The 208431-nt window shown below is 43.9% G+C and overlaps 1 protein-coding gene and 1 pseudogene across 2 annotated transcripts; one reads left to right on the top strand and one right to left on the bottom strand.

Annotated features, from left to right (window-relative positions):
- Positions 1-29159: 29159 nt before the first annotated feature.
- LOC147998621 (small ribosomal subunit protein eS24 pseudogene) lies at positions 29160-30197 on the bottom strand (annotated as a pseudogene).
- A 7216-nt stretch (positions 30198-37413) lies between these two features.
- Positions 37414-202106, top strand: Mcu (mitochondrial calcium uniporter). 2 transcript variants are annotated; one of them, XM_087597257.1, is made up of 10 exons: positions 37415-37570; positions 52497-52610; positions 53216-53264; positions 159013-159082; positions 183373-183543; positions 184561-184665; positions 193616-193776; positions 195436-195639; positions 197910-198026; positions 200280-202106. In XM_087597257.1, exons 3-10 carry the CDS (start codon positions 53238-53240, stop codon positions 200355-200357), a joined length of 933 nt encoding a protein of 310 aa, XP_087453383.1. In that variant the 5' UTR covers positions 37415-37570; positions 52497-52610; positions 53216-53237; the 3' UTR covers positions 200358-202106.
- Positions 202107-208431: the final 6325 nt, after the last annotated feature.

The following is a 208431-nucleotide window of genomic DNA, read 5'->3' as shown; positions in this document are numbered from 1 at the left end:
GTGGGCTGTCAGTTATCTCAGAAGTCATCATGCATCATAATGAACTGGAAGGCTTTCAATCCAGAATTTTAAATCCGTATTAATCCAGGGTGGTACCCAAGGGTTTCAGTTCCACCGCTGGTGCTGATGCTGGTCTAATGACCAATGTTAAATCCTTGAAGTTTTTGAGAGGAATTGCTATTCTTATGTCCAATATCTATCAGGCCGTCGAATGGTCCCTTTAATTTCAGTATGCGTCTTCTGTTATGGTCTAAATGGGTCCTCCGAACTTTGCCTCCTTCAGTGCAACAGCCCCGGCAAGATTTCTTTGTGTTGCTCTCAATGTCCTGGAACTCACTGTGTAGACCAGGCTGGCCTTGAACTCAGGGATCTGCCAGCCTCTGCCTCCCCAGTGCTGGTGCTAAAGGTGTGTGCCGCTGCTGCCGCCAGCACTACTACCCGTTTGAGGGTTAGACTTAAACAGCTTCCTTCTCACAGCAGTGTCTTCCTAATGGCAGTGCTTAGAAAGGTGAGCTCGCCTCCCTGTGAGAATTCAGCCAATGGTTGTGTTCCTTTTCCAATCTTTACGTTTTCCATAATATGCCTTCAACATCTACCGGATATACACAAACAGGAGTGTGACTGAAAACCAGCCGTGAACCTTGACCTTTACCTGATACTTTTAAACGAGCTTACCTCAGATCGTGGTCCTTGAGCGGCACATTCCATCTCACTCAGGAACTTGGAAATGTCCATTTTCCAACATCATTGTAACCCGAATCTCTGGAGGGACCGTGACCTGACAATCTCTCCCGGTGGTTCTTCAAGTGTCACAGACGGTCTGAAGCTCTAAATGGGATTGCAGCGGCCATGTCTTACTGCAATGTCTGCTTCATGCACCACGACTCACTACACCGCCAGGAGACGCAGCAACAGAATTATCGGCCCTGGGTTTCCCAAGGTCAGGACTGCAGGAAGTACATCCCTCTGTGGTGGTAAAAATAACTGCATAGTTGCTTGGTAGTAATGGCGTGCACCTTTAATCCCAGACCTTGAGAGGCAGAGACAGGCGGATCTCTGTGAATTCAAGGCCAGCCTGGTCTACAGACCTAGTTTCAGGGCAGCTAGGGTTATACAGAAACCCTGTCTTGAAAAACCAAGACAATAAAAAAACCTACGAAAACTAAAAGCCTACCCACACTCATTCGAAATGCCCCACGAGCCTCCGTCCAGAAACTGGCAACACAAACTGAACAGCTGTGTACTTCTTTCTCCTGAAGCGTATCTACTAAGTTTTCCCTCAGCTTTAGTGATTAAAAAAAAAACCCTTGGGGTTGGGGATTTAGCTCAGTGGTAGAGCGCTTGCCTAGGAAGCGCAAGGCCCTGGGTTCGGTCCCCAGCTCCGAAAAAAAAGAACCAAAAAAAAAAAAAAAAAAAAACCCAACTGTAATATGTGCGAGGAAGTAATATTATAGATGTAAATATGTTCAAGCTAAGATTATGAATAGGGAAATTCAAACTAGGAAAAACTAGATCAAACTAGGAAAAGGTTTTAAAATTCAGAGTTTGAATGGAAAGACCTAATGTGTGTTTATGTGTGTATGTGAGTGTGTAGCACATGTATATGATGTGTATGCATGTATATATGTATATTAACTGATTCTATTTGGTGCAACATACAGGAGTTGCTATTGCCAGAGGAACTTTATTTTTAAAAAATTTCCTAAAACTCAAGACACATGCATCTGTGCACCTTAATATGTATATCACAAATGCTCACCCCACACACACACACACACACACACACAAATACATACACAGAGACAGACAGACAAACACATATACAGACACACAAATACACACAGAGACAGACAGATACACACAAAGACACAGAGATACACACACACACACACACACACACACACACACACACACAGACACAGACACAGACACATCAAAACCATTTTTTAAATTTCCTGAGACTCTTTGACTTGCCTGTCACATGACTAGTATAACCTCCACCAAATAGGGCTATCTCACAGCAATCCTCAGAACAACTCTGAGACACAGGAAATCCTTGTCACACTAACAGAATCCACAATAGCCTGCATGTGGATGTGTATCTGCTGCTTTTTACTTCCAAATGTGGAAGGATGGCTGGTATTAAACTCAGAGATCTGCCTGCTGCTGCCTCCCCTGTGCGGAGGTTAAAGGGGTGCACCACCACTGCCCGGCTATTTATGTATTTATATGAGTGCTCTATTTGCATGTATGCCTGCTTCACAGAAGACAGCATCAGATCCCATTACAGATGGTTGTGAACCACCACGTGGTTGCTGGCATTTGAACTCAGGACCTCTGGAGGAGGAGTCAGTGCTCTTAACCGCTGAGCCATCTCTCCAGCCCTGAAAGGATTTTTTTTTTCAAGCCATGACTTAATTTTTTATTTGTAAAGAGGACAACTAGTCTTGACAATAGTTTTTCTTAGTTACCACAGTCTATGTCAATTAGTTTTGTCTCAGTGTTCAACTAGAGAGCTGCAATCCTAACATTTGATCTTTTTATTTATAGAGAAAAAGAATGTCATTCTGTAATCTTGACTGGACTTGAATTCACTGTGTAGCCGAAGCTGAACTTTAACTCACAGCTGTCCTCCTGCCTCTGGCTTCTGAGTGTTGGGATTTTTGCCATCATATCAGGATACTGGGCCCAAGAATATGTTCAGGTTAGCCTGCATTCTTATGATACAAACCCCCATTCGGAGCCCTGATACCTGTCTAGTCTTAATTCCTTCCAAATAGTAACACACCAGGAAGATACTTTTTAACATAAGAGGTTTCCTTTTCCTAATAATAAAGAAATTGAACTTCCTTAGTTTTTAAAGTTCACATACAAAGTAACGGTTTTTAGGATCGCAACTTCAGACACTTTGTGTCATTGTGACAATTTGTGTTTGTGGTTCTCTGTTTCTCTCTCCTGCTGCCATCCCCTGCCACAGTATAACTTCTTAGGGAGAAAAAAGATTCAGACACAGCACCCCGAAACTTCAGCTTAACTTTGTTCTCTACATGTTGGCTTTCTTCTATCCACCTTGGTTGTATTTTGATTCATGTGAGCAAACACACTTTATAATAATTATATGACAGTTACAATAAAAATGTGGAGGAAGGAATGTTATGTTTTGGATACGACTTAGTCTTTTCAGTGCAATCAGCCTCACTTTGTTCTTTGCAAGAAGATGGCTCTTTCTCCATGCCCATTCATTGCTTCCTCTGAAGCTGGTTTTAAAGAATTTCTCTTGCTCTTTGACTTGAAGTGAGTATACTATGCCAACAACAACTGTAGAGCATCTGTGGTAAGACAAACTTTCATTTGTTCTTAGTTTGATTTAGTTGTTTTTTATTTAATATTTAGTTTTTTTTAAAGCTGTATGTATGTGCGGTGGTGATATGGGCATGTGAATCCAGGTACCTATGGAGGCCAGAAGAGAACATTCTATTATCTCAACTGAGCCGCCTGATGGGGTGCTGGGAACAGAATTCAGGTCTTCTTCAAGAGCAGCACATGCTCTTAAGCACTGAATTATCTCTTTAGCCCATTTGCTTAGTAAAGACATGGCCCAGCCATGTAGCTCAGGCTGACCTGAAATTTACTATGTAGTCCTGGATGGCTTTGAACTCACAAATCTGCCTTAGTCTCCTGAGTGCTGGGATTAAATGTGTAAATCACCACAATAGACATGTTTGCAGTTTTACTCCATCTGTAGAGAGATTTTAATCCAGCAACATGGCTACTCTGGTTGGAATACAGGCATACCCTTAGTATATAATATATACTATATGATATAAGTCCAAACAATGAAGGTAAAGTAAGTTTGTAGAAAGAAGCACCCATATTTGAAAGTGACGTCTAATTGAATGGCAGACAAAGTGACAAATCAGAGAAAGATTTGACACACACAAGAAGAACGAGTAAAGGAGACTACTTAAGGGAGAGCGATGCAGAGAGGAAGAGGGGAGGAGGACAGTTTTTACCGTGACAGTTGTTCAGAGGCAGGTTGCAGAGAAGAGAACAAGCTGTGAAGAAGACAGAATGAACCAGAGAATGAGAAGGAGCCAGAGATCAGAACAGATTGCTAAGAGTTAGTGTGCAACCAAGCACAGCAATTCAGTCAAAGGCTGAAAGAAGCCAGTTTGAATCAGTCAGCGAGGAAGAGATGTTTTGAGTCAGAACAGCTGAGTTGATCAGCCAGTTAGAGTTCAGAAAGAGATGGAAAGGGTGAGAGTATTCAGCAGTAAGCCTTAGAGGCTGAAAACGGTCTAGACCTAGATAAGATTGTATGGAAACTAGAAGCCTCCAGGACTAGGTCTACATTAGCTGACAGAGGCAGTAAACCTGTAAGGTGACAATTACATCAGGTGAATAAAGACTTTTACATACACCAGTGGCTGATTCTATATGATAATGATGTCCAGGTCTCTCGGAGGGAGCTACAATCCTAGTTTTGGGATTATCCATAGAAATATTTGTGGGTTTTTGTTGTTTGTTTGTTTCCGGTATTGGGGATTGAGCCCAGGACCTCACACAAGCTTAAGTATGAGCTCTACCATTGAAAAGCCCCCTCCTGTAAAGTAGTGTTTTAAGATCATTTTTGGTGCATACGCTGGGAATTCCCCAAGGATTCGCACATGCTTAGTATGCATTAAGTTGATTCTTAGCCCGCTGTGAAGCTGCATTTAAAACAGCCTAAACGGTTCAGAGGGAAGCGTTTACCGTTAAACAAAGTGGGCTTCTTCCTTTGCCTAGACAATAACTCGATTTGGGGATTGGACAGAGTCTAAACATCAAGCTACATTGCTGAACTCTCTGGGAAAGATTTGATAAATCAGAAGTAACAGAACATCATACTATACTCCAAAGGCGCCTGAAGAGTCTTAAATTAGGATAGCTCTGAACGCTGATGATATTCCAGAGTCTTTTCTTATTTAGGACCTGAGGAATTGTAGGCGTTTATGATTTCGCATCCAATATGAGATAGACAGTCATTTAGTGACAGAAGGCAGCCTACTGTGTGACTCATGACAGCATGTGACGTCGGGAGTTTTGATGTTTGTTTGCCACAACTCAGGCTTCAACACAACTTTTAATAAGTCCAGTACAGGATGACTTTCATTTTCTTGTAGAGTTTCAAAAAATGTTATTAATTCAGCTTCACTTGAGAATCCCAGGATGACAAATTTCTATGCGCTACTAAATGTATGACCTTCCCAACACTGTTAACAAAAGTACTGATTTTATTTTTGATTTATTACCTAGCACGATAGCGTCATCAAATAATTGTTAATGATTGAATGTTTGAATTGGTAAATGGGAAAGAGAAAATGATAGGCAGAAAGAGAATAATATAGACGTTAGATCACTTTGTTTGTTTTGAGATGGGATCTCCTGCAGCCCACCTCGATCTAGAACTCACCATGCAGCCGAGGCTGGCCTTAAACTCAGCCTCCTGAGTTCTGAGATTACAGGCACACACATACACTCTTTTAAAGAGCAGGTAAATGGGGGCTGGGGATTTAGCTCAGTGGTAGAGCGCTTACCTAGGAAGCACAAGGCAGGCCCTGGGTTCGGTCCCCAGCTCCGAAAAAAAGAACCAAAAAAAAAAAAAAAAGAGCAGGTAAATGGTAAGAGTTAGGTGATTTGCTGAAGAAATTTAGGTCAACATAAAATGACTGTAGCTAAGAGTTTCAGTCTCAACATCTCCACCTTCCCCCACACTGCTACTGCCCCTGTCTTCTTTTTTAAGCAGTTATTCAATATACCCACATGCTAAAATCACCACAGGAAATATGTACCGTGCGTGTGCCGAGGCTTTGGCCCATGGCGAGCACATGCTATGCACACCCTGAGTGGCACCCCATTCTCTGGGCAAGGATTTTAAAGGATAGCAGTGTCCAGTAACCATCTGTCTCAGTTGCTTGTCTATTGTGGTAACAAGACACCACAGACAGGGCAACTTATAAAAGGAAGTGTGGTTGGCGATGTGTAGTTACAAAGAGTTAGAGTCCATGATGGTGAAACAAAGGCATGGTGGCAGGAACAGCTGAGAGCTCACATCGTGATCCACGAGTTGGAGAGGGGAAGAAGCAGGGGGCGGGGGTGGCCTGAATCTTTTGAAACCTCAAACCTGCCCCAGTGACAAGTGGCAAGACCACACCCCCAATCCTTCTCAAACAGTTCCACCAACTGTGACCAAGTATTCAAACATATGAGCCTATGTGACTGTTCTCATTCAAATCACCACACACCGTCCTGCACTCCCATCCCAGGCTTCTTGTTTACTGTATCTCTTTTCTGTGGCCAACTGAGAATCACCATGTTTGGAAATTACATTATGATAGTCTTTAAAAGGCATTTTTAAAAATTAAATGTGTATGTGTGTGCCTGCAGAGTCCAGAAGAACTGGCAGTAGTAAATCACCAACTTGGGTGCTGGGGACTGAATTCAGGTCTTCTGTGAGAGCAGTACTTGCTCTTAACCACCGAGACTTCTCTCCAACACCTTCCTATGATTTTAGAGCCCAGGCTGGCATCCGTGACCCTCCTGTCTCGGATTCCCAAGGGTTTGCAATATAGGCTACTCCACCATGCATAGCTTCCTCCCTCCCACCCACCCTAGCCCCGTGCTGTCTTTCACATACCAGGTGAGAGTTTTGTTGAACTATATCCCCAAGTCTTCTCAGCCCTGTGATCTTAGCGACTGAAGAAATAACATAAAGATCCAAATAACCAAAGTTTGCTCTCGAGCCTCTTTCCAAGATTTGAAACCCCATGCTGAGAATCTGCTGTGCCAAGGGTAAAAGCCAACAAGATACAAGCGACTGTCTTGTTCTGTTCTATACAACTTCACCTACTGGCTGGGAGGTTCACTCAGTGCTGAGTCATCATAAAACAACTTTCCCCCTCCCCCACCCCGAAATTAATATATACCAAGAGATTACCTTTCCTTCTGTCACCGAAAGGTTAAAGAACACAGGTCAGAGTTCGAGGATGCTGCAGAATGCCCTGGGGCGTGTCTCGATAATGCAGCTCCGCACAGATGCCGGGCACACAAGCCTGTGCTATTTTCAGACTGGTTAAGTACTGTGGCTCATTTGTTCTCTTCACGAGCAGCATCTCGACAGTGTACTCATGGGCGACTGAGACCAGTAACACGAAAGCTAAGCTGCAGTTTACTTTTAAAAAATATTTATTACCGTTATTGTGTGGGGAGAGTGGAGGCACGGATTTGCGGAAGCCAGAAGCCAACTTTGTGGAGCCGGCTTCCTCTCCTCTTGTGTCTCCCATCTTTATGTGGGTTCCAGGGGTCAGTCTCAGGTGGTGTTCATCTCCAGGCATCTTCTTTTGTATTTCTTTCACATGTGCGTGTGTCAGGAGTGGGTGCGCTCACCCGTCCTCCTCTGTGGCTGCAGAGGTTAGAGATGGGCTCGGACATCTTAACCTCGAGTCTCCTCTACCTTAGTTTGGAAACAGGCTCTGTCACAGACTGCAGCTCACCATTTTGGCCAGACCTTGGGATCTGCCTCGCTCTGCTCACCCAGGGCTTGGGTTGCAGGCGTTGGCTGCCATTCCTAGCTTTCGATGTGGATGCTGGGGTCCTGGCTTAGGTCCCTGAGCTTGCTCCACAAGCACTTGTCTCACGGAGACTTCTCCTCAGCCTTTGGACTTTCTTCGGCTTCAGCAAAAATTCCAGCCCAAGGACGATTTTAGATTCATTCACATAGATTTATTTCTGATGTCTGAACGCATGAGATCCAGGAGCCTGCGGTTATTTTGTTTTCTTTTCAGCCCAGCAGGATGTAGACTCCTGGGCTCATAAGAGATACCTACAAAGTACTTGTTGAATGAATGTGTTTTGTAGTTTAGAAATTGAATGGTGACTTCTAGTTCCCAAATACTGGAAAAACCCAGTGTGGCTACCTTTTAAAATTCGTCAATCTTACCAGGAGACTCTATAATGAACATTATTTATCTCTTATTTTAGTGTTTTTGGATCTCTCTTCTTCACATGATAACACGTTAGCATTTTTTCATTATAGCAAAATATCAGAGAAAATGAAGTCATGTGTTTAAAAGGTTTATTTGGACTCAGAATTTGGAGATTCCGGGACTATGATTATCAGATTTCTGAAATGGTGTCATGTTTGATTTCCACGGCAATTTTAAGAGACAGGAGACAGAGAAAGACCAGGTCGGCTTCAGCAGATAGACTGTTTGTATTTCAAGTAGCAAGAGGCAGACACAGCAGGCAGGGGTCTGTCAAAGGGGGAAGGGGAGACTTGGAGTTTATATAGGGAGTTTGGAGAAGGGGAGGTTAATGCAATTGCAGGGCGCTATGCGGGAGCCTGCAATTTCTCTCTCTTGGAGTTCTTTGCCCAAGGTCATGTTATCTTTAGAAACTGCCTTGGTGTAGCTATCAAGATGAGGGTCCTAATGGGCGACTGAGTTTGGAAATATCAGTGAAAGGGAAGGGGCTAGAGTCTTGGCAGGAGTGTGTTCAAAGTTTATTCTAACAATGATAGTGTGACCTAGTCGCACATTACGACTGGAGCAGGTAGCAGGAGAAATTGCCAACTGTGGTCAGAAAATGAGAGAGATAGAGACAGGGATGGGGATGAAGATGGGGATGGGGGAGGAGGATCTCCACAAGTCCCATACTGCAGGCTCTACTATCCCTCAGTACAGCCTCACTCTGTGGGCCAAGGCTGCAACACACGGGCCTTTGGGCAATGTTCAAGGTCTATGCTATAACAGGAACCACCTCTATAAATTCCTTCTTCTCAACCAGAGCGACCAAGACCTACCTGTCTAATCAGAAAAATCTGTTCTCTGCTGACTCCCACTCATTTCTAATGGTGTTATGGAGTCCTGATTGAAGACAATCTATTCTGTGACTTTCCCGCTGGAGCTAATGAAGAAGATTGTCTCTATTTGCCAGAGGATGATTTCATTAGAGCCTGGAGCCAGGTGTCCTCAACTTTCCTACTCTGAGGCTAGAATCTATATGTAGTAGCAAGCCTATTAGAGGGAAACAGAATTCCAAGCAGGGGAGAGAGAGAGAGAGAGAGAGAGAGAGAGAGAGAGAGAGAGAGAAGTTGGGGCAGGGGCACAGGAGAGGGATGGGGAGGAAGAGAGAGAGGGAGAGAAAGAGGAAGGGAGAGAGAATTTTCTCATTTAGCTCATTCATTCTTTTAAACAATTTTACACGTGTGTGCGTGTGTGTGTGTGTGTGTGTGTGTTTTGGTGATGTTCATGGATATGCATATACTGTGGCACATGTGTGTATGTAAGTTAGAGGACAACTGTCAGGAATAAGTTCCTTCTTTCTACCTTGCAGGTTCTAAGGATCAAAATCAGGTCTCCAGCCTTCACAGTAAGTGCCTTTACATGTTTAACCATTTCTCTGACACCTCTATTATTATTATTATTATTATTATTATTATTATTATTATTATTTTTCTAGAAACATTATTCTTGTTTGTCTTATTGTAAAAGTAATAAGTGTCCGTCATAAAACAAAACAAAAATATCAGAAAGTATAAAGCTTATCTCGAATTCAAAACCCAGACACCTATCATTTTGATGTATGCCCACCAATGAGACACACAAAAACTACTTTTTTTCCCTAGTTTTGTTCTCTCTTACTTCAAACAAAAGTAAGAGTCTTTTTGTAGTTTTCCTCCCTTTAAAACGGCTTCCTGTGCTTCTGTGGTTTGGACAGCGCCTCCTGTGGTACTGTTGGGGTGCAGCGGAACCTGAATGTGGCGGGCCTGTGAAGAAGGCTGTAGGTCATAAGGTGTGTGCCCTCAAAGCTACTTTCTCTTTTCCCTCTGTCACTAGGCAATGAGGTGACCGGTCCTGCTCTGCCACGTGTGTCCACCATGGTATTCACCCCAGGCCCCAAACCACTGCATGTAGGCAGGATGGACAAGATGAACATTTCCTTCTGGTAGTTGACTGTCTGTTTATTACTATGAGAGAATTGGGACCCGCACATGTCAGGGGGCAATGGGCACAGATGCACCGCATTGCTTTTAAAGGTTGGCTCTCCATTGTGTACATGTAACCCCCATTCTTTCTTTTTTTTCTTTTCTTTTCTTTTCTTTCTTTCTTTCTTTCTTTCTTTCTTTTTTTCTGGAGCTGGGGACCGAACCCAGGGCCTTGTGCTTGCTAGGCAAGCGCTCTACCACTGAGCTAAATCCCCAACCCCAACCCCCATTATTTCAAACGCCTCTTACATACTCTTGTTTTCTGAAAAAGCAATACACCTTAACGTGCATAGACTTCTTAACACTTTTTGCTGACAGTGCCTAACTCCAGACCTTCTCTGCGCATTTCTGAACCTTTAAATATTCGCAGGTTGTCAGCTGGGCTGAGAAAAGAGGAAGCTGGCTTCATAAGCTATTGGAAAGAGAGAACAGTTCCCTCGGAACCGGGATGGTTTTCTTACAAAAATCTGAACTTGATAATTTCACAGACCCGTCAGGTGTGGTGAAGTGCTTCAGTGGTTCCCAAACCCAGTGAGGCATAAGCACCCGTGTTGTGATGTTTTAGTGATGACTGTACTAGTTCTGAATGGCAACCAAGTCTCTAATTATTGGGTGTGGCGACCCAGTCACACAAGTAAACACAGTCACCGTTGATGCTTCACTAAGACAACAAGGCTGAGCCACAGGAAATCAAGTATAAAGAGATCTAGAAATGTACTCAGCTTGAGCAAACACAACAATCCCAGAGTTTTATCAGTAAGTGGGTGAGTATAAAAGGCAAGAGGAAAAAGGGAATTCATATCTCAGAAGACTTGAGGATTATTTTTATGACGAAATATCTTTGGTGGGATCGTTGTCTTTGTTAGGGTTACCATTGCTGTGATGAAACCAATGGACCCAAAACAACTTGGGGAAAGGATTTATTTCACTTACAGTTCCATACAACAAATAATTCATCATTAAAAGCATTAAGAGTGGAAACCTGGAAGCAGGAGCTGATGCAGAGGCCATGGAGGGGTGCTGCTCCCAGTGGCTTGCTCAACCTGCTTTCCTATAGAACCCAGGACCACCAGCCCAGAGTGGGCACCACCCACAGTGGGCTGGGCTCACTCTTAGCAATCACTGATTAAGAAAACGTCCCCCAGCCAGATCTTATGGGGGCATTTTCTCAACTGAGTTTCCCTCCTTCCAGATACCTCTAACTTATGACAACTTTACATGAAATTGGCCAGCACAATCATTTTGAAAACAAGTGTAGGAATCCTGGCATAGTGGCAGATACCTGTAATCTTAGGAAGTGGGAGTCTGAGACTGTGAACTGGAGGATAGCCTAGGCTACATGGTAATGTCCATGCCAGGCTGAGTGAGGAGACACATTCCTAGATTGGAACCCCTAAGGCTGTGAGCTAAAAAGAACACTTAAAGCTGACCACCCACCTACTGTGCTTCCCATGCACAAGTCACTGCCCTGTTGTTACTGGCTACATCTCAGTGTGTAGAGCCTTCTTTGTTCCATAATAGGAGACTTCAACATTGTTAAGCACAATTTCTAGTGAGACTCCATACCTTTCCCATAAGATCCTGGGAAAATACTTGAGATGAAAAAAGTTCTATTTTTTTTTTCAAGCCCAGTACTGACAAAAGAAAAAACCAGGAAAATGTCTACTTTTCATCTGAGACATGCTCATATGTTAGTATACAGCCCCATCTGAAAGTGTGACAGTTTTTGCATTTTTGCATATGTTACAACAATGAAAACATTTGCTTTATACCAAGAAATACCACAAAATGTAGAAGTTCTCAATTTTTAAAGAAGAAAATCTTGTCCTTCAAGGCTCAAAGTGATTCTTAGGCGAATGAACGTATGTGGAAAATAGCTTGCGTGGGCCAGGAAGCACATGGGGCTGTATTGTCAAATTGTTGACAGGGCAAGGCTTACATTTTGAGAACATTATGAAAGGTTTATTGCAAGATATATAACATACTCAAGGGCACATTAAATTTATATTTTCAATCACTTTGGCTTCACAACCTTGGTATTTATTTGCTTCAAAGAGAAATCTTTCTTCTTCCAAATCATCAAACGGCTTCCCAGGGAGAGCTCTGTATAGATGCTTTGTTACTTTTAAGTCTTAAAAAAACAAATCCTTCTCTATAGTACTCTGAGACTTGGGCAGGTGTTTCAGGCAGCACTGCAAAATTCAGTAGCACTAGTCAACTCCAAGGATCATTTCCTTATTGCTAACCTAATTAGTCATTGTTAATATAAGTGGCTGTGTTGGGTGGAAGGCTTGGATCTATCAAAGAATGAAGGACTGTCATTAGTGTCAAATCTTTGAACCAGGTACAAACATTGATCTGGGGGAATAAGATACACGCAATGGAAGAAATTGTTTTGCCTTTATTTATTGTGGCATTGTCTATGCCACAAAGCACGTGTAGAGGTCAAAGGACAATCTTCAGCAGTGGGTTCTTTCTTTGCCCATGTGGGATCTGGGGATTGAACTTAGGTATCCGGCCCAGCAGTAATCATCTTTACCTGCAAAGCCACCTCACCAGTTCAAAAGATCTCTCTAGTGACAAAGCAGGGCTAACAGTCTACTAAAACTATTGCATTAAAACAAAGGCACAAATGAAAAACCAGCATAGAGCAGAAATAGAACCATTATATAAATAAATGCCATGTATAGTCAAATAAGGAAAGGAACAACCATTCCAAAAATCTTATTAAGTTTAGACCAGGTACACATGTAACTTCAGCACTCAAGAGGCTGAGGCAGGAGGATCTTGAGTTCACGGCTAACCTGGGCTTCATAGAGAATTTATTCCCTACCAGACTAAGGTATGATACCTTGTCTCAAAACCAAAACAGAGCAGAATACTTTTCAATTTGTAAAAAGCTTCTTAGATCATCCCTTCACACTATCGATCTTGGCTGAGTTAAAGAGTAGGAAAAATCAGAAGAAAACAGAGTTGAAGATTGTAGCAAACTTCTGGAAGGTGATTTTTTTAATACTTAAAAGCAAATAAAAGGGGGGTTGGGGATTTAGCTCAGTGGTAGAGCGCTTGCCTAGCAAGCGCAAGGCCCTGGGTTCGGTCCTCAGCTCCGAAAAACAATTAAGAAAAAAAAAAAAAAAGCAAATTAAAGGAAGCAAAAAACCAAAATGACCTCAAAGGAAAGTAAAAGAAGCAGGTTTTTGTAACGTAATCAAATCAACAGGCTCAGCAAATCTTGGCGAGCACCAAGACAAAAGCAAGCATGGTCAAGGAATATAGGTGTGGAGGAAGATCTGGTACGTGCAGCACTTAAGGAGAGCACAGATGCCATTTCCAAAGCAATGCCCCCGACCCCAAACAAAGGAAGCATGAAGGTTTAGTGTAGGGAGCCTAAACGACCTCACTTTAGAGGCAGGCACCATCCTGAGTGGTCTCAATTTAACGTCAGAGTTAAAGAAAAGATTTCTTGTCGTGCTCCCTTCAGGGTCATGAAGGTAGGTTAAAATGGTGGACAGAAATACCGAGTACAGGCTCAACTTCTAATTGCCACAAAGAGACATTAAGACCAAGGCAACTTTTTATAAAAGAAAGCGTTTAAATAGGGGCTTGCTTACAGTTGCACATGTTTAAGCCGTTATCTGCCGAGGGGAGGAGCACGGCGCCATGATGGCGCTGGAGGGGCAGCGGAGAGCTTTGAATCTTGGTTCACGGGAAAAGTACAAAGACAATGACGCTTCAAAACCAAAGCCCAGTGAGCAAGGATGGGAGATAGAGAATGGATATACCCAAGTAAAATGGGAAGTGTGGTTTTTAGCACCACTCAGGAGTTATTAAAGTGGGAAAAGCTGGAGAAAGGTGGAGATCGAGGGTGGACTCTTTTGTCAAGTTGTAACTACCATGCTTGTAGAATTTATAGACCTGATCCTCCTGTTTCAGCCTCCCATTTGCTGAAATCATAGGACATTGAGTACTTTTTTATTATTTTTTTAATGTAGGCTCTCCTATAGCCCGGGGTGGTCTCAAACTCACTACAGAGCTGACGATCACCTTAAACTTCTGATCATCTGTCATAGTTTGGGTTTCTATGACTGTGACGAAACACTATGACCAAAAGGCAAGTTAAAGAGGAAAGGGTTTATTCAGAGTCTAACGCTTCCAGTTCATAGTTCATCACTGGAGGAAGTCAGGACAGGAACTCACACAGGGCAGGAATCTGGAGGCAGGAGCTGATGCAGAAGCTGTGGAGGGTGCTGCTTACTCCTCACAGCTTGCTCAGCCTGCTCTCTTATAGAACCCAGATTCACCAGCCTAGGGATGGCACCGCCCACAATGGACTGGGTCATCCAGCATTGATCACTAATTGAGAAAATGCCTTAGAGCTGGCAAAGCTCGCCTATCTGGTGACTTCAGCTTGTGTCAGGTTGACAAACAATCCAGCCTGTACATGGCCCACTTGTTCGGTGTACAGATGTGCCCCACTACCCCAGTATACGAGATGCTGAGGGTTGAACCCATGGCCATGCATGCTAGGCAAGCAGTCTTAAATCCTACCCAACAGTGAAATACCAGAGTGCCAAATGCTGTGCGCGCGCTCTCTGTTGTTGTCCACTGGGTTTTGGGCAAGGCATTAAGACTCTTTCCAGTTTTTTTTCCCCCCACATTCCAACAAAATGACTCACTGACTCTTTTTCTCAGTAACTCACAGCTATTCTCTGGATCCTAGCTGCCTTTCTTGTAACATTAAAGCAACGGACTGCAGTTGTTTTTCTAGCCACCTCAAAGAAGTAACCAACGTCGTTAGAGTCTTTGACATCTCTTTTTAAAGAAGTCTGTGAGTGGCATCTTGCTGGCATCGACTACCTGCTTTTCCTCATCTTAGCCACAAAACCAAGTACAAAGCAGTCTGAAGCCACTAATCCACCCTGTTAACAGCTGGTACTGCGGCTCATGCTTTATTCTGCTAAGCATTGATTGAACGTAGATGTTCGTCTCTCTTAGTGATTCCTAACTGGGACTACGTAAAGGGCATTTAGCTGTGTGGAATTCCTTGCAGGTCCCACTTGGGTTTCTTTAGTTCCCAGCCCTTGCTGTCTAGAGCGGAAGATATGCTGCATAACAGCAATGAAATGCTGTTGTCCCTGTAGATATTTGTAAAACACGGACAGTTTGCTCACACTCCCCTGTATAGCATTTGTCAATGCCTGTGTCCTAAGTCCCTATCTCCTGGCCAAGCTAAAGCCTTTGACATCTGCCATTGGTGCTTACTGGCTTTCAGTTTTAGAGTTTCAGTCCATTTTTCTTTTTTTAAAAAAACGCTGTCCATAGTTCAGTAAAACTTCACGGTGAGCATCATTACTTGATTTAAGTATTCTTTTTATTGCCCCAGAAATCAACTGTGGCTCACTATTACGACGATAAGCACTGTACCCTACAGCCACATACGTGGATGTTGCTTCAGAAGCCCAGGCGCAGTGGAATGTAGAAAATAAGTGATGGCTTAATATGTTCACCTCTGTTTTTCTATACTTTCCCACCTGTAAATCCATATGATGTAATGCTTAAGAAACATTAAATGTGCCCCATGCTTTCCAATAGCCTGGCTCGTGAATGAGCCCCGTCTCTGTAGCACATCTCTGGTTTTCAGTTTATCTCAGAGTCTGGAACAAAAGCTTAGTCTGGAAGCCAACAAAGTCTTTTCTTTTTCTTCTTCTTCTTCTCCTTCTTCTTCTTCTTCTTCTTCTTCTTCTTCTTCTTCTTCTTCTTCTTCTTCTTCTTCTTCTTCTTCTTCTTCTTCTTCTTCTCCTTCTCCTTCTCCTTCTCCTCCTTCTTCTTCCTCTCTCTCTCTCTCTCTCTCTCTCTCTCTCTCTCTCTCTCTCTCTCTCTCTCTAACAACTCTTGACCCAAATACACAGACACTGATTTGGATGAGGTTAACAGCAAACATGTTGACTGAAATGTGTCTGGTGTCGTGCCAGGCTATTATGCCTCAGGAAAGATTAAGATTCTTCCCACTTTCCTCCCCATTTCAATGAAAAAATAAAAAGCACCTCTCTCTCTCTCTCTCTCTCTCTCTCTCTCTCTCTCTCTCTCCCTCTCTCTCTCTCTCTCTCTCTCTCCCTCTCTCTCTCTGGTTTTTAGGCTGGAACTCTCGGTGTTGTATTTGACTGCCCCTTCCTCTCATGTCATTCCACGGTTCCAGATGTTTGCCACATCCTGATGGCTCCACTTTCCAGCAACATCCAGGTTCCCATCACCTCTCTTCCTCCATCACCGCCAGCCTGTGCGAGCTGTTATTCTTTTGTCCTGAGAACACTGCCATCAACATGGTCTGCTTATACCCTTGCATGGTGAGCGAATACTCAGAAAAGCAGAAGGCAGGAGGGTCCTTTCATCATGCAATTTGCACTTTTCTTCTGCTCAGTCTTTTCGGACAACCTTGTACCTCATGCCAAGTGAGAGCAAAGTCATCACAGTGGTCCAGGGACCCAGCGTCATTGGCAAGTCTCCCTATTTATCTGACCTTACCTACCGCTCTGCTCACACTGCTCAACTATGTGTGTTCCTCCCTGGAGCCTGCAGGGATACCTCAGCAGAGTCTGAGTCCAGTGTAATCCATCTGGTCTTCTCTCCAAGACCATCGGGGCTCACATGCTTGGCTTCCGTCTATTTTCTTTTTTCCTGCAACTCTGAGGATGGAGTGCAAGGCATTTCACCCGCTATCTCAGAATGCCACTGCTGAGTTCCCCCCACCTCTACACACACACACACACACACACACACACACACACACACACACACGCACGCACACACACACACACACGCACACACACACACACACACACACAGCTATTCCTTACCATTTTTCCAGAGAACATTTTCCTCAGAACATTGTTTAAAATCGGCTGGCCAGGCAGTGGTGGAGTGTGCCTTTAATCCTAGCATGGGGAGGAAGAGGCAGGCAGGCAGGAAGACAGGCAGGCCAATCTCTGAGTTCGAGGCCAGCCTGATTTACAGAGTGAGTTCCAGGAGAGCTGGGCTGCACAGTTGAGACCCTGTCTCGAGAACAAGCAAAGGAATGAAGATTGTGCTTCTACTCACTACCCACAGAATCCTCCACCACATAGACTCATTTGTATTAAACTACTGTGAGCTTTACCTGTGGATTGACTCCTCCCATCCCAACCCAACTAGAATATATTATTCACTAAGGATTCTCCAGTGTCTAGAATACTCTCTGGTGGGTTGGGGATTTAGCTCAGTGGTAGAGCGCTTGCCTAGGAAGCGCAAGGCCCTGGGTTCGGTCCCTAGCTCCGAAAAAAAGAAAAGAAAAAAAAAATACTCTCTGGTATGTTAGTTACTCTCTGGTATGTTAGTTGCTCGCTCTCTCTCTCTCTCTGTCTCTCTCTCTCTCTCTCTCTCTCTCTCTCTCTCTCTCTCTCTCTCTCTCTGTGTGTGTGTGTGTGTGTTGGACTGAAGGAAAACATACGTCAACCAATAGTTTGCAGGTTGATCATGGGTGCATTTGTCCCCGTGTAATCACGGTTTCTGATTTTACACTCTGGTCTCCTGGTTACTAATCCCTAACATTGTTGTTAGGCATCCGCAGTTCTGACATGTCTGCTAAGCTCCCTGTCAGTTCCCGGCCCAGTCCTGTACTTGGGCTTTATGTGGCTGGCTTTTTTGTTCCTTGGGTGACTTTTTAGAAACACCATTTGTGCTGTGTCTGAGCTTCGTGTCTTTCTACTTTTCTTGAGAGAACCAGACAGAGAGCAAGAGGATCTCATTACATAGACAAAGCAGGCCTCGAGGTCACGATCCCCATGTTCCAAGTGCTGCTAGAATTACAGATAGGCACAACCACACCTGGATTCTTCTTATTCTGTTTTAATTCTTTGTAATTTTTTGCTATTAGAAAAATACCCCTTCTGCATCTTAAGCTCTACCATTGAACATCATCTCTAGGTTGAGCTTTGGATCTGGTAGTATTCTATTGTAACAGATTTTATGACAAAATATATCGTTTTTTTTAAACCATCTCTAAAACTTAAAATGAAAGCCAAGTGTGCTAGCTATCATCTTTGCCTTTAATCTGAGCACGTGGCAGAAGAAGCAGATGAGTCACAAGTTCAAGGTTAGCCTGTGGTACATAGCAAGTTCGAGGGTAGCCTGGGCTATGTAGTATGATCCTGTTTCAAAATAAATAACCCAAAACTTAAAATGTGTGGTGGTGTGAGCCTGTAGTGTGGCAGCTGTGAAGGCCACAGCAGGAAGGATGCTTGAGTCCAGTTTGAGGCCAGCCTTGATAATACGATGAGATGCTGTGTTTAAAACAAAATAAAATGGCTCATTATAAGGATAACCCTTCTTTTAGCAATTGGATAGGAGATGACTTATCTGTCAAGCCTTCTGCTCTCTGGATAAGATACATGAAAATCCCAACAAAATTCAGGTTTGACACACACAGAGAATTAAACGGATTAGAGGCAGCCCGCCAGCTGTTGTTAGATATTAAGATTCCTGGCTGCCTACATACCTTGCTTTAGCACTTTGCAGAAATCCCGGCATAACTAGGATCAACTAGAGTGGTATCCTCAGCTGTCAGCCCAGGTATTCGCTGTCTAGATGACATCTATATGGTATGGATGCTCCGAATTAATAAACTGCCTCTTGAGTAGGAACAATGACGTGAATGAGGAGAAATTGTAACCTCCAGCAAGCCTGTGGAACAATTTGGTTCTCTTTAAGCATCCCCTCCCCCCTCCACCTATATTTTTTCTGCAGAAGCTCTGTAAATGGTGTCAATATAAATAGTGATCTTTTCCAAATAGAATTGATTTTGCCAAAGCTCAGAGACGATGATGTTCCAAGAAATGCTAGTGAAAATTATATATATAATAAAAATATATATTACCTGTATAAATATATTAAACAAAATAAAATTTATAATATTATATATCATAATTATTTAATATATTATATATAAATCTTATATATTATATAAAATAAAAAACAAGTACATTTGTAAAATAAAAAAGTATAAAATAAAAAGGACATTTCTCTTTACATAGCAACATTTTAGAGAGATTTAAAAACATCTGTTATAGAATTGATACTATTTCCCTGATCATCCTTTTGTATCTGTGAGGCAACTGAGGAGAAGCAGAATCAGATGCATCTTTTGTGGTCCCGGATGGAACTCAGGCCTCACATGTGCTGCTACATCCTCTCCCAGGCAAGCAGTCTACCATGTTTTCTTTATAGTTATGTGTCTATAGACCTGCCCCATTAGCTGGGACGTCATTAGAAACATTTGGCCCCATTAGCTAGGACGTCATTAAGACATTTGGCCCCATTAGCTAGGACGTCATTAGAGACAATTGGCTATGTTGATTGCCACAATGACTCCTGCAACCACTTATTTGTTGGCACACTGACTTTATGAAACCTTTCTGTGTTAGTGGCAAAACCAAGAGCCCCTATAATAATAGAAGGCTGGCGGTCATGAGCCAGCATTAGACCTGAGAACAGAGTGTAAACCTCTGGGTCACAGGACGGAATCACTGAATTTCACAAAAGGGCGGTCAGCGCAATGCTATAAGGCTCTACCTATTATCAGTTCAGTTAATGTTCCCTTAGAGGCAGGCAAGAATAATTCTGTCTTTTCGGCTTACCTAAAGAAAATCTTAAATTGAATTTTTTTTAACATTGAATGTCATCTATTTCAATATTTGTTTGTGTCATATAAAAGGATCTTGGTTGGTTGAAGCTCGTTAGGAGTCTGGGGAAGAGAAAGACAAGAGAAGTTCCTGGCTGTGGCCTTTCTGCTTAGAGGGTTGTGAGTCAGAGAGCTTAGTGGAGCTCATTGTTTCCGTGGGCTGACTAGCCTGATGTGCCAGTCTCTAGGGTAATATGGCCCATTCCAAGCTCTTAAAATAGACCAGGGGAAACAGAAAATAAATAGAAGAGGACGGGGTGTGGGCATTTTTTGTTTTACGCTTAAGACATCTGTGGCCAGCCCTCTAAGGGCCGATGAATGAGTCCAGTCAAAAATTCAGAAACCAAGGGGCTTTGCATGGTCCCTTTCCCAGGTAATTTCTCAGGATATGGTGCCTCAAATCAGTAATCTCAGTATTTGATAGTTAGAGGCAGGGGGATTACTATGAGTTTGAGGCTTTCCTAAGCTGCAAAGTGAGTTCCACCTTAGCCTGAGCTAAAAAGTGAGCTCCTGTCTCAGAAAGGTAGGCCCCAAACTAAAAACTAAAGACTATTTCTTTGTATTTTTTCTTCTGCTAACACGTTTGCCAATGAAGAGAACTTTTAAATATAGCATCCTTGCTTTTAATTAATAACATTTTAGGAAGCTACATGGTTTCATCTCTCTGTCTCTCTGTCTCTCTGTCTCTCTGTCTCTCTCTGTCTCTCTCTCTCTGTCTCTCTCTCTCTCTCTTCCTCCCTCCCTCCCTCCCTCCCCTCCCCTCTCCTCCCCATCGCTTAATTTACAACAGCAGTTCTCAACCTGTGGGTCACGACCCCTTTGAGGGTCAAATGACCCTTTTGCAGGGGTCTCACATTAGATAGCCTGCATGTTAGATATTTATATCACAATTCATAGCAGTAGCAAAGTTTCAGTTACAAAGTCATTGTAACAGAAGGAGTTATTCAAGGAACTATCAAAGGAATGCAGCATCAGGTTAAAAACCACTGCTTTACAACAACCTGGAAGTCTGAGTTTCTCTTATTACAGATCCAGTGAGTGTGGTGGTTTGAATGTGCTTGGCCCATGGGAAGCGGCACTATTAGGAGGTGTGGCCTTGTTGGAGGAGGTGTGTCACTGTGGGAGTCGGCAAAGAGAGCTTCCTTCTAGCTCTTCCTTCTGGTCTTCTCCTAGCAGCCTTCACATCAAGATGTAGAACTCTCAGCTCCTCCTGCACCATGCCTGCCTGGATGCCGCCATGCTTCCCGCTATGGTGACAATGGATTGACCCTCTGAACCTGTAAGCCAGCCTCAACTAAGTGTTGTTCTATAAGATTGCCTTGTCTCTTTACAGCAATGAAACCCTAACTAAGACAGTGGCCTAAGATCTTTCTATAGATTGTGAGCCTAAGGTCTCACACACTGCACAGTCTGGATGTAGATTTAGGTTCTAGGTCTGTAAAACCACTTCCAGCATTCTTTGTGATCTGTCACAAGAGACCATGGTGTTGTTTGGGGTTTTGTTGCTGTTGTTGTTGTTGTTTCCTTCCAGGGCAATGTCTAGATAAACTTCAGAGTTCTATTTGTCTGTTTGTTTGTTTGGGGCAGGATCTCATTCCATCCTGAGGCTGGCCTGGGACTCCCAATTAGCTGATGGTCTTGAATTTATAGTAATCCTCCTGCCTCAGCTACTTAAGCCACAGGCAGGGCCTACCATGTTGGGCTTAGACTTCTTCATGGCTTTTAAAGTAATAGAAAAGGGATGTTTTGGGTGCATGTCTATTTTTCTTGCACATTTCTTCAGCGATGTAAATGCTTAAGGGAATAGATTACTTATCTTTTGATGGCTGTAATGTACAAACACATTTCTTCGAGTATCTGGATACTATATTCTTGTTCATTTGGAGCTCAACAATAAGTTACACATAATGGTTGCTGGCAGAATTCTAAAGTTAGAACCGTGAGCTGACCATGCTTTAAATAAACAAAATCCTATACTTTCCAACATAAGGAGGAAGGTGCATGTGAATTAATTGTGCTATACCTTTAAAAATGTTTATTATTGGGGGTTGGGGATTTAGCTCAGTGGTAGAGCACTTGCCTAGCAAGCGCAAGGCCCTGGGTTCAGTCCCCAGCTCCAAAAAGAAAAAGAAAAAAAGAAAAAAAATGGTTGTTATTTTTAAAAAATGTTTAATGTGTATTAGTGTTTACCTTCATGTATGTATGTGGACCACCGATGTGTTTGTTGCCTTCGGAAGCCAGAGGAGTCTTTGGATCCCTTCGAACTAGAATTGTAAGTCTCCGTATAAGTGCTGGGAACCAAACCTAGCTCTTTTGAAAGAGGAGCAAGTATTCTTAACTGCTGAGCCATCTCTCCAGCCCCAAGCTACAACTTTTGATAGTAGTTCAGCCTATTGCTCTCGGTAGATAGAGCATTATCATCATGATTTTTACCACCACCATCACCACTACCACCACCACCACCACCACCACCATCATCATCATCATCATTACCACCACCACCACTACCATCACCACCACCACCACCACCACCACCACCACCACCACCATCACTACCACCATCATCATCATCACCACCACCACTACCATCACCACCACCACCACCACCACCACCACCACCACCACCACCACCACCATCATCATCTGAAAGTGTGCACATGCATGCCACAGTGCATATGTGCAGGTCAAAGGACACATTTCAAGGGTCAGTTCTTTCCAATGTGGAATCCAGGAACCAAACCTGTGTCCTCTGCTAGTCCAGTGCACATTCTTAACCCATCAGGCAACTCTCAAACCTCAAAGAAATCCTTTTCATTTGATCATTCTTCTGGAGCCCTGTGTGGTCTCATGATGATTACCTGTGGGCTAATAGTATAGGGTTCTACACTGGAGAGTCTACAGGATAAACTCTAGGTTCACTGTGTGGGCTCTGGTGTCTGTCTACATCCATGAATTCATTCACTCAATAGCCAGCCAACCTTTAACGAGTTACTCCAGCGTGTTTTAGTTTCTTATCAGTAAAGAAAAAAGGGGGGAGGATCTAGTAGAGTATTTTCCTCACAGGGAAATTGTAAGGATTAAGCCAGATACTATAATGTAATATTCACATGACACACAATACAATACCTTGCTAATTCCTGGCCCTCTATATCATTGGCAGTATTTCTTACAGATTTTAGGAAAACCACTTATTTATTTTATGGTGTTAGAGTTCAAACCCAGGGACTTACACATGCTGAGTAAGTGTTCTACCACATGTACTTCCCCAGCTTAGGAAACTCTTTAAATTACAAACTTAAATGTTCTTATGACCTTGTCAAAGGGTCTATTTCCACATGCTGCCTGCCAGATGGCCCACTTACAAGTGAAACGCCAGCCTCCCTATGATAAATTAGACCAGCGAAGTCAGTGTCATGTAGTAAAGAATAGGGTTTGCCATAAATAAGGATATGGAACTATGAAGGAGGAGGGAGGGAGAGACAGAGATGGAGGGAAGGGGGGAGGGAGAGATGGAGATGGAGGGAGAGGGAGGGCAGGACAAAGGGAGGAAGGGATGGAGGGAGAGAGGGAGAGAGAAGGGGAGAGAGGAAGGAAAAGAGGGAGAGGAAGGGAGAGAGGGATGAAGAGAGAGAGGGGGAGAGGGAGGGATGGAGAGAGAGAGGGAGAGAGGGAGGGAAGGAGAGAGAGGAAGAGAGGGAGGGAGAGGGAGAGAAAGAGAGAGAGGGAGAGAGGGATAGAGAGAGGGAGAGAGGGATAGAGAGAGGGAGGAAGAGAGGGAAAGGGAGAGAGGGGAGAGAGAAAGGGAGAGAGGGGAGAGGGAAAGGGAGGGAGAGGGAGGGCAGGACAGAGGGAAGAAGGGATGGAGGGAGAGAGGGAGGGAGGGAGAGGGGGAGAGGAGGAGGGAGGGAGAGGGGGAGAGGGAGGAAGAGAGGGATGGAGAGAGTAGGATGGAGAAAGAGGAGAAAGAGGGGAAGGGCATAGAAAACAGGTTTTCTATGGAGGTAGTGAGGGAAAATGAGCAAGCCTGGGTCAGAGGGCCTCATTCAGTCTGCACTCAGTGCTTGGCTTCCTAGAGTAAGCTCTTAGGCTCCTCATTACTCATTTGTACATTTGGGATGGTGATGTCCGATCTTGACAGAGACTGCACAGGATGGGTCTCGGCAAGCTGAAGGCTACAGCCAGGCACTGAGAATTTAGTCTCTTCCCCTTCCACTTTCATGAGAAGAAGAGAGGAACTCTGGCAAAGGCTCGGTGGCCTATGTCTTTATTTTATTTTTATTTTATTATCCTATGTGTAGGCGTGTTTTACCTACATGTATGCTTGTATATTACATGTGTGCCACCGAGGCTGGAAGACAATATATGAACTCCTAAAACTGGAGTCACAGGTAGTTGTGAGCCACCGTGTGGGTGCTGGGAATTGAACCTGGGTCCTCTACAAAAGGAACAAGTGGTCCTAACTACGGAGCCATCTCTCCAGTCTTGGGGCTTGCCTTTTATTCCAGCACTCAGGAGGCAGAGACAGGTAGATCTCTGGGAGTTGGAGGCCAGCCAGAGCTACATATTGAGACTTTGTTTCAAAATGGGTGAAAGAGTAGCAACAGGAAGCAGGGCAGTCCATCAAGATGGCCCTGTGGCACAGAAGAAGTAGAAACTGAATCTGTATTCCATTCTGCGAGGTGTACAGGGCTACTCCATCCTTCTCCTCTCTCTCCCCCACTGCCTTCCCCTTTCTATTCTATTCCGCAGGTGCTCCATAACTTCATCCAAGGGCCTCTCCCTGTACTTACAACTTTATCCACCTCTCTGTCCCGATGGCCATTGGATCCCACTAAGACCGACTCAACAGGGACATTCCTTAGGGACTTTCTCAGCAGACAAATGGCTGCTTCCATAAATAAAGTCCTGCAAATGTATTATTGACAAGATTTTATTTAGACGTTCAGTTGTTGGCATTTTAACAGCTGTTTCTAGTGTTCAACCCAAAGGAGCAAACTGTGTCAGGGTTTGTAGTGTCAAGACGCAGCTCATGCAATCAAGATGTGGGTTGAAGACAGAGGGGACTTTCCAGCCCAGCATATAGCACTTGATTGGGTGCAGTTGGAAATCATCCTAAATACAGATCAGGAAGTGGAAGCTGTAAGCATTTATTGCCTGAATTATCCACTCTTCCTGTTCCCCCTTGGCCACTCCATTTAGAGTCAATAAGAACTTTGGACCCTGTAACCTGAAAGACCAGGATGTGGACGGGAGGGTTTCGTGGTGTAGGGAAAGAGAAGTGCCTTCAGAGCTGGGAACACTGTCTCTCAGTCCTGCCTGCCCATTAAGTAGCCTTGTGACCCACATAAAGGCTGTTATGCACTTAGAGCTCAATGAGTTCTCTGTGGCTAGAGAAGTCTTTTTCGGCTCAAACCTTCCGTGTTGATATTTTTCCCTCCTCTGCAATGAATGTCCTGGAGAGAAAACAGGCACTGCTGGGATTGTGGTTGTAGCTCAGTGTTGTTGTATGTGCTCAGCATGTAACGCACTGGCTTCCATCCCAGGCATGAAAAGAAAGGCCATGCTACACGCTAGTATTAAGAGGGTTGTATTGGAGTGTACTGAGAGTGTGGCTTCCGGAAAGGCAGACTGTGTTACTGATGTAGGGGCTAGAATCCTTGAGCTTGGGCACTCAGTTTGGACAAATGACTTAACCTCAGAGTTTTCCCCACATAGAAGGAAACAGCATATTCCAGTGCTGGTGAGAATGGTGAGTGGAGAATGTGCACAAAACTCTGAGTGCTGTGTCCACATGGATAGGTGGCCTTAATTTCAGGGGTCAGGGAGATCCAACCAAGTAGCAGGGTTAGATTATTTACAAGGCTCTTTTGATTCATATCTGTTTTTAAAAGCCAAGACGTGAAGTTGTACAGGACCCCTGGATGGGAGTATTTGGGGTACACAAATTGGTCTCCATATTGTTTTTTGTCGTTCTTGTGTGTGTGGGCTTATTTGTTTTCGAGGAGAAAGAACATGAAGTTGGTTGGGTACAGAGGTGGTGGATAATCTGGGAAGAGTTGGGAGAAGTGATCAAATTTATGGATGAAAGTTTTTTAAAAAGAATAAAAAACACTTTTAAGTCATATAGCTTTAATCTCAAAGTCCTCACTGCCACAGTATCAGGCGCCTGGGGTGTGGGCACCTGGGCAGTCCTAGAAACCATTGTTACCACGTGCTGGGAGTGTGCATCGGGAATGTGTGCCCTCAAGACACTTGCCAAACAGGTGCTTTAGTCACACTCACCGTAGGTGATAATTAGGTTACGTGTGGACTGTCTTACACGACATAGATCACCAGTGTCAATTTTCTCACTGTTGAGAAGCTCAGTCCAAAGATGGATCAAAACTATCCTTAAGGGCTGGAGAGATGGCTCAGTGGTTAGGAGCTCCGGCTGCTCTTCCAAAGGTCCTGAGTTCAAATCCCAGCAACCACATGGTAACTCACAACCATCTACAATGAGATCTTGGGCTCTTCTGGCACACAGGTGTTCATGCAGATACTCATACATTAAATAAAAAATCTTTAGTTGGGGATTTAGCTCAGTGGCAGAGCGCTTGCCTAGGAAGCGCAAGGCCCTGGGTTCGGTCCCCAGCTCCGAAAAAAAAGAACCAAAAAAAAAAAAAAATCTTTAAAAAATTATCCTTAAATACGGAGACAAAATCTATCTCAGATTTTTTTCTTTTAAGCTTTTGAGACAGGGACTCTCTTTGTAGCTCAGGCTAAATTTGAACTCATGATCCTCTTTTCTCAGCCTCCAAGATGATAGGATTACATATGCAACAAGGCTTCATATTAAGATTCAAACAAACATAATTTAATGCAAATTATCAATTTATAGATTTTGAGACAGGGTCTGTAGCTCAGGTTAGCCTCTAACTTTCTTTGTAGTTGAAGCCGGCCTTGAATCTTCCATCTTCCTACCCTCTACCTCCTGAGTGCTAGGATTAAAGGCACACAGTAAGAGAGAGAAAGAACAGGAAGTGGGGTGGGTAGGAAGGGGGTGGGGGAGCTGGAAGTAGTTGGGGGAGGGGAAAGAATATGATCAAAGTATAGTACATGAAAACTTTTTAAAATGAGCAAAAAACACTTTTAAAGGGTGTATAGCATTAATCTCAAAATCCTGACTGCCACATCCACCCCCAGTAACACCAGTCTGGCATACCCAGTCAGTTTATGCAGCCCTGTCCTGCATGCTACAGATCACCAAGGCCCAAGGCCTCACACATGCCAGGCAGGCATTCTACCGCTGAGCTGCACCCCAGCCAGGCCACAACTATCTTAGGCCAATGAAAAGACAGGAAGAAAATGGATGGATAAAGGTTACATGACAGCTGTTAGAAACAGTTCTGTCCCCTACGGCTGGAATTATTAAACCTTAGAAAAGGGGCCCTCGTGCCATCTCTGTCCAGTTGGTTAACAGTGTCTGGTTTCTGGTAATGGCAGTCTGTCAGGGTTTACTCCTGTTGGCACATGAGCATCACGGCTACTCCAGGGTCTTGTGAACACAGCATCTCTGTATCTCTCATTTTAACCCTTTCTGTGGGCTTGAAGTGCTGTGGCACTGTGGGTTTGGTTTGCACTGTTTGGTTGGTAAAGAAGTCAAGCCGCTTCTGATTGTTTTCCGGGTTGTTTAGAAGCCCTCTTTGGTATCTATTCAAGTCTCTTGCCCATGGTTTGTAAGGATTCTTTGTGTATTTTGGCCAGCAGCTCTTTGGAATCCGTCATCCCACTGCTCTCCATGATGCTTGAGCAGCCTTGGCAGCTCAAAATAGACTTCTTCTGAGTAAACGGTCCCAGGAATGAAATTACCATGTTGATCTCATTGTAATGCTTCAACAAACAAAAACCTGTCTACTAAATTCCCGTTCTCCCTTTTGTGAGAGGACAGGAGTGTGTGTGTGTGTGTGTGTGTGTGTGTGTGTGTGTGTGTGTGTGTGTTTATTTGTGTGTGCGTGTGTGTATGTGTGGTGTTTGTGTGTATGAGTGGTGTTTGTGTGAGTGTGTGTATGTGAGTGTGTATCTGTGTGTGTGTCTCTGTCTGTGAATGTGTGTGTAGGAGTATGTGCGTATGTCTCTGTGTGTGTGTTGTATGTGGTTTATGGTGTGTGTTGTGCGTGATATGTGTGTATGTGAGTGGTGTGTGTGTGATGTGTCTATTTGTGTGTATATGAGTGGTGTGTCTGTGTGTGTCTGTGTGTGTATGCGTGCATGTGTGTGTGGTATGTGTGGTGTGTGTGTGTAGTGCATGTGTATGTGTGTGGTATGTGTGGTGTGTGTATGTGTGTGTGTAGTGTGTGTGTATGTGTGTGGTATGTGTGGTTTGTATGTGTGTATATGGCATGTGTTTGTGTGTGAGTGTGGTATGTGTGGTGTGTGTGTGTGTGTGGTATGTGTGGTTTGTATGTGTGTATATGGCACGTGTTTGTGTGTGAGTGTGGTATGTGTGGTGTGTGTGTGTGTGCGCGCGTGCGCGTGTGTGCATGTGCATGTGTGCGCATGTGTGCATGTCTAGGCATATGAGAGTTTCACACAGACTTGGAATTTGCTGATTCAGCTAGGTTAACCAGCAAGCCTCAGGGTCCCCTTGTCTCTGTCTCCTTCCACCCCCTAGTGCTGGCGTTATAAGTGTGTACCTTCTTGCTCATGGTTCTAAAACTGTGGGTTCTGGATATCAAACTGAGATCTTAAAGTGCCTGGAAAGCACTTTACTCACTGAGCTATCTTCCTCTGACCCCGATACACTCAAAGCCCCTGACTCAGCTTAAGAACGACATTTTAAGGAAGAAAGACGTGAAGGAAGGAACATAGTGCTTTTTGTTGACATTTCAGCTTTTGTGAGACAGTCTCCTTTGACAGCTCAGGCTGGCTTAAGATCACTGTGTAGCCGGGCAGGTCCTGAGCTCTCAAGTGGAGGGGTTTTAGTAGGGCTCCAGCACACCCAGGCACCATGTCTTCTCATCATTTTCTGACCCTTGGTTTTAGCCTGTCCTTCGAATGGTGAAATAGCTTTAGTTAAATAGAATTAGACTCTGTAACGCAAAACAATGGCAAAAGCAGAGGCCAAGCAAAGAAAAAAAACCCTGTACTTTTTTTTTTAATGACTTCAGTAATGTTGGGCGGGTGATTATTACATTAGTAGTGTGCTTTAAGTTTATGCTGTGTTAATGCTCAAAGATCATTCTAGAAGTCTTCCCTTGCTTCCTCCTCCCTCCTTTTCCCCCTCCCTTTCCCCCTTCCCCCCTCTCTCTTTCTTTTCTTTTCTTTCTTTCTTTTTTTTCTTTTTTTCTTTTTTTGTTGACACAGGCAAGCTTTTAGTATATTAGCCCTGTCCTTAGAAGTTGGCACCATGGCACCAGATCATGGCACTGCAGAATCTCCCCGCCTTTAGCTGCAGCCAGCCTCCACTCGCTTTTTGCTAGCACCAACATTGGCCTTTGCAGTATCCCGAACCTTCTTCATTCTGTTCTTGCACTCTCTTCTCCACTTTCTGGAGGTCTTTCTTCTCATAAATGTCAGATCCCAAAGAAACCCTAGACAAGGCTCGCTCAGTACCTGTGGTTCCTCCAACACTGCCCACTCTGCCCCCTACCCATAACATTTCCTGCCCAGGGGCTGGGCTTCATAGCTTCCTCCAGCTTTTCGTTCCTGTATAATCTTGCCTCATCTGCCACATGCTTTCTTGGGCCCTTGATTTCTCTCCCTCTCCCTCTCCCTCTCCCTCTCCCTCTCCCTCTCCCTCTCCCTCTCCCTCTCCCTCTCCCTCTCCCTCTCCCTCTCCCTCTCCCTCTCCCTCCCTCCCTCCCTCCCTCTGTCTCTCTTTTCCCCTCCCCCATAGCCCAGTTTGGTCTGGATCCTTCCAGATGTCTCTAGCCAAACTCCCCCTCAGATCTACAAAAAAAATCCTTCTTCTCCTCAAACATGCTCTGAAGTACTTATGTCCTCGATTTCATTCATTAAAGGCCGTGTCTTGCAGGCCTGTGTTTAGGCTCATTGTTTTTTGTGTAATCCAAAGAACTGTACACCATGTGAAGCCAGTCGTCCCACCACTACCAAAGAGGTTTCTTTTTTTTTTTTTTTTCCGGAGCTGGGGATCATCGAACCCAGGGCCTTGCGCTTCCTAGGCAAGCGCTCTACCACTGAGCCAAATCCCCAACCCCCCAAAGAGGTTTCTGAGTCTGAAAGCAAAGATGGCGTCTGGCGTGGTTTTGTACATTTCCGATAGCCTTTCTCAAGTTCCTGTCTTTTCCACCTGTCTTTCCCAGGATGAAGGACACCAAGGACCATTTGTTTCCTCTGAAGAAGATGGTCAGTCATGAACGTCCTGCTCGGATGACTACTGCGTCATTCGTGATGGCAGTGGTCCCCAAACTGCCAACCGGGGAAAGAGCGGGATTTTTCATTCTTTTCACTGATGGGTAAATGCTAGATGGGAAAAAAAAATGGATTCCATCTCAAGCTCAAGGTCATTAGAGTTAAATGAATATCTCAGGAAAAGAACTGCATTGTATAAGGAACAAGAATTTTGAGAGCGTTCGTGTCTCATGCTTTGCCCAGCTCTCCTAACATGTGAGCCTTCAATAGATTGACAGGCTGATGGGACGACAGATGCATTGCACCTATCCCAGTCATTTCCCCTTTCTCACCCACACTCTGGATTACTAGATATTATCTTCTGAGTCTCCACCCAAATCTTAGGCCATCTACGCTGCCACATTCCAAAGTGCTTAATTAAGGCCGATCTGCTAATGATTATCATCTCTGAATAATTTCCCTCCCCTCGGATTCCTTTTAACTGTGTATCGTTTCCGAAGGCAGGTGTTTTCATTCTTTAGGCTGTTTTTTTTTTTTTTTTTTGTAAAAGTTAATTTCCCCCTTTCGTCTTTTAATAAATTCCATCCCTTCTCCTATCTGTCCCCTGATCCTTTCCAAATCACCAGTGCTTGCTGTAAGTGACGGCTGGGAGACAGGATGCCAAGTGCAGTGGCTAAATTTAAAGAGCGGCTTTTGCACCTGTTGTTCATTGGCAATGCCCACGCTCCCACCCACAACTTCCTCCACCTCCTGCTTCCCACCAACTGCAGCCTGTGGCCCAGAACCTTCGTGCTCTCCCCTGGAAGTCGGTCCTGATAATCATGGTGTCCATGCCATCACAACGGAGGAGAAATATATTAGCTTTGACAGTAACTTAGTTTAGATTCAGTGGAGCTGAAATTTGGGCCAAACTCAGCATAATATTAAAGATGTATCTCACCTTGATGTAGGCAGATTCATGTGGCTAGAAACCAGCCCAAGAAGGCTCTTACATTATTCTGTTTGTGAGTTTCCTTTAGATAGTTCTATCGGAAGTTGTCTATAAATTTCAGTGTTATGAAGAGCAGTTGAAGGAAGAACTGACATCATTAAGAGAAGCTTTAGTTAGCTTGCTAGATTGGCGGCTCTGAACCTGGAGCAGTCCTGTAGGACAAAGGCAGTGGACATGAGGAGTCCTGTTACAGGACAGCCCACTGTGGGACAAAGGCCTTGACCGAAGGAATTCCGCTGCAGGATACACTTAGACTTGTGCAGGAAGTGTGGCCAAGTCAGACAGGTCTAGAGAGAGTTTCGAGTAGTTTCTCCTATCAGTAATGCTAGCTAGTGTGTGGTTATCCTTGGCTACATCAGGCTCGGTCTCAAACAATCCAAAAGGCCTAATGATCACAGAGTGTTATCACACTAACAGACCACTCGCATCCGGTGCTAAGCAACTGGGATACAAAGTCAACAGTAAATTATGGGCACTTGCAAGGAGACTTAAGTTTTACCTAGACATTTATTTTCAGAGAAGGCTGTACCCTACCCCCGCTTCCCCTCCAAAAGCACAGATGGCTACTGGGACAGCAAAAGCTAGGAATGGCAGTTTTGAGAGAACCCAGGGCATGGGAAACAGGTCTATGCAGAAGGGACCGCTAGCAAGGAGCCACTCCACTGGTTGAATTCCATTACACGTCAGCTGGGTCTTTTTATTACTCTGGATGGTGCTGGGTTTCATGACCACGTGAGCTGAATTCCTATGTTCTTAGGAGGTGTGCTGTATTTGAGTACAAAATTCATAACTTTGATCACTCTAGAGAGAAAGACAAAAGACTTCCTTGATCCAAAAGTCTAGTAAATATCAAAGACTGCAAAAGGGCGTGAACCAAGCCAAGACAAAAAGGAAGACAGCCTTAAAATCTGCTGCCAGGCTCCCAGACTCTGAGGAAGGGGAAGAAAGTCAATCTACCTGAACAAGCTGTGTCTTTCTCACCTCAGTGTCTCCTTGGGGGTTCTGTTCGTGAAAGAAAAAAAAAATCCAGGCAGGCATGTTGCGGACAGAAAATAAGATTAGGCCACAGGGAAACTGAGTTATAAAATACAGAGTCAGCTGTCCTTTGGAATCAGGGCCTAAGGACCACCCAACTAACAAACATTTTTAGAGAAATATGTAAATATATTTCTGGCTTGGAGTAGGAGCATTGGAGGAAATAAAAACAAGGAGAACTTGGGTGTGTTTATGTGTCTAATGAAGTGAAAGTAGATTATAGAGGAAAAGACATGATATAGTATGTATGTTATAAATGCATGCATATACATAGATGTATGTATGTAAATGGTATACACATACATGTATTCATATATGTAAAATAATATAGTTTACATAGATTATGATATATGTTATATTACATATCATAATAGTACACTGCTATATTTATATCTCATTATATTGCATATCATAGTGTTTTCATATATATATTATAATAATATATATTTTATATATATTTATAATAATTAATATAATTTATAATATATATAATATATATATATTACAAAAAAAGACTTTAAAAGTTCTCGAGCCTCTTTCAACTACACTGACTAGAAATATTAGCTATGCGGTTGAGCTGCCAGAGATGTCAGAGAAAGAATTTCAGGGGGCACAGCAGGGAGGAAGTCACAGGAACTTGGCTGTAGTGATGGAGACGTAATTCTAACTTCCAATGGGAGCAGGCAAGAGAAATGTATGGTGACCTTCTGAGAGAGTGAAGCAAAAATAAAGAGTGGATATGGCTGGCCTGGGGCTGCCCATAACATCTGAAGGCTGCAGCCTTTCCTTCTGTCCTCCTTTTGGATGTACTCTTTCCTGTCCACTCAGAACTGCTGACACCACTCGGATGATAATTCACGTTGCCAATGAACCAGGGAGCACAGCCCCCAAACCTCTCGTGTTTGCTTGCTCAAGTCAGCGTGTGCCTCACCGTCCACCCCACCTGCTGTGGAGCCCTTGGGTAAATACTCCTTTGAGTTGAGTCATAGCTGGGAGCTGACTTCAGTGTACTTTAGCAGGGAAACTGGTTAAAGTTTCATGCTCCAAGAAATATGCTCTGATTTGTTTTACCTTTTTTGTTTTTTTAAAGCAACCTGTTTTTAAAGGATTGGCATAGGAAAAATTGTGCAACTGGGCATGTTTTAATGATCATGTTTTTAAACTATAAAATTAATATGCAGGTGGGAACACTTTAAATTATTCAAAAGAGCAGGTGTCCCTCAAAACTTCCCCAAGGCAATGTGTCTTCCTATTTATTCCTTTAGAATCACCACCTAAGTTATATATTATAATATTATATATACACATGCATATGTATATATGTCTATATATACATACATATGTCTATATGTCTCTCTCTCTCTCTCTCTCTCTATATATATATATATATATATATATATATATATATATATATATATATATATATATATATATATATAATTTCCTTTTAAAGATGGGGTTCTGGCCAGCTTGGAACCAGACAGGTTTGAGGTAGAAGAGGCTGGCCTTGAACTCACAAAGATCCTCCTGCCTCTGCCTTTTATGTGTTGGGACTAAAGGCATGTGCCACCATGCTCAACCCTATATGTGATGTTAAAATTGTTTTGCATATTTATTTTTATTATTATTTTTGTGTGCATGAGTGTATGCCACAGAGCATGGGCAGAGGTTCTGTGACAACTTTTGAGAGTTCTCTTTTTTCGCCTTTCGTGTTACCAGACAAAACTCAGGTCATGACAGGTGCAGCAAACCTGCTGAGCCGTCTCACCAACTCCCAAGTTAGATGTGATGTAAAAATGATCATGAATACTAATTATTTATAGTTTTATAGCTCATACATGATTTCAACCATACCAAAAATCTCAGAACTACTATATTTCATCTTTTTGTTTTTGTTTTTTTCTGAGGCAGGGCCACACATAGCCCAGCTTGGCCTTGAACTCTATAAACTGAGGATGGCCTTGAACTCCAGATCTTATTGCTTCTACTTCCCAAACACTGACGTAAGAGGTATGTGTCATTATGCTCAGTTCACTTTTAATAAAGAATAAATGCATCATTTCTTGGTATTTTGATTAAGTGTGAAAATACAGACGGGACAACTCTTTCCATTGTTGTTTATTTTTGTATTTGAAATAGGTGATCTAGGGTTTTGTCTGTGTAGCCCAGGTTGGCTTTAACTTGTTCAGCTTCCTACCTGAGCTTTCCCAATGTCGGTTTATAAGAACATGCCAAAATTCTTTTTTTTTAAGATAATTTTTCACTACGCAGCCCAGGCACTTGCAATTCTGCCTTAGCCCCCCAAGTGTAGTATGTGTACCATTATGGTTGACCCATGGACAGTTAACTTTTGTATGAGGTTGAATAATATTTTGTTAAGAGATTGATGTCTAATATGCTTGGCAGGCACTTCATCGGAAGACATTGAGGTCATCTTCAACTTCTCACAGAGTGTATGTCCTTCTTTAAAAATCTGTTACCTCTAGACTGACCGGCATGCTCCCTGGCACATGAATGGCAATGGATCAATCTTAGGTTTGAGGATTCCTTTCTGACTAAAGCTTTCTCCTTAGGAAGCTCGGCCAACCAGCTCCTGCAGTCCTTGGCCACTGAGGGAAGGTTTTACTTTGCTTCTTTTCCTGGGAGAAGAGAAATGACAGCTGTTTAGTGAAACTGCTAGATCTACATTATAAGACGTGGCGTCGTTGGTAGATCCTATATGTGGCCTAACATAGGGGTGTCAGAGGTTTAATTTTCACAGATATGAGATGATACATTTTGGAATACAGGTTTGAAATGTGGCAATGTCTCTACCTTCAGATTTGTACATAAAAAAAAAAAAAGAAGAAGAAGAAGAAAAAGGAAAGACTGTGACCTTTTCCCCCAGGTTCTTTTATCTTTTCCCCAAACATCTAGCTATGTAGGCCATGTTGGCCTCATATTCACAGAAGTCCTCCTGCCTCAGCTTCTTGTTATGTGATTACAGGTGTGTGCTACCAGGACTGGCTTAATCTGGTTCCTTTTTCTAGTGCCTGGGACTAAATCTCAGTACTGCAGGGTGGACATTTAACCTCCATACTTGGAAAAGCAGAAGAAAGGCGATTCTAGAAACATTCCCCAAAGTGTAAAGCAGAGACAGGAATTCGGGATGCTCTTGGCCAGGTCCTAGGGTTGGCAAAGAAGAAAAAACTGAAAAGACTAAAACCCATGGTGAATGGAGTAAGAAGACCCAGAGGGGAGAGAGAGGGGCGATTATACTTGAGTATGGATAAATACTTGAGATGCTGCGTCGTCCATCACTCTAGATGGGTAAAAGGCAGCTGTGGCTAAAGTTGTTCCAGCAGTGCCAAGAATTCCGAATGGGGGCTTCCTGTATTCCGCTGTTTTGATGGAGCACATCCCTCAGTTCTCAGGTCCCACTTGTTGGAACATAAAGCTCTTTTGGGGGTCACCAGGAGAAACCCATCATCTGACTGTCCTGGGCTAGGATCGGAGAACTAACCCAGAATTTCTATTTCAGTGTTTGGCCAAGGAAGCAATTTTAGTCAAACTTTAAAGAATATTAATTGAACAAGTAATACAAATTTTGCTTTTTAAAACTTCATGTAGGGGGTTGTGGATTTAGCTCAGTGGTAGAGCGCTTGCCTAGCAAGCACAAGGCCTGGGTTCGGTCCCCAGCTCCGAAAAAAAGAAAAAAAAAACAAAAAAAAAAAAAACTTCATGTAGGTTCATATAAGCTACAGTGATGTTTAGTAGAATTTTTAAATATCTACACGCCCCAACTCCCACCCCACCCACGATTTTAAAAGGAGCTAAAACAAACGAGTGGCTCGTTCTAACAGCTAGGAAATCTAAGGAAGCAGAGGAACCACAGGCCTCCTTTGTTACACCACACTCAGCGAACTCTTGCTAGGAACTCTTTTCTTGTGTGGTGATTCCCAGCCTTCCTAATGTTGGGACTCCTCAATACAATTCTTCATATCGTGGTGACCTCAAACTATAACATTATTTTGTTGCTTCCTCATGACTGTAATTTTGCCACTGCTCTGAATTGTAAGGTAAATACCTGTGCCTCATGATGGTCTTAGGTAACTCCCTAAGAAAATCTTTTGATCCCAAAAGGTTTCGACCCATAGGTTGAGAAACCTTGTCCTATGGAAAGTTGTGTTTTCAAGAGGAAGTGAATGAGGTCAATCTAAAACCAGGCATGGTGCGTGTGATCATATCACTCAGGAGGCTGAGGTAGGATGATTTTCAATTCAAGGCTAGCCTGAGTATGTAGCATGACTTAATCTCAAACCAAAAATCAGAACCGCAACAACAGAACAACAACAACAAAAAAGTAATTCTATGCTGGGTGTGAGCACTGGGGCTGGTGAGGTTGGAGGTGAGTTTGAGGTCATCCTGGGCTACATAGTGCATTGCCGGCCAGCCTGGGCAACATAATGACATCCTCCTCTGTATCCTGCCCCCGGCCCCCCGCAAGAAAAGTTACTCTGAACTGTGTTCTACTTGCTAGTTTAGCAAAATTATGAAACTTGGCTCATCTTTAAATGGTTTTCTTACATTGCCAGCTTCTTCTGTTTCTGTAGTTTATTTAAAAAAAAAAAAAAAAGAGACCAAGGTCAAATATAGTAAAGAACAGTGTTGCTTTTAGAGAGGAATGTCAATCTAAAGGTGCAGGGAAAAGGAATCAGATGTTTCAATTGTGTTTCAATTCTGTTCATTCAGCTCAATGGCAGGTACTCATCCTGGGAGTTTGAAGCTACAACCATTCTATTCTACCGTATATCATGTTATACAGCACTGTCATTGGATTACTTTACAATTCAGGGTTAGTTTCAGCACATCCAAATGCTATCTGGTATGGATGCTAACTTTAGGCATGCGGTTGAGAGTTGGAGCCAACCTACTTAAAATGACCAGTTGGGTGCTTATGCAGACAACTTAGAACACACAGAACTCGATTCCGAACAAGCTCTGCACAGCACAGATTTCTATTTCCCTAGTTCTCTTATCAAGTCACTTGGTAAAGATTAGCCAAATCGAACGTGCCATCCCTTACTGCTCCATTCCAAGAGGCTCAAGTGCCAGAGACCGGTCCCCTAGAATTTGACCGAAAGGTAACTCTGGAAGTGACAGACAGCCCGAAGCCGGGATTCTCCCGCCTTTTGATTGGGCTTCACAGGAAGCCCCGCCTCGGAGGCTTGACTCAGGGCTGCAGTTGGCTTGGTACGGCTGAGTGGCGGGCCTTGGCCACGCCCCGGCCGTCCGCTGCGCTGCCTGGGCCAGCGCCGTTTCCAGTTGAGAGATGGCGGCCGCCGCAGGTAGATCGCTCCTGCTGCTGCTCTGCTCCCGGGGCGGCGGCGGGGGCGCCGGCGGCTGCGGAGCGCTGACTGCCGGCTGCTTTCCCGGGCTGGGCGTCAGCCGCCAGCGGCCGCACCAGCAGCACCGGACGGTGAGCGAGCGCGGCTCCAGGGAGGGCGGGGCGGCGTGGGGAGCCGCGGGCAGGCCGGGGAGCCGGGCGACTTCCCTCAACTCGCGGCCGCCCCGGGGTGGCGGGCCACCGAGCCGCCGTGTCCTTCAACGCCTGCGGCGGCGGCTGGGAAGGCAGAGCGGGCGGGCGGGAGGCAGGAGAGGAGGAGGAGGGGCGACAGCAGGGATGTTCCCGCAGGACTGGGGACGCCAGGGCGGGGAAGGCACGGGACTTGAACCTCTCCCCGACCCGCCTCCGGGCTCCGTCCCTCCTTCCGTCGTTTCTGACAGCTTTGCTCCAATGCTCCCAAACTGAGCCCAGTGCAAGTTGTCCCCTTCTCTCCTCCTCTGGGCGGGTTGGGGCGTCCGGAGTTGCCGCGGTTGCCGGTGTGTCAGGAGAGTGGCAGTGCCATGCTGCTGGGAACTGTCCCCGGAGAGCAGCCCGGGACCCCAGGAGGCTTCTGCCTCGCCCTCACTCGTCCCCTTAGGAGCACGCAGGAAGGAAAATCAAACTTTATCCGTTCTCTGATCAGGTCCCTGCATGTGCGTGTTCTGGGAACCAGCTTCCTCGAGGTGGATGCTGCATTGCTTCAGGAGGCAAACACCATCCCCTCGGGTGCTTAAAGGTCCCGGTGGTCCCTTCGGAGGGTTGGCTTTCAGGCTGCACCGGTGCCCAAAGGAAGGGCAGCAGGCACAAGAGAGGCTGCAGGGCAAGTTGTTCACAGAGGCAGAGATTTGGTGATTCTATTAACCAGTTCTTGCCGGGTTTCATTGCCTGGCAAAGAAGGAATTCTGCCTCAACAGCCTAGGGGCGTGTGCATGTGTAGTGGTGGCAGTATAGTACTGGAGCTTGGCATCGAGTTCTTGACCTAACAGGTCAGAAGGTTCTCTTCCTTTGGACTTTCGAGGCCCATTCGTGTTGGTCTCTGGCCAACTCTTGAGAGAACAAGTGTAGGATTAATTTTATAAGGTGAGCTGATGGGAAGCTCGCTGCAGCCGGCCCAATAGAGAAGGTGGTGCCTTTAGCCCATGCATCATGACCTGTCTTGTTCTGATTCCTTGTCTCCTAAGAGGAAAGGACTGGAGCTTTGCAGGAGGATAGCCCTAGACCCGTGGTAGCATAAAATTGTGGGGAAGCACTATGAAAAAAAAAAACCACAAACAAACAAACGAGGCGCTGCGAATACAAGATAGTATTGCTATTATTAGCGATAGTTACGGACCCGAGCTTCCTTCTTGTGAGAAAATTGTACTTTTTCATATTTGGCATACTGACATTGCTTTGCCAAAGCTTTTGGGAGAGAGCCGAGTTTTTCTATAGTTCAGTTCTGATTTGCATGTTTGATAGCCTCCAGTTATGCTCTCTGAAAGACATACAGGCCACCCCCAAAATGTGATGGCAGTCTTTTCCCTCTGAACTATTGGAAGACTTCCTAAGCTATCTCTGTTTTCCAATGAGGCATCTTCCGATTTTGCAGTTTGTTCTGGATACTGTTTGGGTGTGGTATTCAAGTGGTGTTTAAAAATGTGTGCCTCAGATGCACCAGTCTGTGCGTGTCTTCCTTGTAGAGATACTTGAGACAATGTTCTTCTGTGCTATTCTGGGGTGGGTAAAAGTGATGAACCGAATTCGTAACTGAAAGCACAATTAAAAATGAAGTGTTATTTTTGAAGGGCAGAAGTGTTGTCATGGGAATGGTGACTTGTAAATGAACTTAGGAGTCCAAGGTTTGAAAAGAGGTGAGCCTGATTTTTTAAATACGTGGAAGCAGGGTTTGAATTTCTGTCCAGTTGCTCTAAAGCCATCATAAAAGTATCCCCATCTGATTTTCTAAGATTCCTCACATGGCATTCTGTTTGAAAGATGCCTCTTAGGGATTTAACTCTTGCTATTTCAAGCCTGAATTGAGGCCCAGAAAGGAGAAAGACTTGGCCAAGATTGCACAGCCAGTAAAACTCCTGCCCAGGTATTATTAGTCTCTTTAGGTTTTCTTTTTATTGTATCATAAACTACAGTTACCTTTGCATCTCTCCCTTCTCTTATAAGATTAACCATTTGTCTGCCAGGGAAGTCTTTGTATTCCAAAGCCTCCAGGAGTCAGAATCTCTAAGCCGATAATGGTTTTGATACACATGTGGTTGAGTATGGAATAAACCACTTGATCCTACCTCAGGAGACACTGGGCCGAGTGGAGACATCCCCACTGTGTGTGCAGCAGATGGCAGTCTGCATTGAACCCGAGCACAAGCCCAGCTTGTGGCACAGCAAATTGGAGCCAAGGGTCATAGCTAATAATAGTTGAAGCTTCTTCTTGACCCGGGTCACCTTGTTTGTTTGTTTGTTTGTTTGTTTGACACAGGGTCTTGCTATGTAGCTGAGGCTAAGTGACTTCTTCTTTTCCTACTTTTTGGCTCCCTGGCATTGGGACCACCATGCTCAGCCCAGCCAAGAGTTGTTGTTTTAAAACGAGTGTAGATGAAATAGAACTTGAACAAAACCATCCATATGATTGCACAGTTATAAGTGGGACTGTTCATAACTCCCACATTAAAATGTAGTGCCCTCCTCTCCAACACAGGGTTTGAAATCAAGCCTTACTCTGTCACCCAGGATGTCCTCTAATTCCTGGCTTTAAAGAGACCCTCCTGCTTCAGTTTCCCACCTAGCTGAGACTAAAAATGTGCACCCATGCAATCTTAGAATAGCTGCCGGTGGAATAAACAGGAGTGAAGGCAAATGGCTTTCCCAGTGGTTGGGGGTTTTGTTTGTTTGTTTTGTGTGTTTTTCTTCTTCTGTACAGAGCCTGCTGTCATCCGATTGGCGAGCACCTGCAGTGAATGCAAACTGTTGCTTGCGTACTTTCCCGTGCGATTAGTGAAGACGGTGGCAGTTTGCAAAGAAGCCCCTTGGAGGGGAACTGCCTTTCACTGTGGGCTGTGCAATTCCTTTGCTAAATCATCTCAGATTATGACAGCCTGAATGTTGGCAGTTCCTAGTGGTCAGCCTCTGGGCCCAGTTACAAAATCATAGGCGGGCGTTACACTGTTACAATTTGTAGCTTTCCTCCACACATCACAGTGTCCTGGCATGGATACTATTGCGACTTACCTGAGGCTGCTTTGTTTGATACACAGATCCCGTCTGAGTTAGGAACCAACCCCCAGCTCCCACCCTGCACCCCACACCTTCCTGAAGGGAGTCTGTAGCCAAGGCTGGCTTCTAGCTACCTATGCAGTCAGTCCAAGCTGGCCTTGAACTTGCAGTGATCTTCCTACGTGAGATCCTGGATGAGAATTCTAGTCTCAAACCCTAATTCTCTCGAGTTTCTCCTGGTCTGTTATTTTTTTTCCTATGCTGTATTCATGCACAAAAATTCAATATTTAGCTGGTTTCAGCGCCGGCCTCAAATGTTCCATACATATGTGCTGTTAATCAGATTCTGTGGCCGAATTTCAGTCATAACAACCCTCAGTCATTCCTTTCATGCCTAAAGTCCATTTCAGGCCAAAGGCTGACATAAATAAAACTCCTTATAAGTCTAACACCATCACTTCATAAACCTAATAAAACAGAGGACTGACTTATGAGGTTATATTTGTAGCAAATAAGAAATTAGGGATTGAGAATCCTTTAAATGGAAGGCTTGGCTTATATCTTAACTTTGGTGATTCCTGCCTCTTGATTTTTTTCCATTCTCCAATCTAAATCCTAATAGAATTTATTACATTCAGGATGCAGATTAACAGTGTATTCAATCTGGGAACAACAGTGAAGGCTTCATTTTTGGACTCCTTATCTTACTGGGGAGATAAAGCGAAGATGTGTATCTTACTAGTCTTCCCCTCTTGACTCTTTTAGCCTGCTGTCAAGGAAGTCAAATCTGAAAATTTTCTTTAAGCCTGGTGATTGGTTGTTGGCATTTCTTTATGATGGATTGCTGGGGAGAGTTGGTACCAGAAGCTTTCTGTTCACAGTCGGTTAAAGTAACAGTAATTACCCAGCTTGTTAGGACCGTTTGCGTCCATCACATTTCAAACATGTTGTTTCAGTCTGCTAAAGTATTGGACTAGATCATCCTGGATGATCTAGTTTAGAACACACTTGTTTTATTTTCAAGGAGGCAGATATCTTCTTATTCATCTTAAAAATCTTACTTATTTTGAATCCCATAAAATATTGTAGGGAATGAACTTGGATTTATTCATCAAATTCTGATGATCTGATCGTTTTAAGGCTCTGAGGACTTTATCTTATGCCTATGAAACTCTTCATACAAGAAAAAAATCCAAATGGAAAATTCACCATTAAGAATGATATAGTGAAAGACAATGAATCGACAGCCACCCTCTTTATTTTATTTTGGGGCTGCCCATACCTCCTGTTAGGTCTTCTACAATACAATGACATTATGTGACTGTCCACTGGGATTAAGGTCAAGGTTATACTTAAATATTTTAGGATATCTGCTCAGCTTTTGAACCTTTTTCCATAATTGGACTGATTAACGATAAAACTAGTGCTCATGAGCACATTCAAACTACTAGAGTATGTTATTATTATAACGATTGTATACAAGCCATTCTAGAACAGAACTCAGAAGTCCTTAGAGCAGTGGTTCTCGACCTGTGGGTCATGACCTCTGGGTGGGGTGTTAAACAACCTTTTCACAGGGTCTCCTGAGGCCATCGGAAAACACAGGTATTTGCATTACAATTCATAACAGTAGCATACAGTTATGGTTGGGGGGTCAGCACACCATGAGGAACTATATACTAAGGGGTTGCAGCATTAGGAAGGTTGAGAACTTCTGCCTTAGAGGACGCAGGAGATGGAATGGATTTTCATGGTATCTGTGAGTGCAGAGCTGAGAAGGCTTGTTACTTTCTCCATCCCCCTCCCTCCTTTCCTGCTTTATAGTGTTAACACCGGTTCTAAAAGGTGAATTGGGAAAAAAAGTTAACTGGGGTAGAGTTCTTAGAGTAAGTGCATAGCGTGTGAGTCAGTCTTGAACAAATGTTCTCTGATACATATCAAGCTTGACAACAGATGCTTAAGAAACACCTGCCAGGCCTGGCGAGATGCTCAGTGACTCAGAACCTTACTGCCCTGGCAGAGGACCAGAGTTCGGGTCCCAACACCCATGTCAGGCAGCTCACAACCTCCCGTGACTCCAGCTCCAGGGCAGTCCAGTGCCTCTGATCTTCTTTGTGGACATCTGCATTCACGTGCGCATACCCAATACACACATTCATAATTAAAAACCAAAAAGTAAATCTTTTAGGAAGCTGTCTCCTGCAGGTTGAAAACAAAGTGGGGAAACAAACCATTTATTTCTGCTCACTTCGTTAAATGCTTGCGGGGAAGACAGTTGTATAAAAATGAAGACTGGCGTCAAGCAAATTAATTTTAATAAGTTTAGTGAGCTACTGGCCCATAAACTGTATACAGGCTTGAATTTTTTATCATCATAAAAATATAACTTGGTAAATTGTATCACCAACTGGATCTAACAGAATGCTAAAGGGAACCTTTGTCTAATGCGGTTCTGAAGTATCTAGATAATAGGACACCATATCTTGACATCTCTTAAAGGCAATGACTTTTTCAAATGGTTGTTTTTGGTGATATTAAATTTGTTAGTCTGTAAGGAAGCGGTGTTTGCCTTCCTCGCATCGTTGCTAAAGTTTTCCGGTTTTGCGTGTTTTCTGCTGTTTCTTGTCTAACTGATCGTGTGCGGAATCCTCATAACAATCTCCAGGAGGTTACAGAGGTGGGCAACCAGCAGCTCACAGTCCTGACTGTCTTCACAGGCACCGAAATCCCTAAGTTGTCTTGCCTCTCAAGACAGGTCTGTGTCACGCTTCTTGTCTATTATGAGTGATGTTACAGGGCGTTTCAAGATATTAATGTCTGCTTTAAACTTTGATGCAGAGAAAATTAAAGTGACTGATAAATTGTCAAATAACAGTAGAGCCAGCGAGCCAGCTTGCACTACCCGACCTTGCAGTGTAGAAGGATCCGAGGACACTGGCGAATCTTTTAATCCTCACTATTAACCCCGCGGGAGGCATTGCTACCCCAGTTTTGTGGATGCAGACATTGAGGATGGGTTTACTTGTCCTTAAGTACCACAAATGGTTTCGGTGCTAGCGATGGGTGGAAGGAACACTTTGGCTTTTGAGCTGAATCTCATTCCACCTGCCTATTGTCTCCTGCTCCTCCTGCCTCTCCCTCCCTAAGCATCTGCTGTAGTTTTCCAAGAGACCTCAAGGTCCTTCCTACCATCTTCAGTCCTTAAATCTTTCTCTACGTTCCCTTAGGGCGCTAGCTGGCTGACTGTGTCTGAGTCAGGGTTGCTTCCTAGGGATCTTGGTAATTTAATCTGGAATGTTAAATAGTCCTACTGAACAAGGTAATTGTTGGGTATTGGCTCTATACTGGATAGCTCTGTAATGTTTTCTAGTGGACTCTGACAAAATGCTCCACTTATAAAGGATTACCCAGAATCACTTGGAAGTGATGCGTAGACTTTTCCTTGTGAGTCACCGTGCTAGGGAAGATGCTCCCTTTGGTGGGTCAAACAAGAGTGCACAGTCTGGCCAGGGGACATGGTGCAAGCACTGTGACAGGTGTGTTGCGGTTGCTTTTTAAATGTAGTTTTTCTTTTCTTTTCTCTTGAGACAGGGTCTCTCTAGATAGGCCCCGGGCTGTCCTAGAACTCACCGTGTAGAACAGGCTAGCCTTGTACCCACAGGATCCTCCTGCCTCTCCCCTCTGGGTGGGTGCTGGGATTAAAAGCATGGGGCACAACACCAGGCCTTTTTTGCTGTTGTTTGCTTGTGGAGGTTGAGAGGGAGCCCTGACAGCTACCTGTTGGAAGCGAAGGCTTCACTGAGGTGGCCTCCCAGTGCTAAAGCATGAAGTAGTATATGCATGTGGGACTGGAAAACTTGGTGTTTCCGGTCATAGAGATGTGGTACGACAGTGTAAGGGGGTTTGTTACAGCACAGTATGGACAAGATCAGGTAAGATGATACCAATAGTAATATTTATCAGCTTCACCACACACTTTATATTAAATCTCCCTCGGTTTTTGAGGTACCTCAAGATGGGAGTACTCATTTCACAGATAGTGTTACCTCTGATTGGCTACGTGGGTTGCCCAGGATCCTAGTTGAGAACGCTTGTCCAGGACCACACATTAGCCGAAGCACACTTGGTACGTCATCCTGAGAGAGCCTGGCTCCAGCCTCTGTGGTAGTCAAGTGTCTCAGACTGTGAGTGTGAAGAGACTTGCAAAAGAGCTGGAAGTTTATTCTGTACAGCAGTGGCCATTCGTGGGCCAATGCTGTCGTGGAACATGTTAGAAATGCCCCACCGTGTGTATATGAGTGCGCCTGCGAACAGGTTAAAGCGAAGAAATATGCGTGGTTTCCTTTCTGCTCAAGAGGTACCATGACTCTTTCAAGTTGATTTTGCCACTGAAGAAGCCACGTGTGAAAAACACAAAACCCAAACGTCGCCTGTCTGTAGACTTGCTGAGGATATAAAGTAGGAAGGTCACTTGTCCAAGCGTACTCTCTTACACGGGCCATGCTGGCTTTGCTGTAAAGGGAGGTAGAGAGGGCGGGACCAGAGAGGTAAGAGCAATAAGAGCCAACCAGTTCAGTGGCTCAGGAAGGGATGGCTGAACTAGGACATTAGCTAGAGACAGGAGAGGCAGGATAGGGAGTAGAGAAGAGAGAACTTCCTTAGCAGAATTGATGATGGGCTGTGTCCGTCTGCCAAGTTCTTAGCCAGCACCAGGTTGAGGATAGTTTAATTCAAGGTCCGACTTTATTCCTTAGGCACGAAGATTATTTCTTGACGCTTGAAAGTTCCCATTTCATATTCTTACTAAATGTGCTCCTTCGAGTTCTTTTCTGGGCTTCTATTTTTGTATTAAAATGTGTCGTTGTGCTTTTATTAAGACACTTTTACATTTATATATCAAGTCAGATGCCTGCCTTCTCACGTACCCGCCTTCCCCGTCTTCCCCACAGAATTTAGATTTTCTCAGCGGCATGAGAAGGTGCACACGCATGGAGAGCACGCAGCACCTCTGAACAAAGACTGCTGTGTGTCGTACTTCCCGTAGGTTTGCAGTGTCCTGCCCTTTGTACTCCGCTCATCGGAGGAGGACTTTAGAGTAATTTTCCTGGACTTAGTCCTCCTTAGCTTCCATTTTGTCTTTGATTTATGTGTTGATAAGAGCTCTTTAATGGCCGTAAGGTTTGATTCCCTTAAGGAACTGTTGAATATGGTATGGTAATGGTCTTGTCTTTTTCTTTTTTTCACTTAGTTTGTTTTGAATTAGCAAATAAAAATCATAGCTCTGTCTGTTTATGGGTAACTGTTATAGGTTGTTTTGGTTTGTGTGCACACTGTGTGATGTTCAAATAAGTAAACATACCCATCTCCTTAAATGTTTATTTTCAGGTTGGAAGAACTTTCAAATCCAGCACATGGTTGTCTAACGTTTCTAAGTGGGCATTCCTAATCTCGAGGTTTTGTTTTGTTTTGTTTAAAAAATTTAGCCGTCTTCCTTTCTACACTAGAAACATAAATGCAGGTGATTCCTAGTTCTACTTCCCTCATTGCCTAAAAGGTAAAATGAAAAAAAAAATGTCTGGAGTTGTTCGTTTAAAAAGCACAGCTCGGGAGCTGGAGAGATGGCTCAGTGGTTAAGAGCACTGACTACTCTTCCAGAGGTCCTGAGTTCAATTCCCAGCAACCACATGGTGGCTCACAATCATCTGTAATGGGATCTGGTGTGTGTGAAGACAGCTACAGTGTACTCATATACATAAAATAATTAATTAATTAATTAATTAAAAAAGAATGTTTAAAAAGCACAGCTCTCTGGTTTTCTCCGGATTGTAGTATGAATGTGGGCATCTGTTTCTTCAGTAACTGACAGTCTTTCAGAGGCACTGAGACCTTCTACAGAAGAGGGGGTGCTTGTGGTGCTGTTGGTGAACTTGAACTCGCCAGAGAAAGGATAGCTGTCCCGTTAGGCTATTCTCTGGGATACTTAAGTGAAGAGGTAATGTGTATATATTTGTTTGTTTTCCACTAAAATGAAATGGAAGCTTCTATGTGGTATAATCATCAGTATACTCTTTGGTCCCTGGGAGCTCAGGGTGGACGGGTTAGTTGACCTTCAGGTCCTTCAGTCCTTCCCCTAACCCTTCCGTTGGGGAGGGGGGATGGGATGGGGCAAGGGTTTGCGGAGAGAAAAGAGGGAAGGGAGATATCATTTGAAATATTAACAAAGAAGATTATTAATAAATAAAAAGTCAGTGGTGTGAGTTGTCCTCTGTTTTCCATGAACTTTAGCAAAACATTTAACCTCTTTGGTCTTAACGTTTGGTGGGTTTGTCGTTGTTGTTTTGTTTTTGGTCAGTTAGCTGAGTGTGCTCAGCAATCTGGTGATCTTGAAGAGTGTCTTCTTCTTATTTGTATGTGCTTGTTTGTACATGCGGGTATGTGTTTGTGATGGGTACTCAGACTAGGATTAAGGTGCCATGGTATCTGGCTGCAAAAGATCTCCCTCCCTCCCTCCCTCCCCCCCTCCCTCCCTCCCTCCCTCCCTCCCTCCATCCTTCTCTCTCTCCCTCCCTTCCTCCTTTTCTCTCTCTCTCTCTCTCTCCCTCCCCCCTCCTTCCCTCCCTCCCTCCCTCCCCCCCTCTGTCTTCCTCTCTCTCCCCCTTTCTCTCTCTGTGTACGCGTGTCTAGTCTTCACGATGAGGTCAGCTTGGAGTAAGACAAGCGGCCCTCTAGTTCCTCATCAGGACAATTTCCACAGTTTCATCTGATATCTTGGTCAACATTGTATTCACCCCCCTTAGGGAGTCATTTATGACTGGAGCTTCATCTTTCTCTTTTGTGGTTGTCATCGCCTCCCTGCCCCTCCCCCCTTCTTTGTAATCTACAATGTTGAGAGAACAGCAGAGGAGGGGCAGATATACTGGGGAGAAGGTACAAGCAGCAAAGTTGGTGTGATGCAGTAGGATTGTACTAGTGAATGGATTCTAAATGCATCCAGGAGTGTAGCCTGAAATACAATGTTTCTTTTCCCCTTTGTAGTTACATTAGCTGAAAGTGTAGCAGGAAGACCTTAGTAAGTGGTTAGCTGTTCACGATATCCATGTGTTAATAGCAGGCATAGCGTTGGTGGGCAACTAGAAGCCCATAAACTCTCCCAGGTCCATGGACAGAACCGGAGCACAGTTTCAAGAGCTTAGATATTCAATCACTTTTGGATGGACCAGAGTCAGCGAGTTAAACAACCCCAAAGACGATTGTCTAAGTCCCTTTGCTCCGGGGTAGTTGTAGCTGTAGATCATCTCATTCTCTGCTAGGACATTACAGTGATGGAATGACTTCTGATTCATGTAGCAGCAAATGGTCTTGAAGGAGTCTGCGTTGTGCTGAAACAGGGTGGTGTAAAGGCAATGTACCAGTCCTGGCAGTCTAGAAGGGCTTCTACAACTGCTAGGTGGAGAGCAAGTAGGACTGAGAGGTAGGGTGTTTGCTTACTCCCTGGCCCCACACAGAAAAGAAACTGCTATCCAGCCTGTGGTGGTGGGAGCTGGGCTGAACTGGGTTCTGCAGAAGACAGGAGGGGACGGATTGAAGAGGTTCTGCCAGCCCACATTCCTTGCGCATTCCAAAGGTGGCAGATTTTTGCAGATATTTGTTTTGGAGTTAACCTTCTGAATCTCCAACCTGCCCCCACCACAGTTTTGTCATTGCACCGCCAGGACCCACCCTGCTAGCTGCCACCAATCAGGCTGTGACAGGTGGCCAACTGTGGTAAAAACCCACTTTTTATTTTTAAAACAGAATTCAGATATTAGGATACTTTAAAGAAGTATGTTTAAAGATAGTTTGAATATAGCGGAACAGTAAAGCTTTATGAGGGTATTAAGAACTCTTCTCTTCTTCTTCTTCTTCCTCTTCTTCCTCCTCCTCCTGCTCCTCCTCACCCTTCTCTGGCTCCTCCTCTTGCTCCTTCTTCCTCTCCTCCTCCTCTTCCTCCTCCTCTCTCACTGATCTGTAAGTGCTGGTGACAGAAACTTCTATATAAAAAGAAAATTTTCGGTCAGAAGCTATTGTTGAATTTTTTTTAAAGAAAATCCAAGTGTATCTATATGCTTGGTGATTTTACTTTATCTTTAAATCCCCAAGAAAGTAAAATCTGAAATAATTTTTCAGATCTGTAGCTCTGATCTACGTCTTAAAACAAATGGTTTCTAAGTACGGTTGAGGTGGTAAGACAGACTGTTAGTGTAACACATTACAGAATTTTGGAATATTGATTTATGTAATGGAGAGCTGAACACTAGTCAGTGCTTTCTTTAATTTTAATAGCTCATTCTGCCTTGGTCTGTGACTCCGAATGAATTATAATTCTTAGCATGGCCAATACCACAAAGTTGGGTGAGCTTGAACTATATAATAGCTTTCTTTTTAATGATTGCTAGAGCTTGTAGCAGCAAGGACGGAGAATGAAAGGGAACTGTGGTAGTTTTTATGTTTTATTTTTTACCTAAAATGAGTATTCTGGTAAGATGAAAAGTAGCCGTGGGCGGAGGCCCTGAGCTATGGGCAAAGGTCACATCACGTCAGCACCAGAGAAGTCATAGGAGAAAGCAGGAAGTACTGACCCTCCAGTTCACCAAGGACTCACTAGGAAAGACCTTCTGTCACCGGAGCGAGTTTTCTAGAGGGGCGGGTCATAAGGAGATTACATCATGCTCAGTGGATTCCCCTAGGAGCTCCTTCTGTTTCCTGACCTCTTTCCCAGAGTAACACTCTCTGGGTTCTGGTGTTTCCCACCCAGTGTGTGATCATCCTGTGCGTGCATGTGCTCATCCTCAAACCCTTCAGAGTCTTGTCCACGTGCTTTAAAACTAGGTAGAAATCCTTACACTCTGTGTCTTCCTCCAGTTTATTCTCTTGGCATAACACTTGAAAAAGCTTTAATTGGGGGTCATCATGATGACTCAGTGGGTAAGGGTGCTTGCCACCAATTCTGATCACCTGACTTTAGTCCATAGAACCTACTCGGAGGAGGGAGAGAACCAGTTCCTGCAGGTTGCCCACTGACCTCTACCTGCACCCCCCAAATAAAAGTAATGCAGAATAAGATTGTGTTTAGTTAATACATTATCTAGTTCACTTTTATTTTGTTATTTATTTAATGTGTATGAGTATTTCATCTGCATGTGTATCTATGTACCATGTGCATGCCTGGTACTTGTGGAAGCCAGAAGAAAGCATCAGATCTCCTGGAACAGATGGTTTTGAGCCACCATGTGGTACTGGGAATCAAATCCAGGTCCTCGGAAGATTAGCCAGCGCCATCAATCGAGTCCCCACTTCATTCATTTTTAAGTGCTCTGTGGCATTTCTGAGTCTGACTCATGTAAAGGATCATTTCTTAGCTAACAGTATTTTTTCACTGACGATTGTGAGGGGCAGGGATCTATTCTGCCATTTTTAAGGTTAGACTTGGAATGCTCTTTTGCCTTTCAGAAAAGCTAATCTCCTTTTTGGTGTGCAGTGTCCTCCTTTGTCATCTTCTTGGGAAAGCCTTTTGTGCTTCCCCAGAGAAGGCAGAGAGTAGTATCTCATCACACAGGCAAACGTGGCTTGAGAAGGGTGCACAGTAGCATCTGCTCTAACGGCGAGCTCACGGGGACCTGGCTGCTGCCGGACAGCTTGCTTCACTCCACTGAAATCCGAGGGTTTTCCCAGGGTAGACAGCGCATGAAACCTGCTGGTGTCAACTTGTTTCTCCGTGTTTGGCATGCTCTGCAGTGCATAGATGCTGCTTTATTTTGTAAAAAGAATTTAATGCCTTTCATGGTTAAAGAAAAAGCTGGTTGTTAAGTTGTGGCATAGCTTTCCAGAGCAAGCCGAAGAAACTTGAGTTCCAGAAGGACAAGGAGGACTTCTTAAGATAGTTGATGTGAAATAAATACCTGTTTTAATAATCAGTCTTAGTCCATGGAGATTCTTACTTTATAGTCCTTAGTTTTTAATGTATTTATGTTTGATTTTCTGTGTATTGTCTGTATGTGTACCACATGTGCCCAGTGCCCACAGAGGTCCAGTCCCAGATGGTTGGCGTTACCATATGGGAGCCGGGATTGAATCTGGGTTATAGTCCTTGTTTTAAGGCACAGTCTTGGGTACATTTTTATCATCTCAGTCTCCTACCTTTATCTTACAGTTTCAGAATCCATGCTAACAATCTGAGCATCTTTTACAGGAACCACAGTGCCCAGCTTCATCGGGGTTGGCCCTCCAAGTGATTTGCTCTGCCGCACATTAACCAGAAGTGCTGAGCCAGCAAGGGGAGGCAAGCCAGCAGGATGCTTCCAGGGGTGGTCTTAAGGCAAGGCGAGAGCGGCCAAGACCAAGGGGAAATCGCCACTTAGGCATTCAAGCTGTAGTCTGGCCAGAAATGCTATTAACAGTGAGTAGCCGATTGTAATTAAGCTGATTGGGACCTGGACAGTTTGAGCCACCAGTTGTCTGCTGGAAAGAGTGGACAATTTTAATGCATCTTAGAATTAATGGTTGGACAGGGGAGTGATACATATTCAGTACTCATGTGAAATTCTCACTAAATAAATAAATACATTGAAAAACAAAGAAAGGGCACTTCAGAACATTTGTTTGACAAATACTAATTTAGAATGAAAAAAAGTTATATTTGCATTTTGAGGAACTTGTCAGTTCTAGAGGCTCAGGAATGCCTGAGTTCAGTTGCTTGTGTGTTTCGTCCATTGTCTGAGAATGAGTGCCGAATGGATTGTTGGTAAAGGCAGAGGTAGGTCTGTCTGTCTGTCTGTCTACCTATCTACCTACCTGTCTGTCTGCCTGTCTGCATGTCTGTCTGTCTACCTGCCTGTCAGTCCATCAGTCTGTCTTTTATTTTCAGGGATGATTAGTTAGAAGGAGGATTGTATGGAGGACAGATGAGAGTTTTGTTCTTCATTGTTGATGCTTTTCAGAAAACCACACATTTTAACAGATACGGGTATAGTTTATGTGTGGGGAGGGGGGTGTTTATCCTGATACATGCAGATTTCTTTTATTACTGTTCTTAGCTTTTAGGACTCCCCAGTCACAGTCAAGGGCAACGCTGGTCCCAGAGAGTTTTGTGGTTAGGCCGATAGACTGCATCTATTTTTTAAGAACTTTTTTGTTGTTTATTTATTTAATGTATATCGGTGTTCTGTCTGCTGGTGTTCCTATGTGTCACGTAGAGTGTGCCTGGTGTTCTGTTGAGGCCAGAGCAGTGTGTTGAATCCCAGGGAACTTGAGTTACAGATGGCTTTAAGCCTCCATGTGAACACCGAGAATTGAACCCGGGTCTTCCGAAAAAGCAACCTGGGTTGCTCTTAACTGCCAAGCCCTCGCTCCTGTCACGTTTTTAAGTGTATCGAGATCTCGCAGTGCTGAGATAGCCCCACAGCTCTATTGTTAGACACTTTCATTAGAAATGGTTATGTCTTCATTGTTTATTAGAACTCTCTGTTTTAGCTTTATATTCTGAATCCAGGAAATAAAGTGAAAAAAAAATTGCTGGTCTTCACAAGTGTCTCAGAAAATATTTGTGTGCGGGTGTTGCTTCGGATCCATGCTTGTTCCATCTCTGAGCTTTTCGGGTGGCAATTGATGAATTAATACTTTACTTCTCTGAAAGGTCTCTCCCAATCCGTCTGGAGCTATGCCAAGAGCGCTCTCAGAAGGTCTTTGGAGGCTCCCAGCATGGCGGGCTAAGGCAGCCATGCTGGTAGGCTCAGGGCCTGCGCCTTTGACGTTGACCTTACTTTTCTCTGTTCCTTAGGTCTTTCTCTCATGACCATTCCTCAGTGGCTGGCAAGATCCCCACCTCACTGTCCACTGTCCATGCCAGTGACATCTTAGCTGCTAGAGTGTGGAGCTGGCCTGTGGGAGTCAAGTAAGTGCCTTCTTTACTATTTAACGTGGTCTTTGCTTACTTGGCAAAGCCATGTAGAGAAACTTCTTAAGGTCAGTTTTTAAAAAGGCACTTGCTTGATCTTGGCAGGCCAGCTCTGCTCCAGCCTGCTACTGAACACCCGCTAGCTACCATGGGGCCGGACTTAGTGAGGTGATGTTACAGATGGGACATTTTTGCTAGGGTAGACCCAAAGGAAGGTAGAATCGACTACCCACTCATTCACTCTGGTGAGCAACTCTTGTGGCAGCCCCAAATACATCAGGTCAAATAGTAATTACTCCGGCTGTCTGTAGATTGAGCGGTTTAAGGGTGACCAAGAGACGGCAGGTTTGAAGCAACTGGGTTGAATGCAAACAGAGTAGGTCTTCCAAGAAAGCCAACAACTTTGGCATTTATCCTAATCAGTTGCTTAATATGTAGAGGGATGACCAGACTTGAGTTTCCGTGTTTACCGCTAAAGTTTGCTGAAACCTGGTGTTTTACTTTTGCAGGTCATCTTGTAAATTTTGCCTATGTAAATTAACACATCCCTATTTTGTCTTAACAACCATGTAAGGGAGAGTGTTTTCCTGCTCTGTCTTTAGGTATTGGTGGTGTGACCTGTTCATGCAGGGGAAACTTGAACGTTCGCAGGTATGTGCAGATCCCGACTCATGAGCATTCCCCCTGCAAACAAAACGGTTGTCTTAGTGTGACTCTAAGGAGGAGACTAGCAAACTATAGCCGGCAGCTGCTTATTTTTATAAATAAAGTTTTATCGAAACCCAGGTCCATTCACTTTCATGTCTGTCTGTCTGTCCTCGTCTAACAATAGAGTTGTGTTCTTACCACAGAGACTATGTGATCTCATAAATATTATTTGGCTTTTTAACAAGAAGCTTGTTTAACTCTAGGAGAAACAAACTTTAAACGCATAAAATTGCTCGAACCCCAGCTGATTTAAAAGCTCCTAGGGAACAAACCAAGAAAGCCTCGATATGTTAAAGTAAATGTCTGCAGTCCATGGAGTGGCGTGGGTACTGTGTCTTTTGAGGCTGGTACTTTGAGAAAGGGTCTGGTGTAGTTCAGGTGGGCCTTGAACACTACCTACTTGAGGTTGACCTTGAACTTTTGATACTCCTGCCTCCACCTCCCGAGTGCTAGAATTTCGGGTGTGAGACATCACTCCTGAATTATGTAATGCCAGGGATAGAACCTGGGACAAACATTCGTCAAACTGAGCCTATGTAGTGTTATGTTTTCTAATGCAAGGTTAAAGAAATGGAAACTTGATATCTAACTTTATCTTTCATTTCATTTTTCATCCCCCTCATGTTTGTGTGTGTGTGTGTGTGTTTGTGTGTTTGTGTGTGTGTTTATGTATGAGCATTGTGTGTGTGTGTGTGTGTGTGTGTATGAGCATGTGGGTATGTGTACATGAGTATGTGTGTCTATGTGTGTGCTTGTGCTTTGTGCTGTGCATGTGTGTGCGCATGTAGGTCTGTGTGTCTATATGTGTACTTGCACACGTGCTGTGTGTGTGTATGAGCATGTGTGTGTGTATGAGCGTGTGTGTATGTGTATGAGCATGTGTGTATGTGTGTGTGTATGAGCATGTGGGTCTGTGTGTATATGTGTTTGTGTGTGTGTGTGAGCATGTATGTGTGTGTGAGCATGTGTGTGTGTATGTGTGTGTATGAGCCTGTGTGTATGTGTGTGTATATGTGTGTGTATGAGCATGTGTGTGTATGCGTGTGTGTGTATGAGCATGTGTGTATGTGTGTGTGTATGAGCATGTGGGTCTGTGTGTATATGTGTTTGTGTGTGTGTGAGCATGTATGTGTGTGTGAGCATGTGTGTGTGTATGAGCATGTGTGTGTATGTGTGTGAGCGTATGTGTGCGTGTGTGTGTGTATAAGCATGTGGGTCTGTTTGTCTGTGGGTATGTGTGTGTGGGTGTATGTGTGTTTAGGCATAGGCGTTCATTCAGTGGTGAGATGTCCTCTTTTAGATTCTCTCAATGTTTTGTAGAATGGAGAGAAAAGGTTTAAGTAGGATAATTGCACAGGTAAGAAGTGAGAATGAAGGACCTCCTGGCTCGCAGAGAGACTCTACAGTTGATCATAGACTTGAAGTCTTGAGTACTGAGGGCTGGAGATGGTCAAGGATTGCTGAGTGGCCCCAAGCAGTGTAGGGCTGCACGAGGCGGATCTCTCGCCCTTTGCCCAGGTTCCTTTTCCTACGTCTTCTATCACGTTAGTGGCTATTTTCTCTAACAGCTGAAGGCCTGTCCACTTCTCCTCCCCACCCCCATGGTGTAAATAAGGACTCCGTGACTTGAAACTACTATTAATATATGGCCTTTGGAATGTTAGCTTTGCTTGGAGGTTTGGCTCGTTATTGCTTAGAAATTACTGGAAGATTGCTGCCTGATGAATTATCAATGCGTGCAGTGTGAAGTCAGAAAGGCTAGACTAGTTAGAATGGAAAAGAAAGGTTTATTCATAAGGCACAAACCTCAGTATTTGCACAGGTAGAATGCACCCCTTGTTTGTCTGTGTATCTGTTTATAGATAGAAAGTGCACATGCATGTATGTGTGTGCACATTTGTGTACATAGCTAGAGCCTTTAACGTGTGACCTGAAAGAAGTTCTGTAGCTACATTACAATGTGGAGATTATGTCTCAAGTGGATGTTTAAAATTTTTCCAGCACTGTTTTAGGTTTTTAGACAAACTAAATTCCTATATTTCCTCATTCCTTATGTTTTCTTTCCTCCCCTTCCCCTCTTCTTATCTTTTTACACTGTCATCCACATTTACTGTAATTAATGAACCAGTCATAATCTTTCAGTACTAAGGTCCATACTTTATTCAGACTCCCTGCCTTTTTCCTTTTTTTATGTCCTGTCATTAAGGGCATGTGTGTTTGTGTGTACACACATACATGCATACATGCAAGCATGAACATGCTAGGCAGCTGCTAAAAATATCCTAAATTGAGTGGCCTCTGAGGACCAGGTGGGGAAGCTCCCCCATGGCAATCCGCTCCTCCGACTGAAAGCTACTCAGAAGTTCCGCCTTCCACAGCCCTCAGCTCTACTCACTAGGCTGCCGGAGGGAGTTCGCACCTTCTCCTCAGTCATTACTCTAACTCACATGCTACTGCAAAGGCCTTGAAATACTTCCTCCTTAAAAGCTTTTCAGTGGCTGACGTAAGCTGAGCACACGCGTTCCCTGCGATGCAGCAGTTCTGCTGCGGATTCCAGTTCTACTGTGAATTTGCGCACAACAGAACTGTGTGCACACAGTCACCAAGGCAGATGGGCAGGAACGTTCATGCCAAATGAAGGGCCACACAGGAATTTTCCACCCGGTCATCAATAGTAGCATGCGAAAATTAGTTGTGAAATAAATGCCCAGGAATATTGGGTAGTGGCCGGAAAGAGCAAACCGGAGCTTTGTGGAAGGAGACTTGTCATCTTAGGAGTATACTGTTGGGTGAAGGGAACCCCATGCCAACATTCTACAGTCTCACTGGCATCACTTTCACACTAGCAAACTAATCCGAGTGTCAGAACTTAGGAGGCCGGTTACCCCTGAGGGGCTGGAGACGTGTTTCTGTGACAGTGAAGGAGTCTGGGATACTAGTAGTGGTCTGTGTCTCTGGTAGGTCCTCGCTCCACAGGTGTGTGCCCACCCCATGACAGACAATGAACTTAGACTTTGCATGTGCTTGGAATTCTTTGAGGGCATACATGTACAGAGTTTAAAAAGTACTCTAAAAGCACCACAGAATTCCCCTGCAGATGTTTAAGGGCTCTACTGAACAAGTTGAATGGATTGACTTTATGGCTTAGGATAAATGGGGCTGGCAGGTACATGTGGATTAGTGGAGCTGATGTGGGCCTGTTTGTACTAGAAGACAAAGTGAGCCTCTGTTTTCTTTCCTAACTGTTCCCAGGTCTGGTGACCCCTTAGAGGAGAGCTTCTTTTCTTCTTGATCTGTGTTACATAGGGTCAACAAGTCTCAATGCTCCTTAGCGCACTTTCTATGCTAAAGGCTTATAAGCCAGGCTGGAACTTGGGTCTGTCAGTGTGTCTGTGTTGCGGTTTTCTGTCCTTCCCACTGACCACCCTGGTTAGATCTGTGAATGAGTCCTGCCTCTCCACATACCAGCACCCCCTCTCAGCATCCCTTCTTGTTTAGTTTCTCATCCCGTAGCTGGACTTGTACTACGCAGGTCCCAACCTCCCTGTTTCCTCTATAATTAGTCCATTTTGTGGCTTCCCACAGATTGGCTTTCCTAAATCGTCAGTGGTGGTCCTGGGGTAGATTTCTTTACATTACTTGCTATGCACATGGCCCTGGGTCCCATCTCTAGCACCACAGATATAAGTAAATGAACCCACCGAACCTGACTTCTCATTTTCCCACACAAAACTATGCCTTGCTACTACCGTAAAATTTAATGCATATCCTGCTTAGCCTGAAGTTCATGACCTTCTATGACTAAATTCTAATCCGTCTTCATCTTTAGTGATACTAGTTTTATTTCGATAAGTAGTAACCAATTAGTAAGTTTTATAGTAATATTTTTATTACTGTATTCTTATTCTTGAGAGACCATTGGAGTAGGTACTCGATTGCCATTATCGAAGGAAATGGGCAGGAGGTGTCTAATAACTTGTCAGGGAAGGGAATGAATGACGGAATTAATTAGGAGCTCAAATACGTGTTCACTTATCTCACAGTTGTTAATGTCTGTCTCCCTGTGTCTTGCATCCTACCTTAAAAAAGAAAAGACATTACAGTGTTGCCTAGGCCAGCTGCAAACCCCCATTCTCCCCTCGGTTGGGGTGGTGTGGGCATTGAACAGGGCTGCTGCCCAGTTCCCCGCTTCCTCTGACCGGCTCAAGTCCCGGATGGCTAATAGTTCCTCCCTCTCATCTGCAGCTTACAGAATGCCCATCATATTAATTAACACCCAGAAATTACTACTTGTCTATTAATATAAGCATATTAGGTATTCACATGTCAATACCAATATATTAATATGCATACATTAATACTTGTGTATTCATATTATATATGATAGTCAAATCTTTTGAACTTTCTCATTTTGAGTCTTTTGTTATCAATTCTATTGTTTGTTTTGGGTTTATTAAGAAGGTTTAATTTCAATTTAAACGTGGAGAGTGACTCTTAGAAAGAAAGAATAGGTACTACAGAGCCTAGAGTGGGCTGAGCTTCTCAAGAGAGTCACCAGAAGCGATAGTCATTCAATCAGTGAGTGTGTTGTTCAGTTAATGATAAGAAAACCCTAGCTAAAGATACCCGACGGGCCTCTGTGTTGGCTCATTGTCATAGTCAGTGATTGGGTTGACAGGGGCCTTCACTGGGAAAGCATATTTCTGGATGTGTCTCTGAGGGTATGTCGAGAGGTAACTCATCTGGGATACCAATTAAGAGACAAAGGCCTGGCAGGAATGCGGACAGCACCATCTAATGAGTTGAGAGTTGAGTAAAGGAAGAAAGAAGCCATTAGCACAGCCGACTCTCCTGGTCACCGTGAGGTGAACAGCCTCCCCTGCCACGCACCTTGCTGCCCTGACATTCTGATCCCCATGGCCAGGCTCGTAGTGATGGAGGAGAGCTTGTGAACCATGAGCTGAACTGCTGGAACCAGGATTTAGAGTCAATCATAACTCTTTTACAGTTTGTCTCAGACATTTGTCACTGTGACGGAAGTCAAACCAACACTACTACATTTCAGACTTGTTCTTGTTTGAACTCACTGAGCCTATTTGACTAGTGGGCCTCATTTTAGAACTGGGAAGGAGATGTTGGGGTTAGAATTGGAGATTTTGTTTTTAAAGTTACTTAAATTTTTACTTTATGTGTATACGTTTCTTGGTCTATCTGTATGTCTGTGTACCATGTGCTCTGCCTGGTACCCACAGAGGTCAGAAGAAGATGTCAGATCTCCCGGGACTCGGGACTGGAGTTAGAGTTGATCGTGAGCCACACCATGTAGGTGCTGGGACTGGGACCTGGCTCATCTGGAAGAGCAGCCAGCGTGTTAGCTGCTGAGCCATCTCTCCAGCCCTGGTATTGTTTTCTGAGGTAGGTACTCAGGCTAGCTGTGAACTCCTGGACTCATACAATCTTCCTACCCTAGTCTCCCTAGAGGCTGGGGTTACAGGGTCAGGCTGTGACTTGTGGATGTGAAACCTGGTCCTGATTCAGAATTGAGCGACTCTTCGAATGCTGAGGTCAACGGCCTCTCACTCTCGCACCACTGGCACCATGGGTGAGGCTACTAAAGCATCCCACCCAGGTTGTATTAACAGCTACCAAATTAGTCGGCTGACTTTTGTCCCCTTTTCCCAGTGGTCAGAACTCAGAGTGGCAATGCCTGGCGAAAGTTCTTTCTCTTCCCGTATCTTCTGGTCTTAGTCATAGTAAAAGGCACAGGTGGCCTAGAGGTGGTCACGAGAAGCCAGCTTCCCAGGGAGAGCCTCTGACTTGCAGCTTTTGCCTCCTTGCCTGATATAACTCCTCCCACACGGGCTAACTGAAGTTACAGAACGTGTGACAGTCTGCTCTCCAGCGCCACCACTGAACATTTGGCTCGGGTCCGACTCCATCTGCTGCCTTGCTTGCTCTGGCCCACTCTGTTCCTGCAGTACTGACCCCTTTCGTGCCTCAAAAAAAAAAGTTAGCCATGCACCTGCCTCCCAGCTTTCTATGCACACTTTTGTTTGATTGGAATGCTGGCTCAGGTCTCCAGCATCCATATAAGAAGGCGAATGTGGTAGCAGGCCTATAGTCCCCAGTGCTGGGAGGCAGACACGGGAGGATTCCCCAGAGTTCCCTGCTTAGCCAGATCTGCTGAATCTGTGAGCCTCGGGTTCAGTGAAGATGCTCTCAAGAGATAAGGTGGAGAATGATAGAGGATGATATTGATGTTGATCTGGCTTCATACACATGTAAACACATGCACATACATGAACATGTGCACATACAGAGTCACGTACATATTAGAATATTATCTTTTTATAACTAGTAGCTGCTGCCTTATTTTTAATTGTTTATTATTGGTTGATTGACTGATTGGGATAGATCTCCCATACTCCCCCCATGCATGTATGGGAGACTGAGGAACCTTTTTGGTGGTCAGTCTTCTCCTCAGGGACAGACCTCAGGTGGCCAGACTTGATACAGACATTCTCTTCTCTCACTGAGCCTTCTCCACAGCCCCACTTTTACCCCTTTCTATTTTATTAAGAAATTAAGCTTCCACTTGGCTTGGGCTGGGGGTAGTCAATGTCCTGACAGTTATTAGCACTGCCAGAGCTTCTTCACCAGCCCTCTCCCTCCTCCCATTTCTTTCTCTGTCCCATTTTTACTTGTGTGGGAATTAGACTCAGGGCCTCACACTTGCAGGCCAACGCTCTGCCCCAGCTACCTCTCAGCCTGGTCTGCTCGACTTTTGGGAGAGCCGTCACCTTCTCCAGCAGCGCTCTAAGATCTCCATTCTTTTCTCAAAGCTAATTGCACATTGGGAAAAACTTTTTTTTCTTTATCAGAGCTTAATTTTCTGTTCTGTTACAATTTTCTCCAGAAAGCATCGTCTAGAAGTTGCTGGTGAGTCTCCTCCCACTTTCTCCTCCTCTTCCTCTTCTGCTCCTCGCCCCTTAACTAGGCCATTAAAAGTTTCCAGGTCCACATTCTCAGAGAGAGCAAAGGTGAGTGTAGATCCCCGTGCCTGTATTTGATATCATGAATCAGGCAAGCTTATTAAACGGGCAACTGGCCTCGTTTCCGAAGAGGTTAAGCTATTCCTGTAGCACCTTGGTGGCTTCTCCAATGGTGCCCTTGGTGAAGGGCCTGCTCCCTGCTAGCTTCCCAGCACGGGTATCCAGGGTAACTTCCACCTGAATGTACAGGAGGACAAATGGCTGACCTTTCACTGTCGTTGAGAAGTACCCCACCCACCAACAAAACGCACTGAAGGCAAGTCTCCAGCCTCCACCCTGCGCTTCCTTCCACCTCATCTGTGTGCCTGCTCACTCTTTAGACCGCCTGTGTCTCCTTTATGTCTGGGCTGGATTCTGTATCCCTTGCTGTGGCATTGTGTGTGGGCTTTGTTTTTGTTTCCATTGACTTTTTTAAAAGCAAGTCTTTGTAATGTATCCTAAATAAATACATTTTTAAAATATGAAAATACAATGTATAAATGTACTTCAGGCTGTGAACATAAAATACATGTGAGACAAATGAATTTTGTGTGTAAAGTTGACTCCTAGCCTGAAGATGTTTCATCGTATACAAGCAAAAACTTGAAAAAGTCCAAGTTTCTGTTCTCAGCCTATGGCACCCCCTTTGACCAGTGAATTCCCTTCTGTTGCGCATGCGTTTCCAGTCTTTTGCTGATTCTTGCAGTGCTAAGGTGACAACCATGTGGATAACCATCATGGCTCACTGTGAATTTTAGGATGTGTTCCTAAAAATGGAAGTTAGGAGGGTTACTCTCTGCCCACATCTTTCTCAACCCGTGTTATCAAACATTTGGATCTGTGACTTATGATGTGAACAAGGTATACCAATGCAAATTAAATTTGTACTTTCAACGTAGCAAATTAAATTTGTACTTTTGACGTAGCCGATGCTGTAGTCTTCCTCTCCTTCCTCCTCCTGCTCTGGGCATAACCCCAGCCATCACTCCCGCTAGGCAGGCGTTCACCCTTGAGTTTTACCAGCCTCGTGGGGTGGCTTCATAGCAAACTGATCTCGTCCTAATTTTGTTTCCGTCTTTGCCTCTCTGAATGCTATGGTCCATTTCTTGGCATATGTTTTCTAGTGGCGTAACTAGGAGTAATATACATCTCTTCGGGTTTATTTAAGGCCAGAAAATAATTACATAGGCTTTCTATAGTTACAGGATCTGCAATGTTTGTTTGTTTGTTTGTTTGTTTTAATTGACACAGGGTTTCACAGGCCTCAGCTAGCTTTGTTGTGTATTTGAGAATGACCTTGAACTTCTGGTCCTCCTGACTCCTAAATGCTGGTATTTTGGAGGTGAGCTCCCATGCCTGAGTTATGTAGAACTTGGGAATTGAACCCAAGGCTTCGTGGATGCCAGGCAGGCTCTTTAGCAATCGAGATCCACCTCCAGCCCAGGTTTGCTGTACATTTAAAAGAATCTATCTAAAAACGTCTATTAGAAAGTTGACCACATTTTGTTTTCAGCATGACTGTGATTTTAGCATAGAATTTCATCAAGGAGCTTAGTTTAAATACTTGGAACCAGTGCAAGATTTTAATAGATTAGAAGATAAATGGAGTTGGGAAATTTTAAAATTGAGTTTGTAGCTAGGGTTTGAGGAATAAAGGCCATTTTGGTAATGGATTTTTATTTTTAAATTGGATATTTGCTTGGTTGCAAGAGGATTAATTATAAGGATCTTCTCCTCTTGTAGTCTCTCAGCTGAACAGATAAATATAGAGCGCCAGTGTTTGGAGAGGGAGCTGTAGAAAATGTGTGGGTAGCTGTTGTAGTTTTGCACAGAAGATAACATCTAGAATAAAGAACAGATGAAAATACTCATTGAGGATTAGTGTTCTTAAAACATCATCAAATCCAGCATTCTCCAGGCCTAGCATTTGGGGCCATTCAGAATCTTGCTCATTTTGCATGGCTGATGATGTACTCCGAGAGCTCAGAGTTCTTTCCCTTAACAGACTCTCTCCACGCTTGCTGCCCTCCTTCCCAGTGCCAACTCTCCCCATCCCTTCGATGTCACGCACCTCTCTTTCCATGCCGTACCCCGACTGCAGGCTACCTTTTCAGCAGTCTGCAGATGCCTCTTCTTCTTCATAAACTGGGTGACTTCTGGTCCAGGTTGATCCTAAGTTTTTCGATTTTGACTCCCATAGCACTGATAACTTTGAGTTTCTCTCTACTGGGTCACAAGTATGTATTTGCATAGTAGTTGAAAGGTTTTAGGGTGTGTGTGTGTGTGTGTGTGTGTGTGTGTGTGTGTGTGTGTGTGTCCTTGAGGGCCTCACATATGTAAAGCACTGTTCTAAATACTGGGTTTATAGAAATGCGCAGCGTACACACTACCCCTGTCTTCATAGTCAGCCAACAAATGAAACAAATAATAAAGAAGCACGTCATCATTTGAACTATGTGAAAAAAAAAACGTTCAAGGACGAGCAGAGTTCTTAGTCGTAAATGGTAGAATCCTCTCTGCTTAGAATAAGTAGAAAAAAGTAATTTTAAGAGTGCTTTGGGGAGTTCACAGAAACCCGAGAATCAGTCTTCGGATATACTCAGCAGGAGCAATGGCAGCGTCCTACCACTGGACTAAAGTCACCGAAGACCCTGTTCTGCGTTTGCACTGGGAACAAGTGTTGGCCCTGCCTGGTCATTACTAAGTGTCACATGAACCACGAGGGCTTCTGCCACTTTCGCTTCCTAAAGAAAGCTAGTCTCACTCTGGTCAGCGTGGATTCCACAAGGCCATCTCCATGATGTCATTTGCTTCTTAATCAAAATACCAGAGTGGCAGGAGATGGCCACATAGCTGCCACCTGTTTGCAAAGATGTCTGGGAAAGTCAGCTTTCGATTTCTATCACAGGCGGCAGACTTTATAAGATGATAATTTCCCCCGACAAAAAGGCTATTTAAAAGAACTAAGTAGTTAAAAACCACGGGGAATTTGGTAGAGTAATTAGAAGATCAATTTAGATTTGAGTAGTTACAGAAGGGCTTACTGAAGGCTTACCGTTCTGGGAAGGACACAGGTGCATTCCTGCTGAGAGACAAGTGCAAAGCCCCTGGCCTATAGTTTGGAGCAACCGAAGGTGGCCTGGCTGTTATATGGGCTTCCAATTGGAGGAAGAGCCGATTGGCTGATGTGTGGTTATGGGTAAGAAGAGGAAGTGTGTGGCAAAGTAACATGGGAGAGACTTTTTGAACTAAAGTCTGAGGTCACTCATCTTACCCCCTTTTCCTCCTCTGAGGTGTCCTGTAGAGAAGGGGGTGGGGACTGTCAGTGTGAATACAGGACACACCTATGTAACTGAACCACCATGAGCTGTAAGATGTCGTGGGGGTGACTAACATCTGTGCTTGGTTCAGGAGACTGACACGAGAATCTAGCAAAGACAAGTCAGGGGGATGAAGGGATGGGAGGAAGGGATGAGGGGGATGTCCTTGTCCCATCCTGATGGGCCATTGTGGTGGCAGTTGCTTACGCTATGCTAGGTCTCCTGACTGCTTCGGTGTAAGTGCAGCCTGGAGTCTCAAAAGTGAGCCTTCAGTTTGCATAATGACCTGGGTGTGATGGCACATGCTGGGGAATCCCAGCGCTGGGGAAGTGAGGCAGGAGGAGAGAGAGTTCGAGCCTAGCCTGGAGATATACCTCAGTGACGGATTGCGTATTGACCGTGCTTGTGGGGTGATCCCCAGCATCACCGTCATGAACAAAAGAATAATTGTATTATGTGGTGAAGTGATTAAAAACCCTGCCTTTTGGACTCCTTTTATAAAAAAAAAAAATCAGTCCTACAGTAGATGACTTACAGTAGTCCTATCAGTAGATGACTTTGCCTTGCATTTGTTTTGTGTGCATGCCTGCCAAGGTGTTCATAAGACATCCTGTGGGAGTTGGTTCTCTCCTGCCACTGCATGGGGCCCATGCTGTCAGGCTTGACTTGGTGACAAGCACCCATACTTGCTGAGCTACTGTGCCAACCAGAATTTCCCTTTGGAAGGCAGAATCTCAACAGTGAGTAAAGTCAGCCCGCTTCCTGCTAAGTCTTTTCCATTTGTAAAACTTGGCCCCCAGGAGAGGAGCACATCCAGATCTACCTAGTACTCTGGTACTCTGTAATGTGTAGCTGCTTTCCTGGTCCCCACCCAGCAGGTTCAGTAGCATGCTCTGTCTCAGCTGTGGCTTTGGGCATCGACAGATACCATTTCTGTTTGAGAAGCACCTCTCCATTTCCCTTTGCCTGTCTTTTAAAACTTATTTGTGGTTTTAGTGCCTGGTGGCCATACCCTGAGAAAGTTGTATTTGTTTTGGGAACAGGTCTTACCCTGTGCCCAGGCTGGCCTTGAACTCTGGGATGACGTCAGCCTGCAACCTTAGCCTCCTAGATAGTCAAGACCATATATCACACTCTTCTCTAGGAAACTTGAAAGTTTTGAAACGAGAAGACAAAACTCTATCCGTATTCTGTGCATCTCATTTAGATGTTTTGTAAGATCGAGTGAGAGACTGCGTCACCCATGTTCCCTGTGGGTGACATTGTGGGTGCAGTGACTTAGTCTGGACAAATCATTGAGCCTTTTCTCCATTATGCAGTGGCAGGATGGCTTCTGCGTTTTGCCCTTCCCTCGGGGTGATCTCTGACTAGGTAAGCCAGTTATCCTGAGGTTGGCTACACAGGGCCATGGAAAAGGAACGCAAAGATGCCAGAGTGCACTGTGCACGGGCGGGGTCAGTGTTCTCTCACGGATATCAGTGTCACGTTTGCGAGAACCCAGCCTTACACACTGCAGCTATAAGTGGCACAACAGCATTTTGTAACTGACCAAACTCGTACGCAATAATATTCCATAATTATAATGACTGAGTTCATTAATAACTTAGTTTGGGTCTCGTGTTTGCACAAGACGGGCTTGCCTAATAGTGCGTTTCCTGGAATGTCTTCTATCCTTAAGCAGGGCAGGACTTTTGGGGATTTTATTTATTTGTTGTTTTGTACTTTCAAACAGGGTCTTGCTATGTAACTCAGGCTGGCCCAAGCCCACTGTGTATAGCCCAGAGTGTCTCCACCTCTCAAGTGGCGGGATCCCAGGTGTCTGCTACTGTGTTTCTTGTTGCAGCTTTCAGTTGAAGACGCTAGGGAGCTTTGTGCGAGCTAATCTTGTCAGTTCCATCCTTGCCCGTGACTGAGTGAGGAGCTCGGCTTGAAGGGAGTTGCACACGGAGTTCCCGTTTGGGAACTGGCGTCGATTCTGGAATAGCCTTGTGTTCTGAGCTGGCCGCGTCATCCTGAAGGAAAGGCTTTTGGATTAGGTCATCTCTTTTCTTCTTGATCCTCGTTTCCTCTCTGTGGAATGTGTTTCTTCATTCTTCTGCCTTGGGAGGACAGAGAAGCAGGTGTGTTAAACCTGGGTGTAACCCGGGAGCGGAAGTGAGATTCAGCAGCCGGGAAGCCAATTCCTTGTGATCTCCCAGTATGTTTCTGACGCTTTTGAGCTGTTCTAGCTGCGGCTCAAGAGACTCGTCAGACTGGACAGAGGTGTGCTGTTCTGGGACAGATGCTGCAACGCTGGATTGGAATAAGTCACTTCAAGACTCACAAAACAGCCAGCTTCGTTTAAACTCAGTACCTCATTATTTGCACTATGTGCCACTTTATGAATCGTAGATACTTTATATATAAAATCTTTTATTATTGAGATACTGTGTATCGAGTCTTGTCCTTATCTATGGATCCTTTATCCTCACCTGCGAAGCACTGCTTTTGGTATTCAAACTAAGAGTTTCTAACTCCGCACGGGGCAGTGGGTATTAGACAGCTCCCACTGGACTGACAATCTCTGTCTCCTCTCTAACAGCAGCTTTCTGCAGAGCTGGTCCACATACGGTGATGCTTGCCCACGTAAATTATATGGTACAGTGGTTTTAAAGACACGCAGGTTCTCTTATAGCACCATTGTGTTTTAAATTCTAGAAAACTTTCAATGGTCAGTGCCTAGTATCACTTATACCTAGACCCTGGCAAAATCCCATTTTTCTTATATTGTAATTTAAACATTTAATTTTATCTGTATGTGTGTGTGTGTGTGTGTGTGTGTGTGTGTGTGTGTGTGTCTGAGTGAGGAGGTCAGGAGAGGGCATCAGATTTTTGGAGCTGGAGTTGCAGGTTCTTTGTGAGCTGTTCCTCTGGAATAGCAGGGTTTGTTGGTAACCACTGCTCCATCTCTCCAGCCTGCTTTTCTCATTTTTATGAATCTTCTTTGAATACTTCCTTGAGTAGACGCATGCACTGGACTCTTTCACTTAAACTTGCTTTTAGGATTTATTTATGCTTCCTCCTTGCTTATCAATACGGCATCATATGAATATGAATATTTCATTTATGTATTAGTTTCTTGATGCCCACGCGGGTGTTTTCCATGTTTTTCTTTGATATGAGCAGTGTTGTTGAGCACGCGTGTGTGGCTGTTTTGTGGATGTGTGTTTTCATTTCTCTAGGAGTGGAATTGCTGAGTCACAGGATTCCTCTGTGTAGAGCTTCGTGAAACACTTCCAAACTGTTTTCCAAAGCATTTGGCCATTTAAAAATTCTCCAAGTACCATATAGGAGAATATAGGAGTACCATATAGGAGAATATAGGAGTACCATATAGGAGAATATAGGAGTACCATATAGGAGAATATAGGAGTACCATATAGGAGAATATAGGAGTACCATATAGGAGAATATAGGAGTACCATATAGGAGAATATAGGAGTACCATATAGGAGAATATAGGAGTACCATATAGGAGAATATAGGAGTACCATATAGGAGAATATAGGAGTACCATATAGGAGTACCATATAGGAGAATATAGGAGTACCATATAGGGTCCGCGGCTTACCCCTGTTTTTGTTTTAGCCTTCCCGGCAAATATGAAGTGGCCTCTCCCTGGCGTCTCTCATTCTTGTTTGTTTCATATTGGGGGTTGAATCCAGGTCTTTTCTTTTGATCTTTCCAGATAGGGTTTCTCTGTGTACCCTTGGCTGACCTGGGACTTGCTCTGTAGACCAGGCTAGCCTCGAACTCACAGATCTACCTCCTCTATCTCCCAAGTGCTAGGACTTGGGAGCTACCAGGGCCTGACTGAATCCAGGTCTTTGTACTTATCAATAAGCATCTCTTCTCCTTACTCTCTCAGATCGCCAGTGTGAATTTGATTTGCATTTCCTTACTGACTGACTATACTGAGTGACTTTTTACGTGCTTATTAGCTATTTGAAGTTATTAAAAAATACATTTAAAATGTAGCCTGTAAAGTATTTTTGGAGACTTATTTATTTTTGTTTATGTGTATGGCTGGCTGCTTTGGTGTGTGTACAACATGCATGCGGCACCAACAGACGCCAGAAGGTGAACTGAGTACCCTGGCATTGAGTTAGCTTCTGAGGGGCTGCTGGGGATTGAACCTGGGTCCCCTGGAAGAATAGTCAGTGCTCTTAACTGCTGAGCCATCTCTAACCTCCCAAATTAGTCCATTTTAAAATCGGATTACTTTGTATTGTTGGGTTTTAAGAATAAGAACATCTTTCTAAAATCCTTTATTTCATTATGAATTAATTAAATTAGTTAATCCATTAATTTATTTGAACTGATAACTTACAGAATCATTTTTCAAAGAAGGCAGTGATGTCCTTTTCAGTGTCATTCAGAGCCTTGGATGCTATTACCAAGAGAGTGTCATAATTAAAGCAATCGAAATGGAGATCATTGATGTGCAAAGACAGACAAGAGGAAGAAACTAAGAGGCCCTGGTAATACAGAGCAGGCAGGAGAAGACCTGGCGAACTGAATTTAACGCGAAGGGTTCCCACTGATGATCTGAGAGAGTCTAACTCATGGGAGCCTGAGCAGGTTTGTTCCAGTGCTCACTTTATCCAACAGCTGATGCTGGTTTCTGTGTCTCCTTAAGCACAGTCCCTTATCTGGAACACAGGAAACACATCCATCAAGTATTGCGAGGTCTCCTGTGTGCAGCTTTGACTGTGTGCTTGTTTTCCTTCCCTCGTGAGGAATGTGGATGTTTAAAGAACTCGAAACTAGTTTAACTAGATTGAGATAGCGATTTACATCTGTAGCATATACTTTATCCCAGCCATAGCAAATGTAGCCTATCGGTTAGCTTGATTAAATTATGGGAGAGACCATCTATGAGATCAAAATAGCCGTTCTGAGTGCCTTTTCTACACGCAGTGGCCTTAATCTGGGTGTAATCTTTCAGTAAGAGCTTTTGTGGCCATTTCTACAAAATGGAGAAAGTATAAGGCAACAAGCTGTGGGGAGAGTGGGAGGGAAGGCAGGGAGAGCTGGGAGGGCACAGGCTTTGGTACCAGACTCTGCTTTCTGACCCGAATGACGTTGGCCAACCCATGTTCATGCGTGCAGTGTCTTCTCACGTGAAAAAGGGAGGACCACAGTTTGCCTTGTTCTTGTAAGATTGTGAAGCTACCACAAGGCAGTATGTAAGGAGCCTCTGGGCTGGTCCTTGGCGCACACAGGCTCCTGTGGAACTGTGCTTGGTGGTACCATCTTTTAAAAATGTTTTACAATGATGTGTCTTTGGGGAAGAGTCAGAAAATCTTACATTGTTTAAATCGGATCATGCCAACAAGCCTTTCTGGTAATTTAATTTTATAAAATGCACATAAAGCAAGTCTGGTTTTCTTTCTTGAAGGATTTTTTTTATTGTGATAAAATGTGCTTATTTAAAGAGATTATTTTTAAAGTTACATTTTACAGGGCTGGGAGATGGCTGGCTCAGTAAAGTGCTCACTGTTCCAGCTTGAGGACCCGAGTCCAGTTCCCCAGCATTCACATCACAAGCCAGGCACTGCCACAACCCCGGCTCTGGGAAAGCAGAACAGAGGTGGGCAGACCCCTGGAGCTTCTGGCCAACTGGCCAAGCCACGTCAGAACTCTAGGTTCAGTGAGAGACTCTGCCTCAAAAAAACAAAAAACGAAAAAACAAAACAAAACAAAAAAAAACAGGGTGGAGAGCAATAGAGAAGGCTATCCAATGTCAACCGCTGACCTCCACATGAGCATGCATGTGCGTGTGTACCCATACATGTATATATGTATATAAACACAGGCACACAACCACACACACACACACAACCACACACAGACTTACAGGAGTATATACACATACCACCACACATACAGGCGTATACCCTTCCCATTCCTCCCCCCCCACAACCAGATACACATACAGGAGTGAACACATACAACCACACACACACACACACACACAGAGGAGTGCACATGCACAGACAGGAGTATACTCTACACACAACCACATATATAGGAGTATACACACACAACCCTCCCCCCACATACAGGAATATACCATGTACATACAACCATACACATACAACTACACACACACACACATATATCCACATCCACACACACACACACACACAACCACACATACACACACACAACCACACATACACACACACATATACACAAAACCACACACAACCACATACAACCACACACACATATTCAGGAGTACACTACGCACACACAACCACATGCACACATAAACACACACACACACACACAACACATACACACTATATAAATTGGGGCTGGGCATAGTGGCTCACACGTTTAATCCCAGCACTTAAGAAGAGGCAGGAGAATTGCTGTGAATTCGAGGCCAACCTGGGCTACATAGCAACCTCCCAGATAGTTGGGAATACATAGAGAGACCCTGTCTCAAGAAAACAAAATAATAAAATTAAAAGATATTGTATCTTTGTCGTTGTTTGCGTTGTTCTGTTTTTGCCACTTTTGACTACTGTTGTTGTTTGGTGGTTGGTTGGTTTGTTGATGCTGGGAATTGAACTCGAGGCCCTGTGTACACGGTACCGCACCCTCCGCTCCTCGCTGTTGTTGTCAGCCTGACTATTAGACTTGCACACGGCTCCCATATCTCTTCCGAATGATGTTGTGTTAGCTGTTATACTATTTACTAAGTTATTTTTGAGAAATTTGAAATTTTTAAGTTAACGTGTTCAATATTAAACCAAGACTTTAATAACTTTTTAATAAACAAGACTTGCATTCTCATACCTAAGTAAACTTATAATTGATTAAACAAAACTGTGAAGAATTTTAATAAAAGGATGGAAGTGTCTAATGAGGGGGGTTGCAGTTTTAGTAACCATGGTAACAGCAGTAAGTGGAAATGGTAGCAGCTGTGAGACAGTACACTTTCTCCTCGTCTATTCACCTTTCTACTGATGTTGTTTGTTTTGTTTGTTTTGGGGACAGGGTATATATGTAACCCTGGCTGTCCTGGAACTCTGTGTAGACCAGGCTGGCCTCAAACTCACAGAGATCTGCTTGCTTCCATTTCTGAGTGCTGGGGTTAAAGACATTTGCCCCAATGCCCAGATTAATCATGTTTTGTTTTCTAAGTTAAACTGTGAGAATACTGCAGACTTATGTAACGGTGAGGAGTACTGTAGAGTGGTCTCTATACCCTTAACCCGTCTTCTCCAGTGGCAACATTTGCCTAATTATAGTATTACGTCACAAGCAGCTACCGCCATCACTCACCTGTCTCGGAGTGACACTGTCCTCATTTGGTGTGGGCCCTGCTTCTAGTATCACAGTCAAGGCACAGAACAGCAATGGAGATGGAGGCCAGGGAGAGCTTGTCTCCGCAGGCCACAGGTCCTGCGTTCAGATCCCTGGGTGGGAATGGGGAGGAGCTGTTGTACCAAATATTTAACCTCAATCCAGGGCTTCTACACCACCTTTAATCATTCAGTTCCCAGATAAAAAACACACAACCTTTATATGTATAATAAGCCTTAATTAGCTGGACAGCTATCTACCCTCTAAACTGTTAGAATTTATCCCTCCATTGATAACCTTGAATTATAACTTGTCATATTCTATCTGGGCAGCTCTTAACTCCAGTTGGCCAGCCGTCATAGCCATATTTTTATGACTCACCTAACCCATGATGCCTTTTCTTCTCACTCACTCCTCAAGTTGTGGTCTCCTCAGACCCTAAGCCCTGGAACCCTAACCCCACCTCCCTCTCTTCTGCTCAGCTAGTGGCTGTAGGCATCTTTACTTAGCCAATAGTTTTAAATTAGAGGAGCAAGGTCACATTGTACTTTGGATTCTCTCCTCCTTATGGGCAACCAGGCCATAGGGGCCACTAGTTACCATTATAATACACAGCAAAGACCAAACCTCAACAAGGAGCAAAAAGGTACGGAACAAATCTGTCACCTGAAACCTGCTCAGGTCGTTCTATAACCACACTGATTTCTTTCTTTTCCACTCTTCCTCTTTTCCACTGAAAATCTGTTCTCCGTTTTTATAGATTTGTCATTTCAAGAATGTTATAAAAATAGAATCGCACAATGCATAACCTTGTGAGATTACCTTCTTTCTCTTAGCATGGTAGTAACCTTGTGACTCATCCAAGTTGCTGTCTAGACCAGTAATTTACTCCATTGGACAATTATTGCAATAAAATATGGGCAATCTGTTTAACATTTGCAAGTGTACATTTCAGTGACAAGAAATTCACCATCTGTTTAGGGAATACTCCCATCATCCTCGGTAACAACTTCACTTATCAAGGACTCCTCTCCCTCCACCTCTTTCTTGGTAACCTTTACTCCACTTTCCACCTCAAGGAATTTGCCTGGTCTACATACTTTATGCAAGAGGAATCATACAATATCTATCTTTCTGAGTCTGGCCTACTCTACAAGCATAATGTGTCCAAGGCCCATAGATACTGTGTCAAACAGTATCAAACTTTTACTCCCCTTTATAACTAAGTAGTTCTTGACTGTGCAGTACTTTTACTAATAACATGGATGGAATATTAATGATTTGCTTGGCAATCCATAAATGGCATGGGTTGGCAGTTATGTTAAAGTTTTGAGTTTTCCAAATAGAGATGGACGATAGTTATGGGATAGACTGTGTTCGTCAAGCTGTGGGAAGCACTGGTGTTAAATCCATATGTGATTCTCACACAATAGGCTAACCATAAAGGAATGTGATGTGGTTCAGTTACAATGCGATAAACACCTGACACCCTCCCATGATGACCTCGGGCTGCAGGCGGACTTGGGCTCTGTTAGAAGAAGTGTAATGGAACATGGACTGTGGTCCAGCCTTGGCTGTGTCCATGGCTGGGCACCACCATACTTTAAGGGTTAAATATTTAAAATGTGTGTATTTAAAAGAAAAACCAGGATGATTTTATAGGAAGCGAGTAGCCACTCACTAGATTCAGAGCTTAGTGGTCTGCCTGGATCGTCAGGTCTTGGTCACAGGATTTCTGTGCACCGACCGTGATGAGCATGTGAGGGTGCATTGCTGACTGTTTAACACCAGTGACTTCCCAGCAGAGGCAGACAACGTGCTTGAATCTGCATAATACCCTGTGAGTCCTGCACATCGGAGAGTTTAAAATAATAGAACACGGTACAGTTTTGAGTTTAAAGCATTCCTAGTTGATGGGACTGCAGAAAACTCATTTTCTGTTATGTATGTCTGCATGTAATTTTAGCTTTTATAGTGAATATATTACTCCATAAAAAAAGCAGTGCTCTTGTTTTGCAAATAAACAATAATACTTTTAAACAGCCACAACACAAGGAACTTAGGTCTAAGGATGCAGCTCCGATGATAGTGTTTGGGTTCAATGCCTTGCCTTGCATAAACTAGGTGTGGTGTTGCATGCCCATAATCCAGCAGAAAGTGAGATAGGGAAATCAGAAGTTCAAAGTTACCCTCAGCCCTATGGTAAACCTGGGCTTTATGAGACTGTCTCTAAAAACTCTTGCTGAAGTTGCAACAGGCTAAAACCTGTTGCTTGAAGTTCTTAAAAAAACAAAACAAAAACAAAATTAAAAAAACCCTTAGCAAGTAAATAGAAATCTTTTGTTTGTATCAGCATTTTCAGATGCTGGAGTTCAGAAAACAGTGTGCTAAGGTTTCTTTTTGCTCTCTCTTCTTTCTCTTGTGTCTTATCCCTCCCTCATTCTCTCCCAAGGCAAACCACAGAAACTAGACTTCATTCCTCTTCCCCTAGCAAGAAACCAGAACCTTTCTTCCAAAGCCAGTCATAAAACCCACAAAGCATTAATCTTCCCCTGCTGATCTGTCCTACAGCTAGCCATAAAGATAAGGCCATAAGACCAGCTCACAGGGGTCTTGTCCCAGCCTTTGGGGGGAGGTGTTCAAAGCACTACCAAGGGAGGGAAAGAAGCAAATGGACACACCATGGCCAATAGTCTTCCGTCATGCCTTTTTGTCTAGTCATAATTTGACACGGCTGTCTGTGAGTCATCAAACCTAAGCCTAAAAAAATGTGTGGTTCTCGCTTGGTCTTTGGGTCTTCAATTCTGTAAAATTATGATCAAATACACATGTTCTGCTTCTCTCCTGTTAGCCTGTCTTCTAAGAATGTCAGCCCTCAGTGTCTGGGGTGGGCAGGAAGGTCTACATGTGCTCTCAGACCCAAGTGCACACGTGGACGCTGGGTTGGGATATGCGTGTTTTCCTTTTGCCTTTAGCTTGTTTAGTGCTAGAGAAAGTCAGGCTTTGGCAGATCATTCTGCTTGCTCAGGGTTACCTCCAGCCTCCGGGTTTGGATTATTAAGTAACTAAAAGGAAATCCTGACTAATTTCTGTGATTCATTTCCTCCCCGACTGCTGCTGCCTAGCATGGCTGTAATGTCAGAGGCTGCTAGTTCTAAAAGGAAGCGAGGGGGAGAAAATGCTGGTATCTCTCCTGAAAATATTTCCTGCTAAGGCAGACATCTTTGCTTTCCCTCAGATGGCTTCTCTTACATCCCTCAGAGACCAAGGGCTGGCCCCTAATGCTTGTTGAGTAAGCGGGACTATGACCAGCTCTTGCCTTCTGGGAGTGTTTAGGGAAAGTGTTGCTAAGATACTTAAGTCAATACGTTGTAAATGAAACCCCAAGCCACACCCTCTTCCTCCCTGTTAATCTTAGTAAATGTTAGTTTAGGATTTGGGGGTTATTTAAATGGTTCAGGCACCTCAATTTTACTTAAAGATTTAGGAGGCTTTATTGTTGCTTGACTCAGAACTTGAAAACTGAAATGACGAATCTGGCAGGAGCAGATTTGAACATCACCAACATCACGATGTGGCCGGGCGCTTTGGGTGTGTGTAGCTCTTATTGAAAATCATTAGTAGCAGCTCTTCCTGTTCAGTTAGGAGTGCAGTGGTCCTGGTGTTACTGCAGATGCACAGGAAGGCAAGTAGACAGAGAGGGAATAGGACTTTTTACCCCAGATCTCTCTTCAGGTTTTCCGTACTTCCCTCGGGCGCTTTCAAATGTCAGAGCCAGGCCTGGTAGCACTTGCCTGTAATCCCATCTCTTAAAAGGCAGGAGTAATTGGAGGTTAGGGTCAGCCTGGGCTACATGAGACCCTTTCTGAAAAAAAAAAGTACACATTAATATATATGTATATGTATACACACATTAAATATGTATACACATATATTTTTTTAAAGGAGGAAATACTACCACCCTCTGGGAAGTTATCCTGGATTGTAGCTTTATAATTAAATAAAATTAAGTTACTTTTTTTTTTGTCTTAGGATATCATTAATGTAGCCCAGGCTGTCTTTCAACTCTTCATTCTCTTGTCTTCGCCTTCTGAAGCTCTGGGATAACATGGCTGTGTGGACATGCTTGACTCCTGAAATTAGATTTATTTTAACTGATATATAAAAACATCAAAGCAGAGAGTGAGGAGGAGTGTATGGGAGAGTTTGGAGGACAGAGAAGGGAGAAATGTTGTAATTAAATTATAATCTCCAAAGAAGATGCCTTACATCAAAGCGGGACTCTCATATGCTCTTAGGATTGGCGCTGCTTTGCCAGTGAAGAGACTTTTCATGCCTTTGCCTTTGATTATCGTAGGCCAGCCGTTTAGCAGTCCCACGGTAGATAGTTTTGGCATTGCTGTTTGATGTCTGATATACTATGATAGGAGGAGAGAGTTTTCTTCTAATATTAATCTGTTAATATTTAATCAGAATGCTTTCCTGGGCTGGTTGTTTTTGATATTTCTAAAGTTTCTGCCAAGATCTGTTTGTTTTAAAGATGTTCCCCAAGGTTTTTTTGGGGGGAGAGGGCTTGTTAATAAAGTGTATAGAGTATATGATATGTATAAGACGGCAGCTCTAAATGGCCATAAAAGTTTTCTTGACTTTGTTTTCTCTAAACTTGAGAAACCCTCAGTTGTTACTGTGGGAGTTGGGACGCTGTGGCAGTTGTAAATGTCTCGGGCTGCTCTGTGTTCTGACGTGTGTTGGCAGTCGGGTGCGGATTGGTGCTGGGGTTGAACGCAGACCTTGGGTTTGCTAAGTCCCTCCTCTAGCACTAACTACATCCAGCTGGGTTTTTTATAGCAGCCTTGGTGCTCTGATTCTGTGTCTTACGAATCACCCCCCGTAAGTACTGTTTGACCAAATGTTAACGGAACAGTTTCTTCTAGCACACTGTGTCAAATGCCAGGCAGCTCTCTGTTGGCACCAAGTTATCTCAGATCATCCATCATCCAAATCGTTTAAGCGATGTTTCTAGAGTGATAACAGAAAGAGGTGGCACTGGAAATACCAGACCATTATTATCACGTTAGAGAGACCGTCAGTTACCTACAGTCCACCACCCCGGCCCCAGCCCTGTCATCACGTCTGTGCGTGTGCTCTCCGGATGTGGAACTACCAGAAAACATCCCTACTATCTAATTATAATGGTGTAACCTTTGACCAAATCCTTCCACCCTTCTGGAGATATTTTTTTAAATTCCTAACACTATAACCAGGTGACCCACAGCTTCTCAACCCACTTTTCCCACTAACCCCAGCTCTCTGCTAAACGCCCTTCTATAAGATCGCACAGGATTTGTCCTTCTGTGCCTCACTTTGCTTGACATGGTCCCAGGTTTATCCATAGTTGTGATTTTGTTCTGGTTTTTTTATATATGCATTTTACATTTTTTTCTTTTTCATCTTTATTAACTTGGGTATTTCTTATTTACATTTTGATTGTTATTCCCTTTCCCGGTTATTGGGCCAACATCCCCCTAACCCCTCCCCCTCCCCTTCTCTATGGGTGTTCCCCTCCCCATCCTCCTGCATTTTACATTTTTAATATTTTTTTGTTTTTTATTTTTTAAACTTATTTATGTATCCACTTTACAACCCAATATCAGCCCCTCCTCTCCTCTCAGGACCCCCTCATGCAAGTCTTCCCCCCATTCCACCTTCCCTTTTTGAAAAGGGGAAACCCTCCTCTGGGTGTTACCCCCCCCACTAAAACCTCTCCCCCTTAAACATCCTCGTAATATTCGTTTTTACAATAGTTATCTGTCGACGGATACTTAGGTTGATTTTATGTCTTTCTAACTGTTGTGAACAGTGTTCACAATAAACACCGACTTACAGCTGTCATTTCCTTTGGATATGGTCAAATGTGTTAACATGTGTTGTAAAACATAAAAGTCCCAGGAAAAACAAAGAGTCACAATGTAACAGCAGAAATTCTTTTAGGGCAACACAGGAACAAAAGTGGTGGCATAGAGCAGGAACTTCATTCACAGAGCACTAATTTTATTTAAAGCTAACATTCTGTATTTCTCTGTGAAAAGGCTCATTGTTAGTCCTTGATCTCAGATTCTGAGCATCACAGGTTAGCCTTGAACTCACTATTGTAGCCCAAGCTGGGCTTGAAGTCTTCATCCCCCTGCCTCAGCCTCCTGGTGCTGAGATTACAGATGTGCACCACCATGTCTTGGTATGGTGTTAAAATTTAAAATTAGAATAAAGGAAATAGTTTCTAAATTATATTACTACATATCTATTGTATTATATATATTAATTATTATAGTCCCATGCAGTATCCTCTAGGAGTTCTTTAGAAGGGCAGCTGCCAAGGGCACTGTTTCCCTTCTACCTTCTAAGTTCTGACCTGATGTGCTCACCAGGGCAGCAGGCAACTGTCATGCCCTTGGCTACTCTGTGTTGTTCTGTTGTTCACTTCTGCAAATTCTCTCTGTGTTCCTGTACGTTTAATCTAAGACAGTAGAACAAACCAGCAGAAAAAGATCCTTCTAGTGTTTATTCGTTCATGTATAAGCCAAGTCCTACGGGTCAGCTGCACACAGGCTGTTACTACACCCGATGGCCACATCCTTCACTCTGAAAGGTGAACTGATCCGCGGTGTGACAGGGCTTCTTGTAGACACTGTTGTTTAATATCGCTGGGTCTCAGAGGCTTCATTAAAAGAATAAGAAAGTCTACACTGGAACTGGGGCAGAATTATAGTGTTATAAAAGACTGGAAAATCTTTTCACAGTTGATGGAATAAAGCTTGTAATTATAAAATAATTATAAAATTATTTATTTAGGTGGAGAAACTAGAGTGAAACGGTATAAAGTCCTCGGGGCACTGAAAAATCCCTCCCACTTTTCCTCCTTCATTATAAGTCCAACAAATAGAAGCTAACCTCTGGGGAGTGCGGAGGGGTGGCTCAGTGACAGAGTACATGCTTGAGGCCCTGAGTTCCAGCTCAGCACTGCAGATAGGTGGGGGATGGTGGGTGGGGCAGTGTATAGCTGACCGGCAGGACTTAGCTTATACAGAGAACAAGGGTTAGTTCCACTGCTCTGTGCTATGTCTTAGATAAAGTGGGGCGGGAAGACAAAAGAGACTTTCCAGAAAGTTTGTGGTAAGCAAAGAAATGTGGATTCTTACTTGTCTTAAAAAAGGAAGTGGATGCAGCCTGATAAGTCACCCTCTGTCCTCCTTCTTATCTCAACTGCTGGGGTGGTGCACACAAAGAGAACACACAGTTAATTGTAATCAAATTACTGAAGTAGAGACTGCAAGTGTCATTTACCTTAATGTTTTTTTAGATTAGTGACCAATTAGTTGTTTACAGAAACAAAACAAAACAAACAAACAAACAAGCAAAAACCAACCACAAAAAGTCAAATGGTATTTTGCAGTGAAGTTCATATTCAAATGTAAGGTGGGCCATTCCCCTTTGTGATTGGTACATAAATGTTTAGAATTATAATATCTTTTAGGTGGGGTTTTCCTTTAATGAATATGTACCTTCTCTACCTTTTCTGATTGGTTTTGGTTCGAAGTTTATTTTGTCAGAAATTAAAATAACTATACCTACTGACTTCTTGGGTCCATTTGTTTGGAAAATCTTTTTGTATGCTTTTACACTGAGGTGATGTCCACCCTTAATGGTGAAGTGTGTTTTTTGGATGTAACAGAAAGATGGATCTTGTTTCCTAATCTGGTCTGCTAGTCTATTGAGGAATTGAGACTATTAATATTGAGAGTTGTCAATGAGCTGTATTTACTGATAATTGCTGTTTATATAATTATTTTATGAATTTTCCCTTTCTTTGGATGTACTGGGATTATTTATTTTTCCTGTCTTTTAGGGTATAGTTAACCTTGTTTAAAGTTTTCCTTGTAGTGCCTTCTGTAGAGCTGGAATGGTAGACAGATTGGTTAGATTTGGTTTTATCATGGAATGCTTTCCTTTCTCTGTTGATTGTGATTGATAGTTTTGCTGGGTATAGAAGTCTGGGCTGGTACCTATGGTCTCCTAGATTTGTAGAATATATCCATCCAGACCCTTCTGGCTTCTAGAGTCTCCATCAAATAGTCAGATGTTATTCTAACTGATCTGCCTTCATGACTTGTTCTTTGTTCCTTGTAGCTTTTAATAATCTTTCTTTGTTCTGTACATTTAATGTTTTGATTATTATGGGTCACAGGGATTTTTTCTTCCATTTCTATTTTGTATCTGTTATGCTTATTGTTTCTTAATAGATATCTTTTCCCTTATTTGGGGGAATTTTTCTTCTTTGACTTTGTTAAAAATGTTTTCTGCACTTTTGACGTGGGTTTCTTCTTCTTCATCTAGCTCTATTATTCATAGGTCTTTTCATAGTGTCCCAGATTTCCCAGATATTTTATGCCTTTTTTTTTTAACATCTGCATTCTCTCTTCTGTGTCTTACCTCTGGTTACCTCTGAGGTTTTGTTTGATATTCTAAGTTTTGTATTTCTAATATTACCTATTTAGATTCTCTTTAGTGGTTGTAGTTCCTTGTTAAAATCTACTTTCATGTCTTGATTAATTTACTCAACTGTTTATTTGTGTTTTCATGATATTCATTAAGGCATTTATTCATATGCTTTTAAGAGTTCTTGAGTGTATTAATAATTGCTATTTTGAAGTCCTTGTCTTTGGCTTCAGCTAAATTGCATTTCTCAAGGCCTGTTATAGAGTTGGGCTACTGGCTTCTAAAGGAGACATATTATCTTGACTGTTTATGTTTGTGTTTTGTGCTGGGATCTGGGCATCTGGAGTTATATTGGCGATATTTCCTGGTGTTGGTATCTGGTCTCATCTCTGTTGGCTGGGTGTTCTGTCCTTTGTTTGCTGTTGCCTAATATGGTTCCTAGGCTGTTGGGTTCCTGGTAGAGAGTGTTTCAAAGGGTTGATAGATGACACATAGAAACAGAGATGGGCTAGAAGGGAATGCTGAGAGGGTCAGTGGGAAAGAGCTAAGGGGATCCTGTATCAGCACCAGGGAAGAGAGGTACAGTGGGAAAAGGGGTTCCTGCAGGCTGCTGTAGTAGTCTAAGAGGAAGTCTGGAGAGACAGGAATGCCATTTAATATTTTAACAGCTTTCCTTGGAGCAGTCCCTCCCTGTGTATAAAATAGAAAAACATTTTCCATTAAAAAATGCTGCTTTGTATTCTCTCAGAGACTGGCTCTTTCCAGAGGGGGGGGGGAGAGAGAGAGAGAGAGAGAGAGAGAGAGAGAACGCGCGCGCGTGTGTGTGTGTGTGTGTGGTTGAGCAGCTTCTTCCCTTTAAAAGTAGGCTTGGATCAGTGAAGAAAATTTGTATATTCTGTCTCTCCACCTCAACCCATTCAATGTCTTCTGACCATTGAGATTTCTCAGTGTGGGAAAGGTTGAAGACCCAAGTTCAGTCCCTAGAGCCTGGGTAAAATGAAAGGAGGGAATCTATTCCTCAAAGTTGTCCTCTGACCTCCATTTGTGTACTCTGACATGTGCCTTCTCCTTTCACTGGAATAGGTTCTTGCTCACTGTTCTGTGGTCTGCCTAGGAAGAGTGTTATCTCTTTCCTCTTCTGTTGTCCCAAGATAAGAAGTTCTTCTGTTTGTGAGTGGGACAATTTAATTTAGTAGAAATTAAATAATTAGAAATTAATTTCTAATTAAAACACTAGAAAGTAAGATATCTTATTTACTAGTCTTGAACAGTGTGGGGCTGGGAGGGAGGGAGGCTATGGAGGGGGGTAGTAGAATTGAGCCCTGAGCTACAGTCTAACCTTTTTCTCTTTTTTCTTTTGAGATAGAGTCTCATTTAGTTGTCTAGGCTGGCCTTGAACTTGCTGTATAGTCTGAGTAGCTGGAATTACAAACCTGGAAATTTCGAGTTTAATTCTATATTTCTCTTTTGACTTCTGGCTCCTAGTCTCATGTTTGCATGTTGTTTGTTTTCTAAACTCTCAACTTCCTTTCTGTCTGAAAAACCAAATCTACAAAGAGTGAGCTCAGACCACAGGCTCTTAGAGTCGTTGGCCCTGGGCTGAGGCAGCCAGTGTGTACCTGTTACATGTGGTTGTGTGTTCTCGGTCAAGACAGAATCCTTCAGTCCAGCTGCAGCAGTACGGAAACCAGAATGTGGTTCTAGACATGATTCTAGCTTTATTTCACATTATGTCGGCTGTTCTAGTATATATGTTCATAAGCTATTGATGCCTTTACTTATGCATACATTTAATTATAAACACAGTTGTCAGTGCCCCCAACTACCCATCTAGCAGCTAATGGCACATAAATCAAGCTCACAAAAAAGCCTCATTTAGGCCTCTGGCTAAATACAGGTTTCCATTGGTACAGGCAAATTATATCACAAACACACCCTGTGGTTTATAGATGCTTCCTGGAGAAGGGAAGCAGAAAGTCATCTGTTGATAGTGCAAGGTGTTTCCTTAGCAGGGAGCATGGAAGGCATCTGTACTGAAGTGTTCCTGCATTTATTGTCAGCGTGTGTGTGTGTGTGTGTGTGTGTGTGTGTGTGTGTGTGCGCGTGCGCGCGCGCGCGCATGTATGCATGCATTCCATGGTACTCATGTAGGAGTCAGAGGACGATTTGCCAGAGTCAGTTCTTTCCTTCTACCGTATGGGTTCCAGAGATCAATTTCCAGTCAGCAGGCTTGGTGGCGGGCGCTTTACTGATCTATCTTATCAGCTATTTAAAATGTTATTTTATTTCTTCCACTTCCACTTCACAGAGCGAATCTTAGTTGTGTGCCGTGGGCCTGGTCATCAAATGGTTTCGAAAGTCTAGGCTTCCGCTACTATCAAGCCGATTTTGAAACCGGCTTTTAAAAAACAATCTTTTAAAGCTGTGTTTATGAATGTGTGCACCTGAGTGCAGGTGTCCTCGGAGGCCAGAGGAGAGTGTCCGAGCCCCTAGTTACAGGTCGGGAGCCACCTGAACTGAGCGCTGAAAACCAACTCAGTTCCTTTGAGAGCAGCGAACTCTTACCTGCTGAGCCTTCTCTCCAATCTCCAACCACTTAATGACAGGACTGCACAGCTTTTTAAATAATGCTAAAAAAAATGAATTTTCTTCTTGTTTCCCCACCCTTCCTGTGTTTATTGAGTGCTTGCCTGTTCACTGACTGGATTAATTGTGTGAAAAACCATACCTGGTAGCGTTTATGTTGGATTCAGTGAAAGGTAAGCCTGATTGATGTTCTGCCCCCACATTTTCATACTTGGAGGTATGCCTAATAACGAGGGATTATTAGCACATTTGTTTGTTTGAAGTGGGGTTCCGGTCTGTTTCTGAGGCTGTCCTTAACTCCCAGACTCAAGTGACCCAACTTCTTTGGCTTCCTGAGCAGCTTGGACTTCCTGGTGCATCCCACCATTGCTCTGTCCTGCTCAAGAGCCTTTAATCCTAAAGTCTTCAAGCAGGTATAGATTCCAGACACTGGATGAGACCCTGGAGATCCAGGTTGGAAAGGTCTGTTTTCTGAAGATGTGGTTTTAAGGGCAGTCTCCTCTTTGCACAACCACTGAGGGGAGTGGTTGTTGTTGTGTTTTGTTTTTACATCACATACAGAGCTATAAACACTGCTAGGGATTTAGTCAAGGCAGTCAGGGAATGGGGAAGTGAAGGCCCTCTGTTGGGCTTAGGTGTCCAGCGGGTGTATGTCAGACTGTATGAGCATGTGCACGTGTGACCCTTGACCTCTGCAATGCATTGCCCCATGGTTAGCTATTTAGGTGAGGGTTTTTAGAGCTCCTTTCCTACAGCCATCTTTACGGAGAGGAAATGGTAATTTTATAATAATTAATCCCTTTATCCATTCAACAACTCCTTTAGTATCCCTTTAGTATGTCGGCTATTTCTCTAATTACTGGAGCTTTTAAAAACATTGTTCTCTTAAGATGAGGTGCTGGTTTTGTTTCTACCTCTTTAGGCTTCAATAGAGTCTTTATTATGTAAATTATTATACTTTGGACTTAAATGAGATGGATAAAACTTCGATTTAAATTCATTTTGCATTATTACCTGGAGTCGAAGATGCTTTCTTCTGAAGAATGGCAGTGAAGGGACCCTGATTATTTTGGGGCCTATGATGGAGTTTGGGACTAATTAAGCTTGAAGATCCCTTAGCTCTGTGTAGTAACTTTCCTTCTACTGGGGTTAGTACCTGATGAGCTCTGACTCTGGGAAGCTGAGCGTGTGCTGTGCTGTGGTACTGAACTCTCAGGCTTTCCCAGTCAGCCATTGGATATTTGTAGGTGTATATGTGGCTTAGGGTCTTCATTTCTCCTCCATGATTGTACACACACACACACACACACACACACACACACACACACACACACACCCCAGTTTCACTTGTGTATAGCCCAAGCTCAGCTCCAAGCCTGACGTTCCTGCTGGGATCACCGGCATCTTCCTCTTCTTAGTGTGGGAGACTCTTCTCTTGACTTCATTTTCCTTATCCTAGATCTGAAGCATCTTTGATTGTTTTTTGAAAGGAAAGAAAGAAAGGAAGGAAGAAAGAAAGAAAGGGAGGAAGGAAGGTGTTTGGATGGTTGTCTCTTAACATTTGGGAGGAGAAGCTGGACGGTGGGTATAAGCTTGAGGCCTTCTGGTCTACCCAGCAAGTTCCAGGCCAGGAAGGATCAGATTTGGACCCTGTCCCAATAAATCAACTCACCAACTAACTAACCAAACCAAACCAAAATTAAAACCAAGACCAAGTAATAACACAAGCGTACAGAGCAGCAATATAAAGTGCGTTCCCATGGCTGTAGTCCGTTACACTCCAGACACAGCACTGCTCTGCTGTCACCAATAGCTAATAGCCCTTTTTTAAAAAAATAATTTTTATTAATTCTTTGAGAATTGTATACATTCCTACAATGTGTTGACCATATTCACCCTTACCCTACCCTTTAACTCCTCGAACATCTACTCCCTTTCAACTTTATGTCTTCTTTTTTTTTGAAGATTTATTTATTTATTATATATAAGTACACTGTCACTGTCTTCAGACACACAAGAAGAGGGTATCAGATCCCATTACAGATACTTGTGAGCCACCATGTGGTTGCTGGGATTTGAACTCAGGACCTCTGGAAGAGCAATCAGTGCTCTTAACCACTGAGCCACCTCTCCAGCCCCTTTATGTCTTCTTTTAAACATTATTTATTTTTGTTTTTTATAATCCACCAAATCCATTTAGCACTTCTCCTGTATGCATGGTGTGCAGCTGTCCACTGGATCTATCCCCCAGGGCCACATTTGTAAGGGAGACTGATGCTCCCACACCCGTCAGCCATCAACTGTCCGTGGCTCCTCAGCTAGAGATGGTCTCACAAGCCCCTCCTCCCTCTGTCTGTGCTGCAGCATTGCTGGGCTGGGTCTTGTGCAGGCAACTGTAGGTGCTGTGAGTTCATGAGAGTAACATCCTTTCATGTCCAAAAGACACCGTTTGACCTTAGTCTTCCCAGTCCCTCGTCTGTGATGTTTCCTGAGCTGTGCAGAGAGGGAATATGGTCTAGATACTCCATTCATGGCTCAGGATTCCACAGACATCTCTTGGTTCAATGGCTCTTCTTAGTGTTTTAGTGCATTGTTTACTGTTGTTGTTGTTGTTGTTGTTGTTGTTGCTATGGAAAAATACCCAAGGACAGCATTTTAAAGAAGGCAAGTTTATGGGTTGTCACGGTCTAAAGGTGCAGCATGCCACAGTGAGAAGAACATGGAGACGGATGCTATCTGCCGTAGTGGGCAAAGCATGGTGACAGGAAGTCAAGGCAATGGGTCACGTTGTGGTTACGTTGTGTACACAGTCAGGAGGCACAGCGTAGACGTTGCTGTGCTGCAATCGTTCTCACTTATGCTGCACCCCAGGACCTAGGCTGTGAGATAGCGCCTCCCGAATTCAGGGTGGCTCTTCCCCTTCAGTGAAATCTTTCTGAAAACACTTAGATGAGGGTTTCCATGGTGATTCTACATCCTGCCAAGTTGAAAAATCGAGATTTGCCATAGGGCATCCCACTTGGTTCTATCTATGTTTTCTTTCCTTGTATCCAGTTACTCTCCACAACCTGGTAGTAGTAGAGATACTCCCTCCTCCATTCATGGACTCAGCCAGTGTTGGTGGAATGCCTTCTGCGTACACAGTAAGGCCCGGGGTAATAAAAACTGATCGGTAACACTGTCAGTGTCTGGCTTGAATACGGGACTAACACCAGCCATACTGGTCTGGCTGCAGGTTTTCAAACACCAGAAGGAAGAATCCTCAATAAAGTCTCTGAAGTGTGGTATGTGCCCTAATAGGAAACAAATAGATGAATAGAAATTCCCAGTGATACCACAGATCTAAAGCATAGATTTTCCCCCCTTATTGCTTAAGAAAACAAAGCAAATACAAATACACAATATATTACACAAATATTCCTGGATGCTTAGTATCAAGGAAACATAAATATTGTGTCAATATTTTTATCTCTGTTTCAGACTGACTGAATCCAACTCTATATAGATACAGTACGTGAATTATGTCTGTTGGAGCAATGTCTATCCCAAGCATTCTCTGAGAGGTTCATTATTTTAAAGCCCCTGTTAGCGCTAAGGTGCGTAATAAGACGTAGGGCTTCGGTGTTTGAAGTACAAGCACGTGGCACATATTACCAGTTTGGTGATGGAGGGCTGCACAGACTACAATGGCTCTTGGATCTGTGTCTGGAAGGCCGAGCGCACATCTGGAGGGTTGCGAGAGCTGACACAAGTCCTAGCTGTTTGGGTCCTGCTTGCTGCTGGGTCACAGTGAGCTCCATTCATTTATACAGCTAGGGGTCTATTAAATCTTCTAGTCTGCAGGCCTGTGGTAAATGTGTGTTCCTTGCAACTGAATTATGGCTGCTATGAGACTGTCAGCAAGGAATTTATGGCAACAGAAGTTTTAAATATCCCAAACATTGCAGTATGGACAGAAGGAAGTCTTTCTTTAAAGGGACTAGGGCCAGACATCTATTTTGGGGTTGGAATGAATCAACAATGAGGTTCTGACGAAAGCTGTATCTAGAGAAGATGGATGGAGGCCACTCTGAGCGCGTCTGGTGGTTTGTGCATCCTGGAGAATGAATATAAAGTGACCGACTGTCTGTTAGGAAGCTCTGATTCTTAGTTCTCTTGGACCGAGACCCCTTAGGTTTGTTTCCAGCTCTCCTCAGTGAGATCACTTTTCTTTCACAATTTAAGATGATCTGGGGGAGGACTAGGGGTGCATAACTCACTGGTTACATACATATTTGCCTAACATGCGTGAGGTTCTGGTTCCATCCCCAGACTGAAGAAACAGCAGAATGACACATGGACACGATGTCATCCTTAAAATAAGATGTACCCAGACAAGAATATGAAATGTGAACATTCCAAATGAGCTCTTGACAGCTGACAGCAACATTATTATTTTAGCATCCACTGTACATACATTCCTTTCAGACTTACTTCATTTTTGTACATGTAAGTGTTTGCCTGCATGTATGTATGCGTGCCACCTGCATGCCTGGTCCCCTCCCTTGGAGGCTGGATCCTTCAGCACTGGAGCTACAGATGTTTGAGAGCCACTGTGTGGGGGCTGAGAATTAAACCCAGGTTGTCTGCAAGAGCAACACAAGGTCTTAACCACTGAGCCATCTCTCCAGCTCCCATATAAAACATTTATTAACTGTTAGGCACGAAGAGCTCTTTGTAATTACTAATTATTATGCATCATGCCATGGTTCCTTAAAATGCTTGCCCATTCTCAGTAAGTTTAATTGAACATACTTAGAATGTCTTTTAGGGCTTTGTCTGGTTTCTTTTTGCAGTGCTAACTCAGAATCAAACCCAGGTCCCTGTGCATGGTAGGAAATACTCTACCACCCTAGCTTGACATGGATAGTGGCTTGACTAATTTTATGTCGACTTGACACAAGCTATAGTCATTTGAGAGGAAGGGACCTCAACTGAGAAAATGCCTTTGTAAGATCAGGCTTCAGGCAAGCCTGCAGAGCATTTTCCTAATCAGTGATTGATTTGGGAGGGCCCAGCCCATTGTGGGTGGTTTCAGCCTAGGCTGGTGGTCTCAGGTGGTATAAGAAGGCAGGCTGAGCCAGCTGTGGTAAGCAGCACCCCTCCATGGCCTCTGCATCAGCTCCTGCCTCCAGCCAGGTTCCTGTCCAGTTTGAGTTCCTACCTTGGCTTCCCTCAATGGACTGTGGCTCAGGATGTGCAAGTCAAACAAACCCTTCCTTTGGCCATAGTGTTTCATCAGAGCCATGGTAACCCTGAGTAAGATACATGGTATTCATTTTAGCAGATCTTGACACTGTGCACTTGCTAACTGCTAGGCACTATCAAGGACATTATATTGCATCATTTTATGCAACCCTCAGAAGCCACACTAAGGCAAGTACGATTTTCAACCTTGTCTTTGAGATTAAGGAAACTAAGGTCTGGCATGGGTAAGTAACTTGCTATTGATTACAAAAGCTGTGTCATACAAAGCAGGCAGTCACCAGTAGTTAGGAAACGTTTTTGCTTGAAAGAAAAAGGTTCCCCCTGTGGTGAGCCAGGTAGGTCTGGCCTGGCTCTCCACCCGGCTCACTGACTTGGGAGTCCGTGGTTTGCTGTCTCTTCCAGCCTGTGTCCTTTCTCCAGGATGGATATCCAAGTGGCTCACTGTGGGCTACACCAAATGCCTCTTTCTGATGACCTTAAAGCCAGGGTGTCCATGGAGGTCGAATTCCAGCACTGTTCTTGTGGAAAGCAAAGAGTTCAGTGTAAGTTCTGAATTCAAACTCTCCTCATGCTCCTTTGTAGAGCCCATACCGTCAGATTACAGACGACACTGGAGTCCTGTGTTTTGTCTTCCTATCCTCCCCGTGTCAGCACTATTTTTTCTTTTTGAGGATGATGACAAAATCTTTAGGATTTGAATGATTGTGTTCTTCATTAAATATTGCTCAACAGTTAAATACACTCTTGGTTTGACCTTCTACTTTTGACTAAGAGAGTATCGTATAGTGTGGTTAGAAGAATAAACTTAGAGCTGTAAACCCAAGGCAGTTTACTTGGCGTCTTTCGGGCCTGTGTGTAATGTTAAAGGAGACATTAAGCTCCTATCCCAGTGAATTACATGTCTAAAACACTGCTCAACAAGAAGCGCTTAAACTTTCATATTTGACCCTTAGGAAAATTTGCAACATTATGTTTGGTAGGCACATAGATGAGGTAATTCTTCTGTTGGTATTACTAACATCCAATCATCATAATTCATGGACAAAGAGTATAACAGAAGGCAGCTTGAATTGCTGAGATGCAAACCTCATCTGCATCCTAATGAAGTCTTTCTTGCAGTATGTGTGCATGAGCCCATGCACCCAACAGTTCTTTGCAAAGATTCGATCAGAGTCCTTGGTTGAAGGACAGCCCTTCCAACTGAAACCAGTTCTTTATTTTTGATCTTTGGCAATACCGGGCTATGTGCATGATCTACCTCTGAGCTATGTCCCCAGCTCTCTGAAACCACCTCCTAAACGCAAGGCTTCCACAACCATATGCTGTTTCCGGTTTACTGAGGCCATGGTGTTTGCATGCTCTAATGTCGTCCACCAGTCTGTGTTTGGATGCTTAGTGTTTAAAGAACTGCATTTTCAACACATCGCTCCAGGTTACAGCCACTAAGAGTTATTTACTCATAACATTTTTTTTTCTTTTGGATCCTTTGTCTATTTGGCGAGCTTCTGAAGAGAAACTACAATGGGAGTCTTGTGGCTTGTTGCAGTATCCCTTCTGAGCTGTTCCTAATAGTACTCTGCTTGTATTCAGAGACAATCTGAGACCTGTCGGTCTGAGTGTGTGCTGGTAAAGCCAGCCTGTTACCCAAGTAGCCCTGGCCATGTCTTTCACACTGTGATCTTCTTGGTCCTTTTTCTCTCTTCTTCAGTCCTTGTACTTTTGATGTGTGCCCCACTGCATCAGAGTTTTGATTTTAATCCCTGACCTTATGAAAGCAAGGTAAATGTATGAAAAAGTAAATAAGCATTCAGAAAACAGTGAATGGCTCACTGTCTAGTAGGTGGGTTTATTAGTGAGGGTTTCAAGAAAAGAGAATCCGTTTCTGACGCTTACAGCAGAAGGCATTTATAACAGGAAAATTCTCACGCAGGCATTGAGGGAGCCAAGAGCCAAGTAGGATGTAGGGAGGTAATGTAGAGATTAGCAACAGGAAGTCGCCACCTTCACCTCTTCCAGCTGGAGAAATGCAGGAAGATGGGCGCAGCATGGTTGCACAGGGGGTCCAGACACTGCAGGAAGGAAGGACGGTCTTTGATTGGATAAGGACATGTACAATATGCTCCATCTTTCTCCCTCCCCCAAAGTACAGAAAACTCTGTAAAAATTGCTATTTCTGAATATAAGTTTTGCACATTTTAGCCGAGGTGCCAGCCTGCATGCCGGTGCTAAAGGATAAAAGTAGAAAAAATACACATAAAAATTAGGATAACAGCACGCGCACACACACACACACACACACACACACACACACTCTTCTGAAGAGAGGGATAGTGTATGCCTTGCTGGTAAAAGTAGCCTGATGAGATTGTGTGAAAGCTTTAGTAATATCTGTCAAATACATGCCAGCGTTTTCCCTGGTAAAGAGTTACCCTCTCTTCCTTCAAGAATATTCTTTAAAGAGACCTTTGCTCTGTGTCCACTGACATGGTTGTATGCTGGTACACAGAGAGATGACACACAAAGTCTCCTGGCAAAACTGAAACACCTTGGTGAAATCCATCTGTCCTGTCCTCTGTGGGTGGATAGTGGGTGAGTCTCCCCAGTAAGCACTGGTGGGCAGTTCTCTCTGTGTGGAGCCCTGCCTGTCCTTTATCTCACTCTGTAGACCAGGCTGGCCTCGAACTCAGAGATGCACCTGCCTCTGCTCTCCAGTGCTCGGTGATTCTTATTGCTTAGTATCCCCTTCCATAATAATTAAACTTTCTATTAAAATCAGAGTTTGAGTGAGCGAAGACAATGATAAATAATGCATTTAAAAAGAAAATTTAATGCAGTATTCAATAGAATGAGCTTCCAAGGCCCCAAATCTGTAGCCTGGCTAATCGTTCTCTAGCAGGTACGTTTCTGCCTGCTCCCCAAGTCTGCATGTAGGATAATTGTTCTGCTCATCTTCAAAACTTAACACGAAGTTTTAATGGCCATTTTGCCTTAAGACAGCCCCTCAGCACAGCGGCGAGCTGATACTCTGTTACAGATGGAGGGTCTCCAGCTCTCCTTGCATTGTTGAGGGAAACCCGATCTCCTGGCTGTGGGCAGACATGACCTGTGAGATGAGAAAGGTTAAATGGGGCCCTAACAGTGAGGCCTGCACCACAGACGTGGCAGCTTGTCCAGGTGAGACATATGAGCTCTTTCTGCCAAAGAGGACACCAGCCTGAGGCCTGCTGTGAGCCTCTAGGAGAGAAAGAAAACCCATTCCTACTGCTTAACCTTCCCACTCAGGGATGTTTTGTTAAGACGCACTTAATGCTTCATTAAGTTAAAAATCTCGGCTTAAGAAATGCCTCTCAAGGAAGAAAATCATGCTGATGTGTAGAAGTCAGGCTTTGAGAGAAAGGACGTGCAGTGGGCACTCACTGAGGGACACTGCTGTTGTAGGTTTTAGGTGGCTTTTCTGTTTTTTTGTTTGTCTTTTGGTGTTAGGAATCAAACCGAGTGTACACCTTCCCATTGACTTATGGCTCCTCCCTCAAGACCTAGATGTATTTTTCAAATGTATTTTATAATCTAATCCTCACAAAAAAGAAACCTAGATAAAAGACATTTCTATCTCGCTTTGGAGATGAGGCACCCAAGGCTTATCCACAGTCTTATAGTTAATACAGGGCAAGGCTAAGGTTCGGGCCTAGCGCTTTAAAGCTTTTCATTATGCCCCGTTTCTTTCTATCCATCTAAGGAGCTCAGTAGGATGCCCGGCAGAGTGCAAGATTATCGTCATTTTAGGATGCTAGAATTAGGAAAAGATTTTAGTTCAGTTAATCCAACTTTTTGTTCTACGGATGAGAAAGAAGGCTCAACAAGAGAGTTAATGGACTCACTTAAGATTATGTAGCAATTAGTCAAGTGTGAAGATCAATACCACTAATGTTTTGTTGTTCAAATCTAAACATGTTTTAACCCTAACTATCAATAACAAAATTTCCCCTCTGTCCTCTGATGGTTGCTGAAGTGAACGGACAGTGGATAAATGACTAGCAGAAAAAGCGTACAGATTTATTACTCCATCCATATTACCATATTTACGAGCCAATGAGAATAGACGTTTCTGCAGTCTTTTTGTAAGGGATCAGGAGGTAGGGAACGTGGGGGATTTGAGGGGAGACATGATTTTCAGGGGACACAGAGGACTCAAGAACAGACTGGTTTGTAATTGGTTCTCTGTGAAGAAAGGTGAATGACGATCATGGATGTTAAAATCAGACTCAGTGTGGGGATGCTCCTCTTCCTTCCAGATAAACATTTAGTCTTCTCTGGCTGGCGGAATCTCAGGGACACGGTTGAAGAACATTGTATGTATGTATGTATGTATGTATGTATGTATGTATGTATGTATGTATGTGTGTGTATGTGTGTGTATGCATGTATGTATGTATGTGTGTGTATGTGTGTGTGTATGCATGTATGTATGTATGTATGTATGTATGTATGTATTTTTCCTCCTGGATCTAAACTTTAAGCTGGTATGTATTGGATGAACTTTTCTTGAGGCTAACAAATGTCTGTTTACCTCAGCTACATAGGGCATCAGCTACAGACCAAAGACAAATCCCACCCAAGTCCATCCAGTGACTTTATTGAGTTTGCTCAGGGCCTGGACTATGTGTTTCCAGACCTGGGGCCTCTTTACTCAAAGAGTTGAAATAGATTATAAAAGTGGCAATAAAATTTTATTCACAGTGAAGCAACAATAAGTTAGACAGGAATACAGGTCAAGATTGACAGCAGATCCAATGAGCTAAGGTCCTCAAGGCCTCACTGTCTGGAGCTTCTTTGCATGGGATGAGAAAGAAAAAGCCATTTAGTTACCCGAGGCACTGTCTAGGTGGTTCTCTATCTCTGATAGATTGCATTATGAATCTATTTCTCTACTGTGAATTTCCTCTCCCCTAATGCATCTGACTTTTTAATCATATGTGTGCATAATCACACACAGGCATAAGATAGCAAACAGTGGATTCTTTCAAAACCTCACTCACACTGACATAGTTTACTTATTACTCATGTACCCAAAACTAGTTTGGCCAAGGTTGACCTCCTTATTTTCATAGCTGAACATAGAGTATTCTGTCTCAAATTTGATGATCATTACAAGAAGAGAGATTTGTTTCATTGTTTGGAGAGGGGTGTGTTTGTGTAGTACCTGCAGGTAAGACTCCTTAGGCTGCCAAATGCAGTATTAGGAGAGAGGCCCAGACCAAGCGGAGTCGCCAAACCATTCCCTATGCTTGCCAGCCCCAAGCTTGCATACTGGAGGAGAGGGGCTACCTTGTTCCATCCAAGAGCACATCTAGCAGGGCAGAATTATGCACACGTGGAGGAGAAGAGAGGAAATGGGAAAGGTAGAATGGCTGGGGTCTCAGGCAAGGCTCACGGACCTACCCATACTCTCTCTCTGGGAGGAGACAGGCCCTACCTTGGGAGGTCTTGGGCAGGTCTGATTAAGATGGCAGTGTCCCTGCTATGCCTAAAAGAAGGAGTTCCACACTTTTGGAATCATGCGAAAGCTTCTTTTTGAGCTTGCTGGTCTCCAATGTTCTTAATGTGAAGCTATCAGCACATCAGGGATCCCATCCTGAGGTGGCCTTCCCCAAAAGCCTGCAGGTTCGATGTGGAACCCATTTTAAGTTACAAAGTGAGTCTGAAGTAGACTCTTTACTCTGTGTCCTACAGAATGGAAGTAGTCATTGGCAGGAAGACTTTCAGGACAGGCATGGCTTCATCATGTGAGAGGTGTGTCACGACGGAGTCATCTGTGTCCAGAGAACCTTGTCTCGCTTTATAACTCGGCTCCCTTTTGGTTAGTTTGATTTTGGTGTACTGCCAGATACTGAACTCAGACCTTGCACACACTATGCAGATGCTGCATCGCGGGGCTGCAGCTCAGTGTTCCTTTGATCTTATAGAGTAGCCATTGTCCTTCCCTGCCATCCTGAAAATTCTGTGTCAACTGGGAAGGCTGGCTTTTCCCAAATTCCATTTGTTGATAAGGAGACTAAGCTATATAAATGTTGATTTGTGCAATTTGCTTTTTACTAATGACCTGCCTTTAGAATTCCCAGCTCTGTGATTTATAAACTGTGTAAATTAATCTGAAGCAGGATCCTAATGCCTCTGAATCTCCATTCTTCCCAGTGCACTTTAGGAGGGAGAAAATATATAGAACCAGCTTGATGGGTGATTACTTCAGTGCTGATATTGATTTAATTAGCACAGTGATGGGTGATGGGCACATACTCTACCCTTACACACACACACACACACACACACACACACACACACACTCATACTCACACTCGTGCACTCGTGCAGTCGCGTGTGAGCGCACACCCACACACTTGCCTATTTTTTAAAGATTTATTTATTTTATGTATACGAAGACACTGTAGCTATTTTCAGACACACCAGAAGAGGGCATCGGATCCCATTACAGATGGTTGTGAGCCACCACGTGATTGCTGGAATTTGAACTCAGGACCTCTGGAAGAGCAGTCAGTGCTCTTAACCACTGAGTCACCTCTCCAGCCCGGTTTTGCCTATTAAAAGGGGTAAATAAAGTCAATTTTAGAGGATTATAAAGTGGCATTTTAGTACTCCTGAATATTTCTAAATCCTGATTCAAGAGATGAAGCGTGAACACTAGTTTGTTTTATTTGATACCTTGGAGACCCAAGTGCAAAGCCTTATGGGTAGCTCTTGCTGTTTCTTAGAACTAACAAAAAGAAAAAGTGAGTTCCTATGATTATATGTGATATTAAAACATATCAGGTATGAAGCAAGAGAATTCAGATTTTACTTTTACATTCTTTGTTGTTGTCATTGGCAGTGGGGACGAGGGGGTGACACACACGTGTGTTATAGCGCACAGATGGAAGTCAGAGGACAACCTTGAGACACTCCGGTCTCTCCTTCCCTGCGGGTCCCAGGAATCAAGCTCAGGTCTGGAGTCGTAGCAGGCACCTGTATCGTCATAGCCGAGTCGTTAGTCTGAGAATTTAGATTTTGGTTTTTTCACAACTATATACATGTGAGTTTCATGGAAGACTGGGTCAAAGCTTCCTTGATAACAAAAGGGGAGGGTCAGAAGTGATCAGAACCACAGAGGTTTCCAGAATAGCTTGCTAGCAAACAAAATTCATACTTCTGATTTTGGATTGAGGAAAACACATTTTAATCATAGTAATAGTTTCTTTGGAGTTAAGTCACAAGCTGTTATTGCTTCTGACGTCCTGCAGTGGACTTCACACGCCAGGAAGGAGTCTGTACTGAGAGTACTGTTCTATGTAAGGTGGAGTCCCTGCTCTAAGCAGCAGTATGTGCTAATCAGGGAGCAGTCAGCAACGGTGTAACATTACAAAATGGTGCCCAAGCATAGGCGGCTTGGTTTGTTTAAACAGAATATCATGCGTTCCAGGCTGGCCTCCAGACATGCAGTACCATGCCCAGGCCATGCAGCACAGGGCATGCAACCAGGCTATGCAGCACAGGGCATGCAACCCAGGCTATGAGCACAGGGCATGCAACCTAGGCCATTCAACACAGGGCATGCAACCCAGGCTTTGCGCATGCTAGGAAAGCACTCTGCCATCTAAGTCAAGCCCCTGTGACCTCTTTGGTCTTTCTCTGTCGATGCTTGGGTAACAGATCACCATAAACTTAACAACAGACTTAGTGTCTTTCAGGTCTGTCGGTCAGAAGCCTGCCCGGGATCGCACTGCCCCATGATGAAGATGTCAGTCTGGCAGTGTCCTCTGCTCACTGTAGCACAGATGCTTGTTTTGCTACTTTGCCTCTTCTCATCTTTATGTGACACTGCATTTCCTGCCTGGGGGCCTCTAACACTACAGAGGAGGTCCAGCTTCTCTCAGGCTGCCATCTCTCAGGTTCTCTATAATCGAGAAAGGGTTTCTGGTTTTATGTGATCAGATTGAATTGCACCAGCCTGGATGGGGGTGTAACAATATTTGTAGTCTCTTACTGCAAACAAGATAGCATTGTGAAAGGCTTTGAGGATTAGGATGTGGACATATCTGAGGGCTGCTATTTTGTCCAGCACACCAATGAAACAACTTAAGTTAGGAAGACAGAGAGACTTTGAGAGGAGATGACTTGAACCTTGGATCGTATGAAGAAGTAGAGAGATGGTCGTTGGATTGATATACCAAGATCAGTGTTTAGATTTGAGTTCCAGGGACTCTGAGTATATGCAGGAGTATGCACAGAATGCTGTACATTTTCTTACTTATATCCTATATATGTATTTACTGTTGGGATGGGGATTCATGACATAGTCTAGGCTGCCTCAGATTTGACACCCTCCTCCGGTATCATATAGAAACTTCTGGGATTACATGTGTGCCTCCCCTCTGCCTGGCTCTAAGTTTATGTTCAAGAACCTACAAAAAAGTTCCAAATGTAGTATGAGGTGGTGAAGTCCAGAGAGAAATGGAAAAGAAGGTTTTATCTTGGTCGGACTTTGTCTCAGAGTCCCTGTTTATCCCATGGACAAATAGTTGTGTGACATTGAAGTATCTGGAACCAGGGAGTGACGTGATCAGATTTCACTTCAGAGAGATCATTTGCAACTGGTGGGAGGACAGGGCTGGAGGCCGAGCGAGATGCCGGTACCATTCAGGTGTCTTTATATATAATTCATTGGATATGGTTTTGGCCTGGGTTGCTGGGTCATACCATCTGCAGTAGGAGAGAAAGCACAGGGAAGCCCAAGGAATGCAATCGATTCTCATCTCCCAGTGCTACAGACAGACAGCAGCTCAAAGCTTCCTCACTTCTTTAAAACCTAGCATGTAGGGAAAACTAGGTTGACCTGTTAGACTTCCTATTCTGAAATAGAAGCTCTTTCCCCTTGGCGTCCATACCCCATTTTCGTACTGTTGACTGCCCGCGCACATGTTCTATTCTCCCCCTGGCCTGTGGCTTTCAGCTCTACTCAATGATTTAAGGAATCAGGGCACTATAGAGGTCTACTTCAATTTGCCATCTCTCCCTTTGTTGGGCTGTGGTGGTGGAGCCAGTTTCTGGCTTGCCAAGTAGTCCATTACTCAGGTTAATGGACAGTGTGATCTCAGAGGCTGAAGTACAACACACCAAAGGTAAGGACAGCAAAACGAGGGGAAGGGGTTACCGATGTGGGCTGGGACAACATGCAGACATGGTATTTCCCCCCATGGTTATGCAGCCTTTAAATCTATTATTTCACAGCTCACAGAACATGTGATGTAGCTCATGTGTACAGGTATTTTCTATTTAATAGCCAACTAAGATTTCTTACATGCTGTGGATTCACTTACAGGATACTGCAAAGGTGACTATACATTTTCATTAGGACTTTTCCTCAGGGAAAATAAGTATCATTTGAAGTTAAGTAGTTGTACTCTCTTAAACAGATTTAGAGTTTGTTTTTAATATTCCTAAGTAGATATGGGCTTCTGTCTATGAACAGATACATAATATAATCATATATAGGTATATAATTATACAATGTGCATATTATAATATATATTATATATAATATATTATGATATAAATGCTATATATAAATATATATAACTGCATTGTATTTATGTATATATTATATTATATAAATATATTTATATTAGTATATATTATATATAAATGTGTAAGTATATATGTATATGGTTATTTGTATATCATAGAATATTTAATTATATATTGATGTAATATATAATTATATATACTGATATATTTTATATAAATATATTTGCCACAAAACCCAAGAAGACTTGATATGACTGTATGAAGAGATATTGATCCGGCCAGGGGTTGACCTGTTTCTGAAGCATGAATTTACTGCTCATAAGAAAAGCTGTTATATAGATTTGTTAATAACACAAATTATAAGAGAGAAAAATGTGATATATTAGTAAGATATCAGTATATTCGGAACAAGTGTTTTTTTTTCCTGAAGAATATTTGTTTTAATTCTATGTGTATCTGCATTGGAGTATATGTGCATGTGAGTGCAGGTGCCCACAGAGTCCAGAAGAGGGCACCAGATTCCCTGGCGCTGGGGTGTGTGTCTCACTATGAGTTCTGAGAATTGACCTTCGGTCCTCTGCAAGAGCAGTGCACCCCCAGAATGGGAAAGCACAGTGTTTTACCAAGTCAACCCAGTCTACTAGAACTCGGCTGTTGAATGCTTAGTACATTTATGACTGTTTTGAGATAACAATAATTAAAACACTTTTGTCTGTAAAATATTGCAGAATCTGCCAATCTGCTGTGCTAGAGGTTTTATAGAAATGAGAGATGATGGGAGAGATTTTTACATGTAGCTGAGTTTTATCAGCTTTTTGTTCTGTTTTGTGCCACCATCTCCTGTGAAGTTATTATTTCCAAGTTGAAAGATTATTATGTTAGTAACCTGAACGGCTTCCTCTTGCCTATGACATTAAGGCCTATGTCTCCATTTATGAACAGGGATCCCTGTCCTCACCACACGACAGTTCTTTCAAAACTGCCCAGAGAGAGAACAACTCACACTACTGTTTCTGTCTGCTGAGGTTTATAGTCGGTAAAGGGAAATGCATGGAGGGTTGGAAGCTGCATGTCCCCTGTGGACTGTTGTCTTTTTACATCTAGTAGAAGTATGACAGACTGGATTCCCTTCAGGTTCAGACCTAACCGCGGCCATTTTGATTGGGATGCAGCCTCTTAGTGCAGGGCTTGGCACGTTCCCTTTGCCGGCCTCTGTACTGCAGTGGTGGAGGTGTGCAAAATTTATGTTTGTTGTCCACATTTAGATTATTGAGGTCATAAATTAGTGTCTACACCATGGGGCTGCGTCGACTCACAGAAACTTCCTGGTTCTAGGAACTATTTTCAGTTTTACCTTTAAATAATTTAGAAAAAATTCCTTTCTTACGTGCACCTTAAGTATATTGCAGTCTTTTACAGTTAGGGCATTGATACTGAATATTAAATCGCCATCCATTTCCTGATATTTCTGACTTCCTTTGAAATTGGTCCTTTATTGCTATTTGCATGTTTATTACTCTATTAGAAAGCAGTTTTTTTTTTTTTTTTTGGTTCTTTTTTTCGAAGCTGGGGACCGAACCCAGGGCCTTGCGCTTCCTAGGTAAGCGCTCTACCACTGAGCTAAATCCCCAACCCCAGAAAGCAGATTTTTAAATACACTCTAAGAGTCTTCAAATGAACTTTAAAGATAAATAATTTTTTTTTCTGGTTTAAATAAAATCCATGCCAGGTGTGGTATTAGGTGCCTATAACCCTAGCATTTGGGAGGTGGAGAAGGAAAGACTAGGAGTTCAACCCCTGCTACATAGCTGTAGGCCAGCCTGGTGTCTATGAGACCCCGTCTCAAAAGTCCCGAAAGAAATGAATGGATGAATAGATAAATAATGTTGATAGTATCAGTGACAAAATTAAATTCATTAAACAGCTTTCCCCAGCAATTAGATATAAAGTTAGAATAAAAAAAAATTCTTTATTCAGGAGAGATCTTACAGGATAAAAATCAACTTTACTGAGGTATAATTTGCCATGTAATGAACTAAACTTGTTTTGCATGTACAAGTAATAACTTTGACAAGTGTTCATGCCCGTGTAATCACTGCCAAAATCAGGCCGATGAGCATCCCCCAACCGCAGAAGCACCCTTGCGCCCTCTGCAGTCAGAGTTACCGCTGGGCTGCTGTCTGTTGTATGGACTACAGGTTTAGAGTCTCCGTAAAAACATAAAATAAAATAAAAAACAACGTTATTTCAAGCCGGGGTTGTTTTATACTCTTATTATTTTAATGGATTATTCTGATTTATTATTTTAAGGGTTCCTACTACCTACTCCCTTATGGCGTGCAGTGGCGTTGTCTCTGGGCTGCCTTGGAGAGGAATTGACAGCTAAGAAGTTGGCACAGGTGTCAGGCGCAGCGGTCGCCGGGACAAGGGGACCCTTGCTTTTGCAAACGAAGCTCAGGAAGAATGTGAAAGGCAGAGGGGTATTTTGAGTGGGCCATGCCTCTGGGTTTTGTTATTAAATCGGTTTGCTCCTTCTCGTCTATGTTTGTCTTCTTAGGTTCTGGAAAATTTATAAAAGCTGTCAATTAAAGATTTAAGGCTCGAGTTGGAGTCTTGCATTCCATTCCCCCCTATTCCTCATTTTGGGTGTCTGGCCAAAATGTCTAGTCATTTGAGTTTTCTTAAATAAAAATTCAGAGTTGTGAAGGAGTTAAAAGGGAGCATATGAACAGAAAGAGGCTCATTTCGGTTTGGGGAGCTTGAATGAGCTGTTTCACCAGCGTCTTCCCAGGTCCTGGGCTTTGAATTTAGGCAGATATCACATGATCAGATCAACTTCAAAAAACAATCTCTAAGGCAACCCAGAAAATGTCAAGATTCTTAAAATGAGTTATACCATCCCCTTGGAGCAAAACATTTCCAAGAAGTAAAAAGAGAATTGAAAAATAAAGACTAGTTAACTTTGAGCTGGAGAAGAAAGGGGGAGAAGACCCAAAAACGATATTCATTTACATTTTCCCTGCATCCAATTACTGTGGGATCCTTAATATATAGACTTTGAACCCTCTTGGGCAAATTTACTTCACTATGAAGTTTATTTCATTTTATATTTGAATTGGCATAGCCGTGTAGTCCAGGATGGCCTTGAACTCCATATGTAGCCCGTGTAGGACCTGACCTCACCATGACCCTCCTGCCTCAGCCTGAGTGCTCAGTTCACAAGTGTGCCCTACCGTGCTCAGCACCAACTCTTAAATTATTAATGCTTCTTTTCCAGGCTGCAGGATGGTTAGATATTCTTTCAAAAGTCAGGTTTCGTTCAAAAGCAATAGGACTCTGAAGGGTTCTGGTAATTTTGTTGTTGTTGTTTTGTTTTGTTTTTTAACTTTTTACTATCTCAGTGCATTTGGGGTTCACTTTTCATGTTAAAATCCTGCAAATTCGAATCAGTCTTAGTACTGTGCCTTCACACCCCTTCTGTAACAATGTGTATGCTACATTAAGGCATTGTATCCGCTGACTGTAAAAGCCTCAGAGTGTTGCACAGAGCTCACTTACAGAGGGGATTTCCCTTTCTTCTAGGGTGACTGTAGTCTACTTACATCATAATTACCAACATTTCAGAGCTCTCTTTCGGGTCAAGGGTTTGCAAAGAGCATGTTTCATTAATTAAGCAGAAGAGTGGGGCCCAGAGGGCTACAGGAGCGGGTGACACTGTTTGAAAGCACAAGTTCCTTCTTCAACAGCAGAAGCCTCCTGATAGCAGGAATCTGGGTTCCAGTGACCGTCAGCTCTCCGGCAAGACAAACAGGCCTGGCTCTCTTAGGTAGAACTCCTTCCTTGGGTTCATGGCCAAACACATTTAATTAGGATATTCTTATTATACATTTTATATATATTTTTATATATTTATTTTAATTAGGATATTCTTATTATACATTTTATATATACATTTAATATACATAGGATATTATTAGGATATTCTTATTATACATTTTAACTGCATGCTTATTGAACAAAACCAAGAGGCCAGAGGTCGCTTAGCATTTGAGAGCACGGGCTGTTCTTGCTGACAGTTGGGGCTTGGTTTCCAGCACCCACATTGTGGCTCACATTCTCCTGTAACTCCAGTTCCAGGGCATCCTGTGTCCCCTCCTGGCCTCTTTGAGCATCAGGCACAGACATAGCCAAGGGTGGCCTTGAACTCCAGATCTTCTGTGTCTGTCTTCCAAAACTAGTATTAAAGATGCACTTAGCCTAGGGATAATTTCCATTTCCAAGCAGTTCTCAAATTACATAGTTTCTTTAGTAAGGAAGTCATTATAGCTTTGGCTACTCTGTCCTTTGGGGTGCTTCACTGAGGATGAAGGCCACCAAGCTACACTTGCAACGTCTCCCCTCTTTCTGAAGCTTTGCCTCTCTCCGTTCTTTGAACGCACGTATGCCATTGCTTTGCGTGTTTTCCTGTTAAGTTTTAAGTCTGACAAAGGCAGATTTTGTGCTCGTTTTCCCTCCTGCTTTGGGTTATACTTTCCCTGTTTGATGTCTTGTTGAAAACCAGCAGCGTGGCTCACATTAGAGCAAATGAGGCTATAGACTCCCCTCTCAGCCTCCTCACCCGGCTGGGTGTCGTGGTCATCGTCTTCATCGTCATAGTCGTCATGGTCGTCTGCTTTGTGTTCAGTGTCTGGCAGGATCATCTCTGGGGAGTCTGTGTGTCCCGCCACCGGTGTCTTGGGCATGTCTGTCTCTCTGGGATGGAGATGATTCAGCGCCTGTGGGTGTTGCTTTCCTGGGTCTCTCTCCTAGTCGCTTGCCTCTGTAGGTAGCACACCCATGTGGAAGTGGCCTCATGCCCAACCTGGTTGTTGTTATCAGTGGGATTAATTCTGCCACATTTGAAAGCCAGTTTGATCTCACCCCAGGAGTCTGTGAGGCTTGTTCTAAGTAGACCCTGCTTTAGCGCTCTCTCTCTGCTCTTTTCTCAGATTCCAGGAGCTCAAGGGTGGCGTGGGACTCTGATAGTGCTCCCCATGCAAATCCTGTTATTCGTACAGTCCTGCCCTGCTTCACCTTCTCCACTGTGTCCCGTTGTTGCTAAGAGGCTTGGAGCTCTCTGCTTCCGCCCTGCCTTAGATTGCGCCATGCCTCTGCTGCTTCTCTGGAACCAGAGGGGAAGGTGATGCCGGAGAATTGCCTCTCCTCAGTCTTCTTGGTCTCTTCCACTGTCCAAGATTCACCTCTTGGATAAGCTGGTGCAAGGACAATTGGGGTCCAGTATGGCGGTCCTGCCACCCAGGTCTGTCTTAGTAGTAGGGTCTAGCCTGAGGAAGTACAGCCCAGAGTCTAGCCTGGGTACAGCCCAGATGTCTCAGCAACCCTTGCTTGGTACAAGCACTGCAGCTGAGAAATGTGGGCAGCCGGCTCCTCTTGAGAAGACACCATCATGCCGAACCGGAGGTCAGGGGTCAAAGAAGGAGCGGATTGTGGCTCAGATACTATGGATTTTTGTGTTCTTGGACAGATTTGGGGGATTCTCTTGACTAGTTTTTCATTCATTGTATGCTTTTAGGACAATTTCCAGACTTTAAACGACCATGACTATTTTCCCGTTACAGTCATTTCATTGAGTAGATGATTTAGTAGTGCAGATCATTGTTCTGGAGCCCTGCACTTCAGCTCTGTTTACCATCTTACTTCATACTTTTGGATTACTCTGTTTTTATGCTTTGTTTTTCATTAGCATGTGTTAATTATACATAGTAATGGTTTTACTATGACCTTTTCATACATTCACACGATGGCTCCCACCTCTGCTGCCCTCTCTTTTTCATTTTTTTTTTTCCCGGAGCCGAGGACCGAACCCAGGGCCTTGCGCTTGCTAGGCAAGTGCTCTACCACTGAGCTAAATCCCCAGCCCCATCATTTTTTTATTTAAAACATTTTTCATATATTTTGATGTTTCCCTTCCCCCCAGCTCTACCCAGCTCCTCCCAGCTCTGCCCAGCTCCCCCCTGCTCCCCACACCTCCCTACTCACCCAACTTCATCATGGTTCATGTTTGTAAACTAAACTATACAAACAAAAGCCCGCTAAGACAAGAAGTGCCAAAACAGGGGCTGGGGATTTAGCTCAGTGGTAGAGCGCTTACCTAGGAAGTGCAAGGCCCTGGGTTCGGTCCCCAGCTCCGAAAAAAAGAACCAAAAAAAAAAAAAAAAAAAAAAAAAGAAGTGCCAAAACAGAGCTGTTGCCCTCTTAGTAGTAGCTACAACATCAGAGTGCCCCCCTGAACCTATTAACAGCCTATAAATGGACCCCCGCCTCCCATGACAAACAGTGGAAGGCTAAGTGTCTCCAACGGTCTCCAGAGTGAGTCCGTGCTGTCCGTGCATAAGTGCTGGGTGATGCTGTCTTATTACCTCCACCCCGAAAGTGTAACAACACAAAGCAGTGAACGTCAGAGAAAATCTCAATGATATAGCAAAGCAGTTTTAAAAATTGTACATATGTGGATAAAAATATATATATTAAATAGCCAGATAGCAATCAGTTTCCTACTGTGTTCTAATACTGAAAATACTGTGTGTGAGCCACTTATCCTCAGGCCTTAACACACATACGTAGAATGAGGAAGCCCTAAGAATCAGGCTGTCTGCGACCAGCTGGTCAGCCTAGAAGGCCCTCCTTTGCTGCTGTTACTTTTTCTCCAATGGAAGAGGCTGTTGGGCAAGGTGAGCCCTTTGGAGGTTACACACACACACACACACACACACACACACACACACACACACACACACACACACGCTTTACACTGCTGAGTCACCGCCTTTGCTGCTCTTGGGCTCTGCTGCTCTATTGCCAAATGCTCACCCAGAGACACCAACACCCAAACAGGGGCTGGACTCATTGCTTTCTGTGGAGATCGGTCCTTCTCTTTCTTTGCTTTTCCTTATTCTTGCGGCAGAAAAATGAGGTAACAAGCTTGAAACTGAAATTCCTTTTGTGTGATGATCAAAGTAATTTAGTTTGCTGGCTGCCGCGGGCTGAACAGTGTTTCCCAGGTCTGGATCCTTAGACCCCTGGTCCTCTCTATGGGCATTAGTCTATGGAGAATGGGGCCCTGGTCTTTCTGGTGATCGGCTCCACACTGAAGCGTTCTAGGGGCTCCTAGGTTTTTCATTAACATTCAAGAGGCACTCATCATCCTAGACATCCCCAGAGTTTTAGGAGCTCTGTGCCAGAAATCAGGAAGAGAGGACAAATCTGTGTTCTTTTTGAGATTTATTTTTGCTGGCACTGGGGACCAAACCCAGGGCCTCGTGTTTGCCTGGTGTGTCTACCACTGAGCTGACTCCTGAAGCCTGTGAGTGTTTCTTGTATCCTGATTCCACCCCAAGAAAATAAACACAAGAAAAGGGTTCCTCTGTGTGACATCCCCAGTTGGAAGAGGGCGGGGAGAAGAAAATGCTGCTCTTTACTAAGGTTTTACTCTGCAAGCTGCTGAGCCTTCAGTTCTGCCCCCTTAACAAGAGGAGCGGCAGCTACGCGCAGTCCTGCTTCCACCTCCCTGGGCATGCAAGGCACCCAGACATCATCTACACCAGGTCTAAACCTGATGGGAGCTGAAGGTGGGAGACAGGATGATCCGAGATAAACAGCAGGGGAGTGTGAGGGCAGGGTCTCCCGGTTTCTCTGCCTACTTTCTTCTAGATCCTGGGGGCTGTGTGCTATTTCATTTGCTTTGGTGTTGGAAGTCCAACGTGTAGGGGAAGCCTCCCCATATTTCCCTTGTTCTGTGTACCCCTCAGTTTCCTTTCTTAGAGATTATTGTTCTACCACACACGTGTACTTGCATGGTGAAAGAGTCATTTAGAATAGGTTTTAGGAAACTTTAAATGTTATCTTGTTAAGGTTTAATGTATTTACAACTTAGATTAGCTTTCCCTCTCAGGTATGCTGTGTTGAGCCCAAACTTTGCACATCTAGGCAAGTGCTCTACCACTAAGGGACACCCTCAGTACCCATACTTTCTTTATATAGTACAATACCCACTGGGAAAAACATTGAGGAAATGTCTTCTGAATAAAAGTAATTAATTTTCTTCAAAGTTTTTTTTTCAGTTGCTAATGACTCAGAATTATATGCTTTTTAATATTTAATATTCTGGAGAAAAAAAGACAAATTAATGTAGCCTAAAACTAATATAAAATATACTAAAAGGGCCTTCACCAAGCCAAAGAATTTAGAAATTCAAAATATAATAAAAATTAAGATAGTGTATAAGTAACCATAGGAAACTTTGAAGTGATTCAGTACATGTGCCTGAAATAAACAAACCTGGGGAAGGAAAGTGGGGAACTTAAGAGACAATTGCACAAGATCCAGTAACTAAAGGAGGCTCAAGTAATAGGAATTCCAGAAAAAAGCAGAGAAAAAACATGGAGACGATATTATCAAACAAACACTACAAGAAAACTTCCTGTAACTGAAAGGCAGATTTCAAAGCTGAGATGGTCTAGCAATTGCCGTGCACAAGTTTCAAGTCAAAGGCATCGTTGTGACATTTTATAACAGAGACAAAATGGTATTGAGGATTGGAAATCAGAGCTTTCATCTCAACAGAACCTAGTAGGCATTGTAGAAATGACCTCTAGAATAAACATCTATTCATCACTAATGAGGCACCAAGAACAGATCAAAGAAATGATTCCACTCATGTCTAGCTCAGTGAGCCAGTGAGTTTATTGCTATAACTTACAGGAGTATGAGTGATGGGTTAATTATAGCAACATGGATATCTAAAAGGTGTCTGCATCATGAGAAGGCCCAACCCAGTATAGTTGAGAGCTCAGGAAAGCTGTGTCTCTGAAGCTCCGTGTAGGACTTGTAGGCAGCTAAGCCTGTCAGAGTCTCTTCTTTCCTGAGGCCTGGACTACTTAGTCAGTTCCAGGTCAGTCATGGCTACACAGCAGTTAACCAGGTGTGGTGGCACACACTTATAATCTCAGCACTTGAGATGGAGGCTTATGTCACTTTGGGATGGGGCCTTGTGAGTTTAGGTTTCAGGAACTTCTTGAGACTTGTTAGTTGTTTGCTTCCTGAACCTGGTAAAATTGTGTTTGTTTGTTTGTCTGATTGATTGATTCTTAATTGAACTTCCCTCTGGGATAGAATGTTTCAGTTAGGAGAAACTGCTGCACCAGGAAAAGTAAAAAGATCTTTGGACATGTACAGTCTACTATTTTCCCTCTTAAGTACTTGCTTTCAGGAGCTGTTAGAGCATGTATGCTACAAAAATGGAAAAGTATATGTAGTAGGAAATGTAACTGAAAACTAGGACCTTATAGGGGAAGGAAAGCCTTAAGATTATGATGTTGTCCAGAGCAATCCATGAGGAAGGAGTTTTGGAGATTTTTCTTTAAAAAGGATTGATGGGTAATATTAGATATGTTAAGAGATTTCTATAAGTATAGATGAAGGATTGGAGTTGAATTGATGACTTAGATATATAGGAAACAGTGGGTCTCCCTGTTCTCATGGGTTGTTGGCTGATACAGTCCATGAGGGCAGTGGGGACAGACGCAAACAGGGTGTGAGGAAGCCCCATGTGTATGTGTGGTGAATAAACCACACTGGGGCTCACAGACAGTAGGCAGATCAACTTTACTTGGGGGTGATTGAAGGCTTATAACGTATTGGGGAATTGAGGGCAGGGACATCCAGAATGGGCAAAGGCTGGGGACTTAGGGCACCCAGAACGCCTCATTAGCACCAGGAAGCATTTCAGGATTCTCAGATGCTGACTGAACAGATTTTCTCAGGAGAAAGGAAATTGGTCCTGTAATCTAATTGAGGCTATGTGACATTCCTCAGGTAGAGGTGTGTTTGGGGGCTTAGAATCCCCCAGAGAAGGTCAGAGAAGGAGAGACTGTGCTAATGAAGGGAGTCTCCCATATTGCTCTCAAGCCAGGGTCATGGTGGACTTTGACCTTAATTAGCAGAGTCTTCCCACAGGGAACTTAAAATTAAAAAATTCGTTGGAAAGCAATGACACCACACCTTGTGGGTGATTTCCTGTCCATCATAGGAGGAAACTGGAGAGGGGATGTGCACCTGTGGAGGTGCTCCTTACAGTAAGAAGTCAGCAGAAACCAGGCCTGCGGCCACCCATAACATCCATGCTTGAGGCGGAGGCAAGGGAAGTTTGATGAGTTTGTGGCTTCTTGGATCATATATCGAGTGTCAGGCCAGCCAGGGATACATAGAAAAAAAAAATCACTCAGTAAATGATGCATGCAGTCAAAATGCAAAAAAGCAAAATGGTACTAGACCTGTATTAGAGATGTGAAACAGTGATCGAAAGCTCCAAGTGATTCTTCAGAACAGCAAATAGAATCCCTAAGTAATTAATTACCCATAGGATTAGGAAGTCAGGAGTTGGGGTGACGATGGGGTGTGGTCAGGGTCTGCTGGTTTTGCAACAAATTGAAAGGTTACATGAAGCTTTAAATTATGTGACTCTTCAGTTAACAAAAGCATAGGGTGGAAGGCAATTCATCAGTCAACGCCTATGGCACGTTAGAGAGTAGCTCAGTGGTAGAGCGTGGGCTTAGCATGCATACTGCCCATGATCACAGCACTGCAGGAACCCTCCAAACACAGCCAGGACCATCACGTACCTGCTAATAGGTTAACCTCAGTTCTATTGTGTCTCTGTGACCTAAATAAGTATGGAGGGTGTGGAAGAGGTGCTAGATAGGCAACACTGTGAGACACGGAACGCAAGACAGCCTCAAACAGTTACCGTCAAAACCTCACAGATCGGAAGGCTGTACTGTGAGGGCGACAGCCAGCATCCTGCCTAGTCACGTGACTGCTATCAAAATCCCACTCCACTTTTGCATAACTTGAAAGCTGACATGAAAACTCACATGAGTCTGACCTTCGAAACTTACTACAAAGCAACACGGACCGAGCATGAAGGTGAACAGAGGCGAGACCCCAGAGATGAATCACGACATCCATGGTTCATGGTTTTCCTTCCCCGTGGGTGCTGGGGGATGAGCACTTTACCCATGGATACTCCTAACACGAGGTCAACCAGTCCAGACCCCTAACTGATTGCAGAGGAGGGGGCCGGGACAAAGCACTGGTAGAAGGAGTGGGTTTTTTTCCAACAAATTATGTTAAGGTGATCAAATTTAAATTCTAAGAGAACAATCCTCATATCACAGAGAAAATATAACTCCAAATGAACTGAAGGTCTAAATGCCTAACAATAAAACTCGTAGGGAAAATGGGTATAAATTTTCCAGGGGTTGTCCTCTCCCCCTTTTCTCTATCTATTTTTGATTATCTGAAATTAATTATATGATCTTTGGGCTGTGACATCAGAACCATAAGTAAAAAAAGTAAAAATCAGGTCCTCAAAATGATGTTATCAGTGATGCGTCTGATGGCTCAGGCTTTCAATCCCAGCACCTGAGAGGCAGAGGCAGGTGAATCTCTTAGGAATTTGAGGCTAGCCTGGTCTACATCAGTAAGTTTCAGGCCAGCTAAGGCTATCTAGTAAGACTCTGTCTAAAAATAAAATAATTAAATAATAATGCCATCAAAATCAAAATTAGAAGTGTACTCCGCCCCACCCCAAACAGGAGGAATATTTATGTATCCTAGATGTGACCAAGGACTTGCTCCTAAAATATTTGCTTTCAAAACTCTTACAATTCAATAATGAAAATATGACACTCCATTTAAAGATAGAGAATGGTTTTAATGACAAAACTCTCCAGAGGAGACTCAGGAATAAATGACCGGTAAGCAGGCGAAAGGATGGTCACTTTCACTAGACATTTAGGAAACAAAACTGAAAAATATAGTCCGATTCCTCCTCATACTCACTAGGGTGCCCATAACGACAGTAAAAGACAGACAGGAAGGGACCTCTCTGATGCTGTCCGAGTGTGGAATGCGGTATATCCTCACAGCAGGACTGTTCACCCACAGGAAGAGAGAAGTCGTGTCAGGGACGAAACACGAGTGATCCTTGACAGCAAGCCAGCTATCTGATCGCATTGTATGAAGTGTTCAAGGATAGGAAGATTCATAGAGACGGAGAGTGGATTGGTGGTTACCAGAAGCCAGGGAAAACAGGAAAGACATGTGAGAATTAGCATAGGATTTCTCTTTGCCGAGATAAAAACCGTCTGAAATGGCAGACTGGTGACAGTCACATAACTACAAGTGTAACAAAACCACCGATGTGCACACTTTAAAATGTGACTTTTATGAAATATAAATTACATATCAAATGTATGCTTTAAAACTCCCACTGGGGAAGGATTGTGGGAAATTAATCTGCCAGTTCCTGTAATGTTTGTCTAGTATAGATGTGTGTGTGTGTGTGTGTGTGTGTGTGTGTGTGTGTGTGTGTGTGTGTGTGTGAGTGATGTGAATGAGTTAGGAAGAGAGGAGGCAAGATACCATAGTCATCACTTGTTAAATACAGTTTCTGCAGTGTCTTGGGTGGAGCAGGGGCACTGGGGCTGCGTGATTCAGATGAGACCACACAGCCGCTCTTATGCTTGGCCTCCTAAACTCCCGTTACCAAGGAAGGTCTAGGAAAGACTTGGAATAGCAGTGCCCGCATGTTCCGTGTCAAATGCATTCTAGTTGTCCTCCATATAAACATCTCCTTACACTCGCAGGGTTATTTTGAGAGTCAAATCAGATTTTAGATGGAGGCTTGTTGATTGCTAAACTGGTAAAGCCAGTTGTCACGGTAGCCCGCTGGTCTGAGTTCAATCCCTTAAATGCAGAAGAAGAACCAGCTCTGTGAAGCAGTCCTAAGGACCAACACACTTGCGTGCTGGAACAAGCAAGTGCACACACGCATATGTGCACACCACTGCTACTGTTTCCACTAAACTTTTTAAATTAAAAACAATTTTTTTTTTGGTTCTTTTTTTCGGAGCTGGGGACCAAACCCAGGGCCTTGCGCTTCCTAGGTAAGCGCTCTACCACTGAGCTAAATCCCCAGCCCCAACAATTTTTTTAGATGGGAAAAGGAACCTTAAAGAATTAAGCACAGCCTAGAGGCTGTAACACAAATCCATGAAATATTGAATGATGTTTAACTTGGTGACATTGTGGTGGCCACTTACTATATACTGCGACGGTCTGCAATGTAGAGACATCATTTAGTTAATATTTGTTTGGGGGGGTTTTTCCCACCTTAGCACAGTTCTCAGAAGTGGAGCGCTGGGTGGGAGGAAAGGGCTGGCATTCTGGAGAAATTCAGTGAGGAGAAGTGATCTGCATGCAGGACCTGGCCTCTTGTTACTAGAGATCAGGAGAGTCTGGAATTGAACTTGTCAAGGTGGAGGCAGCTTGAAGCCACCAGGGACCTCTCTGTTTGGATTTGGAGACTAATGGTGTTTTCAGCCTGGCTGCAAACATTCAGGATTTCCCAGTGGTTTATTTTGCCTCTGACTGCTTTTGGATACAGCTTCTTAGATTTTAAATGAACCAGTGTGGAGTTAAAGCCTGCTTAAGGTTAGTTGGGTTCTAGGGGGTATAGGCTCCCTGCCACTGCCTCCCCCAAAAACAACAGTGCTGGAGATGGTGGGGGTATCATTTACTTACCCCATTTTTTAGCTAAAACCAGCCTTTGGGACTCAGTCTGGAGAGTCCTATAGCTGACTTTTTGTCTTAGGAACCACTGAGAGAACTTTCCTCAAGCTAATTCCCAGGTAAAGAATGAGAAAAAGCTGTTTCACTTCCACCATTCCTTAGGAAAATGGGAATATTCTCATATCAGTTTCTCCCCACCCCCCATTCCTTGGTGGCTGTGATACAGTCATGGACTTCCTCCAGTCCGGTTGAGGAAAGATCTGTACAGAGGATGCTGACAGAGCCACACTGATTTAGCACAATTCCCAGGCAGCATCTGCAGAGGCAGGAAGCACCCCCTCATCTCCATCAAATATCTGGGATCCCTTCCATGACAGAAACTCTGAGGGCTGCCAGGATGCTGCAGACATTCTCACTCCAGTTCCTGGATCGAGAATCTCTGCATTGTGTTCCGGAATCTTCCATCACCCTCGCCGACCAGAATCAAAACAAAAACAAGGGACAAGAGCTGCCTGGCCATGTATTCAGGAACCAGGACCTAGAATGGTGGTGGGCGATGTGGGCTGTTAGGTGTGCTCATTCCTGTGCCCTCGAGTGTGACTACATCCCTGCCTTCACAGTCTGTATGTTCCCTCCTCTACTTACAAATCCTACCGCCCAGCACTGGGAGGCTGAGGCGGGAGGATCGGACCAGCTTTGGTAACTCAGAAGTTCTCGACTCAAAACAAAAACAAAAACAAAAACAAACAAACAAACAAAAACCCCAAAACCCCTTTCTCTGGAGGTCGCTGTGTTTTTTGCTCCATCTCGGTGTGTCTCTAGTTGTCTCTCTCACTATGTGTTTAGTTCCGTGTGTATGCGCTGGCTGTCAAGCTGGGGACAGCAGAGGTTGTTGCCTTGAGAGGTGCAGCTGTCTAGCCTTGAACCAACAGCGCAGACCTAGCTAAGCGCTTGAGGCTGGTGGTGTCTAACCTGCAGCCTGCAGTTCTACAGGAAAGTGTGAAGGGAGTTCCCATCCATAAAAAAGGAAACAGTAACTTGAGTGAGGTGAAGTTCTACAGAATGCACTTTAAGCATAATCGATATCTACCTTAAGTACTTCATTAGATAGTTTGATTGGTGTCACCGCGTTGCACATCCTCCATGCTGGCTACAAACGTCATCGGGGAGACTGCTTTCAAGATGGGTCTTATCTCTTGGTGGAAGTACACTGTGTGCTTATATTTCTAGCCTGCTCTCTTTTGTGCGAAAAGTCCAGGAGTGGAACGTCCAAGTTAAACCTTACAGGATAGAGAGAGACATGGAGGGGTTGTTGTAAATCGCTAATACAGAGCAGACAGGGTTTTCTTTCTCTAAAGAAGGGAGAAAGTGGAGTGTGCCAGGTGAAGTGCACAGGTTAGGGGGTGATGGGGAAGATGCTGCATGCCCTGAGATGATGCTCTGGGGGAAGGGTCTTCATGCTCACCCCCAAAGGCTGGGCCGTGACAGGGCAGAATGTTCAGTTGGCTCTGCCCTCTCTCTTTTCCTTCTTAGAAAATCTTTTGCCAAGTCCTCAACTCTTCAGTTTCAACCGTAGATTAAGGAAAAGCTCATTAGAAAGTCTGAGGCCATAGGCGTTAAAGAAATTACCAACCCCCAAAAGTCAATATCCAATTACTGTACCATTTTTGGCTGCTCCACACGATTAACCTTGCTGCAGAGTGCAAGGGGGAGACCCACACTGCTGGGTGCTGTGGCTTCTGGCTTAACCCATCTTATTGCAAGGTTGGATAGCCCACTGGCCTGGATCTAGGAGGTGGTAGCATTCCAAGAGAAGACTTTATTCGACTTTGCCCTGAGACCCAATGCCAGTGATTTGCAGAGAGGGGGCAGGATTTGATCAGCGTCAAAGAGGAGCATGAAGAATTTTGTTTTCTTAGTTTGGTTTTTCAGATGCTATCAAAGTAATAAGTGCGACACTGGGAGGGCGCTGCCCAGCTGTAGTTGATGTTCTGGAAGAGAGTCTCTCAGGGCAGATAGCAACTGCAGGTTTTAAAGCAAACCAACATGAATGCGACTCATTAACTTAAAAATCAAGCTTCCATGTAGTCACGTCTGATTTTCCTGAATTCTGTCGAGAGCAAGTGGAGTATTTTCCTTTAGCTGTAAGAGAGGTTGAAGAATTGGCAGCAAGCATGCTGGAAAGTCCCACAAAGCAGTTGTCTGCAGGGATTAAATCTCAGACTGTCCTTGTCTGTCAGGAAAAGCCCTCTGGGTTGTGGGCAGCTCTCATCAATGCTAATGTGGTGCTGTCCCAGGAGGCCAAGCTGCAGCCTGCTCATTTCAGAGCAGGGAAAGCCTGGCCCTAGGTGTGCGTGGGCGAGAGCTGGGCGCACTCCGCCTGAAGTGTGCTGCACGGCAGCCATGTCTCGCCACGGGGATCCCTCCCACCAAGAGCAATTTGGGTAATTCCTAAATGCTCCTGCATTTCAGCGCCAGAGTGACAGTGCTCTTGGTAGCAGGAGAGCATGAAGAGAATGACTTCAAATGCCAATCAGCTTCTGGAATTCAGCTTTTACTTCTTGCTGAAGCTGTTGAAGCAGGATCTTGCCACTGCCAAATGAGGCTGCAATTCCACGACACACAGGCAGGGGTGGCCCTTGTTTCCCCTCACCCAGAGTTCTCCTGCCTCTCAGAGGCGCAGTGGTTCTCAACCTCCCTAATCCTGTGACCCCTTAATCCAGTTCCTCATTCTGTGCTGATCCCCAAACGCAAAACTATTTTTGTTGCTACTTCCTAACTGTAATTTTGCTACTGTTATGAATTGTAACATAAATATTTTTGGAAGATAGGAGGTTTGTTGGTGGGGTCGCGACCCCCAGGTTGAGAACCACTGTTCTAGGCATGCAGCTGCCCTTTGGTGATCCAGCAGGAGAATCTCCCCAGTCCCCTAGTATCACACAGTGAGCCGGTGGTGTCCGCCTCTCCAGACAGCCCTGTCTGCGCTGCTGCCAGGACTTTCCTCATAACCTTGGCGTTTCTGCAGCAAGGTTAGCGATTGAGCTTACCAACACTTCAGCCTTCTCTGCCTTCAACACGAACCTCCCCAGTCACCCCTCCCACTGGGGTCCATAAGCTTGCAGGTGGTATGCAGAGACCAAGGGTGACATTTTAGACTTCTTTTTTCTTTTCTTTTCTTTTTTTTTTTAGGAGCTGGGGACCGAACCCAGGGCCTTGCGCTTGCTAGGCAAGCGCTCTGCCACTGAGCTAAATCCCCAGCCCCAAGGGTGACATTTTAAAAACCTACTTCTGAGTTTAAAAAAAAAAAATAAAAATGGGCATAATAGAAGCCCCAGTGTCCAAAAACATTCTGTGACTGCCACAGTTAGTGGCAGCTTAAGGACACTGAATGTCAAAGAGACAGAGGTGCTCTAGGAGGGCACGCTTGCTCGGTGGCCATTCATCTGGGCTGAGAAGAGCTGTTTCCATGTGTTGGTGTGTGGTCGAGACTTGCAGCTTTTTTCACTTGAGTGTTTATGTCAAATTCCATCTCCAAGTGTCCCTGAGCCAGGCTTTGGTAAGACCTCACAAGGCCGCAGTTTTCATCTTACTTTAATTTGCAAGAGAAGCACTATCATGCACGTGCAGCCATTTGTTTTAATCTAGTGTCAGTTGTCGGTGTGAGCATGGAAATGAATGAAGAGATTCCTGGTACAGAGGAGATTTTTATAGAAATCAAAGGCGCGTTGCTCGGCAACTCGTAGTTAATAGTTGTTTACTGAGTGTGTTGTTAGAGGGACCAGTCGGGCAGTTTAGAGACCCTGAAGAGTAACAGTGTCCTCCCGGCTAACCTGCTTCTCTCCCCTGTGAGACTCAAGTAAGGCGCTTTACCACAGGGAACATGTAAGGTGGCGTATCGCCAGCGAGGTAACACACACCTTTAATCCCAGCACTCAGAGGACAGAGGCAGGCAGATCTCTGAGTTCAAGGCCAGCCTGGCCTACATAGCAAGTCCCAGACAGCCAGAGCTACATAGTTAAACCCTGTCTTTTAAAAACAACTCTTTAGCCGACGGATCTGCTGAGAGATCATTTCAGCAGATAGGAATCGCATGTTGAGAGGTAACACCAGTCTGTAGTCCCAGCTGGTTGTGGGGTTTCGGCCGGGTTGGCTCAATAGCTAGGCTGCTATGGATTGTACTGGAATGGCAGGGAGTAGTCAGCCATTGTTTTGCTCTCCCCAGATGAGTCACAGAGTGGGAAGAAGTGTGCGTAGAATCAGCTGTGTCTGATTTCAGTCACGGGCTGGCTCTGCTCTGTGCTCGCTCTGGGCGTCAGTGTTTATAGAAAGGGTAAGGTCACGGGAGGGTCGGGATTAAATTACGTGGAATCACTCACATACAGGGTCCCCGGATTTCTGACTAAATGCAGCCTTCCTGGAGACGTGCCCTGTGGGCAGAGATGCTGCAGTGATGTCTCCTCGCTACCTGCTCATGTTTCCCTGCCTTCTTTCTAAGTCACCGTGGCCTGGGCCTCACGTAGCACATACAAATTTGTATGTAGGAAGCGAGGTATTGTTGGAGGGACATATTTTCATCTTAAGCATACAATAAACCTTTTCCAAGTTTAATACTATAAATTATTTTTATATCAACTTGAAGAAAATATAAATTGAAAGACAATTCTGCTGAATTTGCACTTTACGGCACATAATGTGTGCCCGTTCTGGGCCTGGCTGAGGTGCTATGGGAAAACACCTTCTATTCTTTTTAAAGATTTATTTATTTATGAGTACACTGTAGCTGTCATCAGACACACCAGAAGAGGGCATCAGATTCCATTATAGATGGTTGTGAGCCACCATGTGGTTGCTGGGAATTGAACTCAGGACCTCTAGAAGAGCAGTCAATGCCCTTAACTGGTGAGCCATCTCTCCAGCCTCGGGAAAAGCCTTCTTTTCCTTACTGAAGATTTCACTTCTTTTGGTTATATAAGTTGGACTGAGCAGACCCCCTACTTCAGTTTTGTTATAATTCAAGGCATATCTGTTTTCATACATGTATCTTGCCTTGCTCATTAGATTGTGGCCACTTGGGGTTGGGGATTTAGCTCAGCGGTAGAGCGCTTGCCTAGCGAGCACAAGGCCCTGGGTTCGGTCCCCAGCTCCGGAAAAAAAAAAAAAAAAAAAAAAAGAAAAAGAAAAAAAAAAAAAAAGATTGTGGCCACTTAGCGGTCACTGACCGCTAAATAAAAAAAAAAAACGTTTTATTTTACTTTAATTTATTTATTTAGATTTATTTTTTATTATGTGTATATAAGTGTTTTTGTATCACATCCATGCCTGATGCCCAAGGAGTTGGTGCGCTTCTATGTGGGTACTGGGAATCGAACCTGGGTCCTTTGCAAGAACAAGTGCTCTTGACTACTGGGCCAACTCTTCAGCCCACTTTGACCTTGTGTTTTAATCTTTTATTTACTTGATAGTTCATTGGTGATACATTGTACATCACAGGCACTTGGGTTGATCATACCTTCTCCCCGAGGCTAGTGATTATAATCGTCAGGAAGCAAGAACAAACCCTGCTTATTCATTCAGTAAGCAGCCAGCTCTGCCCTAAACAAAGACCAGTTGAATTCGTGTGTAAACCTCTAGTTAGCTAAAGAAGTCAGCAGCTGCTGTCCAGCATAGCCTTAAAAGGGCAGAAGGACATAAGCAGGAGCCTGGTGTGTGTACAAACCAGCAGTGGAAATTCTGTTCCTTGCCCACGTTGCTAAGAGGCAGCAGAGACGAATGTGTTTAAAAACTCCTCAGGGTTGAGTGTGGCAGCCTATAATCTAAGTTCCAGAGAACCAGAAGCAAAAGAATTTTGAGTCACAGGCCGTGTGGGAATTGAGTGTGTTGTCTTAGAACCACTTGTGCTGTTTCATAAATCTCCTATGACCTAAAAACACTAGACTTATGAGGTCTGACACTGGCTCCTCTGTGCCGCCTGGAATAAGTGTTGAATTAGTTCTTTGAGACTTGTAGGGAATAGGTTTGGGGTATTAGGTAAGAAAATCTGGAAAACAGCTAGTCTTAATTACTTTCGTATTGCATGACAGAACACCATGGCCAATGCAACTTATAAAAGGAAGATTTTAATTGGGTTAATAGTTCCAGAGGGGTAGAGTCTATGGTGGTGGAGTGAAGGCTTGACTCACCAAGCAGGAGGCAGCAGTGCTCTGACCTCAATCCAGATCCCAATGACACATCTCCTCCAATAAGGCCACACCTAGTTCTTCCCAAACAGGTCCACCAACTGGGGACTAAGTATTCACACCATTCAATCTGCCACAGCCTGATAATTTGAGCCATTTGAGCAAATACACAAAGGAAATTAAATGAGTGGAGGCTTGGAAACCACTTAGAACTTTAAAACTATAATCTTAACATGTTAGGTTGTAAGGTATTATAGATCTAAATATTATATAATCCATGCTTTCTTCTTGGTAGTAGACAGACCAGTTAATGATCAACGGAGTCTAAAGGCTTGAAATTGATCTGGTACTATCACACATTACAGGGTTTCCAAAATGTGTGTTTCCTCTGTGGTGTATTTACAACTGTGGTAGTTTTAGCTTCGTGTCAAGTAAAAGCTTGTAAGAATTTATATTGCTAATTCTGTATGTTATAGTCCAATCATGTTTTGAGCTGTCAGTTTTTATGTGGAGCTATTCCATTCCTCAAACTACATCCAGATGAAGCTAGCTTAAACCATATTTGACAAACAGTATGAACTCTTCTAACTCCTTTTCCTCAAATGTAACGTTGGCTGCTTTTGTCTCGGTCCTTACCTTTCCCCTCCTGTTTCCCACCAATCCTTGTGAAGACCCGCCTATTGTTACTCTCCATCATATTAGCACTAAGTAAGGTTATCGATATGTCCACATCCACAGTGTTCCCTGGCTTCTGAAATTAGATTTTTTATTTCTAATCATAGGAAAATTATCGTCCTCTTTGAACATGATTCCAGAGCGGACCACACTGAGTAAATAGAGTAGCTAACTGCAAATGTAACATGGGCTACTGGGCAGGACCTGGGAAACCCACTCCGAGTGATCAGAGATAGGAGAAGAATGTCCGGTTCTCTTTTCAGCCCATGGCCCACCAGACACCCAGCAGCCATCTTTGGTTGCACTGCGACACAGATCTTCTGGCTTTCGTTCTGCTTTGAAAGTGCCCCCGGTGCCACAGACTTTATGGGAACCCATTCCATGACATACAGATTGTAGACCATTTAAAATGTACCCCAAAGTTCTCAACTCATGTGGATTGTTTATATGTCTGCTGTTTGTCTTTCGTGTTGCAAAATTCAGCAGCATAGACAGGAGGAAAAGGTAACTCCTCACCTCTATCCAGCAACTGCTAGTCTTTTCCATGGAAAGTAGTCATTTTTTAAATAATTCCTTCCCTTAACTCTGATGGATGTGGAGCCTCGATTCTCAACCTGTGGGTCACAAACAACCCTTTCACAGGGTTTGCCCAAGACCATTAGAAAACACAGATATTTTCTTTACAATTCATTACAGCAGCAGAATTACAATTTATGAAGTTACAATGAAAATAATTTTACGGTTGGAGGTCACAACACGAGGAACTATATTAAAGGGTCATAGCATTAGGGAGGTTGAGAAACACTGTGACAGAGGAAGAAGCTACGTAGGAAGTTGTGTGTACCACAGTCCTCCCAAAGCCTAATCACGAGTGTGAAGATGGTTAACCAGATGAGACGAAGGCGACTCAGGCTCACTCTCCGAAGCCTTGCTACGATGAGGGAGGCTCTCTGAGGGAACCCTGGTGTATTTTCTATTTAAATTGTCATTTTACAGATGAAGCTGTTGAGTGTACAGGTGAAATCCATAACGCCTGTTAAATGGAATCTCTGTTTGCTTGATAAAATAACTCTGGGTATCCCCAGGACTCCCGGGTGCTTACTTATTTATAGATCTGTATCTAGGATCTGTACTGTAGCAGCATAAAAGCCACGAGGCATGCTGTACGCCGCTGTGCCCAGAAAGCCTTGATTGCAGGAGTTCTTCTGTGAATAAAAGCATTCCAGCTGAAATGTAATCTCCTACGGCCTTAAAGCCACTGTATATCTTAGCTTGTAATAATGCTTTTCATTTTGAATATAGAGAATCAAGAAACAAAAAGACTTATTGTGGTATAACAATGGTAAGACAGGTCAGCTATCTTGGAGGCTCCTCAAAGTCTTGAAAGCCTTGCTCTGTTGGCGCCCACCCAGTGCATGCTCGTTAGGCCCACTGATTCTCCCCAGGAAGTGATACATGCTCGATCTAATATTAGCAAGTGGGGGAGGGGCGTGAAGGGGAGAGGCGGGGCAGAGCGTCGATGAGCCTCCTCGTGGGAACCAAGAGGTTGTTGCCCTACCTATTCCCAGCATTTTCAAATGATCAATGGGTCTTCTGCCATTTTATATCCTTTCTGTGGAGTGATTTTAATGTCTTAAAGTTAGGTCTCCATCAGCAGTTGTTTCTTGCCATAGTTAAGTTGTACTTATGGGCAAAAGAGAAATTGTAACTTAATGTCACCCATGGGCTCTAAACCTTAATCACTAGAGATCACTAACCCCTCTTCTTTCCTTTTAAAACATATTTTAAATAGAAAATATTTTTAAATTATTTGTTTTGTTTTTAGGAGTACAGTGATGTCATTTCCCTCTTGGCTGTTGTTGACACATGTGGGCGTGTGTGTGTGTGTGTGTGTGCATGTGGGCTGGTTTGCACAGAGGTGCATGTGTGTTCTCGGGACTGACCATTAGGTATTGGGTATCCAGCAGTCATCCTTCCTTCTGAGTTTAGCTCTCACAGTGCCCCAGTCTTTACCTTTACCCTAGCTCAGTGGTTTAGATGCTGTTTCTGTTTTTACAGGGCTCTATGTTTTCTGCCTTTGCTGTTTATTCTTAGTCATGTTACCTACTTATCTACAGAAGTTGTTTTTATTTTACAGTAATTCCAAAGAAGCCTTCCAAACCCAGTATTTTCCCTCACAGGTCTTTCGATGCTACAGCTCACCCATTCATTTGAATAAATACTATCTGCATGTAGTTATATTGATTGAAAAGTCACCTCTTCACTCTTAAATAAGAGTATTAGGGACAAGTGTGGTGGCCCACGCCCTTAAACCTGGCACTCGGGAGGCAGAGGCAGGTGGATCACTGGGAGTTCAAAGCCAGCTGGGACTGCAGAGCGAGTTCCAGGGCAGCCAGAACTATATAGTGAGACTCTGTCTAGAAAACACACACACACACACACACACACACACACACACACACACACACACACACACAGAATATGAAAAGACAGAAACTTATTTTAAATGTCCCCGTCTCGATGTTTTCCACTGTATGTAGAAGAGATTGCTGCTTCAGTCCCTTATCAGAACACCATCAGTACAGCAATGATAGAGTTGAGCTTCTGAACTCACATTCCATCTCTCTATGAAGCCCCTCAGGAGGCTCTTGGTCGGCTAAATGACAGACGCTCACAGGAAGGGACAGTATATCTCAAGGCTTGGTACTGAGTAGACATGGGTGGCTGCGTGATTGTGCCAATTTTCAAGGCCTCACTGCAATAATACACCGAGTACCTAGAAATAGCTATTGTCACAGAGATGAGGCAGAGCCTACCCCAGGCCCTCCCATAGGCAAAGTAAAGCAACAGACGGGGAGCCAGATGTTAAACCACTCATAAAAACAGTGATTGCCTCCCAAAAAAGGAGACGGGGACCATGAAGATGCCTTTTAGGAGCCCGGTGACCCACTTACTACTCTGTAACTCTCTGGACCTGAGGAAATACTTGGTTAAAACAGGGGTAGAAGGTGAGTATGGTGGGGTTCAGCAGTCTCAGAACTGGAGGAGCAGAGCGGGGGGTCACTCCAGGTATCAGGTTAACTGGGCTGCAGTATACAACCATGCATTGAAAACAAAGCCAAAAATGAATACATTGGCATATGGTTATCCATTGCTGTGTAACTAATCAAAATTAGTGACTTAGAGCAATGGTTTTATTTTCGTGTTCTTATCTTTGTTTTTGTTTTTTTTGAGACAGAATTTCCTTATTTAGCCCTGGTTGTCCTAGACCTCATTGTGTAGACCAAACTAACGTTGAAGCCACAGAGATCTGCTTGCCTCTGCCTCCCAAGTGCCCAGCTTGAGGACAGTCATTTTATCATTGTTTGGCATAATGTTTTGCACTTGCTGGGGCCTGGACTGGGGTATTCTGCTTTTCTTATTTGTTTTGTTTTAAACACAATGTCTTATTCATCACCTAGAATCCTAGTACTTGTGTGGTGGGAGCAGAAAGATCAGGAATTAAATTAAGGCCATCTTTTCCTACATGGTGCATTCTAGGCCAGTCTGGGCTACATGAGATCCTATTTCTAAATCCTAAAATGAACAAAACCAAAACCAAAACCCAGGATTGGTGTTTCTGTGCCCTCTTTGCTAATTGAACTTACCATCCTTCTGCCTCAATTCTTAAACAATGCCACATTTGTTTGATTTGTTTTTTGTTTGTTTGTTTGTTTGTTTTTTGTTTTGAAGGGCTTTGTTTTGCTCTTTCTTTATTTTTTTCTGGAATGGCATACCTTATGTGGTTGCAGTCAAATGGCAGCTGACACGTGGCTCCAATGCTGATGTTGTAGGTGACAGTGTATATCTGGTCTTTGTGTGTGACTTGGATTTCTTACTTGCATGGTAGCTAGATTCTACAAGTGACCGTCACAAAAGCACCAAGTGGAAACTACATTTCCCTTTATGACCTAGTCTTAGAAATGATACGTCATTACTTACTCCATATCTGTAGGCTGTCCACATTCAGAGAATCATTGTCCCCCACCTCTTGGGAGGGACATCCCCGTCACTGTATTGTGGCAACAGCCTACCAGTCTGACTTTAGCCATAAGAATTCGCACTCCTCAGCCTATTCATGTCTCCATGGGTGAAGGACCTACCACTGAAGCCTATCGGCCTGGTCTAACTCAATGTTGTGTGGAAGTGAACAGAGAGGATGGGTTCTGTAGTCACCTCCTGACTCCTGTGACATACCCTGTGACACATTTATGCCATCACACACACACACACACACACACACACACACACACACACACACCCCTTCTGCCCAGGGTCCCAACTCACATTCTATTCTGATCTCAACATCAAGTCTATGACTTATCTGACTACCTCCGTCAAGTCCCTGTGTGGATGAGGCTTCTGAGGCTCACCCCCAGCCACTCCTTGAGAACCACGTGTGGATTTGAAGACCTGTTACTAAAGGGTTACATCACCTGCCCCACAACACGTGGCATATCAGCGACCACTTTAAATCCTGTAATTCCTAGAGGGAAACCAAGAGATTTAAAGCATTTCCAGAATTCAGCAAGCATGCTCCTTGCCTGTTCTCCTGAAGCTGCCTTCCTGCCTGTGCAGTGTCTGAAGGTTGAACCCACTGGGCTCTTTACCCCACGGGCATCCGGGCTCTTCTGTGAAAGGAGCCTGATTTTGCATCTGAGTGGCTGTCTTGACTGTCCTTTGCCTACACAACTTTTGTTGTTGATTTGTGTTGTTTCTGCCGCTCTGGGGATCAAACCCGGGGTCTCTCACATGCTAGGTAAGAGCTCTTCAACTGAGCCTCACCCAGAGTCTACCCTGCCTTGAATTTTTGAGATGGGAACCTGATGTGAAGACCAGGCTGTTCTCAAACTTGTGGTCTTCCTGCTTCAGCCTCCCCAGGGTTGCTATAATTACAAAGCCTGATTCTTCCAATACAACTTTGAGAGTTCCAAAGGCCCTCTTTAGTTTTGTTCTGCCTCTGCCCTCTTTTCACTCCAAGCTCATACAGTTTGCTTCATTAGACCAACACAGTCCAGAATCTGTGGATTAAACCCTCTTCACCTCGAATTCCTTGTGGTATGGTATAAAGACAGCATCCTTACATTTCTTAGAAAAGGTGTGTAGTGGTCAGTGTCTGAGGCACACCCTTAGGTTGGGTAGGTCTGTAAGTACCACCAAAAATTTGAGGTCCTACTAAGTGTCATAAGAAGTCTACTCTGGGTATCATACATTTGCCTGGAACCTGTTTGAGAAGTGACAGAATGAGACACAGGGTTTGTGTGGGTTTTCACTTCTTTTATACCCATCATGTAATTCCTCCAAAATGTCCTTACAAACAAAGGAAGTTGCTGCCACCAGCTCATCCCCTGAGCTGTGTTGTTCTGTGGACAGCTGAATAAGCAAAGAGCCTTCCAAGTTCAGCCGCAAAGTCTGCTCTGGGAGTGGGGGGATGGGTCATTAGATAAGTCTCCTGTCCCCCACATTCCCTTGGGGGGTGGGTAGTATTGTCATTGTCAAGTACTATTTGGCTTCTGGTGAAATTCTCTCACTTCCCAGAAAGCCCTTCTTGGCATTTCCTGGGTCCCACCACACCTGCTTCTTCACCCCAGTATCAGGGCCACGTGCTTTCAAAAGGCAGCATCCGATGTCTGAAGTATCAACTCTGAGTTATCAAATAAAATCTGCTGTGTATTCAGTATGCTTTACAGAAAGTGAGTTAAATGGTGGAAATATTTTCATTAAAACTACTTGAACTTGGGGTTGGGGATTTAGCTCAGTGGTAGAGCGCTTGCCCTGGGTTCGGTCCCCAGCTCCGAAAAAAAAGAAAAAAAAAACTACTTGAACTTAAAAATGCATGTATATTGGATAGTACGGTTTTGTTCTTAAAAATAAATAAATAAATAAATAAATAAATAAATAAATAAATAAATAAATAAATAAATGAAAGTCTTTTAGGAATTCTGAAACCGAACACGATGGTTCCTGTCTTGATGAGTCTAAAGCCAAAGCAGGCACAACCAAGGTGCAAGGGTGGAGGAAGGCTTATTGTCTGCTGTGAAAGGAGACTGTGACAGTTCTCTCCAAAGTAATGTTACTATATATTAGATCTATACGTCTACTGCCTTGGTTTTCCTGTGTTCAAAATAAATTAGAAAACAGATTGGTAAAGAAAAATGATTTTACATGTGTTTTTTTCTTTGGACCCAAGCCCTTCAACCCAATTTTCTCACTCTTTCCGGTCCCTCTTAGCCCTTTCTTCCCCTAGACAGCTTCGCTATGACTTTCAAGTCACACATACACACATGACTTTATATAACTATATAAAGTATAGGAACCACAGATGAGAGATTATCTTTCTCTCTGAGAGTGGCGTGACTGCTTAATATGATAATTTTCAGCTGTGTCCATTTTGCTGCCCACAGCTCTCTTGCGTTCTTCCCTGTGCTGCGGAAGAAGCTCTTACACATGTGCACGCACCCCGTTTTCTCCGTCCTTTCCTCTGCTATGGCAAATAGGGCTGAGAAACGTCATGCAATAGTGCTGTGCAGTGTTGACTTGGAACCTGCCAGGGCTGTCCCCAGAGTGATCTCGCAGGTTCATATGATAAGTCCATTTCATAGGGTTTTGTCCCTTCTTGTAGGGATGAGGTTTCTTCTGGGTTATCCTGATCCCCTGTTGCAAGGGGGAGCAGGCAGTTGTCAGAAAGACAACCTTTGAACTGGCCCTCCTGCCCCCACATCTGCAGTGCTGGGATCACCATGTGTGATACCAGTGTGTGGGATTACAGGGCTTGTTTTTATTCGGTGCTGGGGATTGAACCGAAAGCTTTGCACATGTTAGGCAAGTCCTCTACTGGCTGAGCTACCTGGCCTGTTCACTGTTACTTTTATCTGCTCAGGCTGTGAAGGAAAATCCTACTATTGTGTTGTGAGGCTTCCCCTCATGCTTCCCTCTGTTCATGGTAACCAGCTGTTATGCCATCCTTCTGCATAGCATTCATAGCTGCCCTGCCCTGTCCCCACCCCCAAGGGTGCTCCCTTGGCGCTCACCCTGGCTTACCCTGATAGCTGTGTGACTTTTATATGGTCTAACCTATGTGAGTTCCAGCGTGGTCATAAAATAGTATCTGCATCTGCATATTGAGATTCTCCATAGTTCGTTCTCTCTCTCTCTCTCTCTCTCTCTCTTTCTCTCTCCTCTAATTACAAAGGTAATAATAGCTAAAATTTATACAGCCCAGAAATGTGTAAAGGGAAGAAGACATAAGCCTGCATGCATAAAGAAAAAAGAAGTATCCCAAGACTGTAAATGAAAAGTACCCAGCCTGGCCTCTTAAAAGAGCAAACGAAGGCACACAGAGGTGACATTCCTGTACCCGCAGCCACCACCTGATCTGTGTCATCCTTCCAGGAATTGCCCCTAGGTGCCTTTATTCTTTTAGTTTTTATAAATTATTTATTAGGGTTGTATATGAAACTTATAAACAAGTTACACAACACCCAAAGGTCTGTAGACTGAAAGGCAGGAAGGCTGTCTTCTTGTGTGATACCTTAGCAGTTTGCTATTGGTTCTTCTATGTTTTAAACACAATAGAATCATTCTGCATTTTAATTCGGATAAAGTCAAGTGATATTTTATTATCAGATTATGGCTATTTTACCTTTTAATTTTAGCAGTCAAGATCTTAATGATCAGCTTTCCAAGATGTGTGTTTGGATTGAGTTCATTACTGTTCGCCTGTGGGTTGTTTTTTTTTAAAGATTTAAACATTTCTCTGTTATGTGTATATGTGTGTCTATATATGTGAATGCAGTGCCCACAAGTGCCAGAAGGGGGCATCATGTCCTCTGGAGGTGTAATTACAGATATTTGGGAGCCATCCAAAGAGGATGCTGGGAGCCAAACTCATGTTCTCTTCACAGGTAGTGTGCTCTAAATACTGAGCCATCTCTGGCCTACTTCCACTTTTAAAACAATTCATTCTTATTTTTGTTGTAGTTGCTGTGTGTGTGTGTGTGTGTTTTCCCCGCTATGGGGTCTCACCATAGTGAGCATACAGCTCAAACTGGCCTCAGATTCAGCATCTTCCTGACTTAGACTCCTGAGTATAGAAATACAGGAATGTACTGTGTCTCAGTTTAGAATTGTCATTACAATGTAAACATCTGTCCCTTCTTACAGTTAAACATTTTCCAACTTCTTGCCATTCGAGCCTCTCCCTTCATGGATTTTCTACCCCAACCCCGAGGACCACAAACAGTAAATAAGAAGTGTGGCCATGTGTTTCTCTCGAGGCCTGTTGGACATCCAACATTTATCTGAGCTGTTGTTTCTGTGATTATTAATTGTTTTTATAATCGATCCGACAAATAATGCAGAAAAGATGGAGAAGCCCATCATTCGTGTTTAAATTAGGATTTATTTGCTGGATGGCTTTAATAAATCTGCACGCCTTGTGAGATCCTTCCTAAAAGTTATGGGCTCTGAAATATGCTCTCCTCGGCAAGGCACAGCTGCTGGAAGGTAAGGTGTGTGAGTACCCGAAACCCGAGGAAGAGAGACTTGTACTTCCTCAGACAAACCTCTTTGTCTATGAAAATCAAGAACGGGTTGGGTGTGGTTGCACATGCTCAGTGCTCCGGAGAGAGGCAGCCATGCACTGCTCTGTAAGTCAAAGGCCAGCTTAGTCTACACAGGAAGACCCAAACCCAAAACTGACCGTAACACAAAGCAGCACAGGGTTTATTAGATGATCCACATAGTTTCATTAATTTGGGGGAGGGGAGGATTTGAGAAAGGGCCTTTAGGACTTTGTTCAGCTTCTCTCTCCAGAGAATGTGTACTCTCAGTTACCACGGGTGTGATGCTGGGTAACGAAGGTCGGTAACTGTCGAATAGAGCTTCAGAATGATTCTGTTGCTGGGTACTTGAGTGACATTGTTATGACTATAAATCCACTTTTAATGACGTGCAATTATAGCAGAGAAGCTTCAGGATGGACAGGGCCTGTTAGAATTTTCTAACCAGGACCTTGAAGGTCATACGATCCAGTCTTCTATCACACAGAGAAAGCAGTCTGGAGTGGTGAGGGCTCTGAGGGAGGCCACAGCCTTAGCCAGTGCTGGAGCTACCGCTGCCCACTGCTGGCTTTCTGACCCTAACTCTGTTCTTTCCATCGTGCCGCCTTCTCTTGAGGGATTTGGACTCCATCTAACCCAGATACTTTTCACCTTTGGTACCTCTCTGTCAGTTTGTTTTTACAGCTGCTACTAAAAATAGGAAAGTTCTTTTGGGTGAGGCTTCTAGGTAATTGATTCTGTCTACATTCCTCTGCAGTCCCCTTTCAGGACACTGGTGTAGCTTTTGAGGAATCCAGATGCTGAAGCATTGAGCTCAGAAACTCTTACAATGAAGAGGGCTGTGTTATGGAGCCTAAGGCATTTCCTGGCGATCTTGTGTGTCTCTCCCGCACACTTTAGGGAGACAGATTGGCTGGTTCTGGGAGAAGCTGTATGTCAGTGTGTTGTGACCTTTTGTGGGTGGGTGGGTGGAGTGCTGGGTTGAACCTAAGACCTCTCACATAGCAAGAGCATGCAGCCTCCATATGCCCCGGCCTGTTTGTCCCTTTTGCAATACTGATAAGCCATTGCCCATTAACTTCAGCACTGACACGGACTAGAGCTAAAAATTAGGTTAGGCAGTTTTTGTTAGTCTCATATTTTTAGTCTCTAAAATAATTTTGTACTTAATCAAAGTATAAATCAACCTGCTTTCCTTTACAAGGAAAGGTTTATGAGCAACCCAGGGATGACAGTTCTTTGGTCAGGAATTCTTAACCGTGGCTTCACTGAAACTGGCCAGAATCTTGCCCCAGAGCCGCTTTCCTCAAATGCATTGTCTGTGCGTCTTCTAATATTCTTTGGTTTAACCAGCCAACCAAGCATTGAATCTGCGAAGGTTCTCTTTCTGCTTTGGGGTTCATGCCCTTATACCTGCTGTGGAGCGTGTTCTGGCCTTTCTGTTCAGTCGGTTACCAGGTAGACATCACTAGCAGACCTCATCTTACACGGATCATGACCGTGAGTAACTGGGGCCACTTTTCTCTCTAGATCACCGGCGATGATTTCATTCTCCGTAACAACCTTCAGACCTGGGGCCAAGAGCATTGTTTCATGTTTCATTTGTATTATTCATGACACGCTGCTTCTGGAGTCCTCATACAACAGCGTAACACTCCCCCTCATCTCCTGTCTGAGTCCTATTGTAAGACAAGATCGACTTAGACAATAATTTCCAGGAGCAAAATGAAGCCGGCTTTTCCGTCTGGGTTATCCATCTTGGTTTGTATCATTGTGGGGACAACTTGGCACACACAACAGTTCGTTGGCAGTGTTTGCCCTGCTTGCTGTTTGTCTTAGAAGCCTTTCTCCACAAGATTGGTAGCAGCTCTGATATTTCCTGCATCCCTTATCCAGCTGTCTTCTGTCGCCTCTCACCTTCTGCTTGGCTACTACACTGCCTGTTTGATAAGTACTCAGTGAGCACCAGAGGGCTCCATTCAGTATTGCGGCAGTTTGAAGAAGGGAAAACTCTTGACCCTCAAGACTCCTCCACCTTCCAAATCCCTGAATGACAGGCACAGCCACTGGTCTGGGTTTGTGTGGACAGTCTTAACTTCGTCTTCACTTCAGTCATTGTCCTTGGCACACATACAGATACTGGTCTACTCTGTGCAAATCACTTATCCTGTGAATGTTTCCATAAATGCTCCAATATTTCTCTGAAAGTTAAGAGTAGCCACAATGCCATTACCAAATGAATAACAGTAACACTTTAATAGCATCAAATATCTACCAATCGCTTAAAACTTCCTGACTATCCTGTTGGTGTTTTCAGTCAGTTCCTTTGGAGAGCTTTTTCCATTAATTCATTCAAATACACAGTGATTATTAGAATGAATATATCATTTAGGCACCAGGCAAAACTCTTGGTGCCAGGAATGTGAAGTGAAACCAGTTGTCGACCTTGCATGCTTGTGGAGAAGCAGGCAGGAGGGAAGAAGGTAAGAATAATGGGTCAGTAAGAAAGGAAGTGTCACACAGGGTGACGTGCAAGTAGAATGAAGTTGAGTGGTCGTGCAGTTAAGCCAGTTGACACAGCATGGAAGGACAGCATCCTCTGAGGTTGGGAATGATGAAGAAGATAACCAGACAAAAACAATACAGAGGAAAGAGACTGTGTTAGGCCGTACGGCAATCTATCCATCATTCCACCTGGTGACACCAAGCCTTCTCACAAATCCAGTGTAAGATACAAACATGGAGGTGAGTGTGCCCTGCAGTGCGGGTAACACAGCTCAGTATAAGATACAAACATGGGGGTGAGCGTGCCCTGCAGTGCGGGTAACACAGCTCAGTGTAAGATACAAACATGGGGGTGAGCGTGCCCTGCAGTGCGGGTAACACAGCTCAGTATAAGATACAAACATGGGGGTGAGCGTGCCCTGCAGTGCGGGTAACACAGCTCAGTATAAGATACAAACATGGGGGTGAGCGTGCCCTGCAGTGCGGGTAACACAGCTCAGTGTAAGATACAAACATGGGGGTGAGCGTGCCCTGCAGTGTGGGTAACACAGCTCAGTATAAGATACAAACATGGGGGTGAGCGTGCCCTGCAGTGCGGGTAACACAGCTCAGTGTAAGATACAAACATGGGGGTGAGCGTGCCCTGCAGTGTGGGTAACACAGCTCAGTATAAGATACAAACATGGGGGTGAGCGTGCCCTGCAGTGCGGGTAACACAGCTCAGTGTAAGATACAAACATGGGGGTGAGCGTGCCCTGCAGTGTGGGTAACACAGCTCAGAATAAGATACAAACATGGGGGTGAGCGTGCCCTGCAGTGCGGGTAACACAGCTCAGTGTAAGATACAAACATGGGGGTGAGCGTGCCCTGCAGTGTGGGTAACACGACGTTGAAGGATGGTTTTCACTTTAGCAGTCCTGTTAGCCAGATTCTCATTGCTGTGAGAAATACTTGATGGAAACAATTTTTAAAAGGAAGGATTTATTTTGACTTATGGTTTCGGCAGCCCTGCTCTGAAAATTCAAAGTCCTAAACGCTCCAAAATTCTGAACTGTTTTAAGAGCTGAAGTGACATCATGGGTGGAAAATTCCATACCTCACTCACAGGAGCGGTACAAATGCTGGGCAAGATTATTTTGACACTGCATATGTAAGGGATATATGAATCACAGTTCAATTTCATGTTTAAAATTAGACCCACTCCCAAGAATCTCATTATATCTTATATCTTATATATATCATATAGTATTATAATTATATTGTATATTATATGTATTATATATTAAATATATATGCAGATATAATAAATTCAACACAATGAACAATATCCAAAATGTTTCTGGTCCTAGCAAGTCAGATAAGGACAATACTGTTGGTTGAAGTCAAACATAAGAACTTAGAAGACTAAAATTATCTAAGGTTAATAACATTTTAATAGCTTCCATTATGCCAAATGCACTTTTTCTGAACTCTTCTTAAAAAATTACCTGCAGCACCTGCCCTTAGAGCTGGTAACTTGAATGTGTTTTATGCCAAGAGAACTAATGAAATTTGAAATTTGCCTAAATTCCGTGTATCTTTATTTTTTAGTCAAAGAGGTTATTCATAATGAGAGAATCAAAGTCAAGACATTTGCTCTGAAGCAACTTGGTTTGATTCATTCACTGGACAGAGTCTAGCACTGTTTGCTCTCCCTCCTAGCAGTCTGGACAGACACACAGATGCTCACGTCTCTCTCTCTGTCTTCTCTCACCTCTTCCACATAAGTAATGCTATGGTGATCTCTTTTACGTGGGGCAGCTGGAGAAGTGGCTCTGGTTGTGTTTACCTGGAAGGAGCCAGGCCCTGGGTTCCGTCATCAGTACCGCGTGCTCAGGGTGGTAGCACAGACCCGGAATCCCAGCCCTCGGGAGGCAGAGGCAGGAAGAACAGAAGTTCAAGGTCATTCTGGGCTAGATAGTCACCTTGAGGTCGATGTGTCTGAAATATAATATGTTTAAACAAAATGAAATATGCAAACACCCCCTCCCCACCCCAGTTTTGATTGCCTAGCCTAATGTTAGCCAAGAGAAGACACATAGGTCACTGACAGTCTTCTCACTCAGAACTATGTACTGTTCATAAAATAACACTCTGTTGGCATGCATTTTGCAAGATATTAGTAGGATAATCTAAGGAAATCCAAAAATGCAGAGACTCCCTGATCTCTGTCAAATGATGCTTGAGAATTTAATTACTTTTCTAAATCAAGGAGGCACTTAAATGAAATCTCATCAATAAGCAACCTGAAGCAGGAAACTTTTAAGCAATCTATTGATAAGCTTGTTTTATTAAATGGTAATCAGATGGTTTCTTTGAGAGATGCATAGGGAAAGACAGTATTAATTAAGGAATAATGATGATGTCTCACTGGGCTGCATGATCACCGCAGTGTGAATTACGGTTCTTTAGTTACGGTTTGTAGTTGGCTTGCCTTTTCTACTGCCTGAAGTCTTTAAGACTCAGCCAGACCCTTCTGCCTTTGGCCTCTGATGTAGCACTCATTGCTGACCAGATGAGCAAGAGACTCAAGTAAATGTTTACCCTGAAGTTAGATGATTCTCCCTCCTGTAGGCTGTAGGACAACTGTGGGGACCAAAAGCACTCTCCACGGAGGCTTGCAGAACCCTGAGAAATAGTTCAAAGTTTTACCTCAAGAATCTGTGAGTTCAGGGTCTTTCTTGATATCCACATAGTACATCAGTGTTAGATGGGAAAGCAGGCCTCTTCTAATACGTGGCGAAGGTCAGTTTTAGGAGACATCCTTTAGGTGACTGAAAGACAAGTTAGGACTGGAGTTTGTTTCTAGAAGTCCTTGAAAACAATCTCAGTTTCAGCTCTGTTCTTTAAATAATCAGGTGGGCGTGTCTGAAGACAGGGTACGTCACTCAGGCAACTGGTGCACCCTGGAGTGTGCACCGGGAGGACTGAAGATCACAGTAACAGTTACTTTTAGCGTGAGATACTCTGCTCGATGTACTATATATCGATGCTCTGGAATCTTTCAGCATCTGGGTTTGTAGATGTAGAACTGAAGCTTAGAGACTTGCTTTAAAAATCACAGAGTTCAACATCACCATCAAAATGAAGGGACCAGGACTCAGATCTGTTTGACTTCAAGGTGTGATTGTTCGTGTCCCTCCAGACGGATATGTGGAATGTTTTCATAGCTAGTTCTAGTGATTGTGGCCATTCATATTCCTGTCTGATTTCATACTAATTTAATGTGTGCTCGGGTGGAAGAAAGGGTGCGTAAACCATAGACACTTATTTTCTCCTGAGGCCGAAAGCTGAAGCACGTCCAAGGTGCAAGCACTGATGAGCAGATGTTCCAGGGTTCTTTGGTTTGCCTTCTTGCTATTAGGGCAAATACCGAGAGGATCGACTTAAAAAGAGGAGCTGATGCCCAGAGAGATGGCTCAGTGGTTAAAGAGCACTGACTGCTCTTCCAAAGGTCCTGAGTTCAATTCCCAGCAACCACATGGTGACTCACCACCATCTGTAATGTGATCCGATGCCCTCTTCTGTTGTGTCTGAGGACAGCTACAGAGTATTTATATATAATAAATAAATCTAAAAAAAAAAAAAAAAGAGGAGCTGTTTTATTTTGGCTCACAGTTTTGCGGCTTTCCATCTATGCTGATTGTCACCATTACTTTGGACCTATGTAGCCTGCAGGCATCACAGCAGAAATACATGGTAAAGGGCAAGGCATGCCCAGTGGAAGCCAGGATGCAAAGGCTATGATCCTAACCACTGGGCTACAACAGTGTTGGCAGGGGAGATGCTATGACGGACTTCCCAGGAACAGGAGACGAAGACTCTTAAAAAAACTGTGCAGCTTAGTCGTGAGAGGCTGAGCAAAACTGTGGTTACAGTTAATCAAAGCACGGGATACAGGAGTGGAACAGGTTTTGGAGACCCGTTTTAATCAAGGAACCAGGGGGATAACTAATCAGCACTTGGAAGTCTGGATCTGAAAATCAATACAGAAAAGACTAGATGTACTATTCTCATCGAGGGTAATAGGAGGTCTAAGGAAGGTTGAGCTCACCAAACAATGAAGTATGATAAGATGGGGAAAGAGAAAGCCTTGTGGGGGGAATTTGTGGCTAACTTGGGAGATAAGGTTTCATAAGGTAAGATGGCAGAAAATGCTGTACTGCACAGGACGTGGTGCGAGGTGCGTGTGTGTTCAGAAGCAGCTGCACCATGTGCCCCCTGTCACTTTTCCTCCCCACAAGGTCACATTTTCGTCCCAGATGGTTAAGACCCAGATCTCCTACGTCTGGGTCTTAAAGTGAGGGTGCACTCATAACGCAGGAGAGTAAGCCATCACATTGCTGACTGGGTTTAAGTCTGCATTGCCTTTGCGCTTCTGTTGCATGGCTTTGTTTTTGAGAAAATGGTTATTGGTGTTCAAGGGAACTCACATTCTAGGCTCAATGAGCCCAAACCAGATTTGCTGAGCTCTTGTTGATGTGTGTGTTGGATGAACCAAGTCGGCAGTTTTGTATTTTTCTTGTGCCTGCGGTGCTGATGGATGTTGAGGAGCTCTGGTGTAACCAATAGACTGGTCCTCCAGCAGCCCCAGTAACAGGGTGGCCATGTGAGCTCAGCGGGGCCCTTCCAGGTTATCCTTGGAGTAGGAGTTTCTTTTAACTGGGAAGACACAAAGTTCCTCTTCTTTGCTTTTTCCTTTCAACCAACGCATTAGAATCCCTTAACAAGAGGGAGCTTCGCCTTGGTCTGATTTGATAGAAGAACCCACTGTTAATTAAAGCTACCGTTGAACTTGCTGTTTAATGATTTCCTTCTGTCTCTGAATTCAGGCTAAGTAGTAATGGTTTAAATCACTAAAAGACGCATTCCTTAATAAGCAGCTTGTCTTTGAAGAGAAATGATAGCCTATTCCAATAGCATTAAAAAGAATTTTGCCAAAAGTCCTTCTGGCTTTTTTAGTCTTGTTTGGCAATCACACAGTTCTACACTACATCTTATCTTATTCCCTTATCACAAGGACAACCGGAAACATTCCCTGTGCTTCCCTCGCTTTTCAGATAAAAGTGAAATGAATTTCACTCAGCAAAGCCTTTGTTTCTTGTCTCTCACTTTCATGTACAGAACATTTTTTTAGGAAATACTTAACCTATTCATGGTGGGATGTTACTGTGCTTAAAACAAAAGTTTCTGTGTGTGCATATATGTGTGTTTATGCATGTGCCTGTGCGTGAGTGTGGTGTGTGGTATGTGCCTGTGCGTGTATGGGTGTGTGTGTGTGTGTGTGTGTGTGTGTGTGTGTGTGTGTATACATGCCTGCACACATGTTTCAGGTCAAATCTAGGGCCTCTCCTACTCTGACTAGGTACTCTCCCACTGATCCACTTCCCAACCCCATCTTGTATTTTATTATTGATGAGGTAGAAACGGGGGGGGGGGAGACAGAGACAGAGACAGAGAGAAGAGAGAAGAGAGCAGAGAGCTCTGATTCATGGAGCAGAGAGAGTGGAATTCTAGAATGGGGATTAGAGCATTGGCTCTGAAGAGATCAGGATCATCAGTAACATGAAGCAAGTAATATTTTAGGATTTAGACTCCTTTTGGGTTAAAGATACAATGGCAAGTGAGGGACTTTTCTTCATACAACGTTCTATTACAGTTTAGATCAGTTTGTAGAAACAATAGAAAAAGAAGCAAACTAATATTTTATCAGCTGCTTACATTTCTTTATTGCTAGGTGGTGTCCCCATCCAAGCTTTCTGAAGGGGAGCATTGAGCTCTGTGGAAACTCAGAATGTGTAGCTTGACATGTTGGTCATCTGTGGCTTGCAGAGTAAAGATGTGCTCTGTCACATCTAATGCTGGGATCACTTTCACCACTGTCACTTCCGAGCCGTACTAAACATTAACTAGCACAATGGCCTGCTGCTGCTTCCAATGCCAGCACTTGGAATGCAGCATAGTTCCTAGTCCAGCATCTCCATCCAAGATCCTGGATGTTTCATGTATTGAGGCTGACTCATGGCGGGAATCCAAGGGGATCCTCATAGGCAGCCGAAATGAGACGGCTTTTACTGAGATGGGCAGAGTCCATTAGCACACAAATTCCCACAGTATGGCCAGCTGCGGGCTGCAATGAGCAGCCGCTGACCAGCCAATTTGGAAATGGACGTTTAGAGTCAGTGTCTCTCATGAGCAATGGCATCAGCTGCCACATGCTGTGAAGTCCAGAGCTATGAACAACTCCACCAACTGCAGACCCCCAAACGTTAGGTCAGATGCATAAACACCTGTTAATCTGAGCACCATCTCTCCTGCACTAATGGATATTAATTTTGGTGATTCTTTTTCTGATTGCAAAATAATACATAACTGTTGTAAACTGTATGGTAATAGTCCCTTATAGATCTATCTCATGTTCTTCTAGTATGTTACAGGACATTTTAAAAACTTAATTCATTTTCTTACCCCACAAAATATATTGTAACTAACAGCATGATAAATCTCAAATATCAACTAATCTAACCTTCTGAAGTTTTGGGTGGGGGATGTTCAACCTGAATGATGGAGGATGCAAGAAACAAGGTAATCATACACACAAATGTCAATAAGATAGGATCAGATCAATAGGGAATGCCACACACGACTGTGTGTGCATGTATGTTCATGGGTCGGAAGATGCACAGTCTATGTACACACATGTGTGCAAACACCAGAGGTCATCTTCAGTGTCATTCTTCAGGAACACCTTATTTTGAGACGGGTCTCTCATTGGCCTGGAGCTTACCATAGACTGGGCTGGCTGGCCTTTGTAGGCTTTAGGAATCCACCGTCTCCACTTCCCCAGCCCTGGGATTGTAAGCATGCACCATCAAATCTAGCATTGTCCTGTGGGCCCTAGGGGTTAAGGTCAGGTCCTGAATCCATCCTGCTTCACAGGACGTCAGTGATGATACGTGACCTGCTCATCTATATCCTGGTGTAAACCGCAGGACCACACAGAAGCCTTTCCTAGTAGAATATTCGTGCTCCTAATTCGACTGATCCGAGAGCTGCACGGATCTCCACACCAGTGTTCCCAGCACAGCCCTTCCCCCACACCGTTCCTTTGTCCTGCGGTGGGGTCTGTTAGTCTGCTCCCCGGTGCATTGACACCATCGCCTGTAACTTTAATGATTACCTCGTCCTAAAATACATGTCAGGAAGAGAAGCTATTTTACTCTTCCCTACACTTTCTGAAATTCAAAAAAACCAAGAAGAAAGGAAAGTAGAAGAGAGGTCTGTCCTGGGGAACTGAGGCACGAGGGTTTAGGTATAAAGTTAGAGCATAGCTGATCCTTGGGGACTGAGGCACAAGGGCTTAGGTATAAAGTTAGAGCATAGCTGATCCTTGGGGAACTGAGGCACGAGGGCTTAGGTATAAAGTTAGAGCATAGCTGACTAAATCCCTCCGCCAGGGATCTCGGGCACCGTACCCATTGCCCTCTGTTAAACATGATTTCAAAAGTAGATAAGTAAGTATGTTGCTTTGAAGATATAATATGCCTTAGTGGGAATTATTCTTTTAGGATAAATTATAAGCTTATGGATTTTGTTATGAAAATAATGATAATCAAGTGAAGCCATGGAAAATAAGGAGAACAAACTTGTTATCTTCAGTAGTAAGTGACTAAAACCAATCTGACTATTGAACAGGACTAAAAATCATGCCAGTGTCTTAATGTTTTTATAATCATTTTATTTCTTTAACCCCAGAAGGGTCTTCAGCAACTGTTAAGCCATGAATCAAGACTCATAACCAAGCCTTCCATTTTTCATTAGATAATTTTTTCCAGATAATTCAGTGCAAATATAAAAATACTTTAAGCCTAGCCGGGCATGGTGATGCAGGCCTGTAACCACAGCACTTGGGAAGCTGTAGGGAGAGGAGTGTGGCTCAAAGCTCACCTTAGCTATGTAGTCTGTTTCAGGCCAGCCTCAACCACAAGCCCCTGTCAGAAATAAAAACAAACGAAAGTTTAAAATAAATATCGTATACACTCTCCCTGGGTTGATATGAACAACCCTAGGTAAGGCACTGAGATAATTCTCCTCTGTCTAGCTTGAGAACCCAGTGAGTTATTCACAGGAGCGTGAGCAACACCTGGCTGCCGCACCAGCCAGAAGGGAAAAGTCTCCTGCCCCACAGTCATCCCTTAAGTATCCTCAGATCCTCCGGTGGCTCAAAGCCCCTCATGACTCACTTCTCCCTTCCACCAGGGAATGTAAGTGAGCCTGACCTTGTGAGGGTCTTATGTTAGTGGTCACAGCTGCTCTGGTTCCAAGACAACCGTTGCCATGCACAGAAGTGTCCCACAACAACAACAAAATCCTTTAAAAATAGCGTGGGTGGTGGTGGTTAGTCAGTTATACAGTAATCTCTGCAGCAAACAGGGAGTCCGCAGGCTTCCTGGCCTCAGTAACTAAAGGCTCTTCCTTCAGATCCTGCTGTTGTGTTTTAAACAGGCACATAGGATGACTAGAGTAAAGATGTAACTTAGCAAGGTCAGGAACTTAAAGGCCAAAAAGCTCTTTGGCAGCCAGGAGAAACAGCGTGTTTCTATACTGAGGAGGGCTGGAAACAATGTCATTGTTTAAATAGTTACACTTAACAACCTAATTACTAACACCAAGTGGTCTGCAGCCAGCTTACTGCTGATATGGTTTCTCCATTTCATTACTGGTGACTTTATAATTACTTATTGTTACTTAATAGAGTCAATGTCTTCTTATTCATCCCCTGATGCACATTCTAAAAACACTGTAGTGTCCTGGAGAATAGTCTCTGGTTACTGTTTCTCTTCATCTTCCTCTGCTTGTTCTGTGATTTCTGTTACATCAAACACAAGGCCTCTATTCAAAGCAAATGCCTGCTAGATAGCCATTCCAGGCAGAGTAAGTACTATGAGGAAGCTTGCCCTGGGTGAGGGGGTCCATCCATTCCACTGTTTCTCACCTTTGTGTCAGCTATTGACAGGATAGCTTAGCCTTCATAGCTTCCTCCCTTGCAGCCTTTCCTCAAAGAGCACCAATCTGGCTTAATTGAACTCGCCAATGCCACCCCCCTATTTTTCCTTGCTTTTGTCCAGTTTTAGATGTTGAATCTAGAGCCTTGTTCATGCTCGAACCACTGAGCTGTATTCCAAAGCCTCCCCACAACCTCCTTTAAACTTTCTTTATGACTAAGTTGTCTAGGCCAACCCTGAGCTCAGCCTGTAGCACAGGTGGACTTCAAGCTTGAAGTCCTTAGGTCCCAACTTGTACCACCAGGCCCAGCTTCTTACTCTGTTCTTAAGAGAACTTGAAGTGTGACAGCTTGTTATGGTCTACAAGGAAACCATAGTTAAGGGTGTGACACGAGTCTTAAGACTTTGTTTGCAGTAACCTCCATCTTTGAGGATAGAATTATTAGTGTCTTGAACAGGAGTATTAGTAAATGGTGACTAGAAGTGATTATCAGGAGAATATGATGCTGTTTCTGTTTTCAAGACACAAATAGATCAATAATGTCAGTAAAAGCTGGAAACATTTCCTATTGCTAAAGCAATAATGATAATTAGTAGATTATCCACTGTAGTGAGTGTCAATGACCCAGGGACCTCAGATTTTTGTCCCAAAGAAAACAAACACTTAGTGAGTAGCCTTTCATATACCCAACTCCTTAACAAATGAAATCTGATACTAGCTCTAACCTCCAGATGTGGAGAGTATTTTGACTTGTGTTATTCTTTTGAAATATGGAAAATGGAGAGAAGCTGTTTAAACTATGCAAAGTCAACAAGTGTTCCTTTTCTCCCTTGGAACAGAATTAAACAATAGGAAAATAATAGGGACCATGAAAGGCATCAGCCGCCTGTAATTAAGTCAGTGCTCTGGCTATAATGGATTTGCAAATGTGACTTAGAACAAGGAGTTCCTCTGGGTCACTGTTCTTTCTTGTGATTCTTTAGATTTCCATGGGCTTCAGGCCAAATTAGTGGGAGGGGAGAGGTCACGTGTGAATTAGCCACTGGTGCTCTGTGGGGCTCACTGTGTATAGAATGCCAATTTCTCTATGGATATAAAGAAGAGAATACTATTCTGAGAACTGACTGACATTCTTCATCCTTCTTGACTTTCATTTTAAAAATGTAAATGTCCTTGATACGCCCTGTTATAGAGGTGGTCAGCTTTCACTTACTGCCACTGTCAGTGAAAATCAACCATTGCATTATTTAGTGTGTGGACTCTAAGAACAATCAGGTAATATTCTGGCCATCCTCAAAGACCTCGTATTGTCAAGACAGAACACGAGATAGCATCAACTCCAGGGCTGTGTCCCCGTGTCAGTGACACTAAACATAGTGCTATTCAGTGTTCAATGGAAAGAAAAGTTACTTCTAATGCTTAATGATCTTAATCCTTCTTTTATAGAAACTTTAATCTACCATGTAAACAGACCGCATGTTGTACAGCATTATCTCCCTAGAATGTTCTCTTCTGGTGGGCAAGGAGAAAATGATTGAAAATGCTGGATATTTGATGACATACATGATTTTCAGAGATGCAGTCTCTTAAGTGTGAAGTTGGGGCAGCCAACCTCTTAAGATCAATACAGGAAATGAGTTGTCATCCTCCCGTCGGCTATGAACAACTTAAAGGAAGAGCTACTTGGAGCAAACAGCTTTTATGACAAGTTAGAGTTTGAGGAGAAGGGAAATAGTGATGGAGACTGGAAGCGATGTCATTGTCACCCACACATGCATTTGGTGCTGTGGTATACGTTTGCATTTTTATTAACACCAGATTGGCATTGGTGTTGGGGACAAATGCTTTCATGCAGAAACCCTTAAAGCGACGCTGGTAATGTCCTATCAGAGGTTGATGGGACCAAGTGGATTCCCTAAATCAATGTCACTAGCAAATAGTCCCCCATGGTTCTCGAGGTTCTACCAGGCTTGCATAAAGAAAGACTGCATTGTCTTCCTCTGCTCTGGTTAAGGTATCGCTGAGGGATGCCTATAGTCCTAGCATGTCCCCAGTTGGAAGAATTTGAGACATGGGGTTTAAATAAGAGTTAAGACCTGTGCACACATGAACAGCTAGGACAGACCATTACTCTTTAACTCGTTGTCGCCATTCCTATATCTTACCATTCATTCCCTTTTACATCAGTATACTAACCACTCAGACCTCATAGTGTCTGATGTTAGCACACTCTGCCTTTGACATGGGAGGCAGAGGCTGTCATACCAAGAAGCTACCATACCGTCAATAGTTAGCATTGCAGCTCCCTCAATGTGGTAACTTGTCAATCTTTGGGACTTTTGGATTTTTAATGGGGACTTTCCTCCCTAAGTTTTTATTTTGAAAAAAAAATCACACTGACAAAAAAGCACAGTAGCCGTGCACCTCTTTTCGCCTGCGCACTCTCACTAACGGTTTGCCCGTGCAGCTAGCTCTCCTCCACTGAGCCTTCTGAGAGGTCTCACTGATGTTCCATCCATGAAGTGCTCAGTCTTCTAAGAAGGACATTCTTCTACAGAACCAGGCAGTCACCTGAGAAAAAACGACAGAGTTGTTGGCCTATGGAAAATGTTTATTTTATGGCCCACCTAAATGAGGAACACTTTTCTTCCTTGCTGACAAGACTGAGGGGGAAATGTGTGGCGTTTACTCTGTGACACTGAGTAGTATATATTTCTGACAGGGTAGGGAGATCACTGTGCCTGAGGTAGGCAGTGTTTGTCAGTGTAAATGTGTCAACACGCGGTCCATTTATGCTTAACAAAATTCATCTACGCTGTGCAGGGGTATAATACAGATTCACATTCTTTATGGACTGGGGGGGTTCGTGCATGCCACATCACATGTGTGTGGGTCTGAAGATAACAGTAAGTAGTTGATGCTCCCTCCACTGTTGGTTCTGGTGCTGACCTCGAGTCTTGGTGTGTGTGACAAATGCTGTTACCTGCTGAGCCATCTCATGTGCCCCGTGCTTTGTGATTGTTCCATAACTTAGATCTGTGCAGCATAAGGGATAATGTGCCACGTGCCACAGATCCGATTGACTTCTAATCCTCCGTTTGTCTGACCCTCCTACTAGACAAACTTCACTCACAGACTGCCTGACCTAATCTGTGGATAGAAATATAATTTTCGGCTATTCCTTACATTTATTTTGGACCTTGTGCTTGTAGCTTCCAGACAGCTGTCTGGGTGATTTGCCACATTTGTCACGGTTGCTCCAGCCTTACTTTGAGGAGAAGCTGAAAAGCAGCTGCTGCGTTGCAGGAGATGATCCAGCATAGCATACAGCCTTCTGGATTCCTCTCTGTCCTGGTGGATAGCCTTCTGGATTCCTCCTCCGTCCTGGTGGGAGGGATTCTTAGAGGGCTGCGATAAGAGAGGGATCGTGTTTGGGTCAATAGCTAGTCCCTACCATGTCCCATCTATACTCTTGTCCTGGACTTTCCCCCCAAATGGTGGCATACTAGATTTGACACAACAATCAGCCCTGTCACTCAGTACTGACACCTGAACTTGGCCTCTCTGCCTCAGGTTCTATTTCTGGATTCCATTATCTCAAACATCGTCCTCTCTCTGTTGTCTTTTTACCTCCTAATAATTGTTACCGTCCGTGAGAACAGTACCCTCCTGTGCTGTTGGAGACAGACTAGAAAGGAAGCAAAGATCTATGGTGACGCTCATAAGGCTTAAGGTTTTATTCCCCCACACTAAACATTTGATTCTGCAAATCTGCATGAGATCCAGAGATTGACACTTTTCTAATGAAGTTTTCTCTCTATATAAAATGTAGTGAAATAGTTGGCTAATTTTAAATTTCATCTGGTGTTTAAATATTTTGAATTGTATGTGAGAAACGTTTTGAATAATATGTATTTCTTCTAAAAGGCTGGTTTTAAGCTGAGCATAGTAATGAACACTTGTAATTCAGCGCTAGAAGGGCTGAAGAGGGAGACTGGGTATTCAAGGCCAGCCTCGGCTACATGATGAGCTTCTTTTCCAAATTAGATTCACTCTGGTCCTTTTATCCAGTATTGATTTTAATAAGATTGATGTGCTTGTCTGTATTCTTAACATGAAATAGGCCTTTGTCAAAAAAGGAAACGAGCATAGAGCTGGGGAGAGGACTTGATAGGTAAAAGCATTTGTGCAAGCATTGAGAGCCTGGCTGGGGACAGCTCTCCAGCATCCATATAATAAAAAGCCATGGGTAGTGGATAGGGAGATGACTAAATGGCTAAGAGCACTTGCTGCTCTTGAAGAGGACCTGGGTTCAGTTCCCAGCCCCCATGTCAGGAAGCTCACAACCCCCTACACCTCTTTGCATGGGGATGGGGGAAGAACATAGGGACTGGAAGAACACTAGGGCTTGCTAGCTGCCAGCCTTTCACAATGCGGAAAAGTCCAGGATCAGTGAAAGACCTTGTCTCTGTGCGTGAGGCAAGTCTCCTCTGGCCTCCATTCACACACATGTCATGCATACCTTCCTATATGCACACACACACACACACACACACACACACACACACACACACACACACAGCCAACTCTCCATCATGTGCTATTAAAAGCCCATGGTAACACCACTTCCACCACTGTAGAATACTTCCTGCTTCAAGCACACATGGAATATTTTCTGAAACTGACCTCAGATCGGGCCATAAAGCAAACACTAATAAATTCCAAAAGACTGGAGTCATATAGCATTTTCTCTAACCAGGGAGGAGATCACTGCAACAATGAATCATTTCTCTGGGAAACCCTCCAAGATTTGAAATGTGTATCAAAGGAGAAATAGTAACCATACTAAGAGATTAAAAGTATACACAGTTTCCCAGGATTAAAAGCAGAAAAGAAGAATATCACTACAAAGCCTTGGGCCACTAAGATGGCGGCTTAGGCTGCTGCTGAGCAGGAAACCTTGGGCTTGGTACCCAGCACTGGAAAAACAACAACCAAAAAGAGCTAGAAAAGCTTGATGCCTATAAACTTAAATTTTCCCTCAAACGTTCCTAGAGTAACATAATTCCCCAAACTAACATTAGACTTTAAAAAGCAAGCCTGATCTTAAGAATGATCCAGGGGCTGGAGAGATGGCCAGTGGTTAAGAGCACTGACTGCTCTTCCAGGGGTCCTGAGTTCAAATCCCAGCAACCACATGGTGGCTCACAACCATCTGTAATGAGATCCGATGCCCTCTTCTGCTGTGTCAGTGACAGCATACTCATAAAAATAAAATAAATAACTTTTTAAAAAGTCAGATGGCTCCTTTAAAAAAGAAAAAAGAATGGTCAAAAGATCAGAACAGACATTTCTCCTATCTTTATGGCTGCCCAGAGCCTGAAATGGGGCAAAACAGCATTGGTTACCTAAGAAAGGGAAACGGGAGGCACGGTGAGGTACAACTTCATATCTACAAAGGAAGAAACTGTAAGAGAGATGTGGTGAGAAGTATTGATGAGGACATAGACAGAACCTCCCAGCACGAGACTTGCATATGAATATTCATGGGACATTATTCCTCTTAGCCAGAAAGTGAAAACAACCCCAGTGACCCTCCACTGTTAACAGAATCCCATGTCTCCATGCAGTGGAGCGATGTTTGGCATTGAAAAGAATGAAGTACAGGTACACAATGCCATATAGTTCTGTCTTGAAGACACCATGTTACTAAGTAAAATCCACTCGGCAAAATTCCACATCCTCAGTCACTCTGCTTACATGAAATGTCAGGAACAGGCAAATCCATACAAACAGAAAGTAGTGGTCAAGATTAGGAGTAGGGAAAATGGGAAATGGCGTCCAGCGGATGTCAGGTTGTGAGGACGGTGAACGATGGTACCACTGATTGAGGTGGGCCATATACAACTCTGTGTATGTACTCAAGCCACCATATCGTCACAGGTTTTCAGATGGACTCACACTGTATGGTTCAGGCTGGCCTCAAGCTCATTGTACAGCCCACGATGACGGCCTTGAGCTTCTCTTGCTTTAGCCTCTCAAGAACAAAACCTTCCCCAAGAAAAAACAATGCCAGGAGAGATACAAAGTCTGATTGGTCTTATAGCTCTAAAAGAAGTTTAGCCCATTATTAAAACCCCTCACACATATAAAACTCTAGGCTTGAGACATTTTCCAGAGGGAGCTGAAAAGGTGGCTCACTTGTTAACACCAAGTCAAGAGATCTTATGCCCTTTTCTGACCTCATCAGGCACTGCACACGTGTGATTCATGTACATTCGTGCTTGCGAAACACTCATACACTTAAAATAAAACATAGTAAATCTTAAACTTCCCCAGAGAATGTAAAAATGTGACTAATTTATAATGTACTATCTATCGGGACATTATGAGAAAGGAAAAGGGCCTCTTCATACAGATAAATAGAAGTGCTCTCTACAAATGGGCAACCACCACAACCCCCCCAGCAAAGGAGGAGGATGCGGGGGAACCGGTGGGGTTATTTACCCCAAGATTCCAATAGGTTTATAACTGATGATGAGATATTGAAGACTTTTCTCTTGAAATCAAGATCCAGGCTGAGGTAGGATTATTCTCTTTTGAACTTAAAGAGTCATCCAGTTTAATTAAGTTGAAGAAGAAATGAACTTCAGTATTCAAGAAGAAGTAAGTCTGGGGTTAGGGATTTAGCTCAGTGGTAGAGCGCTTGCTAGAAGGCCCTGGGTTCGGTCCCCAGCTCCAAAAGAAGAAGAAGAAGAAGAAGAAGAAGAAGAAGAAGAAGAAGAAGAAGAAGAAGAAGAAGAAGAAGAAGAAGAAGAAGAAGAAGAAGAAGAAGAAGAAGAAGAAGAAGAAGAAGAAGAAGAAAAGTCTAACCTCATATACAGATGACACAATTGTACATATGGAAAATCTGAAAGAATCTACAGGAAAGTTATAAATTATGACTACTACAAAGTGATTGAAAGTGAATCGCATGGTAAACCAGTTGTGAGTCGGATGTGATCAGTCAGTTTCTTTAAAATGTGTCATAAGGAAGCTGTGAAAGAAATGCCGGACCTCCCGAGAGGAGAGCAGAGGAGAGCAGGAAGGAAAGAGTGTCAAGATCATGCCTGAGAGATTTAACAGTGTTCAATTGTTGCTTCTCTGTCCTGCAGGTTCATCTGCAGGTTCTGTATATTCTCAGGGGAGGGGAAATGGCCAGCTTGCTACAAAAGAAAGTAAATTTAACCTTGGCTGAATCCTATACCAAATAAAACTAATCATAAAACACAGGTACAGATGTCCAAGTTAGAAGAGCATAACTTGTTAGAGAAACCAGAAGAGTATCTTCCTGCCCTTCAGACAGGAAGCAATACCTAAGGCAGACTAGAAAAGCCACTACCCATGAAGGAAAACAGTACCAGTCGGGCTACATTAAAAGCTTCCATTTCATCTTTGAGGTTCCATTAAAATGCTTGCCATCGTGGGAAAAGAAATGCACACATGCATTTTATATGTACATAAATAAATACATATATACACATGTATACCTATGAGGCCCTGACAAAGGGCTTATATCCCAATACATAAGTAATTTTATATAAATTTTAAAAGGTAACATAGTAAAAAAAAACACGCAAGATACTTGAAGGGGCACCCATAGGAGAAGATACCCAAATGAGTTATAAATGTATCAAAAAGATCTTAACATTGGTCATTGGGAAAAGAAGCTACTAGAAAACAATTACATTCCTACCTGAAGTCCGAAATTAGCCAAGCTGACAATATTAGGCATGATAAAATAAAATAAAATAAAAATAGAAAAAGCCTGCGGCTGGAGAGATGGGTCAGCAGGTCAGAGCATTTACCGCTTTACCAGAAGACCTAGGTTCAGTTCCCAGGACCCCCACCTGAAGGCTCACACTTCCTGTAACTCCAGCTCCAGAAGATCCAATGCCTCTGGCCCCTATGGGCTCTTCCCTCACATGCACATGCCCACATACAGATGCGCATGCACACACGTAATTTTAAAAAAAATTGTTTAAGCAAAGAGTCTGGAACTCTGGGTGTTGATAGCAGAGCCTGTGGTAGAACTCACTGTGTGGCCCCACAAACATACACACATCCCTTAGCCCTGAAGTTCGTCTCCTAGTTTTATCTCAAAGAGTTTAGAAAATGAATGTACACTACAGTGTATTGGTCAACCTAGAGATAGCCCAAAAGCCCATTGTGGTGGACTTGTTTAACGGATGCCTAAGTCTGCAACAGTGGATCGGAGCTATTCTGTGCCTGCCAGCAGGGGAGAGCCTGGGGGAGCCAATGTGGGCCAACACACAGCAAGATAACATCAATAAATGCTGTCTGACTCTGTTCACATACAATCCAAGCCTCATCAGAAAAGAGCTTCCCCACGTCTCTTAGCAAGCATGCAGACTCGGGGACTCAGAAAGATGCACAGTGCTTTAAAACAAACAAACAACAAACAAACAAACAAACAAACAAACACAGTTTGGAAATACTTTTACAATTTACAAAGGATTCTATAATACAGACTCTATACTTATCACTCTTAAATATCTACATTTGGTCTATCTTGTGTCAAAGCTTTTATTTTTAAACTGAGAAGATGACTTCACTTCCTGTTGCAGAGATAAAATGCTCTGTGGAAAGCAACATAAGAGAAGGTTTATGGGGGCTCACAGTTCAGGGTACTGTCCATCGTGGTGGGGGAGGGGCACAGCACCTCCCACAGCTTGTGGTAGCCGATCACTCTGTATCCATCATTTGGGGTGGGTTTGCTTTGTTTCTGTCTTGGTTTTTTTGTTTGTTTGTTTGTTTGTTTGTTTGTTTTTGTTTTTGAAAAAAAGAGAGAGAGTGCATGAAGCATGAAACTGGGGAGGCAGGGGAAGATCTGGGGGGAGTTGGGGGAGGGGAAAGAATATGCTCTAACTGTATTGTATGGAAAAAGCTTAAGGAGCAGAGCCGTGCGTGCATACGTGTGTGCCAGCACACAGCTCGCTTTTTATACTTTATATATAACTGGCCGGAGTCCTCGGCTGGGGAGTGGCCTACAGTTAAGATGGGACTTTCCACATCGATTATTATAATTAAGATAATACCTTGTAGACAATCTCAGAGCTAACCTTTATGTCCATATCCCCTCATGAGCTCCTGGAGATGACTCCTAAGTGATTCTAGATTCTGGTAAATTGACATTTAATACTACCACAGAAAATGCATATTACAATATTGTCAACGCTCTTTGTTTCCATCCCCAATTTCCAAACCTTTCTCTCCAGAGCTACATAATGTAAAAATGATACACCACCTCCATGTGTCTTAAGAGTAATCACATTGACATATTCAATTAGCTATTATATGTATATATTTCACATGTTCAATAGTCATTAATATCTATACATTCATATACCTGTAAAGGTAAAATAATAATAATGTGTTTATATGTTGCACACTATAATTTACACATTTACTATACATTGCTTTTGAGATTTATTCATTTTTAAATCAATGGATAGTTTTGGCACTAAGCAAACGTCATGAATTATCATTCCTAGGTGTCCATAATCCTTGCAGAATGAAGATGGTAGTGGTGTTTGTAAGAAGAATCATTATTAATATGTAGTTGAGCCTGTGTCCTGCTTAGACTGTGAGGCTGTGACTCGAACTGTTGACCGAGAGGTTAGTCGCACGTGACGCCCAGCCAGTCAGTCAGTGGAGCGCGGCTGCCTTCAGGCAGAATAAGCAAAGAGCTATGGTGAGTTGGGCTTTCAATTATGTATGAAAATCACCCCAACTGCCTTGTCTACATCCCTTTACACTACGCTGTGCTGGTTTGATTTGTAAGAGTTTTAACAACAGCCTCTTTGTGAAGCTTAACAGCAAAATAAAACAAATCCATCCACTTAGCTAACAGAGAAACAAGAAAAAAGTCTTCGAATTTGACATGTTTTTATGAAGCCCCGGGGTATTAAGAACAAATGTATTTAAATATCTCATTAACTAAAGTTTGTTTGTTTGTTCTGGGTGGCATCGCTGTGGACTGTCTGGAAGTGGTGAAGGAGCATTGGCTGCTCCTGGTCCCTGTGTCTGTTACCAGTGCCGCAGCAGGGTGATCATCCCAGAAAGCCATGCGCGCATTGACTGGGTCCGGAAGTGATGAGCGCATGGAAAGGGTGTTGAAGCACACCTACTGCAGTGCTGGAACTCGCCTGTTGTCTGTTTCCTGAGTAGAAATCCTTTCCGCTCAGGCGCACGTGGGAGGGAGAGCGATACGGGAGAGCGATGCTCACCGCACCTACTGCACCCCTCTCCTCACAGGGCAGGAAGAGAAAGCTGTGTTCTTTCCAATATTAGCTGATGCCAGAGCGAAAATGAAAGTCACTTCAGGCCTATTTATGTACTGCCCCCCTGTGGGGTGTGTGTGTGTGTGTGTGTGTGTGTTTATGTGCACATGCATGTTCACGTGTGTGTATACGTACATGCGTACTTATGTGAGTTCACTTGTGTAGAGCCCAAGGTTGACCTCAGGTGTCTCCCTTTCTTCCTTACCACTTTCTTCTTTATCTCTGTTTGATTAAACTGGCTGGCCAGTGAGTCCCCTGCACGCAGTCCCTGCCCCCTCCACCAGCACTGGGCTTGCAGTGAGCCCCACACTGAGCCTTTGCATGGGTCCAGGGCACTTTCTTGACAAGCCCTCCTGCCTGGGCCATCTCCCACCCTGTGGCTGGATATTGTTTACTTCATTAAAGAAGCACCGCGAGTTATTAAAATGCCCTGCTTACTGCCTTTTTCCACCCTATTCTAGCTTTTCTGAAGCTTTATGTTTACCCAAAAAATTAAATCTTATACATTTTACTTGTTAAAAAAATAATGCAAGAAGCATATTGGAGTCAGTGGATAGTCATGTCAGTTTGTTCTCCCTCAGTTTTTTATTTTGAATATTCTCAAATCTAAAGAAAATTATAGGAAGAATGCAATGTACATATGGTCCTATACCCCATCTAGATTTACGTTATTAATATGTTGCTACATTTGCTTTATCTTCCCTATGTATATGCATTCACATATACGTATGGGTGTTTTATTTTTCTCTGTATGTGCATTCACATGTGTGTATGTGTGTTTTATTTTCTCTACATATATACATTCAAATGCACACATGCATGATAGTTTTTTTTTCCCTACATATATGCATTCATGTGTACATATGTATTAGTTTTCTTTTCTCTACATATGTGCATTCATGTGTACACATGTGTTAGTTTTGTTTTCTTTACATATGTGCATTCATGTGTACACATGTGTTAGTTTTGTTTTCCCTACATATGTGCATTCATGTGTACACATGTGTTGGTTTTGTTTCCCCTACATATGTGCATTCATGTGTACACATGTGTTGGTTTTGTTTTCCCTACATATGTGCATTCATGTGTACACATGTGTTGGTTTTGTTTTCCCTACATATGTGCATTCATGTGTACACACATGTGTTAGTTTTCCTTTCTGTTCATATGTGCATTCATGTGTACACATGTGTTAGTTTTGTTTTCCCTACATATGTGCATTCATGTGTACACACATGTGTTAGTTTTCCTTTCTGTTCATATGTGCATTCATGTGTACACATGTGTTAGTTTTGTTTTCCCTACATATGTGTATTCATGTGTACGCATGCAATTAGTATCATATTATCTACATATTTGTGTTCACATGTACAGATGCACATTAGTGTCATTTTCTCTACATGGGTGCATTCACATGTTCACATACATATTGGTTTTATTTTTTTTTCCTCGACCCTTTACCTCTAAACGCTTTAACTCTGATCTCCTAAGAACACTCTCATTCTCCAGCTCTGGTGCACAATGTAAGAGCTGTTTTCATCTCTGGAACGCTTTTGTTACCTGTGTTTTTATCTGTATTCGGGAACAAAGGAAGCGGGTGGGATTATTAATAGCTGCCACCCACCACCTAAGTTATTCACCACTGTGCATCTTTCAGAATTCAAGTGTGAAAAAGAGAGAGGCTCAGCTTCAGAGCTGAATTAATCCCAAGTGTTAGAGGGGCAAGGCCCCAAAGCGATACTCAGGCCTCTTGAACCGTTTCTCCCAGCTGCACGAACCGTTAAATCAGTTCCCTCAACTACTTCATCGTGTGTGACACATGTCGGGAGAGAACACATCGATATTTGTCTTCACAAATTCAGAGCTTTCCGAGTTGTAAAGACTCACAGTGTCTGCTGTAAGACCCGTTCATTTCGCAGACGAAGTCTGGTTCAAGGTCATGGAACTAGATATGACTTGAGAATCTAGTTTACAAGCTGTCTGAGCAGCATTCTTTCTGTTCTGTCACATGAATTCTCTGTGAAACTCTCTTGCTTCTGCCAGGGTCTTGACAAGAGAGAGGTGGAGGTCTGAGACCACCACACTGATTGCTCCCCAGTGCCCTTGAATCTCCTTTGGGTGAGCTACACAAGGCTCTTCAAGCTTCTGTGTGCCTAAGAATTTCCTAGTAACCTGGTTACCATGCCAGAGGGCTGAGGTGGGAGCTGGGAGTCTGCACCTCTGTCTGCCAAACTCCTGGGTCATGCAGATGCCACAGTGTAGGGAGCAGATGTCAGAACTGCCCCAGGAGTCCCCCAAACAGGAAAGAGTATTTTCACACACCACACAATACTGCACTTTAAAACCCACAGACTGATGTAATTAACACCTGTTGACCTACCATCGAGCCAAAATCGAATACTTCCAGAAGTTCTCTCTATTTTTCTACCTTTAAGTCTCTTCAGAGAGAGAAGTTTTACTTTGGTGTGTTCATTTAGATGCAACTGTCTCTCAGGGTCATTGCAGTGGTGACTGGAGACTTCACAGACTTAAATGGGAATAGAGAGGGACCCACAGATTCAAGTTCCAAGGAGAACACTACATCACATTCCACTCTTGACACGCGATTGAGCGTTTTCCAAACTGTGTCTCTTCAGTCAATCTGACAGGTGGCATTCTGCTTTGATTCTTTTTTGAACAGTATACATTTTTATCAAGAACAAATGCTAATATTTATATGACGATAAGGATTTTCATGGATAAGGATTCTTAGGAATTTTTGTGGTTGGGTATTTTGCCATCTAAAAATAGTTAACAGTATAGTTATTAACCACCTTAATGTAACGTGGAATCCGCCGGCAGCAGCCAAAAGTAAAACAGACTTTTAATATATACATAAGGGATGCTCTAAGTATCCCCAAACGTCTGTAGCCGTCGTCATCTCTTCTCATTTCTCAGAATCCCTCCGCAGTAAATAAAGCATCAGTAATAATTCCCCAGCAGAAAGAGTAGAGTACAAAGCCGTCATAAAGCTTGTCAAAGAAGCTGAGATTGAAAAAAAGAAGGCACGAGGATTCAGTGAAGTAAGTCTTTATGAAGTTTCTATCCTCCCGGCATACTGAGAGGTACCAATATGTAAGGAGATTAATGCAGGCTACTGGCTGACCGTAGCCCTGAAGGGAAGTCGGTCATCAGAACAGATATTAGAAGACAGCATTATGGAACAAAAGGGGCATGGACAGAATCCAGGAACAGTGTACGGACTTGTTAAAGAAGATGAGCTTTAAGATATAATTTGTTTAAAAGTAGTACAAGGACTGGGGTGTAGCCGAGCTGGTAAGCACGCTTGCCTAACGTTTTCAGTGCCAGTGCTGTGGCTTCAGTACCCAGCATCACAAATGATCCCTGAGGAAATGCTTGCCTTTCACCCTCCATGCTTTCAAGCTGAAGGCAGGAGAAGAGATTCAAGGTCATCCTTTGCTACAGAGAACCGAGAACCGCAGCCCAAAACAAAAACAAAAACTCTTCCCTGTTTTGTTTGTTTGAGACAGGGTCCCATGTAGTTCTGACTGGCCTCAAACTCAGTACATCGTCAAAGATAGCCTTAAGTTCGAAATCCTCCTGCCTCTACCTCCCAGGTGCTGGGAACATAGGCTTGATCACCATCTTGGTCCCAGCTAAGACTTCGGGTTTTTTTTTTTTTTGTTGTTGTTGTTGTTTTTAATTTATTCTTTTTATGTGTATGTGTGGGTTCTTGTGAGTTCATGTACACCTCCAGCATGCCTGAGAACTCCAGAAGAGGGCACTGATCTCTCTGGAGCTGAAGTTACAAGTGTTTGTGAGCCACTTGGTGTAGGTGCTGAAAACCAATCCTGGGTTCTCTGAAAGAGGGGTAAGCACTCTTAACTACTGAGCCATCTCTCCAGCTCCTGGCAGTAAGTGTTTTTTAAAGTCACTTCTCTTGGATAGATTTAGTAACTTCCTAAGAACAGAAGTTGCCTTGGGAATTGAAGGCATATACTTTATATATTTAAGCATGACTTTTTTTTATGACATTACAATGTATCTAGTGGGGAAAATATTAGTCCAGATATAATAAAGTCTAACAATCATTTTAAATAAGCAAAGGATGAGTAACTTTCTGATATTAAAGCACTAAGTCACAAATCTTAATAGCCCTCTAACTTAAACTGCATAAGACACTTGGTCTCATAAGACACTTTGTCTCCTTGTTATCCAAACAGAAAATACGTCCTGAAGTTCAGTGTAATTGTTTGTTTTTGTTGCTGTCTAAAGGGACGTTTCTGAAAAACTTGGACTCTCTGTCTTTCACATGGGAGGGCTAACCTTACACTGATTTCAGGGTACAGATCCTCGTGCTTTTGAAAATGTACTATACTTTCTAACGAGTGAGACTTTTCAGAAGAGTCAGATCCCTTACGGAAATGGCTGGTGAGTGAGTTACTGGAGAAAATTAAAGTTCAAACAAAAGCTCACCCTTAAGTGAAATCATCGACAGGGGTAGGATTAATAGAACAGGTGAGAAACTGCATCTTGGGGCCTGAAGTTCCAGGTCCCAATAACGAATAACTTTTCTAATAACTCCAGGGTCCCCCATTCTGTCGAGGTGGGTACACTGGTTGAAGGTAGTAAGAGTCTGTCACTGGTGTGCGGCTTCAATAGTTTTATTGCGTCAGGAGATAAACGTGGAAAAAAACAAATTGAGCACACTGGTATTGCTGTAGGCCAACTGCAGTAGTTTTATACTGTTAATTATAGAATGCCATAGACTCTGGAGGGGGGGGAGGGAGAGGGAAGGAGGGAGGGAGGAAGAGGAGGGAGGCTGGGGAACAGCCTTGGGTGTCATTCTTTAGGTACCATCTGCCGCCTTTTTTTTTTTTTTTTTTTTTTTTTTTTTTTTTTTGGAGATAGGCTCACTGCAATTTGGATAGTCTGGTCAGCAAGTCTCCAGGTTCCTCCTGTGCTTCTTCCCCAACCCCGCAGCACTGGGACTACAAACGCATTTCACTGTGTCTGCTTTTAAAGAGTGATATGTGTGTGTGTGTGTGTGTGTGTGTGTGTGTGTAATGCCATACTCGTGTGTAATACATTGTGACTACATCCACTGTCCATCCTTTCTCAGGTCCCTTCTATCTACTCCATTAACCTCCTTTCCCAACTGGCCCTCTCCTATCCTGTGTCCTCCTTTTTCTTCCCTTCCTCCCTTCCTGTTTCCCTTCCTCCCTCCCCTCCCTCTCTCCCTCCCTCCCTTCCTCCCTCTCTCCCTTCCCTCCCTTCACAAGAGGGAGGGAAGGATATTCAGGAAGTCACAGCTGACTTGCATTCCGATCACAGTGCCTATAGTCCATCTGGAAACCAGTACCCATGGATCTACTGCTCTTACGTTTCCACAGGCTTTCCATCAGTCTTGAGAAGTTGGTGTCCTTTTGATAGGTCAGCCTCTATGTGTTACTTGGCCTTTTCCCTTGCGGCTTTTAATATTCTGTCTTTGTTCTGTGTGTTTGGTGTTTTGATTGTTGTGTAGCAAGGGCATTCTTTTTTCTGGCCCAATCTATTGTTCTGAAGCTTCTTTTACTTTTATGGGCATGTCCTTCTTTAGGTTAAAATCTTTTTTTTTCTATGATCTTGTTAAAAATATTTTCTGAGGCTTTGAGCTGAGAATCTTCTTCTTTTATTCCTATTATTCTTAGGTTTGACCTTGTCATAGTACCCCTGATTTTGAGTTTTTTAGATTTAACATTTTCTTGGATCAATGTGTCTCTATCTCTTCTGCTGTATCGTCAACAGCTGAGATTCCCTCTTCCGTTCCTCTCCTGTGTTCTGTTGGTGACATGTTGTCCTGGCTGTTGTTGACTGTGTTTTTACACTGACTTTTGGGCATTTGGCTTTGGAGCGATTGTAGGCCTAGGTGCTGGGTTTGTCTTTGTTGGGATGGGTGTTTCGTCCTTGGTTTCTGTTTTCCCTCTGGTCCTCTGGCTGGAGTGCCCTGCGGTTAAGTAGAGGGTCTCTACCTGAGTTGGGAACTGGATTTCTGATGGCCTGGATGGCCTCTGGTAGAACAGGGTTTCCACCCAAGGGTCTCTAATCTGGCCGAGGGGCTTCTGGGTTTCAGAATGCTGGCCTTGCCTCTGGTTGGGTAGGAAGCTTCCTCGGGAATATCAGCTAGGATATGGTGACCAAACTCAAGTTCTTATGTCCTCAAGAGGCAACACACTTTGTTCACTGAGCTAGCCCAGCCAGATGAATACTCTGGTCTTGAAAAAGACACTTGGAGACAGTATTGAAGGGATCCATCTTTGTAAGCACGTGGGTCATACTGATGGAGGGTAACAGGAACATAGAATCTGACAGATCTAGGCTATGGCACAGTGAGGCTTTTTCTGGCCACAGGTGCTGATATGCATAGACCACCATTCTTGGCTCCCAGCAAACTTCCCGGTAGGTTTTTTATGTTAATATTAGCCAAATACTTATGAGATGCTTGCTACTTTAGAACAAAAGAAAACGAAAAAGCTTACTGTTTTACTGTAACATAAAGAGATGCAGCACAGATAACTCTGATGTGGGGATCACAGGACGCAGGGGTGAGCAGCAGTCACTTCTTTGGTGTTGAGCATCCATTACCAATTTCCTGCTTGCTTTTGATTTATTGTTTTTCCTCTGTAGTGTTACCATATTTCAAGGAGAAGCAGCTAGAACAAAATCCTTCTTGTTTATGTTAGTCTCAACAAATTTCTCATGAGAAATCTTAAAGAAAATTACAGACCTATATGTGTGTCTGGACGTTTTTATGATAACAGCTTGGGATGGTGGCTGTAAGTTGGGGAGGCTGAGGAAGACAATAGCTTGTGCCAGAAGTCTGAGACTGGCCTGCGCAGCAGTGAAAACCTGCCTCTAAATGTAATTTTTAGTTGTGATTGTCAGTATCAGTGCAGACGTGGTCTGGAGAGTTAATCCCCACATCATATAAGCTTCATTCTATAGTGAGAGCCAGCTAAGGGTCTCTTAAGGTGCTGCACAGCAGAGAGTCTACCCCTCTAAGACCCCGTGGTTTCTGTTGCAATTACTCCTCCCTCTCACCACTGCCATTGAAATCTGCTGTTTAGAGTGTTCGTTGACCAGTGGTAGGTATGAGTAAGCTCAACTGTGTTCCAATAAAACTCTTCAGACAGAGGTGGCTGGCCTGCCAATCCATGCCCTGCAGCATCTAACAGAAATCATGCCCTGTACTGTTGTTCTACAGAAAATATTGCCAAGGACAATTTGTAAAAATCCTAGAGGCCTCTGGTTTTTACAGTGTTCCAGCAAATGTGGTCTGAAGTATTTTCAGGTGAAGTGTTCTGATGGTTTGGACGTCTTTTAAGATGTTCTGGGAGAAATGAGGCACAATTCTGCCTGCCTATCATCCCAACACCTGAGGTGTAGAGAAGAGGGTGAGAGGTCAGCATCACTGTTGACTACATGGCAAGACTCAGGCCAGCTTTGACCTCCTGGAACTGTATTTCATAAACATCAAAAGAGAGACAGAGGGAAGGGAGCTGGAAGGGAGAGAGTCAGAGACAGACTGACTGACTGGCAGACTGACTGACTGGGGGAAGAAGAGAGCAAACTAGATGGACCTAGATAAACTGAGTCTGACAAAATGTTACTGAAGGGAGTGCTCAGTGCCTGGGATTTCTTCCCACTTTGCTCTCTCCTGCTCACAGATGGTCATAACTGCATATCAAACTGCATAATGATAATGACCCAGTGAATGTAACCGTCCCTCCCTTCTCTCCTCACACCGAAGCATAAAGGAGAGTAAGAAACTGAATTCTAAGCTTTGTCTTCAACACAACCATGCTATGGGAGCGGTCCCATAGCACTTTGTATAGAGGGTGACAGCCAAACCTGGCGAAGGCCAGACAGACGTCCAGAGAGACCTCAAACGGTGACACCTGTGGTTGCAGATCTCCAGCAAAGCCAGGCAAGCAAGTTCTCCAGAGTTGGTGGCTGGCCTCAGACTCCCCAAAAGCAACATTCAGGACTTTAACAAGTCTTCCAGGAAAGATTGTTAGGAACTCATATGTCAGGCTTCAGAAAATTCATTTCTCAAGACCCCCTCTTCAGGAAGAAGTTTGGTCCTTGAAGCAATAAAAGCAGAAACTCTAGCTACAGAATCAGCAGCTAGCATGGAGCCCAGTCTCTAGAGAGTTAAGATGAAAACAAATGTGGGCTCATACCCTCAGATCAGAGTCTGAATCCCTGAGGCCTCCAAAGGGCAGTGAGGAGAACAAAGGACTAATACTGGATAAACTCGTGCTTTATGTAAGCCACCCATGGTCATCTAAGAAAGGCCAGCCAAAACTTCACACAATGAGTGTTGAGGTAAGCAGGAAGGCGGGTAGATAATTGACACCTGAACTAAACTGATTGGAAAAGGGACATAAAAAGCCTCCGTGCTCGGGGTTGGGGATTTAGCTCAGTGGTAGAGCAAGGTCCTGGGTTCGGTCCTCAGCTCAAAAAAAAAAAAAAAAAAAAAAGCCTCTGTGCTCATAACAGAGGGAAGACCTTTGTTTTAATATAATATGTATTTTCTACAAGCCGTCATTGTCAATATTGACTTAGCATTTATTTGATGAGGACTTGTTATTTCACAAGCACTGTCAGTGGTTGAACCAGTCAAAAATTCTTGTCCTGTAGGTCAGAGAATACAGCCATAAACTAAGTGAGTAATTTACTTAAAAGAATTGGGCCTACCAAAATCAGGGGAAAGTTACTTAACTTTGGGTAGGACTATATACCTGAAGGCCATCAGGAGAGGCAAATGCTGGATCAATGTTTGACAGGAGTGGCCAGAGTAGACCTTACTGAGCAGTAACAACATTTAAAGAGCTAAGGGGAAAGACAGAGCCAAGTCACAAAAACCAACGTTATAAACTGCAGTTTGTGATCCTCCTGCCTCTCTCTCCTGGGTGCTGGGACAGCAAGCATCCATCCCCATGCTTTAGTTCACTAAGTAAACTATTTAAACAAGAAAGCAGCAGTCAGAACACACATAAAATTTCAAACAATACTGCTTGCCCATCATGGTCAAGGCCCTGGGTTTAATCTTCCATATTGACAAAGAGAAAAACATTACAAACACAAAAGACTCTAAAATTGCATAGTGGAAAAGACTAAATATATGTTTTATATACCTATAAATAAATGTAAGGAGGCTAGACTTTCCTAATGAAGAATTCCCAGATTAGATCACAAAGAAAACAGCAACTCAGAAATGATAGTGAGATAACAGGCCAATAGAGCAGATGTGCACGAAGAAAATCAAGACTCAGGGTCACGCATTCAACGCTGGCTACTACACTACAACACAGAAAGCATTCGTGGGAACAGATGCAGACTCTGTGATGAGAACTCTGTAAAATGCTTCTCTAGTATACAGATAAAGATTCAAAAGGAGACATGGAATTCCAGGCTCCATCAGGTAGAGCAGTACTCACCTGTAATCCCAGAGGCAAGTAAATCCCTGTGAGTTTGAGGATAACCTGGTCTACCCAGTCAGTGCCAGGCCTGTGGAATTAGCATGGTCTCAAAGCAAAATGCTTTGTACTTCCTGAGCCCTTACTGTAGCCCAGGTACTGTTCTACGTGCCAGATACACACACACACACATATTTCTCATGACAGCTAGCCAAATCAGATACTAAAATTTACCATTAACCCGGAACGTGAAACCATCATGGTTGTCAGGATGCGAGCAGACAGTTCTGGACAGAGCAAAGGTTCAGAAACAGATTGAAATTTCATATAAGTATTTGGAAAGGGAGGGAGGTGCCGTCTGAGGTGAGATGAAGATGGGTTATTCACTACATCCGTTAGCTGTGGTGTCGTGGAAGAGAGGTTAGCTGTGTTTCTTTCTTAAATGTGACCGAAATTAAGTCCTATGAATCAAAATTTTAAACTGAAAGAAAAAACAATCCACAAACTTTCTCTCCAGTAATTTAAATGATTTATTTATATTTTTTTTAAATATTAGTGTCCTGGGTACTTTTCTATTGCTCGGAAAAGACACTATGACCAAGGCAACTTACAAAAGAAGGCATTTAATTAGGCCTTGCTTTCGGAACTCAGAGGGTTAGTCCATAATCATCATGGCAGGAAGCATGGTGGCATGCAGGCATATGTGGTGCCAGACCGATAACTAGAGGTTTATTTACTCTTATACAGAAGCAGCAGACACTGGGCCTGGCTTGGGCTTTTGAAACCTCAAAGCCCACCCCCAGTGACATACTTACCCCCACAAGGCCACACCTCCTGATCCTTCATAAATGGTTCCAACAACTAGGGACAAAAGATTCAAACACAAGAGTCTGCTGGGCTGTTCTCAATCCAGACACCACACTCAGCCTTCTGTCCCCCACGTCTTAGGAGGTGGGAGGTAACGAGATCCGTGCGCCCTGTGGCACAGCTGAGTTACCCTGTGCACTGTTCTGGAATCCTAAATGTCTCGGATGGGTTTTATTTAGTGCCTTCCAGCTTCCTCCTGTCACACGTTTGGGGACTGGGAGAGAGGTTCAAAGGAAAGACTTACTTAGAAATGTATTCAGTATTCTCCTTGAAGCCCAGCTTAATTCTGAGGACTTCAGTCTGGATTCCTGGCTGCAGCACTGCGCTATGAAGATGTGGCTAAAGTGTGCGGCTGTGGCTTCCTTCTAATGCTCTGGGCTCAAGCACTGAGGCTGCCTGTCCGAGATTTTAATAAGGAAAGCAAACAGCAAGATTCAGAGCCCACTCAATACTGGAAATGCTCAGTGCATCTCGTTCTCATAACTGATGGAAGATGCCAGTCTGAGGTCTAACAGCAAAAGTCAGTAAAGACAATTGCTTAGGTATGGTTCTCATGTTGTTTAGTGTGAGACTACCCATGTATATGGGAGGATGTGTTTGTTTGCAGTGTGCTTGTTGCTAGGCTGCTAGGAATACCTTTTATTGTTTCCATTTATTTGCATTTTCTTCTTTTCCATGAAGAGTCCATCATTCTTACTCAAACACTAGCGTTATTTGGAGCACATGTGTCTAGAATCAGTTTGCCCTGACAGTTTGCCTGGCTTTTGTCTCTTAGGCACACCAGAGGCCGGCGTCCTGGCAGAGCGTGGGTGCTGCATATTGCAGTACGGTTGTGCCCTCTGATGGTGAGTTTTGGCAAATCCATTTCTATATCTTACCTTTTTTCCCTCCTTAGCTTAGTGTTTCCAGATTCTTTTAGTCAACACATACATATGTTTAAATAATATTTTTGCATTTATTTATTGGGGTGTGTGTGTGCATGTATGACATGGCATGCGTTTGGAAGTCAGAGGACAACCTGAGGGGAGTCAGTTCTGTCCTTCCACAATGTAAGTTCCGAGGATTGAACTGAGGTCACCTGTACCTGCTGGGCCACCTCTCCAGCCCAACTTACTGATTTACAAATCATGCTTCCTCTTGTGGTTTTCTTGGAGATCAGGGGAAGGGGCGATTAGAGGAGGGGTGTAGAACTGGGAAGACAAAGAATTCAGAGAGTTAACCATGAAAAACTAGCTTGTCCATCAAGTCTTCCCAGGTCCTGGATGTCCGTTCACATTTAGAAACAGGTGATAAGTTATTTCTCTGCCAGTGAAATGAGCCAGTTCAGTCAGTTTAGATTAAATTAAATGTAGGATTATTGGGAAGCTGCTCTTGGATAGGTTCAGTGGCCCCCAGGACTGAAGCCAGGGAAGTTGCATGGGAAGGGAGAGAGAAGACAGGGAAGAGAAAGAAAGAAATCACGAATGCAGAGAGAAGCAGGAGAGAAGGGGAAGAAGAAAGAGAGGGGAGACCAAAATGTCTGGATTATATAGGGAAGAGCTTCTGAGGGAAGGGCAGAGGCTTTTGTAAATGTTCACAGTGTCACAGACTAGCAACAGGATTGAAACTTGGCTTATTTTTTTTTCCTTATTTATTTTTTTTCTTATTCACTTTACATCCCACTCACTGCCTTCCTCCTGGTTACTCCTCCCACAATCCTTCCCCTGTCCCCTTCTCCTCTGGGCAAGTGGGAGCTCCCCCTGGGTATCTCTCCTACCCTGGCATTTCAAGTAGCTGCAAGGCTGGGTGCTTCCTCTCACTTTGAGGCCAGACAAGGCAGCCCAGCTAGAACAACATATCCCACAGACAGGCCAGAGCTTTTGGGATAGCCCCTGCTCCAGCTGTTCAGGACCCACATGAAGACCAAGCTGCACATGTGCTACATAGGTACAGGAAGGCCTAGGTCCAGCCTTTGTCTGTTCTTTCTTTGGTTGGTGGTTCAGACTCTGAGAGCCCCAAGGGTCCTGGTTAGTTGACTTTGTTAGTCTTCCTGCAGAGTTCCTATCCCATTCGGGTCCCACAATCTTTTTTCCTATTCTGTCTGCAAGCAAACCAGAATATCATCAATAGTGTTAGTGATTGATGCTTCTCCATAGGATGGGTCTCAGGTTGGGCCAGTTATTGGTTGGCCATTCCCTCAGTCTCCGCTCCCACCCCCATGCCTGTATTACTTGTAGACAGGGTAAATTTGGAGTTGAAAATTTTGTGGGTGGGTTGGTGTCTCTATCACTGCACTGGAGTTCCTTTCTGGATACAGGTGGGCGGTGGCCTCTTCAGGTTCCATATCCCCAATGTAGTAAGTCATAGCTAAGGTCACCCTCATTGATTCTTGGGCACCTCCTTTGTCCTAGGCCACATCTCATCCTTGTCCTGGAGATGCCCCCCACCTCCTCCCCTATGGTCATGTTTCCTAACTTTTGCTACCATTTCTTCCATAAATTTTCAATTCAGAGTTTGGCTTAGGGGTTAACATTTTTGTGTAAACCTCGGTTTGATCTTGTTCTAATTTCAACTCTATACACATTAATTCACAGACGGCATGCATTAAAAGAGCATCTTGCAAATTCACAAAAACACCAAAACTGAAGAAGCCCAAAATGGATCATGCAAGCCCCAGAGTCCTCTGTATCTGTCAGTTTAAGTTTACACTGTAGCAGGAATCCTTCCCCAGTGCTGTTGGGTAATCTGGACGCATAACCATGTGCTCATGTTTGCTGATTCTTCAGCTTTTGGAGGAAACCTTGCTGGGGACCAGCCCAGCTTCTAGGTAGATGGAGGCCAACAGTTGTGGGTGACATCAGTGATTGTGGGGGGCAAAAGTTGCTTACTAATTTTAATTTTTTTTCTTTCTTTGCTATTCTAAGACCAAAAGCCACTGACTTCTGGTAATTAACTCCTGTAGTTAGCAGCAGGGGATTTAAAAAAAAAGGCTTAATAGCTAGGGCCTTTTTCTCTATGACTCAGGGACCCCACCTAGGGACCCCTCTCTGGCCATGTGAGAGGCTTGGAGTTCATTAACACTTTGAAAGAGAAAAGGAAAAGAAGAAAAGTCATTTGCGCAGAGAACATGTACACCAGATATAGTGGAAATGGCTATACCAAAACTTTATTATTGCTTTTAGCTTTTTATAGTCTTTAGACAAATTTTGTATGTAAAAAAGAATTTCCTCATAAATAAAATGTTACACAATAGGGGAGCTACAGAAGGATGTTGATAGTAAGTTCAAAGCAGTGTTTCATTCTGTAAGCTCCTTATAAGTTCAAAACAACATGGCCTTGCTTTATCATGGTGCACACCTGTGGCTTCATCCTTGGACTTGACCTAGAATGAGTGTTTTCCTCGATCACAAATTTGTTTCAAGCCTAATTTCTTATCCTAGTGAAATTAGTCCATGACACATGGAGGTTTACAGAGCTCTATTTGCAGCTTTATTCTATAGGGGGATTGGGATTACTTGTCTCAATTTAAGAGTTATATCATTATCAGAAATTGTGAAATCAATTCGTCTATACAGCATTACTATATGAGAGTACATCTCCATGTTGATTTGCAGGAAGTTTGCCCAATAGGGTGGGCTGTTGCTCAGGAATCATTAGACTATGCAATAGTGACAGGAAAGACAGATCAGCAACAAGAAGTAATCCTGGGATAAAGTCTTTAAGGACCCTGCATCTCAGAGCTTACCTATCGAAGGACATGCAAAATAGTGGGCCATCACCAGAAAATTCATTTGCGTGCCTTAGCCTTTCCTAGTTGGCTTTTGACAAAACCCTTCTGTGGTTACTCAATTATAGAACAGAGGCAATTGAGAGGGAAATTAGGCTGAAGCAAAACAAGGAAAATACGACCTGGCATCCTTGTTCCTGTGTCCTGAAGACAAACGGCTTCCAGAGAAACACTGATAAATATGTAAGCTAAGAAGCAGAACTTGGCTGTGTTGCAGCTGGGGAACATGTGTGTGTCAAGGCCTAGTTCCAGTGTACACCAGGTAGCAAAACTTGCCACCTAGCCAAGAGCCAGAAGTCTGAAATACCTCCTACTCCCTTCTCTCCGAGAGTCCCTCTAAAGCAGGAGTATTTCTGTTCCTCCAACATGGTCTTGATGTCATACACAACCAAATCTGCACATATCTCACTCCTGAGTCCCATTCCTTTCCTCTACTAGTCAACATTAGCCCTTTCCAATTTAGAGATGTTCTCTTCATGTAAGAAATAATCCACAGTACTGAGTCTCTTAGCTTGTGCCAACTAAGAGTATTTCATTCAAAAATGTCTAGCCTTTAGATTTTATGAAGTTATTATATGGTTAGTGTTTCTTTAACAGTATATGTTTAGAAAATATATTTTTAAGATCAACCAAATCAGGGTTAAATAGAGGAAGCTTGGGTGCCATTGGTTGGTGGGATATTCATGGTGATTGATATGAGCTAATGAATCCATTATAGGCATCTGTATTATTTTACCAATCATTGAGTCTAAGTGTTCCTATATATCAATCCATATGAAGACCTCTAGTAATTTAATAATGATACAGTTGTTTAAGGGTATGACTGAATGTTATCTGAATTAATGGGTGCTAATAGGCTGTCCCCATATTCCACAAGAGGTTAAAAACAATATTTGTACCAAAAAAAAAAAGGAAGGAAGGAAGGAAGGAAGAAAGAAAGAAAGGAAGGAAGGAAGGAAGGAAGGAAGAAAGAAAGAAAGAAAGAAAGAAAGAAAGAAAGAAAGAAAGGAGCTAGGGGCTGGAGAGACGGCTCAGCAGTTGAGAGCATGTACTCCTCTTGCAGAGGACCTGAGTTTGCTTCCTGACATCCACATCAGGTGGCTCACAACTACCTGTAACTCCAGCTCCAGGAGATCAGACCCTTTCTTCTGGTTTCCTCAGACACAACACTCACTTACTCACATCTCATATTTGTGTGTGCATTCTCTCTCTCTCTCTCTCTCTCTCTCTCTCTCTCTCTCTCTCTCTCTCTCTGTGTGTGTATGTGTATATATATATATATACATATATATATATATATCATGTTCTCTTTCTCACACACACACTTTTAAAATAATTTTATTTTTAAAAATAAAAGAATGCAAATTTGTACGTGTGTATATATTTTGGTTGGGATTCAGCCCCAGGGTTTGGGCATGTTAAAAAAGTATATTACTACTGACTGGTGCTCCCCAAATTTTTACTAAGTTTTGCTCTTTAAAAAAAAAAAACCCTTCCTGGAGTTGGCAAGATGGCTCAGGTCAAAGCTCTTGCCTCAAGTCTGATGACCTGAGTTTGAGTCCTAGGACCTGCGTGATAGAAGGAGAGAGCCAAACCCCATGGTTTGCTTCTAAACTCCACACATAAGGCACGGCATGTACCCATCTACATCCACAGGCACTTACAGACACAGAATAAATAAATGCTTTTTAAAACCCATAGTTTATATTAGTTATTAAGAAATAGAAGCACAACATCATTTGGTTTACTACAACTCCGTATTCTTGCTGCCTTCCTTGTACGTCTTTTTATTTCATGCTCCTGCCCTGTGTGCGTGTGCGCATGTGCGTGTGATGGTGGACATTGAACCCAGAGCTTTATAAGTGCTAAGCAAACACCCTTCCGCTGAGCCACACCCTCAGCCTCTTACTTTGCATGCAAAATTAATATTGCCTTAGGTCAGTATAGTGTATTAGAAACTTTGCCTGACATACAGTGAAGAAGGTTAAGTCACCGTTAACAAACATTCTCAAAAAAAAAAAAACAAAACAAAAAAACATTCTCGCCACCACTCATTCTACTTTGTCTTTATTGCTGGGTCATATTCAGTATCTCAAGGTGAATTGGCCCTCAGTTTTAAAATATACACCCTAAAATGATACGTTGTGTAACATTACAAATTTAAAGATGCCGCCTCTCAATAATTTCATGAACAATATCATTTGAAAGACCTTCTAGTTGTGACTATATTATAAAAACTAGATTATCTTTTTTAAAGATTTATTGTGTAAGCACACTGTTGCTATCTTCAGACACTCCAGAAGAGGGTATCAGATCTCATTACAGATGGTTGTGAGCCACCATGTGGTTGCTGGGAATTGAACTCAGGACCTCTAGAAGAGCAGTCAGTGCTCTTAACCACTGAGCCACCTCTCCAGACCACATAGATTATCTTAAACATTTAACTTTTCTAAGAAAAGCAATCTAACACATTCTCCACTTTTCTTGTGTTGGGTCAGACATACTTGATGACTGAGTGAAGCCCTAGACTGCTTCCATAGTAGCAGTCCCCAACTGGAGAGCCATCCTGTAGTCTTTGAGCCTGGGTGCAAATGCATGTACACCCAACCCTCACCCCTCAACAGTATGGTTAACGTTACAAGTACAAGCTACACGTGTGGCCTGGCTCTGCTGTGTGAACATGTAAACCTCAGGAGGTCGTCCTTCACAACCTGCTTTCTCACTGTGAAGTGATGACTGAAAGAGAGGCATGCGCTTGCCTTGCAGAAAGAGCCCTGCTGACCTGAGGGGAGCTTGCAATGACAGCAAAGCCCTACACCCAGGAAGCTGGTCTTCAGCTTCTCATCTCAGTTTTTCTGGCCCCAGACCCCCAGCTATAAATGACTAATAGCGAAACATTTGTAGCAGATGGTTTGGACCTGCTTAAGGCCTTCAGGGGTCCCTCCATGTTAATGAAGGCCAAGGATGAAAGCAGTTCTAACATGGAGCCTGGCAGGCTTTAGAGAGAAAAAGAAGGTGATATTAAAAATTGTGAGGTCAGCTGATTTGTATAGGCCAAGACCCCATCTTCCTCTCTAACTGGAGAGTGGAAGGCCAACTAGAAAAGAGGGAGAAAAATAATCTGTGTCACTGCCTTCCGTTTCTTTGTCCAGAGATGCAGTCCGCTCACTTGGCACTGTGTCATAAGAATTGTGGTAGAAATTATATGATCTCTGTAATCAGTAGAAGTTATGGCTGCCTCATAAAAATCATTTGGGGGCAATTTTCATAGTGAAAATCCTGTATAGTGCTATACACACGTCTGTTTGGCCGCCCTGGGCAAGGGTAATTATAGCTAAGAATTTGTAGTTCTTAGGCTCGGATCTGTGAGTGGGGTGCAGATCTAGGTGTATGCCTAGTTCCCCTCACTTTGGTTTCTGCCCTAACATGTTCATTTTTATCTTAATATGTGTGCGTGTTCAATTCCATACATTAGTACTGTGTTGACATCATCTCTCTCCCTTTTTCCTCTCCAACTCCTCCTATGTCCCCATAACTTCCTATCAAATTCAAGTCTTCTTTGTCTTTAATTATGATTGTTTCACACACGCACACACACACTCACACACACTCACACATGCGCACACACTCACACACATATACACACACATGCACTCACACATGCACACACTCACACACATGCACACACACACTCACACATGCACACACACATACACACACACCACACGCACCCACACACACACATGCACACATACACGCACTCACACATGCACACACTCACACACATGCACACACACTCACACATGCACACATACATACACACACACCACACGTACCCACACACACACACACACACGTACTCACACATGCACACATATACGCACTCACACACGCACGTGTACGCACACACACACACACACACGCATTCACACACACCACTGAGTCCATTTGGTGTAGCTGGCATGTACGTGTGTTGAGGATTGACCATCTGGGGTTGGATAACCCATTAGGGCCTCAACCCCAGAGAACGTTGATTCTCTTTCTCTGTAGTCGTTAGTTACCTGTGGCTCTTCATCTAGAGCTGGGGCCCCGAAGTCTCCGTTCTCTGTGTTGGCATGTCAACTGCTATTCTAATTATATAGGACTTGGTTAGGCAGCCATGTTGTTGAGACTGTGGCTGCAGCTTCCCTGTCATGTCTAGAAAACATTATCTAGCATCAGCCAGTGGGGGGAAGAGATATTTACCTTCTTACAACTGAGTCGTAAGAGTTCTGTGTTACAGTTCTCTAAGAGAACATTAGGAGAGAATGGATGCATATACATTAAAAGGGGTATTTATTGTAGTGGCTTACAGACTGTAGTCCAGCTTGTCTAACCATGACTGTCTCCCAGTGGAAAATAATCAGTAGCTGTTCAGTCCATGAGACTGGATGTCTCAGCTGGTCTTCAGTCTATATCGGAGTCCTGAAGAAGTAGGTCCTAACACCAGTGAAGGCATGCCTCCACAACAGAGTAGATGAACTTGCCAGCAAGAATGACAGCAAGCAGGCAAAAAGCAAAAGCTTCCTTGTCCCACGTTCTTTTATATGGGCTGCCACCCAAAAGTGTGGCCCAGATTTCAGGTGGGACTTCTGACCTCAAGGGATCAAGTCAAGAGCATTTCCCACAGGCATGCCTAGATGCTTGGGATTTAGTGGACTCCAGATGTAGTCAAATCAACAACCAAGATTAGCTTTTTTTCTGTTTCTTGATTTTTGGAGACAGGTCTTGTTATATAGCTTAGGCTGACCTACCTCAGTGATCCCCCTGCCTCAGCCACCTAAGTCCTAGGAGCATAGCCATCACAGCCACCATATGTCACTTATAAAAATGGTTTAAAGGGGAAAGATGATTTGAATTGAATGGCACTGTTAGTAACCACTCATGCACAGCTAAAGTTCCTTATTACCATATCTAGTACACGTGTCACATACAGAGTGCACATATCACATCAAATACACATGTCACATATAAAGTGCATACGTCATATGTAGAGTGATATATATATATATATCACATAGCAAGTACATGTCATGTATTAAGTGCATATGTCACATATCAAATACATAGGTCACATACAGAGTACACATGTCACATATCAATATACATGTCATATACAAAGAGTATATATCACATATCAAGTATACATGTCACATACAGAGTGCATCTATCACATATCGAGTACACATGCCACATATTGAGTGTATATATCATGTATCAAGTACACATTACATATAGAGAACATATATCACATATCAAGTACATGTCTCATATATTGAGTATACATACAATATATTGAGTATATATATCGCTTATCAACTACAAATATTGTACACCAAGGACACACATAAGTACACATCTTTCACCTTCCCTTTAAAAAGACCACAAAAAGAGGAAGTAAGGAAGCTATTTAGCATGAAGGTGACAGATTACAGAGCCTTACTTCCTACAACACCTTATATTTTCCTATTTAAAAGACATGTCCAACAGCTTGGACATTTTTTGTAAGCAGGAGTTTCAGTTTGAATCCTTACCAAAATATAAGGTTAGACTTGTTCTGCCACAGACGCCCTCTCTTGAAGGATGTGGTAAGCCTCGCTGTTCACGTTGTACTGAAGAATGGCCACCCCACATCGAAAAGGATGCAAACCTCACATGCCAACAGGGTGTGTGTGGGCTTAGTTTGGGGGGAAGCGAGCTTGTGTCAGGTTTCAGGGGACGGCATCCTTTTCAGTATTTTAGGGAATTAGAAACTCATTTCTCTCCCAATGCAGCTTGGTGAACCCGCCCTTGCTCTGAGCAGTTAGATCCTGGTGTTTCTGTTGATATGCATGCTGATGCAAAAAAACCAACCAAAGAAAAAAACCTCTGAGGTGTGGGTTCTGGAGGAAACTGGAAGGTCTCTCACTGTGACTGGCTACCATCTTTGAAGAAACATTCCATTTCTTTGCTAAAACACCGTGTAGGGAGGGAAAAGACGCTTTTTGACTGTAAGGAAGATCCCGGGACTCTACACAGATGGTGCATTCTCCATACTTAGCAACATGGATAATTAGGTTGTCAGGGAGAAGGCAGCTCTGCCCCACCGGTGTGACAGCCTTACTCTTCCATTCACGATGGCTCTGAAGAGGCCTCTCACAGGCCAAAATGAAGTCCGGCCTTCTGCACAGGTGTCCAGGTCTTGAGAACGAGGGTTTTGAGGTTTTTTAAATCCACAGAGTAGATCAAAATATAAAAGTTCTTTTCTTAGACTTTGGGTGGGAATTTTGTGTTCATGAGAGAAGAGGTGCGTGCGGGATTACTCCTTCCTGGCCGAAGTCACCTGGGAGAGTGTGGGGCTCCATGAATGAATATGGTCTTCTCATTTGACCTCAAGACTGTTGTTACTGGTTTGGCAGGAAGATGATGCACCCTGGGGCTGAGCTGTCTCCCAACTAGACAGCTAGACAAGGCCAAGCAAGTGGATTCCCTCAGCGGAGGAAGTGCCTCGGTAGAGGATCATTTGTGGAATAGTCTGTCTGCAGGTGTTGGGAAATCCCTCAGAGCGATGAGGATTACCCACACACAGAAAACCCCAGGTTGAGATGTGGGTTTGTAATCTCCCCATTTGTGACCTGGCATTGGAACAGTGGTAAGACTCTACCCCTGGGAGTAACAGTCCTCAGGTTCCCCATGCAAGCCTGTCACCATAATCTAAAGAGCAAGGCACACGACCTCCGGTGCCAAGAAGGATATGCAAGTTACCGAGTTCCAAAGCCAGGCCCTTGGCTCATGTCCGTGTCTGTCTGTTTGGGGTTTTGTATTGTCTTCGGCTTTGACACAGGGTCCCATGGCATAGCCCAGACTGGCCTTGAACTCCCGGTCGTCCAGTCTCAATCCCCCAATACAGGGATTACTGCTGTGGGTCATCATTCACTCCTGGATATTTGTTTTCTTTACTCCAGTCAAACAATAGCAGCCTTGAAGTGATCCTTCACATATAATTAAATTTTATTAAATTAAATATTTAGAATTACTTTTTAAATTTTGTATGATTTCTTTGTTTGTTAGTTTGTTTGGTTTTGGGTGTTTTGTTTGTTTGTTTGTTTGTTTGTTTGTTTTGAGACAGGGTTTCCCTGTGTAGACCTGACTGTCCTGGAACTCACTCTGTAGACCAGACTAGCCTTGCCTTGAACTCTCAGAGATCCACCTGCCTCTGTGTGGCAAGTGCTGGGATTAAAGGCGTACACTACCACTGCCCAGGTGATGTATTTCTTCTTTAAATAAACAGGAAATATTCATGACATTGGCTTTAAATGAGAAAAGAATTCAGCTTCCTTGAGCATTTACTTTTGAAATATGAAGGAAATTAATTGTCAGTGCAGTAAAATAAATTATACATAAAAGTTTTATATGCAAACTGCTTAGATTTAAAGAAGTCTACAATTTATCAGGGTCATCATTTTGGTCAACAAACCAAAAATGTTAAGAAATGCCAACTGAAGACATATAATGTAATGTCTTGAAAAACAGAGTCGGGGATGGGGAGAGTGTGGGGTTTTGTTTGTTTGGTTTGAGTTTTTTCCCTTTCGCACCAAACAGTAGTCCGAGTACGCCACAGTGATCTGTCCCCTTGGTTATGTCCAAGGTTTTCGTGACCCTGGGCAGAGCCAAGTGCTCCCCTTTCTCCTGCCGAGATGGACCGTCTTGACACAGCGACTTAGGGCAGAAGGGCTATCACAGTCCTAGTCAACACTGGCCTCCTCTGAGGGAGCACCCACAGCCCAGAGCAGAGAGACGTGAACGCATGCGTGCTTCAGTACCTACCTCACTCTCTGCTCTCACACACCCCGGGGCCCAAAGCTTGGGACCGGCTCCACCACAAACACGTCAGGTCTTCCCTCAGGCCAACCTGATCTAGACAAGCCGTCTCTGAGACTTGTTTCCCAGATGACTCTAGGTTATGTCAAGTTGGCCATTAGACCTAACCATAACAGTTCCTAAAACACTGTGTGCTGGTTTCCGTGTGAGCATAAACCTTCACTATTTGGGGCAGGTATCAAGAAGCATGGTCAGCAAGAAAGAGTGTGTTCTTTCTGTGATCCACCATGACCTGCCATCTCCATACCCGTGGCAAATCAGTCTGAACTGATGCCCTTCTCTCCTCCTGGTCTTGAGTGGAAGAAGTCTGTTTTGCTCATGTGATATTCAAAGGTATAATTGGGAATTTTCTTAGGCATTTGTGATATAATTTTAGACTCCCAATTCTAGGAAAAGCAAAAGAAACTCCTAAGCCAGAAATGCCTCCCATACGTTTTCATTGAATCTTTTCAGCAGCCCCAGCAGCGTGAGCAGAGCTGAATGATGGGTGAGGATCACAGGGTCACTCGTGTTTAAATGCCTGGCCACAGAGCCACAGTGCTGCCTTCTGGGAGAGCTAAACACTACCAAGTCCGAGACCCCAGGACCCATAATTTTGCTACTGTTCCACTGTCTGTATTTGAGTGTGTGTTTAGCTTTTTAATCACTCAGAAATTAAAATGGGCTGAGGATCAAAGTATAATTAAAAGTACTTCCCAACAGTACCATCAAATGCATTATTTTAAAAGAGAAATATACAGAATTAAGATGAGGTTTTATTTTCTTTTTGCTTCTTTGTTTTTGTCACCGTCTCACTGTGCATCTGTGTAGCTCAGGCTACCCTGGAACTCATGGAGGTCCACCCGCCTCTGCCTCCTGAGTGCTGGGATTAAAGGTATTTGCCACCCGACCTGGCAGGATTTCATTTTTATAAAACCAAAATAAAATACTGAATCCCTTACTTAATCTCCATGGAGTACAAGGAGAGAGGATAGCTATAGTGCCATCCTCGACATAGAACAGATGGCCCCCATAGGCTCATGTATGGAACTGCTTGGTCACCAGGGAGTGGAAGTGTCCGAAAGGTATGCCTGCTACTAGGGGTAGACTTTGAGGTTTCCAAAGCCCGTGCCAGGCCCAGCACTAGAACCGTAGTTAAGACAATGGCCTTTATGTAATACAAAGGTTCTCTGACACTTAATTATGAATGAATTATTTTCATAAACTGACTTTAAGAGAACTATAATTAGGAAGGTAGAGGTCACATTGCTGTTTTAACAAACACTAAAGGATGCTTTCTCACATTTGTAATTTAAACCTCACAATGCCTTAATGACAGGATTTTATATAATCTCAGAGGAAGTCAGTTGTCTAATTTATTTGGCGTACACAATGAAATATTTAGCCGATGTGATTAAAATCAACTATGTTGCTTATAAGAAAGACCCAAACAACTGTAATCATCAAATTATTGATGTGAATATTATGATTGGATTTTCACATGTTAACCTGGAAGGCTGGGACAATGCCTCAGCAGGTAAAGGAAACTGTTGTTACCAAACCTGATACAGAGTCCAGTCCCCAGACACACATAGTAACCTGATAACCAGAGTCCAGTCCCCAGACACACATAGTAACCTGATACAGAGTCCAGTCCCCAGACACACATAGTAACCTGATAACCGGAGTCCAGTCCCCAGACACACATAGTAACCCTGATAACCAGAGTCCAGTCCCCAGACACACATAGTAACCCTGATAACCAGAGTCCAGTCCCCAGACACACATAGTAACCCTGATAACCAGAGTCCAGTCCCCAGACACACATAGTAACCCTGATAACCAGAGTCCAGTCCCCAGACACACATAGTAACCTGATAACCAGAGTCCAGTCCCCAGACACACATAGTAACCCTGATAACCAGAGTCCAGTCCCCAGACACACATAGTAACCTGATAACCAGAGTCCAGTCCCCAGACACACATGGTAACTCTGATAACCAGAGTCCAGTCCCCAGACACACATAGTAACCCTGATAACCGGAGTCCAGTCCCCAGACACACATAGTAACCCTGATAACCAGAGTCCAGTCCCCAGACACACATAGTAACCCTGATAACCGGAGTCCAGTCCCCAGACACACATAGTAACCTGATAACCAGAGTCCAGTCCCCAGACACACATAGTAACCTGATAACCAGAGTCCAGTCCCCAGACACACATGGTAACTCTGATAACCAGAGTCCAGTCCCCAGACACACATGGTAACCCTGATAACCGGAGTCCAGTCCCCAGACACACCTGGTAACCGTGATAACCAGAGTCCAGTCCCCAGACACACATGGTAACCCTGATAACCAGAGTCCAGTCCCCAGACACACATAGTAACCCTGATAACCAGAGTCCAGTCCCCAGACACACATAGTAAACCTGATAACCAGAGTCCAGTCCCCAGACACACATAGTAACCCTGATAACCAGAGTCCAGTCCCCAGACACACACAGTAACCCTGATAACCAGAGTCCAGTCCCCAGACACACATAGTAACCCTGATAACCGGAGTCCAGTCCCCAGACACACATAGTAACCTGATAACCAGAGTCCAGTCCCCAGACACAGAACTGACTTCTGAAAGTTGTCCTTGAACCTCCACACACATGCATGATGGTATGTACATATAAAGAAAGAAATGTAATCAAATAATCAAATATTACTGTGGAAAGATAAATCTCTCTCTCCCTCCCCCCCCCGTGTGTGTGTGTGTGTATGTATGTATGTATGTATGTATGTATGTATGTATGTATGTATGTATGTGTGTGCGCTAAAGATCAAGTCCAAAGCTTCTACATGCCAGTCAAGTATTCCATCACTGCACCATCCCCCAACCCTAGCAGTGTTTTGGTGGGGATTACATTTATTTATTAATAGGGCCATTCATACAATGGCACACATGTGGCGGTCAGAGGACACTCGACCGGAATGGGACACTCTACCATATAGGTTGTGAGCAGATGCCTTTATCTCCTAGGCCATCTTGCCAACTCTACTCTCGCTATTTTGAAACAGGATATTACTCTTAGCTCAGGCTGACCACCAACTTGCTAGGTTGTCTAGGCTGGCCTTGAATTGGCAGTCCTTCTGCATCCACCTCTGAAGTGATAGGATTGCAAGTATGTTCTGCCATGCCTAGCCTAGGAGGATATTTTCTGTAACTATTTCCATACGTTGGTGTGGTCCAGTGTGACTTACTTGTTCCAACCAGACCTCTTGGAGAGGCTGCTTCCTTGATGCAGTACTGTCAGTGGTGAGACCTTTGGGAGGTGCTTGGGTCTTGGGATCACCACCCTTATGGTGATGGCTTAAGGGTTTTCAGAAAGGTTTGGGCTATGTGTCAACAAACTGACCGAGATGTCTCAAGAGTGGAAAATGTGTTATAGGAGTTGGGCTTTTCCTGAAGAACTTGTTTGCTTCCCCAAGAGCAAATGGTTACAAAGCTGGCATGTCCCTTCTTCTCTCTTCATATATATACACGTGCTGTTTCACACCTGTTCTTGCCATGTGATGTCATCCACTGTGGGATGAAGCCATGTGATGTCATCCACTGTGGGATGAAGCCATGTGATGTCATCCACTGTGGGATGAAGCCATGTGATAACATCCACTGTGGGATGAAGCCATGTGATGTCATCCACTGTGGGATGAAGCCATGTGATGTCATCCACTGTGGGATGAAGCCATGTGATGTCATCCACTGTGGGATGAAGCCATGTGATCTCATCCACTGTGGGATGAAGCCATGTGATGACATCCACTGTGGGATGAAGCCATGTGATGTCATCCACTGTGGAAGGAAGCCATGTGATATCCTCAGCAAATGTTTCCAGTCTGAGAGCTAAATTAATCTCTTTTCTTTATAATTTAATGTCAAGTATTTTGTCATAGTGACACAAAATGATTTAAGACATGGTTATTTTTCAAATGAAAATGAGACAGATTTAGTCACATTAGTAGAATGAACTAACTTTCGTTTTGGTGATGACAAAAAGCCTTTTTAAAAATATAGTATACAGAAACATTCTTGGAGGGTCTACAGTTAGCACATGTAGGTAAAATGTGTTTTTACATCTATATATTATGAGTACTTTAAATAAAGACATATTCTATATAAGTGATTGTTCTGAGGGTATTTTGAGGCAAGTATATTTTTGTTGGAGATTAGTTCTAATGCTTTGATTCAATCAGGAATCTGTGTGTCCAAATGCTAATGGTCCATATTCCCAGTTGGTTTTTGATCAATCAATAACGATGCCAATGGGCAATGGCTGGGCATGGGGCGGGTCCCTCAGAGTCATCTGGGCTAGGCTGCAGCGAGGAACAGAGGAGAATCACCATGACTTTGGGTAGAAGGAGATGGGACGCAGGAGCTACAGGAGAGAAAGCCAACCAGCGATGTGAGACTTTGGTAAAGTCTCCACCAGCCTTTTCCCCAATCGCACCTGGGGTAGCAGGGGAAGGTTTAGGAGTGCACAGTCTTTGAGGTAGCCAAGGCATTTTAAAAAGAAGCTAATGTGTGTGTGTCTTTCATTCACAGACCCAAAGATAGCTCCAGGGTGGGTGCACACATGAAATCCCCAGGAGCCAGCAGTGTAGCAAAACTCAACACTATACATTACACCTACATGTGCTAACTGTAGACCCCCCAAGACCGTTTCTGTATACTACATAAGAGGCTTTTTGTCATCACCACAATAAAAGTTCATTCATTCTACTAATGTGATCATTTTATGCTTAGCCTAACATACAGTTTAACTAAAAACCATGCCCACGGGGGTAGTACTGTTAAAATATTTGTTTCTAGATGTAAAACTAATAAAAGTATCCGAGACACCACTGGGAAGAAGAAACTGTATTGGAGGACATAGGACATAGAATAAATGCAGATTGGGCACATTAGCGCTTGTAAAGATAATGTGGCTAAAATGTTTCCTCTCTCCCAGGGAATCTGTAAACTGGGTTTAACACTAGTCAAAACCCAGCAGACACTGATGAAGCTGCTCAGAATTCATGAGTGAGGAAATGCACAGACAGCCCAGGCAGAGCTCAGGGATAGGAAAGCGAGGCGTACCTGAAGGCCATGCTAGCTGCTGTCATCAAAACAGGTGACATGTTGGCGTGGGAAAGATTACTGCCTCAGGTCAGAGGAACCTTGTGCCAATAGAAGGCTGGCATGTGATAGAATTAGTTTTAGAAATCAGAGGCAGGAGAGAAGGCTGTTTAATAAATGGTACTTTCTATTACCAGGGAAGCAAGTTCCAGGTGCTTAAGGAGTAAGTTATAAAACACATACCTCCATAAGGAAAAATACCAGATGCTTAAAACATTGCACTGAGCTGGTATCCTTCTCAGCCTTTTGTATTTACAGTGAGAGAAATGTGTTGGATTGTTTTCCGTAGATAAATAATGCTATGTTCATACAATGAATTTCTGTTATAACTGTATAAGTAAATAATCAGAAGTAGGATTCCACCCTAATAAACCTCCAAACAGTGATGAACATTCAAGCAAGTTGTAGAAGTTTGCATATAGCAAGACCATTTCTATACCTATATCTGTATCTATATCATCTATATCATGTCTATATCTATATGACAGAGACACGCGCGCGCGCGCACACACAGTCTGAATGCACAAAATACCTGCATTTAGCTCTGGCATATTACTGAGGAGGGCCTTGAGTAAAGGGTCCTTTATTCTCATGTTTCTGTGAGGTGGAGATTCAGAGTTTAGCTAAGCACGTTGGAGACCAGCGAGATTGTAGTCCTGTGTCATCTAGGGCTGCTGTCACTGAAGACAACTTGGGCTAGAGAAGCCAATTCTAAGGCTGCTCAGTGGGTTGTCAGTGGGAGACACTGCTTCCTCATATCGGTTTCCCCATGGGGTTACAGACTTGTCCTGACTTGATATGAGTGGGGCTACATATTGTGTGAGCACCTACAGATGAGAGAGCTGTCATGGTGAGACTTCTATCATAATAGATATTTAGAGAGAATACTGCATATGATACACAGACATGTATGTGTGCCTATGTTCCTGCCTGTATTCATGCAATTGTGTGTGTGTGTGTGTGTGTGTGTGTGTGTGTGTGTGTGTGTGTGTGTGTTTTGTAGGTGGGAGTAGTAAACACCAACTTCTAATCTGAGTTGGGATTTCCTTTGGAGGAAGGAAAATCACCCTGATTCAGTGTGGATAATAAAATAGTAGCAAGGCTGGGATGAAGGTCACTGTCATTCATAAAAGAGATGGTAGTAGCCTAGGCTAGACCTGAAAAGCCTCAGTTACTGATTAGTAGGGAAGTGCATGTTCCAGCATAAGGAAAGGTCAGATACGAGGTAGTTTTCTTCCTTGGACAAAAGCTAAATAATGGTCTTAATTGAGGTAGTAATGGTTAGAGAGGGAGATGAATTCTCTTTGGGGCCATGAGTTTTTAATGCTTGTATGGAAAGCTCGTGTGTCCTACACAACTGATGGGGGCACTGAGACAACACTGGCATTCGTGTGGTAACTGAAGCTGGAAAGATGTAAAATTGCTTGGAGAATATGTAGGCTGAGAAGCCCAGATTCTGGAGCAAAACACTTAGAAACTTTTGAAGAGTGAACAGAGGAAGAACTGAGTATGACTCAAAGTTAGGTCTAGGCAGACAGTGTCACACACCTTTAGTCCCAGCAGTAGGAGGTGGAGGCAAGAGATCTCTGTGAGTTTGAGGCTATCTTGGTCTACATAGTGAGTTCCAGGTGAGCCAGGGCTATGTAGCAAGACCTTGTCTCAAAAAAAAAAAAAATGGACAGACAGACAGACAACTAGAGAAGTACATTAAAGCCATTAAAGCTAAAGAGGGAAATGTTTAACCAATGAAGTAATTACATCATGGAATGCTGCTAAAAGAAGCAAGCAAGCTATGGGCCGAAATCCCCACTAATTTCAGCAGCAGACATAGTATGTGATCTAAGAGAGATGACAGTTGAGCCAGGCAAGGTAGATGTGACGCAAACACTGAGGAAGTGAATTAGTCAAACGACGAACACTAGGTTGCATTTAATCCAACTGCGACCTTCAGGGTCATTCTCTGATCTTGTGAGACTTTAATTTTCTTAGCTGTATTTGCAGCTCTATTTTTTTTTATTTTTATTTTTTTGTTGAAGAAGAGCGCATGGTTCTTTGGCTCCTGATATTAAAACCTTGCCATTGCATCTCAGTTTTGTGACGCGTTAGTGTTACCAGAAGCAGGCAATGTGTGCAGAGAACATAAGGGACAGAAATCATGGGGTTGGGGATTTGGCTCAGTGGTAGAGCGCTTACCTAGGAAGCGCAAGGCCCTGGGTTCGGTCCCCAGCTCCGAAAAAAAGAACCAAAAAAAAAAAAAAAAAAAAGAAATCATCTGTCACACCAAGTTCAGAGCCAGGGAACTTTACAAAGCCCACCCTACAGGTCCTGCTTTGTCTACTGCTCCCTTCCACAGTGAGCCCTCCAGACACACAGTCCTGTTCATGAATGGTATTTGATTTGTAGAGATCTCACCCAGTCTTTTGAATATGAACCAAACTGAGAAACTGTATCCCTTTGCAGTGGCGGGTGTCTGAGAGTTAGGTTGTTTCCCAGTCAAGGTCTCCTCTAACCCATCCCGACCCGGAACTTGCTCCGTGTGAACTGATCCTCTCTCCACCTTGACAGCTCTGGGATTATGAACCACTACCCGAGGCTGACAGGCTGTGAGAGAGAACAAGGGGCAGGGGTTTTACAAGCCTTTAAGCGTAAACATTTGACCAAATGATAATATGTGTATTCTACCACTGACCTTCCTTCCTTCCCTCCTGCCCCACCCTACCCAACCCCCACCCCTGCACCCCAGCTCCCGACCCCAACCCACAGGTCTGTTCCCAGTCTACTCCTAGTCTCTGTCCAGAGCACCTGCACTGCTCTCCTTAGCCTACAGAATTCCATGTTGTGTGCAGTGCTGCAGAAGTCAGAGGAGAGAGTTAGATCCTCTGGGATGGAGTTACAGACTGTTGTGAGTTTCCATGTGTCTGTTGGGAATTGAACCTGGGTCCTCTGGATGAGCAGCCAGTGCTCTTAACCGATGAGCCATCTCTGCCTACAGAATTCCAGATACTCTGTTTTATGCTTAAAGCCCTTGTTGCACTATGACCGGCTCTAAGTGTTTATGGTGACAACCCAGTGACTTCTAAGCCTCTTTGAAGCAACACTCTTGGTAAATGTGCTTGTTTATTCTTATTTTATTAATATAGAAGTTAAAGCCAAAGCTACTTTGTGGAACTTACACTTTAAAGGAGTATCTCTGTAGTAATGGGTGCTGTGACCCTCCTTGTAAATCCTACTTTACATCCTGAACATAACCCCCTCCCTCCTCTCCTCCCAGTCCCACTCTTACAGCATCCCCCGACCCCAAAGAAAAGGAAGGCTTGCTTTAGTACCACCCCACCTTGGGACATCCAGTCAAAGCAGGGCTAAGAGCACATCCTCTCTCACTGAGGCCCAGCCAGGCGGTCCAGCTAGGGGAAGGGGATCCAATGGCAGGCACCAAAGTCAGAGACAACCCCACTCCAATGTTAGGGGATCCACATGAAGACCCAGTTGCACGTCTGCTACAAATGTGTAGAAGGCCTGGGTCTGGCCTCTATGTCCTCTTGGGTGGAGGTTCTGCCTCTGTGAGCCTCCATGGGCCTTTTCTTGATACAGTTAAAGCTGACAGCCTTTGGGGATTACCCTGTAGGCTGTTAACCAAGAAGTCTAACATTTGCCCTGCAATCCAACGTGTGGGAAAGAGGAGGACCTGGGGCTTCTCTTAGAAAGCAGTATTATAATGAAGGTCTGTGTATTCCATGCAGAGTTGTTGCTCGAAACTCTTCTATTTCTTTCCTTCCAAAGGCTTAGTATTTAAAGGAAGATGCAAAGATCTTCAGACTCCCTGTTGACTGTGTCTCGCTCCGTTATTTTAAAGACAGCAACCTTACAGCTACCTTGGGCGTTTATCTGTGGAAACTGTTGGTGTGATGAGATGCTCCAAGCCTTAGCTCCAAGAATTCTATCTTTTCTTTAAATCCCCTCTGCCTCCTTTAGAGATCTGTGGTTAGCTTGTCTTTTGCATAACAGAAAGAAGATAATTGCTATAAAGATGCCAAGTGAAAACGCTAATCACTTAATTTACCATCATTGCTGTCTGTAGAAGAAGCCTATTCTTTCTGAGAAGGAAAATGATAATCTTTTCAAACGTGTCTAGATGTTGCAGATATGGCTGGTGTTGGTATTGGGTGTTTTGTTTGACCTGTTCCTGGGAAAGCAGCCTCTGCTCTGTTGCGGGTTGGTCTGACGCTGCTTGTCAGTATTCTAATGCTAAATACCGGTTCCTTGGGACTAGTGCCCTGAAACAGATGTACCCAAGGGATGTACCCAGTCACCCCCCCCCAAGTTATCCCTGATTGGTGAATATAGATGCCTACAGCCTAGAGCTGGGCAGAATTGGGATGGACAGGATCTGGGGTTCCCAGGCTTCAGGTCTAGGGAGGAAGAGAGAGAGGAAGGTGGAGAGAACAAAAGATGCCATGGGGTAAGAATCATAAAATCACAGTTATGACAGCTGGCCAATTGAATTTAAGAGCATCCCAAATGGAACATGGCAAGTTATACTGTGGGTTTGTCCATAGAGAAATAGACTGTGGCATAGAGAGTAGATCTGCCTAGGTCTTGTGCTGATTAAGGCTTATTGTAAATATAAAGGCTGTGTGTCTTTTATCCAGGAACTGAATGGTCAAAGACGGCATAGAAACCCTGGTCGAGACTAAGTATTTCCTACAACACTATTCTTTGAGTGTGTACTCAGTTGTTGTTTTTTAACTTTCTATGTCAAATCTCAAGTCACGTATCTGTGTCTGTGAAGTATGAGCTCTAATGGTGATGTCTGCCCTGCCACAAACACACAACTTACCTGTGGCAGCGGTTTTCAGACATCTGGACGTCAAGCAGCATAATCCTGCAATCCCCGCTAAAGGCATCTTCCCAACTTCCCGCAGGAGGCAGTCTCCAGACTAATGTATGAGGAGAAGAAACAGCCAGGGCCCGATCGGCTTGCTGAGATGAACAACGAGCCAGGACGCTGAACAGGCCTTGCTAGTTAGACAGCTTGTGTGATAGCTTCCTGCGCGGAGCGGTGACCAGCCAGATCCAGGTTGTCTGGTTAAAGGAAGAATAGACTAGGGTGGGCAGCCATCCTTGAGATGGCTAACTCGTCTTCTGGGATTGTGGTACAAAAAATCCTGAGGAGGGGGCTGAAATCATGTTCCTATGAGGCTGACTAAAGTCCACTGCACAAGAGTGACTAGAAAAACTTTCTCAGAAATTATTTTTAGCAGAAAACATAAAATGAGCACACCTCAGCACCCAGCCAGAATGCCTACAAATGGAGACACTCCCAAGAGATTTCCAGAAAGACCACCTAGAAAGTAGCCCCACAGTGAAGACTGCTCTACCTCTGTCTTGAAAGAGTCGTACAGTGCTGAGCAATACAAAATTAAGGCTATATAACTAGTGACTAAAATCACCTAGCCATGGAACATTGGGAGGCCATCCCCCAACTCAGCCTACAGAGACCCAGAAATGACAGAGATGAAGTCAGCAGCTGGTGTTCAAATGGCAGATGTGGCTATGGCCCTTACTAAACTCAGGAAGGAACGGGGAAATACAGTGTTAATGTGAAGACAGGGATGAGACATTAGAAAAGACAAAGTAATTTTCTAGAAATTGTTTGTTTGCTCATAGTTTGCTTCTTAATATCTAAAATTTAAAAACCATATAGAGCCAGAAAGTGGTGGCACGCACCTTTAATCCAAGCGCCGGGGAAGCAGAAGCAGGCGGATCTCTGAGTTCCAGGCCAGTCTGGTCTACAGAGCAAGTTCCAGGACAGCCAGCGCTACACAGAGAAACCCTGTCTCGAAAAACCAACAACCAATCAGTCAGTCAGTCAGTCAGTCAGTCAGTCAGTCAGTCAGTCAGTCAATTAAAACAAAACCATACAGGAGGAATTAAGGTAGGGGACAGGGGAATAGTGCTAAGGTGATCCAGAAGCTGAGCGGGAAGGACTTGGAATACATGAAGAAGGGTCACCAAGTGTCAAGACTACCACATGATTGACCAGAAGCATAGTTAGGGCTCTCAGGAAGAGGGTGGAAAACAGACAGGAAATTAAATAAGATTTTTCTCCAAATTTGGTGAACATGGTGAATGCTCCGCTCTCCGACATGCATCTGTTTAAGTAGAACAATCACGAAGGAAAACAAGTGACGTCACAATCAGCCCATTGAAAACCATGCTGAGCAGGGACCACAAAGAGCACACGGAGGAACACGGATCACAGATAGAATAAAGATACAAAAAGCCCGAACTCCATATTCCAGGTACGACAGGATGATGGAGCTAATTCTTCCAAAAGTGCCAAAAGGGGAGAAGAGAATCTGTCAGCTAGATTTTCTCTTACACACTAAAAATATCTTCCAAAACTCAAGGTGCAGTGACTTTCTCAGACATGCAAAAATGGAGAGAACCCACTGGCAGTACATTTGTGCAGCAGTCATGTTTAAGGTGGCTCTTCAGACAGAAAGGAGGCGGCGGCTTGGGGCACTGAACGAAGCACAAATGCTTTGCGAACGGTCACTTTAGTATTTAGAGAATAATGCGTGCTTTGTTCAGTATAGGCCCAAAGATTTCACAAATACCAATTTGCAGGAGGCTGAATCTGCCACAGATGGACGCTAACTGTGGCACAAGAACATTCCAGTCATCGTAGAAGTTTCATTGATGATAGCTAAGACTTTCTGTCAGTCATTGTAGAAGCTTCATTGATGATAGCTAAGGCTTTCTGTCAGTCATCGTAGAAGCTTCATTGATGATAGCTAAGACTTTCTGTCAAGGATGTGAAGAGAAGTTGCAGTGGGTTTTACATTGGAATAGGGCATGGGAGGATGGAGATACGAGGGTGGACCCATTACTTTCCATTAACCTAGAATTTTTAAAAATACCGCTCAGTGATACAAACAAATGAACTACGGTCGCATAGAGCATGGATGTGTCAACCATGCCATGGGAAAGCCGCCATTTACAAAGAGTTGCTTGTCATAGAGCACCAGTAGCACCTTGATACAACAAAATCCGATACAGGAGCTCTACAAAGCCTAGGGCTTTGCAGGGGCGGGGCTGAGGGAATTGTGGGGAATCGTAGGGATGTTTTTGAGACAGTCATCAAATGTCCGTTGAAAATGAGAATGGTTGGGGGTTTGTTGTTGAGACAGGCAAGAGCACGGGAGTGGGTAGCAGCTCTGGGAAGTCCGATGCTTTCTGAATCTCCACGGCAGTTCCTCCTGATCTAGTTTTGAGGTGTGCAGTGCTACTGAGAACAACAGAGGAGCCTTTCGATGCTTCAAGTGAGCTCATTAGCACTTCGTGGCCAGTTAGTGCGCTGCTAGAGTGGTTTGTTTCCTTTCTTCCTTACAACATTCTGAGAATTAGGAGCCCACTCTCTATGTAGGAAAAAGAAGACATGAAGCCAAAGGAAGTTATGTAATTCCCAAAGATCCCGCACCAAGACGCAACCCCAGTTCCTACTCCAAAGCCTTTTCCTCTCCTTCTGGCTTCAACTTTAAGTGTTTAGCTGCTAATGTGAGGCTTGGGACTGAAAACGTTGCTTTAAAAATATATCTGAAAATTATTCTTAGGGAAGGTTTTCTGAGATTCATTTTACTAAGGCTCTGTGCATCAAAACTGCCAAGAAAGGAGAAGGGAAATAAGCAATGCAGTTCCTACGGTGTAGCTTGTTGGTGGCTCCGGTTCTCCCCTTCCTACATCAACGCTGTGAGATTCTGTTCTGAGTTCACTCCCGGGTGATCTTACGAGGATGCTCACATGCACCCCAAAGGGGCTGGTTTGTGTCTTATCGCTTTGCGTGTCTGTGTTGTATAACTGAATATTTAGCTATTCTGTTATACCGTAAATTTATCATTCTGAGGAAGAGCCTCAGTTCTCGGCAGACTTTGGGACTCTGGATGACAAGACCTCCTCCAGGTCAATCTCCTGCATCTGCTCCTTTGGCTACTTACTAGAACCGTGCCAGATAGGACCAGGCCGTGACTCAGCCACACCCGGAGCCCCCTGTGTTGTATACCACAAAAGCATCTCTCTGGCCCACTCAGAAGACAAGTCCCTTGTGCACTTTTCCATATCTGAAACAGTCCCTTGATCTATTCAAGCTCCAATGAGTCTGTTCCCAGATTAACTCTAAAAATTCTTGTTCTTAAACCTTCCTTAAAAACATCTTAAGTCACACTAATGGTAGTATGTATTCCCACCACAAGTAGGGAAAACGATGAGGAGATTTTACTTATAATAAAATCTAACCGTTATATGTTTGTGGGTCTTTTTGCTCAGACGTGACGGTGGTTTATCAAAATGGTTTACCGGTGATATCTGTGAGGCTACCTTCTCGGCGAGAACGCTGCCAGTTCACACTCAAGCCTATCTCGGACTCCGTCGGGGTGTTTCTCCGACAACTGCAAGAGGAGGATCGGGGAATCGACCGCGTTGCCATCTATTCCCCAGGTATAGTCGGGCCCACTTTTAATTCCTCCTCCTCATGCCCCACCCCAAGCAGCTCGGTACAAAAGGATATTGTCCTGTTAGCATCAGAATGCATGGGAGTTTTTGCTTTGTGGAAGACAAAGCCCTTTCCGTCCCAGTGGTCCGGGGACATAACGGCTCCATGTCAGCAGATGTGTGCCCACAGGGAGGCTCATTCAAAAGCAGCTCACATCGAATGTCACCACAAGGACAGCAGGCAGTCACACTTCATGTCTTTGAGGCCTCTTGTCATTACCGTAGGCGCGGAATATGTTTTCCGGCAATTGAACCTTCAAATGTTTACCAAAATAGGGTCTGTGATTTGAGAGTATACAATAAGACACTAAAACCTCTCATTTGATGTAACATCTGTTTATTTAAGTGCCAAAAAAATTGTTTTCGCTTTGACTTAGAAAAGTCTTTCAAACCTACAGAAAGATTGAGACAAGTACCCATTTACCCTTCGCTGGTGTCACCAGCTACGAAAGCTGCCGACTTCTGTCCTTTGAGTTTTAACTGCGTGCTTTAAACACTCCAAGCTCACCTAGTCACATCCTTGGCACAGCCATTTGCTGCACTTTGCTCCCTATCTCATCCCTCCCTGCTGAATTAATTAGCAACTTCTCCATGGTGGCTGAGTACCATGGTTACTCACCAGCTTCCAAGGTAAAGGCGGGCATCATACCACTCTATAGGTGAGGCAGATTCCAGCTGAGCCGGTCGGTCTCTTTGTGAGCAACAGTTGCCACAGCTTGTTGCCACAGCTGCAGGGAGAGTGACTGTTAAATCATCCAATTTGGCCTAAACACAAAGAGCATCTGTTATACAACCTAATCTCTGCCCAGCATAGGCCTGGGGTGAGCAAAGTTAACAGAGACGTAGAAGAGATGAGAGCACTTTAAAGCTATTTGAGATTTGGGGGTTTATGTTGTGTTTTTATTTCTAATCGTTCTTAAATAATTATGGACCCATGACACGTTTTATTTAAATCGTTCACAGATGGTGTTCGAGTTGCTGCCTCCACGGGGATAGACCTCCTGCTCCTCGATGACTTTAAGCTTGTCATTAATGACTTAACATACCACGTACGGCCACCAAAGAGAGGTAAAAACAGCTTGAGTAAGGTTTGTTAATGTGGAAGACCTTTGGGAAGAACTTAGTTTTCCCATGAGTAGCCTGGGGGAACAGACAACACTGTCTTCCCACTCAGTGCAGGGGACCGTTCTGGTTCAGAGGGCATGAGTGTCTGTCTATGCCTTCAACACTTGACTTCCACCTCAGTCCTAGAGAGCCTGCTCATTCCATTTCACTTACCAGAAAGTCCTAACCATAAGCTCCTTCCTGACCCATTTTTTTCTTCTCTTTATTTTTTATTATACGTGTGTGTGTGTGTGTGTGTGTGTGTGCGTGCACGCGCGCGTGTGTGTCTGTCTGTCTGTCTGTCTGTCTACCATTGGATACTAGTAAAGGACAACTCTTGGGAATCAGTTCTTTTCCTCCATCATGAAAGTACCTTGTTTTTAAAACAAAATGCCAAACATTCTGTTTACCAACTGAAAACTCGGGACCCAGACTGTGGTGACAGCCTACAGCTCACAGAGGCAGGAGCAGCACCAGCTAACCTTCCTGCTCCACCGTTGTGCCAGAGGAGAAAGCTCTTTCTCCTTCTCCTTGCTGGCGTAACACCCTCCAGCCCGATGGCCACCTTTCCACGTGTGTGTTCCACCCCTGTGGCTGGTTGCTTGCTCTGCCTCTTGACCAATGGCTGACTTTATCTAATCCTGTTTACAGAAAGCTCCTGGGTTAAAGGTGTGTCCCAAGGGCTGAGCAGACCACTAGAAGCAGGACTTTTCAGTGACTAACACGATCTCAAGGTTCACAGTGTGATCAAATACCTGGCAGCAGTCCCTCAGACCGAGCTCTGGTGCTCAGGCTCGGCAGCAGGCACCGTGACCCACTGACCCACTGACCCACTGACCCACTGAACTAACCCACCAGCCTTTCCCTTTCCTTGCAGAAGGATCTCAGTTGACTTACAGTTCCAGAGGAACACTGTCTATCATGACGGAGACATGTGACTCTTACACACTAAGCTAATATGCAGGGAATCTCTATGCTTAAGTAAGGGTTTCTCTGTTCTATTAAACACTGTGCTAGGTATTAGTCATTTCTCTTTCTCTGATGGTTTACATCCAGCAGTCTAAAGTCAGGTATTGTACAGACATGACTTGGGTTAGTAAGTGCACGGGAATTATTAATACAAACTGTATTAGATAGACCTGACTTACAAAAAGTATGTCTAAGTTTACCTTAAGCATATACAGAACCTAAACACATCACATATGACTGAACAAAATCATCTCACACAAAGTCTGCTTTATCATAAAATTCCAATAATCTCATCTACAACACACAGCTGGGTATTTTTTAGACATAGTTAAATGCACATATGTAAAACACGGTGTCAAACAAAACTCACTAGCAACACATGTAGCATATGATAGACTGTTGATTGATTATCTCTGTGATCCATGACTGAGTGGAAACAGCTATTGGCAGGCTCTGACAAATATCACTAACATGAAAAAAGGACCAGATTTCAAGGAATCCAGATTGCTGCTGAATTCATAGTCCCCACTATAAAACTCAGAATGTTCCGAGTCCTACGGCTGTCCATGACCCTTAGGAACTTCTGACATACACATACTTACTTATTTATGTGTGGAGGGGAAAAGTGGTGTTCATCTTGGGGACACATTTTTTTTCTTTTTTTTCTTTTTCTTTTTTTTCCGGAGCTGGGGACCAAACCCAGGGCCTTGCGCTTGCTAGGCAAGCGCTCTACCACTGAGCTAAATCCCCAACCCCTTGGGGACACATTTTAAGAGGGCACCAAAGCAAGGTAATACTTCAATGGCCTGTTTTTACACACACACACACACACACACACACACACATACTCACTCACACACACACTTGCACACACACTCACACACACACTCACACACACTCACACACTCACATACACACTCACACACTCACACACACTCACACACACTCACACACACTCACACACACTCACACACACACTCACACACACTCACACACACACTCTCACACACACTCTCACACTCACACACACACTCACACACACATAAACACACACTCACACTCACACACACACACTCACACACACACACACTCACACACACACACACACACACATACATAAACCGTGTGCTTCAGTATTGCTGGTTTTTTTCATCTCCAGCTCCGTGTGGTTCTGCCCTGCGTCGATGCCCAGCAGCCCCTCTGAAATAGCATTGCTTCTTATGTCTCTGGACCATCTCTCTCTCTCTTTGCCCTGAGATATTTGTCATTTCCCCTTCCAAATGCCCCTTCCACAGTCTCTGCTCATACACGAACTTCCTAGGCCAGAGGTTCTCAGCCTCCCTCATGCTGCCACCCTTCAACACAGTCCCCATAGTCTGGTGACCCATAACCATAAAATTACGGTTGCCACTCCATAAGTGTAAGTTTGCCGTTGTTGTGCATCTCAATGTGAATGTCTGATATGCCATCCCTAAAGGGGTCGAGACCCACAGGTTGAGAACCACCCTCCTAGGACATCTCTTTTTAATCCTACTCTGAATTTTACTAAAGCCAGCCCATAGAGGCACACACCATTAACCCCAGCGCATAGGAGGCAGAGGCAAGCTGATCTCTATGAGTTCAAGGCCAGCCTGATCTACACGGTGAGTTCCAGGACAGTAGGGGACACGCAAATTTTTGTCTCAAAAAAAATTTTTTTTAAATATATCAAAGAAAATGTTCAGCGTGGAAGTCTGACACCCCCAATACAGTCCATGTTGGCCTTACCAGATCAGATCACCCCACATCCCATCGTGGTCCCTTTCTCCCCACTCCTTCCTTTCCTCCATTTTCTCATGTTAAAATCATCATGTCAGCTTGCCCATGACACCCCAAAGGATCCTGCTCGTTCTTCCTCTGGCTCCAAACAAACTGAAAGAGATTAGCCTCTGAATTCTGCTTCTTCTTTTTCTCTGTAAATGCCCTCCGAGAGGGCGGGCTGTGACTCACGGTCACTCCATGTTGAAGGAATTAAGGAACCAAACGGGGAACATTTTCTTTGCCAGAGGCCAGACTTCCTTGTCTGACAACAGGAAACGAATGAATGAGCGAGTGAACGAGTGAAGTGTAACACTCAGGAAAGTAAATATGTGTTTCCATGTGCAGAGCACACACTAAGGGCTTTCATTTGGCATTATGACCAAATAATGATCCAGTAATGATCCAATAATGTGTCGGTGCTTTCAAACGGAAATAAATGCTCGCTCTCTCTCTCTCTCTCTCTTTCTCTCTCTCTTTTTAATAAAGCTGCTCTCAAGCAGATTAAGGAAAACTAAAGCAGAAACTGATTGTAGGAGGAATTAATATTTGATTCACGGGCGATTTTTTTTTCTTTTTCTGTGACTCAAAACTATGAGGTATCTGCCCAGCTTCACTAGAAATTGATTGGGATATGAAGTTCTCAGGGGTCAAAGTCTAAAATCTATGGAGAGAACTGTAACCCAAAGGGTGAGGTTTGGTAAACTCAGCAGGATTCTGGAAGATTTTTTTTTTATCTGTGGTCTTTGAGCCAGTCTTACAATAGAGCTGAGGCCAGCCTCAGATTATCAATCCTACCGCCCCTCCCCCTCTCCTTCCGCCCCTCCCCTCTCTACCCCTCCCCTCCCCTCTCCTAACCCTCCCCTCTCCTACCCCTCCCCTCTCCTACCACCCCTCCCCTCTCCTACCCCTCCCCTCTCCTACCACCCCTCCCCTCTCCTACCCCTCCTCTCTCTTACCCCACCCCTCTCCTACCCCTCCTCTCTCTTACCCCTCCCCTCTCCTACCACCCCTCCCCCTCTCCTACCACCCCTCTCCTCTCCTACCCCTCCCCTCTCCTACCCCTCCCCTCTCCTACCCCTCCCCTCTCCTACCACCCCTCCCTTCTCCTACCTCTCCCCTCTCCTACCCCTCCTCTCTCTTACCCCTCCCCTCTCCTACCACCCCTCCCCCTCTCCTACCACCCCTCTCCTCTCCTACCCCTCCCCTCTCCTACCCCTCCCCTCTCCTACCACCCCTCCCCCTCTTCTACCACCCCTACCCCTCTCCTACCACCCCTCCCCTCTCCTACCACCCCTCCCCTCTCCTACCCCTCCCCTCTCCTACCACCCCTCCCTTCTCCTACCCCTCCCCTTCCCCTACCACCCCTCCCCTCTCCTACTGCCCCTCCCCCTCTCCTACCCCTCCCCTCTCCTACGGCCCCTCCCCTTCCCTTGCCATCCCTCCCCCTCTCCTACCCCTACCCCTCTCCTACGACCCCTCCCCCTCTCCTAACCCTCCCCTCTCCTACCCCTCCCCCCTCCCCTTCCCCTGCCATCCCTTCCCCTCTCCTACCATTGCTCCCCTTTTCCTACCATCCCTCCCCTTCTGCTGTCACCACATGTCTGGCTTCATACATAGCTTTAAAAAATTGTGTGTGTGGTGGCATAGTGTGGCTTTTGAGAACTAAAAATACTCTGGATGTCGTATAAACTATCACACATGCCAGGATCCAGAGACAGAGGGCTCATTCTCAGCCCAGAATGGCTACATGCCATGTTTACAAGGGCTGTAGGTGGTGTGGGTCCTTAAATGTTGACATCCCTGTGCCTAAGCCAGGGGAACAAGAGGACCTGTATTCCAGGTTGGAACAGGGAGACGTGTCATAGCAGGAGGGCTAGTCACCAACTCTGCCACATTCTTTTAGTAGTCACGGCTGGTGGCCACTGACATCTCAAACAGAAGTGAGACCATAGAAAGGAACACGAAGCCCAAAACACAGCTAACTGCCTTTCTCTTCCTGGAAAGGAAGGGAACCCGTGTCACAAGAGGATCCGACTTCCCCACTAGGAGAATCATCAAGATTGGCACCACTAAAGCCAGTTCCCATTTAGCCATCCGGGAAGCTGGAGCACTAGCTCACGTCCTAATGATATGGCTCAGGAGTGAGGTCAAAAAGCAAACTAACCAGGGATAATGACTGCCTCGTTAGAGACCAGAGAGCCAACTCATAGCTCATTATATTAGCATAGCTCTCTGCCGTTATTATTCTGGGACTGCTGGTGTGTGCAGAGTGTGTACACAACAGTGTGTGTGTATGTGTTGTGTGTGTGTGTGTGTGTGTGTGTGGCATGCAGGATCCAGCCCTCAGTTCTATTGCTAAGCCATTGCTAAGCTTTTGCATTTCCTATGACTTCATCTTCAGTGACTTCTCCAGGTCAGGGGTTGGGGTTTCAGTTGTCACCTGTGTCTCGACAGTACCTTACAGTCACATCATCCTTGTTAAGGCAACCTGACAAATGAATCATAAACTCTGACTCTACTAAGGCTTTACCAGTGCAGACTCCAAAAGATAACTTCACTTTCGGCCAGGTAGAATCCATCTCTGTGACCTATAGCTTATCACTGTCCAGTTTTTAAGTTGCTGTTAGTAAGCATTGGGTGGTATGTTACTTTGTTGTTATGGTGTAATGGGTAACACCTTCATAAGGTTCAGCTCCAAAAGTCTAAAATATTCTTACATAAACTCACCCAATCCCTGTCCCCAGCTTTCCTTTATGGCACAGAAGCATGTTTTGGGCAAATGGCGACATATCACACACTATTTGTATCATTTATTGGTCACATTTCAGTTCATGGAGCAGAGCCATGTGAATATTATAAGATAAAGACCATGGCAAGGGGCTGGGGAGAAAGTTAGTCAGGAAGTGCTTGCCTCATTCGCAGTTCTCTGAACATGCAGGAAGAGCCCAGCGTGGTGGCCATACCCAGAGCTGGGGAGGCAGAGACAGGCAGATCCCTGGGCTCACGGACCAAGTGGTCTAACCTAATGGTAAGCCCAGGTCAGACCTGTGTCAACGATAGTGAACCATGTTCTGAGGATGACACTTGAGGCTGTCCTCCAGCCTTTGCACACACATGCACATACATGAGTACACATGTACCCATACACAGGCATGAAAATATTCGTGGTAGGAAGAAGACCACTGACAGTTACAGCTATAGCTGAAGAAGAGAGGATCTAAAAGGGGAGCTTAGAGGATCAGGGAAAAGTCAGAAATGTTGATGCTTTGGCACCATGGATGAACCATGGTGGTTAAGAACCTGGAAATACATGCATGTCCAGGTTTTAATGGAGGACTGTGATGAAGCACTTTAATGTAGGTAGAGAAATCCTTCTGTGTTGTTAAATGGAACTTTCCGGCACAGGGCTTTGAGTTTAATTCCCAGTGCCCCAAAAGAAAACTCTGTGATATTAAAATGTTTTGTTTCTGCCCTGTCAAATATAGTACATAAGTAAGTAGACTGTAGCTGAAGAGCTGGATTTTTCAGTAATTTAAATTTGACACCTGGGAAGGCATAGAGTGTTAGTCAGAAGATTAAACAGACAGACAGACAGACAGAAGTTCAATAAGTTCACCAACGCATTGTATTGTTGAACAACACTAAGAGTAGATTTTGTATTCTCATTACAAAAAGTGTGTGAAATAATAAATATTTAGTCATTTCACAGTGTATGTATTTCAAAAATAGCATATTGATTTTATATATATACATATATATCTGTGTATACACACACACACACACACACACACACACACACACACGTTTTACTCAATAGTTAAAAATATACAGAAGCATGTGGCTAGTGGCCCCATGTTGGACAGGCCATTTTTAGAAGGTTCTGGGCCTGGGTTTGCTGCTAACCAACAAATGCTGCAAACGCGAGGGAGAGCGGGTACAGCTAGTAGCAGCAGACATCTCTGGTCGGCCTCACTCCTAACCTCAGCGTCGTCCAAGTGTGGTGCTGTCGGCTTCACTTCTCCTCCCAAAAATCTCACAGCCACGCAGAGAAAGGCATTCTGGGAAAAACACTCCAATTTTGCACATTGACCAGCCATAAAAGCCTAACTAACCCGCTTCCCTCACCTAGTAAGAGGCTCTAGGGCCCTTCCGGGCCAGTTAGTAAGGAATTCCTCCTTCTCCACAACCGCCTGCTGTATTTGTCTGGATGAGGTCTGTCCTGTATCCGTGTATCACCCCCTCCATCCCCCTCCCCTGTCCATCATCTGTCCGTCCTGTGCCCCACCCACCCACCCACCCCAGTCCTCCATTGCTTGTTTTCTGATTTGCCAGCAGGACTTGGAGTCTTGATCTTTTGACACAGTTTTTACATGCAACTTTGAATGTATGGGAGGACAAGATGTAGAACTGTTGCGACAGAGGGAGTGTGGATCAGAGTTCAGATTTTAAAGAAGAAAAAACACCATTAAACATTAACATATATTAAAAGAAGTTTAAAAAGATAGACTTTGGAAGAAACTTTTCTATGACTGCAGAATGAGAAAACAACCCAGCAGAGTGGGGGTGGGGAGTGTACCACCTTAGTGAGCACGGAAGACTGATGGAAAATTACAGTTCAGAGGCATGGGGATGCTTGCCTGAGATCCCAGCTCAGGAGACAGAGGCAGAAGGGTCGTGAGATGAATTCAAGGCCAGCCTAAGCTGCATAATGAGACATTGTCTCTTAATCAATTAACTAATTCTGAATGGTAGAACCCATAGCCTGAGGGTTTTTTAACTAACACATTTTAATGACTTGCTAATAGAAGTTTCCTTTATTGTAAAACAAATGCAAACCTTGTTTCCAAAGACTGTGATCAAACACAAGACCAAGGGTTTGTCTGGGCTCATGCATGGTTCCAGTGCAATGCAAGTCCACAGCCATCATAACAGACTCCATGGAAGCACACGGGCAACTAGGCATGGAACTAGAGCGCATCTGGGGGCTGCATCTCCACCCAAAATAGGAGGCCATGAGCACTGGGCATGGCTTAAAGCCTCAAAGCCCACTTCCCATAACATACTCCTTCGACAAGGCCACCAACTGGAGACCAAGCATTCAAACAGCCGAGCCTATGGGGCCATTCTCACTCAAACCAACACAGCACAGGGTACTGTTTGGGAAAGAACCCTTTATCCACAGAGACTTCTTGTCAACTTCAGGATTTATCTTTTGGAAAGAGGGCTGAGTCCTAGGGGCTTGCAGCAGCTACACCTTGGCTCAGCTCTCGGCCTGGGAGTTAGGAGCAGTGGATTCCACCACATCACAGGAAGGTTCCAGACAGGTTACAGAAGAAACGCCATCCAGAATGGCGTGTCCTCGTGTGGAAATGCTGTATCCCATGTGAAATTGCCGCTTTGCCCCAGGGTGGGTCCTGTTGTCATGATGACTTGAAGATCCCACGTTGAAGGCTTCATCATTTACTCTCCAGTCTACATCCTGGCCTTGCACAGACTGCTGTGATTAACTTTTTGAGATAATTATGCAATTGTGTCTGTTGGGATATTACTCTTTTTAGGACTGAGGATTGAACTGGCTACACAAGCTCCCCAGCCACACCCACCACGGGGGTTACCCTTCGAGTTTCCCTGGGCCATGTCTGTATTCATAGAACTTGAACGTCCATGAATAAAATAGTGGGTGTTGATTTCAGGGTTTGGAGTTGCCCTCATGTGACTTTACTTCCTTGATATGTAGACTGATTTTTTTAAAAAGCAGTTATTCAGTTTAATGCCGGAGGTCTCCTGTAATGGATGGAATGGCCATGTCATTTCCTAATAGTTCTGGGAATAGCATTCGTCATTTAAAGTGTTCAGTGCTGCCTACATTTGTATTTATTTATGTAGGTGTGCAGGTTCACATGCTTTGAGTGTGTGCGTACTCGTCCACATGTGAAAGTCAGGGGACAGCCTGTGGGAATTACTTCTCTCCCTCTACCATGTTGTTCCCTGGGATTGAACTTGGGACATCAGGCTTGGTGGCAGGCACCTTTGCCCACTGAGCCATCTCCTGGCCAAGATATTCAATTGTTATTTTATTTTAAGGTTTTTTTTTATTCTTCTCTCATACATCACATCCTGACCCCATCACAACCCTTCCTTTTAGACCTCCTGAGCCATGAAAACGCAGAGACCCTGAACGATGTGAAGACGCTGGTCCAGCAGCTCTACACCACACTGTGCATTGAGCAGCATCAGCTTAATAAGGAGCGGGAGCTCGTGGAGAGGTTAGAGGACCTCAGACAGCAGCTGGCCCCCCTGGAGAAGGTGAGACTCCCTCAGCCTCCCCCTGCATTACCCTTTCCCGCAGTACGCATGGGCTTCTGTGTCTCACTGTGATACAATCGGGACCACTCGTTCAAATTGGTCCATTAACTTTTTGGTCTGAACCACTAAAAAAGTTTCCATCGCAGCCAGAAGAAAGGAAATTGAAGCTCAGCGATAGACCAAGAACCCCAAGGTCCATTTGTACCGCCCCGTACCAGATTTACCACTGCTGATACAAAGACTAGAATTACTGCTGACCCCGAGAGCTTCTGGTTGTAGAGGGTGTCAGATGAATAGTATATGGGACACTATTTATGTAAAGTTGTGCTATAGGAAATGTCTATGGTATTACTGATACAGAAAATAAACCCTAAAGCAGTGTAGATATGATCCAGGTTTCATTTATTTATTTATAAATCTGCCAACACCCGCACAACACAGTGAGCTCATGCAGACAGCAGAGGACAACAGGCAGGAGTCTGTTTTCTCCCTTAAGTGTGGGTCCCAGGAATCGAACTCACATCATCAACCTTGCTGGCAAGCTCCCTTACCCACTGAGCACCTCACAGCCACTATGATTCAGGTTTTAATGTGTCATTCACGTACCTGTACTCGTCTGTACTTACACAGGAAGGACACTACAGTTGTAGGCCCAGGACTGATTTTCTCCTTTCACTTTTTAGAAACATTAACCTGAATGTTTGTAACATTGCCAGTGCAGCCACAGCTCACTTACTGATGGGGACACATTCTGAGAAATGTCTCTACGAGATTCCACTGTGGGAACCTCACAGAGTGCATTTGCACAGAGATGGTGGAGGTCCTCATTCAGCTGGGCTCTCATTACAGTCTTAAGATCCGGTCGTCCTGCACGTATGAGGCTTGTGTAACAGCCTCTAACATAGCAACAGAAAGCAGAGGTGTTTAGAATCACCTTCCCCATAGCCTAGCTTCTCTTCAAGAATCACATCACCTTTTGATGTGCTAACAGTGCAGTGGCCTTACTTTCGCCAGCATTGCCACAAACATGTGAATCACACACTGTCTTTTGGGAGCACGTCGTATATGGGGTCCCTCACTGACCAAAACGGCAGTGTGGCGTGGGACTATATTTTCATTTTAAGAAACTGGATAATCAGGATTGAGGAGCAGAATAAGTACCTTTCACATTGTGCCTGTGCTCTCGTAAAGACAGTCGTTACTACATCGATACCACCATGTAGCACAATCCTGGGTGTCCTTGTCTGTGTCCCTTGTTAGAGGGGATTCTGCAGACGTCGTCCTGAGTCCATTCACTCAGCACCCACAGACTGCTCACCCTCTTGTCCTGGCGTCAGCGTTTGAACTGAAGCAGATAATGGATGACGTCCAGCACACCCATAAGCAGATGTCGCGGCTTTTGTTCTTCTCTTTCAAAAGTTAGCCTTGCAGGTGGACGAACCCACTTCCAGGGTAAAACTCTAATAAAACACAGAAATCTTTGCTGTCGCTACAGACATTCTGTTCAGTGAGCCCTGCAGCTGTTATTAGGTTACGTTGCTGGAATCGACTCCAGCTTGCCAGAAGGCCCTGTTCCTTTAATGGACGTAGAGCAGTTAAAAGAGTTTGTGAGTTGGCTCTAAAAGCAAGTGACTGATGTTGTCCACGCGTGCCCCATAGGTACGGATTGAAATTAGCAGGAAAGCGGAGAAGAGGACCACTCTGGTGCTATGGGGAGGCCTTGCCTACATGGCCACACAGTTTGGCATTTTGGCCCGGCTTACCTGGTGGGAATACTCCTGGGACATCATGGAACCAGTCACCTACTTCATCACGTATGGGAGCGCCATGGCCATGTATGCGTATTTTGTAATGACGCGCCAGGTGAGGGTCCCTCTCCACGCCTCCTTTTACAGACTGGGAATGGAGTTCACGTGACAGCTCTCAGTTAGGTGTCGGCATGGTCGGGGGTGCTAAACATGGACAGGGAAGTGCAGGCCACTAGGATTCATGTGCATAGATGCTTCCAGAGTTAAGAGCACGGTAAGGCAAGTAAGAACAGAACAGTGTGCCACTGTAGGGGACATGTTTGCCTTTTTGCCTGATATTTAGTTATTTGTTTGCTGTTTGTAATATTATTCTTAAAGTTCTGAGGCTCAAACCCTAGACAGGTGGCCTACCATTGAGCTACCTCCCCAGCCCTACTGGCTTGATTTTCTGTCCATGCTCCACCGCTGAGCCCCACGCTCTACCACTGAGCCATACCTGAGCCCCACACTCCACCACACCCAGTGACAGATCAACTCTGATCACTCTGTCTTTAGTGGTAATTCACGGCTTTAAACACAACAAACTATCCCTAACATAAAGATCTCCCCTCTCCTTCCCTCCCCTGCCATGCCCTCCCACCCCCTCCCCTTCTCATGCCATCTTCAGTCTGGAAAGTTCTCACTATTCCTTTCTGTCCTATTTCAAAGCTTACTTAAATTCTCATCTTTCGGGAATGTTTAATCATTTTTCTACAGCTCCTTGTCTCCCTTTTCTCTTGAGACACTGCGGTGAACTATTCTTTTCTATTTCTTGCTGTCTCACTATTATTGGTTCAGTGTCTTTTCCTTCAAAGGAGACTATAATATCCCCCTTTACTTGGCTTGTGTGTGCGTGTGAAAAGGTGTGGTTTGTTTGCTTTGGGGAACAGGTTCACACTTTGTAATTCCATGTGGCCTGGTGCCTGCCTGGGCCTCCGTGTACCGGGGTTACTGGTGTGCTCCATCACGCCTGCCCAGCCTGGTGGTGTTCACGTCTCGCTCCCTTGCCCTGTAACGTGGTTCCTTACATCTCGAGGGCTGAATAAAATGAACAGATGAAAAAACAGAGCCACACACTTGGGCACACACTAGAACCTTCCCAGCTACATTTCAATTCAGAAACAGTTTTTGATATATTCTTGCCAGTCTAAAACTTTTAAAATGGCATTTGTGGATTTTTGCATTTCTTCGATTATGAAAAGATTAAGCCCTCTCACATCTGCCAAAATGTCTGTGCACCTTTTGCTAAGGTGAACTGAACCCAAATGTGTCCTGCCCCCAAGCTTCTTTCCGGTAAACGTTCCTATCACATTCTCTTCTGTTGAGTTCATTTGTGAGTAGCTGTTTGTGAAAACTAACTTATCTGGATTATCTAACAGTGGAAATACGGAAGATGCTAGGTACGCGTCACACAACCATAGTCTAGCACGTAGGTAACAGGCAGGAGAGTGTTGTAAGTTCAAGGTCATCCTGATTTACACAGAGAATTCTAGGCCAGTTTGAACTGGGAGGGAGGGGTGGCGGGGGTGACACTGCCCCAGAAAGCTCAGCTTTGTACACGGTCACTGGAGCTTTGCAGCACCACGGTGCTAGTCTGGAGCTCAGTGGCAACTCTCCTTCATTGCCACGTACTTGTATCTTTAATGCTGTGTCTGTCCTGGGTTCCATGCTCCACTGGACTTCCAGAATCCTGTTACTGCCCCCAAGTGACAAGTTATGACATAGCAATATAAACAATTTGGTCACACCTCTGACCAGAAACATTTAGCCAATCGATTTACATAATTTCTTAGGCTAAACATTGGCTTACCTAACTAGCATCTCTAATTAGCACCATGAGCTAAACGACTGTTAAGCTTCATCTAAACACTTCGGACTAGGAAGCACAAGGCCCTGGGTTCGGTCCCCAGCTCCGAAAAAAAGAACCAAAAAAAAAAAAAAAAAAAAAAAAAACACTTCGGAGTCGTTACAGTGATGGCTACATTCGTTCTCAACATAAAGGGTCTTTGTAAGACAGCAAACCCCTTGAAATAATGAAAGCTGGTGAATCCAGGCCTGCTAGCACATACCTATCACCGTCCCAGCTTAGCCATGGTAGAGGAGACGGCAGCACTGGGGGTCTACAGGGCAATACCAGGTCGCAATGGGAAATGAATAGACAGTAGCTGAGAAAGAACAGCTAAAGCCTGGAACAAATGTGTAGGAAATGACTAAATGTGTCACACAGCATATTGGACTGTCTGTGTGTACTTAACGTATGGAGTCCGAATTACCAACCACAGTTAATGAGTGTCTTTAGAGTGCTACTGCCGACGACTAATAGGCTATTTCTCCCTTGTGTTGTAGGAATATGTTTATCCTGAAGCCAGAGACAGACAATACTTATTATTTTTCCATAAAGGAGCCAAAAAGTCTCGTTTCGACCTAGAGAAATACAATCAACTCAAGGATGCAATTGCTCAGGTAAGTTCTCTAGGAATTAAATGAACCCAGCCCCGTCTTACACAGCACCATTATTATTGGTAACTGTGGTCCTTCAATCAGACAGCCTGAAGGAGGGGTCCAGCCCCCATTTCCTGTATTAAGGTGGTTAATAAAAAGCTTTAGCAACGGACGTTTACCTAGAAGGTTGGTTTTTGGTTTTCTGAAGGGAGGTTGGTTTCCTGTTAGAAGGATATTGTTCTGTTTGATTGTTTTAAGGCAGTGCCGTCTGTGACCCAGGCTGTCCTTGAACTCACTATATAGCAGTTGTGGATGATTCAAACTCTGGTCCTCCTGCCTCCATCTTCCAAGTGTTTGGCCTGACTACCTCGAAGGTTTAGGAGACGCTGAGTGTTGAGATGAGGACTTCAGACACGCTAGGCAGGTGCTCTCACCCCAGCTGGGTTTGCTGGCTGCTGTTGTTGGAGAGACAGTCGGACGCCTGCCCTAGGCTGGCCTCTAACTCCAGGTGACCCTCCTACCTCAGCCTCAGGCACCAGCACTGGGCGTGCGCCCTGTGCCATCACCACACCGGCTCCAGCTCTCATCTCAGCAGATGAAAATGGTGAGCCCCCACTGTATTGTTGACACAAACACACTGAAAATTTTAGAGCTATGTTTCTTTTTTCATAGTCGGTTCTTCAGAACCACCTGGTTTTGAACTAGAGTCACCCGAAGAGTTTTTTGTTGCTGTTTCCTTGTTGTTTTTCTCTTTTTTTAATCTTTCTACAATGACTGATCCAAAGATTTTCCAAGTGAATTGGACAGAAGCAGCTGCACAAGAGCAAACTGAGCTGAGGAGAGCCAGGGAGGGCTCGGCAGTGCATGCCGAGGCCGTGCTGGGGGATATGAGCTTCTTTTCACAGAAGCTGCTCCTCCTTCAAACTCCTGCAGTTCCTTTGACTTGGGTGGGTAAACCCTCACTTTCCCCCCAGAGTCTTGTGGTTTTAGAGCTTTACAACAGTCCCCAGAAGGCCTTCCCTCCTCAGAGTGCTTGGCCGCCCTTCTCTGGGGTGTGATGTGTGTGTGTGTGTGTGTGTGTGTGTGTGTGTGTGTGTGGTGAGTGTGTGTGTGTCTGTGTCTATGTCTGTTTGTGTGTCCATACCTGTGTGTGTGTGTCTGTGGTATATGTGTATGTCTGTGTGAGTGTGTGTATATGTATGTGTGGTGTGTGTGTGTGTGTGTGTGTGTGTCTGTGAGGGGAGGAAAGTGTTTTTTGTATATGTCTGTGTGAGTGTGTCTGTGTGTTTGTGAGCATATGAGTACATGTGCTTGTGTGTGTATGTGTGGTGCACATGTGTGTGTCTGTGTGTGCCTCTGTCTGTGTGTCTGTCTCTCTGTATGCCTGTGCATCTATGTGTGTGTATCTGTGTTTGTGAGTGTGTATGATCATGTACATGTATGTGTGTGTGAGAGAGAGTGTGTGTAAGTGCACACTCACATTGCCGTCTGTGGCTGCATGACATCACTCTGAGCCACGTGTATTCCTGACCAGTCATCTCTGGACCAATACAAATAGAGTAACGTTAGCCCCACCCATGATAACTAATACAGCTACCTAAGGATGAGACCCAAGCATGTGACAGGCTTCAAGGATGCTTCCGTTGACTGCACATCTCCCTTAATACTGCTGTAGCAGTCTTAAGACTCACAGTGAAATCTGAGGTAGGAAGGATTCTATGAGTTCGAGGTTAACCTAAGCTCCAGAGTGAGACTACTTCAAAAGTCAACAGCAAAGCCAAGCCTGGTGGTGCACCCTTTAACCCCGGCACTCGGGAGGCAGAGGCAGGCAGATCTCGAGTTCAAGGCCAGCCTGGTCTACAGAGTAAGTTCCAGGACAGCCAGGGCAACACAGAAAGACCCTATCTTTAAAAAAACAAAAAAACAAAAAACAAAAACAAAACCCTAAACTTTGCTGACTAAAATACTTAAATAGATATCAAATGAATGAATGAAGTCTTAAATGCCAGGGATTAAGACCAGCTCCTCCTAAAGCTGTATGGAGAAATGCTGTCACGCACCATGTCTCTGCAATCTTAGGCTGGGCTCCTTACCCCCCTGAGCAGGTCTGCTCTGCTGGGAGCCTGGCTGGGCAGCTCTGCCTTGGGCTAAAGACATCTGACTTAGGGTTTTCTGAGTCCCTGAGAGGATGGTCAGGAAGGAGAGCGGTCTTGGTAGGCACTGTCCCTGTGGGCTTCCTTAGCTGCCCTTCCTCACCTGTTGTTTCTATTTTAGGCAGAAATGGATCTTAAGAGACTGAGAGACCCGCTACAAGTACATCTGCCCCTCCGACAGATCGGAGAAAAGGAATGATCAGAGATGAGCTTGAATCCCGGCAGTCAGCGCCCCTGTTTGTAACTCACGCCTTTTTAATTAAAGCATGGCAGGTGGATGCTGGGGCCGTGTGGGGTAGAGGGTTTTTACCTTTAATTCTAAAAACAAAACACAAAAAGGATCTTAGGGAAAAGGGGATCTTAAATGCCGAGGATCAGGCTTCGTGGAATCCAAGTGCAAAGGGCTTTGCGAATCTCGTCTTGAGCACCCGATTCTGGGTGAGAGTGATGACGTCACAGCTCGAGGGGGTGCTGGGTTTGCTTCGTGCATCTTTGCAGGGTGTGCAAAACACGAACACACCAGCATCCCACTCAGCTCTAGATTTTGTTTTGTTTTTTTTAATTTAAAGTTTCTTATTTTTGACATAGGAATATATAAGTAGATAAGAAAATCAAATCTTCTGATGCGTGATTGGCAGAGTCTGAGCCGGTGCGGTTAGCCTGCATTTTAAGCTGGACCCAGTCTCTGCGGTTACCGGACTGTCTCCGTCCTGCACCCTTTTCTGACCACCTACCTACTCCTGGAATTGGTCGGTTACACTGCTTTTGCCCACGTAATCATTGGAATTAATTTATAATTGTTTGATAATTGACACTTAGATTATCTCTTAATGAGATCTCATGTCTGTCTCCCCGGGCTCCGAATCACTGTCTAGAAGTCAGTGGCAGTACTGCATGAGGGTTTTTTTGTATTTTGGGTTTTTTTTTTTTGTTTGTTTTGTTTTGTTTTTTTACTAAGTAGTCTTGAGAGGAGGAGGAGATCCCTTCCTTCCTACACCGACCCCATTGATGATAACCCTCGCCTCCTGCACACCACGGATCAGGCCAGTGCTCATCCCTGTTCCCAAAGGAGGAGGATGTAAGGATTACAGATCAGCTAAAGACGGCTCCTCAGAACCAGGATGCTCTCGGGTCATCAGACACAAGCTTCCTCACCATCATGCGCCCTCACAGCTCGACCACCCCAGTTGCTGTAAATCAAGGGCAGATCTCAAAGGGTGCAGCTCTCTTTTTACCCAGAATACCTTTCTATGGCTTCCTGTAGCCTGTCTTCTCCACCCTGTTTCTTTTTATCTTAGCGAGAGACAGAAGAATTACTCTTACACTCTTATCAGAGTGATTTCTATCATCTTACCAGATGGCACCTGCGCTCGAAGTCAAAGCGCTCTACCTAGCGTCCTGTTTTTAACTGTTCTGGGGACAGGATGGCAGTGAGGACGGGGGCTTGCCACACAGCTGACTGGGTGTTTGGTTTTCTTTTTTTCCTTCACATGATTCACCCCTCCTCATGGGACAAGGGGTTTCTTTTGCCTCCTCTTTTTGGGATCATTGTGTATGAAAGAAAACCTTCAGAGTACAAACCCAGACTCCAGGTGCCTTGCAGGGGTGAAGGCCAGCCGGGCCACCGCTTCCACCACCAGCTGTCACCGGCCTGCCGGAGTGAGAGGATGCATGTCCCAGTCCCCAGCCCGCCTCCTCCTTCCTTCCTGGTGTTCAACCTCTCTTGATTCTTTTCCTTGTGTAGAGTATTTTTAAGCCATCTATCCTGTTTGTGTGCAGGGTTCTTAAGAAGGAATGGCACAGTGCAATGAGCAAATCATCTGGGTGGTGTGGGAGGCAGGGGGGGCAAGCAAGATGTGGAACACGTGTACAATCCTGTATCATTTATGAAATATGTATAAAAAGCAATGTACCTTCTGGAACAATAAATACTTATTCAATTTTTGAATCATGGCATCTTGTTCTTTACAACAAAGCCAGAAAGAAACTGCCTTTCCTGTAATTGTAGCTAGGAATATTTTTCTGTCTAAAATTTTATTTTATATGGGCAAGACATGATGACACTCATGTTTAATCCCAGTATTCTCTCAGGAGGCAGAGGAAGGTGGATCTCTGTGATTTCTAGACCAGAGAGTTCCAGGCCAGCAAGAGATACACAGTCATACCCCGTCTCCAAAAACAAACAGTGGGCTGGAGAGATGGCTCAGTGGTTAAGAGCACTGTCTGCTCTTCCAAAGGTCCTGAGTTCAATTCCGAACAACCACATGGTAGCTCACAACCATCTGTAATGAGATCTGATGCCCTCTTCTGGTGTGTTTGAAGACAGTGACAGTGTGCTCATGTACATAAAATAAACCTAAACAAACAGACAAACAAAAAAATAAATCAAGGTAGATTTTTATAAAAATAGGACTATTGGGGCTGGAGAGATGACTCAGTGGTTAAGGGCACTGACTGCTCTTCCTGAGGTCCTGAGTTCAATTCCCAGCAACCACATGGTGGCTCACGACCATCTGTAGTGGGATCTGATGCCCTCTTCTGGTGTGTCTGAAGACAGCTACAGTGTACTCATATAGAATAAATAAATACATCTTAAAAAAAATAGGAGTATCAAAGTAAGCTTTCTTCCTAGAACGTATGTGTCATTAATTCTTCCCAAACATAAATGGATATCATATCCCCAACTCTTCAGACACCAAGAGGTCAAGTCACCTCTGTAGTTAAGTAGAAAGCATCCTTGAAACTGGTGTCTTCGACTTTTAATGTACAGGGAGGAAAACAATCAATCACTTCTATGTCATTCCTCCATTACCTGATATGCCAGAAAGCTGTTCAAAGACAAATCAAAGTAAATATTCATTATTTTCAGAAACGGAATCAAATTTATAATGATCACTAACTAGGAAATTATCATGGGGAACCACCATTATCAAAGGGTGTGTCAAAAAACAAAAACAAGAGGCTGGAAAGATGGCTCAGTGGTTAAGAGCACTGACTGCTCTTCCAGAGGTCCTGAGTTCAATTCCCAGCAACCACATGGTGGCTCACAACCATCTGTAATGAGATCTGATGCCCTCTTCTGGTGTGTCTGAGGACAGCTAAACTGCTGTGTATGTGAGTATATAAAATAAATACATCTTTAAAACAAACAACCCACCCAGCAGCAATGTGGTCTCTGGCTGCTCTGCTGAAGAGTCTGTCCCTCCCCCTGCAGCTTACAGAGCCTCACAGGATACCTCTGAGGTAAGAGAAGCATAAAGTAGGGAAAGGTGAAACTTTCCCATTAACTGCACTCAAAGTTCTGTTCGGGTTTGCCTGGGGGATTTGAGGCAGATGAAGAGTAAATTATGGTTGGGCTTCTCCGTGGGAAATGGGCAAGCACTTATTCTTTCTGAAAACGCCTGTGCTGTCTCTAAGATGTGGGTATAACATCTACCTTGTGGGGGTTCATGGCAAATCCTAGACAATGGATGAGTTCTATTACATGATGCTTTGCAAATTATCCACTAAGTACTAGATACTAGTCAAAAGCAACGCTAAACAGAACAGCCATAACTCAGCAATTCTAAGTATGTTTCAGAAAGAATTTGAAGATTCAGATAATGAGGGCGTTATTCAGAAGAACTGCCAAGTGTCCACCAGCACACTTCTGAGGTTCCAGCCACAGATGGCTGGATGTGGCCATGAACAACAAAAGTTCTGACATGCTCTAACACGGATGAACTGTGACAATAATATGCCAAATGGAAAAAAAAATTAAAACAACGCGTTACGATTCCACTTGTGTGAAATATCTAGTCAAATTCAAAGGTATAAATGATAGTTTTGGGGGAGATCTTTATGTTAGGGATAGTTTGTTGTATTTAAAGCCGTGAATTGCCACTAAAGACAGACTGATCAGAGCCGGTCTGTCACTGGGTGGTGTTGTGGTTTGCCCTGAAATTATCTGTATTTTGATGCTAATTCCACTGCCCCAAGGACAGCTGCCTAGTCAGTACTCAGGAATCAGGTGACTTCACCAGAGCCTTCTCCCCACTGAATTTGTAAAGTACAGGTAAGGGGCAGGTACAGGATAGAAGGAGGCCTGACATTGGAGGAGAAGGAAGGATGGGCGGGAGAGAAGTTTGAAGGAAGAGGAGGAGACTAGAACAGAAAGGAAGAGACAGGAGAGAGGAGAGGGTGAGAAGCCATGGCGGTGATGTTAAGATTCTGCTCTGTGTATTTACAGGTTGTTATTAATGTTCCTAAGGGATGGATGGTACTGGGCTTTGTATGTTTAAGTGGGCAATTATATCTTACCAACTGGGTCAAAGATTATTGTGTTGTGTGTTCTTTTATTGAGGGTTTGAGTATAGGAAAGTGTGAGGCTGGGATGTGTTTCCGCCAAGATATCCAACAGATATCTTGGGGCACTGAGGTGCAGGACCTAGTGGGTAAAAGAACCACAATGCTTTATTATTATATTTTTACAGCAACAGGGTAGGGCAGTGCAGTTTGGCTGAGGGAACAGGGGAGACTAGCAGAGGGTCCTGTACTAGAACTGCACATTCTTAGACCTCTGCGCACCCATTCTCTTGAGACTGTGGTCCAGATGAACCATTGCTCCAGAGAAACAACAGGAAGAAAAGAAAGCTAGATCACGTGTAGGCCAATGACTGCGGGGGCGTGTCCCTGCTATAGACGTTTATCTCTCTCTTAAGTCATGTCTATACATTTTATTTAATGACTCACTGAGTACTTTAAACAGGGGTCATCTGTGTGACCATGGAGCTGCCCATGAGAGCCTGGTGATGATAATGATGCCCCTTCTCTCAGAATCTATCAGTAGCCAATCCCTGCCATGACAGATGGTTGACAGGGCCAGCCTTGTGCAGGTCAGTGTGGGTAGCCGTGGTTGTTAGTTCACGACTAGAATTGTGTTAAGTCTAGACGGCATTTTGAAGCCTGTCACCCTGCCTCCTGGCTCCTACACACTCCTTGCCCCCTCTTCCTCAGCGTTCCCTGACCCTTACAGGGGGATGACATAAATGCCATTGATTGTTTTTTCCAACATCTTTCCTTTTCTTCTTCCTAACAAGGCTCACACCATGTCCTCCCTCCATAAAGCACCTTTTGAGTCATTTCCTTGGGATCGTACAGAACGTTGTTACCTGCTTTATATGTTCACATTTGCATATCATTTGCATATCCTTTATGAGTGTGGCACCTGCTAAACAGGGCCATGTCCTTCAAACGGCTCCTGCAACTCAGCCCTTGGATTTCCCTCTCCAAGACCTCAGTTTCTCTGTCTTCTCTGCAGAGTCTCCTGCCAGTGACCATTTTTAAATGTTTACTTCCCACAATGCTCTAACCTGAGGCACACCTCCCTTAGGCAATCTCATCCACTCCCCTAAATACCATTTATATGTTGAAAGCTGTCCCGGTATGGTTCTGAGATCTCTCCAGAATAGCAAGCTGGTTTCCCCCCCTCCCTGATGTATAGTGGAAAGTTTCTTCCCTGTCACCAGGGTATTTGGGGGCTTAAATTCTAATAACACACACTTTAGGAGAAGTGGAGATACAAACAAGTGCTAACAAAGAAACTATGAGCCAAAACTGAAATCCGGAACATTCCATACGCTCACGGTTAAATAACTGGCCATTTTCAGCCAATAGTATAAAGGAGGAAAAGTGACATCTCCAAATGCAGTCTAGAGTAAAACTGATTCATACTAGCAAGACAAATGGATGTCTGAAACTATTGGAAAAGCTAAACATAGATATCAGATACTGAAGAATGATTCCTGCTTCCATAGCTGTAATAACAGCCTCCTGGGGGCTGGGGATTTAGCTCAGTGGTAGAGCGCCTGCCTAGCAAGCGCAAGGCCCTGGGTTCGGTCCCCAGCTCCGAAAAAAAGAAAAAAGAAAAAAAAATAACAGCCTCCTGGGTGCATAAGAGAGACCACCTCTAAGGAATGCACCATGGACTGTGACCAGAATAAAATTAATAAGATGTCAGTGAGCTTTGCTGCTGGGCGTTTGGCTTTACTCTTCTGTCTTGAATCTATTTAAATTTTCTAACTTTATTTTTAAAGACAGATCAACTAAAAGCAGAAAAAAAAAAAACTTGACAAAGAGCGGGGGAGGGAAGAATCCTAGCATCCGGGGATTCTTGTTTATTGAACCAAAGGGCTATCTGGTGCAAGTCCTTGACTCCGGCAATCAATCTTGGCAACAAGCCTGGGTTTATCTCGGGCACACGTCCTCTGTTTTTTTCAAACACATATGAAGCACTCGGATGTCTTCTCAGGGACAGGAAACCTTGAGGCTTGTTTTCTTTCTGTTAAAAGCACAGCAGCATTCCCCTGCCGTGGAGTCCCACGGTCATCCATCACTGCCATCAGACCACAGCCTACGGCGCTAATGGTCAAGCTGCCCCGGTCCTAAGGGACAGGAAGTAGCGCAGTTAGACCCATGCAACCCCTTGTCTACTGGAGACTCCAGCCGGTTCCACTTCCGTTCACCATCACAATCTAGAAATGAGCAATCCGATAATAAGCACTAATAGTTTCTGGAAATGGAGCCCTTGGAAGAACGACACGGTCATTTAGAAAAAGTGTTTAAGACCATAAAGGGCTGCCTTCCCCAAGCAGGCTTCTTTTACCCGTTGATAGAGACATGTTTACTCAGAAAACAAACACAGGTACAGAGGGGATGTGGGGATAAGCTCAGGCTTTGGGGCTTTTAAAGTTGAGCGGGGAAAGAGAATTTATTTCCCTCAGATCTATTTAAAATAGATCTTAACACACTTTTAGCCCACCCCACTGATCTGCCCCTTTTGCCTTGTATTTTTAGGGTAATTGCCGGGTGCCCACAGCCTAGAATACCATTGACCTTTGAACCCCACATCTGAAGTTACTACACCCAGGCCTGGTGATGTCTAGTGTGCTGGTCCTCATGGTTTTCTTCTTTGATCAAAAGTAAAACTCTAGGCAATTTTAAACTTTCCAGGATCTTGTTAATTAATGGGTAGTTTCGCATTTTAAGTCCCTAGTGCTATTTTAGTGTGAGAATTGGTTAAATAAAAACCCTGACACCTCTGCTCCATGGAGGAGGACCCCAGCATGGCACCACCAGATACCACTGCCGGGGTTGGTAATGCCCAAGTAAAGGTTTGAGACTGGGGTTGGGGATTTAGCTCAGTGGTAGAGCGCTTGCCTAGCGAGCGCAAGGTCCTGGGTTCGGTCCCCAGCTCCGAAAAAAAAAAAAAGGTTTGAGACTGGAGACCAGAATAAGATACATCTGCAATCTTCTTCAAGAGAATACCAGCCCCTTACAGACCCCTCACTACCTCCTGTGTGTGTGAGTGTGTGAGTGCATGTGTGTATGTGTGTGTGTGTTTCTGTGTGTCTGTGTGTCTTTGTGTACATGTGCGTCTGTGTGAGTATGTGTGTCTTTGTATGTGTGTCTGTGTCTATGTGTGTTTGTGTGTGAGAGCATGCATGTCTATGTGTGTATGTCTATGTCTGTGTGTGTGTTTCTGTATGTCTCTCTGTGTGTATGTGTGTGTGAGTGTGTGTGTATGTGTGTGTGAATGTGTTTGTATATGTGTCTGTGTATGTGAGTGTGTGTGTCTGTGTGTGTCTCTGTGTACACGTGCGTCTGTGTGGGTATGTGTGTCTATGTGTCTTTGTATGTGTGTCTGTGTCTATGTGTGTTTGTGTGTGAGAGCGTGCATGTCTATGTGTTTATATCTATGTCTGTGTGTCTGTGTCTTTCTGTATGTCTCTCTGTGTGTATGTGTGTATGTGTGTGTGTGTCTGTATATATGTCTGTGTATGTGAGTGTATGTTTCTGTGTGTCTATGCGTGTGCTTCTGCATATGTGTGTATGTCTCTGTGTCTGTGTGTGTGTGTGTGTTTCTGTGTATCTGTGTGTGTGTCGCTGTGTCTGTTTTTGTGTGTCTGTGTGTCTCTGACTACATGTGTGTCTGTGTATGTATATCTACATGTCTTTGTATATATGTCTGAATCTATGTGTGTCTGTGTGTGAGAGCATGCATGTCTATGTGTGTATGTCTATGTCTGTGTGTGTATGTGTGTGTTCTTTTTTTTTTTCTTCTTTTTTTTTTCCGGGGCTGGGGACCGAACCCAGGGCCTTGCACTTCCTAGGCAAGCGCTCTACCACTGAGCCAAATCCCCAACCCCTGTGTGTGTGTTCTTATTAGCTCCTGGCCCATTAAATTGAGAACATTCTCCAGTACCCAGTTCCAACTGAGCGGCTTGCCCTGCTCC

The sequence above is a fragment of the Rattus norvegicus genome, chromosome 20 (genome assembly GCF_021556685.1).
Source record: "Rattus norvegicus strain SHRSP/BbbUtx chromosome 20, alternate assembly SHRSP_T2T, whole genome shotgun sequence".
NCBI classification, from domain to species: Eukaryota; Metazoa; Chordata; class Mammalia; order Rodentia; family Muridae; genus Rattus; species Rattus norvegicus.
The sequence above is the reverse complement of the archived record's forward strand: the minus strand, read 5'-3'. Positions and strand labels throughout refer to the sequence as shown.

Coding starts and splice junctions, on each gene's coding strand:
- Mcu (XM_087597257.1), top strand. CDS start 53,238: ATGCAGGGGAAACTTGAACGTTCGCAG. Junction 183,544..184,560: donor CGTTGCCATCTATTCCCCAG/GTATAGTCGGGC, acceptor AATCGTTCACAG/ATGGTGTTCGAGTTGCTGCC. Junction 195,640..197,909: donor ATTTTGTAATGACGCGCCAG/GTGAGGGTCCCT, acceptor CTTGTGTTGTAG/GAATATGTTTATCCTGAAGC.